Source organism: Lethenteron reissneri, chromosome 9 (assembly GCF_015708825.2).
Source record: "Lethenteron reissneri isolate LAM-NWPU_2019-01 chromosome 9, ASM1570882v1, whole genome shotgun sequence".
Lineage (NCBI taxonomy): Eukaryota > Metazoa > Chordata > Hyperoartia > Petromyzontiformes > Petromyzontidae > Lethenteron > Lethenteron reissneri.
Window position 1 is genome coordinate 11,665,486 of NC_083787.1, and position 286,571 is coordinate 11,952,056.

The 286,571-nt window shown below is 52.7% G+C and overlaps 9 protein-coding genes and 1 non-coding gene across 18 annotated transcripts in view; 6 read left to right on the forward strand and 4 right to left on the reverse strand.

The window, feature by feature from the left end:
• Window positions 1–18,891, reverse strand: part of LOC133340280 (carbonic anhydrase 7-like) — a 53,276-nt gene extending 34,385 nt beyond the window's left edge. The window contains exons 1-2 of the mRNA XM_061548380.1: window positions 17,853–18,891; window positions 2,595–2,798 (exon numbers count right to left, since the gene is read on the reverse strand). Of these exons, the coding sequence (XP_061404364.1) occupies window positions 2,595–2,798; window positions 17,853–17,880 (232 nt within the window). The 5' untranslated portion in view covers window positions 17,881–18,891. The remainder of the gene's footprint in view (window positions 1–2,594; window positions 2,799–17,852) is intronic.
• A 22,589-nt stretch (window positions 18,892–41,480) lies between these two features.
• Window positions 41,481–60,079, reverse strand: LOC133340266 (MTOR-associated protein MEAK7-like). Of its 2 annotated transcripts, none has more exons than XM_061548353.1 (10): window positions 59,827–60,079; window positions 58,672–58,856; window positions 56,924–57,023; window positions 56,226–56,368; window positions 52,218–52,362; window positions 49,488–49,965; window positions 48,863–48,978; window positions 46,103–46,221; window positions 45,245–45,430; window positions 41,481–44,554 (listed from the first exon to the last, which is right to left on the reverse strand). In XM_061548353.1, exons 2-10 carry the CDS (start codon window positions 58,852–58,854, stop codon window positions 44,438–44,440), a joined length of 1,587 nt encoding a protein of 528 aa, XP_061404337.1. In that variant the 5' UTR covers window positions 58,855–58,856; window positions 59,827–60,079; the 3' UTR covers window positions 41,481–44,437. The 2 variants fall into 2 exon arrangements, with proteins under 2 accessions (XP_061404337.1, XP_061404338.1); XM_061548354.1 differs by lacking the exon at window positions 59,827–60,079 and adding an exon at window positions 59,500–59,803.
• Window positions 60,080–65,623: 5,544 nt separating this feature from the next.
• On the reverse strand, window positions 65,624–79,111 carry LOC133340289 (transmembrane protein 170B-like). Its single transcript, XM_061548400.1, has 3 exons — window positions 78,703–79,111; window positions 75,715–75,885; window positions 65,624–70,430 (listed from the first exon to the last, which is right to left on the reverse strand). Exons 1-3 carry the CDS (start codon window positions 78,782–78,784, stop codon window positions 70,300–70,302), a joined length of 384 nt encoding a protein of 127 aa, XP_061404384.1. The 5' UTR covers window positions 78,785–79,111; the 3' UTR covers window positions 65,624–70,299.
• A 2,241-nt stretch (window positions 79,112–81,352) lies between these two features.
• On the forward strand, window positions 81,353–91,599 carry LOC133340277 (craniofacial development protein 1-like). Its single transcript, XM_061548375.1, has 7 exons — window positions 81,353–81,922; window positions 82,927–83,083; window positions 84,586–84,829; window positions 85,597–85,703; window positions 86,659–86,796; window positions 87,158–87,325; window positions 91,328–91,599. The coding sequence occupies exons 1-7, from the start codon at window positions 81,868–81,870 to the stop codon at window positions 91,416–91,418; spliced, it is 960 nt and encodes a 319-aa protein (XP_061404359.1). The 5' UTR covers window positions 81,353–81,867; the 3' UTR covers window positions 91,419–91,599.
• Window positions 91,600–101,685: 10,086 nt separating this feature from the next.
• Window positions 101,686–144,810, forward strand: BCAR1 (BCAR1 scaffold protein, Cas family member). The gene is made up of 7 exons (XM_061548292.1): window positions 101,686–101,992; window positions 125,392–126,183; window positions 133,764–133,967; window positions 135,116–135,289; window positions 135,635–136,858; window positions 138,128–138,202; window positions 140,003–144,810. The coding sequence occupies exons 1-7, from the start codon at window positions 101,981–101,983 to the stop codon at window positions 140,573–140,575; spliced, it is 3,054 nt and encodes a 1,017-aa protein (XP_061404276.1). The 5' UTR covers window positions 101,686–101,980; the 3' UTR covers window positions 140,576–144,810.
• Window positions 144,811–149,122: 4,312 nt separating this feature from the next.
• Window positions 149,123–158,851, forward strand: PDCD2L (programmed cell death 2 like). Its single transcript, XM_061548365.1, has 7 exons — window positions 149,123–149,623; window positions 152,886–153,052; window positions 153,719–153,791; window positions 154,701–155,164; window positions 156,171–156,305; window positions 157,146–157,300; window positions 158,318–158,851. Exons 1-7 carry the CDS (start codon window positions 149,516–149,518, stop codon window positions 158,452–158,454), a joined length of 1,239 nt encoding a protein of 412 aa, XP_061404349.1. The 5' UTR covers window positions 149,123–149,515; the 3' UTR covers window positions 158,455–158,851.
• On the forward strand, window positions 149,919–149,991 carry TRNAR-ACG (transfer RNA arginine (anticodon ACG)). Its single transcript has one exon. It is a non-coding gene; the product is annotated as a tRNA-Arg (tRNA).
• On the reverse strand, window positions 155,421–165,908 carry LOC133340287 (myosin-6-like). Of its 6 annotated transcripts, none has more exons than XR_009754861.1 (7): window positions 165,888–165,908; window positions 164,945–165,051; window positions 164,271–164,476; window positions 163,490–163,657; window positions 162,529–162,590; window positions 159,600–160,462; window positions 155,421–156,340 (listed from the first exon to the last, which is right to left on the reverse strand). XR_009754861.1 is itself a non-coding variant. In XM_061548398.1 (7 exons), the coding sequence occupies exons 3-6, from the start codon at window positions 164,314–164,316 to the stop codon at window positions 159,630–159,632; spliced, it is 312 nt and encodes a 103-aa protein (XP_061404382.1). In that variant the 5' UTR covers window positions 164,317–164,476; window positions 164,945–165,051; window positions 165,888–165,908; the 3' UTR covers window positions 155,421–156,340; window positions 159,600–159,629. The 6 variants fall into 6 exon arrangements, 4 of the variants coding, with proteins under 4 accessions (XP_061404382.1, XP_061404379.1, XP_061404381.1 ...); XM_061548398.1 differs by having other exon boundaries at window positions 159,600–159,665; XM_061548395.1 differs by lacking the exon at window positions 159,600–160,462.
• Window positions 165,909–169,697: 3,789 nt separating this feature from the next.
• SACM1L (SAC1 like phosphatidylinositide phosphatase) lies at window positions 169,698–229,608 on the forward strand. Its single transcript, XM_061548306.1, has 19 exons — window positions 169,698–169,853; window positions 172,952–173,049; window positions 174,350–174,424; window positions 177,002–177,129; window positions 177,645–177,794; window positions 178,160–178,253; window positions 179,815–179,916; window positions 181,194–181,279; window positions 182,441–182,527; window positions 183,648–183,716; window positions 187,040–187,119; window positions 189,018–189,116; window positions 203,601–203,739; window positions 205,362–205,431; window positions 211,380–211,452; window positions 213,381–213,474; window positions 214,774–214,869; window positions 221,183–221,240; window positions 227,296–229,608. Exons 1-19 carry the CDS (start codon window positions 169,828–169,830, stop codon window positions 227,430–227,432), a joined length of 1,761 nt encoding a protein of 586 aa, XP_061404290.1. The 5' UTR covers window positions 169,698–169,827; the 3' UTR covers window positions 227,433–229,608.
• A 32,763-nt stretch (window positions 229,609–262,371) lies between these two features.
• On the forward strand, window positions 262,372–281,002 carry SNRPD1 (small nuclear ribonucleoprotein D1 polypeptide). 3 transcript variants are annotated; one of them, XM_061548393.1, is made up of 4 exons: window positions 262,372–262,744; window positions 270,690–270,766; window positions 277,013–277,204; window positions 280,041–281,002. In XM_061548393.1, the coding sequence occupies exons 2-4, from the start codon at window positions 270,697–270,699 to the stop codon at window positions 280,118–280,120; spliced, it is 342 nt and encodes a 113-aa protein (XP_061404377.1). In that variant the 5' UTR covers window positions 262,372–262,744; window positions 270,690–270,696; the 3' UTR covers window positions 280,121–281,002. The 3 variants fall into 3 exon arrangements, with proteins under 3 accessions (XP_061404377.1, XP_061404375.1, XP_061404376.1); XM_061548391.1 differs by lacking the exon at window positions 262,372–262,744 and adding an exon at window positions 264,901–265,056; XM_061548392.1 differs by lacking the exon at window positions 262,372–262,744 and adding an exon at window positions 267,228–267,385.
• Window positions 281,003–286,571: the final 5,569 nt, after the last annotated feature.

The following is a 286,571-nucleotide window of genomic DNA, read 5'->3' on the forward strand; positions in this document are numbered from 1 at the left end:
ACCACTTAATTGGGCCATCATTTGTGGCCAGGTCGCTTCTGAAAAATCCGTTTATACCTCAGTGGGCTTTACCTGCTAAGATAAAAAAAACACTCGCTCAGTTGTATTTGTATATTTCAAGTTATTTGTTTACCTTTTCTATACTTTGCACTCCTATCGTGTTTTGTTTTGTTTGTTGAATCGTTCTGACCCCGTGCCCCTACTGGACATCTGTGAAAAAAAGAGCTTCATAGCTCATCGGATTCCTCCTCCCGCAGTATCAACCATTCTGAAAGACCCAAAGAATATTCTGATTCCGCGTCATGCGCCGCCAGTGGCCGCGACAGAGCGGAATAGACTCCTTCATCCACGGGGGAAGCGCCAATCCTCCCTCGTCTCTTTTTGTTTTTTCACCACCAATAATATTCCCCGAGATCCGACTTGGCCGAGAAGCGGGGGTTTGGGGTGGGGGGGAGTTGGCGTGGTCCTCCCGTCCCCTCCTCGGCTGCAGCGTCCCCGGGACACAGCGGCAACGCATCTCACTCGCCTGCGTCGCCCCCCTCCACGCTGCCCCCCGCCCCTCAAGTGCCCCCCCCCCCCTCGCCGCTCCCAACCAAGTGATGAATAAAAATCGACTCTCTTCGGCTCTGTAGCGGCCATGGAATGGTTATTTATTTATTCTGCCTGGAGAAATGCGATGGAAACTCTGTTAGTCTCTGCACAGCCCTCCAGTGGGGCCACGGGGGAGGGGAAGTCACAACAACAAACAAGCAAACAGACGACACGAACAACGCGGCAGGGATGCACAGACGTTGTCTGGGTGGACAAACGCCATGCGGCTACCCCCGTCCTCGCGATCTGTGCGAGACGCATTCAGCCGCTTCGACCCGCACCGACCGGCGTGGTGAAGTATGGTCAACAACAACAACAACAACAAATATCCATGAGCGGCTAAGGCGATTCTGGCTGCTGCGATGTGGCCAGGATCGATGCACTTTGGAGCGATAGATTTTGCGTTCGCGGTTGGAGTTTCTCCAGGAACGCGACGTGTCTTAGTAGACGTCGGTTAAGTGGAATCGTTGCGTGGCCCTGCCGTCGGAAATATCTGAACCACGGTGGATTTGCTCCGAGCCGGATGAGAGAGGTGAGAGAGAGATGAGAGAGATCGCATTTCACTTCCAACATCCGATGAGTTTACATTCCACGCCCTGCTCCGTGCTCTCCAGAGTTACTGACCATATTTGTTTTGTAAAAGCCAACACCACTAAGGACAAAGACCCCCCGTATAGCCTTAACAGACTGCTGTGGCAAGTCCTGTTGGCGAGTAGCATCTACGAAGGCCGCCATCGCACTTGAAGGGGTGGGTGGCCAGAAGCACGCCAGACCGTCTGTGTCTCCCCAGTGGCGATGTTCACACGTTGCACTAGGCACTCATTTTAAGGCTGAGTCGACCTAAGGGAGGCATAGGACCGGTTCAAATATTCGCCACTCAAATTGGCCGTGAGTGGGAATCGAACTCGCGACCACCATACCCCACCACACCCCACCACCACCACCCCACCACCACCACACCCCACCACCACCACCATACCACATCACCACACCCCACCACCACACCCCACCACCACCGCCACCACCACCCCCACCACCACACCACGCCACCACACCCCACCACCACCACCCCCAACCACCACACAAAGGCGGCCGGGCGTGGTGGCAACCACCCAGCCTCTCGCGTGCCGTGCAAGCCTTAATAGGTGCAAACCTTAATAGGTGCAAACCTTAATAGGGGGTAGGGGGGGTATTAATCTTTGTATGTCTGCATGTGTTTATGTGACAACCCCCCTCTTTGGGGATGATTTCCCGCTCGTGACGTCAATGTTCCCCAAGGGGTTCGTTAGCGACCTCGTGTGCCCCCTCCTGCACCTCCGTGGAGACCCCTGGTATCCCGCCCTGGGTCACCTTGATAGCTCCCCCTTCGCTAACCCCTTGGGGGCCGGGGGGGGGGGGGTGTCAGTTGGGGGCGTCTTTGCCGTAGGTCCCTGCATCACAGGTTGGTGCACAGTCGACAATTAAGGCATTAATTGGCCGTCGGTAATTAGGTCAGTAAAGTCATAGGAACGTGGAATTGCCGGCAGAGGTTCGGGAACCGCTCTTAAGCGACCGCTGCTGCTGAATATCGTGATGATCATCAGCTCCGACACTTCCGCTGATAACGACACTGCTGCCGATGACGACAGTGCCGCTGATAATGACACTGCTGCTGATAACGATAGTGCTTCTGTGTACGCTGCTGCTGCTGCCGCTGCTGCTGCCGCTGCTACGAAGCTTTCTTGTGACTCTGACGCTGCTGCTGATGACCACGCGTAATGCTACCACCGATACTGCCGCAGCAGTACAGCCACACCTCGTGACCCTTCTGCTGCTACTGCTGATGGTGATCACGCTGCTGATGATGACACTGCTGATAATGTTGATGCTGCTTATGATGATGAGACTGATGTTCATGATGACGATGATGACCGTGATGAGAGATGATGATGATGATGCTGATGATGATGCTGCTGTCGACGACGATGACGGTGATGAGACGGATGTTGCGGCTGCCACCGTACCGCAGGCGCCCTTGACGCTGGAGTCGTGGAAGGAGAGCATGAAGGAGGAGCCGGTGTTGGACAGCTGGCGGGACGCCCTCGAGTTGTAGCGCAGGCGCAGGGGGTCGACGGAGGGGTCGCGCTCCACCGAGTCCGGGTCGATGTCGATGGGCGACTGCCGGGGCCCCTTCGCCACGGGGTACTCGCGGGCCCAGCACGAGGGCCCTGGGGACAGCGCGGAGGGCCCAGGCAACGTGTGAGGCTCGCATGGTGCAACGTCAGGCACGGCAACACCCCCCCCCCCCTGGTGCAGGTCTCTCCCTTTAACGTCGTTCCGAAAAAACGTCGCCGCTTCGTGGTTGACACTGCCACGGGAATTGCGTCGTCGTCCCCCCCCCCCACGCTCTCGCGTCGCTCACGGCAATCGGCCGCACCTTTCTCGTCATCCGTCGCCTCTCGGCACTCGGCAGAGGTTGCAAACGGGTTTTGATTCCTTACCCGTACCCGTACCCAGCCGCATCAGGGTCGCAAACGGGTACCGGTACCCATACCCGGCCGGGTACGGGTAGCCGGGTATCGGGTAGGGTACGGGTATCGGCTACCCGGTTGCGACCTCTGGCACTTGTTCCCCCACCACCGCCCTACCCCGGACACGAAGCCCTTGGCGTGGCGTGTGAACTGAACTCTAGCCTGTCAAGGCGCGCCGAGCCGCTGTGTTGCTCTTCTGCAAACAAGCGGCCCGGCAACCACAAACGACGGCTCGACGAAGTGGGTTTATCTCGCGGAAACAGCAGCAGCGGCCATGCACCGTTACACGTGTGATGTCGATGGAAAGACTGGAGGATTCGGTGGAAAAATTCACGCGACCACGGGGAGAGAGAGAGAGAGAGACACCACGAACTCCAAATATACAGCAGGGGTCCGGATCGAACCCAAGGCCTCCTGCGTACTCTAGAGTACAATATATTGTTCATGTACAGTGTTTTGGTGATTCTATAGTGTACCGTGTCTTATTGTACCCTGTTTAATTAGTGTTCAAGCTTACTGCTGTACACGAGTGCTGAGTGCAGTGCTCTTAGTAAATTTAACGTAACGTTGCGGGTACGTCCAGGATGAAGATGCGCGCATTAACGCGGCGCGTCGCCGTTCAAGCTCCGCTGTCTCGGTTTTGCTGTCTCGGTTTTGCTGTCGCGGGGAGAAAACAAAACATCGCTTCGATTGACGTCGCTCCGATGTTCCTCGTCGCGCCTTTCCTTCAGGAACGCTATCCCCGACATAAACCGGGGGGGGGGGGGGGGTATTACCACATTACAATAAATATATTTCTTTATTTGTATATATAGACGGTTCTGTGTTTCTGTGTTTGGCGCAATTCATGCAAGTCGCGGATCGGGTCGCCGCTGCAGAATCTGTCGCGAGTGCAGAGCGTCGCACGGACGAGCGGGAAGACAGCCGGAAACACGCGCTAGCAGACGAATTGTCCGAGCTCTGCGGTCCTGTCACGGGAGTGTTTGGTCAGCTCCGTACATCGTCCCTTCCGTCCGGGTCCCTGCCGCAGCGGCGTCACGGTGCAGCGCGCCCTGCGATATCCTCGCAGAGGCAGAACGCGGCTTTTGGCTCGGCCATCGAACAAAAACGTCGGTCCTGCGGCCGTCTGGAACGCTCTTGCTTCCCTTCCCATATTAGGAAGCCACTGGAGCTGTGCACTTTTAAATCATCTGGATTTACAACTCATTTCTGCAGGGTCATCATGTGTCCTTACCCCCCCCCCCCCCGCAACTCCGATTAGCGCGGCTGGCTCCGTGTGGTACGAACCGAGTTCGACGTTCGTATACACTGGACTTGGAATCCAGAGGGCGCCCGTTCGAGTCTATCTCCCGGCGCGGCATTTTCTTGAATCCCCCCCCCCCCCCACTAACCCCGCCCCCCACGTCGCCTCCATCCACCCAGCAGCAGTACGGACGGGATCGCCACGGGTAGTCGATCGGCAGGTCGCAGCGTGGTGGGGGAAAACGTGGGCACTCCCGCCCGCTTCTAAGACGCCTGCCCAGCGTGGAAGAGTAGGCCAAGACACCCGAGATACCTTCTTATGAGCGTGGCAAACTGCCCTCACCAGCGCGGAGAGCGGCGACGTTAACTTTGGCGATAAATTATCATTTGACCGCAACCTGCCGGAAGGCCACGTGTTCTGCCCCGGGCAGCCCTCGTTCATGACCGCAGCGACAGCGGCGTGGATGAAGTCGTCAACGTGACGACACGTGCTCTCTCTCTCTCCCCCTAATCTGTGTGCGCTCTGCGTCTGTCAACTTGATCCGAGCGCAAACGCCCAACGGTGATGATTATACTAATAATAAACAACAACACGACACCGCACGGACAAACATCCCCGTGTAGTCTTAACAGACTGTTGGGGCAGGGGCGCACAGGCACAAAGCAAGCACGTGGCTATTTTAAGCCACTGTGTGGTTATTATCTATTTATCAAGATATACAAAAGGGAAATGTGTGAATGTGTGTCTGTTCGAAATGCTTAGCATACTTCCCGACACGCAACAAACTTGAAATTTGGCATGTGGGTAGCTTCCAGACTGGACACAATGCAGAACGTATATAAATAGACTTTTGTATCTTGGGGGAGGCGCAATAATGGATATATTTTTTGCACGGCAAGTGAGCGGTGACGTCAAATCTGTGATGTCACCCGCATGCGGCAGCGTCACGCAGTGTGCCTGCTAACGTCACGCATTCCCCCCCCACCCTCCGCGTAGGCCGTGTGTTAATCCAAGACGACAAGACCACAATTCAAGTGTCGGGCGAAGCCGGGTTGGCTAGTTTTAAGGGTAAAGATCCACCCTCCCCTGGCCCATAGCCTTAACAGATTTTTGTTTTCTGGGCAAAACGCCGTTAGCGAGCGCACACGAGAGATGCCGGCACGGCGCACGAGGGGGCTGGTGGCCAAACGATGTCTGCGACACCATCGCTGCCCCAGGTACGGTCCTCGTATTTGAGGCCGAGTCGACCCAGGGGGAGGCCCAGGGCCGGTTCAGATAAATCGTCGCTTGTTGTCGGTGGCTGTCAGCCCTGGGGGGGGGGGGGGGGGGGGGGGGTCGAACTCGGGTCGCCGGGGTCCGGAGCGCGGCGCTAACCGCTGCACCGCCGATGGAGCGTGCGGTTGGGATAAGATGCGGGTGCTCAACAGTCGGGCCACAACACACGAGCGTAATAACAACAACAACTCGTGGACGAGGTGGAGCGACCTCGCGCTGTGAGGGAAGAGACACAATTGCGAGTCCGTCGGTGGCTGTGAGGGTGTGATGTTTGAAGGAGGCGGTTGGGGGTGGGCAGGGTGGAGAGGCGAGATAGGAGCTGAATGGATGGATATTCATTTGCACATCACGGCCTCGTGTGAACGGGTGCTAGAAGTGTAACATTGCATCTTGCACACACACCCGCGCGCGCGACACACACACACACGTGACAGACACACACGCGTCTACCTGCACGACACACGTACACTGACGCACAGAATTGACACGCCAACAGATATATGCAAAGATCGCCCGTATAGCCTTTAACAGACTGGCGGGGCAAGTGCTGCTAGCGAGCACCTATGGAAACTGGCACGGTACACGAGGAGGTGGGGTGGCCAGCACCACTCTCGGCCGCCTTTGTCTCCCTCGTGTTGATATTTACGGAACGCGACAAGCACTCGTTTATCGTTGAGTCAACAACGGCGTTGGCTGCCCGGAGCTTCGCTCGTTGCTGGCGGACGACCGCCTCCGACTGCCCAGCAGCGTCCTTCACGAGCCTCCTCCACAGAGGCCCACGTTGACACCCATGGTGCCACTCAGCTCCACATTCTCCCGGACCGCATCAGCCCATCTCTTCTCTCGTCCGTGGCGTGTCAATTAAGCCTCGTCCATGTGACCAAACATGCCCAGCTACCGCATGCCCGGGCATGCGGTCGCTGGGTATATGGGGGGCGGCATGACCCAGCCACCGTATTTGCACCTGCCGGAGGAGCTCGCCGATGGAGCAGATTTCGCAAGGATCTGTGTGAGCTCACGCAAGGATCTGTGTGAGCTCACGCAACATCCAGTCCGGTTAAACCCAGGATGGATCGTAGGCAGGTCAGGCGGAACGTTTCAAGCCGGGCGTAGGGAGTTCCTGCAAAAGGGGGCCCACGTTTCGAAAAGACCCTGAGCGGCATTATCCTTCTGTATACAAAGATACATAACAGACTGTTGGGGCAATAGATGTTTGCGAGCACCTATTAGGGACGACACGACACGACACGCGAGGGATTGGTGGTGTGCCAGTACCGCACCAAGCCGCCTTTATCTCTCCAATGCTGGTGTTTACACACCGCATCAGGTGCCATTTTAAGGCTGAATCGACCTAGGGGAGGTCTAGGATCGATTCAGACATTCGTCACCGATGTATGACTGTGAGTGGCAATCGAACGCGGGTCGCTGGGTCGTGCAGTCTGCTAACCATTGCACCACCGCTCCTCACCACAAAGACAAAGATCCCCCGTGTAGCCTTAACAGACTGTTGGGGCAAGTGCTGTTAGCGAGTAGCACACCTATGAAGACCAGCACGTCACACGAGGCGGTGGGTGGCCAGAACCACGCCCGACCACCTTTGTCTCCCCAGTGGCGATGTTTACACACCGCACCAGGTACTCATTTGAGGCTGAGTCGACCTAGGGGAGGCCCATGACTCGGGTCGCCAGGTTCGTAGCGCAGCGTGCTAACTGCTACGCCACCACTCATACAGATACACACGCGCACTGCCAACACTTATATATATATAAAACATCTCACCAAGGATGTAAATGAATACGGTGTTAATTTGAGAGCGTAAAGCTGCATCGTGGGACACTGGCTCCGCTCACTGGGAGGCGCAGAGGTGTTCGTGTTGGCGCATGCATCGGTGCAATGGGTTCCACCTCCGGAGCTCTTCATCGAGACCCCAACGCAGCAGATTCAACGGACAAATATCTCAGAGCCCTGCCAATGCCACCGCTGGACTGAAGCCCCCCCCCCTCCCCTTGCTCCCCTGGCGCGGAGTGTGCGCGCGGGTCAAGGGGGGCTAGCCAGGAACTCTGGTCGCCGGGTTCGGGGGACCCGTTTGCGCTAACCACGGCGCCACCGATCAACCACCGTCATGTAGACATTTAAACTATCGCGTGGTGATGATGCTGCTGGCAGTGGTGCACCACCAACAACAGCAACAATCAACAACAACAACTCAACGCACTCGTCAGTCGCAGTGTGGCCTTAAAGGGGGAACAAATATATCATGGGCGACGTTTCGGGCAATGCCCCTTCGTCATCATCGAACGTGCAGGGTCATTATATTGGAAGGGTCATCATGTGCTTTGGAAAAGGGCCATTGCCCGAAACGTTTACATTTTTCTTTTGGGGTCATTTCGAAGTGATAATGTACGCGTGTTGAACTTCTTTCGCACCGTACGTAGCCTACCGTGCTAGTCGGATGTGCGGGGGAAGGACTACAAACTAACACACACTCATCAAGAAATTCGTTTTTCAATCTAGATGATGATTTATGAAAGTGCACAGCTCCTGCGGCTTCCTGACAACGGAAGGCAGAGGCGTTCCAGACGGCCGCGGAAGCGCATCTGAAAGCGCCGCGCGACGATGCGGTGGCCACCGTCTTTGTTCGACGGCCAGCAGCCAAAAAGCCGTCGCCGCTACTGTTGCTGCTGTTGCGAGGATGACGAGCAGAGATGGCGTGATTGTGGTTTATGCCCCTTGATGAGCTCAGCCAAGGTAGCAGCCATTGCGGTTTGCCTGGTGTGGCCGTTTGTGGCCCACGAAGTACACGATCCTCCCCGCCCTGGTTTGAGCCTCACAACTCTTCTGAGTCACTGTGGCGCTGCTGGGGGGGTGGAGGGGATGAGGAGGGGGGTCAGTGGCCTAGAGGGGTCAAGGTTGGGGCCGGGGGGCCGGGGGGGTGGTGCCCGCGTTGTTTGCCGGAACATCACGGACCCGGCAATGCCATGGCATCTAAATCAGGCGACCACAGATCAATCAATCGGCCCCTCTCGTTTGTCGAGGGTTTCTAATTGAAGATGAGATGGTGGGGGCCCCGCGGGGAGGGGGGGTGGAGGGGTGGGGCATGAAGACAAGTAGCTGTGGATCGTGGGAGGGGGGGGGAGTCTATGCCATGCAGCGAACGAGGGGGAAAGTCGGGGGGGTCCGAAACGAGATACATTCGGGGGGGGGGGGGGGGTACAGCACGTGACTTTCCTGCCTCACTGAGCAAATTTTGGGGGTGAAATTACGACAAAGACAAAGTGTTTCCCCATATAGCCTGCACAGACTGTCGGGGCAAGTGCTGTTAGCGAGCGAGCGCCTATGAAGGCCGGGGCTGTGGCACACGAGGGGGTGGTGGGTGGCCAGCACCACGCCCCCCCCTACCGCATTTGTCTCCCCGGTGGCGATGTTTACGCACCGCAACGGGTACTCATTTGAGGCTGAGTCGACCCTAAGGCAGGCCCAGGACCGGTGCAGATAATCGTCACTGGTGTTGACCGTGAGTGGGAGTGGAACTCGGGTCGCCAGCTTTGCAGCGTGACGCGCTCACCGCTCCACTACAGCTCCCCACCAGATTACCACCACAACCACCACCACAACCACCACCACCACCACCACAACCACCACAACCACCACCACAACCACCACCACCACAACCACCACCACCACCACAACCACCACAACAACCACCACCACCACAACCACCACAACAACCACCACCACCACCACCACCCACCCTCGAAGTTGCCACCGCTATGTTGAATCCTCAGAGTCGCGCATACCTGGATTTCACACACGCGTATCGATTACCGCGCGCCTCTTATTTTAGAAAACCACACCCACCCCTCCCCCCACCACCACCCCTCCCCCCAGCCCAACCTCTCCCCGCTAAAACATAAATAAATCTTCCCGATGTTCTCTGTGCGCCTCTGTGTTCTTGACTCCCCCTCCCTTCCAACCCCCCCTCCCCAGCTCCCGACTTCTCCGCTTCTTGTTCTTCTTGCCCCTCTCCCTCTGCTTCCCCACCCCCTCCGCCCGCCTCCCCGGAGGACTCCGCTCATGCCGAGAGCGATGGCGCGGGGCCGTCAATCACCGCGGGGCCGCCTCGCGGTGCGCGCGAAGCTCTGCGGGAGAGGCCCAAAAGGTGGCCGCCTCGTTCGCGTCGCCGCTCGGAGGTGGAGGAGGCTCAGCGCGGGGGGGGGGCTCAGCGGGGGGGGGGGGCTCAGCGGGGGGGGGCTCAGCGGGGGGGGGGCTCAGCGGGGGGGGGGGGCTCAGCGGGGGGGGGGGGGGCTCAGCGGGGGGGGGCTCAGCGGGGGGGGGGGGCTCAGCGGTGGAGCGAGTGCCTCGCAATCGGAAGGAGTTCAATTCCCACTGCTTGGGATGGAAGTTGACTCAGCCCCATCAACATCATCATTATCACCCCCTTCTTCCGCGGTCGATAGCACGAGAAGCTACTCCACTTTGCGGTCAATTTAACAGTCAGTGGTTGCGCAATGGAGTGACTCGGCCACGCCGTATGAATGTGGAATTGTCACCATGAGACCCAGGGCTGTCGGCACGAGATGAGCAGCCGGGCGTGGTGTTGGCCACCCACCCCCCTCGTGTGCCGTGCCGGCCTAACAGCACTTGGCCCTTCAGTCTGTTAAGGCTCTACGGGGGATATTTGTCTTTGTCTGTGTGTGTCTGGGGAGCGGTAGTGCGCTGCGCTACGAAACCCGGCGACCCGAGTTCGATTTCCGCTCACGGCTAACACCAGTGACGATTACCTCAACCGGTCCTGGGGCTCCGCTAGGTTGACTCAGCCTTAAACGCGTACTTGTCGCGGTGTATAAACGGCAGCGTTGGGGAGACAAAGGCGGCCGGGCGTGGTTCTGGCCACGCACCAAACTCGTGTGCCGTGCCGGACTTCATAGGCGCTCTGCCAACGGCACTTGCCCCAACAGTCTGTGGAAGGCTACGCTGGGGACCTTTGGCTTTGTCTCTCCGCCCTCCTGCCACGCTTCCCTTGCACTCCATGGAGCCCAAAGCCTTTGGCAGTAATTCTAGATTTGAAGCTTTCGTGACTGCAAGGATGCATATTCTTAGGTGTTTTCGGTAAAGTCACTTTACCAAAAACACCTAAGAATATGAAGCCTTTGGCAGTCTCGGCGCGTCGGCATGCGGCGTGATAGTGTGGGGAGTGTGGGGAGTATGGGGAGTATGGTGAGTGTGGGGAGTGTGGTGAGTGTGGTAAGTGTGGTGAGTGTGGTGAGTGTGGTGAGTGTGGGGAGTGTGAGGAGTGTGGGGAGTGTGGTGAGTGCGGGGAGTGCGGGGAGTGTGGTGAGTGTGGTGAGTGTGGGGAGTGTGGGGAGTGTGGTGAGTGTGGGGAGTGTGGGGAGTGTGGTGAGTGTGGTGAGTGTGGGGAGTGTGGTGAGTGTGGTGAGTGTGGGGAGTGTGGGGAGTGTGGGGAGTGTGGGGAGTGTGGTAAGTGTGGTGAGTGTGGGGAGTGTGGGGAGTGTGGGGAGTGTGGTGAGTGTGGTGAGTGTGGGGAGTGTGGTGAGTGTGGTGAGTGTGGGGAGTGTGGTGAGTGTGGTGAGTGTGGGGAGTGAGGTGAGTGTGGGGAGTGTGGGGAGTGTGGGAGTGTGGTGAGTGTGGTGAGTGTGGTGAGTGTGGTGAGTGTGGGGAGTGTGGGGAGTGTGGTGAGTGTGGGGAGTGTGGGGAGTGTGGGGAGTGTGGGGAGTGTGGTGAGTGTGGGGAGTGTGGGGAGTGTGGGGAGTGTGGTGAGTGTGGGGAGTGTGGTGAGTGTGGTGAGTGTGGTGAGTGTGGGGAGTGTGGGGAGTGTGGTGAGTGTGGGGAGTGTGGTGAGTGTGGGGAGTGTGGGGAGTGTGGGGAGTGTGGGGAGTGTGGGGAGTGTGAGGAGTGTGGGGAGTGTGGTGAGTGTGGTGAGTGTGGTGAGTGTGGGGAGTGTGGTGAGTGTGGTGAGTGTGGGGAGTGTGGGGAGTGTGGGGAGTGTGGGGAGTGTGGTGAGTGTGGTGAGTGTGGTGAGTGTGGTGAGTGTGGGGAGTGTGGTGAGTGTGGGGAGTGTGGTGAGTGTGGGGAGTGTGGTGAGTGTGGGGAGTGTGGGGAGTGTGGTGAGTGTGGTGAGTGTGAGGAGTGTGGGGAGTGTGGGGCGTGTGGTGAGTGTGAGGAGTGTGGTGAGTGTGGGGAGTGTGGTGAGTGTGGGGAGTGTGGGGAGTGTGGTGAGTGTGGTGAGTGTGAGGAGTGTGGGGAGTGTGGTGAGTGTGGGGAGTGTGGTGAGTGTGAGGAGTGTGGTGAGTGTGGGGAGTGTGGTGAGTGTGGGGAGTGTGGGGAGTGTGGTGAGTGTGGTGAGTGTGGTGAGTGTGAGGAGTGTGGGGAGTGTGGTGAGTGTGGGGAGTGTGGGGAGTGTGGTGAGTGTGGTGAGTGTGGTGAGTGTGGGGAGTGTGGTGAGTGTTGGGAGTGTGGTGAGTGTGGGGAGTGTGGTGAGTGTGGGGAGTGTGGGGAGTGTGGTGAGTGTTGTGAGTGTGAGGAGTGTGGGGAGTGTGGGGCGTGTGGTGAGTGTGGGGCGTGTGGTGAGTGTGAGGAGTGTGGTGAGTGTGGGGAGTGTGGTGAGTGTGGGGAGTGTGAGGAGTGTGGGGAGTGTGGGGCGTGTGGTGAGTGTGGGGAGTGTGGGGAGTGTGGGGAGTGTGGTGAGTGTGGTGAGTGTGGTGAGTGTGGGGAGTGTGGTGAGTGTTGGGAGTGTGGTGAGTGTGGGGAGTGTGGTGAGTGTGGGGAGTGTGGGGAGTGTGGTGAGTGTGATGAGTGTGGGGAGTGTGGTGAGTGTGGTGAGTGTGGGGAGTGTGAGGAGTGTGGGGAGTGTGGTGAGTGTGGTGAGTGTGAGGAGTGTGGTGAGTGTGGTGAGTGTGGTGAGTGTGGTGAGTGTGGTGAGTGTGGGGAGTGTGGGGAGTGTGGTGAGTGTTGGGAGTGTGGTGAGTGTGGTGAGTGTGGGGAGTGTGAGGAGTGTGGTGAGTGTGGTGAGTGTTGGGAGTGTGGTGAGTGTGGGGAGTGTGGTGAGTGTGGTGAGTGTGAGGAGTGTGGTGAGTGTGGTGAGTGTGGGGAGTGTGAGGAGTGTGGTGAGTGTTGGGAGTGTGGTGAGTGTGGTGAGTGTGGGGAGTGTGAGGAGTGTGGTGAGTGTGGTGAGTGTTGGGAGTGTGGTGAGTGTGGGGAGTGTGGTGAGTGTGGTGAGTGTGGTGAGTGTGGTGAGTGTTGGGAGTGTGGTGAGTGTGGGTAGTGTGGTGAGTGTGGTGAGTGTGAGGAGTGTGGTGAGTGTGGTGAGTGTGGGGAGTGTGGGGAGTGTGGTGAGTGTTGGGAGTGTGGTGAGTGTGGTGAGTGTGGTGAGTGTGGGGAGTGTGAGGAGTGTGGTGAGCGTGGTGAGTGTGGTGAGTGTGGGGAGTGTGGTGAGTGTGGGGAGTGTGGGGAGTGTGGTGAGTGTGGGGAGTGTGGGGAGTGTGGGGAGTGTGGTGAGTGTGGTGAGTGTGGGGAGTGTGGTGAGTGTGGGGAGTGTGGGGAGTGTGGGGAGTGTGGGGAGTGTGGGGAGTGTGGGGAGTGTGGGGAGTGTGAGGAGTGTGAGGAGTGTGGGGAGTGTGGGGAGTGTGGGGAGTGTGGTGAGTGTGGGGAGTGTGGTGAGTGTGGGGAGTGTGAGGAGTGTGAGGAGTGTTGGGAGTGTGGGGAGTGTGAGGAGTGTGGTGAGTGTGGGGAGTGTGGTGAGTGTGGTGAGTGTGGGGAGTGTGGGGAGTGTGGGGAGTGTGGGGAGTGTGAGGAGTGTGGTGAGTGTGGTGAGTGTCGGGAGTGTGGTGAGTGTGGGGAGTGTGGTGAGTGTGGGGAGTGTCGGGAGTGTGGGGAGTGTGGGGAGTGTGGTGAGTGTGGGGAGTGTAGGGAGTGTGGGGAGTGTGGTGAGTGTGGAGAGTGTGGTGAGTGTGGTGAGTGTGGTGAGTGTGAGGAGTGTGGGGAGTGTGGTGAGTGTGGGGAGTGTGAGGAGTGTGGGGAGTGTGGGGAGTGTGGGGAGTGTGGGGAGTGTGAGGAGTGTGGGGAGTGTGAGGAGTGTGGTGAGTGTGAGGAGTGTGGGGAGTGTGGTGAGTGTGGGAGTGTGAGGAGTGTGGGGAGTGTGGGGAGTGTGAGGAGTGTGGGGAGTGTGGGGAGTGTGAGGAGTGTGGGGAGTGTGAGGAGTGTAGGGAGTGTGAGGAGTGTGGGGAGTGTGGGGAGTGTGAGGAGTGTGAGGAGTGTGGTGAGTGTGAGGAGTGTGGGGAGTGTGGTGAGTGTGGGGAGTGTGAGGAGTGTGGTGAGTGTGGTGAGTGTGAGGAGTGTGGGGAGTGTGGTGAGTGTGAGGAGTGTGGGGAGTGTGGTGAGTGTGGCGAGTGTGGGGAGTGTGGGGAGTGTGGGGAGTGTGGTGAGTGTGGGGAGTGTGGGGAGTGTGGTGAGTGTGGTGAGTGTGGTGAGTGTGAGGAGTGTGGGGAGTGTGGTGAGTGTGGTGAGTGTGAGGAGTGTGGGGAGTGTGGGGAGTGTGAGGAGTGTGGGGAGTGTGGGGAGTGTGAGGAGTGTGGTGAGTGTGAGGAGTGTGGTGAGTGTGGGGAGTGTGGTGAGTGTGGTGAGTGTGAGGAGTGTGGGGAGTGTGGTGAGTGTGGGGAGTGTCGGGAGTGTGAGGAGTGTGGTGAGTGTGTGGAGTGTGGGGAGTGTGGGGAGTGTGGTGAGTGAGAGTGTGGGGAGTGTGGGGAGTGTGGTTAGTGTGGGGAGTGTGGTTAGTGTGGGGAGTGTGGTGAGTGTGGTGAGTGTGGTGAGTGTGGGGAGTGTGGTGAGTGTGGTGAGTGTGAGGAGTGTGAGGAGTGTGAGGAGTGTGGTGAGTGTGGTGAGTGTGAGGAGTGTGAGGAGTGTGGGGAGTGTGGGGAGTGTGAGGAGTGTGGGGAGTGTGGGGAGTGTGAGGAGTGTGGTGAGTGTGAGGAGTGTGGTGAGTGTGGGGAGTGTGGTGAGTGTGGTGAGTGTGAGGAGTGTGGGGAGTGTGGTGAGTGTGGGGAGTGTGGTGAGTGTGGTGAGTGTGAGGAGTGTGAGGAGTGTGAGGAGTGTGGGGAGTGTGGGGAGTGTGGGGAGTGTGAGGAGTGTGGGGAGTGTGTGGAGTGTGGGGAGTGTGGTGAGTGTGGTGAGTGAGAGTGTGGGGAGTGTGGGGAGTGTGGTTAGTGTGGGGAGTGTGGTGAGTGTGGGGAGTGTGGGGAGTGTGGTGAGTGAGGGGAGTGTGGGGAGTGTGGTTAGTGTGGGGAGTGTGGTGAGTGTGGGGAGTGTGAGGAGTGTGGTGAGTGTGGTGAGTGTGGTGAGTGTGGTGAGTGTGGGGAGTGTGGGGAGTGTGGTGAGTGAGGGGAGTGTGGTGAGTGTGGGGAGTGTGAGGAGTGTGGTGAGTGTGGGGAGTGTGGTGAGTGAGAGTGTGGGGAGTGTGGGGAGTGTGGTTAGTGTGGTGAGTGAGTGTGTGGTGAGTGTGGGGAGTGTGGTGAGTGTGGTGAGTGAGAGTGTGGGGAGTGTGGGGAGTGTGGTGAGTGAGAGTGTGGGGAGTGTGGTGAGTGAGAGTGTGGGGAGTGAGGGGAGTGAGGGGAGTGTGGTGAGTGTGGAGAGTGTGGTGAGTGTGGAGAGTGTGGTGAGTGTGGTGAGTGAGAGTGTGGGGAGTGAGGGGAGTGTTGTGAGTGAGAGTGTTGTGAGTGAGAGTGTTGTGAGTGAGAGTGTTGTGAGTGTGGTGAGTGAGAGTGTTGTGAGTGAGAGTGTTGTGAGTGAGAGTGTTGTGAGTGAGAGTGTTGTGAGTGTGGTGAGTGAGAGTGTGGGGAGTGAGAGTGTGGTGAGTGAGAGTGTGGGGAGTGAGAGTGTGGTGAGTGTGGTGAGTGAGAGTGTGGTGAGTGTGGTGAGTGAGTGATCGGGCGGTTCAGAGTCCAGAGGTTAAGCGCGCGTGAGTGTACAGTACTGAACACGATTCCACGTATCTGTGTGTGTCGTGTGTGCGTGTACAAATATGCGTGGTATGTGTGTGTGTCGGTAACGTTTGTCTGGGAAGACAAAGGCGGCCGGGCGTGGTCCTCGCGTTGCCGTGTCGGCCTTCATGGGCGCTCGGCTTTCCGGCACTTGCCCCCAGAAGTGGGGAGGGGGACGACGACGACTTTTGTTTCTTTGTTTGTGTTCACGCGCGCCCGGGTCAACACCAACCTCCCAAAGCACCACAGCGCCTTCCCACCCACCCCACACACATCCAGCCTCCACCCCCCTCCCGTGCGCTCCCAGCGAGGAGCCACACCGCGACTCGTGAGTCGTGGGGGGTGCGGGGGGTGCGGGGGGTGCGGGCAGCAGTCACGGGGGGCGGGAGTCGATGGAGGGAGTATTTTGTGCATTTGGCTTCAACACAGACGGGCAGATCTATTGCCCCCCGCGCTTAGCAAATACACAACCCCCGTGCAGCCTGCAACAGACTGTTGGGGCGAGCGCTCCGAGCGAGCGAGCAGCACCTATGAAGGCCGGCACGGCACGCATGGGGGTGGGTGGCCAGCACCACGCCCGACCGCCTTTGTCTCCCCAGTAGCTACTCATTTGAGGCCCAGGAACCGGTTCGGATAATCGTCACTTGGTGTTGGCCGTGAGCGGGAATCGAACTCGGGTTCGCCGGGTTCGTAGCGCAACGCTAACCGCTACACTACCGCTCCCCATCACACACATCAAGGCGTGACCACGGCGCTTGTGCCAGGCTAGGTGCACTTTGCGGTGACGTGAATTAAGGCTGGCTGGCTGGCAGGAGGGACAGACCCTGGTGCCATGGGTTAACTGACAGATGACTGGCAGATGCACCAACATACACACAGACATACATACATACGTGCATACACAGAGGTACAAAGACACAGAACCCCGTATAGCCTCAACAGACTTTTGGGCCAAGTGCTGTTAGCGAGCATCTATGAAGGTAGAGGAGGCGCACGTATGGGGGGGGGTGTTAACAGCACCACGACCGGCCGCCTTTGTCTCCCCATTGCTTATGCATATACACCGCACCAGGTACTCATTCAAGGCTGAGTCAACCTAGGGGAAGTGCAAGGACAGGATCCGATTTCACTCGTGGCTGGGAATCGAACTCGTGGGGCTGAGGGTGTGTCAACCACAAGGTCATCGCTGTACTCACACCCACATTGACACATTCTTTTTCACACGTAAAAAAACACAAAGATCCCCCGTATAGCCTGTAATAGACTGTTGGAGCAAGTGCTGTTACCGAGCACCTATGAAGGCCGGCACGGTACGCATGGGGAGGTGGGTGGCCACCCCACCCCCGTCCGCCTTTGTCTCCCCAGTGACGATGTTGTACACATTCGCACGTGCGCGCACACACACGCATCCGCACACATTCTTCTAGCACGTGCTTACACACGCGCACGTGGTGTGACCATCACCACCCCACCCCGGGGCGCCGGTGTCTCCCCAGTGACGATGTTTACTACACACCGCACCAGGTACTCAGTTGAGGCTGAGTCGACCTAGGGGAGACACGGAACCCGTTGTTTGGATGTTCGTCGCTGATGTTGGCCGTGAAACCGAACTCGGGTCATCGGATTTATGGCGTAGCGCGCTAACCACACAAAGACAGAGATCCCCCGTATAGCCTTAGTAGACATTTGGAGCAAGTGCTGTTGTTAGCGAATACCTATGAAGGCCGGCACGATACACGAGGGGTTGGGTGGCCAGCACCACGCCCGGCCGCTTTTGTCTCCCCAGTGGCGATGCTTACACAACGCACCGGGTACTCGTTTATGCACATAGAGTCTCACACGCACAGTCTCACACACAGTCTCATACACAGTCTCACACACATACAGAGTCTTATACACACACAGTCTCATACATACACAGTCTCACACACACAGTCTCACACACATACAGAGTCTTATACACACATACATACAGAGTCTCATACACACAGTCTCATACACATACAGAGTCTTATACACACAATCAGTCCCATACACACAAAGACAAAGACCCCCCGCATAGCCTTAACCGACTGTTGGGGCAAGTGCTGTTAGCGAGCACCTATTAAGGTACTCGCTCACACACACACACATACAGTCTCATACACACAGAGTCGCATATACACACACAGAGTCGCATACACACACAATTAGTCTCATACACACACATACAATCTTACACACACACAGAGTCTCACTCACCATTATCCTTTCCGTAACCCCAAGACATGCTCGCCAAGTCAGCCGGGCAGATGCAGCAGCGCTGGACTTCCTCCACGTGTACCGGCGAGCGCGTGTGTCACACACGTGCGCGAGAGTGCGTGTCTGTCTGTCAGTGTGTGTCTGTCTGTCAGTGTGTCTGTGAGTGTGTCTGAGTGTGTGTCTGTGATCGTCTGTCTATGAGTGTGTGTGAGTCTGAGTGTGTGCACTGCGTGTTCGCCAGCAACACTTGCCCTTCCGCCTCAACAGTCTGCTGAAGGCTACACGGATGTAAGCAGTCTATATCTTAGCTCACACCGCACGCACACGTGTACGTGACTGTCGTTTCCGTAACACTGGGAGGCAGAGAGGACAGAAGAGGTATTATGCGTGTAGTCTGTGCTGTGTGTCTGCTGTGTCTGTGTGTCTCTGGGTCTCGGTGTGTGTCTGTGTGTCTCTGTGTGTCTGTGTGTCTCTGGGTCTCGGTGTGTGTCTGCTGTGTGTCTCTGTGTGTCTCTGTGTGTCTGTGTGTCTCTGGGTCTCGGTGTGTGTCTGTGTGTGTCTCCGTGTGTCTGTGTGTCTCTGCTGTGTGTCTCTGTGTGTCTCTGTGTGTCTGTGTGTATCTCTGTGTGTCTCTGTGTCTGTGTCTTTGTGTGTGTCTTTGTGTGTGTCTCTGTGTGTGTCTCTGTGTATGTGTGTGTCTCTGTGTCTGTGTGTCTGTGTGTCTCTGTGTCTGTGTGTCTCTGGGTCTCGGTGTGTGTCTGCTGTGTGTCTCTGTGTGTCTCTGTGTGTCTCTGTGTCTGTGTGTCTCTGTGTCTGTGTGTCTCTGGGTCTCGGTGTGTGTCTGCTGTGTGTCTCTGTGTGTCTGTGTGTCTCTGTGTCTGTGTGTCTCTGTGTCTGCTGTGTGTCTGCTGTGTGTCTCTGTGTGTCTCTGTGTCTGTGTGTCTCTGTGTCTGCTATGTGTCTGCTGTGTGTGTCTGCTTGTGTGTCTGCTGTGATGGCACGCGCGCTCTCCCCGCTAGCGAGGACGATTTCCGCACAAGTGCCGACGCACGAGGCGGCGTGCCCGACGTAACAGAGCAGATACCCGGCCCCTCCCCTCATCCCTCCCCCTCGCCCTCCCCCATTGCCTCCCTCTCGCCCTCCCCCATTGCCTCCCCCTCGCCCTCCTCTCTTTCCTCCATCCCGCTCAGTCTCACGCATCACCTCCAGCCGTCACTCCCCGCCACCATCACCCCAACCCGCACCGCCTCCCTCCATCTCTGCCGAGCGTGCTCGTTTCCTTCACTCCCTCCTCCTTCTCTTCCTCCTCCTCATCTCCTCCCCCCTCTCCCCAGCCCCTCCCCCCTCTCTGCCGCATCCCTCGCGATTCCCCTCATTCCATTCCTCCTCCATCCGCGCTCTCCCTGCCCGCCGCCTCCGTTCCCCTTTCTCTCGCTGTTCATTCATTCCTCCACCCCTCCCCCTCTCTCACGGATCGCCGCGACACCCGAAGCACACCACGTGTGATGGTACACGCCCAGCCACAACACACCACGTGTGATGGTACACGCCTAGCCACAACACACCACGTGTGATGGTACACGCCCAGCCACAACACGTGTGATGGTACACCACAACACATTACACACGACAACACACGACACACCACAACTCACGACACATCACGTGTGTGTGTATGGAACAGCCCTGGGCGGTCCGAACCCAGCGCCCTCTGATCGCCCCCCCCCCCTGCCGAGGAGTGACTCGCGTGTCAGGAATGAGTTTTGTGGTCGCGACGATTCAGTGGCGACGACATCGCTCATCACGCCCAGGGTCCCGCTCCGGTGTTCGGGCAGACATCGTGAGCACCATCGCCATCAGCCCAGTCTCGCCGCTTGCACGCTCGGGAGGGAGAGTTGCATCACAACTCGCTCTGCGCAGGTCTGAGGGTGGTGGTGGTGGTGTAGGGGCTCTGGTGGTGGTGGTGTAGGGGCTCTAGTGGTGGTGGTGGTGTAGGGGCTCTGGTGTGGTGGTGGTGTAGGGGCTCTGGTGGTGGTGGTGGTGGTGTAGGGGCTCTGGTGTGGTGGTGGTGGTGTAGGGGCTCTGGTGTGGTGGTGGTGGTGTAGGGGCTCTGGTGGTGGTGGTGTAGGGGCTCTGGTGGTGGTGGCGGTGTAGGGGCTCTGGTGTGGTGGTGGTGTAGGGGCTCTGGTGGTGGTGGTGGTGTAGGGGCTCTGGTTGGTGGTGGTGGTGTAGGGGCTCTGGTGTGGTGGTGGTGGTGTAGGGGCTCTGGTGGTGGTGGTGTAGGGGCTCTGGTGTGGTGGTGGTGTAGGGGCTCTGGTGTGGTGGTGGTGGTGGTGTAGGGGCTCTGGTGTGGTGGTGGTGGTGTAGGGGCTCTGGTGGTGGTGGTGTAGGGGCTCTGGTGTGGTGGTGGGTAGGGGCTCTGGTGTGGTGGTGGTGTAGGGCTCTGGTGGTGGTGGTGTAGGGGCTCTGGTGTGGTGGTGGTGTAGGGGCTCTGGTGGTGGTGGTGTAGGGGCTCTGGTGTGGTGGTGGTGTAGGGGCTCTGGTGGTGGTGGTGTAGGGGCTCTGGTGTGGTGGTGGTGTAGGGGCTCTGGTGGTGGTGGTGGTGTGTAGGGGCTGTGGTGGTGGTGATGTGTAGGGGCTGTGGTGGTTGTGGTGGTGTGCAGGGGCTGTGGTGTGGGTGGTGGTGATGGTGTAGGGGCTGTGGTGGTTGTGGTGTGGGTGGTGGTAGTGTAGGGGCTCTGGTGGTGGTGTAGGGGCTCTGGTGTGGTGGTGGTAGTGGTGTGTAGGGGCTCTGGTGGTGGTGTAGGGGCTCTGGTGTGGTGGTGGTGGTGTGTAGGGGCTGTGGTGGTGTGTAGGGGCTGTGGTGGTGGTGTGTAGGGGCTGTGGTGTGGGTGGTGGTGGTGTGTAGGGGCTGTGGTGGTGGTGTGTAGGGGCTGTGGTGGTGGTGTGTAGGGGCTATAGTGTGGGTGGTGGTGGTGTGCAGGGGCTCCAGTATAAGATGTTACATTGGTGGGGGGGGGGGGGGCTATCTAATTCACCTTCCCCTCCCCCATCCCCCCCGCGCCCCTTTTCATAACCCCCTCCGCTGTGCCCGTGAGCCGTGCGCAGTTGCACCGCCTGCACACTCGATAAGCCACCCACTGCGCGCTTCCTCCGAGCCCCCCTCCCCTCCCCGCACCCCCACCACCTCCCCACCACCTCCCCACCGTCCCACGCAGGCAAGGGGCTGTCGCTCCGAGCGTTCAGCTGAGCTCCGCTTCTCTGTGGACTCCAAACAGCGTCCGTCTTTGTCTCTCTCGCTCTTTGTCTCCGCGTGTCTCATCTCTCTAACGACCCCCCCCCTCTCCATCACCACTCGCCACAGTCCACACTCTCATCTATCTCATCTTTCCTCCTCCATCATCGATTTCCCTCCCTCCCTCCGTTTCTCCTCTATTTGTCCTTCACTTTACATCTCTCTCTGCCGCCATCTCTCCCTCTCCGCAATCTCTCACTCTATCATTTTATCTCTCCCTCGTCTCTCTCTCTCTCCATCGCTCTCTCTCGCCCCTCTTTTTTTTCTTCTTTTTTCGTACGATCAGAGGAAACAAGAAGATGCTCGGTGTAGTCGGCACTTTGCTTCGTTCATCATTTCGTTTTTTTTTAGTTTTTTAATGTTTTGCTTTATGTGCCCCCCCCCCCCTTTTTAAATGAAATATTTCACGAAGATTTCACGCTCTGCTCTCCTCCTTCTTACCCCTTCTCTCTACCCCCTCTCTCTCTCTACCCCCCTCTCTCCCTACTCTATGTCTATGTTCCCCCTGTTTTCTATATAATTAGATTTTCTCCCAATCTCTCTCCTCTCGGCCCCCCTCTCTCTCCATCGCTCTCTCTCTCTCCTGCCCCCCTCTCTCTCCTGCCTCTCTCTCCTGCCTCTCTCTCTCCTGCCTCTCCCTCGCTTTACCCCCTGGCTCCAAAGCCTGACACGAGGCAAACACGCGACTTCCCCTGAATAGAAATAGCCGCATGAAAATAATAATGAAACGACAACACAACCCCGCATACACGGAGCTCACCTGCACACTGTTGGGGCCAAGTGCTGCCAGCGAGCATCCCGCGAAAGCCAACAGAGCAAGCGATGGGGTGATGTGGCGAGCATCACCCATTCCCCCAGCCGCCTTTGTCTTCCCAATGCTGATGTTTTGCGCACCGCGCCAAGTACTGTGTACTTGTTTGAGGCTGAGTCGACCTACAGGGAGGCCCAGGACCGGTTCAGATAATCGAGTCGCCGTGTTCGTAGTGCAGCGCTTTAACTAATACACACACGAACAACAAAGACAAAGATCCCCCGTGTAGCCTTAACAGACTGTAGGGGCAAGTGCTGTTAGCGAGCAGCACCTCTGAAGATCGGCACGGCACACGAGGCGGTGGGTGGCCAGCACCACGCATTTGTCTTCCCAGTGGCGATGTTTACACACCGCCACCAGGCTGAGTCGACCTAGGGGAGGTCACTGGCGTTGGGCCGTGAGCGGGAATCGAACTCGGGTCGCCGGGTTCATAGCGCAGCGCGCCAACAGCTCCACCCATGCACACAGACACACACGCCGCGTTTTAAAGTCTCATTTACATGCTCGGAATTACAAGTAGGACCCGTGGAACGGGAAACAAGCGCAACGCAGAGGCGTCGACACTGGAGGGAAGTGCATGGTGGTGTTCGGGAAGGGGGCCCATCCCGGAGAGGAGGGGGCGATGATTGCCCATGGTCTCAATCTATCAACTAAACTACTTTTAAGGCTCACAGAGTTATGCAACTCACTGCCAGAAGCGAACTCGGTTATCGCAAACGAGAGCGCAATGAAGCGGCTTGTCGCGTGTAAATGTCCAGCAGCCGGATTCTCTAAGCGCATGTTGATTATAAATGTGGAGGGAAAAACCGGAGGACCCGGAGAAAAATCCACGCGACCACGGGGAGAGAGAGAGAGACACCGCAAACTCCAAATATACAGCAGGCGTCAGGGTCGTGATCGAACCCACGACCTTTTGCATACCAAGCGAGGTTGTTAACATCTCCTAGCCACCGTGATGATGATGATGAGAGAGAGACATCCAAACTCCAAATATACGACAGGCGTCAGGGTAGGGATTGAACCCACGACCACTTACATACCAGGCGAGGTAGTTGACATCTCCGAGCCACCGTGATGATGATGAGAGAGAGACACGCAAACTACAAATATACAGCAGCAGGCGTCAGGGTAGGGATTGAATCCACGACCACCTGTATACTAGGCAAGGTAGTTAACATCTCCTAGCCACCGTGATGATGATGAGAGGGAGACACGCAAACTACAAATATACAGCAGCAGGCGTCAGGGTAGAGATTGAATCCACGACCTCCTGCATACCAGGCGAGGTAGTTAACATCTCCCAGCCACCGTGATGATGATGAGAGAGAGAGAGACACGCAAACTACAAATATACAGCAGCAGGCATCAGGGTAGGGATTGAACCCAGGACCTCTTGCATACCAGGCGAGGTAGTTAACATCTCCTAGCCACCGTGATGATAATGAGAGAGACACGCAAACTACAAATATACAGCAGCAGGCATCAGGGTAGGGATTGAACCCAAGACCTCTTGCATACCAGGCGAGGTAGTTAACATCTCCTAGCCACCGTGATGATGACCGAGTGGCAGCCAAATGAGAGAACGCGCGCCTGAGAGGGCACCCGCCGTGGAGATGGAGCGAGTAATGCAGCTCACACGCAGCAGCAACATGGAATTGTGAGATTGCAGGGCCGCGGGAGATCAGAATCAGAATCTTTACTCAGAATGGAGGAATCCGATGAGCTGTGAAGCTCTTTTTCACAAATGTCCAGAGATGGCTGCGATGTTGGGAAGGATTTCATCCAGCGGTGAATAGAACATCGCTGCTGCCGCTGCTGCTGATGATTACACATTGCAAATGTGTGACGGGTTTCGAAGAGCACCGTCACCACAGCCGGGACGCAAACCCCCGGGGACCTTTGCACATTCAGTGAATCCGCCTCGCGTCCTCTTCCCAGAACCCACAGCGCCCCCACGCGGCAAGAGGCCCCCCGACTCAAGCGCTGCCAGGGCTCCTGCACCTTTGCCTTTGGGGTCGTCCATAAATGACGTCACGCGATTTTGGACGATTTTTGACCCCCCCCCCTCGTCACACGGCGTCACAAAAAGTCAGACCCCTCTCAAATATGACGTCACAAAGCTCTGCCCCCCCCCCAAAATAAAACATTCTTCAAATCGCTTTAAACTATTGACATTGTCGTGCGTATATAATGTGGCGCTGCACTCTGATGTTGTAGGAGAAAATATTTATTAAAACGTCTATTTAATTAAGTAGAGAACGTGTTGTCTATGTTTATTTAAAGTTGCGCATTTTGATGTGACGTCACATTTCTCACCCCCCCCCCCCTCGTCACACATCGTCACAAATGTCTGACCCCCCCCCTCTAGGTGCGTGACGTCATTTATGGACGGCCCCTTTACGCTGAACATCTGCAGCCTGGGCTTCAACGTTAGCCCCTCTCTGAATGACGAACCCGACCACCCGAGTTCGATTCTACGCCACGGCGAACACGGGCGGGTTAACACGTGTGGGGCCGCGGTGGCGAGATGTTAACTACCTCGCCTGGTATGCGGGAAGTCGTGGTGGGTTCGATCCCGACCCTCAGGCCTGCTGTATATTTGGAGTTTGGGTGTCTGTCTATTTCTCTGTCCGTGGTCGCGTTGATTTTTCTCCGGGTGCTCCGGTTTTCCTCTCCACATTGAGAATAATTTCATTTATTTATTTCATTTTTTTGGTATAGCCCTGTGAGCGATTCGGCGCTTGAATCGGGGGGAATCAACGTGCGTTTCGAGCATTTCGCTGTTATAAATATCCACATGAGCCACTTCATTGGGCTATCATTCGTGATAGCCAGGTCGCTTCTGAAAAAAAGCTGTAGAGCTCCGTGTGGCTTTACCTGGTGAAATAGAATTCAAACAATTGTTTAGTTTTTAATCAAGTAATAACAGCAATTGGCCAATTCGCGATGACCAGCGCGGTGAGGTAGGGCGCTTGCTTGGAACTACACACAGAGACGGAAAGAGAAATGCACGGATCAGATTACCAATTTAAGAGTCACGGGGAAAAGTAAGCGGGGAGCTCGCTTGAGGACACGTGGCTGACAGGGACGACGTCCTGATCGTCGACACCGGGTGGACGGAACGCGCCCGGGTGTACGGCCACCACCGCCGCCGCAGGGATGAAGGAGAGAAGGGATCGGCTCGCGTGCAGGAGCGCGACGGATCGAGGAGGCGTCGCGGGAGCGTGAGAGGAGGCCTTCACGCAGCACGGCTGCTGCTGATGATGATGACGACACGCACTGACACGCGAATTGGATATAACGCGATGGATGTATTAGGGAACACTTTTTTTACAATATATATGCGAATTGGATAAAACGCGATTGAGTGTGAACAGAACTGCGCCGCGCGAGTAGCAATAAGCGGTGGTATGGCTGCCTCTGCGTAGCATCGCACAAGGCAGTGGGATGCTGCTGGATGCTTCAATGTGTTACCCACGCGCCTGAGGCTTTGTTCAGCCTGCGTGCGCATCTCGCGTATTAGCGCGGACTGTGCTTTGCCCCTACTTTATATATTGTTGATTATAACGAGATTCTTCCACAACTACCGCTTTGTAGGAGAACAATAGACTGTTTACACACAACGACCCCACATATTACAAATCAGAACATCATCGTCAGGGATTCATTTCAGCTCGGCGATTTGGACGATATTCATGCCCCCCCCCCTCACCCGGCACACCACATCCAGTACACATTCTCGCTCAGGCTACAGAACACGTGCCACCTACTGCAGTCAACCAGAGACCCAGAAAATATTCAGTGAGAAGTGAAACCCGCATCTACCAAACGTGAGTACAGCTGCCGTCCGCCACTAAGTACGCCACGGTGGTGAGATGTTGACTACCTCGCCTGGTATACAGGAGGTCGTGGGTTCAATCCCAACCCTGACGCCTGCTGTATATGTGGAGTTTGCATGTTCACTCTCTCTATGCGTTTCCACGTGATGAGCCGCTTTATTGGGCGATCATTTCTGAGCAGGTCGCTTCTGAGATATATCTACATAGCTCAGTGGGCCTTACCTGGTCTCATTATTTTTTTTGTAATTTTTTAGTTTAAATGGCGATGCCATCACCGCGGCGGTTGTGCCAGGCTCTGTGCTCTTTGAGGGCACGTGAAGTGTCGAAGGCTCGCTGGCAGGAGGCCACCGGATAGACCCAGGTGGGTCGACTGACTGAGATGACTGGCCGATGCACCACCTGTGCCCCCTACTGTGCCAACAAAGACAAAGACCCCACATTTAGCCTTAACAGACTGTAGGGGCAAGTGCTGTTAGCGAGCACCTATGAAGGCCGGAACGGTACACGAACGAGGGGGTGGGTGGCCAGCACCACGCCCGACCGCCTTTGTCTCCCCAGTGGCGATGTTTATACACCGCACCAGGTACTCATTTAAGGCTGAGTCGACCTAGGGGAGGCCCATGACCGGTTCAGATAATCGTCACTGGTGTTAGCCGTGAGCGGGAATCGAACCCGGGTCGCCAGGTTCATAGTGCAGCGCGTTAACCGCTACACTACCGCTCCCCATAACACACACAGACACACACAGAGTAACACACACACAGAGTGATACACACACACAGAGTGATACACACACAGAGTGACACACACACAGAGTGATACACACACAGAGTGACACACACACAGAGTGATACACACACAGAGTGACACACACACAGAGTGACACAAACACAGAGTGATACACACACAGAGTGACACACACACAGAGTGACACACACACAGAGTGATACACACACAGAGTGACACACACACAGAGTGATACACACACAGAGTGACACACACAGAGTGACACACACAGAGTGATACACACACAGAGTGATACACACACAGAGTGATACACACACACAGAGTGATACACACACAGAGTGATACACACACAGAGTTACACACACACAGAGTGACACACACACAGAGTTACACACACACAGAGTGACACACACACAGAGTGACACACACACAGAGTGACACACACACAGACATAAAACACACGATTGGGGTACTCAGCATCCAGCGGTAGGAATGACCCCTCCCCATCCCCATCCCCCTTCCCCCCCAATCACCCCCCCCCCCCGCGCTACCCATCCAAGCCGCTTGGCAAAATTCCCCCGTTCCGTTACCTCTGCCAAGAGGCGGGCGAGCACAACACAAATGAAACCAGGGCGAGTTACGCAACACGGGGTTGGTGTCGAGGCGTGTCACCACGTCCGCGCGTGCGCGCGTCTGAGTGTGTGGGGAGCGGTGGTGGGGCGGTTAGCGCCACGCTGCGCTACGAACCCGGCCACCCGAGTTCGATTCCCGCTCACGGTCAATACCCCGTTGACGATATTTCTGAACCGGTCTTGGGGTCTCCCCAAGGTCGACTCAGCCTCAAATGAGTACCCGGTGCGATGTGTAAACGTCGCCACTGGGGAGACAAAGGCGGCCGGGCGTGGTGTTGGGCCACCCACCCCCTCGTGTGCCGTTCCGGACTTCAAGGGTGCTCGCTAACACCACTTGCCCCTACAGTCTGTTAAGGCTACACGGGGGGTCTTTATCTTTGGTGCGCGTGCGCGCCGTGGCGTTCACGTAATAATGCAGTGGGGGGAGGGGGGGAGCGGTGGCGCAGCGGTCAGCGCAGTCACTGCGCTGCGATGTCCCAACCGGTCCCCGACCTTCCCCCCCCCTAGGTCGACTCGGCCTTTAAACGGTTGCGGAACCCTGGCGCGGCGTGCGGCGTGCAAACGTGGCCTCGACGGCGGTCGGGGCTGCTTCTGGGCAGACCAACAGCACTTGCCCCAACAGTTTGTGACAAGCTATACGGGGAATCTTTGTCTTTACGTCGCTAGCAGCAACTTACCCCAACAGGCCGACGTAATATTGGCATCATCGTCATCAGTAGCATCGGCAGCAGTCGCATCGTTATCGTCAGCTGGTCGTGGCAAGGTGTCATCATCGTCATTCGCAGCATCACAAGCGTCGTTATCACCACCGTCGTCATCATCATCAGCAGCACAGCCAATCTTCAGTCACCCCCACCATGACTACGACTGACTCTGCGTGCCATTACAGACGTGTGATCAACCGCATGAGAACGTCAACAACGGGCCGATGTTGTACCGCATCCCCTTTATAAATAGACAAACAAGCCACGTGAGTGCGGCCGCGGCAATGTAAACACAATCATAGACCACGTCGTAACCCCATAGAGACACACGGAGATGCATAGATACCCACTGAGATACGTGGAGACCCACAGAGATGCATAGATACCCATAAAGATGACCGATGGCAATCCCCGCCATTGGCCACCGAGTGACGGTGACTCCACCACGGCGCCCGTGCCAGGCCAGGTGCACTTTAAGGCCACGAAACGCGTCTAATGCCCTCTGGCAGGCAGGAGGTCACGTGACAGACCCTGCAGGTGCCATGGGTTGACTGACTGCGAGCTGTGTGACTGGCAGATCACACAGCATCAACCACATGGCTGTATACTTGTGCATCTGCCAGGCACACATCACACAGTTCATCGAGACCCACAGAAGCACAAAGAGATACATAGAGACTCATAGAGATGCATTAAATACAAGCCACTGTTCGACTGTGGCCATGCAAACCGAACTTTTGACCACGTGGATAAACTCCTGTAATCACGCGCTCCTTCAACGCCGCGAACTTCCTCTGCTGAAGCCCTCCCGTCGTGGCGAGCAGCAGACCTCGACATCGGCATTCAGCTCGTGAACAATAAACAACAACTGCAGTAACAACAACGACGACGAACACAGCTCGTGAAATAATTACGCAAGGGTAGAACAGAACGCGGATTTGCGTACGCATCCAAACGCGGTAAATTCGAACCGCCATCACCCGCTCAGCACACAAGAACCAACAACAAGAACAACAACAGACGTCATTCGCCGCTAATTGGCGGGGGACATCACCGCGGCGCTTGTGCCAGGCGAAGTGCACTCCGAGGCCACGTGAAGTGTCAGAGGGTCGCTGGCAGGAGGTCACACGACTACCATCACCACCATCATACCAACCATCACCACCATCATACTAACCATCACCACCACAATACTAACCATCACCACCATTACACTAACCATCACCACCATCATACTAACCATCACCACCATCATACTAACCATCACCACCATCATACTAACCATCACCACCACCACACTAACCATCACCACCATCATACTAACCATCACCACCATCATACTAACCATCACAACCACCATACTAACCATCACCACCATCACACTAACCATCACCACCACCATACTAACCATCACCACCATCATACTAACCATCACCACCATCACACTAACCATCACCACCACAATACTAACCATCACCACCACCATACTAACCATCACCACAATACTAACCATCACCACCATCATACTAACCATCACCACCACCATACTAACCATCACCACCATCATACTAACCATTACCACCACCATACTAACCATCACCACCATCATACTAACCATCACCACCATCATACTAACCATCACCACCACAATACTAACCATCACCACCACCATACTAACCATCACCACAATACTAACCATCACCACCATCATACTAACCATCACCACCATCATACTAACCATCACCACCACAATACGAACCATCACCACCATCATACTAACCATCACCACCATCACACTAACCATCACCACCACAATACGAACCATCACAACCATCATGCTAACCATCACCACCATCATACTAACCATCACCACCACCATACTAACCATCACCACCACAATACTAACCATCACCACCATCATACTAACCATCACCACCATCATACTAACCATCACCACCATCATACTAACCATCACCACCACCACACTAACCATCACCACCACAATACTAACCACCACCATCATGCTATCACCACCATCACACTAACCATCACCACCACCATACTAACCATCACCACCATCACACTAACCATCACCACCATCATACTAACCATCACCACCACCACACTAACCATCACCACCACAATACTAACCATCACCACCATCATGCTAACCATCACCACCATCACACTAACCATTACCACCACAATACGAACCATCACCACCATCATACTAGCCATCACCACCATCATACTAACCATCACCACCACCATACTAACCATCACCACCACAATACTAACCATCACCACCATCATACTAGCCATCACCACCATCATACTAACCATCACCACCATCATACTAACCATCACTACCACAATACTAACCACCACCATCATGCTAACTATCACCACCATCACACTAACCATCACCACCACCATACTAACCATCACCACCATCACACTAACCATCACCACCATCATACTAACCATCACCACCATCATACTAACCATCACCACCACCATACTAACCATCACCACCACCATACTAACCGTCACCACCATCATACTAACCATCACCACCGCCATACTAACCATCACCACCACCATACTAACCATCACCACCATCATACTAACCATCACCACCATCACACTAACCATTACCACCATCATACTAACCATCACCACCATCATACTAACCATCACCACCACCATACTAACCATCACCACCACCACACTAACCATCACCACCATCACACTAACCATCACCACCACCATACTAACCATCACCACCACCATACTAACCATCACCACCACCATACTAACCATCACCACCATCATACTAACCATCACCACCATCATACTAACCATCACCACCACCACACTAACCGTCACCACCATCATACTAACCATCACCACCATCATACTAACCATCACCACCACCACACTAACCATCACCACCATCATACTAACCATCACCACCACCACACTAACCATCACCACCACCACACTAACCATCACCACCATCATACTAACCATCACCACCACAATACTAACCATCACCACCACTACTACAACCACCTCCCAACCACCACCACCACCACCACCGCCGCTCAGCCGCAAGCACCAACCCCGTGCGTCTGTCCGCAGCAGCGGAACGCGCCGTGTCCCCCCGCCCCTCACTCATCTTTGTGACGTGTCGGACGCGGTGACCGCGTGCCGCACTCTCTTGAACGACGATCAATCATTGATGGTGATGAGAGCCCCCCCCACCACCTCAACCCACCACTCTCAACCCCCCCACCCTGCCTACCCACTTACCTCGATCACTTCTAGCCCCCAACCCATCCGCCCCCCTCAAACATAAACCGCACGACACTCACCACCGCAAACGTGAATCGACTCCCAATTATGCAGAGAGAGAGAGAAGCTGCCAGTGGTAGTGCGGGCTTCACCTACACGAGCCTCGCTTTCCTTCAGGGCGAACTTGAGCTCGGCCTGAGACCGCGATGGTGAAACCTACGCTCGCCTCGCGAGATTTCAGGGTTGACCTGGCGTAGGTTTTGCTAACACCGGCGTAGACGTGGGGTTGTATTCGCCACGTGAAGGGTTAACATGTGTTGTATTCGCCACGTGAAGGGTTAACATGTGTTGTAATCGCCACGTGTAGGGTTAACATGTGTTGTATTCGCCACGTGAAGGGTTAACATGTGTTGTATTTGCCACGTGTGTGGTTAACATGTGTTGTATTTGCCACGTGTAGGGTTAACATGTGTTGTAATCGCCACGTGTAGGGTTAACATGTGTTGTATTCGCCACGTGAAGGGTTAACATGTGTTGTATTTGCCACGTGTGGGGTTAACATGTGTTGTATTCGCCACGTGTGGGGTTAACATGTGTTGTAATCGCCACGTGTAGGGTTAACATGTGTTGTATTCGCCACGTGAAGGGTTAACATGTGTTGTATTCGCCACGTGTGGGGTTAACATGTGTTGTAATCGCCACGTGTAGGGTTAACATGTGTTGTATTCGCCACGTGAAGGGTTAACATGTGTTGTATTTGCCACGTGTGGGGTTAACATGTGTTGTATTCGCCACGTGTAGGGTTAACATGTGTTGTATTCGCCACGTGTAGGGTTAACATGTGTTGTATTCGCCACGTGTGGGGTTAACATGTGTTGTATTCGCCACGTGTAGGGTTAACATGTGTTGTAATCGCCACGTGTAGGGTTAACATGTGTTGTATTCGCCACGTGTGTGGTTAACATGTGTTGCATTTGCCACGTGTGGGGTTAACATGTGTTGTATTTGCCACGTGAAGGGTTAACATGTGTTGTATTCGCCACGTGTGGGGTTAACATGTGTTGTATTCGCCACGTGTGGGGTTAACATGTGTTGTATTCGCCACGTGTAGGGTTAACATGTGTTGTAATCGCCACGTGTAGGGTTAACATGTGTTGTATTCGCCACGTGAAGGGTTAACATGTGTTGTATTCGCCACGTGTAGGGTTAACATGTGTTGTATTCGCCACGTGTAGGGTTAACATGTGTTGTATTCGCCACGTGTGGGGTTAACATGTGTTGCATTTGCCACGTGTGGGGTTAACATGTGTTGTATTTGCCACGTGAAGGGTTAACATGTGTTGTATTCGCCACGTGTAGGGTTAACATGTGTTGTATTCGCCACGTGTAGGGTTAACATGTGTTGTATTCGCCACGTGTAGGGTTAACATGTGTTGTATTCGCCACGTGTGGGGTTAACATGTGTTGCATTTGCCACGTGTGGGGTTAACATGTGTTGTATTTGCCACGTGAAGGGTTAACATGTGTTGTATTCGCCACGTGTAGGGTTAACATGTGTTGTATTCGCCACGTGTAGGGTTAACATGTGCTGTATTCGCCACGTGTGTGGTTAACATGCGTTGTATTCGCCACGTGTAGGGTTAACATGCGTTGTATTCGCCACGTGTAGGGTTAACATGCGTTGTATTTGCCACGTGTGTGGTTAACATGTGTTGTATTTGCCACGTGTAGGGTTAACATGTGTTGTATTCGCCACGTGTGGGGTTAACATGTGTTGTATTCGCCACGTGTGGGGTTAACATGTGTTGTATTCGCCACGTGTAGGGTTAACATGTGTTGTATTCGCCATGTGTAGGGTTAACATGTGTTGTATTCGCCATGTGTAGGGTTAACATGTGTTGTATTCGCCACGTGTAGGGTTAACATGTGTTGTATTCGCCATGTGTAGGGTTAACATGTGTTGTATTCGCCACGTGTGGGGTTAACATGTGTTGTATTCGCCACGTGTGAGGTTAACATGTGTTGTATTCGCCATGTGTAGGGTTAACATGTGTTGTATTCGCCATGTGTAGGGTTAACATGTGTTGTATTCGCCACGTGTAGAGTTAACATGTGTTGTATTCGCCATGTGTAGGGTTGACATGTGTTGTATTCGCCACGTGTAGGGTTAACATGTGTTGTATTCGCCATGTGTAGGGTTAACATGTGTTGTATTCGCCAAGTGAAGGGTCAACATGTGTTGTATTCGCCATGTGAGGGGTTAACATGGGTTGTTTTTGCCACGTGTAGGGTTAACATGTGTTGTATTTGCCACGTGTAGGGTTAACATGTGTTGTATTTGCCACGTGTGGGGTTAACATGGGCTAACATGGCTTCTGGCTTGCTAGGTGTGTAGAGTTAACCGTAGCTCTATTCGCTCGGCTTAGGCGCAAACCTGCTTGAGAGATATCATCACCACGCTCATTTACGGATGACGAGACACGTGTTGTGGTGAAGTGTGTGTGGGGGGGGGGGCTCTTTGCTGAGATTGCGAGGATTAAGGAGAGAGGTTGGGGGGCTCTCGGCTCGGCTGGGTGGGGGGTTATCAGCTGCGTTGGGGACCAGAGTTTCGCTGAACGCTGGCTAAATCACAAATCTATTGCCTCGCGAGCATAACAAGTGGCGGGAGTTAAGGGATTAAGAGTCCCAGTGAGAATGCATTTTCACCGGATCACTGTGCGCGAGCACCGCGTACGCTGAACTTCCTTCGCACCGTACGTTGCCAACCGTGCTCATCGGAGGCTGTAGGACTACATCGTTGGCGGGGTCGCTAGTCAACTCACTTCAGCATCGCCACCACAACCACCATCATCATCATCATCCGCGGAAACAGCAGCACCATGATCGTCAGTTCCACGGGAACCGGCGAGACTCGCCCAGCCCCAGGTCGTGTTCACCCGATGCTGTGGGGAGGATGAGGAGGAGGAGGGAGCCTTCTCGAGCGCATCCACAAACATTTGGAACTCCACCAGACCCCGCCTGCCCGCCCGCCCGCCACGGGACGTTCTAAATCGCCCCGAAGTGTCGCTCGATTCCGCGGTCTGCGCGAGACGGCATCCGCGGCGACTTCCCTTCCCATCAGATACACACACACACAACGGAGAAATAATGAGGGCGAAAAACAACCCCCCCCCCCCCCCCCCCGTTTCTTTACTCATTATTTACCGGTGTTCGATTCACGCTGCGCGCAGTCGGTATCAGGCGCGAAGGTCGCCACGGATTTCTTTTTCCCATTTCTGTTTCTCTCAACCCCCCTCCCTACCCCCGTGCCGCCCACGTCCCGCTGTGATGTGCACTGATGCCTACTTTATTGAGGGCGATATTTGCACGTAAAATAAAGATTGATTAATGATTGATTGAGCAGCAGTGGCAGCAGTGGCAGCAGCAGCACCGTCACCACCATCTCCAACGTTGACGAGAGGTTAACGTCGCTATAACACACCGACTCCCAACCACGGCTAACATCAGTATTGCATAGCGCTAAGCACTACGCCACTGCTCCCCCATTTACTTGTACAAAAAAAAGAGACAAAGTTTCACCTGTAGCCTGAACAGAGTGTTGGGGCAAGTGCTGTTAGTGAGCATCTATGAAGGCCGGTGTTCCACACGAAGGGGTGGGTGGCCAGAACCATGCCCGGCCGTGACGATGATTTTACACACCGCACCAGGTAATACTTAATTTGAGGCGGAGTCGACCTAGGGGAGTCCCAGGACCGGTTCAGATAATCGTCACTGGTGTTGGTGGCCGTGAGTGTAAATCGAACTCGGGTCGCCGCGGTTCGTAGCGCGGCGTCGCGCTAACCGCTACACTACCGCTCCCCACTTATACACATTCATACATACACGCACGCACGTACGTGCTGTCACACAGTGGCGCGGTAACTTCATCATCAGCTCAGAGGGTGCGGCAATCGGCCACAGGTGTGGCCCCAACATTTGATTTGTGCTCGCACGGTCGCACCCAGAGGCTATTCGAGATACGCGCGGCTCATCTTTCCTGATCAAATCATCGTCGCGCTCACGGTCTCGAACATTTAGCGCTGTATGGGGCGTTCCGTCTTCCCAAAAATGTTGAAAATTTATCTCACGGTGGGTCTCAATGGGGGGTTCAACTCGTAGAGGCGGGGGTGGGCGGCCAGGCACCCCCTGCCCCTACGCTCGTTACGCGACTGGCTGTGCATATTCACAACATACCCACGTAGAGGATGAGTAGGCTGTTAGGGCAAGTGTTGTTAGCGAGCGCCTATTAAGGTCGATCCGGCACACGAGGGGGTGGTACGGTTAGAACAACGCCCAGCCGCCTTTGTCTCCCCGGTGGTGATGTTTACACACCGCACCAGGTACAGCAATAATTTAAGGCGAAGTCGACCTAGGGGAGGCCCAGATCCGGTTCAAAATTTGGTCACGAGCGAATGCCGAACTCGGGTCGCCGGGTCGTTGCGCAGTGCGCTAACCGCTCCGCTACCACTCCCCATACACACACAAAGACAAAGACCCCCCGTATAGCCTGAACAGACTGTTGGGGGGCAAGTGCTGTTAGCGAGCACCTATCCGACACGGCACACGAGGTGGTGGCAAGCACCACGCCCGACCGCCTTTCTCTCTCACTCACCGCAACCAAGGTACTCAATTCAGGCCGAGTAGACCCATACGTAGCAAAAAAGAGACACATTCACTCACACCTGTGGTTCTTAACCTGGGGTGCGGGATGCCCTTTCTGGGGGTGCGAGACGCGGCCAGATTTATTAAGGTAAATCATCGAAAACACAAATTAAGTATACAACTTACTCCGCTTAATGAAACCCTACGTTTGTGTTAACATTATACATGGTTTGTTTTCGTAACAATTGAGAACCAAAAGGGGTGCAAGGCTGTGGGAAAGGTTCAGAACCACAGATTCACACCTTCAACAGAGAAAAAAATCACAATCTCACACGCGCACAATGCGACTCCAATTGACGAGCATCATCATCGTCAGCAAGCGGCAGCGAGCGTGTCCTTTGATTCGCCGCGTGAGCTTCACTGATGTTTTCCCACGCCAACGCGCCAACGCGCCAACGAGTTTGATGTCATTTATTGAATCTGATCAAAGCGCCGAGATCTATGACATCGCAGCGGCGGACTCCCCCCCCCCCCCGGTGGCGATTTGATATCTGTCCCGGTCCTGGCCATATACCCCCCCCCCCCCACACCACCCCCACCAATACCGCCATTCACCACTAAGTGAAGTAACCACGGCGCCTGTGCCAGGCCAGGTGCACTTTGAGGCCACGTGGAGTGTCTCGCTGACAGGAGGTCTCGGGACAGACCCAGCAGGTGCCACGGGTTGGCTGACTGAGATGACTGGTAGAGAGGCACCTGCTGTACCCCCTACCGTGTGTTAACTTCACACCAAGATAAGCCCACCACCCCCTACCACCCCCACCACCCTCCTACCATGGTTCAAATCGCTTTAAACTATTTCCATTGTAGTGCGTATTTAATGTGGCATAAAAGTCTAATTAATTTATTTAAGAAAACATTTACGTAAAAGTGTATTTAATTAAGTAGAACGTGTTGTCTATATTAATTAAAGTTGCGCATTTTTATGTGACGTCACATTTCTCACCCCCCCCCCCCCACTCGTCACACATCGTCACAAATGTCTGACCCCCGCCCCCCTAGGTACGTGACGTCATTTATGGACGGTCCCCAGGTTGGCACTAACGTCGCCGTGTGGCCAAATAGCTCCACGTAGAAGGGGGCGATCCTATTACCGTAATTGGTGATCACGTGACATCACACGTTCCATTGTTCCCGGAAGGACCGCAATTATGGACGCTGTCTACGATTGATGTTGTACCCATCGCGTTAACGCAGCTGTCTCTCAACCCTTCCTTTTAATCCACATCCCTTTGCCAACCCCTTGCTGGATGGAATCCTGCCCCTACAAAGTGTCGGGGTCACGAGGGTCGTTCCATCAGACTTCACCGCGCAAAGGCCAATTGCCGAGAGGAGCGTAGAAGTACAGCACAATAAATATATTTGTTTTCCTGCACTGCCTTCTGCTACCAAACTACACCGTGACGCGTGTCGGTCACTCAAGTGCGGGTAAACCACTTTGGGGCCGTCCATAAATGACGTCACGCAACTTTCAATAAATATAGACAACACGTTCTACTTAATTAAATATAATTTGAAATAAATGTTTTCTCCTACAACATCAGAGTGCAGTCCCACATAAAATACGCACTACAATGACAATAGTTTAAAGCGATTTGAAGCATGTTTAATTTTTTTTTGAGGGGGGGGGGGGGGGCAGAGCTTTGTGACGTCATTTTTGAGGGGGGGGGGGGTCTGACTTTCTGTGACGTTGTGTGACGAAGGTGGGGGGGGAGGTAAAAAAAATCGTCCAAAATCGCGTGGTCATTTATGGACGGCCCTTTTGCAGACTCAATCAAACCTCTGCTGCTCAGCTTACTGAACGAGAGACCATTACGGGAAGAATAAGCTTAAAGATCGGGACGCGCTTGCAGAGGGAGCTGGTTTGATCTGATCACACCGCCCGCCTTGGCCTTCACGTCAACGCAACACACACACGAGCATCTTACAACAAACCCAGAACGCGGGGTGCTTGGTCGCCTACAAGACGCCCGGCTCCCACCAGCCGTGCCAACGATCAAGCGGCCAGGCGGCCTGCCGCTAATCCGCACGCGCGATTCGCGCGTTAGCAGCGGACCTCAGCCGCGAGCGGTCGCCAGACTCAGCTGCAAGCCACGTGGCAACTGCATCCGCTGCACACCGACTCGCCCCCCCCCCTCATCCCCCCCCCCCCAAACTATTGTTGAACATCCCCTCCTAACTAGTGCTGAACTTCTTTCGCACCGTACGTAGCCGGCCGCGCTAATCGGAGGTGCGGGGGCAAGGACAGCGAACTTCGAGCACAAAAAGCAGTTCTGAAGAATTGAGTTCGACATTTAAGATTGGTGGATCGGTGTGGTGCAGTGATTAGCGCAATGCGCTACAGAACCAGGCGAGTCGAGTTCGATTCCAGGCTACGGTCAACACATCAGTGGCGAGCGGTTATCAGAACCAACCCTGGGTCCAGCGCGTCACCAAACCGTACTGACCAGCGTGATGAAGTATGGTCAAACACCCCCCATGACGAGCCACACGGCAGAGAGAGGCATTTGATTGTTCATTCATGTGTCTCAAGGTTGTGTCACATCTGTCGCGGAGACGGCGTTTTAAAATCCTTTATATAAAGTTCACTTGCTTGCGCGCTTACGACCGTGCAAATCTTTCGGTCGTTTTTTAACCCACTTCCCGTGATCCAATCGAGCTGACATTTTGCGCATAGACTCGTTGTGCGTGACAATTTATTTTCGTGAAAATTTTCCAAAATTTTACACTTTTTAGGAAAAAATAAATTATATTTAATTACCAATTGCTTAATGGTGGCAGGCAATCATCTGATCCATAGGTGGCAGCCATCTCAAGCCAGAGGACGAGAGGACTCTAGCCGCCACGCATATAAAGGATGTATAGTGAAAAACTTAGTTTTTACGGGTTAATTTTTATTGATGAAACCCGACTCAAGAGCTCACTGGGTACTTCAAAATAAACAGAAACTGATCCAGCAGTGGACTGACATTGGTAGTGATGGCAGCTATACAGGTCCCATCGACAATACAAACTGTACCTTAGACAGATGACAGGAAAGACATTATATTATACTGGTAGGAACCACCTGGTTCCACCAGCCCACAGGGGATTATTGTGTCCGTCCGTCCGTCGTGCATCCAAAAATGGGAGGGGTGGGGCTGGGTGGAGAGGGGCTGGGTGTGGAGGGGCTGGGTGGGGAGGATGGGGGGTGGGAGAGGTGGGGCTGGGTGGGGAGGGGCTAGTCACCCCGTGGTGCCCTTATAAAACTCAACGTTTAACCTACTCACGCCAGCTTGTGCCCGCCCTCACAGTCGGGCATATTTACGGAATACACCACGCCGCCGTTGACCCTGGCCATTGACCGAGCAACCCAACGTTCCTACCAGCTCTCTCCGCAAGAATGTGTTATCATTGAATTCGCGGCAGATCCCTGAACCGAATGTGCCGGGCAGAGCTCACAAATCGCTCCATGGCCTGCTCTCAGCGCCTTTGTCATTCCGCTGCTGGACGAGAGACTCTATCCTCCCACACAGCGCGTGGGGTCATTGGGGTCATTTGACCCACAATTCAACCACGGTGGCCAAATGCGGGGGTTTGGTGAAGGCGGGGAGCAATCGACGCGGGAGCAAAGCACGGCGAGTCCTCGCTCAACGTGTGGCGGCGTTCACACCGCGACGCGTGTTCGCTGTGACGCCGTTCTTCCGTTTGGGAACACTTTTTGGGAACACTTTTGGGAACACTTTTTGCACAACGGGCGCTGTTTTTCTCACGCGGAACGCGCATCCCGTCATAGCGCAGAATGCGCACCCTGTTATAACGCGCCTGTTAGAACGCGGAACGCACACTGCTATAACGCGCACCCCATTATAGCGCTGAACGCGCCTGTTATAACGCGGAACGCACACTGCTATAACGCGGAATGCACACTGTTATAACGCGGTTCCTGAGCGCTCGACGACGAACTACTTTCTTGAGCTGTGCGGCCGAGCGGTACGATACAGTAAAGCGGAATGACACAGCAACGTGGCGGTGGGGTGCTCTCAGTTGCTCGTCCCGCCATCGCCCTGTTCGCGTGCGTAGTAGTGCATCGTATCTCGCCGAACTTGATCATTACTACATTGTTCATGGGGGAAAGCTTTTCTCTCGACGCGTTTTTCGTGAATGCATTTCCCGCGTCGGACTTGCTGGAAGAGCGCAATGGCTTTAGCTGCACTGCCCTCTGCTGACGAGATGAGCCGTAGCATCGCTTCCAGAGCGGGGTTTAAGCATCGCAGTTGACAACCAAAGCACCACCGTGCAAGGCTCAGCGTGGCGATTCAAGACCCCAGCGGCCGCCCTGGTTAATACTGCAAAGTGGATTAACCGTTTATACAACCAAACGACATCTGCAGACACTGTACGTGTGTATATGTAGCCAACCGTGCCAATCGGAGGTGCGGGGAACATTAAAGAATCCTAATACAGGTTTTTGTGGGTGAGATCGCGTAAATACATGTGTCGTTAAACCCGCCACCACCCGACACCGCCAATTAGTAAGGTTTGTCACGTAAACAGAACATTCCAATTCGTTACTTGTACAGCACACCGGTGTGTTGGAGAGCCAAGCTACAACATTTACAATCTGAGTACGACGTTTCGCCAGTAATTACCACCAGCTTCATCAGGCGACAGCCAGATTTGTGGAGAAGTCCTCGTTACATAAATGATTCCATTATCTCATTCGAAAGAGGAGGCCATTGTGTGCCGCGTGGCAACCCAAATTTCCGAAAATTTGAAAAATTACACCACAAACTACTTAACTTGGATCCCACACACACTCGCAGCAGCAGACATCGCCACCCTCCTGGCAGAATGCCCCGGGTCATCTCTTGCAAATGAGGTTCATCCTGGTCTCATGAGTTCGTGTCTGGTGAAACAAAATCAACACGACTAACAACAATACACTCTGCTTTACTTGCGATCCCCCGGTGAGACTGGGTGGATCCCGAGTGACCTGGTCACCGACACACGCACACTACAACCACCGCTGCTTGTGCAACACGCTCCTTCATTGCAATGCCGGGTCAAGGAATAATTTAAGGCTTCATGAATACAGCGCCACTTAGCCCCCACCCCCCCACCGATATATTTAACATCATTAGTAAATAATTATAAATCCGTTTATATACATGAGTTGGTTCATAATCACAAACTCTGCGTGCCGTGAACTTCAAGATCGAAATGGGGTGGACCAAATAGTGGGATTCAAGCAAAGTGCACAACCAACAGCTGGTTTAACATGTAGGAGGCTTTCGCGACCAATATCATCCATAAGAGGTTTTTTGAGTTAGATCGCGTAAACGTGTCGTTAAAACCCGCCACAGCCAACGAGTAAGGGTTGTCACATAAACAGAACGTGGCCAATTCGTCATTACTACAACACACCGGTGCGTTGGAGAGCCAAGCCACAACATTTACAATCTGAGTATGACGTTTCGTCAGTAATTACAACTAACTTCATCAGGCGACAGCCAGATTTGTGGAGAAGTCCACCTGTTTCGTTCCTGAAATAGAGGCGTAGATGTGGTGACCACGCTTCTGCGCTCTTGCACAATGATGGGGGAGGGGGATTACTGAGTCAACGTACATGATGCATGTGCATTATGCGAGCCCGTTGTACTTGTACATCCTGTCCATTGTGCGTATTAAAATAGCCGTACCAACGGTAATCCCAATTGAAGTATGGTGCCCTTCATAGGCATGCATTTAAACAATGTATTATTGAACAATTCGCATCCACGCAGCACTAGGGCGGTAGCTATCCGAACGGTTAAAATTATTTAAATTTCTTTCAATTTCGATAGATTCTCTAATTAGTCTTGGACAGTAGTAGCTAGTTTTGCACAGAACATCAACATTATCAAAATCAATTGAGTGTCCTTGTTGGCACGCGTGTTCTGCTACTGCTGACAGTTGTATTTGGGAGAAATTAATATTTACCTGATGTTCTTTCAGCCTCGCGCTGATCATTCGTCCTGTTTGCCCAACATAACATTTACCACACGTGCAGTTAATCCTGTACACACCTTCTATTGATAGCTTCGGTAATACATCTTTGTACCAGATATTAATTTCTGTATTTTATGTACCATGCCAAATCTGACTCGGATGTTTTGTTTTTCCAAACATCTGGCTAGTTTATCAGTTACTCCCGCAATGTACGGTATTTTGATCGTTTTAATTACTTGGGTAGTTTCAATGCTCGTGTTATTTGATTTGGTTTTGGCATTCAATGCCCTGTTGATTTGTGCATCATTGTAACCGTTCATTTGCAGCGCTTCTTGAACATGTTGAATTTCACTTCTCAGACTGTCACCATCTGACACTTTCTTAGCTCGATGAATGAGCGTCTTGATAAGAGCAGATTTCTGTGCGGGGTGATGGTGTGACTCTGCATTCAGATAGTATGCGTTTTCTTTCAGTAAACGCTGTGTTATTTTACCATTTCGACCCCGTCAGAGCAGAGAGGGATTAGCGAGCAGATAGGGATCACCGTTGGTAGGGCTATTTTAATACGCACAATGGACAGGATGTACGAGTACAAAGGGCTTGCATAATGCGCATGCATCATGTACGTTGACTCAGTAATCCCTTTCCCCACTTTGCACAAGAGTGCAGAAGCGTGGTCACCACATCTACGCCTCTATACAAGGAACGAAACAGGTGGACTTCTCCACAAATCTGGCTGTCGCCTGATGAAGCTGGTTGTAATTACTGGCGAAACGTCGTCCTCAGATTGTAAATGTTGTGGCTTGGCTCTCCATCACAACGGTGTGCTGTACTCGTGACGAATTGTCATGTTTTGTTTACGGACAACCATTACGAGTTGGCTGTGTCGGGTGGTGGCGGGTTTAACAACACATTTATATATTTAGGAGATCTATGAACAAACAACTGGTCAGCGAGCCCACCACCACCACCATGCTGCTTGGTTACTTTAACACACAGCTCATCAGCGAGTACATCACCACCACCACGCTGCCGGCTTCCTCTACACACTGCTCATCAGCCAGCCCAACACCACAACACAGCCCGGCTTCCACCTTCCTTAACACACACCTGATCATCCAGTCCACCACCACCACACTGCCCAGCTTCCACCTTCCTCAACACACACATGATCAGCCAGGCCACGACCACCACACTGCCCGACTTCCTCTACCCAGAGCTCATCAGCAAGCCCACGACCACCACACTGCCTGGCTTTCACCTTCCATTGAAACAATGGGCAGCGCTTAACCGGATCCGCACAAACCACGGCAGATGCAGACACCCAATGCACAAGTGGTGAATAAAAGAGTCTCTCTCTCTCTGTCTATTCCTGTGCACGGCTGTGGATACGGACACCAAACCATGGACCATGCAACTTCGCACTGCCCCAAATGTAAACTTGAAGGCTGTGGGTGGTGAGTGGGTGGTGGTGAGTGGGTGGTGAGTGGGTGGTGAGTGGGTGGTGATTGGGTGGTGATTGGGTGGTGGTGAGTGGGTGGTGATTGGGTAGTGGGTGGTGAGTGGGTGGTGAGTGGCTGGGTACGTGCATCTGAAAGTCACCAACTCTCAGACAAAGCAATTGAAAGGCTAAATCACTTAGAACCGAATCTCCGATAGTTGCTCTTCATTAGCCATACGAAAATGAAATAATCATCAAAAAAGTTAATGAGATAACGCGGTTGTTCGAAAGTTTCCCTATGATTTCTCTCAGCCCGGCATATTCACGGTGGCGAGATGTTAACTACCTCGCCTGGTATGCAGAAGGTCGTGGGTTCGATCCCGACCCTGACGCCTGTATATTTGGAGTTTGCATGTCTCTCTCGCCCCATGATTGCGTGGATTTTTATCCGGGTCCTCCGGTTTCCCCAATGCACAATTAGAATCAACATCACACGTTTAGAGTATTTGGCTGCTGCTATAAATGTCCACGTGACAAGCAGCCACTTCGTTGGACTATCATTTGTGGTGGCCAGGTCGCTGCTCGTCATGCGATGTTGTTCCTGTCCTGCTGGTCACACGGGGTTACACTCCGGGCTTAATCGGGAGCTGGGTCTGTCAGGGGTCCGTGACCCAGAAAACGATCTGCGCCGAGGCACACCGTGTCCAGTTTACTTCCCGCTACAGCTGCGGTTATCGGTCCACGTGCCTAAACCGGTCGACCAGCCACTCGAAAGAAACCAAAAAAAATGTTCAGTGAGAAATTAAGCCCCGTCGTGTGAGACTGCTGGTCAGGTGACATAAATTAACTTTTCCCCCCAATATGCACTTTCGTGTCATTTGGTGATGAATCCACTATGGATCTCTAGCACGGCTGCACATTACCCTACGTGTTAAAGTACGGCCCAGGGAAGTAGAAACTGCAGAGCTACCCACTTGAGATGGAAGCTGCTGGTCACATGGCCCATGCTACTCTGGTCGCGTGACTGTGCTGCTCCGATCACACGACTATTCTTCTTGGTCACATGACTGTTCTGCTCCAATCACACGACCCCCACTGCGCTGATCACGTGACCGCGCCGCCGGTCACGCGGTCGAGTTGCGGGGCGGTCAGGACTCGTCCGCCTTGGGCTCGCGGAGGCCGTCACTGTGCTTCACCTTGCCGGCCATCTCCAGCATGGCCTGCACCTCCGGGTCAGCGTCCAGCACGCTGCGGGCCTTGCCTCCCTGTGGGTGGCGCACGTGGCACTCCCGTCATCAGCAGCAGCAGCAGCAGCAACGGCAACGGCAGCAGTGGCAGTAGTCGCGTCATCAAAATAAACATTATGGTGATGATCATCATTATCAGCAGGAGCAAAATCATCATCATAGTCATCAGCAGGAGCGACAGTGTCATCAACTTTCAACAGCAGCAGCAACATCTGCAGCAGCATCACCACAATTAACCCTTTCCTGTTCTGGTGTCGTGTGAGTACATTATCAAAACGAAACCAGAAGAAAAACTGAAATAAAATAACTTTATCGCGACCGATCCTCCCACGGGGCCATGCGGGAGAGCGTGTGGCACAGTTTGGCACCAGCTACCGTAGAGTGCGGCGGTCGTGTTGCTACGGTTCTCTGCAGTGAGTACAATGTCTTTCAAAACAACGGCGCTATGGCTCTCTAAATAAAATTAACGCTGAGCCGCTTGGGCGTTCCGAGATTCAGAGGTGAACGGGACACCCTGCGATTTGTAGACGTCTCGGAATGGGAAAGGGTTAACATCAACGGGAGCAGTACCATCATCACCATCATCATCATCGCCACAAGCAGCAGGGGGCATTTAATATTCCCACAGATGGAACCTGAACAGCGACAGGGGAGGTCCTTGGGGTGTGGGGGTGTGGGGGTGGAGGGGTGGGGGGGTGGGGGACTCACGCTCCCTTGGGCGCGTTCGGGGGGAGCGCCGAGCCCCCACACCTCGACGGCTGAGAGCGAGAACTCCTCGCGGGCCGACAGCTGGGGGCTGCCGTAGGTGGTGCAGCGCGGCTTGGCGCGGCTGTGCCCACGTCCGTAGTCGCTGTCCAGCCACAGCCCAAAGTAGTCGTGCTGCCCGCCCATGCCCTACACAGACACAACATCATCAACATCAATAACGTCAACATCAACAACGACATCAACAGCATCAACATTAACAACATCAACATCAAAAACATCAACAATATCATCAACATCAATAACGTCAACATCAACAACATCAACAACGGTCCTAATTCTCCACTAAGCAACGGTGATGTTCACGGAGGCGACGGTGTCAGGCGAGGTTACTCAATTAGGATCACACATCTGTCCTTAAAGACCTTTTTACTTTCTTAATTAGTATATTACACTAAACATCTGTGAAAAAAGCTTTATATCTCATCGGATTCCTCCAGTATAAATAAATATTCTCATTCCGATTCGGATTTTTTTTTACCCATGCGAGTTTTTGTCGTAGCATCGACAGATTGTCGAGGAATCGGCGGCGGCCTGAGTTCAGCGTCGTTTCGATGGTGGGGAAAGGATGTGACCGGGACTGTCAGTAAAAACTCACTCATTGGCCGACAACACCTTCATATACAGAGGACCGCAGAGCTTGGGGGCGGGTGGAGGAATTTGGACACCGCTCCTCTCTCTCTCCCCTCTCTCTCTCTGAGAGCGTGAGCGAACGCTGCGCGGTGGCGGCACACTGAGAGGTGACGTCACTACGATTACCACTCAGGTTGCGCACGGGCGACGGGGCAGATGTGAACTCACGAGTCCATTGGGCATGGTCTGCTGGCCGTGGTTGAGGTACATGTAGTGGTCGTTGTAGCCCGTGCAGGAGTACACGCCGACGGACGGCCGCAGGCTGAACAGAAAGCAGTGGCTGCTTCCTGGGACAACGCAAACGGAGGACGGCGAATGAGGGGGTTGGCTGGGGATCGTGGCTCAGTGTCGCAAGACAAGCAAAAAAAAACGCCTGTCGCGGCGATTGTTGAGAGCTGGGTTAGTTCGCCATGCACGTTCGGCGAACGTTCTATCACTGCGGCTTGTCGTTATACGACCGTGGTCATCCAGAACGAACCGTGCAGCGTATAACGACCCAACAATGCCCGATCCATAAAATACGAAGGAGACATCGCAGCGGTACACTCCGCTGCTCCCGACGCGGTCATCTGCTGCCTTGACCACCTGAATGTGAAATTGAAGTTGTTGCGCTGCATCTACATCAGCCATATGAAAGAGAGTTGTATGTATGTATGTTCAATTTCTTTCGTACTGTATGGAGTCAACCGTGCTAACAGGAGGTGCGGTCGTCGGAGCAAAAGCTCTGACGACCTTCAATTTTAAAACGTTACTGATGCCGTCCGAATAAAGACGAATTATACGGTGCACCTTTGGATTTATACGGGGGGAGGGGAGGGGCGAACGCTGCGGCATAACCCAAGGGAGAGGAACCCATGTACAGGAGTCCCTCGGTCAACGTTTTTAATCCGTTCCATGAAAACTACTGCTCACCGAAATAACCGTTGATCGAATTCACTTGTACGTTGAAAGATAAGTAAAAATCACCGAGTCTGCAAGAGAGTTGTTTCCACTGCCAAAATAAAAAAAACGTAATAATGTAAACAAAGCCAGTCGAGGTCTAAAAGTTCATAAATGGGGGTCGCTGATTGGCTGAGGGCATGGCTCAGCCCCACTTACGAGCCCTCGCATTGGCCAAAATTGGCGCCCCGTGTGCATAACGTAAACGTAACGTAAATTAACATTTTTAAATCGGTCGAAACCATGGGGGGGTCCTATGAGGCGAAACGTTAACAGCAAAAACCGTTAACCGATGTCACTGTTAACCGAGTACTAGAGAACACACGTGGCCCAGAGACATCATGTTGACCGCTGAGAAGGGTGCGCTGAGGCAGGACACGTCGCAGCTAGAAGGGAGGACGTCCGGCGATCGAGGCCGGAGGAGGACGGAACGGCAGCGAAAGGAATCACGACCGCCGTTGAGACGGAGCGGTGAAATACGCTCGCGTGCGGAAGACGGACGGATCGGTTTGTATCGCAAAAACCACGAGAAACAGCGGACAGCCGGGGGGGGGGGCGGGGGGGGGGAAGCTTTAGTCCAGCAGAGTGGTGAAGTATGGCTAAACAACAAGGTCGACACAGCATGGGGAGGGAAACATGCCGTGTCGGCGGACTGACAAAGGGCTGTGTCACTGCCATTTAGATATCGGTATAAAAGCGTGTGGCCCAGTCAGGCTGGGGAAGAAACGACCTGGTGACTTGGTGCTGGCTTTGAAAAGCCTGCTTTGTTTACTTTTGTTTGCCTTTGTCTGGAGAGGAAGAAGGAATTTGGGTTCCGGGGAGTGTTGACTTCCAACACCAAGCCTAGACAATGCCCCATTGTGTGACAGGCAGCGCACGGCTGGAAGTGAAAACATATACAATTTACTGAGCTATTCGTGCCGATTAGCACGGTTGGCTATGTATGATGCGGAAGAAGTGCAAAATATATCCATACAATTGTTGGAAATATAAAAGAATAAACAAGACGCAGGAGTTGGGGGCGGTGATGCGATGGTTATCGCGGCGTGTTATAAATCTGCCGACCCGAGTTCAATTCCCGGTCACGGCTTGCATCAGAGGCCAAGTGACATCTGTACTGGTTCTGCTGGGTGCTCCCTTCACCATCCTCCACTGACCAGAGCGGTGACGCACGGCTGATAGTCTATTCACCATTTCCCATTCCGGCGACGAACGGAATCAGATGGGAAAAAAAAAAACTTTAGGTCGGAAGACATACCGAGGCTCCCACAAGGCCATGCGGGAGGGCGTGTGGCACAGTTTGGCGCCAGCTATCATAGAGTGTGGTTACAGTTGTCTGTGGCGAGTATAATGTCTTTAAAAACAGCGGAGCTATGCCTCTAAATAAAATTCCCGCAAACCGCTTGCATGTTCCGAGATTCATCGGTGAACGGGACAGGCACCCTGCAACTTGCAGACGTCATCTCGGAACGGGAAAGGGCAAAGAGTTTCCAGATTTCACCATTCAATCATTGCTGTCCTCACATAAACTCACCCAATTATTAAAATCGCTAAAGTTTAAGCATGAATGCAATTATACAAATAATTGCTTCAATTAAGTTTGTTTGTATGTTCATTTGTGGAATGCTCTGACGTTGATTGCCGGCCAAACCGCCATTGACAAAGTGCTTCTGACAAAGAGTTGTGAATGTAACGTCATTCATCATCCATCGGTCATTTTCCTGAAGTATTCCCAGTTCGGTTATCATTGGCTACTGATGTTAGCCAGTGGCCAGCAATCGAACTCGGGGGTCATCGAGTCAAACGCCGCAGCGCCGTAACCGCTGCGCTGCTACTCCACGACCAATGAACAATTAAAGCGACGTTGTAAACAAAAGTCATTAGCAGTATAAAACACGGCCTCCCCTGATTGTAAAATGAATGGGCCCATGACAGGGGGGGGGGGGGTGGAGGAACCGTAGCTGCTGATGACTGCGAGTGGAGACGAACCCTGGAACTGGGGCTTGACCTCCCAGCTGGCCGAGGCGAAGCCCCCGAAGAGATGACCGTCCACATCCTCCACGAGCAGCAGCGTTGGGCCCTGGCCTACGGCGAGGCCACACAGCCTACGCCACCGCATCATGCACGTGACACCACACCGTCATGCATCGCGACACGACGCCGTCACACAAAGGGCTCATTTCGGTTAAAAACCGATTTGACCTCCATGTCATTGTCTTCCATATCGATGTTTGTTTTACGTGGCACAGCATTGCGTTACACACCACAACCACCAAAGGCAAAGCTCCCCCGTGTTGCCTTAACAGATTGTTGGGGCAAGTGCTATTAGCGAGCACCTATGAAGGCCAGAACGACGCACGAGAGAGTGGGTGGCCAGCACCACGCATGCCTGGCCGCCTTTGTCTCCCCAGTGGAAATCTTTACACACCACACCAGGTACTCATTTGAGGCTGTGTCGAATTAGGCAAGGCTGAGGACTGATGCAGATAATCGTCATTGACATTGGCCGTAAGAAGGAATTGCACTCGGGGTCACCGGATTCATAGCCCTGTGCGCTGACCACTATACGACCGCTTCCCACCACCACCAGCACTACCGGCGCCACCATGCCTGCCTTGAAAAGCTCTCCCCCTGAAGGCGGCTGGAGAACAGCAGCCTCCAGCGGTCGCGCAGCTCGCCCGGCAGGTGGACGCCGAGATGGAGCATCGACGGCACATCCAGCAACAGCCGCGGGCCCCGGCCGCCACCACCGCCGCTGCCAACCCCCAGCTGGGACCAGGCGACGCCCTCGCACGCCGGCGGCACCAGGAGCGGTGGCAGTGCGCGGCACGGGTCCTCGTCGGGAGCGGGCGTCTCCGCGGAGGGCCCGGCGCCGCCGCCACTGCCGTCATCGTTGCTCGAGGGGGATGAGGAGGAGGATGGGGCTGGCTCAGTGGGGAGGAGGAGGAAGTTGTGACCGTGACCCAGGTCGAGGCGCAGGGAGGAGGTGACGAGGAGGGAGAGGAGCGCCGGGACGAGCGGCGTGCGGTGCAGCCAGCCTGACACGTCGTCGCGAGTCACCGCTCCGCTCGCTGTATCGGCCGTGGCGCCATCTGTATGCGGAAGCGGCGCCCAGCATCATCCCGTGAATGTAAAATATTTATTTTATGATTTTATATGGTGCGTCAGAACCAACAGAGGGCTTCAGAGTGCCATACAGAAGAAAATAAATTTGTAGTTCACATATTATTGCAAATAAGTAGGTTTGTAGTTTTTTTTAAATGCGAGAATCTTCAGCGATAAGGCGCAGTTCTTCATGCAGAACGTTCCAAATCTGAGGGCCAAGGGCTGAAAAAGGTTAAGCTCCGAAACGTTATTGCCGAAAGCGTGGTTGACAGAGGAGCATGGTGTGTAAGGTTTTAAAATATCCACACACTTATCGATTTGATTAATTGTCGTGATTCGGGGTATGATTCAAAGTGAGGATTGAGAAACAAAACACCTGAAGACGGCTGCACGCGTTGTAGCCGAAACGTCGTGAGAATTATTTTATTTTATTATGTTTTATTTTTATTATTTTATTACTTCCCTTCTACGTGACTTTACCGAAAGAACCAAGAAGAAAAAAACTATTCTTTCCATATGTATGTTTGATTAACTTATTTCGCACAGTACGTAGCCAACCGTGCTCATCGGAGGTGTGGGAGGACAAAACTAAACACAAAAAGATGTTTTGAAGAAATTAGTTTTCAAACTAGATTTAAAGGTGCATAGCTCCAATGGCTTCCTAATATCGGAAGGAAGCGTGTTCCAGACGGCCACAGAAGCGAATCTGAAAGAGCGCGATGCAGTGACTGTCTTTGTTTGGTGGCCAGCCAAAAGCTGCTGTGAGGATGACCAGAGTTTGTGTGATGCTTTATACTGCTAGAAATCTCCTGGTTACACCAGCCCACAGGAGATTATTGTGTCCGTCGTGCAGGGAGGGGCTGGGTGGGGAGGGAGGGGCTGGGTGGGGAGGGGAGAGTGGGGAGGGGGCTGGGTGGGGAGGGTGGGGCTGGGTGGGGAGGGTGGGGCTGGGTGGGGAGGAGAGGGTGGGGAGGGGCTGGGTGGGGAGGGTCGGGAGGGGTGGGGCTGGGTGGGGAGGGGCTGGTCACCCCGTGGTGCCCTTAGAAAACTCAACGTTTAACCTACTCGCGCCGGCTTGTGCCCGCCCTCACAGTCGGGCATATTTGCGGAATACACCACGCCGCCGTTGACCCTGGCCATTGACCGAGCAACCCAACGTTCCTACCAGCTCCCTCCGCAGGAATGTGTTGCTCCTTGATTAAATCAGCAAAGTATTGTGGTTCAGTTGTGGCAAGAACTTCGTGTGTAATAAGTGCGACCTTACAATGTAGTCGTTCGGCAACAGGAAGCCAATGCAGCTCAGCAAGCACTGGACAGACACGGTTGGATCTTGAAGTACACGTTACGACATGTGCCAAAGAATGTTGTACACGCTGCAGTTTGTTAATGTTTTTCCCAGACGTCCTGTAGAGTAGTGAGTTGCAATAATGGAGCCTTGTTGATACTATGTTACATGCCACCGTGTGGGCTGTCACAACTCAATAGTAGACTAATGTGTCGCAGAGCCCCCGATATGAAAATTGCTCGACCTGACGAAATTTTGCAGGCGGTGATCAAACGACATATGCTGGTCGAGTATGGTGCCGAGGCTCTTTATACGAGTAGAAAACTGAATACTGGAATCTGCGACCACCACACCTAATCCTCCTACATAGAGGGAATGTAACCGCTACATGCCCAAAAATAATGAGTTCAGGGTACACCGCATTATGGGAAAAACTAAAATCTATATTACCCTCTCACCACAGGCCATCTCTAGGTCCTCCGCTAACCTCCTACTTGAAGCTAAGCCCTCATTAATGATTCCTGAGACTTGGTAAGATTTTGCTGTACATATACACGCAGTCTGTTCTCCTGCAACACGGGTTTTCATGACATGAATTGGACGTAACGCGATGCGAATTAGATACAACGCGATTTAGTGAAGAGAACTACTTCGCACAAGGAGGAATAAGGGGTTGTACGGCTACCTCAGCATTGCACGACACAAGGTGGGATGCTGCTAGATGCTTCTAGATGCTATCCACACGCCTCAGTTTTTGTTCGGCCTGCATACGCATCTCACGTATTATCACGGACTGTTCTTTACCCCATATATTATTTATAGTGACGTGATTTTTTCATAACGCAGTGTTCTTCAGGAACGCAACTCCTGCGTTATAGGAGAATAGACTGATCGTAGAGCTCTCATTACTACAGGCAAATTGGGGCTGCCCCACGCCGAGAGCTGCCCTCTCACCGGACCGGCGAATCTCGGCGAGGAGGGCGGTCGCCACGAGGGCTGCCCCTTCCCGCGTGTCGGCCATCTTGTCCAGCCGCCATCCACGCAGGAGCTTGCCGTGGTGCAGCACCTGCACCGCCACCTCAAGCAGCTCCTGCACAAGCTGGACACAAGCGCACACAAGCATGGACACACACGCACACGCATGAACATGCGCACACATGCATATACAAAAAACAAAGATCCCCCATATAGCCTTTTATCAGACTATTGGGGCAAGTGCTATTAGCGTGCACCTATGAAGGAGGGCACGGCGCACGAAGCGGTGGGTGGCCAGCACCATGGCCGTCTTTCTCTCCCCAGTGATGTTTACACATTGCACCAGGTATTCATTTAAGGCTGAGTCCATCTAGTGGAGGCCTAGGACGAGTTAAAATATTTGTGACTGTTATTGGTCGTGAGTGGGGAACAAACTAGGGTTACCGGGTTTGTAGCATAGAACGCTATCTGCTACACTACTGCTCCCCCCAGGCTACACACACACACACGCACACGAGTGTACACGCCTTACATGCAGGGACGGTCACAATTGATGTGGCATGCTCACCACTCATTTATCTCTCGACGTGCCCTGTCAGGCGAGCCTGCGTTCGATACCGACTGCCCCGACTCAAGGGCAGCGCCCGCTATCGTTAACTTTGGCTTCAGTTCAGTAAAAACAGGTTTTACCATTTTCTGGCAATATTTAATTTGTATTTTATTTTTATTACCGATAGAACCAAGAATAAGTCTACATTATAGACTTGCAGTCCGCTCACTCAGTTTAATAACCATTGCTACAGTCTACATTATAGACTGCCAATACGCTCACCAAGCTTAAAAACCAGGCTACAGTCTACATTATAGACTGCCAGTACACTCACCGAGGTTAAGAACCAGGCTACAGTCTACATTATAGACTGCCAGTACGCTCACTCAGCTTAATAACCATTGCTACAGTCTACATTATAGACTGCCAATATGCTCACCAAGCTTAAAAAAGTCTACAGTCTACATTATAGACTGCCAGTACACTCACCGAGGTTAAGAACCAGGCTACAGTATACATTATAGACTGCCAGTATGCTCACTGAGGCCAAGAACCGGTTACAGTCTACATTATAGACTGCCAGTACGCTCACTGAGGAGGTTACAGTCTACATTATAGACTGCCAGTACGCTCACCGAGGTTAATAACCAGGCTACAGTCTACATTATAGACTGCCAGTACACTCACCCAGCTTAATAACCATTGCTACAGTCTTAATTATAGACTGCCAGTACGCTCACTCCGATTAAGAACCAGGCTACAGTCTACATGAGTTTTTTTACTCCCTTTATTTTTATTTTTCTATCTATTTGACTTTACCGAAAGAACTAAAGAATATAAATAAAACAGGTGTTAAGATGTACAAACACATCTTCTTATTGCTTCATAATTTTAACACTGGCAAAAAGGTCCCGGAGATGTAGCTGCTCAACCCGAGCTGTAAATGCTCTGACACTTGCATTGTCTTTGTGCTGTTCGCCTTTTGGCGTTCTCTGGTCTAGCACTGGTGAGACGAGGCCATAAAAAAGCTGTCTCTTGGGTAGGCCAATCAGTTGCAAAGACAATGCAGATATCATCAGAGCACGATTGTTTGCACGTTTTTCCACAAGTACCGTGTGTGGTTAATGCAGACTTGACGCCTTCCAAAATGTTTCTATTTGGTGTTTGAACATCTTAACACCTCCTGTTTTATTGGGTTAAAGCTTATTCTTATCGTTTCACACGGACATATACACTTCTGTGATTTCAGCTTTTAGCTAATTTTGGCAAACAGCTTTTGGAACTCATTTGATTATTTTATCTTTTCTTTCTTCATGTTTAGTTTTCACGAGTTAGCCAACCACACTTTGAGGTCCTTGATGAAAGGCGTGGTATAAATAGAGTCCTTGTTGCTGTTGTTATTATCTGGCGAGATCTAGCACATTGTCAGCGATATGATCAAAAGGCAAGGCTGGCCATTAGTCGCATTGAGATCGGATGCACGGACAGTTGTGAAACGCGTTTAAATCAGGCCACGAGAACACAAATGAGGTGTGAGTGAGCAGTCCATCTCTGCTTAAATCCCCACTCTCTATCTGCATCTAAATCACTGCATACTTAACATATTAATGGGAGGTCAAGTACACGTAAATGGAGATGCCCCCATTAACAAGGAATGGACGAAGAAGTGCTATTGCTTATGTCTGGAGGCGATTATCCCTGCAAACACAACATCAATTATCCTCCAAGGAAAGCCTCGCTGAGCCTTAACATTCCTCTTAAGGAGGGTTCTGCTTTGGGATGTTTGACCAATTCCGTTCATGAATTATTTAGCGTGTGGCAAGAGGAAACTGGAGAACCGGGAGGAAAATCTACCACAAGAATTGCTTTGATATAATATACGCAAAGACAATGCATATATTATATCAAAGCATGTTTGTTTGCATGTTTTACACAAGTACGTGTGGCTAATGCAGACTGTATGCCTCGCATAAGGTATCGATTTGGCGTTTGAACATCTTAACACTTCCTGTTTTATTGCCAGAAAGGGGAAACACATTCTTATTTTTCATCATTTTGGATACTGCCAAAAAGGAATCCCATAGTGGGTCGCAAGTCAAGCCGTGAACGAGCTATGGGAGGAAATATGGGTTGGATGATTAGTGACTAGTCCAGACGAATTCACTTTGATTACTGATGGCAAGTTGGCATCCACGCACGGGGCTGACTTTTACGTAGAATTGTGCAAAAAAAGTGAAGGTTCATTTCTGTTCAAACGACCGCGGAATGTTGGCTCCACCAGTGAGAAAGTGGTGGAAAGTCCACATTATCATGACAAGTGGCATTTTAATTCCCGTCATCTGAAATGTCTATTCAGGTGACGCCCAACTTACGACGGCTCGACTTGCATCCCCCCTGTTTTTACGACCTTTCTTATAGTAATTAAGACCCCAGAGTGACGACCAAAAACTCGTATCTACGACCGCCTAGCGACTGCTACCGACGCCGAGTCGATTGGCACTGTGCATGATATGCACAGACTCAGCGCCATCAGGCGACGAGTCTGCATGAGTTATGTGCACACTCGTTGCCAAGCGGCGCTGCTTTGCGCTTCAACCGTATGCGTATGTAGAGGCATCTCTTTCTTGACGCTCTTCACGTAAGTTTTATTAAAATTTTGAAGACATTTCGCCTTTCGCTACGTCTAAGAAGAGGAATTTCTATGCATGTACAGAAAGGTACTTGAGGATTTTCAAATGTAAGTGTTTGTTTTTACATAATAAATGTTTGTAAAAGTTATGTTAAGTTACGATACATGTTTGTTCGGGTTATTTTAATTTATTTTCGTGGTCAATTTTGGTATTTTTATGGTATGTAAGGGGTTTCCAGGAACGGAAGCCCAATGTATAACATTGAGCCCTATGGGAAATAAGGATTCGACTTACGACGCCTCGACTTGCGACCATCGTACAGGAACCAATTAGGTCGTTGGTGCGAGGGTTGCCTGTATGTAATTAATGATTCATCACCTCCAAAGCTATTATAATGTTTTTATTTAACAGATAAAGCCCATTAAACTATGTAGCTCTTTTTCAGAAGCGACTTGGCCACAAATGATAGCTGGACGAAGTGGCTTATCAAGTATGTGGACATTTATAGCAGCCAAATACTCTAAAACTTTCTACAACACTCCAAAAGTCTGCACAAATGCGTTAAAAAGCCCACTTGCTGTAATGCATTCCCCTGGCCACCTAAAAGCATCAAAGGGTTTAAGAGTTTCACAAATCCTGCTGGGTTCAATTATTTGTGGCTAGATCGCTTCTGAAAAAGAGCTATATAGCTTAGCGGGCCTTACCTGGTAAAATAAAAAAATAACTGTTGCCACCTTTGCGTTGGACCACAGGTGTGTGAGTGTGTGACGATGATGATGATAACGATGAGCAGTTGGCTGTCCTCACCTGGTGGACCTGCTGACTGGCGACGCCTCCGTTCCTCTCGCCCACCATCCAGCAGAGAGCAGCGGCCTGCTCCTCCGCTCCTCCCCGCAGCACAGATGCCACGAACCTCACGAACCGCTCCTGACACACGCACTCTGCTCCCGCTAAAACGCACACGCACACAAAGACCCCCTGTAAAGCCGTAGACTGTCAGCGGAAATGCTGTAAGCGAGCACCTATTAAGACCAGCATGGCAGACAAGGCTGTGAGGGTGGTGTACGTCTGCGCCATGCCTGTACCTGTGTCTCCCCAGCACTGATGTTTACACACCAAGCACTTTATTTAAGGCTGAGTAGACCCTCGGGGAAGCCCAGGACTGGTTCATGTATCACTTGCCACCGATAGTAGCCGTGGCTGGAAATAGTCACACACCTGTGCTCCTGCCCCGACTGGAGATTTGTGAAGAAGAGCTTTATAGCTCATCAGATTCCTCCAGTATAAATACATATTCTGATTCTGAACTCGGGATGCCGGATTCGTAGAGCAGTACAAGAACTGAATAGACCAGGATACAGTCTCATTCGCAAGAGCGACCTGGGAAAAAGACAATCCTGAGAAAAACACACAACAGGTGGAGGCAATCTCAGGCACTCGGGCGTGCCCACCTGTGTTGGGATGCGTGAGCAGGTGGAGAAGGAGCAGGAAGAGGAGGTGTTAACCTGCTGGGGCGGGTTTCTTCAGGGTGGGGTCGTACGCGTGGCTCATTCCCCGGAACAGGCTCAGCAGCAGCACCTCCGGCAGCGCGGGTTGCACGAATTGCTGTCACGGCCGGCACGTAAAACGTTAGGACACAAAAAAACACACGGCTATCATCATTTGCCGGGCAGTGGTGGGTCACGCCAGTAATCCAGCACTGTGAAGGTGAGGGTTGGTGGATCGCACAAATGTTGTCGACCTCCCTTCCCGTGGGTGTCGGTGAGGTGTCATACCCTGGCTCGCCAGAAGGCGGCAAAAATGTGGATTCCACCTGATCCATATGTATGGCATAGAGTAGTCTTCTAAACTGCAAGGCCCGCGGGCCACTGGCAGTCCCCGGTGGCCTTGAGTGCAGCCCGTAACAATACACAAATGTGAAAACACCCCATTGTGCTGTCAAACACAATGGTGTCAAATGTGTGGCGGCCCTCACTGATGATGTTTTATCGGCGAAAGTGGCCGACCTCTGAAAATTCGTGAATAACACTGGGCTAGATAGTTGCCCCCTTGCATGCGTCGGTTTTTTTTCCGGGTGCTCTGGGTTCCTTCAACATGTAAACACCCATGAATTGGCCAGTAACACCTTAATATATAGAGGAACGTAGAGCTTGGGCAATTGTTGGTACCGACTTAATGCGTGGCTGCCTTCCTGCGTGTTTGTGGTTTCTTGCGCCTCTGAGTTGTCCTCTCTCCTCGAGCGAATACTGTGAGACGCGTTGCAAGTTTAAATTATTATTCATTCTAGTACAGCTGTAATAAGTATTGTAACTGTATGCTTTAAAACAGTTGAGTATATTGCTCCTGATTGTACATGTAGAGCCTTGTCAGTCCACAGCAGGCCAAAACGTCTTCACAATGAGTGCATCGTGGTGGTTATTTTGTCCATACTTCACCACACGGGTCGGCGTGGGTGAGTGTGAGTGGGAACCATAGACGTGGCAGCATTTGTGGTACATTACAATGGATTTTACTGCACTGGCCTCTGCTGCTCATCACGTAGCCCTGCAGCCTATGTACGTGTGGAGCCAACCGTGTGCATCGGAGATTGCTCTGCATGGTCACCCATCCAAGCACTATCCAAGCTCAAGTCTGCGTAGCTTAAGTCATCTGACGACATCAGACTTCTGATCATGCAACAACAGCCTCCAATGAGCAGTCGCACCTCCGACTGGCACGGTTGGCTATGTCCGGTGCGAAAGAAGTTCAACATAATCCACATACAGCAGTCGCAGCCGCCGCTGGCTACCAAATTGACAGCATGCCTGGCTTGTGCCAGGCTAGGTGGACTTTGAGGCGATGATGTGAAGTGTCAGAGGCTCTCGGCTGGCAGGTGCCAACGGGACAGGCCCAGCAGGTGTTATGGCTCATCTCAGATGACTGGCAGATGCAGAAACTGTGCTCCCCATTGATGATGGAAATAATTTAGTTTGATTTGTATATTTTGAAGTGATGTTTACCTTTCCCATACTTTGCCTTACTATCGTGTTTTTGTATTGGTTGTTGTTGCAACGTTCTTACCAACAATCCCTACTGGACATCCGCGAGAAAGAGCTTTACAACTCATAGCATTCCTCCAGTATAAATATTCTCATTCTGATCCACACACACACACGCGCGCAGACAAACACAACGGGCCATCGTGACGCTCATGATGATGATGATCGTCATGAATAAGCCTGACGCTTGGACCCGCGGCGCAGAATTCTCTCACCCGTAGCGCTGCCACGCGGATTCCTTCGCCGGGTGGGGCCCCCTGTGGCTTGGCCGCCCCAGGTCCCCGCGTCGTGTGGGCGATCGAATCGTACCCGCGGCTCAGAGTCGCTCGCTCCTCGGGTCGGAAGCGGGCGAGCTGCCGCTGCAGAGCGGCACCGTCGCCTCCCATCGCGTTGCCCATTGCTGTGGGCGAGCAGGGGACGGGCATGGGAAGGGGAGAGGGGTCAGAGACCCGCGGTTAGCCGAGCGGGAAGATGCGCTTGGAGACTCGAGACTCGCGTGTGGACAGAGCTGCACCAACACTCTCTCTGCTCTGCCCCCACCCCAACTCCATCTCCACCGTCAATTGCCGATGATTTGGGGCAGTAACCCACGGTGGCCGATGTGCAGGCTACTGCCGCAATGCACTTGATGGAGGCTTTGACGAACGGGCATGGCCCTGGATTTAAAAAGCAATGCTGTGCCATCATGGGTCAAAGTCGCCGCCGCCGCCAAGGCAATCGGGCATTAGGCGGCGCTCACGTTCAGTTTAGCCAGAGTCCAGGGTGGAAATTCCACATTCCTATGACACGCAACAGACACTGGTGACTTCTTACAAAGCGGATTAGTATTTTATTGGCCACAGAGGCAACGGTGATTGGTGCTGTTCACGATGAGTCGAGCCTGGAACCAAGTTGGAACTTCCTCGTTTAAACTATAACGCCACCCAATAGATAAACAAGAAACTCACGTCCAATCCTGTCTAATACTTTAGAACTCCATAAACATAACAAAATAAAATTAGAAACAATTTGGACATCGTCAGCAAGACCCCCCCCCCCCTCACCGATTCAAATCCGGACGCGGCTGCGGGACTCGGTGCACCAAACCCGGCCGAATCGCTAGGAAAGAGGGAGGCACCGCGTAAGGCCTATAGCTACATGGGGGGCTCCCAGGGCCCCCCGCGACCCCCGCGACCCCGCGGCCCTCATTTGTCAAGGCCGGCCCGGGTCCTCCCTGCAGCGCTCGCGGCCAAGCTGGAGAGGCTGGGTGGTCGCCAGGGGATGTTGGGCGAACGAGGAGGAGGAAGACGGCCAAGGGAGCCGATAGGTCGCCGCGCGGTGTGTGAGTGTGGGGAGCGGTGGTGCAGCGGTTAGCGCGCTGCGATACGAACCTGGCCACCCGGGTTCGATTCCTGCTCACGGCCAACACCGGTGACGATTTTTCGGTCCAGGGCCCTCCCCTAGGTCGACTCAGCCTCAAATGAGTAGCCGGTGCGATGTGTAAACATCGGCACTAGGGAGACAAAGGCGGCCGGGCGTGGTTGTTGGGCCACCCACCCCCCTCGTGTGTGTCGTGCCGGCCTTTATAGGTGCTCGCTAACAGCACTTGCCCCTACCGTCTGTGAAGGCTACACGGGGGATCTTTGTCTTTGGGGTAAACACGGCGTGACGTCACCGCAGCGCGTCACGCCGTGGGATGGAGGGGGGGGCTCGGAGGAGATGGAACGGAGGTCGCGTTGGGCATGGGGGGTGGCAGTGCTTGGATTGTGGATTGTGACATGGGGGGGGGGCAGTGCTTGGATTGTGGATTGTGACATGGGGGGGGGGCAGTGCTTGGATTGTGGATTGTGACATGGGGGGGGGGGCTCCACAACTGTTGAAATTACCAAAAAATCTTAATAAGGGTCGGAGTTTTTTTTTTTGGGGGGGGGGGTTAGATCGCATAAATGTGTCGTCAAACAACCGCCACCCGACATCGGCAATTGGGTGTCAATTACATCCACAGCTGTCAACCCACGCAGGTTAACCCCGCAGTCTTGTACAGAGATATTGCGTTTACATGTCCCCCATACGCGTACAGACGTTTCAATACGGGCAAAAATGTCTTTGCCTATTTGTTTGTGTTTTTCTCCCTTGTGCTGGGACTTTTGCAGGATGAACGTTGAGATTTATAAGGACACGGGGTGACCAGTAAGATCTGTATTGGTCCGTAATAAGGTAGGGCACTGATAAGGGGTTGACAGCTATTACATTCGCTGGCTGTTTCAGCACTCCGGTGTGTTGCAGAGGTAAACCCACAGCATTTGCAATTCGAGTACGACGTTTCGCTCGTGATTACAACCAGCTTTATCAGGCGATTTGGCTGTGTCGGGTGGTGGCTTAACGACACATTTATATTTACACAATCTAACCCCCCAAAAAACTTTTATTCTGGATATCGATCGCAAAAGTATATTACGTGTTTAAGAAAAAATAACTACTGAAAAAAAATACTTGAAGCAGTTTGCCAACTTCCAGATAAAACTAAAAAAGTCCCAAGGCGTCGCGAGCTGGATATTCCAATGTCGACTACAATAAATATTTTAAAATACTTTTAAAAAACACGCTTTAAAGAAATGTACTGTCCGAGCTGCCCCTCCCCCTGCTCCCTTCCCCCATCGCCCCTCCCCTCCTTCCACATTTTCAGTTGAGCGTGGACAATTAGAGCCGTTAAAAAGATTGTTTAAAAATATATTTTTTAATTTTCAATGATAGAATATAGTATTGTCATCAGTATGACATAGTTATACGAAGTTTGCAGTCGATACATTAGGAATACAGTTGAAATTTAGTTACAGATTTTTGGATACGACAACACATACAGTAAGTTAAATAAAAGCGTGTAAAAAGTTTTAAAATATATGTTTTGAATTTGTTATGATAGAATATCGTGTTGTTATCAGTATGACATACCTATACGAAGTTTGCAGTCGATAGCACATTGGGAAGTGTGTAAAAATTTAGTTACAAAATTTCTTTTTTGAGGATACAACAGACGAAGTGAGTTAAATAAAAGCGTGTAATAATAGTAAAAAGAAAAGTCGCCAGAAAAGTGGACAGTATTCCGGAGAACGAATCCCAACAAGGTGCCTGGATGTTGCTGACTTGAAACAAGGAGTGGCTCTCAAGTGACACTCGCGATGCCATTGTGATGGTGGTCGTTGTGACCCACATGAGCAAGAGATGGTTGCGAGTTGGTGCTGTCATCAGAATGGAAGGTGCTGCTCAACCGGAGTTGGATATGATGCTCGTCAGGGGAAGGAATGTCTCATGTGTGTCGCAAGCCTGTAATCCAACACCCGAGGGCTGGTGGATCGGCAAAACATGTCGCGAAACTGCCTTCCCATGGGCGTCGAGGTTGTCATAACACCCTGGGCTCACCAGGAGATGGTGGCACAGCAACAAATGTGGACTGCGTCTGTTGGGTTTGTTCGGGCGAGGGCGGCGTTCTTCATTGCAAGGCCCGCGGGCCCCCAACAATACACAGCACGTGACAACACCCCCCGTCATCATCATCATCGTGCTGCTGTCAACCCCAATAATGGTTTCAAATGTGTGGCGGTCCTCACACATACTGATGATGTCTTATAGGCGAATGTGACACCCCCCCCCCCACGCACTGGGCTGCAGCGTCTCCACTCGCTCGCCGTGGATTTCCTCCGGGTGCTCCGATTTCCCTCCCGCATGTAAACACTCGTTAAACGACCGATGTACACATCTTAATATTTGTTGTGTTTAGTCTGTCCGTCCCCCACACCTCCGTTTGGCTATGTACGGTGCGAAAGAAGTTCAACACGCACATAAACGTACAATATATATAGAGAGGACGGCAGAGCTTGGAGGCCGTCCATAAATTACGTCACGCGAATTGACGATTTTTGACGCCCCCCCCCACCCCGTAGTCACACGGCGTCGCAAAAAGTCAGACCCCCCCTCAAATATGACGTCACAAAGCTCTGCCCCCCCCCCCCAAAAATAAAACATGCTTCAAATCGCTTTAAACTATTGTCATTGTAGTGCGTATTTAATGTGGCGCTGCACTCTGATGTAGGAGAAAATATTTATGAAAAAATCTATTTAATGAAGTAGAATGTGTTGTCTATATTTATTTAAATTTGCGCATTTTGATGTGACATCACATTTCTCACCCCCCCCCCCCTGATGTATTCATGATGTATTCATGATGTACTTGCAAAAAAATCCGCAGATTACCTGCTGGATCTCCTCTCTGTTTCAAAGAACAAATTTGACCTAAGGTCTACACTCATTTACCAGCTTCATATTCCCTATTGCCGTACATATACTGGAGGAAGGGCCTTTGCTATTGATGCTTCCAGGGTCTGGAATGCTGTTGCCAATAAATTGAAACTTAAGTCACTACCTATGAGATCTTCACTCAAAACTGCTCTAGAGGAGTTGTACACCCCTAGCTGCCAGTGCTATTCAGTGACCTAAAATAAAATGTTTCGCTCCGGATGATCACTGCAAAGTATGCCCTGTGTTTTGATTTAGTGTGCTGATCTTAAAGATGCATTGAAAAATTATAATACTCCGATTGATGCTCCTGCTGTTGTGGAGTGACTCATGCAGCCAGCTATGGCTGCAGGGTTTTGGTAGTACATGTTGTTTGTTATTTGTGAAAATTCCGTCACAGTTCCTATGATCACTGTTTCATTGCTTTCATGGCTTTATTTTGGTGATTTCGAAAAGTGTATTTGTTTAGCCATGTTTGTTTGTTGCAGTACAGAGTTAGACTGATGGCCTTAATCTAAGTTGTCTTGTGGTTGTTGTTGTTTGACTTGCACCCCACTGGGATTTTTGCACACAGCGTTGGTGTACGGTGTTTTTTCTGCAATATTTTGCTGTCTTTTCTTGGATTTTCTGTTTGCACTCAGTCACATTAGTCACTTTAAGATGTTTTTTTGTTCATGTTTTTGTTTTTTGTTTGTTGCGGTTGCACCCGATTCAAGAGCCGAATGGCTCACAGGGCTATACCTAATACATGAACTTGAACTTATTTATGGGCGGCCCCTTGGGCACTTCTTGGCATCGGCTCACCGCGTGGCTGACTTCCTGCTTGTTCTGGGTTCCTCGTTCCTCCCAGTCGCTCTCTCGTTACAAGTAGCGGGGATGATTATCATCATCATCATCATCATACGGCGCGTAAAGTGGGTCCGATTGTTTGCCTGCTCGCATTTTGACAGCACGGGGGGAGGGGAGCGCACGTGCTTGGCTGTCAGTCACAAGCTGCGGCCAGGGATGTCGGAGTTGCGTCTGCTTCGCTTCACGTAATACCGTCAAGAACCCAACCAATAATAGGTACTGCAGATTCTCAGATGGGCATGATCCATTGTAATGTATAGGACTACATTCTCCCCCCCCACCCCCCTTCTGGTCTTCGCGCCTGATAGGCTCAGTAATGACAACGCCTTTTCTCCTCGATTTAAGACCGGAACACTTCACAATTCTGGCCAATTGCCTGATGCAGCTGGTCGTGATCAACAGCGAAACGTCGTACTCGAATTGTAAATGTCGTGGGTTTACTCTCCAACGCAAAGGTGTGCTGAAGTTAGTAACCAATTGGCACGTTTTGTTTAAGTGACCTTACGAATTGAATTAACTGTGTCGGGTGGTGGCGGGTTTAACGACACATTAATATTTACGCGATGTAACCCAAAAACTGTATTCTGGTTTTGATATTTTTTTTGTTTATCTATATCTGAGTTCCGAGTCAACGTGACCCGCCACCTCCATCACCAGCACTGCGCCTTGCCCCCCAATCACGAGTCGTGGTGTTAATCCTGACATTTGGCGTCATCGCTCTCTCACTGTTGTCCACAATTGAAAACTGCTGAACTTGGCGACAAAACGGATAAGTTGACAGCAGCCTCATAACCACTCAGGAGCGTCCTTCACGAGCCTCCTCCGCAGAGGCCCGATCTTGGCATCGCTGGTACCGGTCATCAGCAAGTTCAATCAGCTCCACATCCTCCTGTACCACATCAGCCCGTCTCGTCTCCAGCTGGTGCCGCGCCCTTTCAACCCCCCTCTCTAAAATTGGCTTGAAACACTCGGCTAATGCAAACAAAACCCCGGTGTACGTCGGGGATGAGTTCCTGAAAGGTTGACGAATATCTAAGGCTTGCGTCAAAGCAGTGTCCAGGGTTAGATGGTGGAGGCGACGGATACCAGGAAGGACGTGCGATACTTTCGGCGACGTGTGAGGCTTGAGGCGACGCAAATGAGGTAGGCGTGGTAGTGATAAATCCACGACGTATTTTCAAAACAATGTGAAAGGAGGGGGGGGTTAACGCAAATCGGGGTATCACTGTACCATTTTCGGTTAACATGGCGATCATAATCGGTACGTTCTTTTTTTAAAACTAACTCAAGAGTCATAGGACGTGCAAAACTCATCATCGATATTCGATACCATAGGTTCCGGATTCTTTCTGGATCAGAAAGATCCCTGACATGACTCTTCAAGACAAACAAAACTTGCATCAGCCCTGTGACCGAGAAAGTGACTCACAGAAATAAAAAAAAACCCCGCTTCTCATACAGTAGCGATGTAGATGGTGAAACACACCTCTCGTCTGTGTATTAGTTTAAGATTGTTTTCTAGTCGATTGGCCCCAGGGTAATTGTGTTCCACTTCGCTACAGCCTGCACCCCACACACACAAGCACATTCCAGCGCCTGGCTTACCCACCCAGTGTGAAGGACATTTGCCAGTCACAGCCTGCCCAGTGAAGCTGCGACTTGCCATTTCATCACGAGCCATGGTCTAACCCAACGTTGGTTGAGTGACACCCCACGCCTTTTGGAGGATTGGGATTGTGTGGAGGGGGAGGGGTTAGGGCCAATTCAGATATCACTTGTCACTGACGTTGGCTGTGGCCAGGGTCTCGAGCTCAGGTTTCCAGAACTGAACCAGTGACCCAAGACAGAGTTAGCCTTTTGAGCCACACGGCCAGCTCATTGGTGGGTCAAAGATATGAGGCATCGCTTTCTAAACGGCGCAACCGTGGGCCAACTGCTGGCATGTCATTGGAAACGTTGGGCCAAAGTTGGCTCTCGACGTTCCACGCGTATTCCCCAAGACATACTGCAGAGTGGGAAATAACGACACGGTCCCTCGTGCGTGGCTCGTACACGTGTAACAGTGTATTATGTACATCCAGGGTCACAAATCCAACTCAGGCAGGCGAACACTGCGGGTTGTGTTTTTTTGCGTGCGAAAGTGGGCACCATGAACACATCACATTTAAAACCGGCATCCAACACAAACCCCCATTTGCGACGCTCGTACACACTGTAGAAACACAAACCCTTAAAAAAATAAAATATTTCGGAATAAATACAGTATGTACAAGAATAGTGTATAATAATAAGTATCCACCGTGTGTCTATGTACATATAAAACCAGTCGGGCCCCCGGGGGGTTCAGAAAACGCTTTATCCCGTCGATTGCTCCTGCGAAGGCCCAGCTATGTGGGTTACCAGCTTTGAAGAGGTGCTCGGGGTCCAGCTAGTGCGCGTGCGTACACGCACGTTGTTTGGCACGACACCACGACACCTCGCTCAAAGTGCTGGGAGCTTTAGTAGTTTCAGTTTCCCGAAACTTATGGCTACCCAGAGCAAAATGTTAGTATCAGAATTGAAGAAGCTCGTGGAGCGAAACGTCGGACATCGTCCCGAACAACAGGTGGCAGTACAACCCGAACACGCACCGCAGAGCTGTGCGCCACGACCTTGAACACCTACGCGACAAGTGTCTGCGTGACGTTTTTGGAAAAGGGACAGGGGGTGGGGTTGGATATCAGAGCAGATAATTGTTAAAAAACGACAATTTAACACGTCCAATGACCACGCATTGAAAGAAACAGTTGTAGATGCCATTATGGAGTAGAAATACTGGTGGGTGGGACACGTGTAGGATGGAGGAGGCCAGGTTGCTTAAGCAGTGGTTACCCAGAGTTCAGAGACGAAACGGGAACACTCAAAGCCAGATAGATGGTGCGACACTGCAAGAATGGTTCTTGGAGGACGCATGCCGACCTGACAACAGTGCACGGATCTAGCATAGAGAAGCAAGCCATGGCAACGGATGGTGGCGTTGACCTGTCATGATCTCAAACTTTATATTCTGACGAGCGGCGCATGAAACAATAATAAAATATATTCTTACTCGTGGGTTTTATTTACTTATTTATGCAGCAAACTCCCCGCCCGCTCGTGCACCACACCAGGCTTAAGAGACGGAAGCTAACAGCACTTGCCTTAACAATTGATGTAGGCTATGCGGAGGTCTTTGTAATTGTGTGTATAAACACACACACACTCATAGGAGGGGTAGTCAAAAAGTCCTACCTCTCACCACACATATCATATATTAAATTAAGTCACCAACATACCAATGATCGTATTCACCAAGTAGTACACATGGCCTTGGAAGTTAGCCTAACATCAGCATCTGTATAAACAATATTTATTACACTGTAGCATTAATAATTATGACCACACCCCATATACACACACACAATGACAAAGAACCCCCTTGTAGCCATACATATTAGTGTGGCAAGTGCTATTAGATAATATTTATTAAGGCCAGAATGACACCTAAAAGGAATGGCGTGTGGAACAGCACCACTCCTGGCCACCTTTGCCTCCTCAATGCTGTTGCCCACGGCACTGGGTACTCATTGAAGGTTGAGTCAATCTAGGGGTGGTCCAGGACCAGATCAGTCACCACTTGCTGGGAATGAAACTCAGGTCGCCAGGTTCATACAGAGACACACTCACACGTGCCCGTGGAACCCGAGAACGAGAACCCCCCCCCCCCCCCCGAGCTAAAATGCCACGGGACAACATTTGCCGCGCATATATGTCACACATACACACTTGCTATCCATCTCACAGTAAATTAACTCTCAAACAACATCTGCCAAAACATCCACACTCTCCCTTGGCAACCGCATCGGCCCTTACTATTTATGGCCTTAATTTTCCCTCCTCTTTTTTTTCCTTCCCTCCCTATTTCACGGTGTGACATTGCCATTTCAATAACCGCACGAGGGGATCCGATGCGGGCCCAGAGAACCGAGTTGAACCGAGACCAGGGCCGACGGACTGGTGGTTGCCAAGCACCGGGGGGAAGGGCGCAAGTTGGTGGCCCTGGTGGCGAGATGTTATCTGCCTCGCCTGGTATACAGGAGGTCGTGGGTTTGATCTCAACCCTAGCACCTGTATAATTAGAGTTCGCATGCTCTCCCCGTGGCCGCGTGGATTTTTCTCCGGGCACTCCGGTTTTCCCCTTCACATTTAGAATCAACTTGCGTTCAGAGTATTTGGCTGCGATCAACGTCCAAGCGATAAGCCACTTGGCTGAGCTATCATTTGTGATAGCCTTCTGAAAAAGAGCTATGTCGCTCAGTGGGCCTTGCCTGTTAAAATAAAAATAGTTTAGTTTTAGTCCGAGGTGACAAGAGGGGCGGAGGAGGGGGTCAGATGGCCAAGGGTCCGTGGCGATCGCAGAAATTTAAATACTGCTGTCATGACTCCACAACCTGGGTTGCGACGTTCACCAATTCTGCCCATTAGCACTTCCATTCAGTGACGACTGGAAATTGGTAAACACGGAATTCTGGGAGTGTTTGGATTGTCATTAAAATCTGGGAGGCGACCTTGGAATATTTTGAGGACAGCGCAAAAAAATGATTGCTGATGGGGCATGTATATTACGTAATATTTCATATACAAATTTGATTTGGTGAACTTACACAGCAGAAATGGCTCAACCCAACTCTAATTCACTCAGGGAGGTGCCAGGGCGGGGGGGGGGGGAACTCACTAAGCCAGAGCGACCCACAGTAATCGGAGGTTTCTACTGCTGCGAGAAGCCACCTTTGCATCTCGTGCTCACGAGACCCACCATTCTTGTCATGGGCTAGCGGCCGGCTGGTGAGCAGCGGCGACCGAAACCTTCTCATAGTGCGAAGGCGACGAGCGTCAATCGGCTGGGTCGGTGCTATATCGTACCGTGGGAAGGAATCGGCGTCCCGAGTGCCGCGCAGACACCTGTGGGAAGCGCTGGAAGGGTTGGTGGGGAAACCCAGCGCTCGCTCTACATCAGGGTTCTTCAACTGGTGGCCTCCACAGGCAGAGCCGGCCCAGCCACTAAGAGACCCTTGCAATTGCAAAGGGTCCCGTGGCCAGCAAAGGGCCCCCTAGAGTCACTGCTAGCTAGTGGGTGAAAAAAATCATACATCAAAGGGGCCTTCAACCAAATTTTGCTTAGGGCCCCCAAAGGTCTAGGGCCGGCTCTGTCCACAGGGCACAATGTGGCCAGGAAAAAGCTCTCAAGAGTGGCGCCAAGCTATGGCCAGCTGATTATCGAAACGAGAGGGAAATAAACAAGGCATGGAGCCAAGTTGTAGACGGCAGAGAGATGAGAGACCTGAAGATGAGAGGTAAACATTTCTGAGGTTAAAGTGAGATAAATAAGAGAAGAGACCTGGAGACAAGAAATACAGATTAGCGGTCGTACGTACAGACTTTAATGACGTCACACTGCCAAGTGTTATGACGTCACACTGACAAGTGTGACGCCATAACATTTATACAGTACTTGAGGTGTGACGGCACGGGGCACCCCATGACATGACAATGTTGTTATGCGGCCCGCTGGTAATGAAAGTTGAAGAACCCTGGTCCCCGAGGTACTGTGTAATTTATAAACGCTTGATAAACTCTGCGTGTGTCTCGCTGCGTCACTCCAAGGCACGTGGCGATTCACCTACCGAGCGATTCGATGAATTGTCATGTTTCAGGATTGCGATTGGATGCAATTCTTTTGGCCTCCGTTTTAACGTCTCGCCTCTATTGTTCCTAGCTCGTTCCGTTTGATTTGTACAGCTTTGTTCGCTCCGCTAGCCTCAAATGTTAATACGGGCACGTGATTTGCACGTAATATGCGCCAGGTTGTAAACTATGCTGTTTTACACGTATTGCTTTGCATGTATTCGCATCAGAATCGATCGTTTAATCGACGAATCGATGCAATATCACATGCCCGACGGTCTTTCTCCACTGTGGTCAAGGGCTCGCTGTGCAGGGTTTGCCGACCACAGGGGGAGACGTTACCGGAACACGATGCTGCACAACCAGGACATGAAGCTGCACACTCGGGCACCCACAAACACCGCATACAGTACCACGCCACTTACACGCACACTCACACACCCACGTGCACACGCGCGCACACAAATCATGCACACGGCACACATGCGCGAAATCTGCCGGCGTCACATCCACCGCTTGTGCACACGCGAGTGCACACACGCGTGTAACACTCGCGCGTACGCAAAACACACGAATCATGCACTCGCACACACCATGCACGTACGCGCTGGAAGGCCAGGCCAGTTGCATCACGAGACGGGCAAAACGTCGTTGGCAGCGCCTCCACGCGGTCGACGCCGTTCGCAATTGTTTCCATTTTTTAAACTGCAAAGCGCATCACCGCCAGGAATGACCCGCGGCGGTAATAAATCGCTTTCGCCAACATAACGGAGAGTTCGCAGCCCCTCGCAGACGGGCCTCAAATCCCAGCAGAGCGAACTTTGGCTTTCATCCGCGCCGTCTGGAACTCCGCTCCCAGCCAGCTCAATTCCACGTCGGCGGAACGAGCGCCAGCAAACGTGCGCACGCGGTGTCCGTCCGTCCGTCGGTTCATCCTGGCGTCGAACCGGCCGCTCCGCTGCTGCCTCCATCTCGGTCTGGCTCTAGGAGAACGACGTGGGAGGATCCTAGGCCGGCGATCAGAGGCTGGCGAGGAGGCGCGCGGCGGATATGATGACGGTGATGACCGTCTGCCCCGAGCCAAATACCAACGCCTCCAGCGGAAGCATCGTCTTGCCGGCGGCGCGGTAAACGCCGGCTACCGCGGCACCTGGCGGGGGGGGGGGGGCATGGGAGAGGGGGGGGGAAGGGGGGAAGGGGGGAAGGGCGGAGAGAACAGCGTTAGCAGGCGGCCGTGGGCCGATGCTTTGGAGGAAAAGGTTCGTATATCTTTTGGAAGATTTGTGAAACTCTTCCAACGGCCCTCAGCCATGAGCTCACAGTATGGGGTAAGTAGGTTCATGACCCCATCGGTGTGGACCTTCGAGGTCTAGCCTCGCGTAAGCAAGGTTTTCTCTGGATATTATAGTTTTCTCCCGCATGCAAAAAAACACCGTTCATAATTTTTTTTATAAGAATTGGACTCTCCTGGAAAAAAGTTTTGGTACTCAATGCGGCATTCCTGTAAAAAAAAAGCATTTCTAATGTCAGTGGGGAGCTGTAGCACAACGATTTGTGCTCTGAACTACAACTGTGGGAACCCGAGTTCGATTGCGAACCATGGCTCACATGAGTGTCGAGCGATATCTAAACCGGTCCTGGGTCCCCCCTCTCACTGACCGGCACTGGCCAGTGATGAAGTACACACTGTTCCCCTATAACGCCGCGTGATATCACAACGCGAATTGGATATAACACGATGAATGTATGAGGGAACGAATTGGATATAACGCGATTGAGTGTGAACAGAATTGCGCCGCGCGAGTAGCAATAAGCGGTGGTAGGGCTGCCTCTGCGTAGCATCGCACAAGGCAGTGGGATGCTGCTGGATGCTTCTAGACGCTACCCACGCGCCTGTGGCTTTGTTCAGCCTGCGTGCACATCTCCCGTGTAATCACGGGCTGTAGTTTGCCCCATATTATATGTTATTTATTATAACGTGCTTTTTCCATAATGCGGTGTTCTTCAGGAACGCAACTACCGCGTTATGCAATAAAAAAAAATTGTCTCTTGTTATTTTGGTTGCCGACCCCTGCCCACGACCAACAGGCCTCCATCCAGCAGTGGATTGACGAAGGGCTGTACGTACATTGCCAACATCAGTAAACGATAATAGAGAGCAGGCCAACACACATTTCATGCCACCAGCCAACCTTTAACCCCTGCTCTGCCTTGCCGACACACGTAGCACAGCGTCGTCGCACGCTGCCGCTCAACGCTCAATTGGTTAGCTCTTGGTGCGTCGCCAGCTCGTTGTTTCTCAGTTTTTACGATCTTTGGAAGTTGCACAAGTATTGTTGGGGTAAGCAGAGGTGGCAGATTAAAATTCAGACAGTGTCGTTCGTTGCCTCATCGGGCTCCGGATGACTTTGTCTGACCTTGCGCTCTCAACTTGGGTCCAAAGACATCCACAGTAAACGGATGCCTCAGACTCCCGCCATCGACACCGAGGCTGATCTAGAAACTTCCCAAGGGAGGTAATCCCGAAATGTTGCGCGTTTTTTAAATATGGCCCTTCACATTGATAACCCCCCCCCCCCCAACAACATATATTCTTCAGTCAACAGCAATAAAATACACATTTACATGCTCTCAAGAGGGAGGGTGATTACCCCCATCACATCTCCGCCTCCATCGCCTACCATCCCCCCCCCTCCCTTGGATTTACACTGTGCCGGCGGGCGACATGCTGGGCTCCATCCGGACCCTTAATTAAACTTTTAAAAAATATTTGGGGGGGGGAAGGTGGGGGTTGTAAATAATGAATTAACTTTAATTGGTTTCTCCAAAGCAGAATGAGTACCCAGATTGCACCTCGACTACTGTGATGAACAATTGCGCTGTGAAAGCCAAAACTGAAAGGAAAAAAACATTTTAATTGAAAGGGGGGAGGGGGGGCGTTTATATGGTTATCGGGTTCAGCAGCAGCAGGGCTGGTGCTCGTGCCTGGTTTATTAAATCGGTTAGGGGGTAAGGGTAGGGCAGGAACTACTTGCTGGTTGGTTAAGTGTCAGCTTGGCTAGGTGGTTGGCAGTTAGCGGCACGGAGGGCAAGTATTCGTGTCTGCCTGGAAAGAAGGTTAGGTGTAAGAGTAGAGCTACTATTAAGTGTCTGGTTGACTGGTTGTTTAGGTTGAGTATGAGCGATTCCATTGTCTCAGTGGTTAGTGTTTAAATTGGGCGGCCGTTCAATCGGCTGCCGTGTGCTCTACCCTCCCCCCTCCACACAAATCGTCTGCATCTCTCCTCCTGTGCAACGTACGTTGCGGCCTATCCAGTTTATGACGCTTCCCCATCTGGCCTTTACAACCCCCATTCACAGCAGCCGGTAATGGGTAAAAGTTGCTGCTGCAAGGCAGTGCAAAGTACAGAGCGTGTGGCGTGCTTGATGCATCTCGGTCGCGCAGATCACCGACTCGGCAATTCACGGGGCTCGTGTCGCCAAAACACCCTGGCACCTTGCCAGAGCCGGGAGCCGAGAGCAATTCGGCCTCAATCAGGGCGAGCCTCCCGGCGTCTCCCGCAGCTTAATAGCGGCGCAGCTCTCCCGTGCGCGTGTTCGTTTTTTTTATGTCCGCACGCGCCACCTCAGCACGATGTCTGACGTCTCGCTCTCGCGTGGTGGGAGCTGAAGAAACCGAAGCTCGATTCAGCTCAATTTCAGTTCCTCGAGGAAGCTGCTGCTGGCACGTGGAACTAAACGTCGGACGTCGTGCCGGTATGACTCGAAAAACGCATAGGAGAACGACATGGCGTGAACAATGCCTTCACATTGTGCATCATCGGCATCGTCGGCATCTGTAACGTTAAGTGTCATCAGCAGACACCGTCTTCTCCGTCACTCTGGTTGAAGCAAAATCTTTATTAATTTAATGAAAACTACAAACTAAACTATTTTTTTTATTTTACCAGGTAAGGCCTCACTGAGCTGTGTAGCTATTTTTCAGATGCGACCTGGCTATCACAAATGGCAGCTCAACGAAGTAGTAGTAGTGGCTTATCATGTGGAAGTTTATAGCAGCCATGTTGATTCTCAATGTGGAGGGGAAAAACCGGAAGACCCGCAGAAAAATCCACATAACCACATGGAGAACATGCAAACTCCAAATGTACAGGCGTCAGGCTCGGGGTGAAACCCGCGACCTCCTGTATACCAGGCGAGGTAGTTAACATCTCGGCCACCGCAGCAAAAAAACCACAAACAGCATGGGGAGGCGAAACGACTCAACGTAATCCACGATGAGCCCCACTCTGAAGTCCGGTCCTGCTTTTGAAATTCTGCCATCAAAATGAAAGCTGAGAATAACCAGTCATTAAATGAACACATTTATTTATAACCGTTGCACAGGCACCAAGAGATAAAATATCCCCAACAAAGGAGGCATCAATGGATCGTAACCAATTAGGCTTGTAGCCATTCGCCCCTCCAGTGATTCGACGGAGTGCCAAAATTTTAGATCACGATTGGATTCGAAAACCGGTTATTTGTGAACCTGTCTCATGTACATTTGTTTCCATCTATTTTGTCCAGTTTTGTTTACACCATTATCATGAATGTTACATTCGTATTATCACCCTCACACAGGCTTCACAAATAAAACATAACCTATCCTCGCAACATCTATGATCAGATGCTTGTATCATGAGTGTGAGAATAAAATTGTAATCGATAAATCGATGCGTCGTTACATGCCGAGCACAAGCACAAACAGCACCTAATGTCATGTCGGAGGCAATAGACAACACAACTGTTGGGTAATCATGACCGATTATGACAATGTGCTGCAGCAGCCACGCGATTGAAAACCTCCAGTTTACGTGTAAATGTAAATGAATGGTAAATGCAAAAAAAAATCCGGACTGTGGACTACATTTTGAAAGCATCGGCCATAAAATGTTGATATGACCTTTAAAGGTTGTTAAATTATAAAACGTTACAGCGATAAGGAAGGCGACATTTTTGTGGGCCGCATGATCAGACGAGATGGCTTGGAGACCAGTCTGCATTACCGGTGAGACTGAGCGGAAGAAAGATACCAAAGGTCAACGCGGGAGACGTGAATGTCTGGCCAAAATACAGTGGTGATTACAGCGAGTTAGTTTCAGTTAGTTTAACTGGGTGGGAACTCAAGAGACAAGGATGAGTGTTCCCGGGTCACCAAAATTGATGAAAGCAATAAAATAAAAAGTACAACAAAAAAGCAAATAGAAATCAGGGCAAAAACAATCACGCTTCAGAAGAAATTAAAAACAGTGCACAAACATAATCAATATTCAATAAAAAGCACATTTCCACGAAGAAAATTTGGCTTGGACATTTTTTTTAACAATGACTCATGCCAAAATTAGCGTGTTACGAGAAATACGGTAGGGAGGAGAGAGCGACACCATGGTACGGCCAGGGGACGACGCAACGGTGGACGAGGACCAACAACAATGAGCAGCCAGAGGCAGCCAGGAGCAGCTCGGCCAGCCAGGGGCACCCAGGGCAGCCGGGGGCATCCAGGGGCATCCAGGGGCATTGGTCTCAGGTCCCTCATGCAAATGAGACTCTCTTGGTCTCTTGAGTCCTCACACGGTTGAACAAAATAAACTCGAAACTTGGAACTATTTTATCCTTGTGTATGGCAATATGTACGGGAACTAAAGGCCTTTCCTCCGTTGAGGAGCACAGCCTACCGTGATTTACTGTACAGCCCATAGTTTGGGTGGCATGGCCACAATCGCAATACTGTGGCTTGTGTCTTCACTTTCCACCAACAACGGAGATGTGCGCATTGGCCAGTTGATGCACTCCTGTGGTTGATGGTTATACCAGTGTCTTTGAGGGATATCAAAGCCAGGAGTATGTGATGTGTGGGTCTCCAATGAGGTGTGGGTCTCCAATGAGGTGTTTATTACGGATGTCAAACTTGAACTTAAACTATTCCAATTATTTAAAAAAAACTCTTCTACCAGGTAAAGCCAACTGACCTATATAGCTCTTTTTCCCAGGTGACCAGGCCACAAATGATAGCTCAACGAAGTGGCTTATCACGTGGAAATGTATCACAACCAAATACTTTCAACACGTGTTTCTAAATGTGGAGAGAAAAACCCGAGAACCCAGGGAACAATTCACATGATCACGGGGAGAGAGAGAAAACACACAAACTCCAAATATACAGCAGGCGACAGAATCGGGATCCAACTCACGGCCTCCTGCATACCAAGCAATGCAGATAACATCTCACCACCTCAGGTGACCTAAGGCAGCACCAACAATTCCCAGAGACAACAGCCAAGGCAGCCGAGGCCCTTAGCAACAAATCATATGGGGCGAGCGCACGATTGGGGGGGGCTTGGGGGGGGGCTAGGGGGGGGGCTCGGTGGGAGGGGTCAAGGGGTCACACTCACTGGTAATGATGCCGCCGGTGATGGGAGCCAGCACGCCCATGACGGCGATGGCCACCGAGAAGAACCGTGCCTTGCGGTGGCGCCGCAGTGACACGAAGGCGAGGAGCGCCGTGGAACCGTGGACGAAGATGGAGGAGAAGAGTGCCCACAGGAAGACCCAGTACCACATCTCTGTGGGCAAGGGCGAGAGGGAGATGGTCACAGCAGGTGAGGTCAAGGAATGTATAAACCAGACAATTGCAATGTGGATTTGCACAGGGGTCTAAATGCGACCAAATCCCAAGATGCTGTACAGAAACCGTGAGCCTTAACACTCACAAAGCAACCCTGTGAATTGTATGAGTCTCTATGGGAGTCCAATGTGGAATCATACGTAGGATCTAAATACAACTGCAACTCCATACAAAGTACGAAAGCAGTGTTTACATTTATTTTATAGAGTAGCTATTTCGGCTTTGGAAGACGATTTGGGAAGACCTTATTCCATTTGATTGGTGATGTATGTATGCATGTTAAACTTCTGTCCCACCATATGTAGCCAATCGTGCTAATAGAAGGTGATGTTGATAAAGAGGCAGTAATAAGGGCCTACAGCTGATGATCTACGAGTCTCCATCTCTGTGGGAGTCTACTGGTCTCAGTTTGAGTCTATGGGTCTATTTGCAGTCTATGGGTCTCTCTGTGCGAGTCTATGGGTCTCTCTGTGCGAGTCTATGGGTCTATCTGTGCGAGTCTCTTGCTCTCTGTGTTAAGTCTATGGGTGTCTGTGTGAGTCTATGGAGCCTTGAGTATATGAGCCTATGTGTGAGTTTCTAGGTCACTGTGCAAGTCCCTGATCTCACAGAGTCTATACAATAAACGTGAATTTATATAGCAGCTAAAGGCGACTGCATCACAGGGCAAGGATATATATAGGAACACTGGGCATATGTAATTTAGAGCGAGACAGAGGTAATCAGTCATGGACAGAGGGGAAGAGGAAGGTCTTGACCCAGGGCTTAAATAAATAGAATCAGAATCTGTATTTATCCTTGAAAAAAAATCCGATGTCCAGTGAACATATATAAGCACAGATTTACGTAGATACCCGTAGACTTATAGAATGTTAAACTCTACTGTTCATGCGTATAGAGAGAAACAATGTGGATGTATGTCAGGTATAAATGCAACTGCAACTCAAGACCTGTGCTGATAAGATTAGTGGTAATATGAATTGTATAGAAAGAGGAAGTCAGTCACAGGTCTCTCTCTATGTGAGCCTGTGGGTCTGTGTGAGTCAACCGCCTTGCACACAACGACACATCACCCTAACGTTACACATACCAAGCACCACACTGGTACAACTCATGCCACTCCACATCTGACCCCTGCACACCAAACACCCGTGGCACAATATTCAGATGCCACACACACACACATACCCCAGTGAAGCCTTTAACAGACTGCATGGGGAAGTGCTGTAAGGGAGCACTTATGAAGGCCGGAATGGCACATGAGGGGGTGGGAGAGGCTAATACCACACACGGTCGCCTTTGTCTCCTCAGTACTGAGTCCACAAGGCTGAGTCCACCTAGGGGAGGCCGGTTTTTATACATCACTCGCCACTGATGTTAGCTGTCGTCACACCACCAGACAATCAAATTGACACATCATATATACAAGCCTGAACACCGTAGAGGCACTGTACAATGCACAGGTGCTACGCAAACACACACATCAAAAAATCCGATTAGCACGCTTGACTACGTGCGGTGCAAAAGAAGTTCAACATACTGTACATACACCGCTCCCCAATGGCACATCACACCTCCTACGCACATCACAACGGCATGGCACACCCACACACACCAGGCAGTATAGTTGTAGTATAGTCGTGGCACACACACACACCGCACATTATAATGAGCGTCCCACTGAAGATAACGCTTCAGTATTTTAGATAATTTGGCTGCTTTGAATGTCCACGTGATCAGTCACATTCAGACTCTGCCTTCTCGACAGACCTGTTCTCCACCCTGAAGACGGCTGCTTGCGTTGTGGCCGAAACGTCGTGAGAATTATTTTATTATGTTTTATTTTTATTATTTTCCTTCTACGTGACTTTACCGAAAGAACCAAGAAGACGAATCCCTGCAGTCACGAAAGCTGTGGCAGGTAGCTCGAGTAAAAAAAGCGAATAGCTCAGTGAGCTTTACCTGGTAAGATAAACTAAAATAGTTTAGTTTTATTTGCATATTTTTAAAGCGATTTGTTTACCTGTTCTATACTTTGCACTCCGATCGTATTTTTAAAAATGCTTGTTATCACGTTCTGACCCGCCCCTAATGGACATCTGTGGGAAAATTTTAACTTTACATCTCATCGTATTCCTGCAGTGTAAATAAATACTCGGATTGTGCGAATACACGGGACGGGCCTAACGAATCCACTTTCTGAATCTGCCAACTCCTGGCATCTCCGCACCAAGAAAACAAGCAGATCCTCACGCAATCCACCAACCCTCTGACCCACAGGCGCATGGACCCCAACCACGCCACCTCCGTGCCCCCCCCCCAATCAACCGGTGGACACAGTGACCCCCTTAACCTGACGTGAAGGCCATCAAGACACCTGGGTTTGACACTCAAGGTAGAAGGGGGGTCAAGGAAGTAGAGTTATGATCCCGCGAGTTAGTTTGGGCGGTCAGCCAAATCATGGAAGCCACCCAAAGCGCCCATTCAGCGTGGAGATGGAGCGATGGAATTGGCTCTAGCGCCAATTCGCATAGGAACCCCGCAGACTTCACACACGCGGCCAACAGACTTAGAACAGGGCCCCAATAGCCCTTCACATCGTGACGGTCACTGGGGGGGGGGGGGTAGAATTCATCCAGCAGTGGATTTGTCGCGCCCTACGATGCAGTTGATGATGATGATGGAGGAGGGGTTAGAAGGGGTAAGTAGTTGTACGAGGAGGGTGTGAGACAGCGTTTAGGGATCGAACCCATACCGGTGAAGGCGACGAGCGGATTGTGGGCGAGCAGAGACAGCACCTCCCGCACGCTCTCGGGAGACGAAGACGCTCCCCCCATGGCCGCGGCCACGCGGGGACCAGCGGGGACCAGCGGGTACCCGAAGGCCCGCGACCCCAGCAGCCCGCTCCCTCGCCCGGCCCCTGGCGCCAAGGGCCTCCGTCAGCCGGCCCTCGCTCTCATGCCGGGACCTCGGGCTCGCCTGCCCGTGCCGCCCCCGTCCGCGCCCGTCCAGTCACTCGTAATCCGCTCGCAAGCAGCAGCGGCGGAGGCAGCAGCAGTGGTGGGGGGGGGCAGCCCGTTCCGCCTCGATCACCTCCCGCCCCCCCAGTTGGCAATCCTCTCCTTGACTCGTTTCTGCCCGGTTCGGTCCCTGTGCAGGTGGCGCCGCCCTGGCAAAGAAGCTGCTGCCCCCCCCCCTCCCCAAGACGCCCCGCCCCCTCCCCGAGACGCCCCGCCCCCTCCCCGAGACGCCCCGCCCCCTCCCCGAGACGCCCCGCCCCCTCCCCGAGACGCCCCCTCCCCGAGACGCCCCGCCCCCACACCCCTCCCCCCGCCTCTCCTGGAGACGCCCCGCCCCCCCACCCCTCCCCACGCCCCTCCTGGAGACGCCCCGCCCCCCCACCCCTCCCCACGCCCCTCCTGGAGACGCCCCGCCCCTTACAGACGCTCCGCCCCCTCTCCCAGAGACGCCCCGCCCCCCCACCCTTCCCCCCGCCCCTCCTGTAGACGCCCCACCCCTTACAAACGCTCCGCCCCCTCTCCCAGAGACGCCCCGCCCCCACACCCCTCCCCACGCCCCTCCTGTAGACGCCCCGCCCCCACGCCCCTCCCGGAGACGCCCCGCCCCTTGCAGACGCCCCGCCCCCTCTCCCAGAGACGCCCCGCCCCCCTCTCAAACGCATCCTCCGTTCGCCACCAACACACTGTGTATATGTGGCCCTGTGTCCTTAAAAGGACATTGTTTTATAATATAAAAATATTTTAAAAATAGGCGACGTTTCGCACATTGACCCTTAGTGATAAGATATACATATACAGATGGAATTGATAAGCCTTGAAGGACTGCTTAACACGATGGGGCCTAATACGAATTGCAATTTTAAAAATAATTCCCGATTACAGTTCCACGCTTTCCAATCGGCATATTAATTACATAATCGTAGCTACTGAGTAACACATTGCCCCTTAAATAATCACTAAAAATTAACGACGATATAATACTTATTTACATTGAAAGTAAAATTATACTGTGAACAGTTTAACACGTAGGCTTTAGCGACCAATATCCATAATACAAACGTCGTGAGAATTGTATTTTATTATGTGAAATTTTTTATTATTTTATTATTTCCCTTCTACGTGACTTTTACCGAAAAAACCAAGAAGATGAATCCCTGCAGTCACGAAAGCTTTAAATCAAAACATAATAGAGGTGTTTGTGTTAGATCTCGTAAAAATTAATGTGTCATTAAACCCACCACCACCCGACACAGCCAATTAGCAGAGGTGTGGACTCGAGTCATGTGACTTGGACTCGAGTCAGACTCTAGTCATGAATTTGATGACTTCAGACTCGACTTGGACTTGCATAACAATGACTTTGTCCCACCTCTGAGGTGTGGACTCGAGTCATGTGACTTGGACTCGAGTCAGACTCGAGTCATGAATTTGATGACTTCAGACTCGACTTGGACTTGCATAACAATGACTTTGTCCCACCTCTGAGGTGTGGACTCGAGTCATGTGACTTGGACTCGAGTCAGACTCGAGTCATGAATTTGATGACTTCAGACTCGACTTGGACTTGCATAACAATGACTTTGTCCCACCTCTGCCAATTAGTAAGGTGTGTCTCGTTAACGTGGCAATTCGTTACTAGTACAACAACACCGGTGTGTTGGAGAGTAAAGCCACAACATTTGCAATTGTTTTGTTCACGTGACAAACATGCGTCGGGTGGTGGCGGATTTAACGACACGTTTATATTTTTCTGGTATAAATGGTATAAATGTCCACATGATAAACTCCTTTGTTGAGCTATCATTTATGGCCAGGTCGCTTTTGACCAATGGGTTAATGCTTCAGTGGGCTTTGCCTGGTAGGATGGAGATGGTTGAGTTGTATGAGTTTGGGTGATTTGTTTACTTTTCTACATCTGCAGAACTACATTCTACATCCGCAGAACGTGAAGAACCAGTTGCATCTACATCTGCAGAACACGAAGAACCAGTGGCATCTACATCTACAGGAGATTATACAACTTTTAAAGCCATTCCCCGTGCTTAGTGTATATGCCGTACACCATGTTTGGAATCGACAGGATTAAAGTTGGACTTGCGAAAATATCGACATACGAATAGACCTCTGGAACCTAACTCGTTCGTAAGTAGAGGAGTGCCTGTACACACCGATTCTGAACCCGCCCCCTTACATTAGGCCACGCCCCCCGCCTTCTAACTCCGCCCTCTTCTGGTTTAAGCCCCCACCCCGCGCGCACTCTACGCCAGCCAATCGCAATTCGCCTCGGCGCGGTTGACCAATCAGAGGCGTGCCCCTCGAGTTCGCGTGCCGTCTCCCCCCCCCCCCCGAATGTGCCGACAGTCGAGGCATTCGCGGCCAGCGGATTCGTAGAGGTTACTGCAGGACTTTGTCAAACTCTCACCAAGGTGTGAAAATAGTAATAAAAAATTGTAATCGTTGCAAACGAGTGGCAACCCCTGGCGCGAAACGACGTTGTACGAAACACGGCGAGGCAACGCGACCTGGTGTATTTATTTTATTCGTGTCACGCACGGATCTGTGTGTGTGCGAATGCGTTGGCAGGGGAAACGCGCGCCGCGTTCGCGTAAGGGCACAAGGCGGGGCCTAGCACGAGAGGCTTCGTCTAGACGCAAAGTGGCCGGGGAAAGCAACGCTGGAAAGGATAAACAATAGGGTTTAACAATAGGATTAAACAATAGGATACAACAGTAGGGTTCGACAATAGGAGCAGAGGTTGAGGCGCACCCACAGAGAGAGGGTGAGCTGAGGTCGACCCAGTAGCGACAGGAGGAGCAGCGATAACAGAACGCAAGAGGCGAAGGAGCAGCAGCAAGGAGGGGGAGAGAGGCAGAGGGAGCAGCAGCAGCAACGGCAAGAGAATGTCCGACTCGGAGGATCTGAGCTCGGAGAATGATTCTGACTACGTGCCCTCGGGTGAGACTCACACTGGTGGTGGTGGTGGGCTTGGTAGAGCTGTGTAGAGGGGTTTGGGGTAGCAATGGGTTATGGATATCAGCGGGGTAAGGCGATGTACAGGATGGTGGGGAGGTTGTGGGGGGTACAGGCTCGGGCTAGAGAAGGTCATGGTAATAGCTAGAAGGGATTACAATTGAATCTAACGGGAGTTCGAGTGAGCGGTGTGTGGATGTACATCGCGATCATCTATCTACAGAACGTGGCCTGCCAGATCTCGCATTTCAAGTCGAGATGATGTCTCAAACTTGCGTTTGTTCTGCAATCCACGGAATCCTCTCTGTTCGGCCTCGATGTGACCATGTAGAAGAACGCCGATTCCTGATCGCGATCATTGTACTGGAGAAAAACACATTTTTTTGAGCTTTTATATCAACAACATTGAAAAGAATCCGAAATTTCGCTGACGATAACACGCAGCGCCGACCTTATTTACATTCGCCCGGCACGGTCTCTTCCCCATGCTTGTCTGAGCGCGTTTCAGATGGCTGGCTTGTCAGTCGTATTCGTCAAAGATGTAATATGCGGAGTCGGGTAAAACGCGCTGATTGGACAGCTCCAACGAGCCACCTGGCGATGTTGCTTTTTCATCAAATGTAATGATGCAAAGGCACTTCAACCCGCTGCTCGCTGAATACGGTACACCATCAATAATTGTTGTAGATACGCACACTGTTGTGTTATCCGGTTTTTCCTTACCCAAATAATTTCCTTTTGATCAGCGAATGTGTTGCCGTATACGACTTGTTTCGCCATCCTAAGTTAAGTGAATGATAAAACATTAGTCCTGGTTTTAAGTGGGGTAAATACAATTAGTTTTCCATCCGGCGGAATTTCAAAAGGTTATCTCGTATAAGCTACACTTACTTGCACCGAGATATTTTGTAAATCCATTGTGCGTGGACTGTGCGTGTCGGTGGCTGATTGAGTCTCGCGTCCGTCACCAACTCGCTCTGTCGTCACAGCCGAGGAGTCGAGCGATGACGACGGGGATCAGGCCGGGCATGACGAGGTGGAGGAGGATGGAGACGACGAGGTGTCGGCGGCGGCGGCGATGAAGAAGAAGGCTCCGTCGTTGAAAAAGCGGCGGGCGGCATCCGCCAAGGGATTACTGGGAGCCAGGTACAGGGAGCTTCATTTCTCTCTGAATTACTTTTTTTAGCACTAGGTAAGGCGCTAAATGGGACCTTTTAAAGCCCTAAATGGGACTTTTGTTTGCCAGTATCAAAGTATGAAAACACAAGAATAGGTTTTACCCTTTCTGGCAATAAAACAGGCCTTAAGATGCCAAGGGGTAAAAGCTATCCTTATATTTTTTATATTTTGATACTGGCAAAAAAGGTCCCATTTTGTAGCTGCTCACCCCTAGCTATAAATGCTCTGATAGTGCATTGCCTTTGTGCTGTTCGCCTTTTGGCATTCTCTGATCTGACACTGGTGGTGAGACTAGGCCCTAAAGAAAGCTGTCTCTGGTGTAGGCCAATCAAGTTCCAAAAACAATGCAGATATTATCAGAGCATGTTTATTTGCATGTTTTGCCACAAGTACCGTGTGTGGTTAATGCAGACTTGATGCTTTGCAAAATGTATCTATTTGGCGTTTGAACAACTCAACCCCTGTTTTATTTCCAGAAAAGGTAAAACCTATTCTTATTTTCTCATACAGGTAAAGCCCTTCTTCATGAGTGACCTAGCTATCACAAATGATAGCTCAACGAAGTGGCTTATCTGGAATTTTAAACGCCTGATGTTAATTCTAAATGTGGAATGGAAAAACCGGAGGAAACGGAGAAAAATCCCCGAGACATGAAAACTCAAAATATACAGCAGGTGTCAGGCTCGGGATCGAACCCACAACCTCCTGTATACCAGGCGAGATAGTTAACATCTCGCCATCATGGCGCTCCAAATATATAGTCCGGGTCTCTAGTAGACTGGAGAAGGCACTTGGCCACCAGTCCCCACAGCCCAATGCGATGCCATTCCAGCTGATTTGGGTCTTTTTCTTCCACGCGTTTGTCCCACTCATGTGGGGTCCGCTGTCCTTACCAACCTCCTCCATGCTGCTTTGTCCTGCGCCATCTCTCTTTCCGTTCCTCGGGCCACCGTGTCCGATAGCACCACATCGCCTCACCTCTTCTTCTGCCTTCCACTTGCATGACTTGCACCTTCTGACCCACATCATTTTCCTGTTGTCTCTCCACTGATTTGGGTATTCACATTTATACTGCTGTGTGGACAAAGGCAGCAGGGGGCAACACAAATGTGATGCAAAGTAATGACCCGTTGAGGGCCTATTTAAACATCAAACATTAAAACACCATGACAGTGGTAAACAAACACAACTAAAATATAATTACGTTCATCATTAACACTGCCTTCTAATGAGTAATGTGCAATAGCCTACTGTTTCCGGTAGTGGCAGTCATAAGCTGTGCCCCTAGATTAATCCTTCATGTGTCCCCTTGGCTAGTCAACAGGGATCACCATGGTTACTTGCCAACTTCAAAGTCATGTGCACATAACTGCTCAAAGTAAAACTAAAGATACGTCACAGTTACATCGGGTGCCGCAGTGCAATTAACACGTTTGTGTACTTTTCGTTTTGCTAAACGATGTCACCAGGAAGAGAACACGAATTGGAGGCATCCGTCTGTCGGGGGATGAGGCTGAAGAGGAGTCTGGGGGTCAGGGGTCGCCTGGGCAGGAAGACGCAGAGGGCACCGCGGTCGCCACGGAGACACCGGCCGATTCCGGCAAATCTAAGAGCCGCGCCGACGACCTCTGGGCCAGTTTCCTTAGCGACGTGGGCCAGAAGCCAAAGGCCAAGGAGGGTGGCCAAGCGGAGGTCAACAAGACTGCCAGCCAAGTAAGGCTCACGTGTTCTCAACAGCTGAGATTTTCACAGAAAACACGATCATACTCTCAACTAAAACTATTAAAACAAAATTTGACCAGGTAAAGGCCTATTGAGCTATATAGCTCATTTTCAGAAGCGACATGGCCACAAATAGTAGCTCAACAAAGTGGCTTATCACGTGGACATTTATAGCAGCCCAATGCTCTTAAACGGCGTTGGGGTCAAACCAGCGACCTCCTGTATACCAGGCGTATAGTTAGCGTCTCGCCACTGTGGAGTGTGCAGGTCGTATGTGAAACTGCATAGATGCAATTTTATTCTTACTGTGGAGATTTTTCGTGGTTGCACTGTGTAGCTCTCAATTATGTGTTCTGGTTGTACCGCGTGTTATTTGACACGATGTCCGACGTTTCTCTGCACGTTCTGTGGAGAGCTCAATTCACCTGAAGAAGCATCCAGCACACGAAGCGAAACGTCAGACATCGTGCTAAACAACATTCAGTACAAACAGTAAAGACATCAGAACGATAAGCCCCGCGTTATGTCAACGGTTTGTGTTTTCACAGATAACATTTCATAGTCAATTTATAGATAAGATTTTAATGTGTTTATACGGTGCGCTGATGCAGTGCGGATCGTTCGTTAAGTGCAGAGAAGAGCAGTGGAGTGGCCGTGTCTCCATGCAGACACCACAACCTGGCACTGCGTGTTGGTTTTTGGTGTCGCGAGACGGGTTTAGCGATGTCTCCGGTTGTCCGCTCGTCGGCTGTCGGCAGAGCTCGACGGCGGTGAAGACGGAGCCGCGGAAGGAGACGGAGAGGCCCAGGGAAGGAGCCAAGGTCTCCATCACCAAGGTGTTTGACTTTGCAGGGGAGGAGGTCAGGTGGGTGGTCGTTGGTCTATTCCAATTGAAACTTCTTGTGTTAGAACGCAAACTGCGCTCAGAGTTAGGGTTGTTCATTTCTCGTTTTGCATTATTAAGCATTGCGTGCAACAATAACAGTAAAACCTTGGATTGCGAGCATAATTCGTTCTGGAAACGTGTTCGTAATCCAAAGCACTCGTATATCAAAGCGAATTTCCCCATAAGAAATAATGGAAACTCAGATGATTCGTTCCACAACCAAAAAATACTGTATTCACATAAAAATGATTCATACAAAATACCTTTTAATATTTTTATTATTTAAATTTAATATAAAGTAATGAAATGTATTAATTACATTTAATCGTGGCTGGTGTGAGGGAGACGAGAGAGGAGAGGAGGGTTATTGTGTAGGACGACTTTCACTTGCAGTACAGTTACTAAACAACAGTCACTACACTTGGACACAAAATAAAAAAATGCTTTACGCACACACGTGGTCACAACACTATCGTAAACAGTGTACGCTCGCACGGATGTTTGCTATACGAGTGAGGCACGCCGACTGAGACCGAGCATGGGAGACGATTACCCACAATCCCGCAGCGAGAGAGAGAGAGAACCATTGGCTCAGTTGAGATCACGTGACGCTCGGCAGACAAAGCATATACTGTACGTACTACAGTACTCGTATTGCAAGACCTCGCTCGTTTATCAAATTAATATTTATTTTAAAAATTTGCTCGTCTTCCAAAACACTCGCAGACCAAGTTACTCGCAATCCAAGATTTTACTGTAACTGTAAACGATCGATAATATTCGGTATCCGCACACACGCGTCGAAGAATTTGTCTCTCGCGTTTGCACACCGTGGCCACTTGATAGTGAACGTCTTGAGAGATTTAATCGGAGAGACGCGAAGCGTGGAAGAGTGTCTGCTGATGGACGATGGGGTGTCTGTGTGGTGGCGCAGAGTCACGAAGGAGGTGGATGCCGAGTCGAAGGAAGCACGCTCCTATCTCAAGTCTCTGGAGGCGGAAAAGGAGGAGGGGAAGGAGGATGAGAAGGGAGGTTCTGGGTCTGGCACCACCTCCACTGCTCCCTCACTTGCGTACGTGTGATCTCTAACCCCCTTAACCTCTGTATGTATATATGTATTTATGTTGAACTTCTTTCGCACAGTACGTAGCCAATCGTGCTAATCAGAGGTGCGGGGAAAAGACAAACCAAAGACAAAAAGCAATTCTGAAGAAATTAGTTTTCAGCTAGGTGATTTAAAAGTGCATAGCTCCAGTGGCTTCCTAATATCGGAGGGAAGAGCTTTTCAGACGGCCGCAGAAGCGCATCTGAAAGCGCGCGATGCTGGTGACCGTCTGCGAGTGGGCAAGTGGCTTCTTTTTGTTTTTTTACTAAACAATCTGAAAATAAAATCCCTGTGCTCCCCCCCTCCCCGGCTGTCCGCCGGTCCCCAGAGCGAAGCGGCCGGGCGGCGCGGCCGGCCTCAGCGCCGTGCTCGGCCAGATCGGCGGCAAGAAGACGAAGATGAGCACCCTGGAGAAGTCCAAGATGGACTGGGACCAGTTCAAGGAGGGGGAGGGCATCAGCGACGAGCTCGCCACACACAACCGCGGCAAGGCCGGGTGGGTGCTCGCAATCGCTTGAACCCCCAATACGAGCAACCGCAAAATAGCGCAAGACCGCAATCGCACGCAACCGCAATCGCACGCAACCGCAATCGCACGCAACCGCAACCACTCGCAACCCCAGCCACAGTACATGCAGCCGCAACCACACACAACCACGCCCATACATACGCAACTTACGTGCACCCCACGCACCTCCTCGCTCGCTGATCAGCTGTAGGATCCTCTTGCACGTTTAACGTGAAACGGCGTGAGAAGCCTTTGTTACTTGGTGAGGGCCGAATGGGATTTAAAAAAAAAGCCTTTTGGGATGGTTCATTTGGTGACACTGCGTCGGTGGTGGTTTGCATGAGCACCAACGGCGGCCCCGGGCAACGGCCGTTCAGCAAATCACGCACACGATGCTGCTCTGCCGAACTACCGTTGCCAAAAACGTCATGCAGTAACGCACGTGAGTACTCGCGCCTTAGCCTTATTCAATGGCGACGCGACAAACAACGAGGGCTCGCTGTCTTTAAACCATCGGCAATGCGGTGTTGCCAGGTCCAAACACATTCTCTCGAGTGTTTTCGATCGATAAGTGGCATTAGAACGCTTGCAGTTATTGAGGAATATAATTCGCAGGCTGTTAGGATGCCGTAAAGCGGTGTTCTTCGCTCATTTTCAGGGGGGGCGGGGGCGGCAGCGGCACTGGCACTTTTGTCGATAACACACCATCAGTGTGAGGGCTGCCACACATTTTGAAACGATTGTCGGGTTTGCCAGCATGATGGGGGTGTTTTCACATGAGTGGTATTGTCAGGGGCTGCACTAAAGGCCACCAGGAGGCTGCCAGTTGGCCCGTGGGGCCCTTGCAACGAAGAGCACTGCCGTGAAGCCTCACGTGGCTTGGGACCGTTGTGAAATGAAGTCGTGGGCCGTATCCTGCCCACGGGCCACAGGTTCCCTCTCCATGACCGAGAGACCACCCACATGCCTGCGTCGCCTGCCCACTCCACCTGACTCCTATGTATGGACGACACAGCATGCTTCACATACAGACTGCACACTCCACACAGAGATGGCGTGTATGCTGCCTATAAGTGGGGACTATATGCTTCAGCTACACCCATACCTACAGGCAACCTGCCTGCTTTACCCGCACGCTCCACAAGTACCTACGCATGGGTCACATACTGCACACACACACTGCACTCCACACGTACTTTACTTATTTATGTATGTCTAACGTCATTCTCACTGTATGTCGCTTACCGTGCTAATCGGAGATGCGAAACTTACACATGGGCTGCATGCTACAAGCACATACTCCACCAAACTACACTCCACACACACTGCACACACACTCCACACATACACACACTGCACACACCCCACAATTACACACCACACGTACACGCAATCCAACAGATGGCCTGCACAAGCCACATACCTGCTGACTCACCCAGTGTGCTACCACCTGCGAGTCAGTGAGCGAGTAAGCGCGGGAGTCTTTACACTGCCTCGCACATGCGGTGGAGCAGCACGCATACGCGGTCGCTGGGCAGGAGGCACTGGGGTGGGGGGGGGGGTAAATCCCCGTGGAACTCTCATTATTATTATCATTATAATTTTCAATCGACAAACATTTTTTTTTGCTGAGCAATTGCATTGGCTGGTGTGGTGCTAAACGAGCGGTGTGCGGTGTGGTTGGCGGGAGGAGGGGGGTTTGTTTTGGTGAGCGGGGAACGTGAACTCGAGACGCGCGACGAGGGAGAGTCGCGGAGAAAAAAAAAAGGAGAGAAGAAATACCTCTCCGATTAATCGCCCTTTGTTTGATAATCAGCTGAGCGGGAGCACGTGTGCTCATTAAGCCGTAGCGCGGGCCATAATTGCGAGAGTTCCCAGGCTTGCCCGCCTGGCTTGTGTGTGGGCAGCGCTGGCAAGCGGCTCGCGGTGCCGGAGCCAGGGGGGGCGGGGGGGACAAGTCTCGCGGACGCCCAGCTCATCGAAATCGGCACGGGGCTGCCCTTGGGGACAGGGAGTGCCCCCGTGCGTGTGTGGGTGCGTGCATGTGTGCATTTGTGTTGCTCTGGTGGCCGCACCCTGAGGTCGAGGAAGGGGAGTTGCGTAGTCGTGTCCACGGGTCAAGGCCCACTTTTTACCAAGTTTTTATATCATGGGACCTCCTTTGCCAGTACCAAAATATGAGAAGAGGTTTTCCCATTTTTTCTGGCAACAAAACAGTTGTTAAGATGTTAAAACGCCAAACTGAAACCTTTTACAAGGAATCATGTCTGCATTAACCACAATACTTGTGGTCAGAATGCAAACAAAAAACACACCGATAGTATATGCATTGTCTTTGAAACTGATTGGTCCACACCAGAGACAGCTTTATTTCGAGCCTAGTCTCAAACGGTGTTAGACCAGAGGACGCCTGTTCTCACAAGTTTTTATAACTCGCTAAAAACGCACAACGCTCATTCGGAGAGCACGACCAATGCGGACTTGGGAGCGGATGAGGTGGCTTGTGCGGGATAGCGGTGACGTGGGGAGGCTTTCATCCAGCAGTAGACAGATGATGGTCACGGCGATGACACGAGCTTGTTGTATTGAGTCAGCGGGTGCGACGTGCTGAATCTTTCACTTTTCCTGCCAAGGCAACTTCAGGTGCCCGGCCCCCGATATTTAGAACGGGGTTTTAAAGTTTTGTTTTCATTGTAACGTCAGCGGTCTCGCCAGGCACGTTTGGCGCTGCTGCTGTGGACGTGCACCATCTGGCCGACGCGTCCCGTGCGCTCGCACCGGCGGGGCGGCAGGGGAGGGGGGGGGAGGGACAGGGGGGCTGATCGTGAAACCGCTCCGTCGGATTCCGAACCTCTCGACAGAAACGCGCTCTTTGTGCTGAACGCGATAAAAACGCGCGGCCCGGCCTTGGCACGGCTGACGACGGTCGGCCGCCTTCAATTTCCCCCAAACGGATCCCAGCTGCTGTCGCGGCAGCAGCAGCAGCAGCAGCGTTGGACAGATTTTCACGGAAGCCTTTTTCGCTTTCGCCGAACGCCACCTCCACGTTGCGGCGGACGAAGATGAAACGTTTGGGGCTGAATTTAAACGGTGCGAGCAGCTGCCCACTTGCGTAGATTTTCGTGGTATTTAGCACGCGTTGATCGGCACAATGCCCGACTTCCCCCCCCCTCTTCTTCCCCACGTACTGGGAGCTTCTTCTGGGACTGAGTTCAGCTCTTGAAGAAGCTGAACATCCTCGTGGATTAGACCATCGGCACGTGCAAACGCTTGTCCTGGGTATGGCGTTACATTGTATCGGCCGGTGGCTGTAAAAAAATCCCCCAGGACGGAGTCCGGTGATGCGAGGTGAAGAGGTCCGGTGTGGCGATGGAGGGAGCTGAATCCAGGGAACCCCAACCCTCCCCACTTCCCCTCCCACGAGAAGAAGATGTGGAATCGGATGTAAATTGTGATGTTTCGCTGTGTTACTGGAAATCTGTGAAAAAATGGCATTATAGCTCATCAGATTCCTCCAGTGTAAATAAAGATTCTGATTTTTTATGTTAGAGAATGGCCCACAGAAGCGGATATCACAGAACCTCTTCCGAGATCCATTTAGGTGACACTAGGGGGCAGAACCCTCCCATTAACCCTTTTGTTGTATGTCAATCAAACCAAAATCTTGTTTTTTTTAAGTTCTCACAGCTGGAATTTTTCTTAAATTAAGCGACAAAACAAATTAAATGCTTTAAAAATGCTTTGTTTAATCAGTTATAGGTGACCAGGATGAAACCATAAACTCACGGACACTTGACGGCCCGCTTTTCTCACAGCAGGCCGAAATCCAGATTTGAACCCTGACCTTCGACAGTGCCGACTAGGCGCTCCGTCCCCCAATCCGCACCGTCGTCGTCCTCCTCTCCTGCGCTGCTGCCGTTGTAACCGAGACGGAACGTCCCCCCCCCCTGCCCCCCCCTCCACACCGTGTCTTCCCCCCCCCACGCGCAGGTACATCGAGCGTCAGGCTTTCTTGGACCGAGTTGACCACCGCACGTTCGAGATCGAGAAGAGCATCCGCCTGACCAAGAGCAAGCGGTAGCGGGCAGCCGCCTCCTGTCATCGGCGGCTCGGTGGGGCGGGGCAGCGGCACCGCCATCGCCGCCACCAACGCGGAGCCCTCGCTCGGACGCGCGGTGCCACGACGCAAGCCTGGAAACAGCTGCTGGACGCATTTAGAGGCTTGAGCGTGCGGGCCGCTGCGCCGCTGGTGGTGGTGGTGGTGGGGGGAGGGTGGGGGGGTTAAGATGGCAGCTTTTGTTTCAGGCCGTGCGCTCATTGCCGTAGCTTTACGCTGAGTGGGCCGTGACCCCCTGGGGTGTGTGGTGGGGGGGGAGGTGGGGTGGGGAACGTTGCAGGCCTCCAGCCAACGCCCACCCACCCGCTCAGCTCCCAGTGTTTGCAGTTTCGCCGGCAAGGATGTTCGCCCGTTTAAGTTCGGACATCTGCGTTCTTAATGTTGGGTTTCAGAAAGTAAAAAAATAAAAACCCCAGCGCAAGGGCGTTTTGAGTAAAGCGGTCCCGGCGTCGTGCAGCGGCCCCGCTATTTGGAAGCAGCAGCAGCAGCACCAGGCTGCGACAGCGGCGAGTAAACAGACGCACGACGCTCCTGCCGGACCCCCTTTAAAATCGCGGGAACGTGTTTGGTGTTTGGAGTAAATTGGCGCATTTTTCTGGTCACTGTTTACGCGACCGCGGCCTCCCTGGGGCTCCCCCCGCCACGGACGGCCACCGCTGCGCACGTTCGTCGCGACATTTTTCCGTAATTCTTTTAATCGCTCGTTTTGGACGAATGGAGAGCGGTGGCGGCGTTCGCCGTTTAACCGAGCGTGGGCCGCGGCGGAAACGATCGCCGACGCTGGCCCGGGGGGGGGGGAAGGTATGCCGCCCCCTGCCTGCCCCCCCTCCCCCCCGGGGTTAAAGGTCGCATCTCTGCGCTCTCGGAGGGCAGCTGTGGTGCTGCTGCATGGCGGGGGTGGTGGCACGCTGGGGCTGGCGTCTGGTTGTGCGTCGGCGGCCTGCCTACCACCTTCCCCCCTCGATGACAGAGCCTTGGAATTTTTTTTTACATTTTTCCAAAATTGTTGTCGTGCGCCAATCCCCCGGCGTTGAGCACGGGCGACCGAAAAACGCTGGGCCCACCGCGCTCGCTGTGAAGGCGCCCCAGCTGCTGCCGAGCGATGCCGGGGCGCTGTCGTCGTCCCGTCTCCCCGGCCCGGTGATGTCACCCCCCTCTCCCACTGACCCCATTACATCACCGTCTCTTACATCACCGCGGGGCCCCATCTGGCGCGCTATTTGTTTCATTGATTAGATTTTCATACAGCGAGGGCCCCCCCCCCACCCCTAATCCACCCGACACCCCCCCCCCCCCCAGGGATCTCCACTCCCACAGCGAGCGGCTGCGCTCGACGGGGATGGGGGTGGTGAGGGGGGGCGTCGTTCCATTGCGCGACATCTCCAACGGCAGTGGCGGCTTCGGGGGCGCGCTCGCGACCGTCCGTTTCAAGTTACTTAAATTTGTCAAATGGCGGGAGAGAGACGGCAGGAGCCGCTGTCATGGCGATCGCGAGATCATGTTCATACTGTGTTTGCGAATAAAGTAAAACATTTTATACAAATTCAAGTGAAACATTTCAGAACGTTTTAGAAACTTTCATCTACGGGGGCGTCGTGATCCAACACTGGCCGCCTGCGCCACCGCGGTCCCACGCATCTTCCCCCACTCCCACTCACCCCCCTCACACCAGCACCACTACCACCACTACCAGCCCGTGGGGTAGAGCTGGAGTTCTCCAGTAGCGATGGAAGAGGGTGAAGCGCCTTCTGTTCCAAGGGGAAGATGAGCAAGTGGTTCGTGGGTCAGCGTCCGGTTTTGCTGAACACCCCAGCAGTGGAGTCCCCGACTGAATTCAATAGGCATAGCACTGTGGTGTAACGTTTATCGCGCTGGAATTGCAGAGGTCAACAGTTCGATTCGACCTTCCGGCTCCGGCAGTTGAAACGGTGACGCGAGTTTTTATTAAAATCCCTTTGCTGCAGTTAAGTCAGTCGTCAAGATCTCTTGTGGTGGGGTAAAGTGTGGGTAGTCCTTCTTCCATGACGTCTTGGCCAAATCACCTGTTGGGAGGCGGGGCGTGAGCGAGCAATGCCAGGGCTGGACCATTTCACTCAAGCTTGGGGGGTATTTTGACTCGAGGTGGTTTATGCACCTGACCACACACGTGGCCGTATGCCTCGCTGTCTTCTTTCATAACGCCGAAGTGGAATGTTCCACTTGTGCTGCTATTACACCGATGAAGAAGTAACCCTGAATACCCAAAATCGTCAGATTCTGCAAGCTAAGCTGGCGTGTTGATCCTGGACACCGCTATGGATAAACGGGGTGTGATCGGGCTGCAAGCCTCTGCAGAGGACAGTGGAGCAGACGCGCGTCTGTGTGTCCCATCTCCACGAGCCTGCATTGACCCAGCGCAGTGAAGTATGGTCACATGACCAGGACGGCCCATGCTCGGCATGAGGAAGGCCTCGTCCAGCAGTAGATTGACCAAAGGGGCTGTCTCCGTTGTTTATAGAAATGCCAGGTAACAGGGAGAAAATCACGTGGGCCCCCAACTTTTTTTGACGACTCGGTGCATCCTCTCGTGTGAACGATAGCAAGTAATCTCGGTTATAGAGCGAGCTAGACATGTCTCTGTGAACTAGATGAGTTTAACCTGGCAGGCTCTCACTTGCTCTAAAATAAAGTATTTGTGTCTGAACAGGAGGTTGGTGGTGGTCTGGTTACGTTGTGTGCTTGGGATCCGGGAGATGTGGGACTTGGGGGTGGAAACGGGAGTTGGGAGATCAGGGACAGGAGCGGAGATGGGAGAAACGAGCAGATGGGGAAAAAGTTTCGCAGAAATGAGCCGTAGGAGAAGGCGGGAGATGGAAGGCAAGAGAGATGAGAAGCCGTTCTGCAGGAGATGTGATATGAGAGTAAACCCTTTGGTATGGGAGACGAGAGATGGGAGAGGACAATAGGTGGGCTAAAAGAGACGGGAGATGGGAGGCAGGAGAAGGCAAACGGGAGATGGGAGGCAAGAAATGGGATAGGAAGGATGGGAGACGGGTTGGAGAGACAGTGGAGGAGAGAGGCAGGGGACAGGTGAAAGACAACAGACGGGAGCTGGAGCGAAGAGAGAGAGAGAGAGGTGGGGGGGGGGTAGAGGTGGAGGTCGATGAGAAATGGAGGCAAAACGCAGAGTTCACCGTGAGCCGTGGTTCGGCTCTCGCGTTGTTCTCCGGCGCCTCTGCGTGCCGCGTTCGGGGCGCCGTGTAGCCTGGCGACACTGGATACGAGCCATGTGAATAGGGGGCAGATTCGGCTTAAGATGATTGGTGCTGCGAATCGGGGCAGGTTTAGTGCTTGGTTTCAGACCCTTAATAGGGTTAGCTCTCGAAGCTAAGGTTGGAGTGATCGCCACAGATTAAACCCATTCACCCCCATAACCTCTCGATCACGAAAAGCGCCCATATAAACCCTGAACCATCAACCCTAATCCCACCATTAGCGGAATCATCCCGTTCTGCCGGGCATTGTGTCCCAGGCGAGACGACGTCGATTGCAATGTTTCGCTCGCGACTCTCCGCTTCGGCGCGATGAAGTCATCTCGTTGTGCCCTGGCGTCGCGAGGGATGGCCACGGCGTGTGGGAGGCCTTCATCCAGCAGTAGATCGGCAATGGCTGATGGTGAAATGTAGAGAGGAACGGGCCTTGCAATTGCATTGCTCACGTGACTGCCGGTGCAAGTGACCTGCGCTAGAGGGAGCTCTGGAGAGCCCCTTGAGCACGCTTGGCCTCCTCTTCCACCTCTCTTGGAAGAGGTGGGAACACCCACACTTTACCCCACCACCCAAGCTGTCGATCCACTCTGGTGTACTCATGTATACGAACTAACTTTTTGAAATTTGATCAGGTAAAGGGCCCACTGATCTATGTAGCTCTCTTTTAGAAGCAACACAAATGACGGCTCAACGAGGTGGCTGATCGTGTAGAAAATAATAGCAGCGGCCAAATGTCCTAAACGCACGTTTCTAAATTGTGGAGGATAAAGCTCGAGGCCCCGGAGAAAAATCCACGCGACCACAGAGAGAGAGAGAGACACCGCCAAATATACAGCAGCAGGCGTCAGGGTCGGGATCGAACCCACTACCTCCTGCACACCAGGCGAGGTAGTTAACATCTCCCAGCCACCGTGATGATGAGAAAGAGAGACACCGCAAACTCCAAATATACAGCAGCAGGCGTCAGGGTCGGGATCGAACCCAGGGCCGAGGTGGACAGAGGGGGGCTGCGGGGGAGGGGAAGTGAAGTTCAGTCAATATTGCTCCTTCCTTGCAACAGCCGCACCCGGAGATCGAACCGACGAGCCTCTACCGTTGCAATCCGCGACTGACTTGGCAGGCAGCAAACGCTGACGACGACGACGATTCAAATGGCGCTGTCGCCTCTGCCGACGTCACACTGCTGCCGGAGGCTCCATCCAGCAGTGGATAGCGAATGGAGGGCGACGACCAGGCTCCTTCGGGCTCCCGGCCGCGACCCCGCTCGGCTGCCCGCAAGACGTTTGGAAATCTTAATTGGCTGCAGCAGGAAGCGCTGGTAGGAAAGGACCATTAGTGCTGTTTAGTGTTCTACTTGTAAAACAACCAGAGGGTTATGGTGGCGGGGGGGAAGGAGGGTGATGGGGGAGGGAGGCTTAAGGCAACTTGCCCGGGTGCGCTCGTCTGGTTGGGAATGGGGTCGAATGACGGGATTTCTGAATTCTGTCCGCACGGCCACTGCCGTTGTGGTCGTGACACCGGTGACTGCCCTAAACAATACGCAACACGCGCGTCTCGCCCGGTGCGACAGGGCGGACTGCTCCCCAGCTCGGCTATTGCCACCGGATGTCGTGCGATTTGCGCGTCGCCTCTTGGGGTTCTATTTTCGCCCAAACGCCGTGCGAAAGAAGAATGAGAAGACGGATGGAAATGCAATAAACCAAACTATAAAAAATATATATTTTACCAGGTAAGGCCCATTGAGATGTATAGCTTTTTTCTTAGAAGCGACCTGGCCACAAATGATGGCTCATCTATTGCAGCCAAATAGTCTAAACGCATGTTTTCTAAATGTGGAGGGAAAACCCGGAGCACCCCACGCGACCACGGACAGGGATACATGCAAACTCCACATATATACAAGAGGCGTCGAGGTCGAACCCACGACCTCCTGCATACCAGGCGATGTAGTTAACATCTCCGCCACCGCGGCATAATGCCCTTTAACCCAGGACAACCTCACCGGGTCTCGAGACTCTTTTCAAGAGGGCCCTGCTGCATTGGGATACTTGGCCCACGAATCCCATCAACACGTGGGAGTTTCTCCTCGCGTGGCAGGGGAAACCCGGAGGACGTGGAGACAATCCACGAGCGCCGCACAGATGTGTTCACGAAACCGCTCGCCGTCACCGCCACCTCGTGGCCACCTCGCACATCTCTGCGTGATCCTTCCGCAACCCCTTGCCCGCACAGAGCGCCTGGACCACCGCGCCCGGCTATTGTCACGTGCCCCCGTTTGGCAGCGATTGTTTCGCTCTGCTTCTCGTGAATAATGGATCACCTCTGTGCTCGCTAAGGTATCATCGTTTCCCCCCCCAGCCCCCCAGTGCAGCCACCACTCCTGCTTGCACCCCCCCCCCCCTCCTCCTCAAGGGTCCCGGCTCCAGACCAGAGTCATGAGGTCCCCTCTCTAGAGTCCCCCACTCGAGCCCGTCCCAAACCTGCCCCCCCACCCCCGCTCTCCCCTCCCCTCCCCTCCATCCCCTTCTCCTTCCCCACCCCACTCCCCCCTCCCCCCTCCCGGGTCACGGTCCGTGGTGTGGGGCTTAAGGAACCCGGGGAGCGGATTTCCTGCTGCTGTTGATGTTAATGCTGTTGATGCTGCTGCTGCTGTTCATTCGGCTGCTGCTGTTGATGCGGCTGCTGCTGTTGATGCTGTTGATTCTACTGCTGCTGTTGATGTTACTGTTGATTATACTGCTGCTGTTGATGCCGCTGTTGATTCTATCGCTATCGATTCTACTATTTCTGACAATAGTGCTGCTGCTGTTGTTCTTTGCTGCTGCTGTTGCCGGGCGTGTCTCTTTCAGTTGCTGCTGTTCCTGCTGTGCGTGATGCGGTCCATGCACGGCACTGGCACCGTCGTTGCCGCTGTCGATGCTTCGAACAGCCGTCGCTCTCCCCGTTACTGAATTGAACGTTTCGCGTTCACTGCCACGTGATGGACACCACTGCGGCGCGTGAGAAAGACGCAGTGAGGACACGGGACGAGTTGGAAGGACTTGACAGAAGTCGTGGCGATGATGACGATGATGCCCTCGACTTGCAACGCCGCCGCACGCCGCACGGCATTTCGCTCTCACGGGCGGAGAGCGACTCGGGGTCGCGGGGATGAACCACAGAGGAGCGGGAAGGAAGCAGCGGCAGCCAGGCAAAGAGGCCGCGGTCCTACCAACAGTTGCCCGAGGTCTGCTGTCCCTCTACGTGTTCAGATGTTTTCAGCCGATTGGTGAAGCTGGGCCGAATGAGTGACCCAAACGTAGAAGTCAGGTAAAGGTGGCACGTGGGAGAAGACGACCTGATGGTGATGATGATGATGGTAATAATGGTGATGATGATGATGGTCATGATGGTGATGATGGTGGTGATAACCGTACTTCCGTGCGAGGGGGGAACACTCTATCCCGTGCAGACGGAGCAGGTGAAGTCCACACTCGCTGTACCGCCTTCTCCTGGCGAGCCAGGGCGGGTGTTGGCCACCCACCCCCTCCTGTGCCGTTCCGTGCCGGCCCTATATACATATAGGGTGGCCGCCAAAAACACTTGCCCCAACAGTCTGTTAAAGGCTATGGGGGGGGGGGGGGGGCGGTGACCTTTGTGGTTTTTTTGGTGGATTCCCGAACCGTTGGGGAAACCGTCAACCCAAAACCGCCTCCTCAAAATTCCTCGACCGTGAATCACGCCCGGGACGAGAGCAGGTGACGCGGGGCGCCTTGGTGAGACCTCGCCCCGGTGACTCAGGTGGGGGGATCAGGCGGTGCTGACTGCGGTGGTGCAGAGCGCCGCTGTTGAACGTCCTTCGCGCACCGTCCGTAGCTCAGCCGTGCTGATCGGAGGTGCCGTGGAAAGAGTGATTAGTGCACTACTCTCTGTAGCCGATGACCTGAGTTCCATTCTGGGCCACGGTTAACATCTCAGTGGCAAAATGACAAGGAAGGGCTGGCACTCCCGACCTCGCCAACCCACATTGACCAGAGTGGTGAAGTATGGTCAAATAACCTCGGCGACCGACAACAACATGTACAAAGGACTGAACATTATTTCACCACGATCACAACAAACGTCACGGCTCTCTCTTTTGTCTTCCTTTCCTGAAGCTCGCACCCGGCACGCGGCGCGGAACGTCGGACATCGTGTGCGAACGGCACGTCGTGCAACCGGAGAAAGCGTGGGGCGAAGATGCGCCGGCAAAGCCAACGACGAGGTCGTCTTAGCAAAACAACAACAACAACGCGATCGTCTTAGCAAAACAACAACAATAATGACGAGGTCATGTTAGCAAAACAACAACAACGACGACAACAACAACGCGGTCGTGTTAGTAAAACAACAACAAGGACGAATTTGTAAATAACACCGTGTGTGTGGCCATAATGCAATTTTATAATAGGCGACGTTTCGGGCGATGGTCCTTATTCAGAGCACGTGAACAGAGCGGCCAGGAGAAAGGCAGAGTTGGATGGTGGTAAGAGTTGCAGACTGCCACTTGTTGACACCATTTGGGGTTCTGATGATAATAGCATTTTTCAATGTTTCCCGATGACAACACGGTCTTCCTTTAAACGGGCGTGTGAATATTTGCCCACAGTTCTACGAAGTGACGTGATGGTTGGTTGCTATCGAGCAACAACACCCGTTCATTGATCAAAAAGTAAAAATAGTCACCACCACCACCATCATTATCATCCTCCTCCTCATGTAGAAGACCAGGACACAATTCCATTGAGACACCCGTGACTCACGCCAATGAACGAGACGCGCCGAGTTGTTATTCCGCAGCAGCTCGTGGTGAGAAAGTGAGCAATCGTCTCTCTGGCGGATAAACACGATCTTCTCTTCAGATTGTGCAACAAAGACAAAGACAAAGATCCCCCGTATAGCCTGAACAGACTGTAGGGGCAAGTGCTGTTAGCGAGCACCTATGAAGGCCGGAACGGTACACGAGGGAGTGGGTGGCCAGCACCACGCCCGACCGCCTTTGTCTCCCTAGTGGCGATGTTTACACACCGCACCAGGTACTCATTTAAGGCTGAGTCGACCTAGGAGAGGCCCAGGACCGGTTCAGATAATCGTCACTGGTGTTAGCCGTGAGCGGGAATCGAACCCGGGTCGCCAGATTCATAGCGCAGCGCGCTAACCGCTACACCACCGCTCCCCACTATTGTGCAACACACACGGACGGACACACACACACACAGGCGCTCAAAAGTTGCACGAATACTCCACATTTCTTACTAATGAAGGGTATAGACTATACAAGTTCAGACTATATAATTAAAATTCCTGGCTGGTAAGCCAGCAAATAAATAAATAACGGCCGGAGTGAGTGAGTGAGTGTTGAGTGTGGGAGCCGGGTTATTTATAGACTGTCGGCTCTGCGCGTTCTCGACCGAATGGAATTCCTCCTCCCCGCTCCTCCTCCTCCTCCTCCCCGCTCCTCCCCCCTCACCCCCCTCCGCCCCCCTCCCCTCTTCACATTCCTTTGCCCCCAGCCGAGATTCCATCTCCCGTTCCCTTGTATGGAACGGTGGCGCCCACGTGCTCAGTCGCTCATTTGCATATGATTATCAATCATTAACCGGCGTGTGCGTTTGTGAAGTATGGTTAAATAACACCCACCCCCCGCCCCATGCGTGACCCCCACCCCCCCCCATCGTCCACGGTGTGGAGAGGCACTCATCCAGCAGTGGATTGATGTAAGGGTTGTCCATGTACGCGTTTTCATTATAACGCAGCGTAACGTATAAACGCGATATAATATATCATCATTGAGTTGCAGCCCTTTGTGTGTCAATCTACTTCTGGATGAAGTGTCGCCCTCCCTCCCACCCCTTCCCCCCTTCCCCCCTACCCACGCCATGTCGCTCATGTGGTTCGTTCGACCATACTTCACCACACTGGTTGGTGAAAAGGCGGTGGGCACCCAGGAGCGGTTCAAATACTCCTCGCCACTGTTGTTAGCCGTGGCCCCGAATCGAAGTCAGGTGGTAAATAGGTTTCGTGGCGCGGTGCGCTAACCACTGCATCACCGCTCCTCTCACAAGTGCAATCAGTACGCGTGGACGTAGCGTGTGCCATGTCCCTTCACTGCCGTCCCGTCGCTTGTGCGTGCCACGTGGTTGTGTTTGGTCCGTCTCGCATCCGTGCGTTCCATCAGCGGGCATCGCAATGCATCAGCATGGCATCGCAGCGTACAATCTGCACGTGAGCACGGCGCATGCGATGCTGGCACGTTCATCGACTTGCACCCCGACTGGCATCGGGGTGCATACTGACGCTTAACCACGCACCGGCGTCTTTATCTTGTAGCAATCTCCGCACATGAACATGTACAGTAGTCACATATATTAACATGTATTAACATATATTATCGGGCAGCCGTCGAATGGAATGCGCGCAGGAAGAGAGTGGCGATGACGGGGAGTGTGGGGGGGGTGAATGAAGGAGGAATGTGGGAGGAATGAATGATGGGATAATGAATGGGAGAGAGATAATTCATGAATGAAGATGGATGGAGGGATGGATGGTGGAGGGAGGGAGGGAATGAGTCAGGGATGGGGGGACGGTGAAGGGAAGAAGGTGGCTGGGATGAATGAGTGAGTGATTGACAATGGAGGAGTGACGGATGGATGGATAGAGCGAGTCAGAGATGGAGGGACTGTGAAGGGGTTTAGGAGGCAGGGAGGAATGAATGAATGAGTGAGTGATTGACAATGGAGGAGTGAAGGGACTGTGAGAGGGAGCGAGGGGTGGAGGGTGCTGGGGGTGTTGGGAGTTGTCCCCCAGTGCTGGGGGGGAGGGGCCGTGGGCCGTCTTCTCCCGACCGTGGGAGGCGGCGAATGAGGCGGGGGGAGAGTGGGGGAGGGAGAGGAAGGGAGGGAGAGTGGGCGGGTTCTCTGAGCTGGGTGTTGTCATCACTGCTCTCGGGAGGAGGAGGAGAGAGAGAGAACGAGAGAGAGAGAGCGACACGGGGAGAACGAGAGAACGAGACGCACGCACGCACGCACGGGGAGGAACTTGCCGGAGCGTCGCTGAGGATACCCGGGGTTTGGCCGCGACGATGGCGTCGTCCTACTAAGCTCGCCGAGAGAGAGAGAGAAGAAGAAGAGAGAGGGGAGGTTGCGGGTATCTCGGAGGGAGCGAGCGAGAGGCCCGAGGAGAGAGAGCGACATCAGCTGGGGAGGAGCCGCGCGGGTCCCGGGCTGCACGCCGGCAGCGCCCCGCGGAGACGCGGCCACCATGAAGCAAATGGTAACGCGACTCCTCCTCCTCCCGTGCCTCTCGCTCTCTCTCTGTCTCTCTCTCTGTATCTCTCTCCGTGTATGTCTCCCTCTCTCGCTTTGCCACACGTAAGCCATTCCCTCGCCCCTGTACTCTCCCCCTTAGCGCTCTCTCTCTCTCTTAACTAGTTTAACCCACTCGCTCTCTTCTCCGCACCCATCGCCTCCTCCTCCTCCTCTCTCGTCGTTCTTCTCTCGCCCCGCTCCTGCCGTCTCTACTCTCTCTCTCTCGACTCTCTCTCATCCGCCTTCCCCTCTCTCTCTCGCTCCCCGTGCGCTCTCCCCGTCTCCCCGCACGAGTCGAAGTCCCCGTGCTCGCTGGAGGGTCGAGGCGAGTTGAGAAGAACAACTTCGCAGAAGTTCTCCGGCCCGAGCCGCTGGCGTGTGACGTCACCAGCGACTTGTAAAGTCTTTATTACATTATGATTAAATCATGATGCACAACGAAGCTTCTAACACGGTGTTCTAGTTTTCAGAGGGGGTGAGTGGGGGGGTCTGCTTTCGCCGGTAAGACATCTACAGTTGTCAACCCATACGGGTTCACCCCGTATTCTTGTGCAGGGAAATTGCGTTTTCAGGTCCAGCCTGCGGACAGACGTTTCAACACGGGCACAACATTTGTGTTTGTCTATTTGTGTTTCTCCCTCGTGATGGGACTTTGTAGGATGAACGTTGAGATTTCTAAGGGGCACGGGTGACCAGTAAGGTCTGCATTGATCTGTAATAATAAGGTAGGGCACTGATAAGGAGTTGACAGGTATGAGACATCAACAGTGTGACGTGTGAGGGCCGCCACACGATTTGAAACCATTGTTGGCTTTGTGACGGCAGCATGATTTTGTGTTTTGTCGTCGTGGTGGTGGTCTTGGTGGTTCACCCATGTCAGGGGCCGCACTAAAGGCCACTATAGGGCCTGCCAGTGGCCCGCGGGCCTTGCAATGGGAAACAAAAACCTCCACTGCACATCGAGACTCTCTGGTCGTGTGTGAGCCACGAGATGACGATGAGAGCCGCCGCTGCTCGTCAGCCTGCGGCGGCTGTGTGGAGATGTCTCAGCGCGCACAACTTGCGGGCTGTGTTGGAGGTTACTTGACCATACCTCACCACGCTGGGTGGGGGGTCTGCGCTGTTTGGTGGAGCAGCCGGGCAGCATAGACGTCGCAGCGTACTACAGTACAACGGTGCATCTGCTGAGAACGTTGCCCAGCATGCCCAGTAAACGTGGAACGTTGGCCCGACGTTCACCCAACGTTGTCGTGTTTTTGTTTAATGGGCGCGCGCCTTCCAGTTTTGGTTGAAGCCAACGCTTGTTTTGGTTCAATGCCCAATCGATACTTGACATCTGCGTAGCTCGGCGAGGGCACGTTTCGAGACGCGATCCCATTCACAGTTCCTGACGAGGGCGATTCGGTGTCGCCAAGAGTTCGAGAAAACACGCGGCGCGGTTCACGTGCGCAACTCGCCACGCGACGCTGACGAGACTCACGAGAAATCGAAGCTGGTTCAGAGTGGGGGGTTCAATGTTTTGCTCTCTTAAACCGATTGCTGTTGGTCAACATGGTTCCGGACCTCAGCGCCGATGGGCGATGGACTAATGCACATGGGTCGCGTGTTGAACTTGTTTTGCACAGTACGTGGTCACCCGCGCTAAGCGGGGGTTGCGGGCGGAAGGACAACGAACTGCACACGAGAAGCAGGCGAACACGGTCACTTCGCTGTCCACGTGGAGAGACGAGCCCGTGCCGTTCAGACGAGAGGCGTCTTTAAACTATCTCGGATGTGCATCTCGACCACTCGAACGTGTGTTGTGGTGCCACGGTGGCGAGATGTTAACTGCCTCTCCTGGTGTACAGGAGGTCGTGGGTTCGATCCCGACCCTGACGCCTGCTGCTGTATATTTGGAGTTTGCACGGTCTCGTGGACTTTTCCAGGTCCTCCGGTTTCTCCATCCACATTCAGAATCGTCGTGCGTTGGGAGGATCTCGCTGCTCTAAACCTCCACGCGATGAGCCACTTTGCTGAGCTGTCATTTGTGATCGCCAGGTCGCTTCTGATAAAGAGCTGCAGAGCTCAGTAGTGGCCCTTACCTGGTAAAATAAACAAAATGGTTTAGTGTAATGATTTTAAATATAGTCCTTTAGCTTGGGTATACTTTGCCAGCCGATTAGGAACTTACGTGATCGAGATGGAAATTACTGTCGACATTTCTTCTTGATGTTCGGGTGCAATACAGTTCGTTCAGTACCGAGCGGCGTTGGACGCACTGAGACCAAGATACCTTTCCATCCACGCTGCGATGCTGGTGGTGGTGGTGATGCGTTCAGTGTTGTGCGCGTGTGTTGCGCCATTCTGTCAAACCATCGACTTGTGCCATTAATGAGTCACGGTTGTTATTTAAAATCCAATACCGTACTATTATTAACTTTCATTATTACACCACTTAGGTATTACTTCCAGGGAGGGGAGCGGTGGCGCAGCGGTTAGCGATCCGCACCGGTGCTCCGAAACCGGCGATCTGAGTTGTTTGATTTTCCGGCCACGGCTAACATCAGTGGCGAACGATATCTGAACTGCTCCCGAGTAACCTGTAGCCTCCCCCGCCTCTCGTTCACCAGCCGGCACTGACCGGCATGGTGAAGTATGTTCAAACAACTTTCATGACTGACGCAGCTTGGAGAGGCCTTTGTCCAGCAGTGGATTGACGAAGGGCTGCATTTTCGGTTTCATGGATTTGTCATCATCATCGGCAGTCGTGGTCAATCCAATTTTGGATGAAGACCTCCAGGCTGGTGCTTGGGTTTAAGAGTTGGGTTCCTCCTCCTTCCCACCTTGGTTTCCCGACCCCAGGCAGGGGTGAGTGAGGATTCGGGGTTAAGGTTGCAAACAGGGACCCCGCGGTGAGTAGCTCATGTTTCCCCAGACGGGAACTCGAAGAATGTTCACGCGAACGCCGAGAGAATGCTCACGCGAACCGGGAGAGGGTTCACGTGAACATGCACTGCCCTCTGTCAGACGACTGCTGGATAAGGCCCCCCCCTCCCCACACCGCGTGCACCGTGGAGGTTATTTTGACCATACTTCACCGCACGCCGCTCGTTTGCGGGTTGATGAAAGTGGGGAGCTTATAAATGCAGTGCAGCAGTGGAGTTTTGGTGCTCTGGCCCTCTGTAGGCCACCGTGTAGAAATCGCAGCAGCTGGCATCGCCCTGCTCAGCTTGGCGGTTGCCCATCCATGCGCTGTCAAAGGTCAACTCTGCTTAGCTTCCGAAGTTCCAGGGGTGGTTTTTCATGTATGTATGTATGTGTGTTGAACTTCTTTTATACCATACATAGCCAACCGTGCTAATCAGATGTGGGGAAGAACAAGGAACTAAACACAAAAAACAGTTCTAAAGAAATTACTTTTCAATCGAGATGATGATTTAAAAGTGCATAGCTCTTTGGCTTTTTAACATCGGAAGGAAGAGCGTTCCAGACGGCCACACAAGCGCGTCTGAATGCGGGCGATGCAGTGACCGTCCTTTGTTCGATGGCCAGCCAAAAGCCGTCACTGCGAAGATGACCGGACGTGAGTTTTTATGATCTTCATGAAGCTCAAAGCCATCTCAAAGTTCACCCACAATCTCCGGTGAGTCTTTGATTTGTACTGAAGAGCTCAAACACTGAACAACTTGGAAATAAGGTGGCATTTTGCAGAGGTGATATGACCACAGGGCTTGATCTCTCTTGGATCTGTGGCCGAGAAAAAATCCTTCTGGCATCCCACACACCACGCCCGGTATACCGATCAACTATGGGCTGTGGCTACTACTTAAGTCACGTGGCACCTACTCCAGTCCACCAGCGACCCGGAAAATATTAATTTGAGAAATTAAGATCTGGATGTAATTGGTCTGGAAAGCAGTGGCGAGAGAGGGAGAGAGATAGAAGAGAGAGTAAAAGCGGTTCGAGAGAGAAAGCAAGAGAGAGAAATGAGAAGACCAGGAGAGAGATAGCAGAGGTGGGACAGTGGAGAACGTGGAGTGACAGGTGGAAGAGGATGAATCGGGGAAAGACAGGACGAGGAGCATCAACCACCATCACGCGAACTCCGGTCATCCTCGCATCGTCTTTTGTCTGGGCCATCCAACAAAGGACGGTCACCACATCGCGCGCTTCCAGACGCGCTTCTGCGGCCGTCTGGAACGCCGCTCTTCCTTCCGATATTAGCAAGCCACTGGAGCTATGCACTTTAAAATCTAGCTTGAAACATGCATGTTTAGAACTGCTTTTTGTGTCCAGTTTGTTGTTGTCATTCCCCCGCACCTCCGATTAGCACGGCTGGCTACATTGCTGTACGAAACAAGCTCGACATCCACACGTACATCTACGAGAGGGAATAGATGTGAGAATAAGAGAGCAGCAAGGAGGAGAGAGGGAAGTGAGAGGCGGTGGCGGTTGAACGGTAAGCGAGGGAGGGAGACACGCACAGACACAGGCGCGAGAAAGCTAACCATCGCAAGTGATGTTTAAAAACTCCCCAGGCCACTTACGAGTTCTTAAGTCAGACAGCTATAATCACCGGAGCGCACCTCCCATGCCCTGGTGATGACTCACTCGCTCCCACCCGCCCACCCTTCCTGTTGCATTGCGCCCCGATGCATAATTACCACGGTCATTAAACGGTTAAAACGCTCGGCGAGGTTTGGGGGGGGGGGTGCTTTTTAATCGGTGGCGGAAATGACATTTAATCCGCCCGGCCGATGTGCCCTCCAGAAAACAAAATGTGCTCCCATCAGCGGATTGTTTAAACAACGGCGGCAGTGGCGGGCGTCGTCTGTCGATTGGTTCGGGCGATTAAACTAAGGTCCATCGATTCCACGGGGTCACATCGATTACACGGGGTCACATCGGTGGCGAGTGTTATCTGAACTGAACCCGTTGTGGGTATTGCCACCCCCCCCCCCCCTGCCGCCACCCGTCTTCACCAACTCGCACTGACCGGCGCGGTGAAGTATGGTCAAGCGACCCCCAGGACTCGCGCGCCCTGGGGATGCCTTCGTCCAGCAGTGGATTGAGAACAGACGAGGGAGCGTCGGCTGGGTGGTGGGGCCTGTCCCTGCGTGTGTGAAACAGAGCCGCCAGAGAATTATTACTAAAAACTAAGTCTTCTTGGTGCTTTCGGTAAAGTCACGTAGAATGGAAATAATAAATAATAAAAATCAAACAATAAAGTAATTGTGAGAATTATTTGATTGCTTTATTTTTATTATTTTATAATTGTGAGAATTATTTTATTGTTTTATTTTTATTATTTTATTATTTCCATTCTACGTGACTTTACCGAAAGAATCAAGAAGATGAATTCCTGCAGTCACGAAAGCTTTAAATCGAAAAATAAAAACAAAGTGTCAAAGTTTATCACAACACGAAGTGAACCACTTTCTACTTCACGATCAGAATCAGAATGTGTATTTATACCGGAGGAATCTGATGAGCTATGAAGCTCTTTTTCACAAAGATCCTGTAGGGGCGGATCAGAACGGTACAATAACAAACAATACAAACAGACGATAGGAGTGCAAAGCGTAGGATAATAAGTATAGCAAACTATACAGCCCCTCGTGTTCATCAACTGCGGTATGAATGCCCCTCTGTTCCGTATCATTCATGGATGGGTGCTTAACCATTGTTCATGAGACTGGTCAGTGTGCTTTGTGAAGTAGTGGGGAGGGAGGGGGGGTGTTGGCCGTGTCCAGGAATCAAACTCGGCTCGTCAGGTTCACAGCGGCGTGCGCTAACCACTGCCCTCTCCCCCCCATCCCCGCTCCCAATAAATAATAAATACAGTATTTCACAAATACTTTACAGGAATTCACTCAAGCTGGAACTATTCCACACTGCAGGAATTCACTCCCGCTGGCCAAACTGTAAGCGCGGGCGACAAGGCGCGTACCCACTGTTTGCCCCACCGCAGTGGTGCGCTGCCTGAAATCCGTAGGCGGAGAGCGATGGGGATGTGGTGCCCATTTAGCAGGGGGTGGGGGGGGGGGGCATAGCCCAGGGATGAGAACCCAAATGTCGTGGCGTAAAACTTCCCCAGTGGACATCCAAGAGGGCATTGCGACCAAGAGGCCCTTCTGCTGGGCAGCTGGGGAAGGGCACAGGTTTTGTTTGTCTAGCAGAGGGGCAGCAGTTTGTCCACCTGCCCCCCCCCCACTCCCATGCTGGCGACGTTCCTGGGGGTGGGGGGGGGGGGTGTCGGGATAGCTGGTGGTTGACGTGGTATTAGGGGTCAAGGTTCGCGAGCGGAAGCCAGAGGTGCAGCGAGTCGGGATGGTTGGTGGCTGACGTAGTATTGGGGGGGGGGGGGGGGGTCAGGGTTCACGATTGGAACCCAGAGGCGAGACGCTTTGCTTTTTTTGTTGTTGAAGCTGCTGTCGCCGCAGTGAGAAATGCCACTGCTGGGAATTAAACAACAAATGTTTGGCAATGGGTAAAGCACCATTTGGTTTCAAATAGTTCTGTGGTGGCCAATCGCAAGCTCCCAACTATGACCCGAGCCCGAACCCGGTCTCTGCACGGCACATGACCCCTGTCCTCTACGTGGGGATGGCGCGGCCATCAACACAAATTGTGATTGGTGGCAGCGGAGGGTTTCCGAAGCGTCACTCATGAAACGACGACGCAAACCGATGGGCGAACAGAAAAGCGACGAGGAGGCCCTGGCAGAGCAGTTGGAGAGGTGCATTTAAAGGTCGGGCTAAGGGGTGAGTGCGAGGGCCAGTGCTAGCGACTGGTCAGTTGGTGGGTTGGTTGGGGCTGTCATCGGGGATCGGACTCCGTGGCTGGCTTGGGAGCGCGAGGGTGAAGGGTAGGGCTCGTACGAGCGGCTGGTAGGCTCGTTAGTTGGGGTCAAGGGGAAGGGATAACAGAAGTACAGTACGTGGTACACAATACGTGGTACGCAATACGTGGTACGCAGTACGTGGTACGCAATACGTGGTACACAATACGTGGTACGCAGTACGTGGTACGCAATACGTGGTACACAACACGTGGTACACAACACGTGGTACACAGTACGTGGTACACAGCACGTGGTACACAATACGTGGTACACAATACGTGGTACACAGCACGTGGTACACAATACGTGGTACACAATACGTGGTACACAATACGTGGTACACAACACGTGGTACACAACACGTGGTACACAATACGTGGTACACAGCACGTGGTACACAGCACGTGGTACACAATACGTGGTACACAGCACGTGGTACACAGCACGTGGTACACAATACGTGGTACACAATACGTGGTACACAGCACGTGGTACACAACACGTGGTACACAGTACGTGGTACACAACACGTGGTACACAGCACGTGGTACACAATACGTGGTACACAGCACGTGGTACACAATACGTGGTACACAGCACGTGGTACACAGCACGTGGTACACAATACGTGGTACACAATACGTGGTACACAGCACGTGGTACACAACACGTGGTACACAGTACGTGGTACACAACACGTGGTACACAGCACGTGGTACACAATACGTGGTACACAGTACGTGGTACACAGCACGTGGTACACAATACGTGGTACACAATACGTGGTACACAGCACGTGGTACACAGCACGTGGTACACAATACGTGGTACACAGCACGTGGTACACAGCACGTGGTACACAATACGTGGTGCACAGTACGTGGTACACAGCACGTGGTACACAGCACGTGGTACACAGTACGTGGTACACAATACGTGGTACACAGTACGTGGTACACAGCACGTGGTACACAGCACGTGGTACACAATACGTGGTACACAGTACGTGGTACACAGCACGTGGTACACAGCACGTGGTACACAATACGTGGTACACAGCACGTGGTACACAATACGTGGTACACAGCACGTGGTACACAATACGTGGTACACAGCACGTGGTACACAGCACGTGGTACACAATACGTGGTACACAGTACGTGGTACACAGCACGTGGTACACAATACGTGGTGCACAGTACGTGGTACACAGCACGTGGTACACAGCACGTGGTACACAGCACGTGGTACACAATACGTGGTACACAATACGTGGTACACAGTACGTGGTACACAATACGTGGTACACAGTACGTGGTACACAATACGTGGTACACAATACGTGGTACACAGTACGTGATACACAGTACGTGGTACACAGTACGTGGTACACAATACGTGGTACACAGTACGTGGTACACAGTACGTGATACACAGTACGTGATACACAATACGTGATACACAATACGTGATACGCAGTACGTGGTACGCAGTACGTGGTACACAATACGTGGTACACAGTACGTGATACACAGTACGTGGTGCACAGTACGCGGTGCACAGTACGCGGTACACAGTACGCGGTGCACAGTACGCGGTACACAGTACGCGGTGCACAGTACGCGGTGCACAGTACGTGGTGCACAGTACGTGGTGCACAATACGTGGTACACAATACGTGGTACACAATACGTGGTACACAATACGTGGTACACAATACGTGGTTGGCTAGCTGGTTGGAGTTGGCGCTACGACTCCCGGCAACGCTTGCGGCTGCTTGGTTAACTGGCGAGGGTCGGGCTCGGTGTTGCTATTGGCGGCAAGTTGGTGGTGGTGCGGGTCAAGCGAGAGGGGACCGTTGTAGTGTCTGCTGGGCGAGGTGGTTTGGGTTGAGGGGGGGGGGTATGGCTCATGTTTGCTCGCCCAGTGTGTTCCGCCCCCCCCCCCCAAAACTATTTCCCCCCCGCCCCCCACCAGCGCCCCTCCCCTATTGAAACTTGTGACCTTTTCGAGTTTTTTGTCCGCTTGTCATGTTTGGCATTCGGGCGCGCTCGCCCACCGTCGGGATCATTCTGTGCCTGCATTGACCGCAGGGAGGGGTCATTCATGACGACATCTCCCCACCGCACACCACTCCGCCCGCCCCCGCCCGTGTAGCCCCATCGCCTGGGGTATTCGGGGACACAGACCCCAGTTGGGGGACTTTTAGGACCCTGAGCCACGACCGCCCCCCCCCCCCCCCCCACTAACAACCCACACGTAACCGGAGGAACGTAGACCGTCCGTCACGGCCGGTCCATCACTGCGTGCGACCGCATTGTGATGTAAAATAGTGGAGTGGTGGGGGGGGGCCCTCCTGTTGGACTTTAACGACGCGGAAGCACGTGGGGATAAATAAATAATGAATTCCTCTGTGGCGGATGTGACCCCCCCACCTCACTGTAGTCCCCCCCCCCCCCCCCGCGTTGAGGAAGCGGCGTGGAACCCCCGCGATGCGTGAAGCGTTCGGCGTCGCCAAACGACTCGGCGAGTTTAAGGGGTGCGGCGGTGAGATGTTAACTACCTCGCCTGGGATGCAGGAGGTCGTGGGTTCGATCTCTACCCTTGACGCCTGCTGTATATTTGGAGTTTGCGTGTCTCTCTCTGATCATCATTACGGTGGCGAAATGTTAACTTCCTCGCCTGGTATGCAGGAGTTCGTGGGTTCGATCTCAACCCTGACGCCTGCTGCTGTATATTTGGAGTTTGCCTGTTCTCTCTCCCCGCGGTCGCGTGGATTGTCCTCCAGTTTTTCCCCTCCACATTTAGAATCAACGTCACGCGTTTAGAGTATTTGGCTGCTATAAATGTCCACGTGATAATCTACTTAGTTGAGCTATCATCAGTGGGCCAGGTCGAGCCACATAGCTCAGTGCACCCGTTACCTGGTAAAATAAAATGAAAATAGTTTCAGTAAAAGATGCAACGGTGACGCGCTGCTTCGTCGATTCAACTCAATCAGGTTCTCAATGTCCCCGTCGTGGAAACTTCATCCTCGTAACATTACAACGCTTCGCCCTAACCCTCGCCACCCTCACCACACTCGCCACCCTCGCCGCCCTCTCCACCCTTGCCATCCTCACCGCACTCGCCACTCTGGCTACACTCGCCACCCTCGCCACTCCCGCTTTTTGTTCAATTTTCAGTTCGGTAAGTACGCGCGTTGAATTTCTTTCGCACCATACGTTGCCGATCGCGCTAATCGGAGGTGCGGGGGAGGGGGGAGGACAACGAACTAAACACAAAAAGCCGTTCTAAAGAAATGAGGTTTCAATCTAGATGATGATTTAAAAGTGCACAGTGGCTTCCTAGCATCTGAAGGGAGAGCGTTCCAGACGGCCGCAGAAGCGCGTCTGAAAGCGCGGGCTGCGGCGACCGCCTTTGTTCGACAGCTGAGCCAAACGCCGCTGCTGCTACTGTGAGGATGACCGACCACCGTTCACGTGTTTGATGGTTTTTGCTCCGCCAGACACACACAGCGGTTGGCTGGGGGGGGGGGTCATCGGTTTGTAAGGAGTTGGAGAGAGGGGAGGTTGGTGGTTCGTCGGGGGCTGGGGGCTGATGGAAGCCCTCTGCCGTGCCGGCAGCGTCCCCAGGGACCGACTTAAGAGAATCTCTTTTCCCCGTGTCTCGCCAGTGGGACACTTCCTGTCTCTGCACAGCTCGACGCCCTCCACCCCCCATCCCTGCCGAGCGCTTCCCTCTGTCCCAGATGCCCCCCCCCTACCCCCCACCAGCCAGTGTGGCCTGTACGCCGTCTCCGATGAAACGAGTGCATGCATGCCCCCCCCCCTTCTGCCTCCACTTCTATGGTAGCCCCCCCCCCATTAACTCCCCTCCCTACCCCCCCACCGAAGTCATCTGTGTCGCTTAGTCTGGTTGTTATCGGTGTCGGTATAGATTACTGTGGAGCTGTGATGCTATGCCTCTGTGAATTCATCTCTCCGTGTGTCCTGTGTCCCTCTGTGTCTCCACGTCTCCAGCACTCTCTCTGGGGATGTATCTCACCGTGGCATTGTATTTCTCCGTGACTTTGTCTCTCGCCGCACATCAAGTGTCTCTTTCCCGGCCTCTCCGTGGCTTTCTGTCTCTTGCCATGCCACGGTGGTGAGATATTAACTGTGTCGCCTGGTATGCAGGAGGTCGTGGGTCCGATCCCGACCCTGATGACGATGCCTGTGTATTTGGAGTTTGCGTGTCTCTCTCCCCGTGGTCGTGTGGATTTTTCTCCGGTCTTTCACTCCACGTTTAGACGTATCAACAAGCGTTTAGAGTATTTGGCTGCTATGAATGTCCACGTGATAAGCCACTACCACTTGGTTGAGCAAACGTTCGTGGCCAGATCGCTTCTGAAAACGAGCTACCATTGCATCAGTGGGCCCTCACCCGCTAACAAAAAAAACGGTGAAATCCTTTAACCTCCGCGACTGTCTGCGTGTTCTCGCTGCTTTTCACTCCACGTCCGCGTCTCATGCCCCGACTCCCCCGTTTCAGCGACTCTATCGTTCTCCGCGTTGTCGCCGTGTCTCTGTCTTCAGGGGGCCCAAGCCAACGAGAATCCCTCCTCCACTGCCTCTCCCACCCGGACCGCCACCACCCACCCCCCGCCACCACCTCCTTGCACAAGGCCCCACTTAGTGTAGAGATGTCACTGCCCTTGCTGCCCCCCCCCCCCCACCCCTGCATGGAGGAACTGCTTTTAACTGTGCCTCATGAGGCGCACGGTGGGGTGTGCGTGGGGTGTGAAGGCCCCCCTCCCACACTCCCTGGCTGGACAACAGGGGAAGGCTGTTGTGAACAAGAGAGCCACTTGTGAGGAACGTTCGTGGATCTGCAGCCGGGTCAGCCAATTTGGGGGGGGCGGTGGGGGTGTGCGGGAGAGGCACCAGGATTGTAATCTGTGCAATCCTAGGGAGATGACAGAAGAGATAAAGAGAAAGCAATAAAATGTGTACTGTACAGTAGTCGGATAACAGAAATTTAGACGGGGGGGGGATTGTACTAATAATAAGAGATGTGGTGAAATGCAGAAAAGATGTGAGATGAGAGAGAATTTAATTAAAGTTCTTGAAAAGATAGGGACTGAAGGAACGAGAAAGAGATTGGTGGCAGAAAGATGTGGCCACGACTTGAGCAGATTGACGAAATGTGCGGTGCACACCTACGGGGAAATATCTGCCCATGGATCGTGATGATGATGAAGTTCTTGCTTTGCGATGAGGATTTGAACGTGAGCTGATGTTTGATGCACTTGGGGGGGGGCGAGAGGTGGCACACGCTTTCTCTTGGTTTGTTTCCTCTGCCCCCAGCGCCACGCCACTCTGGGTGCAGTGGAGAACTTTGTTGCAAAACTCGGGAGTCTGGAAGGAAACTCTGTTGGAAGCGCCCTAACTAAGTTGTCGTGACGTTCGATCAAGCGTGGGCCCCAGCGGAGACGCGTCAAGCCCAACCTCTGGTTAATAAACGGCGTTTTCACGTTCCCGCACGTAAAAAAAATACTCCGTTGCGATCTTACCGAATGTTGCGCAACATCCTGGTGTTAAACACAGTTATACAGCCTCGCCGCTGCGTCCGTTTGGCGACACGTTTGTGTATTATTGATCCATTAAAATCAATTGATCCATTAAAAAACTGCCCCTTCCCCCCCCAGTACAGTACAGACTTAGGAAGGTCTGAGGGCCTCACGTCCTGCCCTCCCTGCTTGCCTGGATGGCCGTGACCCAAAGGGGGGTCACCAAAAACCCGGCAGGAATCTAGGCGAGGGCGGTGAACGACCCACAACAAAAAGAGTTTCGTTTAATTGTGTAAAAAAAATGGGAAATAATACAATGGGAGCAAAGCTATGAATGTGCCTAATCGATCTTCATAATGCCAGCGGAACCATTTGAATTCATAACGCTTCAATGCAATCGCATCTCAAGATTACAAAACAAATGGGATGAGATGTTGATCAAGTTTCCTTGTTAATCGTGCATGCATTCCTAATCAAGGTTGTTGGGTTCGATCGCGTCAGAATACGTGTGTCCGTAACCCCCCACCACGTGTCTAACCTTACTGGGTGTGTTAGGCGGTGAAGGGTTACGACACATACGTGATATAACCCCCCCAAAAAACCTTTATTATTAATAATATCGGTCACGAAAGCCGACGTGTTAAGGGGCCGTCCATAAATGACGTCACGCACCTGGGGGGGGGGGGGAGTCAGACATTTGTGACGATGTGTGACGAGGGGGGGGGGGGGGTGAGAAATGTGACGTCACATAAAATGCGCAACTTTAAATAAATATAGAATTGTTATAACAACACTAATTGTTATAGCAACACTCCTACAACATCAGAGTGCAGCGCCACATTAAATACGCACTGCAATGAAATAGTTTAAAGAGATTTGAAGCATGTTGAATTTTTTTTGAGGGGGGGCAGAGCTTTGTGACGTCATATTTGAGGGGGGGTCTGACTTTTTGTGAAGCCGTGTGACGAGGGGGGGGGGGGTCAAAAATCGTCCAAAATCGCGTGACGTCATTTATGGACGGCCCCTACCCCATATGCATGTTGAACTTCTTTGGCACCGTACGTAGCCAACCGTGCTAATCGGACATTCCACGGTGTCTTAATTCGTCTTGTTGCCCTAGCAACCAGGTCACCCGGATCAAGAAAACGACAGTAAACTCCAAGCTGTTGCATGGCGAAAGAACGTTGTTGCTCCAGTAGTTACAAACCGCACACAACTTGTAACCTCGGTCTGTGCGGTGTTGCCAGCCCGTGACAAAAACGGGGCAACGCACAAGAAGCCATTGTTGGGCACCGTAGGAGCAGCCTCTCTCTACATTATTGATCCGTCCGCATGCCCCAGCGGTAGCGGCGTCCGCCCAATGGTTGCAGAGGATCGCGGTTCGAATCCAGCGGTAGCCCTGATTATTACTGTGGGTGTGATTATACGGTAATAGTGCTTGGGGGGCCGCGGGATGTTAACTCCCTCGCCTGGTCCACAGGACGTCCTGGTTTCAATCCCGACCCTGACGATGCCTGTAGATTTGGAGTTTGCGTGTGTCTCTCCCCGTGGTAGTGTCGATTTTTTTCTCCGGGTCCTCCGGTTTTTCCCGTCTACATTTAGAGTGAACATCACGCGTTTAGTGTATTTGGCTGCCATTCATTTAAATGTGACGATAAGCCACTTCGTTGAGCTATCTTTTATAATAGCCAAGCCGCTTTGATAAAGCTACATGGCTCAGTTGGCTATGTCATCTGCTTCACTCTCATTGGGCGGTTCAAGATGCCCGTGACGACATTCGTAAGAGTAGGCCCGTCGAGTGCTGGTGTCAGGGTAACAAAGATAGAAAATTACTCGGTTTGCCAACATTCGTTAATTACTCAATTTGGTTTCGATTTAAAGCTTTCGTGACTGCAGGGATTCATCTTCTTGGTTCTTTCGGTAAAGTCACGTAGAATGGAAATAATAAAATAATAAAATAAAACATAATAAAATAATTCTCACGACGTTTCGGCCACAACGCAAGCAGCCGTCCTCAGGTGAAGACCAGGTCTGTCGGGGAGACAGCATCTGAATTTGGGTTTAAACACGGAGCGGCAATCATCGTCCCTACGGCTGATGGACTCTTGTCCCCCAGGCGACGCTTGCAAACTAATTTGTTCAACTAAACTATTTTAGTATTTTGCCAGGTAAGGCCCACTGAGCTCTATCACAGCTCTCATTCAGAAGCGACCTGGACGTCACCGATGATAGCTCAACGAAGTGGGGCTCTTCGTCATCGCGTGGAAATGTTATAGCGGCCACATCCTCAAATGAGACTACGTCCTGCTCTCTTTGAGTTCTCACCGGGGTTCAACAAAATATACCTGAAACTTGCATTTGAAACTACACGATTCACGTTTTGTATCTCATTTGGGGAAAATAAAAAAAAAAGTTGGCTAAAATAATCACCACTAAAACTTTCCCAGATAATTTTCGAACACCGCTTTTTATCTGTTAGCTTTGTTTCGTTAGACCGAGTGCTTTGAAAGTGGTTTTAAAGTAACATTACATTTTAAGTGTTCAGGTTTTAGTTAATAATGCATACCTGATCACGTAATGCCCACTTATGGCCCATAAGTGATCAGGCTAATGCTGAAATGTACTTCCCTGAAGATACATTTTTTACTCCTCGTCAGAAAACGGTTTAGTCTAAGTGATTCCCCGCACGACTGAGTGCTCATCTCGCTACAGCCCTGAGCCAGTTTGGGGGGAAATTCCACATTCCTATCGGCGAGGACGAGTCCGTCCATTGGAATCACTGCTGTTGACCCCCCCCCCCCCCGCACCAATGGTGCTCGCTGCGTCTGTCTATGATGGAGGGCAAATTACTCGCAAGCCATAAACCTTTATCTGGAGCGCTGCGGCCGGCCATAAGCAACATTATCACAGGAAGGTTGCAGCATTACCCTCGACTTAAGAGACCGAACTTGAGCGGAAGTTATAAAATGTATAGAAACCTCACTCACAGGATGATGCTGGTGTAATGGTGTCAGCACCCTGGAGTTACACTCCGGAGGTCGCTGCTTCGATCTTCCGGCGTGGCAGTTCAAACAATGGACACGTTTCCAAAAATCACCGACCCCCTTTTCTCACCCGACCTGGCCTCTTTTTTTTTTTCTGCCCACCCAGCAGTTAGCACGCCGCGGTGGGGCGAGGCATGGGTGCGCCTACCTTTTCTGACACGTCTGGCCAGCATGGAAGAGAAGGCCACAAGCCTCCCCGTCGACCAGGGGGGGTTGACAAAACAAACCTACGGCTCCGGAGACGCGTGCGTGCGTGCGGCGGTGGCAGTGGCGGCTCTATTTATGGAGCTCCTTCGTGACGTTACTCACCGAGGACCCGCCACCGTCTCGTGTTCACGTGCGTTGCGCGGCTTCTTGAAGTATTGAGTCCCTTTTACCGAATCCGCAAAAAAATTGCTCCTCGTGTTATTCTGGTTGGCCGACCCCTGCTCTGGACTCGAGCGAGGCAGCTCTAGAACCCCCCTCGCGAGCGAGCGATTGCAGGGGGGGGGGGGCCCGCTCCGTTATCCCCACAGGAGGCCACCACCGACTCCTAATTCCAGTCGGCCACTCGGCCGGTGCGTGCGTTGACGCTGCTCGCCCAGCTGCCGGTGAAAGTTCGACGCGGTGTTCATCAGACCCCGCGTGAACCAGCGGACCCACCGCGACTGCCCAAAGCTCAAGAAAATAAACTCCGCTTGATGCGAGCGCCGCTGTCGAACGTCAAACTGTGGGGAGCAGGGGGGGCAATTGATGATGATGGGAGATGGAGCGTGGGAGAGGAGGGGTGGAAGGGGACCTGGTGATGAGTTTCCCCCTCTGTCTTTTAAAACTCAAGAGTGTGACCCCCTACCCCCTCTCCCCTCTACCCGGTGTTTTACAGCTACTGCGGGCACCACGCTATTCCCCGAACATATTATTTTCCACGATTCCAGCCGCACGTCCATCCGCCCCATCCTTCCCCGAAGGCCCCTCTCTGCGGCAGCAGAAGCAGCAGCAGCAGCAGCAAAAAAAATGGAATTCAGATATAAAATGTGGCAGAGCTATTGTACAGCAAAGATAAAGATCTACCGTATAGCTCCAATAGACTGCAGGGGCAAGTGCTGTTAGCAAGTGCTATGCGTGTGTACACACAGCACACACAACCTTATGGCACGCGCTGGCAGTGATGTACACAGAGACATAGCGACACACAAAGATACCCCGGATAGCCTTAACAGACTGTTGGCGCAAGTTCTGTTTGCGAGGACCTATGAAGGCCGGAACGGCACACAAGGGAGTGAGTGGCCAGCACCACGCCCGGCTGCCTTTGTCTCCCTAGTTTGTATACATCGCACTAGGTACTCAGTTGAGGCTGAGTCGACCTAGGGCAGGCCCAGTACAGGTTCAGATAATCGTCGCTGGTTTTGGCCATGAACGGGAATCGAACTCGGGTCGCCCGGTTTGTGTCCGTGCACTGCGCTTATCGGTCCCCACAAGTGACGTGCACACGGACATACAGACACAAATGCACACCGACACGCATGTAGAGACACGTTTACACGGACGCGCAGTACGCAAACAACATATCACCCGGGCAGCCTACAGACTGCAGAGGCAAATGTCATTCGCGAGCACATCCGCCCACCGCACTGGAGAGGGGCCAGTGTGTCAGAAACGCATTCCCGGCCGCCTTTGTCTTCCCAGTGCTGACATGTACACATCGCTCGAGGTATATTTTCTTAAGACGGTAGTCGACCGAGGGAAGCGCCAGACTCGTTTCAGATAGCCACGTCCCACTGATGGCATATTTGGATAGGAATAAGAGTATGTGTGTGCGTAATGGTATGTGTCTGTGTGTCGGCGTTTTGCGCGCGCGTACACACACACACCATTATTCCCCGGTGGGGGCTGGCTTTGGCTGTAAGCCGAGATGCGGGTGTCGGGTTGAACCACAGCGTCTTATCTGGGATGGCCGGCTCCTGCGTTACTGCCCTTTGATATCGCGGGGCAGGCGGACGTCCTTCCAGCTGGTAGGCAAGCCACCTCCCTGTTCCCCCTGTGAACTCCCTGGGCATCCGTCACCACCCCTGCTCCTTATTCACCCCCCCTGCGTCTCTCTCTGCCTGCTGTTGTGTTCTCTCTGCCTGCTGTTGTTCTCAAACCCAGGAAGCCTGTTAACTGTTCCGAGAACAAGAATCGGAATAGGTGAAGAAGCCTTTGCCGTTGCAGCCGCTGACGTTTTGGAACAAGTCTCGTTTCCTCCCTTGACATCGTTAATCATCCTTCAAAAAAAATGTCCAGAAGCAGAAGATCCATGCCGGTCATAGCCACGTTTGAGAATGTGATTTGTAACTTTGATCCTGACCTGCGTATCGATTGTTCAATTTTATTGAGGGTGCTGCTGTGTGTTGTCTTGGTGTTGTTGTTGTTTTATTGTTTTTGTTGTTGTTTTTATTGTTTTTCTGCCTTCTCCGAGCTTGCATTGAGTTTTGAAAAATCGGCAGGAATCGATGTATTCATGCAATTTCAACTTCTATACTTTATTTTGTATTTATTTTTAATGACCCGCTTACCTTTCCTACACTTTTCACTCCTATCGTTTGTGTTGTTTGTTGTTGTAACTCTCTGACCCGCCGCCTACTGGGCGTCTGTGAAAAAGAGCTTTAGAGCTCATCGGATTTCTCCAGGATAAATAAAGACTCTTGCTGCTTGTGTGGTTAATTTCTCATCACTGCTCCTCGAATGCCGCCGCTCTTAGAGGCTCCTCCCTGCTCTCTGCCCTTTCCCTGTTTGCCGCTCGCTGCTTTCTCTTGCTCCCGGTGTTCTTCCCCTGCTCCTCACCGCTTCTCGCTGCGTCCATCGAGCTTCTCTCCCTACGCCTCCGCGCTCCTGTCGGCACATCCCTGCTCCTCCCCGCACCGCTCCCTGAGCACCAAGTGCTGCTCCCTTGCTACCTTAGTCTCCCGGCTGTTCCTCCACGTGTTCTGCGTTTCGTCGCTCGTATTGCGCCTCCACGCCTCTGCCCGCGACCAACCTGCTGCTCGCTCACTCCACGCTTCTCACTGCATCTCCGTGGTCCTCCCCGCACTCCCTGGTCCATCCCTGGCCCATCCCTGGCTTCTTATCCCGGCTCCTCCTGATGCTCGCATTGCCACCGAGGATCCTCTGTTCTCATCTACACCACGCAGCCCACCTGTTTCCCGTTGCTCGCTCTGCTCTGGCTACCAATCCTCCTCTGGCTTAGCGATCCTTACCCCTGCCTGCTCCTTCCCAACCATGACTCCCCTCCTCCCCCCACTGCCTGCTGTAATCTAGGTTTGATTCCTGGCACGGGTGCGATGGGGGTTAAACCGGCAGCAGCAGTATCAGTTGACGATCGTAATCGCCACAGCCGCCACCACCACCACCACGCGGCTCCGCTCCCCCTCCCTGTGCAGAATGGACTTCAAGTCAACAACCCCCGGCCTTCCCAGCAACATCAGGGGGGACAATCTTGTCGTGCGCAAAGCAAGATTTGTTATCGTTTCAGTATTTTTATGATTTTGTTTTTTCCATTTGCAGAGGCAAAAATATATATATTTTGATTGGAGGTTGGGTGGGGTGTGTGTAGGCGGTTTGGGCTCTCGCTCTGCGTTCTCCCTAACCTTCATCCCTATTCCATCCATGTGTGTGCGTATGTGTGTGTGTCTTTGTGATAGTGGGGGACCAGCGCTACGAACCCGGCGACTCGAGTTCGATTCCCGCTCACGGTCAACACCAGTAACGATAATCTAAATCGGCCCTGCTCCTCCCCTAGGTCGACTCGGCCTCGAATGAACAGCTGGTGCCATGTGTAAAACGTCGCCATTAGGGGGAAAAATGCGGCCGGGCGTGGTGCTGACCCACACGCCATCCTCCTCGTGCGCCGTGCCGGCCTTCGTAGTTTCTCGATAACAGCACTTGCCCCCACCAGAATGTGTCGGCTATGCGTGGAGGTGGAGCATCTTTGTCTTTGTCTGGTTGTGACCTGTGGACATCGCAAACAAATGCCACGATCTGTGGTGGGGGGGGTGGTGTTGTGGGTGGGGTGTGAATCTCCGAAGCAGGAGGGAGAAAGCATCTAAAGTTCTTCGACTGCGTGCCACATTCCAGTGGGCACCGTGGGCTGCAGCAGTACGGCTCAGACTCGGAGAGGCCTTTGCCTTGCTCGGTAACTGTGACGCCACCAAGCTCGACACGGAGCATCGTGGGCGACTGGCACAACGCCAGTGCGAGAGATTATGGTGGAGCTCACATATGCCGCGCGCGTGTGTGCATGTCTGCGTGCGTGTGTCATCACAATCTATTTCGACCGCGTAGTTCGTGAAGCGTTTAATAGCTGTACTGGAGGAATTTCCATCTGGTACAGATACAATGGGAGGCTGATCGATGCCCGCGTGCGGTTAAGGGATGGCTCCCTATTGCTCAACCACGTTATGTATGCCGATGATCTGGTAATTGCTGCTCACTCAGGGGGAGTTGGAGGTGCTGCTGCTGAACCTGGAGCTTGCCACTAAGAGGTGGGGACTTATCATCAGTCCCACCAAAAATAAGCACCTGCCTGGGTATTTTGTACCATCCGACACTCCACGCCTACAACTCCCAATTGGCAATAGGGCAGTTGTCGAGAGAGTGGAGAGTTTCCCATACCTGGGCAGTGTGCTCATGACTGGCTCTGGTTTTACACCAGAGGTCTCACTCCGAATCAGTCGAGCGGCATAATCTTTTCATCGGTTGCATAATGCTTTGTGGAAGCTACCTGGTCTGTCGTTCTGCACTAAGCTTCAGGTCTTCTCGACCACAGTCATTCCCTCCCTTATCTATGCTTGTGAAACGTGGACCCCCCTAATGGAACATCTTCGCCGGTTAGAAACATTCAGGCTGGCCTGCCTATGATCCATCATGGGTTTAACCAGGCTGGATTGTGTGAGGAGCTCACATATCCTTGAAAGATCTGAACAAAGTCCCATCGTTGAGCTCCTACGCCAGGCAAGATTGCGTTGGCTGGGTCATGTAGCCCGCATGCCTAAACAGCTTTTGTTCGTCGGGATCGAGGGGGCTAAACGGGCGTGGCACGGGCGAGAGAAGAGATGGAGTGATGTGGTACAGGAGGACGTGGAGCTGAGTGGACTTGCCGATGACTGGTACCAGTGGTGTCAAGATCGGCCTCAGTGGAGGAGGTTCGTGAAGGACGCTACTGGGCAGTTGGAGGCAGTCGCCCTCCAGCAACAACGGAGGGTGGAGGAGCGACGCTCACAACAACGAGCGGAGTGCGGGGTAGTTAAAGCACAGCAAGTTGGCACAGTAGGGGGCACAGGTGGTGCATCAGCCAGTCATCTCAGTCGTCTCAGTCAGTCGACCCGTGGCACCTGGGTTTGCCCCATGACCACCTGCCAGCGGGCGTTCGACACTTCACGTGGCCTCAACGTGCACACAGCCTGGCACAAGCGTCGTGGTGACGTCACCACCACTTAGTGGCGAATGGCGGTTGTTGTTGTCATCACAATCGGCGACGTCACGACGAGTCGCCACCTGTGACCGGGTACCAATAATATTGCCATCGTCACGAGACACGGTCTATCACTGGCCCGAGACAAATATCACTGCCATCACCATCGTCAAGAGGTGTGCTCTATCCTCTGCTGGATGGAAGACCCACCCCTGCCCAAGTGCCGATCTCATTGCTCCAATCTCCACGGGGGCCAGACTCGGGTGGTGTGCGTTCTCTCCTTTGGCTGCCATTCCAGCACCAGTCTCACATACAGCCATTGGCCCTTCCAGCCACGATGTACCCTACCCACGATGTACCCCGGCCATGATGGACCCTGCCCCACGTGTCGTGACGGGTACTGGAAGATCCGACTCTGTCCGTCCGGTGCTCGCTGAGCTGCATTGGATTCCGGTTGGCTGAAAATACATTTTAAGGTCTCGCTCATTACACACCAAGTGCTCGGCGACAAATGAACCACGACACCTCGCTGATCTCGTCAAGGAGCATAAACCATCATCACGCAAACTCCGATCGTCCTCGCAGGGCCTTTTGGCTGGCCATTGAACAAAGACGATCACCGCATCGCACGCTCTCAGATGCCCTTTCTTCGGCCGTCTGGAAGGCTCTTCCTTCCAATATTAGGAAGCCACTGGGATCTATTCACTTTTAAATCATGGAGATTGAAAATCTATTTCTTCGGAACTGCTTTTTGTGTGTTGGTCTGTTGCCCTTCCCCCGCACCTCCGACGAGCACAGATGGCTCCGCACGGCGCGAAAGAAGCTCAACGTACATATGTACTTACAGACTTAGATACGATGTGTTTGTTACTCCCCTCAACCCCGACATAAGCACAGACATTGGACTTAATCTGGAGGAACGCGACGAGCCGTGAGCGTGAGGCTCTCCTTCACCAGGTGTCCAGCCCCCCGGCTGGAATGTGTGGAGGTGGCCATTGTACGTCATGGACCACGCTTGACACTTTCGCCTCTCTAAACCAGCTCAAGCCTCCCGTGAATCACGTGACTTCTGTGTAGCCCCTCCCACTTTAACCCCGCCCCCCACACTTTAACCCCCCCTCCCCCGCCGTCGTCGCTGCCCGCTGTGAGAACAGACGCCGAGCAGCTGACTGCCTTTTCTCTGCTCCCTTTCTCTAAAATGTTAACTCCGTCACCTGGTGCACAGGAGGTCGTGAGTTCGATCTCGACCCTGACGCCTGCTGCTGTGTATTTGGAGTTTGCGTGTCTCTCTCCCTGTGGTCGTGTGGATTTTCTCCGCGTCCTCCGGTTTTCCCCGCCACACTTATAATCGACGTCACGTGTTTAAAGTATTTGGCTGCTGTGTCCACGTGATAAGCCACTACGTCGAGCTATCGTTTGTGGCCAGGTCGCTTCTGAAGATGAGCTACATTGCTCAGTGGACCTGACCTGGTCAAATAAAACGAAGAGTTTATTGTAGTTATCCTTTATCTTTTCCCCATTTGTTGTGTCCTTGCCGCGACTGCCCTCCCCGTTGTGTCAATGTGAAATCGGAAACAAGTAACGATTAACTGTTGACGGAGAGAAGACGCAAAACAATTTCCCTCCCCTCCGAGATGTTGATCTGGCTGGAACCAAATAACTCAAACCCTGTACAGTTACGTCTCGTGGGGGGGGGGGGGACACCGCTATCCAGACGAACCGGTCCCAGGTGTCGGCAGGTGGCTTTCACGGAGCTCACCTGGGGGGGAGGTGGGGGGTGGTGGAGACGTCTGAGCCAATCCAGCCTGCAGGTTAAACCCAAGATGGATTGTCGGCAGGACAGCTTGAATGTTTCCGACCGGTGCAGATGTTCCATTAGGATTGGAGGGGGGGGGGCACGTTTCACAAGCATAGAGAAGGGGGGAGGGCATGACTGTGGCATCCAACACACATTTATTTTCACTTGTATATCCGTCTGTGTAGGGTTGTTTTGCTCTTAGTTTACTAAGGGGTTTTTACTGGGATTGTGTTACTTGCTTGCACACAAAAATCCCCCGTAATAGCCTTAACAAACTGTTGGGACAAGTGTTATTCGTGAATAGCGCGTATGAAGGCCGGCACAGCAAACGAGGGGATGTGTGGCCAGCACCATGCCCAACTGACCGTCTTTGTCTCCCGAGTGACGATGTTTGCGCATCGCACACCGGTTACGCAATTGAGGCCGAGTCGACCCAGTGGAGGCCCAAGGACCGGTTCATATACTCGTCACTGGTGTTGGCCGTGAGCGGGAATCATTAACCGCTACACCACCGCCCCCCACCAACACACTCACAACAACAAGTGGCATTCTTCACGGCGCTTGTGCCAGGCTATGTGCACACACACACCCACATACACAAACCACTCGCTGGCACCGGGGAAGCCTTACAGATTTACCCAGAATAGGTTTCCCATTGCGGTGACCCCTAACCGTGACCTCTTCACCCCCCCCCCCCGCCCGCCCCCCCTCTCTCGGCAGAACGTTCTCGCCAAGGCCCTCTACGACAATGTGGCCGAGTCTCCGGACGAGCTGGCCTTCCGCAAGGGCGACATCGTCACGGTGCTGGAGCAGAACGCCGGCGGCCTGCAGGGCTGGTGGCTCTGTTCGCTGCACGGGCGCCAGGGCGTCGCTCCGGGCAACCGCCTGCGCCTGCTCGTCGGCTGCTACGAGGGAGGTGGCACGGGAGGAGCCGGCGGCGGCACCGCCGCCGCCCGGCAGACGTGCGCCACCAACGCCGGCGCGGAAAGGGGCGGCTTCCGCTCGCAACCGCAGGAGGACATCTACCGGGTGCCACCGTCGCCGGGCTCGGCGCAAGGTCTCTACCGAGTGCCGCCCTCCCAGGGCGTGTACGACGTGCCGCCGGCGGCGCCCGGTGCCGGCGGCGGCCAGGCCCCCTACCGGGTGCCGCCCTCCCTCGCCGAGTCCCGCGACGACGTCTACCAGGTGCCGCCTTCCTCCTCCGCGGCGGCGGCGGCGGGGGGCGACGGGCCCCACGACGCCGGCCAGGACGTGTACCAGGTGCCGCCGTCGCTGGCGGCCCAGGACGTGTACCAGGTCCCGCCGTCGCTGGAGGCCCCCCGCGGGGCCCAGACTGTGGGGGGCGCGGGTCAGAGGGGGGGGCCCCAGGCCCGGCTGAGCCCCACGCGGAGGGGGGGCGGCGGGGGGGCCACGGACGGGGTCGCCCCGCCGACGCCGGACAGGAATCCCAGCGGCGGTGGAAGTGGCGGCGGCAGCGTTGGGCAAGACTCGTGCCGGGTCCACGCCGGGGAGGTGAGTGGTGATGGGGGAACTCTGCGTGCGTGCGTGCGTGGGGAGCGGTGGTGGAGCGGTTTGTGCGCTGCGCTACGTACCCGGTGGCCCGGGTTCGATGCCCGCTCACGGTTCAACACCGCTGTTGGTTATCTGAACCGGTGCTGAGCCTACCCTGTAGGCCGACTCGGCCTCAAGCAGCAGGGTGGCGACGACTTCCGGAGTTGAGCAGCACGGGGTGTGAAGGAGGAGGAGCAGGAGGAGCAGGGTGAAGAGTAGTTCCAGGTTGTAACGGAGCGGGGTGCGGAGGAGGTGCAGCGCTCTGTGCTTCTCCAGGGTCGCACGGCGAGATGAAGAGAGGTGAGGGACGAGGGGGGCGGGGCAACAGACGGGAAGGGTGAGAGAGAGAGATATCCATTGTGTGATGGTCGAAACCAATATTTTTTATTATCATCGTAGGATTTGAGCCAAATTCGAACCAAACGTAACTCGCTGCGCTTTTGACGCGGCCGTTGGGTCGCCGGGCCGGTCCCATCGGCGCACTCCGCCTGGAGAAGCCGACGGATCAGATCACCAGTTTGGGAGCAGTGAAACCCAGGACCTTGCGCATGGCGCTGGATCAATGCTCTGACCCCCCTGCAGGCATCGATGGCGACGCCCAGGGATCGATGCGCTCGTCGCTTGCCCGCGGAATCGACGGATTGGCGACGCATCCTTGACCCCCCCCCCCCCCCACTGGTTACCAGACAGGGTGATCCCCCCACCCACGCCAACCCCCCCCCCCATACCCCCCGCCCCCCTCTGTGTCGTAATGTTTTATTGTCTTTGTTGTAACTGCCAGAGGGATCTCATTACTCAATGGAAACATTTAGCAACGTTGTGAAAAAAATGCACTTGGCAATTATTTTATTCTTAATATTGTCGGGGATGGAAATGATTCCATTGTTATCGCATTGTTGTTGCAATCGGTAATGTCAACAGCAGCTTTGTTAATAACAGACTGGATTCTTGCCACGGGAATGTGGAATTTCCGCCGCTGGCGCTGAGATGAGCTCACCGCATTGCTTATTTGGAGCAGGCTCACATTTAGATGTTGGCAGCTATTTAAAAACCGTAACTTGCAGTGCGCTGAAGCATTCACGGTGCCAAGCGAATCAGTGCTTCGAGCGTTCGAGTCGACGAGGATTGAATACACCGAGCAATCGATAGGCCCCACTTTGTGTGTACATGCGGCTGTTTGAGTGCAACCAAGTTGCACGGCACGGTGTGGTTTATCAACCCCACGCACCGCTCGCAAGCAGCACCGCAGGGACTCGGGGTGGGGGGCAGGTGGGGAGGTCGGGGGGAGAAAAAAGCTTTAGCCCCCCACTAAACATCACTCCGGGCAGGGGATGGAGGGGGGGTGCGGGATGGAGGGGGGGGGGTGCCCACGTCGCCTTCTGCCTGTGGGGGGGGGGGGGGGGGGGCTCCAGGAACCTCCAGGAACCTCCAGGAACCAGCCAGACTGTGCTGCCGGCCTGTGAACAGTTTAATTTGGTAAAATTACGATCTCGTAAAATTCTCTCGAAGCACAAGGGGGGGGTGGGGGGGAGCTTCCACACTGAGGGGACGGCTGCAGCGTAAACAGAGGGGAGAGAGGTAACAAACACCACCGAGTGTGCGGCCCGGCCCCGTGCCACTGTTATGACAGCCGGGGTCAAAATAAGAGCTGCGACTTTTGTTTTTGTAGAAAGTTTTGGGCGGGTGGGGGGGGGGGGGGTCGGTAGCGTCGATGTAGAGGAGGGAGGGGGGGGGGCAGTGGTTGTGGGATGGAGTCTGGGGAGGCGGCTGGTGGTGATGACGGGTGCATTGTGGGTTGTCTCGCACAATCTACTGCTGGATGGGATGCCTCTCCACGCGTCTCGGTCTTGGGTTTGTTGCAGTATAGACGTGGGAGGATAGACGGGACGATCGGCTGTCGAATTGCCTTCTGCTGCCCACCATGCAGCCCTGCCGTCTGTAGCCTCGAGCACCTGGGTATGCATAGCGATCGCCCATCCCATACGTGACCCAGGCTTGGCACCTGCCGAGCTTGTGAGATGTGGTGAGATCAGGCGCGTGTCTCGGTGATTTGTTGTCATGCTAGCTATTTATTATGTTAGCAGGGTAAGGCTCACTGAGCTCTGTAGCTCTTTTTCAGAAGCCACCTGGCCACAAATTATAGCCCAACGAGAAGTGGCTTATCACGTGGAAATGTATATCAGCCAAATACTCTCAACGTGTGATGTTGATTCTAAATGTGGAGGGAAAAACCGGAGGACCCGGAGAAAATTCCACACGACCACGGGGAGAGAGAGAGAGCGTGAACATGTAAATGCCGAATATATACAAGTGTCAGGGTCGGAATTGAACCCACGACCTCCTGCATACCAGGCGAGGTAGCTAACATCTCGACATCGTGGGTGGTGATAAAGGTGACCTCTCCTTTGCCCAAGAAGCCTCACCGAGTCTCAAGACAGTAACCCACGAGTGTGCTGCTGCCACCTTGCTTGGAGCAGCGTGGCGGTCTCGCTTGCAAGCGGACACCGGAGAGACAAGCCGCTAAAAACACAAAGACAAAGATCCCCCCCCCCCCCCCCACGAAGCTTTTCACAGACTCTTGGGGCAAGTGCGCAACGTTGGTGGATTTCCCGGGACGGTGCCTTGTAGGCGGATGGATTACCCTGCAGATTGAAGTTGCTGGGTCTCTTCGTTCGTGGTGCGGCCCCAAAATAACAGCGGCGCAGGTCCCTTTGTGTTCGCGCGCGGGGCTCTGAGTGGTTCTGTCTACGAGGATCCAGGCCGATGGCTGGTGGTAATTATGGTCCCGTCTTCCGTAAAACATTGCCTCGACGTTTGGACGGATCAACGTTGAGGCCCAACGTCGATCCACCGTTGCCACGTGTTTGGAACCGTTCGGCCGACGTTGCCTCGACGTTGCCTCGACGTTGCCTCGACGTTGCCTCGACGTTGCCTCGACGTTGCCTCGACGTTGCCTCGACGTTGCCTCGACGTTGCCTCGACGTTGCCTCGACGTTGGCCCGACGGTTCCCACCACGTGCCGACGTTGGATCGACGTTTCGAAATGGCCGGACAGTAAACCGTGGCCTCAACGCTGGCCCACTGTGGCGCGCTCTGCCGGGTGACGTAATCGTTCACTTGCCCCCTTTATTGATCCGTGGTAACTTTAGAAAGCATCGCAGTTCTAAGGGGGGGGGGGGGGGGGGGGGGCTGTGTTCCATCCTTGTCTTATCTCCAGCCGCCCATCCTCGAGCACACATCCACACAGAGGCACTGAAGTCACTGGGGGCCTCCTGGGAGCCAACACAGCAGCGGCTTGAACCGGGGGGGGGGGGGGGGGGGGGGGCGGTACGTGGAGTGATTTATGAAACCGTGAAATTACATCATACTGGGGTGAGTCATTGGGTGAATAATCACGTACGTGGATCTGTCCGTATAAAATAACCGCGATGAGATTTAAATCCACGTGGTAACCGAGAACGATTTGAACGACCTTCATAAACTCGCTGACCGTCAACAATGTTGGCGGTTTCCAAGAGTAAGCAGCGAGCGCGAACAAATCGCGAGACGCGAGCAGAGCGTCGCGTGATTTTTTATTTCAGAGTCGCTCGCAGTCACCTCGCATGGCACAAGGATTACCTTACAAAATGGACGATTGATTAAAACATTGTTGTCCATTATCTGTACATTTATTTCTCAGGGGTCAGGCAAGGGATGGGGGAGTGTGCTCGGTGCTGAAACACAATTCAACAACGTGGGGGGGGGGGGGGGTACACACAAACACTAGCCAAGACGAGGTTGAGAACCAGCGGCTTCATGAATCCAACTCGAGGCCTCCGCGAGGCCTCCTCCTTCGCTCCCCACTTGCTCCACCCAAACAGCGAGACGGAAACTCGAAGAGATCCTCACCTCCCCCCCCCCCCCCCCCCAAAACGGAACGACGGTGACGCAACCGGAGGAGTCTCGCGAATTCGGTGGTGAACATTTTAATTGGGGAATTAGCCCCCCCCCACCACAACCACCAACCCCCCCCTCCCTCCCTCCCACCCACTACCACCACCAACCCAGCTCACCAAAAACAACTACCCAGCCACACGGAGCCCCCCACCCCACCCACCAAGCCACTAACCCACCCACCCCACCTCACCTACCCCTAACACCCACCCACCCCACCCACCCCCACCCCACCCACCCACCCACCACCCCACCCACCCCACCCACCCCACCCACCACCCCACCCACCCCCCACCCCACCCACCACCCCACCCACCCCACCCACCCACCCACCCACCAAGCCCCGTCGGTCCCCTCCTCTGAGTCTGGAAATGGAACCCCGAACGCTGCAGCTGAAGCCAAATTGGCAGAGGCCGTTACATTCCAGCCTCGGCTGCATCACCGGGGGAAGGTGAGTGATGAGGTAAATCCGCCAGAATGTGCGCGTGTGTGGCGCGTCTTTGCGTGTATATATATATGTGTGTATGTGTGTTTATATATTTTGGTTATGTGGGGGGGTGTGGGGGGAGCGGTGGTGTAGTGGTTAGCTGCGCTGCGCTACGAGCCCGGCGACCCGAGTTCTATTCCCGCTCACGGCCGACACCAGTGATGATTATCTGAGCCGGTCCTGGGCCTCCCCTAGGTTGACTCAGCCTCAAGTTGCACCTGGCGAGACGTGTAAACACATCAGGCGCGGTGCTGCTGGTCACCCACCCCCTCGTGTGCGGTGGCAGCCTTCATAGGTGCTACTCGCTAACGGCGCTTGCCCCAAAAGTCTCAAGGCAACACAGGGGGGGATCTTTGTTTTGTGTGCGTGAGATTGCACGCGTGTGTGTGTGAGATTGCACGCGTGCGTGTGTGAGATTGCACGCGTGCGTGTGTATCATGGCGCGTGTGTACGTCGGACGTCCTTAGCACCGTACACAGCCAACCGCACACAAAGCGGAGGTGCGGAATGTGCGCCTTTATCTTGTGTGTGGAGGTGAGAGTGTGTTTGAAGCAGTGTGTTGACGTATCCGCGTGCGTTTTTCTTCGTGGCTTTATGTGCATCTGTGTGTGTGTGTCTGCATGTGAAGGTGGGCGCGCGTGTGTGCACATGCGCGTGTACGTACTGTTGAAATCGTGTGGGGAGTGGTGACCATACTTCACCACTCTGGTCAGTGTGGGTTGGTGAGGTCGGCAGTGCCAGCGCTTGGCTGTCATGTTGCCACTGTGACGTTAACCGTGGACCGGTTAACATCTCAGAGTGTAGTGCTCTAATCACTACGCCACCGAAAATAAGCGCGTGTGTGTGTGTGCGTTTATGAGTGGTAGTGTAGCGGTTAGCGCGATACGTTATGAACCCGGCGACCCGCGTTCGATTCCTGCTTACGGCCAACACCGTTCAGAATTATCTGAACCGGTCCTGGGCCTCCCCTAGGTCGACTCAGCCTCAAATGAGTACCTGGTGCGATGTGTAAACATCGCCACTGGGGAGACAAAGGCGGTCGGGCGTGGTGCTGGCCATCCACCCACTTGTGTGCCGTGCCGGCCTTCATAGGTGCTCGCTAACAGCACTTGTCCCAACAGTGTTAAGGCTATATGGGGGAATCTTTATCTTTGTTTTTGTTGGCATAGTAGGGGGCACAGCTGGTGCATCAGCCAGTCATCTCAGCCAGTCGACCCATGGCACTTGCAGGGTCTGTCCCATGACCTCCTCCTGTCAGCGAGCCTTTGACACTTTGACATGACGTCACCGTCACTTCGTGGCGAATTCCGGGTGTTGGTATTGGTGTGTATCTGTGAGAGTGTGTGTCGTGTATCTGTGAGTGTGTGTCGTGTATCTGTGAGTGCACTTTCACGGCCTCATGCTGCAGCCGTTCACGTGATCCCTTCCACGGCGAACATCAATGGCGAGTGATGGCTCATCGGATTCCTCCGGTATGAATCAATATTCTGATCTGAGCATCTGAGCTCACTCTGGGCGTCGCCTCGGTCCACTCGGCCTTCACATCCGTTCCTCGCTCACAGCACTTTCCCCAATGGCCTGGGCGGCTATACTGGGAGGGGGTGGATCTTTATCTTTGTAGTACGCTGCTGCTGGTTGCTGCTCTCCAACGTTCGTCGCTCGAGGCCGCGCGAGTCCGGGCACGGCGCGGGGAAGCGGGGAAGACTGGTTCTGTCACCCCCCCTCTCTCGCTGTCGCTCTCCCCACCACTCCCGGTCTCTCTACCACCCCTCCATCCCTGCCCCCCCCCTTCATCCCTGCCTCTCTCCCCCCTCCCTCCCCCCCGTCTCTCCCCCTCCTCTCCCGCCTCTCCCCCCCTGTCCCCGTCTCTCATGGGGAATGTGGAACAAAGACAAAGATCCCCTTTGTAGCCTTCACAGACTGTTTGGGCAAGTGCTGTTAGCGAGCACCTATGAAGGCCGGCACGGCACACGAGGGGGTGGGTGGCCAACGCCACGCCCGGCCACCTTTGTCTCTCCAGTGACGATGTTTACACACCGCACCGGGTACTGATTTGAGGCGGAGTCGACCTAGGGGAGGCCCAGGAGCGGTTCAGATAATCGTCACCGCTGTTGACTGTGCGGGAATCGAACGAGGAGAGATACAAACACACGAAGTGGGGTGGGTGGGGGGTGGGACGTGGGCTCACTCCTCAGCTGTGCTCCCTACTCTGCCAACAGTACACTCCCAACGCATAACACAGAAACACTTCCGTGATTCCATGCGCTACGAGGAAGGGCCATTGCCCGAAACGTTGTCCATCACGTGTGCGGTGTTGTTTGACGAATGTGTTGAGTCGTGCGACGCGGGAGAACCGCTGCGACTGCAGCAGCGTCACCACGTAATCAAATAATGTACCACCCCACTAATCCGAATACTGGAACTCCCCCCTCCCTCCATAACCTCTCCCTAAAACTTACGCTGCAGAAAATGGGGACCCCCACCTGTGTGTACGGGGATAGTGTTTCCCCCTCGCACGCGTGGTGCGTTTTCTCCGGGTGCTCCGGTTTCCTCCCACTTGTGTATCAACGCACATTAATTGGCCGAAGACTTCTTCATATGTAGTGGACCGCAGAGCTTGGGCAATAGCCAGAGCCGGCTCCTCGCCGACGTGTGGCCGCTGCTGCTGCCGCCGCTGCCGCTGCTGCCTTCCCGCTCGTCTGTGGTTCATCCTCCTCCTTGTGCCTCTGGCTTGTCCCCCTCTCTCTCTCTGTCTCTGGAGTCATCCCCTCTTTACAAGAGCGATGAGCGGGTACCGTGCATCGGTGGCGACGCAGCGTTACGAGTTGACGTGATGATTATTATTGTTGTTGTTCGGGTCGTCCCACGTGTTCTTCCCCATGATGTCTGTCCGTCGTTTCGCCCCGCGCGCTGAAGAAGTTCCAGCGCCAGGCTCCCCGGCGTGCGGAGCGAAACGTCGGACACCGTGCCGCACGAGCCAAAGACAGAGCGCCGTACGGCAGCGCCGCCACGGTATCGGGGGGCGGTACCACCGCTTGCAGTGATCTCATCGTCCCCCTCTCCCTCCCTGTGACCCCTCCTCCCCCTCCGCCCATTACCCCCCCCCCCATCCCCCAATCAGGCATCTCCTCGCGTGTCCTCTGACGATGTCTACGACGTGCCCCCCTCACTGGGGTGCGCCACCCCCCCACGGCCCAACACCCGGACGGGCCAGGCCCCCCTGCACCACCACCTCCTCCACCACTACAGCAACCACAACCAGCAGCAGCAGCAGCACGGCCTTCATCTACTGGCATCAGGGGCCGGCGGGGAACAGGAACTTCAGGTGAGGGGGGGGGGGAACACAGGGTGCCCAAGCCCGCCAACAGTGTGTGTGTGCGTGTGTGTGTGCGTGTTAATGTATGTGTGTGCGTGCGTGTGCACGTGTGCGTGTGTGTGTGTGCGCATGTGTGTGTGCGCTCGTATGTGTGTGTGCGTGCGTGTGCATGCGTGTGCGATAGTGTAGCGGTTAGCGCGCTGAGCTATGAATCTGGCATCCCGAGTTCGATTTCCGTTCACGGCCAACACCAGTGACGATTATCTGAACCGGTCCTGGGCCTCCCCTAGGTCGACTCAGCCTCAAATGAGTACCTGGTGCAATGTGTAAACATTGCTGGCCACCCACCCCCTCGTGTGCCAAAGTGCCGACCTTCATTGGCACTACTTGGTAACAGCACTTGTCCCAACAGCCTGTTAAGGATAAACGGGGGATCTTTGTCTGTGTGGACGTTGTGTCTAAACGTGCCCGGCCCTCGCACCGCTACCACCGTGACTCCTCAAGGATCGTCGCTCCCGGTGACACCACAAGAGCACTTAATTACGAACGCTTTCCAACCGAGGTCGAGCGCGTGAGTGCACGAGCTCTCGCGAAGACGATCCGATGTAAATTACAATTTTTAGTTGTGATGCTATACCAGGGGGATTTGCGGTAAAAAAAAAATTGCCGGTAAAAGGATCAGCGGTTGTCGGCCGCCTGTAACATCAGCTGACACTTGCATGGTGACGCCGGCGCCGCACGACGGGCGCCTCCCGTGGTGAACGGCGTCATGGCATCTGCACCGTCCACCGCGGGCCAAGCAGGCGGCCTCGCGCGGCTGCCATTTCGATTGACGCGCGCGCCGGGCCGCTGGTAATTTTTTTTCCATAACTGCGAACCCTCTAAAAACGACGATGAGCGGAGCGAACGCTCTTCGCCGTTTAGGCCCCGGCCACCGCCGTTAAACACCCACGGACGATCGCGCGCGCCAGTGGTGGGGGGGGGGGGGGCGGGGCGGTTGTCCTTCCTCGGCGCTAACGGAGCTTCAGAAAAACCCTGGCGTCCCACGACCTCGGTGGAGACGGGAGGCGGGACGCGTAGCTACAGCTACAAGGTGAGAGCCGCCGCGCCTGAAGGCCCTCCTCCTCTGACCGCGCCTGCCTGCCCCTCGGGCCCAGGTGTACGACGTGCTGCCCGCGAGTGGGAGGGGGGGCGGCTGTGGCGGCGGCCAGGACGTGTACGACACGCCGGCGTCGCTGGGCCGCATGGTGCCCCCCGTGCCCTCCGTGGCTCAGCAGCACCAGCAGCAGCAGCATCATCATCAGCAGCAGCAGCAGCATCATCATCATCAGGTGACGTCTTGCGTGATCACGCACAGCATGGGCACACAGTGTCGTGAAATCAGTGGCGTGCGGTGAAAGCGTCGATTTGTCTTCAATGATGCCGTAACCTCCAAGGACACGCGGCCAAGGCTTCGCGTCTCATCTCAGTGTCCTCCGGTTTTCCCCCCTACATTCAGAATCAATATTGGTTGGCTTCTATAAATTTCCACACGATAAGCCGCTTCGTTGAGCTATCATTTGTGGCCAGGTCGCTTCTGAATAAAGAGCTACATAGCTCGGTGGGCCTTACCTGGTCAAATAAAAATAGTGTTAGTTAAATTTTTTGTTTAATCTTCCCGCCTCGCCCTGTCTCAGATGGAGACGATGGCCTCCGTGGATGAGACCTACGATGTCCCTCCGGCCTTCGGGGGCCGCAGCGTGCAGCAGGCGACCTCCGGTGCCGACGGACAGCGTCAGGCAGCAGCATCCAACGGCTACCCGCGCCAGCAGCAGCAGCAGCAGCTGCGGCATCAGCCGACGAGGAACGGCAACCACGCTCACGCCGCCGAGTCGCGGCGCTCCTCGGACGACGAGGTGTACGACGTCCCGGCGCTCGCCAGGGGCGCGCGGGGCGAGACCCCGGCGCCCGAGAGGCCGCCGGGGCCCGTCTTCCCCTACGCGGGCACCAGCGCCGCGCCGCCCCCCCCCGGCCAGGAGATATACGACATCCCGCCGGGCCTGCAGGCGCCCAGGTCCGAGCCGCGCGAAGCGCCGGCCGTGGCGGCGCCGGCGGCGGCGGACGACGCCGAAGAAGACGTCTACGACTGCCCCAAGCCCGCGGTGCCGGCGTCGGCCGGTTCCGCCCGTGCGGGGAGCTCGGAGCCGCCGGTCCCGCACGGCGGGAGGGCCGCCGCGCCGGACTCGCGGGCGGCGGAGGCCTCGGCGGAGGGCCCGTTGGCCTCATCGGCCTCGCCGGCCTCGCAGGACATTTACGACGTCCCCAGGGAGGTGTACGCCTCCGTGCGCAAGGCGAGGTCGGAGGCGGCGTCGTCGCGGGACTGCGAGTACGACGTCCCTCCGGCGGCCTCGCGCGACGCCGCTTGCGCTGAGCCGCGGTCGATGGCGCCGGGAGTCGGGCACCAGGTGGCCGCCGCCGTCGAGGCGAGCGTCGGGCGGGGCGGCGGCACGTCCTCCTCCTCTGCGTGCGTCGACGGCGCGTCGACGGCGAGAGCCTCCAAAGACGTCGCGTCGCCGCATTCCGGCTCCCGGCAGCAGCAGCAGCAGCGAGCGGCACCCGTGGCGTACGTCGGGGGCGCGCACGGATCGTCAAACGGGCCAGCGGGCCCGCAGCGCGGGGGCCCCGTGCCGCTCGGGAACGGCCTCTCCCACGGCGGCGTCGTCGGCCACAACGGGGTCGGCTACGGCGACGGCGGACCCAGGAGGTTGCCGGCGGGCGGCGCGGACCGGCCGGGGGGCATCCAGGCGCGGCCGCTGCCGTCGCCGCCACCTTTCCCCGCCGTGTCGTGCGGCGACGGGGACGACTCGGCGGACGGGTCGTGTGACCCCGGCTCGGACGAGTACGACTACGTCCACCTGCAGGTGAACGCCGTGGGCTCGCGGTGTCCCATGGGTGAATTATTATTAGGGGCGCCACGGTAGCGAGATGTTAACTTTTTCGCCTGGAGTTTGCGTGTTTCTCTCCCCGTGGTCACGTGTATTTTTCTCCGGGTCCTCTACTTTTTTTCTCCACGTTAAAAAACATGTTTTGAGGATATTTGGTTGCGATAAAGTTCCACGTGATAAGCCCCTTCGTTAAGCCATCATTTGTGGCCAGGTCTCATCTAATAAAAGAGCTATATAACTCAGTGGGCCTTACCTGGTAAAATAAAAAATAGTTTAGCTTCATTTATTCGGGCTGGGGAGTATAACCGCGCTTGCCAATTTTTTTTTTATTCCGAAGTGATTTCTGGGCCAGATCGCAAACTGAAACGTGCGTCTTACACCCCTCTCCACCCGACACGGCCGATTAATCAAATGTGTGAACGCATTTCCCCTCTGAAGCAGCCGGCCGTTAGCAACCAACATCAGTTGCCATGCATAGTGAACGTGTCCATCAGACCTGGGTGGCGTGCTTCCCACGCGTAATATGTATTTATGGGAGCGCCGATTCTATTGTCGACAGATCCGCACTCGCTGGTCAGGCCAATTGGTGCCGACGTGGCCGCCAGCGTAAACTCAAACGGGCGTTTGAACAACAAAAGAAGTTTACAATTCCCATTTCCAATGCGTTTCTTGCATCGCGGTGGAGAATAACTGGCACATAAACAAATACACACACACACTGCGTATGCAGTGCACAGGTATCCCTTATACGAGCGGGAGGCAACCTTAAAACAAAAAAACATTGCGTAAATCGAGAAGAAATTTCCCACGAGTTTAATCCAAAAAAAATGCGAGGTGCGTTTCGGTCCACGTCTTTTAAAAACAACGGCGCTACGCCTCCTCTACATGAAATGAACGCTGAGCCACTTGCGTGCTCCTGAGGTTCGGAGGTGAACAGGGGACAGCCAGACCCCGCAACGTGCAGACATCCCGGAACGGGAAAGGGTTAACGAGCGTTTGCACGCGTGAGAGGAGACCTGGAGAAAACCCACACATGCCAGGGGGGTCAACACTCATACAGATGGAACCGGTGGGAGTCCGCATTGACCTTCTGGCGAGCCAGGATACGGCACCCCCACCTCGACGTTCAACGGGAGGGAAGTTTGACAAACGTTGCGTGTAGTGATCCACCTACCCTCGCGTCATTGCCTGTGCCACCATTGCCCCCCTCCCACCCCTCGCCACCTCTCCTTCCTCCTCATCCAGGCAAAGGATGACCCAGAGCCGGAGAAAACGAGCAACGGGATGGGACCGATTAAAGATCAGATCGAGTTGATTCAGGTGAGCGCTCGCCGCTCGTTTGACGCGTGCGGCAGGTCGCGTGGCTTAATAGAGGGGGGCGGTAGTGTGGCGGGGAGCATGCCGAACTACGAACCCGATGACCCGAGTTCGAATCCCGCCCACGGCCGGTAACGCCGGCGAATATTTGAACCGGTCCTGAGTCCTCCCCTAGGTCGACTCGGCCTTAATTGGGAACCTTACGCGGTGCGTGAAACAACGGCTCTGGGGAGACAAAGGCGGCCGGGCTTGGTGCTGGTCGCCCGCCACCCCTCGTGGCCTTACGGGGGCGCGCTGCTCGCTATCGGAACTTGTCTTTGTAAAATTCCATTGGGTCGCCCGAATTCGGGTCACGCACGAATTGGGGCGATCTTTGACGTCTTTAAAAACGATGACCCCCCCACCCACCCACCCACCCACCCCGCTGTTGGTTTGAGTGCGACGCTTCTAACCACCATTTCCCCTATTCCGTTCCCCGCCCCCCACCGTGCTTATCTCTCGGCATGCAACAATCCACCACTGCCCCTCCTGAATGAACCTATAAATAGTCGTGGAACCGGTGGTGTAGCGTGACTTTGATTAAAGTTGGGGGCAGCGGGGGACGACACCGTCACTGTTGTAAACCAATCTGAAACGAATGTTAAACGCCAAACGAAATGAGTAAAGGTGCGACCTTGCATCTGTCGACTCTTCTAACACGTGTGTAATTATTGCATCGACATTGTTTAATGTCCCTTAAGGATTTAGAATGGGGTGGGGGGGCGTGGCGGAGGGTGAGTTGACGGGTTGAGCCGTATGAATGAATGGGCAGCTTACGGGCGACCTGTGCACAGTGCGTTGTTGATGATTTATTTTTTCATCATCGGCTCGGTTCATGACGGAAGTGCGTGAGCGGCGTCCGGGCCACCCCACCGCTCCTATCTGATTACAGTTACATTGCTGCTGTCGTTGTCGGTATTGTTCCGCTCACACGAAGGGGTTTCGCAGCCGACATGATTCCGAATCGATATTTTGGGGTTCGGGGCTTCCGTACACCACGTGGCCAAATGTTGTGGACTCTCCGGCACGCTGGATTTTTACTCTGACTTTGGGCATGAAAACCTTGATCAGAAGAGGTAATGATGACCAGCGCGTCGTTAAACGCGCGTGTACCACGTGACAATTTTGTTGGGCTGCGTCTAACTATTTTTATTTTACCAGGTAAGGTCGACTGAGCTATCGAGACGTGACCTGGCTATTGCTATCGAGAGCCCAACGAATTGGCTTATCATGTGGAAATTTATAGCAGCCAGATACTCTTAATGCATGTTTCTAAATGTGGAGAGAAAAACCGGAAGACCCGGAGAAAAAATCCACGTGACCATGGGGAGAACACGCAAATTCCAAATATACAGGCGTCCGAGTCGGGATCGAATCCACAACCGCTTGTTGTATACCAGGCGGGGCAGTTAACTCTTTAGAGTGCGGTCGGGTCGCTACAGTTGTCTGCGGTGAGTACAATAACTTTAAAAACAACGGCGCTATGCCTCTCTAAATAAAATGTATGCTAACTGTTTGTGCGTTCCGAGATTAAGTGGTGAACGGGACACCCACCCTGCAGACGTCTTGTAACGGGAAAGGGTTAACATTTCGTCGGGTAGGTTCAGGGGAGGGCGGCGGTGGGGAGGGGGTCTTTGAGCACTTATTTGGCCAGACCCAAAAATCGAGTAACAATCAAAATATGATTACGATCACGCTGCTGTTGTTGTTGTTGTTGCCGCTGCCTCTGACCGGCCGTCCCACGCGCTCCCACCCCCCGTGCAGGTGTACCGCTTCGAGGGCGGCCCGACCCAGCCGGCCGCGGGCTGCGCCGGGCCCCTGGAGGCCCTGTGCCGCCTGCCGCTGTGCGCCCACGACCGCCAGCTGCTGCGCTTCTACGCCGAGCAGGGCGAGGCCCCGCTGCGGGCCCTGCGCTCGGCCGCCGAGTCCTTCGCCTCCCGGCTACGCGGCGGCGGCGGCGACGACGACCCGGCGGACGGGCCCGAGCCCGGGGCGCTGACGCCGCGGCAGCTGCTCGCCCACGGCCGCGCCGTCGTCCTCGGAGGCCACCGGCTGGCCTTCCTGGCCGACGCGCTGGCGCGCGGCGCCCTTTCCGCCGAGCTCCGCGCTGCCACGGCGGCCCTGGCCGAGGCCGTGAGCGAGCGGCTTCGCGCCGTCGCAGCCTCCAGCAAGGCGGCCGCCCTGCGCTACCCGACGGCGGCGGGGGCCGGCGCGTGGGCGCTGCGGCGCGAGACGGAGGCCCGCGTGGGCGAGCTGCTGCAGCAGGCGCACGGCTTCCACGAGCTGCTCACGCGCCTCGCCGGCATGGCCACCGCCAGCGGACACTCGGGCCCCTAGGGCCGAGCGGAGGCCTCCGAGGCGACCCCCGCTTGCGTCGTAGAGACCCGGGGCGGGCCTACGCGAGGGGAGGGGAGGGTTGGTGGGGGAGGGGCCCGGGGTGGCGTCTGGCACCGTGGACACCGGGGGCACGTGGGCCAGCGTGGTGACCACTGGCGGCCCTGCTCCTGCAGAGGAAGCTGGCGTGAAACGGGGCGTCAGGAAGAGGGGAGGCCCGAGGGTGCCGTTGGCACAACGCTCGTGTGTGCAGTGGCCTGGCGTGGTCACAGCCCCAATGGGTGATTGCCTCACTCACCCCGAGTACAATGTTCTCACTGTGTAGTTTCCTGGCAGCATTCACTGATAACCACTGGCGCGCCAACTTCTGTTTGATAAAAACATTGTTTTTTATAAATTTCCCCAAAATATGGATTAATACCATCTGCTGCTCCCCCTGCCGATTGGGTGACTGGGGATGGCGACTTCCGATCGACCGATTGACGCGCTCTTCCACAAAACCCCATGCCTCGGTCATGCACAGGCCGCGTACTACTTGCTCTCGGTCAAGGCCCTGCCAACGACGATTGGCCTCAAAATTCCTGCGCGCCCGCTGTGACCTCGGTTCTTACGGTTCCACATGAACCGAGCGAAGCTCGCGATCCGGTCGCGTTTTTATGCGGGAGCGGCCGCGGACACGTGACACCTCTCCATTGCCTCCCTTGTCGATTTAAAAACAACAGCAGTCCCTTGGCATCAGGGAAGACTCCACATCCCCCTTCTCGGCGATGTCCCGGGAGAACCACTTTTGTCACTCGAGGCCATGGTTTTTGGCTCACGATTTGTACGACCCGCGTGTCCGTCTGTCCGTCCGTCCATCTTGTCTGTCTTCTTTGTATTGTTTGTTGTGGATCGTACCATCCCTCGCTACTTAGGCGAAGGATGGTTCCGCGAAGCCCCAACGGAGAGTCCCATGCTCGGCATGCAGGCCTCATCGCGGCCCTTGGCGCGAGTTGATGCCAAGCGACCGCTGGTTGGGCGGGTGGAGGCAGCGATTCGTGCGGAGCGTCGGGGGGGGGGGGGGAATGGGGGGGCCGGTGTCGCCTGTGAAGGGGGCTGACGTTCGTCCTTCGCGACGGCGGCTGTCGCGAGCGCGAGGCGCGGTGGACGAGGACCTTCTCCGTCGTCAGCGTCGCGACTGACATTTACACTCCGCGCGTCTCTCACCATCACCCCCCCTCCCCTCACGTCGCCACCGCTCCCACGCCCTGCTCTCCCCTCTCCCTTTCCGGAGTTTTTTTTTGTCTGTAAAGTGGCTTTGGCCGCAGCGACGGACGCAGGAGGATGCGATTGTGGGGGGTTGGGGGGAGGGGTTTCGTGTTCCACGAACGATGTCCGTGCAAAGGGGGGGTTGGTGGTGGCCCACCGGCGAAAATGTCCCTGGGTGACTTCCCCTCCTCTGCCTAAAGCCCGAAACCTTCGACCCCCCCCCCCCCCCCCACGTGGGGTAGCGGTTGCACGTGGGTCGGGAAGGTGGGTTGGGTGCGGGGGGTGGGGATGGCATCCGGATGTCGCGGGCGTGCGCCATACTTCACCTTTATCTGTCATCGCGCACGGGAGAGATAACGTTGCGTCGCCGCCACCACGCCGAGGGACCGGCGGGGTATCGCCGCGCCCGGGAAGGCGGCTTCTCAGGGTGACCCTCCGCGCGCTCCCCCCATGCCCCCTGCTGCTGCTGCTGCTGCGAGCGCCTCGTTGGCTCTGCCACGCGGCGCTTCCCCTTGCCGCCGCGCCACCTCCGCCCCGGGGATGGGTGGGGGGGTCGAGAGTCCGTCGACTTTTTCTTTCAATCACTCGTCGACCACGACGAGGGGCTCCGACGCCGGGCCGCCTCGCGTCGTTGGCTGTCGTCGTGGTTTGAGAGCGGAAGGACACGCGAGAGAATAGCGGGATGGGGTGGGGGGTGGTGGGGGTGTTCCCCTAACAGCGGTTGAATCCTCATCCCCCCCCCCCGATGATTAACGACGTGGGAAGTGGCTGAGCTCGATCCGCTGCTGGTTGAAGGCTCCTTCTCTCCCCCCCACCAGAAGGCCGTCGCCATTTCTCTCACGGCCCCCGCCAAGCACCAACCTCCGGGCGTTGAGAGCCGTTCAGGGCCCCGCTCATTGACGGTGACGAACCGATGCCTCCACGTGGTGGCTCGACACACGGCGGCAATGCGAACTTGCCAACAACTGAAGAAGTGAATGAAAATGTAAGCGATGGTTGGGGGGGGGGTGCAGTGGGTGTGCGTGGTGAATGGCGAAGGTGGCGGTAGGGTTGGCTAGCTGGTTGTGGTTAGGTGTCGGGTTTAGCACACGGTTGTCTCGTGTGCTACCAGTGCCTGGTTGGCGAGTTTATTCGGGTCACTGCTGAATGGTAGCGCTCGTGTCTGGACGACTGCAGCATGCGGTCCCGTTTCAAATGTTGGCTGCTTTTAGGTTCCCCGCGTTGACCATGCGCTGTGTGGCCCCGGCCCGCGTGTGCTGGCCCAGGGGCCTTTGGGCAGCTTGGAGAGGGGTGCTTGGGCGAGGTGGGTTGGTAGGGGTGGTGTGGGGGTCAGGGTCCCACGTGGCTGGGGTCATCCCGACCTCGTCCTGCTCCTCCCCCGCTCGCCCCATCTCTCGGAATTGTCAGCAGCGTTTCCCTGGCGGTGCGGGGACTGCGAGCGCCGCCCTCTGGGTTTTTTTTTTGTGTTAAGCCTCACGATGATATTCACGTTGCCAAATGAACAATTTTAAGATTTTTTGAATTCTAAGATGTAAGAATGCCCCAATAACGCGTTTAATTTGTCTCCGTTCTGCCGAAATCCAGGCTCCAAGACCCACCCCCCCCCCAACTTCACGGTTCGGGTGTCAGATTTGTACTGATCGTCAAGTCGGCGGCGTGAAACTGTTAAGGGCTTCGTTTGTGCAACAATGTTGGTGATCGCTAAACCCCTTGGGGTCACGAGGCCTGACCTGGGATGAGAAAGGGGCCCAGCTTTTAACATCGGTGTGTTTGTCAGGGAACGAGGTGGGAAGGATGGAGTCGGAATGTCACGCGCTGAGGACCCCGAGGGTCCATCGATCTTGAGTGAGGGTGATGAGGTGATCCTTGTGAGGGGGTGGATTCCAAATAATGAACTCGTACGGACCACTTGAGGCGCGGTGCAAGCGGCCGCGCGCGGCGAGCTCAGGGATGTGGGAGCGCACCTCCTGCGCCGGTTAAAGCCCATTTGACAGTTGCAGGGAGCGTGAGTGTGTGTGTGCACACGAGTGTGTGTGTGTGCACACGAGTGTGTGTGTGCACACGAGTGTGTGTGTGTGCTTGTGGGGAGCGGTGGTGCAGCGGTTAGCACCCTGCGCTACGAACCCGGCAACCCGAGTTCGATTCCCACTCGCGGCCAACACCATCAGTGACGGTTATCTGAAACCGGTCCTGTGCCTCACCTAGGTCGACTCGGCCTCAATTGAGTACCTGGTGCGGTGCGTAAACATCGCCACTGGGGAGACAGAGACGGCCCGGCGTGGTGCTGGCCACCCACCACCTCGCGTGCCGTGCCGGCCTTCATAGGTGCTCGCTAACAGCACTTCCCCCAGCAGCAGTGTTAAGGCTATACGGGGGATCTTTGTCTGCGTTTGGATTTTACTTCTGGCAGTCTAAGGTGGAAGTGGGCGTTATTTGATCAAAATCGATACTGCTGCTGCTGTCGTTCTTGCAGCCGCAGTATCTTGTGGTGGCTGCTCTTTGATGTGTTTTTTTGGGGGGAGGGAGGGGCGTGGGGGGGCGGGTCGTATCCGCGCGTCGTTGGGGTGCGACGTCCGACGTTTCGCGCCACGTGCTGGGAGAGGTTGTGTTTCGTACTCGTGAGAGTTCGTGGAGACTTGCCACGTGGCGCCCGGGCCTCTTCAGTTTGCGTTGTGTGTGTGAGAGAGAGAGAAGGATGAGAGGTCCTGTACATACAGGTATAATTATGTCCATTATTCCACGAGATAAAACATTAATCGGGTGGAGAGGGGTATCTGCACCGCACCCCCTCTACTGCTAAATCACGCATTGCTATTTAGCGGTGGATCACGTGGCCTTGAATTAAAGTCGCTTTTGTAAACACTTCAGCCATGACCTTTGTACAATGGAGTTTTCATATGAAACGATACAAATAAGTAGACCTTTTTAAACAAATACAGAAAATGTTACTAACTGGAAATGTGTTCTAATAAAGTTGTATGTTGACTCGTCCTCTGCGTTGTGCTGCCGATTTAATACGGGACGGAGAATGGCAAATCGCACCTGGATAAACCACTCCCCAGGCTTCAGTGCATTAATTTCCCATAGACCCAGAGGCAGAAATTGACACCACTGCAAAGGTAGCCAAATTAATGCCTCTTTAATGTAACACGTGTCGGGGCTTTCGCGACCCATATGATGATTCCTAATTTATTTTTGGGTCGATCCCGTAAGTCAAATTCTGGCAAGTGCTGATGATGTTGGTTGTAGCTGCCAGGGAAACGTCCGTGCGCCCCTATTTGTGAAATCAACTAAAACTGCCAAACGATTTTTATTTTACCAGGTAAGGTCCATTGAGCTATGTAGATCTTTTTCAGAAGCGACCTGGCCACAAATGATAGCTCAACGAAGTGGATTATCACGTGGAAACAAAAGCAGCCAAATACTCCATAAGCATATTGATTATACATGTGGAGGGAAAAGTCACACGACCACGGGGAGAGAGACACGCAAACTCCAAATATACAGCAAGAGTCATGGTCTGGATCGAACCCACGACCTGTATACCGGACGAGGTAGTTAACATCTCACCACCGTGACGCCCACGGTGGTGTGTGGTTCACTCTCCAGGTGGTGCTGTTGTAGCAGCAATGCGTTGGCACGTTTATTCACGCGACGTCATTCATTGGCTGTGTCGGGTGGGGGAGGGTATACGACACATTTTACTTTCGCGTTCTGACCCAAAATCAATTGCGGATCATGAGCCTTCCATTTACCCAGGAAGGCCTCCCTCAGTCTCAAGACTCAATTTCAGGAGCATCCCGCCACATGAGGAAGTTTTGCTAGTTCCATGTAATGAGCGTTTGGCTTCGTGTGGCAATTCCACATTTCCATGGCGGGGTATAAACTTGATAAAGTGCAGAATATGCTGTGCAGGATAAACCAACTACTACAGAATCATTGGGCTATTTTTGGCCGTCACATCCCACCCCCGAAATACGAATGACGTAATTAATATTTAACCAAGTGACGGGCACATATGGTTACAATGTTGACAATTTCTTGCAGATGAGATCTGAGAGCAAAGCTCGTTGGTCATCGATGTGGAGTGGCTGGGAAGTTTATTTAAAGTCTTACACGTTTTTAAACTCGGACGCGAGCTATATTTAAAACTCGCCCATGCTCGGTCGCCGACAAACCGGGCGCTCTGCTGCAGCCGGGAAGGCGGGCAATGTGCGAGGAACTGGGTCACAACAAACGCGGCTTAAAACATCACGCAAACTACGGTCATCCTCGCAGAAGCAGTGCTTTTGGCTGGCCATCGAACAAAGACGGTCGATGTATTTCCGCGCTTTCGGATGCGCTTTTGTGGCCGTCTGGATTCTGGAACACTCTTCCCTCTGAGATATTAGGAAGCCACTGGAGCTATGCACTTTAAAATCTAGATTGAAAACGTATTTCTTTAGAATTGCTCTGTGTTTAGTTTGTTGCCCTTACCCTGCGCCTCCAAATAGCACGGTTGGCTACGTACGGTGCGAAAGAAGTCCAGCATACACACGTGGCACAGGATTCTCATGGTGTTGTTTTTGTTGTTTGCCTGTTTTAAATAACTCGCTCTGCCCTCACTACTGCAGTGGTCCAGCAGTTGCTTCCAATGGTCCAGGTCTTATGTAAGGGTCAGCTCCGGAAGTTGTGTCTCGACACGCAGCCTTTGAGGAAGGAAACTATTATCCAAGATAAGTATTTAATTTATTATAAGGCCTGCTCTTGCCGCTGCACAAATGTAGACTCACTCTCGCCTGCGTGACAATTCGATGTTTCTGTGCCTCATTTGCTTGGATTTCCCGAACGTTTTTCAGAGTAGGGTCTCTCTGATTTGATCCCACTCGAGCTGTCTATCACTCACATCCACTCGCCTCCAGTCCAAAGTTGGCAAGTGGCACTGCCTTTAAAAACACGAGGCCAACTCCATGTCCGGAGGAAGGGGCGGGGTCTAGAGAGGGAGGGGCGTGGTCTAGAGAGGGAGGGGCGGGGTCTAGAGAGGGAGGGGCGGGGTCTAGAGAGGGAGGGGCGGGGTCTAGAGAGGAAGGGGCGGGGTCTAGAGAGGAAGGGGCGGGGTCTAGAGGGAGGGCGGGGTCTAGAGAGGGAGGGGCGGGGTCTAGAGAGGGAGGGGCGGGGTCTAGAGAGGGAGGGGCGGGGTCTAGAGAGGGAGGGGCGGGGTCTAGAGAGGGAGGGGCGGGGTCTAGAGAGGGAGGGGCGGGGTCTAGAGAGGGAGGGGCGGGGTCTAGAGAGGGAGGGGCGGGGTCTAGAGAGGGAGGGCGGGGTCTAGAGAGGGAGGGCGGGGTCTAGAGAGGGAGGGGCGGGGTCTAGAGAGGGAGGGGCGGGGTCTAGAGAGGAAGTACAGATAAAGAGACCTCGAATTAAAACGAGATAAAAAAAAACTCACAAACCGGCAACTCTCAAAAATGTATTCTGCCGATGAGGACACAGGCCAATAGTTCAACTATAATCAACCAAGAGAGACACAAGCGTGAGATGGAGAGGCCAGGGTAGGAAAAGGGAACCCATGTGTAGTGATGTAAATGGATCACTACGGTGCGTAGCGCTGAGTGCAGGAAACGAGAAAATTTGGGGGCAGAGGTGAGCACACCGTGCAGTACCACAGTGGGTCACTAGGGGCGTGGTACCGGGTGCTCGCAGAAAGAGGCAAAGGAGCACTACCGACAGAATAGTGAATACTGTAGCAGCAACTCCGAAAGCGCAGCGAGTAATTGCCGCATAATTGGTCACGAGGGGACGTGGTGAGGGCTGCTGGCGGAGGGGGGATGTGAGGACGAGTCACCCGGCTCCGGGTGATGGGCCGGGGTGGGGGGTAGGGGGAACAGGTGACCGAGGGGACACGGAGAGTCCCTGAGCGGGGCGTGGTTAAGGTCGGAGCCGGGCAGGAAGCATGTGAGAGGTTGTCGGGAACCTTCGGGAACGTTCCAGAAGGGGGGCGTGGCCGAGGGTGGAGCCAGGTCGCGCCGAGAGGGATAAAAGGGGAGCCCCGATCGCATATCGGGGCTGTCCGTGGGTGAAGCGGAACCGAGGTGCTACGGCTATGTCTCCGACATCGTGGCTGCTCTGACCCGATTGTAGTTATCCCGTATAGGAAAGAGATCGGTGTATTATAGTCCCGTGGGTAACAAGATTGAGGGACAGGCGTACTAGTCCCGTGTGTAACAGTGTCGTGTAAAGTGTAGAATAAACGTTGTTGCCTCCTAATAGTGTCTCTGAAATGATTCGCTGCACATGTAGTCCTGGTCTCTGGCCAAACTTGAGCAATGAGTGTCATCGTCGATGCATACCTCATCGGCTCTCAACCCACAACAGCATCAAGTTGTCAATATCAATACAATTACAACCAGGCATGAGAGGAGCCGTGAGATGAGGGGTCATGGGTGGAAGTTGGCGACCTACGTTGGTTTCCTGATCTCCTGACCAAATGTGCACCCCAGCTTGCAATGGTACCTCGCTAGGCCTACTTGGGAACCACCATCAATGGTACCTCGCTAGGCCTACTTGGGAACCACCATCAATGCGAGCACATCAAGACCGTGGAGCGTGGAATGGGCGTGAGGCACAAGGGGCCGAGGAGGGATCCCGTAGGCAGTCCTCCCCGTCATAACCTCGGTGTCCACCCCTACTCATGACTCGACCAGGACACATCACAGTCGCCACCACCACCAAGAGCCACCGTGGCGAGATGTTCACTACCTCGCCTGGTATACAAGAGTTTGTTGACGTTCGATCCAGACCCTGACGCCTGTATATTTGGAGTGTCTCCCTGTAGTCGTGTGAAGTTTTCTCCACATTTAGAATCAAGGTCAGGCGTTTCGAGTATTTGGCTGCTTTAAATGTTCACACCATGATGGTAAGCCACTTCGTTGAGCTGCCGTTTGTGGCCAGGCCGCTTCTGAAAAAGAGCTACACAGCTCAGTGGGCCTTACCTGGTCAAATAAAACGTCAATGAAATAAAACAATAGGGAACACACATTTGTTTTTTTTAAGATTCCTGCTAGCATGACCTGTACGGTGCCAATGAAGTCCAACGTACGTGCGTACATGACCATCTCAATCGCTGATGAGGTCCTCAATAGTACGCAAATTGAAGTCGGCTTTCGTCAACTCCACACAGGCAGGCGTGAGCCATCTGTGAAACTACCGGACACGTGTGTGTGCGTGTGTGGCGGGTGTGAAGAGCTTTATAGGTCATCGGATTTCTCCAGCAGAATAAATATTCTGATGCCCACGAGGGCCGACACGGGGGGGCAGGTGGAGAGGCGAGGCCGAGACACGTGGCCGGGAAGCGAGGGAGGGGTGGTGCTGGTGGTGGTACACCCCCTGGTGTGAAGAGCTTCATAGCTCATCGGATTTCTCGAGTATAATAAATATCCCGATGCCCACGTGAGCCGGCACGTTGACAGCTCGCGGGCGAGACGGTGGCCCCTGGAGGCGAGGCGAGGCCGAGACACGTGGCCGGGAAGCGAGGGGGCTCGTGCTGCTGCTGCTGGTGGTGGTGGGCCCCGTGATCTCGACTCAACCTCGGCAGGCCTTGCTGAGGAACGTCGTCGTCGTCGTGAGAGACGACTTAGAAACCAAGGCGTGAGAGAGAGAGAGAGGCAACTCCGTAATCAGAGGGGGGCCCTTGGGCCTCCTCCTGCCCCCCCAACTCACATGGCCGCTCGCCCAGGCGAGGCCCCCGTTCTGCTCGGGCTCCTGGACGGGCCCGTGCCGCCTCGCTCGGCCACCTCGTGGAGCTGCAACAAGATCGGCGGCGAGCCGGTGAGGGAGAGTTTGTAATCGTCGTGTTTGTGAATGTTTAATTTAATGTCTGCGTGGGGTTATTTCGCGAGTAGAGGCGACGGGGAGTGAGAGACAGGAGGCAGGGGGAGGGTCTGGTCTAGGCCGAGAGGCTGCCGCGTTACCACGGGGAACGCGCGCGTCGTGCGAGTTTAGTTAAATTGTTCGTTGTCAAATGAACACTTCGAATATGATCGATTGTAAGATGTTATTTTGTGGACGCGGTGACTTGGCGCGAGAGTTAAGTTGGCCTCTGAGTGACGTGGCATGCGGCTCGGGGCCAGTGGCGCAATGGATAACGCGTCTGACTACGGATCAGAAGATTGTCGGTTCGACTCCTGCCTGGCTCGGTATTATTTTTACATGTTTTTTTTGTGTTAAAAAAAATTAAGAAATCTTAAAGGCATCGTCGTTATTAACATTTATTACATCACAGTACGACGGCGTCACGTGAAACTGAGCCCGGCGATATATTCTGTTACCGTTTGCATGAAGTTTCAAGTTTGGTTCACGATGCGTCGAGTCGCACACGCGGCAACCCGCAGCGCCCCCTGCTGCCTCGGGGCTCGAATTGCAAGGAACGGAGGCGCCTGAGAAGTTGATGATTTAAACACATTCCTGCAGAGGGCGCTGGTAGGAACGTTGGGTTGCTCGGTCAACGGCCTGCAGGGTCAACGGCGGCGTGGTGTATTCCGCAAATATGCCCGACTGTGAGGGCGGGCACAAGCCGGCGTGAGTAGGTTAAACGTTGAGTTTTATAAGGGCACCACGGGGTGACCAGCCCCTCCCCACCCAGCCCCACCCCTCCCCACCCAGCCCCACCCCTCCCATCCCTCCCACCCCCCACCCCGCCCACCGCCCACCCAGCCCCACCTTCCCCACCCAGCCCCACCCTCCCCACCCAGCCCCTCCCCATCCTCCCCTCCCCACCCAGCCCACCCTCCCCTCCCCACACACCCAGCCCCTCCCTCCCCACCAAGCCCCTCCCTGCACGACGGACGGACACAATAATCCCCTGTGGGCTGGTGGAACCAGTGGGTTCCTACCAGTAAAACCGTAATTTTGGTGTTGCTGCTGCTGCTGCTTCGTTGGCAGTGATGCACAAACACCACCACCACCAATAACAACAACACAAAGCAACACGTTGGTCAATAAAACTTCTCATTTCGTACGGCAGCTGATGTGGATGCAGAGCAACAACTTACAATTCCACATTCACGTGGTCGAGCCGGCAGGGCACCGCGTCAGGAGCCAAGCGGAGTAGTGAGTGCATCATCATCATCGTCGTCGTCGCTGTGATGTCTCCTTCTTTGTATTTGTGGATCGGGGCATTGCGTTGTTACGCGTTGTGCTTCGGACTCCTGTTCTGGACGACCACAGCCGCACTACTATACCACTGCAGAGTGTTTAATGTCCCATTTGTGCATCACGGTTTCCGCGTCTGCTGCCACGATTTGTGCGGATGCGATTGAGGGTGGACCGTGAGCTTCGTGGAAGATCGAATAATACGCTTTGGCGACGTTTCAGACAATGGCCCTTCGCAGCACATCTATACGCCAATACATTCGTTTATAAGTGATGCATATTGTACTTATTAGGCCAAACGTGTCGGCCTTTCCGACTAATATTGCGATGCATAATTTATTTTTGAGTCGGTTCGCACAAGTAAAATATCTGTAGTCCACCCTCTTCCACGTAAGCATGTACGGTACACATTAACATTTCTAACATAATGTTTTTGGTTAGATCGCGTCAATATGAATGTGTCGTTAATCCCGCCACCACCCAGGGCAACCAATTAGTAAGGTTTGTCACCAAAGCAAAACGTGACAATTAGTTACTAGTTCAGCACACTGGTGCGTTGGAGAGTAAACCCACTGCGAAATTTACAATTCGAGTACGACGTTTCACCAGTAATTACAACCAGCATCATCAGGCGACAACCAGATTCGTGGAGAAATCCTCCTCCTGTTAAGTAGAGGAGATAAACGTGATGTTGTCACTTGTGGGCCAATCAGGTGCCAGAGGGGGGTTAATGCGTGAATATAAATTACAATGGATACCCATTACAGGTTGGGTTATTCATAGGGTAATCAACATACATTACGCATGCACATTATGCATGTACATCCTGCCGTTTTTAGGTACAAGAAATCGCAATACCTTGGTCACGAAAGCCTACGTGTTAAACTTATATAATCCAACATAATCTTTGATCATTTATGTGACTACATTAACCTCTCGGTATAATTTCCTACCACGTGCTCCTTACATGTCGGCGCACATTTGTGACGTCACACCACTTTACATAAGAATCAGAATATATGTTTATACTGGAGGAATCCGATGAGCTACAAAGCTCTTTTTCACAGATGTCCCAGTCGGGGCACGGGCTAAGAACGTTACAACAACACAACAAAGACACGATACGATTGCAAGGTACAGAAAACAAATCACCCAAAAACCCGATGATGCTGATTGCAACTACCAACGAAACGTCTGTAACCAATTGTCAATTAATGGGCTGTGCCAGGTGAAGGAGGGTGTACAACACGCATTTTACTCGCGCGACGTGACCCAAAATAATAAATTATGACTCCATTTACAGGCTCTTTCTCCATAGACTGCTGGTTGAAGGCCTCTCCACTCCTCGCCTGTCGAAGGGGTTGTCTGCCCATACGGAGGAGGAGCGACGCTAACAACAACGAGCAGAGCGCCGGGTGGCTAAAACAAAACAAAATTAGTTTTCAATCTAGATTTAAAAGTGCAAAGCTCCATTGGCTTTTCGAATATCGAAAGGAAGAGTGTTCCAGACGGCCGCAGAAGTGCATCTGACAGCGAGCGATGCAGTTATTTATTTAGCGAATGCTTTTACACGTGACGTGGAGTGCTGGTCCCACAGCCCTGGAGCCTAAGGCCTGGGTGGGAAGTGTAATTATAGTCACGTGTTGGCCGGGATTGTGACGATTCCGCCAGCTCGCTGCAGCTTTGGTTTCCCCAGACATGGCCGACACGGCCGGGTACTTGTGTGATGCAGTGACCGTCTTTGTTCAGTGGTTAGCCAAAAGCCGCTGCGAGGATGACCGGAGTTCGCATGATGGTTTATGCTCCTTGACTAGACCCGCAAGGTATTGATTGTGGTTCATTTGTGGCAAGCACTTTGTGTATAATCAGTGCGACCTTATAAAAGAGTTCGACCTTATATATAATTCCGGACCCCTCGCCTCGGTTGCGCGCTCTGCAGGACAGCGTGCCCGGCGTGCCACTGGCGGGACGCACGGCGTGCGGGGCATGCGGCTCCGCACAGACCCTGGTGGCGCAGCTGTACTGCCCGCTGGAGGGCTCGCCGTACCACCGCGCCCTGCACCTCCTCGCGTGCCCACGCGCCACGTGCTCCACGTCCGCTCGAGGGTGAGGCTGCCCGCTGCTCAGCTCCCGCGTCAGTTGCGCGGACCCGAAGGTGCCCGGCAGCCTGTCTTGCACTATGACTCCCCACCAACGACGAGAATGTGGATTTAGTTTGTGATGTCGGAACAAATGATTAGGTGATGCTGTTGCGTTAGCAGTGGTGCACGAGCGCAAATAACACATTTGTCAGTAGCACCACGGTGCTGCGCTGGAGAGATGTTAACTCCCATCGCCTGGTATGCAGGAGGTCATGGGTTCGATCCCGACCTTGACGCCTGCTGTATATTTGGAGTTTGCATATACTCCGTTGTGGTGCTGTGGATTTTTATCTGGGTCCTCCGTTTTCTTCCTTAACATTTAGAATTGGCATGCGTTTCGAGTGTTTGGCCGCTATAAATTTCCACGCGATAAGCCGTTTCATTGAGCTATAATTTGTGACCATGTTGCTTCTGAAAAATAGCTATGTATCTCAGTGGGCCTTACCTCGTAAAATAAAAATTGATTATAGTTTTAGTAGCCTGAAAAGGCATACAATATATAACAGGTGATGTTTGGGACAATGGTCCTTCACCATGCAGGGTGTTCCGTGTAGAAGGGCCATCGCCCCATGTAAGGCTACAAGGGGATTCTTTGTGTCTTTGTGTGTCTGTGTCTCTGTTCTGTTTGCAGCTGGCGAGCGTTACGTTCTCAGTACTTGGAGCCTGCGCGCGCGGTGCCTGCCCCTGCGCCCACACCCCCGCAGGTGAGACGCGCGTGGTCAACTCATCTCATTTGTTACGTTCCTGAGGTAGCTGGCCGTGATGAACTCATTTCATGTCGACGGGTCGCTTTCCTGCAACTTTACCGCACTCGGCGCTGCTAACCCCCTCCGCCTTTCAGGCCACGATATTGTCACGTCAGAATCGTAAAGACTCTGTGAGTCCCAGGCAATAACGTTGAACTCAGAATCCCAAAGGGGGTTTAGCGTGGCTGTGTGAGTTTCCAGAAATCAAAGTGAACCATAAGAATCTTCAATGTATCTTTAACATTCTGTTCGTCTGACGCTCCTTGCTTATTGCCTGACTGCTGATGAGGCAGTGTGTGCCAAAACCAGTCCAGAGTTTGCTTGTCTTGAAACGCTACTGAAATTGTGCACTCCCAGAAGGCTGTGCGGCTGGTGTGTGGTGTAGGAAATACTTACTATTTTTACATGGAAAGACGTGCATACGAATGAGACGTTGCCTATTTATGTTTTTTATTAATTTTCTTGACAATGACGCTGATGAATATTTTGAGTTGTGCATTATTGCGACATTTGGCTTGCGTTTATATGTTGTATATATGTGCAGTGGCTGCTCATGTCTACATCCTCGTGTATGTGTTGGTGGCGCAGTGGTTAGTGTACTATGCTGCGAGTATATCCAGCTGAGTTTGATTCCCAACCTCGGATAACACCAATGGCGAGTAATATCTGAACTGGTCCTGGTCCCACCCCTCGCCTCCCCCCCACCCCGACCCACACTGAACAACCGTGTTGAAGCATGGTCAAGCATCCTCTATGATCTGACGCGGTGTGTGGAGGCGGTCACCCAGCGGCGGATCGCGAAAGCGGGCTACATTGCGCCACGCACGCGTACACCGTCTAAGCATCGCACGCACAACCATTCCACAGGTGGAGCCTCTGATGTCCACCAAGGACTGGTGCGATGGGGCAGACGACTGGGGTGATGACGTTGATGGGGACGCAGGGGACGCGCCCGCGCCACCCGCCCCTCTGCCGGACTCCACGGCCCGCGTTCCCCAGCTCCCCCACCCGTTGCCGTCACCGAACCCCGCCATGGAGCTGTGCTCCGGTATGGACGGGCTGTCGCTGGGCGGTGGGCGCGCAATGGCGGCGGCGGCAGCGGTGGCGGCATCGGCGGCAATGCCAAGACCGCAGGAAAGCGGCGACCCAGCTCCTCGGCTGCTGGCGTACTTCCTGAACGCGGTGAGCGAGGAGGACTGCGCGGAGGAGGAGGGGGAGGGGGGGGAGGAGGCCGAGCTCACGCAGCACGCTCGCGCGCTGCTCTCCGAGTACCAGCGCCGGGAGGGCAGCGCCGATGGGCTGGTGGCGGCGCAGCAGCGGCCGTGGCAAGGGTGAGTGGATCTCCGAAGCGTCATTGGGTGTGACATGCCGGTGACTGGTTCACGGCGGTGAGAGAGCGGTTGGTGTCCATCCGTCCCGGTGATTACCGCGTCGATTTCCGAAGCCAGGAAGCACTTGTTGACGCTCACGCGGCGAGTGTGAATGAGTGTTTTGCGACGTTGCAGACGATTGTCGGTGCTGAGGCTGCGGACAGTGGTGGTAATACACATCCGGAGGCCTGTGTTCTACTGCTGGCCGTGTGCGCTAGGCCTCGTAACGATTCGCTCCGCTCGCAATTCAATGAATTGTCTCACGATTCGAAGTCGTGATTCAGATCAACAATCAATTCCATACTTCAGAATCTTTATTTCGACTGGAGGAATCTGATGAGCTATGAAGCAATTTTTCACAGATGTCCTTTATGGTCGGATCACGAAGTTACAACAGAAATCAGAAAGTTGCATTGTGGCGATTGTAGCGCATCTTAAGTGCATGCAGATATCCCTGGAATATTTGTTACATACCACATTTAGGAATTAAAACAATAATCGACTCTCACATGCGTGATTGGAATATAAACGCAATATGCGCACCACACACAAAGATAAATATGCCCCCAGCCCCACCCCCCCCCCCCCCGTGTGGCCTAGTGAGCACCACATGCACACAGACAAAGATCCCCCATGTAGCCTTAACAGACTATTGGGGTAATTGCTGTTAGCGAGCACCAATGAAGTGAGTGGCCAGCACCACGCCCAGCCGCCTTTGTCTCCCCAGTAGCGATGTTCACACATCGCACCAGGTACTCATTTGAGGCTGAGTCGACCTCGGGGAGGCCCAGAATCTATTCAGAAAATCGTCACCGGTGTTGTTCGTGAGCGAGGAATCGAACTCGGGTCGCCGGGTTTCGTAGCGCAAGCGCGCTTACCGCTAAACCGCTGCTCCCCCCGCGGATACGCACACGGAGACACGCGTCGTTTTGACCTCACCACGGAAAAAAAATCACCTCTCGCCCAGCAGTGACAGCGGTGGCGGCAGCGGCGGGGTTGGTGGAGCGCGGGAGGAGTACGAGCCGGCGTGCGCACGCCACGGCGACCGCCTCTTCCTCAAATTCATGAAGCGGACGGCACGGTGCCCTCGCCAGGTGCTGAGGTGAGCGGCCGCCACGGTGATGGGGCGAGGGGGGGCTGGTGGGAAGGCGGGGGGTGGAGGGGGGGGCAGCCGCAAGACCACATGTCACCAGGAACAATTCTAAATAACGTTGCGTTGTTGTTGCTTCGAACCGAATCATCCGGAATGCGTTCAATTTTGCCGGCGGTCTCGAGAGCAAAGCACGTCCGATTTAGCACGGGTGGCTACGTACGGTTCAAAAGTAGTTCAACATCCAAACATCGACTCATACAAAAACCCATAGACTCACACGGAGACCTGTAGAATCATACAGAGACCCATGGACTCACACATAGACCCATAGACTCACACCGAGACCAATAGACTCAAATAGATATCCATAGACTCGCACAGAGACCCATAGACTCACACAGAGACCCATGGACTCACACATAGACCCATAGACTCACACAGAGACCAATAGACTCACATAGAGTTCCATAGACTTGCACAGAGACCCATAGACTCACACAGAGACCCATTGACTCGCACAGAGACCCATAGACTCGCACAGAGACCCATAGACTCATCACACTTAGACAATAGTTAGTTGTCCATCCCCCGCACCTCCGATTAGCACGGTTGATTACGTACGGTTCAAAAGAAGTTCAGCATACACACATGCAGGGGGTGAGCCCGGTTTGTTCTTGGGTGGGATACTGCCTGGGAGTAGCAGGGGTTCTAGTCTTGGGGCTGCGCGGTGGCAAGCAGCTGGCAGCGTGGGTTTATGCGAGCGAGCGAGTCGTGCGAGTCGAGCGAGTCACGTTTGTCGTCCTCTGCCGCCCGCCCCTACCCACCACTCCCCACCCCCGACGTGCGCAGGTATTCGTGGGGGGGAGAGCCCCTGTACGTGAGCGCCCCCGACCCCCACCTGACCGCGCCCCCAACGCCGTGCCCGCTCTGCGGTGCCCCCCGCGTCTTCGAGATGCAGCTGATGCCCGCGCTCGTGTGGCAGCTCAGGGGGGCCGAGGGGACAGGTGAGGGTGGTGGGGGGGGCGGCCTGTGTGGACACAATGATATTTATCATGGCTGGGAATGGAACCCGGGTCGTCATCGGGTCTGTAGAGCAGTGCACGAATCACTCTCTCCATGTTCACATCTCTCGGCAGCCATTCCCTACCTCCTACGTCCATTGTAACCGTGCTGCCCCGATAATTACATCCGTCACTTGTGGTCTCTGCATTGGGATTTTTATTTCTGATTTCTGTCTCATTTGTGTTCAGTCCGCTTATTTCCATTGCTCTCTGACATACTTGTGATCAACAAGAACCGCCTTTTGCTGCTAAGTGGCGGTGACGTGACCATGTGGCTTGTGCCAGGCTATGTGCACTTTGAGGCCGCGTTGACAGGTCATAGGACAGACCCAGGTGTCATGGGTTGACTGGCAGATGCACCACCAGCTCACCACTGTCCTAACTTACGTTTTTTCTGTCTGGCGCTCCGCTCGTTGTTGTGAGCGTTGCTCCTCCACCCTCTGTTGCTGGAGGGCGACTGCCTGTAACTGCCCAGGAGCGTCCTTCACGAGCCTCCTCCACAGAGGCCGGTCTTGACACCGCTGGTACTGGCCATCGGCATGTCCACTCACCTCTAGCCCTTGTCGTGCCTGTTTAGCCCCTTCTATCTGGCCAAACAGAAGCTGCTTGGGCATGCGGTGGCTGGGCAAGTGCTGTTAGCGAGCACTTATGAATGCCAGCACGGCACACGAGGTGGGTGGCCAGCACCATGTCCGGCCGCCTTTCTCTGCCTAGTGACCATGTTTACACACACCACACCAGGTACTCATTTGAGGCTTAGTCGACCTAGAAGAGGCCAAGAACCGATACAGATAATCGTAATTTGGTCTTGGCCGTGACCAGGAACCGAACCCGTGTCGCCGGGTTCGTAGCGCAGAGCGCTAACCGCTCCACCACCGCTCCGCACACCGAGACACGCACACGCACGCACACACACCGGTGCTAAAGCTCAACTCCCACTCCCCCTGCGTTGCCTAGCAGACTCCGTCCCGGAGTTTGGCTCCGTCCTCGTCTTCACGTGCGCACGCAGCTGCTGGGCCGAGGCCGCTGGGGGGGGCATCCCCTGTGAGGAGGAGGTGCGGTATCAGCCGGACCCGGACCAAGGCCTCTTTCAGTGACACCACCACGGCTGCCGGGGACACGACGAGAGCAACGTCGGGGCAACGACGTTGCCAGCAACAACCACGATTGCCACGAGCAACATTGGAAACGTAGTCGTCGCTGCGTTGCCTCCACCACCACCACCACGACTGCTGTGAGCCACTGTGTAAGCTTTCGTCGTCAGCCTTGCCCCGGGACCAGCGTGGTGAAGCGTCGTCAATCCCCACAACCCCCGCGGTGTGGACAGGTCTGCATCCAGCAGTGGACTGACGAAGGGTCGTCGCTGCGACATGGTGCGGCGGTGGCCTCGCGTGACGGGGCTCTGCGTTACGACGAGCCGCGATTGGTCTGTGGAGCACATGGCCTCGGGCAGTCACGTGACCCCGACTCTTCTAAATAAAACATTTAACTCATTCATGTTGTCTGAGTCGAACTTTGTCCTCCGCTAGCTTTGTTAACCCGAACAAATGTTCGTTTGCCTGGTGGGGTACAGATTATCACCAACTCTGTTGGGCTTTGCTCATCGTCATCGTCATCATCACCATCAGGCTTGTTCTACCCACTGCTGGATGAATGCCTCCGCACTCCCTAACCATCCCCCGATGCCATGGTCCATCTCGCTCCCTCCGCGTGAGCTGATCCTTCGCTCCATCTCCGTGGTGGCGGTCGTGCCTGTCCAACCTCCCTGCTATGCTGCGGGCACGTTCCCCACACCCGTCGCTAGCCTAAAATGTTGTTACCTTATAAGGCCCACTGAGCGACCTGGCCATAAATGATTTCTCAACGAAGTAGCTGATGTGGAAATGTATAGCAGCCAAATACTCTAAACGCATGTTTCTAAATGTGAAGGGAAGAACCGGAGGACTGGGGGAAAAAAATCCATGCGACCACGAGGAGAGAGACATGCAAACTCCAAATATTCAGACGTCGGGATCGGGATTGAACCAACGACCTCCTGTGTCCTGCCCATGGCGTGTGCTGCCTACACCCCGCGTCCCTACCCTAGACGGTCAGAGTGAAATGGGTCAATGTGAACCTGGACGTGAAGGAAAATATGAACGCTGAACTGCGTGAATGTGGTGTGAAAAAAAACTGCAGCAGCAGATGGAGCGTGGGCCAAGTGGTGTGTTTCCGCATTCTTGAATCTCGTGCAAAGTCTCACAAATCGCAGTCGGGGTGGTGCGTGCGTCCATCACGGCTCGTCCTCCCTCATTCCCTCATCTCCCTTCTGCTGGAGGACACGGGGCAAGAAACATCATCGGCAGTGGCAGCGGTATTGTAATCGTTCACAACAGCAGTGTCAACATCGGTAGCAACAGCGCCTTTATCATCAGCAGCAATGACAGCATCGATATTCGTAGCAGAAACTACTGCTGGCAGCAGCAGCAGCGACTGAATTAACATCGTGAGCATTAACAGCATAATTGTCAGCAGCAACAGCGGCGTGAGGATCAACACTATGTTACAAACGGCCAGGGGATTAAACCAGCGGCGGAGTGGTTTGGAGTGATGGAGGCAGCGAGGAGAAGGACTTGTGGAGAAGCCGGCGAGCCGCACTGTGGCCTCGAGAGGAGGAAGACCAGAATGGAGGATGTGAAGCATGGGGGAGGAGCTGGGGGAAGCGAGGGGTAGAGAGCGGGAATGGAATCGCAGGAGAGAAGCTTCCATGTGGCAGAGGAGGTTGAGAGGAGCTGGATAAGCGCGTGTGGGACTGAGAGGAGGAGGAGTATGTATGGATGTTGAACTTTCGCACCGTACGTAGCCAACCGTGCTGATCAGAGGTGCGGCGGAAAGACAACAAACGAGACACAAAACGCCGTTTTCAAGAAATTATTTTCAAAGGAGGGAGAGTGGGTGAGCCGAGAAGCAGCTGTATGTACGCTGGACTTTTTTTCACACCGTACGTAGCCAACCGTGCGGGCAGGAGAGCAGAAACAACTGGGATGGACTGCGGCGGGAGGAGCTGACGAGGAGTGGTGGAGATGCCGCAGGGGAGCGAGGCCGCTTGCCGTTCACCTGCTTCTCCTGCCCAGGTGAGATGGGTGAGTATTCTTAGGTTTTTTCGGTAAAGTCACGTAGGTAAAAAAATAAAATTAATTACAATTAATAAAAGTCAAAAGTATTTTATTTTACTTTAATTTCATTTTATTTTACTTTTATTAATTTCAATTAATTTTAATTTTTTACCTACGTGACTTTACCGAAAAAACCTAAGAGTATGAATCCTTGCAGTCACGAAAGCTTCAAATCTAGAATTAAGAGATGGGTGAGGTTGGTGAGCCGGGTGTGATTGGTGAGCCAGCTGTGATTGGTGATTGGTGAGCCGGGTTTGTTTGGTGATTGGTGAGCCAGCTATGATTGGTGATTGGTGAGCCGGGTTTGTTTGGTGATTGGTGAGTCAGGTGTGTGATTGCTGATTGGTGAGCCGGGTGTGACTGGTGATTGGTGAGCCAGGTGTGTGACTGGTGATTGGTGAGCCAGGTGTGTGATTGGTGATTGGTGAGCCGGGTGTGACTGGTGATTGGTGAGCCAGGTGTATGATTGGTGGCCTAGGCGAGAATGAGGAACGGGCCCTGTGACCCCGTGGCCACGTGGCCCCACAGGTGGCGCGCGTTGCGTGACGGACGGACCGACTACTTGCTCGTCTTATCTTCCTGAGTGCGAGACATAAAACGAGCGAGGAGCACGTCCGTCCGCCACCTGGAACCCGCCCCCCAATCCTCTCGTCCCCCCCCCCTCCACCAACCCCCCCCCCCCCGCATCAGGCCACCTCAGTCTCTCAAGGAAGACCTCTCCAGCTCGCATTGCGCGGTGTTTGGCCGGCAGGTGGCGTGAGACGTGCGGTGCTGAGGGCTCGTGGGGGAGAGATCGAGGGCGGTTTGGAGGAGGGAGGGAGGGAAATGTCGAATATTTCGAGGTTGTTTTGTGTAACCGGGTGGGAACGCAAGAATGCAGGTGTGTTCTCAGCCCGGGGTGACGCGGAGCCCCTGGGGGTACGAGAGGCGATGGATGAATGTGTGAAATTTGATCGTACCTGAGAGTCATTGGCGAATAATCGCGTGTGAATCTACCAAATATAAAATAATAACTACGATAACATTTACATCCACGTGGTAACTTAGGACGATTTGAACGATCTTCATAAAGTCACTGACCGTCAACAATGTTGGCGGTTTCCAAGAGTAAGCAGCGAGCACAGTTACTTAGCTAGTTAGGGATTACCTCGTCAAATGAACAATTGGTTAAAATATTGTTAATCATTATCCGTACATTGACATTTCTCAGAAACATGTTTGGGTCAGGCGAGGTGTGAAACAAAACTCAACAAGGTGGTGGGGGAGGGGGGTACACACATAGCAGGCAAGACAATGTTGAGAACCACACTGCACGAGAGAACCAGAATGGGTCTCGTTTGCAAGAGTGACTCTGGGCCGTGATTTTTCCACTAGGGGGCAATGATTCCTGCTCCTGCTGCTGCTGCTCTGTCTGATCCCCCAATCCAGTCACTTGTTGGGCTGTCATTTTGGAATGTTGACGGCGGCGCACAGTGGCCCCCTCTTCGCGAACAACGTGCAGTGGATCGTACGGCGCGTGTTGGGGCCGTGTCACCGTCCAATAAATGTCGGTGTACACTTCACTTGGCCTCACGGTGCACATAGCCTGGCACAAGCGTTGTAGTAACGTCACCGCCACTGAGTGGCGAATGGTGGTTGTTGATGTACAAGTACCTGTGATGGTGTACGCTAATTAGGGTGCCGTGGTGACGAGATGTTAACTTCCTCACCTGGTATACAGGAGGTCGTGGGTTCGATCCCGGCCCTGACGCCTGCTGCTGTATATTTGGAGTTTGCGGTGTCTCTTTCTCTCTCCTCGTGGTCACGTGGATTTTTCTCCGGGTCCTCCAGTTTTCCCCTCCACATTTAGAAACGTGCGTTTAGAGTATTTGGCTGCTATACATTTCTACGTGATAAGCCACTTCGTTGAGTTGTCATTTGTGGACAGGTCGCTTCCAAAAAAGAGCTACATAGCTCAGGGTGCCTTATCTGGTAAAATAAAAAAACTAGTTTAGTTTTTAGTTTACGTTTACGTACCTGGTACGTGTCATGCACGATGAGCTGACTTTGGCACGAACCCTGCGACCCGAGTTCCATTCCTGCTCATGGCAAATGAGAGGAAAGGAGCACAGGGGGTCAGGAGAGATGAGAGGGAGGGGGAAGAGGCTGCACGGAGGAGCAGCGTCTGTTCTCACAGTGGGTGGGGAGAGGGGAGGGCTTCAGAGTGGGAGTGACCACGTAGAAGTCACGTGGTTTACGGGAGATTTGTACACGTGTGTGTGTGTGTGTTCACGTACGTGGGGAGCGGTCGTGTAGCGGTTAGCGCGCGATGCGACAAACCCGGCGACACGAGTTCGATTCCCACTCACGGCTAACACCAGTGACGATTATCTGAACCGGTCCTGGGCCTCCCCTATGTCGACTCAGCCTCAAATGAGTACCTGGTGCGGTGTGTGCAAAACATCGCCACTGGGGAGACAAAGGCGGCCGGGCGTGTTGTTGGCCACCCACCCCCTCATGTGCCGTTCCAACCTTCATAGGTGATTTCAATGGTGTGGAATTGATACAGACGATGATGATTGCAGTATGATGATGATTGTAGGAGTATGATGATGATTGTAGTAGCAGTAGTATGATGATGAAGCTGACGATTACAATGGGTGGAAACAATGTTGGCAATTGCGTTGGTAATGCACACGACGATGATGGCGACAGCCGTGTTGATGGTCTTACTGCTGCTGGTGCTAGTGGCAGTGGTGGTGATAGGGATGTCCATGGTGATGGTGATGGACGGTAGAGGTGATGGTGGTGGTGCACGTGTTGCTCTTGATTATGAAGATGATGGTGGAGGTGATGGTGATGATCGACGTGATGGTGGTGGTGTTAGTGGTGATGTTGATGGACGGTAGAGGCGATGCTGGTGGTGGTGCACGTGTTGCTCTTGATTATGAAGATGATGGTGATGGTGGAGGTGATGGTCGTGGTGATGTTGACAGACCTGCAGGCCACGATGCCCTCCGTAGATCATCGACGACGGAGGATCGCTCTTTGAGGTTGACTAGCACGGGCGACTCATTGAGGGAGATCAGCATGGCCGTGACCCCGATCTTGTCGAAGTTGGGCGGGTTCATCTGGTTGACCTCCGAGTTCTTCACCACTGCCACCACTGTCGACAGGACAGAGGAGGATAGCAACCAATGCTCCCTCACTCGCTCGCTCGCACAAAGACAAAGGTCCCCCTTATATCCATGACATTGTTGGGGCAAGTGCCGTTAGCGAGCACCTATGAAGGTCAGAACGGTGCACGAGTTGGTGGGGTGGCCAACACCACGCTCGGCCGCCTTTGTCTCCCCAATGCCGATGTTTACACGCCACAAAAGGTACTCAATTAGGACTAAGTCGAGTTAAAACTGAGCCAACCCAAGTGGTGGATCTCGGGTCGCCGGGTTCGTGGTGTATTTCGTCTATGAGACAGGGTCAGATGTGTCACTTGTCGGTACCACCTGAGGTGGCATCCCGTTAGCGGTTCCAGCTTTAGAATGTGGCCAATAATAGTGAATTGTGTAGTAATCGCGTGAAGTGAGTGGTGTCATCATTGACCCAATAAATGCACGAATACGACGAACGTTTTGCTGCACTGGGTGGCGCCTATTTCGTTTATTCAGTCAGGGAGAGTCACGTGGAGCCACTGAGACCCAGAGTGGAACCACGTGGAGCTGGGTGGAACAAAATCAACCGCACCGTACCCTGGTCATCAATGCTCGGTCTCCCATCCTGACCTTTCCGCCCTCGCTTCTCTGGACGACGCGCCTGGACGAACTCCATCTTCTCGTGGAATACAAAGGACCACGCGCTGCAAGCAGCAGGGGCGAGCCCGCTCCTCCAGCCGCTCCTCCTCCGTCTTGTGCAACTAGATGGGCCGCCCCACCAAACTCGCTCTCCATGTTTGCCATTCCTGGGGGGCACACGGGAAGGGCAGGGGCACCTGGGGGAGCACAGGGGGGGGGGGGGCTGAGGGTGCGACGATCCCAAGAACGACCGCGTGTATAAGTGCAGAGCGGTGGCACAATGGTTAGCGCACTGCTCTGTGAAACTGACGACCCGAGTTCGATTTCTTCTCATGACCAACATCAATGACGATTATCTGAACCGGTCCTGGGCCTCTCCTAGGTCGACTCAGCCTCAAATGAGTACCTGGTGCGGTGTGTAAATATTGGCACTGGTGCTGACCACCCACCCCCTTGTGTGCCGTACGGGTCTTCATAGGTGCTGCTCGCTCTAACATCACTTGCCCCAACAGTCTATTAAATCGATACGGGGGATCATTGTATGGAAAATCTGAACTCGTCCTGTGCCTCCTCGAGATGTACCACCAAGCACGCGGTTGTTATGAAACAATTCCTGGTTTTCCAGTTGAGTTGCAATGACAAATCGATGCGTGAAGGTTGCTTACTGTGCCGGTTTTCGCTGCTGTGCTGTTGTGCCGCGTGTTGTTCAGCACCCATGTACGACGTTTTAGCTCCACGTGCTGGGAGCGTCTTTCAGGAACCGAAAGCGTACCTGAAGAATATCGTGAAAGTGATTCCAGCAATGTGGAGCGAAACGTCGGACATCATGCTGAACAACCCAAAAAAACATTGCAAACACACACTGTCTCTGTACCTCGAGAATTAATTACGATAAATAACCCCACTTTATACGAATATAAAAAGTATATAAAAAATCTGTGCTCGTCCACTTTGTTCCAAACTAATTTTTGCTTATAAATTGTAAAAACAAATTCTATATACTGGTGATTATTTGTCCTGGTATTTAGTAAATGCCAAGGTAAAGAGGTCATCACGGCCAATGTCATAGACTCCACTACACTTCGCTGTTGTTACAAAAGTCCACACCCGACCTACACAAATCTTAAAGTCTCACCGTCATCATCATCATTATTCAATTCTGGCTTCAGCAATGTTCGTTGTGACACAGTTGGCACGTCCATCAGTGGACCACTATTGCAGTCTCACCGCCACCTCCACCACCACGTGGCTTTCAGATATTCACATTGCTCGGCGATCTCCGTAAGGCCAAATACCACGCCCCTGAATGGGCAACATTTATCGTACGAAGAAAACAAATCATGAAAAAAAAGTATCCTTCCGATCGATTTTTGTTTCTCTCTCCAAACTCCTTTAACTCAAACAAACAACACTTATTCAACCACCACAAACCAATTGTTAACCCAGTCGACTCGTGCCCTCGCACGTACACACGCGTGGACGACGCGTGCCACTCGCGCGCTCATCACCCGGGGTCGCCGCTGCTGCGACTGAGATCTCGGGGCTCGCCCAAGACCACGGGGCAGACCCCCTCGACCCAGGCGACCCCCCCTCAAGGAGCCCTCTTACCGGCGCTGGTCGTGGTTCAGAGTTGGCCACGGGCCTGGCACCGCGTGCGCCTTTATATCCACTTTCACTGGGAGGGAGGTCGGGCACGGACAGCGGTGGTGATAGGGAGCTGGGGGGGGGGGGCGACGAGGTGTGTTGGGCAGGGGGAGGGGGAACACGAGAGCCCCCCTTGCAAAAGGGGCCCGCACAGTCATTTTGGTGGCAGTGTGACCTCGCCTTTTAGGGGCACGAGGGGGCCCCGTATAGAAATTCCTGTTCCGCTACCCCCCACCCCGCCACCCCAATTCATCCCCTCCCATCCCCACACCTCCCCAGGCCCGCTGATTGTATCACCCTCAGGGGGTGGAGGGCGATGGGGATAGGCACGTGGCGAGGGAAGCGAGCGGGGTTACCGCGCGGAACAGCGAGCGCGACCGAGGGGTTTGTGAGCTCCCCTCTCGCTGAGCAATGGCTCTGGGAGAAGCCACTGGCGCCCTTGCCTGCGCGCTGTAGTCGCTGCTAGCGGGGGTCATGGGTTCCACCACGATGGGCCATCGACTAACCGGGGATCATCGACTAGGAGGGGTGGGCTCCGGGTGGAGGACATTTGTAGCCGAGATTACGCGGCAGGGCAGTGCAGAAACAAATAAATGTTGTACCGTACTTCGATGTCTACACCTATGCGTCCCCCGCCTTCAACGCTCATCAACAGCGCAATGAAAGTATTCGAGTACATGAGTCGGCTGGTCAGGGTTTAGCAAGGGCATAGCGCCACCACCACCACCACTTTTCACCCAGTCAACTTGAGAGCACAGACATGCATTTACTTATGTATCTATCACTCATGACCGGCACGGTGTGTGCGGGAGGGGAGGCCCTCATCCAGCAGTGGAATGGCAAAGAGGGTTGTTGTACAGTTCATGTCCGCAAGAATCGATGTATTTGAATGAATAGACCAGTCGCTACAGAATTAACTCTGGATAGTGCTGGGATGGGCGACCTCCATACGTAAAACAGAGGCTGCGGGGCTATGTTGTAGGCAGCAGAGGGCAGTGCAGCTACAATCTATTGTTGTACTGTACTGCTACGCTCCCCTGTCCATGCCTCCCCACCTTAATCAATGTGAAACTGATTGACCTGCGTGCTGAAAGTGTTGTCAAACTTCCCGCATGACCGGCACGGCGTGGACACGATGACTGCACCCAGCGGCAAGGTTTGCAAAGAGCTGTGGATTCCAGAGCCTTCTGGAACGTGGAGCCCACGTGCCCGCGCGTTATTGGGTACATTGAGAACATTAGATCCGTGCTTGCGAAATCATCCAATCCTGCCTTTTAACGTTTACGTCCCTTCAATTAAATAGATGCTTTACGCAAAAGCACATCTGCATATATTCTTTGGGTCTTTCGGTAAAGCCACGTCGATAGGTTCAAAGAAAATAACAAAAAATAACTGACAAATATTTTTTTGTTATTTTTTGTAATTAACAAAAACAATTGTAAATAACAAAAAACTAGTTTTTTTGTTATTTATTGTAATTTTCTTTGAACCTATCTACGTGACTTCACCGAAAGACCCAAAGAATATGAATTCCTGCAGGCACGAAAGCTTTATGTCAAGATTTTACATCAACATATCTACATCAGCTAAAGCCTCCCGTAAACCACGTGACCTCTGTGTGGCCACGCCCACTCTGAATCCCCCTCCCCGCCGCCCAGTGCGAGAACAGACGCCGCTCCTCCGTGCCGCTCACTTCTGGTCACTCCTTCCTCTCCTCTTGTATGTATGTGTGTTAAACTTCTTTCGCGCCGTACGTAGCCAACTGTGCTCGTCGGAGGTGCTGGGGAAGGACAACAAACGAAACACGAAAATCAGTTATAAAGAAATTCGTTTTCAAAACCAGATAACCGCGTGAGGAGCAGCGGAGTGTATCGCTGTGACGTCTCCTTCGTATAAAACTAATTTCTCATCACCACGAGCACCACCCTCTCATCCCCGACATGTCGGCCCGGTCATTCGGTTTGCATGCCTCTCTCCCCGTGGTTGCGTGGATATGTGTCTGGGTTATCAGCTGGTTTCCCTCCACATTTATAATCAACACGCGTTTAGAGAATGTGGCTGCTTTAAATTGCCACACGATCAGCCACTTCGTCGCTGATAAAAAAAACGAGCTATATAGCTCAGTGGGCCTTACCTGGTAAAATAAAAATCTATTTTTTTACTCTACTTCCCTACCCGTGGTGTACCACCGGAACAAATTTGTATACAGTTTTGTTTCACTTTATTTCATTATGCGGAAGCCTCTGGGTCCGTGCTTGGTGGATGTTTAATTGTATTGGGCTTTGGTAAAATCCTATAATCCGCGAGGTGATGAACGATTCTACCCTTCTTACCCGCGGGGTAATTATTTGCAGGTAACCCCACGAATAATAGGACCAATTTCCCCCCTAACTCCGCTTATCCGCGAGAACATCGCGAGTATCAGGAAGCCGATTCGCTGCGCAATAGGAGTCGAGGGTAATAGGGCGGCGGATTAGAGGAGTTAATGTGTGTATATTATTGAAATACTCTATCACAACCGTTAGGGGAATGTTATTTGCAGCGTGGATCGTTGCATCACGGGACCGTGAGGAATCGTGAAGGCGTGGGGAGGCCTTCATCCAGCAGTGGACAGATCATGTCTGGTGATTTTTTTGTCTATGAAAATATTTCACCTGGCTAATCGATCTCTCGATATGGGAATACCTCATTGCAGAGTGCGGTCCAGGGCGTAGATTGACGCACATACACAGCACAACGCGATCAATTTGCAGCACGTTCGGAATGCGGCTGCTCGGGTGTTAACCAGAACGCCTTCTTCACATCATGTTACACCCGTTCTGGCCTCCCTGCACTGACTTCCAGTCTCACATAGAATACTGTTTCAAATCCTATTGTTAACTTAAAAAGCAGTGAACCATCCTGCCCCAGCCTACATCATTGACATTGCTGCACCCCCATATGTCCCATCAAGGTCCTTAAGATCTGGGGATGCTGATCTTCTCTCTATTCCCAGGTCAACGTTTCGGTCTATGGGTGACCCGAGATTTTCCCCGTGTAGCCCCCAGGCTATGGAACGCTCTTCCACGTGACATAAGCGATCTCAGATCTCTGTGGATATTTTTAAATGTGCCTTTAAACCTATTTATACGTTTCCGCTTATTAAACTTTTAGTTAATGTCGTAAATGATTCCTAAAATGTATTTATAGTATTGTGTTTATGCTGAGTGTCTGCTGCTGCTGTGTCCTGTACAGCGCTTTGAGATCCTTGATGAAACGCGCGATATAAATGTAATGCATAATTATTAATAATCACCACAGATACGAACATTTAAAATCTAGACCTGATTTTAGTTTTGTCAAACACAGTTGTGCATGATGATGATTTGATTTTATGTGCCATGAGAGGTGATGGGGAGGGCAGGGGTCAACGTTGGCGCATGGACCAACGTTGCTCCAACGGTTCCAACGTTGGCTCAACGTGGACCCAACGTTGGGCCAACGGTTCCATCGCAGGCACAACGTTGACCAACATTGGCCAACGGTTTCAACGTAGCCCCAACGTTGGGTCAACGTTGGCCCAACGGTTCCATCGCAGCCCCAACGTTGGGGTTCCAACGTAGTCCGAACGTTGGGTCAACGTTGAACCAACGTTTCCATCGCAGCCCAAACGTTGGCCCAACGTTGGCCCGACGTGTCGCTGGCTATGCGGAAGAGGAGCGCTCGCGCGCGCCCCACCCACCCCTCCCGAGAAGTCGCTTCAACAAACGCCCCCGAGGCTCGCCCGTCGTTGATTGGTCGAGCCTCGACACCGACGCCTCCCACTCCCCCACACACCCAATCTCGACGGCGCGCGCACGAAGCCCGGAGGGCGAATTCCAAATGCGACTCCGTGCGCGCGAGCCGGGAAGGTGACGCTACAGCTATGGCCGCCTACCAGTCCCTCAAGCTGTGAGTTGCCGGGTCTCTCTCTCTCCCCTCTCGCCCTCGTTTCTCACTCCAAGTTGAGCCGCGGGTTTAAACCCGTCGAGGTTGCGCGGAATTTGACCCTGCCTCCCTCTGTGGCGCTGACATTTGATGGGTTGTTTTTGTTTTTTAACGGCAACACCCACAGTCGAGAACACCCCCGGTTTCGCCTGCCGATGTTGCCGGCTTCGACGCGCGCTGACGCGGCCGGGCCGCTAGGCAAGACCGGAGGCTCGGCCGTGCGGCCTTGTGCCGCTGCTAATAATGATGCCGATGCGGGTGTTAAACAGCTAATCCGCATTCCCCCTTTGTCTCTAAGTTATCCCCCTTTGTATTTGAATGTCATGCCCTTCGCATTGTCGATTCGTATTTAAGTGTTATTGTACCCTTGCAAGTTGCGTGATAACGTTTGCAATTAGAATATCCAGGTGCCAATGTTGAGTAATTGGGTTGTACGTGCACAGCACGTCATGTCAAGGCGCTGCCGATGACGGCCTACACCCCACCCCCTTCCAACGCCTTGCGGGCCGTGAGGGATATTTAACCATACTTCACCACGTTGGTCATTGCGGATCGGTGAATGGGGCGGGTAGGCACAGGACAGGTGCTGAGGCGTTGCTCGCCACTGATGTTAGCCGTGCCTGGGACGCGTTCTCACAGCCCGCTGTCAGTCCGTCTGCAGCGTGAAGGGCTCTCCACCCTGTGTGTTTGTGGGGGGGGGGGGGTCATGTCTACTACTAAATGTTGGTGCAGACATCGGTGCAGAACGGCAATGGAGTTCGCTGCACTGCCCTCTGCTGCACGCGGCGGCGATGGCGCCTGTGTTGATGCTTGGTGGTCAAGTCGCCTGCTCTAGACAGGCTCAAGATTCATATTCTTAGGTTTTTTCGGTAAAGTCACGTAGGCAAAAAAATTAAAATTAATAAAAGTAAAATAAAATAAAAATAAAAATCACGACGTTTCGGATGCAACACAAGCTTCCGTCTTCAGGTGGAACCGTCACAGCACGATAGCTGTATCAAGTAAAGGCTCAAGTTCTGCTTCGCTCCCGGTATCTGACGAGATCCGGGCGCGTTCTGCGTGGTTTGGTTTATCCCCTCGTGTCACGAGTGCTGATATTTATTTTTAAATGTAATCCGCTTAATGCCTGTGCGCCACGCTGGCGAGATGTTAAATATCTCGCCTGGTGTATAGGTGGTCGTGGGTTACATCCCGACCCTGACGCCTGCTGCTGTATATTTGGAGTTTGCGTGTTCTCTCTCTCCCCGTGGTCGCGTGGATTTTTCTCCACGTCTTCTGGTTTTTCCTCCCACACTTAAAATCAACATGCGTGTAGAGCATTCGACTGCAATATTTTTCCACCGGATAAGCCACTAAGTTGAGCTGTCATTTGTGACCAGGTCGCTTCTGAAAAAGAGTTACATATATCGGTGGGCCTTACCTGGTAAAATCAAAATAGTAGTAATGGTGCTTGACTGCTATTACCTCGTATCTCCAGGTACTACGGCTTTATCCAACATGCGCATTGTCATGGGTTTTAATGTGAGAGCCCCTAAAATAAGGGCCGTAAGAGTCGGTGATGCTTACGTGGATTAACGACACTGTTATTAATTTGGCTGGGGGCTCGTGTCGGGTTTTAAATCTTGGGCAAGAGACGGTGGCTGTCAGTGTGCGAGACGAAGGGATGCCACTCGCAGAGATGGAGCGTTTCTGTCTTCTGTAAGAGCTTGCGTCCGTCCCCTTGTCACGATGTAAAAGCCTGACCGATAGCCCCACCCCTCTCCGTTCATTCGGCTCTACAGCAACGTGTTATTTGGCCTTGATTTGTTGAACGTCTACCTGTCTCGTCCTCCATATAAGTTTATGGGCCATTACCTGAGATGGCAGCCGGTGTTATATCATGGGACCTTTTTTTTCCCAGTATCAGAGTATGAATATTTTCGAATAGGTTTTACCTTTTCTGGCATGTTTGCTCCAAGTACGTGTGGTTAATGGAGACTTGATTATTTGGAAAAGGTCCCTATTAGGTGTTTCAACATCTTAACACCTTTTTATTGCCAGAAAGGCTAAAATATATTCTTATTTTTCATATCAGCCTACGTTGTCAAATAGTTTTATTTTACCCGCCATATGGATGTGGAATTTCCACCACTGGCTCGGAGCTGTAAGCAGGAGATGAGCACTGCCTCAATGCTCCTTTGAGCAGGGAATCACGTGGACTTTTAACAAGGCCGTGCCATCGACATATGGGGCGAGTTATCGATGTATGCATGTGCACAACTGCTCGTTCACTCATTTAATTTGTTTGTTTACGGTTAAGTGTGGACAATGTGGCCAGCCCAAGCCTCAGGCGATAACTCTTTCACCGAATGATGACAAAGCTTGCTCGCAACTCTTGTGTTTAGCTTAACATAAGCACTCGCGCACACAAACACCCCTTGGAATGCCACGTAGATTTACATAACACGTTGCCCTTAGTCCACAGTGTTTGTTCCTGGAGCCTTGCTGGGTAAGGAAGGTAAACTTCCTGTCTGCTGCAACTGAAGGATGTTCTGAGTTTAAGGTTATGGTTGTAGCAATGGGCTGGACTGACATAAAAAACCCAATCCAGCCATTGAGCTCTTGCCACACAAAGGTGACTAGGCAAGCCAACCTCAGCATAATTTGTTCACAGCAGAGATGGGGAATATTTTTGTAACCGAGGACCAAATAGGACATTCATGTGCCTTTGGTTGGGCTGCACATTGACACACAACTCATTAACAGCTGTCACTCCGAGAGAGACCCTTGCAGTAACACAAGTGACTGAGCAGGCCATTTTAAAGTGCTAGGCCTCATGTGTCCACGGGTCGTATGAAATGAAGCCGTGGGTTGTATTCGGCCTGCGTGTGGTAGGTTCTCCCATCCTGGTTTAGAGCGTCGGGGTGTAGCTTGCGAACTCATTCTCACCTCTCACTACCACCAGTCTTCACGGTCGTGAATGTCACAAACACACACTAACGAAGGAGTCGTCTTTCTGCTGTTCACCCGACACTCGAACGAGCTCGCTCTTCTGACCCCGGTCTCTCTCCTCCCTTGTGCAGCCACACGACTCCGGACAAGTTCTACGTGGAGGCGTGCGACGAAGGCAGTCATGATGTGCTCGCCATCGACAGGGTGTCCACAGATATCAGTCTCACGGGTGCGTGCAACGTCTCAACTCCTGTTTGGCTTTCTACGTGTTTGTTGAACCTTTTTTGCACCCTACATAGCCAATCGTGCTAATCGGAGGTGAGGGGGAAGGACAACAAACTCAACACAAAAATCAGTTAGAAATAAATTAGGTTAAATCTAGGTTTAAAAGTGTATAGCTCCCTTGGCTTCTTATTATCAGAAGGAAGAGTGTTCCAGAAGGCCGCAGAAGTGCATCTGAAAGTGCGTGATGAGGTGACGATTTTTGTTCAATGGCTAGCCAAAAACCGCCGCTGCTAGGGTGACCGGAGTTCACGTGATGGTTTATGCTCCTTGAGATTAGCGAGGTGATTGTGGTTAATTTGTGGCAAGCACTTTGTGGTCAATGGGGGAGGGGGCAAGCGAGGATTTTTTGTTTTGTCATGCATTGTGTCGGTACACTGTACAGAGGATGTACACGTGCGACTCATTCACTGCGTGTGACGACAGTGTGAGGGTCTTGTGTGGCCTTCGGTCAGCTGTGTTCTATTGGCCGCATTGCCCTTGCAGTCAAGGGATTCGCTGTGGTCTAAACGTCAGTTCCAAAATAGTTACGATGTAATGATTAACTCACCACCCAACTCCACACCTGCTTTTCAGTATATATTTTTTGTTATACTCCATCGCTTTAAACAGCAATATTTCTTGAAGAATGCCAATTGCTCAAAATGTAAATCGTCCAAAGACATTCTAAAATGTAAGCCGTTAACTTTAACTAGCCTTGTATTTCATTCCATACATTTTCTGAATCGGCACATTTATACCAACACAGTATAATAATTGTTTACATTATTTTAGGTGATTTCATGGCCTTTTAGAAATGTATCCTTATGGCAGTACCCTGGGGTATCAAGTAATATAAAATGGCCGAGGCAATTAAATATTTTTTCCAGAGGTGTATTTAACTCTGCGACTGGGCTACCAATCAATCCTAAATCAGTGCTACTCCGCGATGTGGAAACGCAGCGAGGACGATTGCGCTGAATCCTTGAACGCTCGTATGCACCATAGTGCATGGTGTACAGCTCGTCGAGATGAGTCGATTGCCGCATTACCGACCATCAAGAGACTAAAAATTACTGTATCACGGACATTATGCGAGAGCCGGGGTGCTATGGTACCTCGGGGTACCGCCATAAGGTTCAATTGTGTTTTTTTACGTGTGTTATTTCGACCCACTCTGTATGTTTGGAAATGTCTTTGCTGATTTGCCATGTATTTTACTTACTCCTTCATCGTTTGCAACTCTTCCTTCCCTTTTCCCATCGCAGTTCAGAAAGACATTCCTCCGTCGGCGCTCACGCAGCACATATGCTGCATCGTCGGGACCATTCGCCTCGTGGCAGGTGAAGGGAGTCCCTTCCCTCGCCCCGAACGCTTCCACGGTGGCGAGATGTTAACTACCTCGCTTGATATACAGGAGGCCTTGGGTTCAATCCCGACCCTGTTGTTTGTATATTTGGAGTTTGCGTGTCTCTCTCCCCATAGTCGCATGGTTATTTCTCCGCGTCCTCCGGTTTTTCCCTCCACGTTTAGAAACAAGCGCTTAGAGAGTATTTGGCTGCAATAAATTTCCACATGATAAGCCACTTTGTTGAGTTATCATTTGTGATAGATCACTTCTGAAAAAGAGATATAGCTCAGTGGGCCTTGGCTGGTAAAAAAATAACTTGGTAATACAATTGTTCCCTTGAGAAGAGGCAAAACTCTTTTTTACACAGTTTTATTTAACTTGCTCTGTCTGTTGTTGTTGTCGTATCCTCAAATCTCGTAACTCAATTTTAACCCACTTCCCAATGTGGTATCGACTGCAAATTTCGTATAGTTACGTCTTACTGATGACAATACTATATTCTATCATTAAAAATAAAAAATAAAATTTTAAACCATCTTTTTTATATGTTATGTTTCGGCTTGGGTCTAATTGTCCACGCTCAACTGACGTTGGCTGTAAATCACCACGGTCCCTTACGTTATCGCAAGCCTCGGGGCCACTTCCTGGAGTCGTGAAGTTCTGCCATTACCAGTACGGTACATTTCATAAAAGCATGTTTTTAAAAAAAATTTCACTATAAATCCTTTATATGCGTGGCATCGGGGCGCCTAGAGTCCTCTCGTCCTCTGGCTTGAGATGGCTGCCACCTATGGGTCAGATGATTGTGTGCCAGCATTAACCAATTGGTAAATAAATATTTAAAAAAATTTCCCTAAACAGTGTAAAATTTTGGAAAAAAATTTTCACGAAAATTCATTGTCACGCTCAACGAGTCTGTGTGCAATATGTCAGCTCGATTGGATCACGGGAAGTGGGTTAAAAAAACGACCGAAAGATTTGCATGGTCCTAAGCAAGCAAGCAAGCGAACTTAATATAAAGGATTTAAAAAGTACTTTTAAATATGACTTATTTGGCAAACAATGCCAGAATATATCTGCGGGACCTTTTTTCGGGTATCAAAACGATGAAAAGATAAGAATAGGCTTTACCCTTTCTATCGAGCTATCATTTGTGGCCAGGTCGTTTTTGAAAAAAACAGCGAATAACTCAGTGGGCTTTTCCTGGTAAGACGATTTTTAAAATTTTATTTGTATATTTTTAAAAGTTATTTGTTTGTCTTTCCTAAACTTTGCCCTCTGACGGTGTTTTTGTATTGTTGTTGTAACATTCTGACACACCGCTAATGGACATCTGTGAAAGAGAGATTTATAGCTCTTTGGATTCCTCCAGTAAAATAAAGATTGTGATTCAATTTAAACAGCTGTTAAGATGTTCAAACACCAAATAGATATGATGCCATAATGTTATTGGAAGATCGTGGTCGAAGTACATGTCCCGATTTCCCGACTTGGCCACTCTTAATTGCGACAACGTGATGACGTCCGCCTCGCCAACAATGGGGCGATTCTCCAAAGGCGTTTTGGCCACTTCACCAAAGTGTGAATCTGGCCCAATGTGGCTGGGTGGCTCAGAGCTCAAAGCACTGAGATGGTACTGCTGAGATCCTGGGTTTGAATCTAGGTTTCAGTCGTCAATGATTAAACCAGGTTCTCAAGTGCAGTGAGTTAATGGTTTTAGCCTGGTTGCTAATGACTGCGCAAAAAAGCCTATTACGTTTGCTTAATATTGAACAAAGTACAACTCTGTCATGAGACAAATATTATTCTCATTGGCAGAGCTGCTATGGAATTGCTGCCCCTCCTTTTGCATGGACCAGAGATCACTTTATGAATGGATCTCACAGCTAGCTCTGTGATATTCGCTTTAGTGGGCCGATCTCGAATGTGAAGGATCATGCCTGTCTGCGAGAGATCCGAATGGACACAATGTCTCAAGACAAGACACCGTTGGCAAAATGGGGATATATCTGGAATGTGAATTTGGCACCATATCGCTTCTCACATAGTACCACCAGCATGGTGGCAGAGTGACGCAGTGGTAACACTTGTGCCTCGCAGAAACCCAGCTCCAAGAAGTTCCTGGGTTTGATTCCAGAATCAGTCACCTTTCTGTGTGGAGTCTCTAAGTTCTCCCCTGGTACTGCGTGGTTTTCTTCAGAGTTCTACAGTTTCCTGCCTTAGCTAAACGTGAACGTACAATGTAACTAGTATTGTCCAAACATCCCAATACTGTAAAATTACCTGTATGTCACTCAATTGAGATTAAACGAAAAAAATCGCCCCCCCACTGCAAAAACTTGGCAGTACACTCCTGAAAAAGAGCCTTGACACTCGGTGAGGATTTCCTTTGTAAATAAGCATCATAGCGCTATAAACCCGAGCAGCACCACCACCTTAATACTACGTATTGGTCGGTCTGCATATTTGGGCGCATATCAATACTGAGAATGCACAGAAAAGGATCAGTGGCACTTCAGCCGTTTTATTATTTGGAATGAAAGACCGGCCCTTCTCCCCCCACCGACAGGCATGTACTTGATTGTGGTGACCAAGAAGGAGAAGCAGGGCGAGATCTCGGGCCAGGCCATATGGAAGGCCGTGGAGTTTGACATCCTCTCCTACCAGAAGACCATCCTGCACCTGACGGATCTGCAGGTGTGGCCTTGCAAAACACTCCAGCTTTACCTTGTTTAAAGGGCGGCATGCAACAACTTAGGTGTGGGCATGACACCATCACTGTTAAGCAAACTTTAAATTCATGCTGACCGCTCACTAGAATGTGTAAAGGGCACACGAAATCTTTGCTAATGCAAAACATTTCAGCATTTCCTGAAGAAGTGTATTGTGGTTCTCTTGTCTTTTTGAGCAAATGTTACCAATTGGCAGGTGCAGTTGGTTACATTTACTCAAATTTATGTCAATTGTCACCCTCTTCCTGTTGCAGCAAACCGCCACTGGTGTTAAATATTGCCGCCAACATTTTTGCCTTGACCATGAGAATTTCGTTTGGAGACTTGAGCCTTCAGGCCTCCTCTGTCCCTCTCCAACGTTATGGGCTGAGGGTCAGAACTCCTCCAATCCATGATGAGTAGGGATCCGATCTGCGTGGCCACCCTCCTGCTTTGCGCCCTCTGCTCACCTCCCCTCTGGCGCTCCCTCTGCGTCTCCAGGCTCAGGATAACAAGACGCTGCTGATGATGCTGCGCGGCGTCCTGCACACGGAGAGCTTCTTCTTCTCCTGCACATTCGACCTGACGCACAGCCTGCAGCGCCTGGCCAACACCAGCCCCGACTTCCACGAGATGTCCCTCTGCGAGCGGGTGCCCCACCGCATGTCATCCCCGCACACACAACCTCGCCTCAACCTCACCACAACCTCACCACCGCCGCACCACAATCTGCACAAAATTGCACCACGTACCACGCACACAACTTCACCGCAAACCACACCGCGAACCACACCGCAAACTGCCCCTTTAAGCTGGTAGACTGCTATCACGACCATCCTGGATCATTCTCAGTTTTGATGCGTCCCGGCTGACAACTGACTTTAAATCGGGTGCCTAGTTTATTATGCCCACTACATGTGCGTGTCCTGGATGCGAGTATTGTTTTTTGTTAAGCATCCTTTTTAAGTCGCCCCTTGCCGTGCCCGTCATCCCCGTTGACCCCGTGTGCACGCCAGGCCGACCAGCGGTTCGTGTGGAATGGTCACCTGCTGCGGGAGTTGCTCACCGTCCCGGAGCTGCACCGCTTTGCCGTGCCGCTCATTCACGGCTGTATCCTTTCTGTTTGCCACATGGCAGCGCCACGTTGGCCACGAGTTCCGGCCGTGGGAGCATCATACCACAGTTAAACTCTCGCCTACTGCACGCACGAGCAGTTGGGCGGGCACATTAGCCAGCGCCGGGCAACCATGCGGTGGCCAAAGTCGTGTGCTTCTGGTAAAATCTCATCAACCACTGGATTAAAGGTGAATCAAGTGAACATAAAACGAACTATAAACTTTAATATTTGTTACCAGGTAAGGCCCACTGAGCTATTTCACTCTTCTTCAGAAGCGACCTGACCACAAATGGTAGTTCAATGAAGTCGCATATTGCATGGAAATTTATAGCATCGAAATCAAGTGGCACCCAACATTTAACATGATGTTTTATGCCACCTCTGGTGACCAACTTAAAACCATCAGCTCGCTGAACATGAGAACTCCGTTTAATCATGGCCATCTATTAGTGAGTCAGTGGGTCTCTGTGGTCTGTATGTTTGCGCCCCACCAGCATTCTATTATGTCGGTAATCAAATATTTTTTTGTAGCCTAATTTAAATAAGTTTAGCATGACCTGTCCTTTTGGTTTTTATCTGCGATATTCATCACCACCTGCCTCCCATCCCCAATCACCATGGATAATAGCGAGTTGACTAATTTATCCATTTTAAAATGGGAAATTTAAATGTTTTCACGTGCGGTCAGGCACGTGGGGCTCGTGCGCAAATTAACAATTAACTGAAGAGTCGGCACTTGACACCAGGTAGCTCCAACTTTAGTCTGCCGAGCGCGTGTTGGATGTGACCCTCGCTGTAACGAGCGCGTGTTGACCGTGACCTTGGTCTGCAGGAACGGCTGTACTCTTTTAAGTAGCTTGTTGGAGACTTTTTGTCATATAGTATGCGCACGTAACAGCCACAACAATGCAAATTAAATACTCTTCATTTAACCCAATAGATAAAACCCAGAGCCTGCATAAGAATTTCGACGGCGCTCATGCTTGCTTGGGTTTTAATTGGCCAGCCGTGCCGGTAATTGGATGCGTTTCTTAAATGTGAATTAATCTTCTGACGGGTTATGCCCGGATGCCCACCGTTGTGTATTGTTCCTACGCTGGACTTGCAATCCAGAGGTCGCTGTTCTCTATCTCCCGACTAGGCAGCTGAAGCGATGGGCAACATTCTTAAATCCTTCCGCCTCTGCTCAAACCAGCAGTGTAAATCGGTATTATGCGGTTGACTGGCAGGTTATGTGTAAGGGGGAGTAAAGATTGGATGCTCCCAGCTCTTCCAAGATGTCTAGCCGAGCGTGCAAGAGTAGGCCAAACAGAGCTGCTCGACGGGCTCTCCAGAGCTCCCTGTCGTGAAGGCTTTTCTGCTGGGGGTGGCGTGAAAGGAGTAATTTCAGGGCAGCATCTGTACCTGAAAACAGGGTTTGTTTAACAGCGAGGAAGTGCTTGGACGCGGTGGTGGCGACGGGAGGGCGGTGGTCAGAGGGCGGGGGATATGGCTGGGCCAGTCTCGTTGGCGACGTGGCACGGAGAGTGGTCTCCTTGACGGCGCCGCCCCCAGTCCTGTCCGTCAAGGCGTGCGTCGTCAACGGGAAGGTGTTCGACTGGATCCTCATCTCGCGCCGCAGCTGCTACCGCGCCGGCGTTCGCTACTACCTGAGAGGCGAGGCGCGGTTGTTGTCCTTTGGGGAAAGTCGTGCCGCAAGAAACGTTTCTATTGGATTGCGTGCGAGTGCGCGAGTGGGCTAGCGCATTAGTCAGCGCCGGGCGACCGTGTGTGTGATGGTGTTACCGGCAGCCAGGGTCGCGTGCTTCAGATCAAATCTCATCAATAACCGGATTGAATGGGAATCAAGTGAACATAAAACTAAACTAGTAAAATTTTTTTTATTTTACCAGGTAAGGCCCACTGAGCTATAAAGCTCCTTTTCAGAAGAGACCTGTCCACAAATTATAGCCCAATGAAGTGGCTTTATGTGTGGAAATGTATAGCAGCCAAATACTCTAAACGGATGTTGATTCTCAATGTGGAGGTAAAAACCGGAGGACCTGGAAGAAAAATCCACGCGACCATAGGGAGACCATCAAAACTCCAAATATACAGGCGTCAGGGTTGGGATCGAACCCACGACCTCCTGCATACTTGGCGAGGGAGTTAACATCTCGCCACCACGACACATTTTCCATGTGCATAGAATGGTCATGTAGAACGTCGGTGTGGTGTCGTGGGTTGTGTCGACAACGAACGACCAATCCGCGATGCCCACCGGTGCCTTTGCCTGGGCCGGGGGACAGTGGAGCCGGTAGGCAAACCTGGTGAGGCACAGGCCTCGCCTCCCATCAACACCTCCGTTTTTGAATTCAAGCGACTTATTCGAGGTGTCTGTGACACTCAACGGGGATTAAAAGCAAATAGAAGTACCCCTAACCCACTCAATATATGTGAACAAATTAGTTGGTGATACGGTGCTATCAGTGGTGCATGAGCACAAATAACAACTCGACACGTCCACCAATAACACTGGCCTGACGAGGAAAATTAATAGGCGGCGTTTTTGGGCGATGGGATATTTCATAGGACATCATTTAAAGACGCTACATTACCCTGAAATTACACCGATTATATACGTAGGCAACGTTATTGGTTTTTACTTTCAGTATATATATAAAATGTGCTTGTTGTGGGGCATTGAAGCTGCTCAGCTGATCGGTGAGATTAAGACGCCGACAACCCGAGTTGATGCCGACCGCTCCGCTGTGACAATGAAGAGCGGTGCTGGTTTGTTCCGAGCGGGCGGAATTAGCCTGGCTCGTGGTGGCGTCGAGGTGCGTCGAGGCGACGGCGATGCCGGCGTCATTGGGGTCGACCTTGGGCCCAGAGTCGTCCGGCTCTCAGCGTTTATGATCGTCTCGTCCCCCCCCCCCTCCCCCGCTTGGCAGGCATCGACCAAGAGGGGCACGCGGCAAACTTTGTGGAGACGGAGCAGATTGTGTTCTACGGCGGCAACAAGGCTTCCTTTGTGCAGGTTGGGGTTGAATTCCCACTTCCCAGCCAACCCCCATGATCACGCACACACAGTGTTCATGCAACACGCACCAGACACAAACACGCACACTCGCTCACACATTCCACGCATCTGGCACACACCAGTTGCACTCACACACGCACAGTGCTCATACAACATGCACGCCAGATACCAATACCCGCCATTTGCCACCAAGTGACGGTGACATCACCACGGCGCATGGGCCAGGCAAAGTTCACTTTGAGGCCACTTGAAGTGTCGAAGGCTCGCTCACACTCACACATACCATACACCCGGCACATGCCAGTTTCACACAAACACTGTTCATACAACACACACACTCGGTCACACATACCACACATCTGGCACACACCAGTCTCACACTCGCCCAGATAGAATCCTCCACACTCCAAACTTCACCACAGACTTCCCGCTCTATCTCAGCATCCCGAGGGTTCCGCAGATTGCATTCCACAACCCTCCCCTTCCCCCCCCATCTTGTTGAACTTGCAACAGATTTAGTGGGGGGGCGGGGAGCGGGCAGGGGGGTGTCAGATGGCCACGCTCGTTTGTGATGTCACGTTAGTAGTTCCCCAGGTGTTACATTCTGTCTGCACGACTCATCCGTTGCTGCCATGCGAGCCTATCCCCCGCTCCCAGGTTTACTATTATTTGTCCCCCCCCCTCTGTAAATTAAGTTTAATTAAACACAATTAGGCTCGTTAGCTTCTGGTGCGGAAAAAATTCAGACAAAATTTAAGCAATTTGTAACCATTAGAGACGATGTAATTGTGATGCGAATTGTGGTTTTGGTGGCTTCTGTTGCTGATGGGGCTGCATATTTGTGGCTTGAATGCCACTGTTGATGGCAGCACTGATATTGTTGCTGTGGTTGTTGCTCGCAATGCAGCGCTCGCTTAGTGATGGTGATGTTGACACGGGTGATTGTCAATGTTGCTCGTCACTCCTGCTGTTGACATGGCGACGTTGATGGGGGATGATGTTGGCGATGGTTGCGTGTGTGTACTTGTGTACGTGTGGTGCTGGCCACCAACCCCCTTTGTGTGCCGTTCCGGCCTTCATAGGTGATGCTTGCTAACACCACTTGCCACAAAAGTCCGTTAAGGCTGTACGGGGGATTTTTGTTTTTGTACAATGCAGACGCGCGGATCTATGCCTTTCTACTGGTCTCAGCGCCCAGATCTCAAGTACAAACCTCGACCCCAGATCAGCACCTCCCTCAACCACGTGAGTCACCCCCTTCCATTCAGGGTCGTTCGCGTGCTAGATTTGCTTACGCCAGTATTCTTCACTGCAAGGCCCGCGGGTCACTAGCGGCCCCTGGTGCCCTTTAGTGCGGCCCCCCAACAATATACACAAATGTTAAAACACGCCCCAATCATCGTGCTGTCACAAACCCCAACAATGGTTTAAAATGTGTGGCGGCCCTCACACGCTGATGATGTTTTACCGGCAAAAGTGCCCCCCCCACCAAAAAAAACGAGTGAAGGACACCGGTTTTCGTGCACCGAAGCAGGTGCTCGATTCAGACTTGAGCTGACCCTGGTGTGATGCCAGGTGAGTCGAGGTCAGAACACTGAGCTGGCAAAGCTGAGATCCTGGGTGGGTTCAAGTCCACGCACCTCCCTCTGATTCAACCGGATTCTCGAGTGCAGCGAGTCGATCGTCAATGACCGCACAAAAACTAAATGCGATCCAGTTACATTAAACACGTTGGCTCGGATTTCGCGATCATCACATTCACCAATAACCGTGCTGTCTGAAAAGCGGGGAAATAAACTATCAAATTGGTTACATTTTGAGCATTGGGCTTTTCTTTCATAGCACGTGTTGTTGATGATTGCGTTGAGTTTTTGTTATTTGAGGCACCACTCCCAATGTGGTATAACCAAATAATTTGTTTATAAATAAATATAATTTATATAGCTTACCAACGAATTATAAAATAGCCGGCCGGGAGGTGGGGGTGGGGGGGTTGGGTGGGTGAGGGGGGTCAGGGTTGTGTGGGTGGGGGGGGTTGGATGGGTGGGGTTGGGTGGGTGGGGTTGGGTGGGTGGGGTGTTGGGGGGGTCAGGGGGGTGTTGGGGTGGTGGCCATCTGTGATGATCATATGATTTGCTTACTCGGCTGCCCATGATATGAAAAATTGCATTTTTCAGAAGGTGCCGATCGGTAATGTATCGAGTGAGAGTGTGGCAGGGCAGGTCATAGGGCAGAAAATCTATGTAAAAATAATAATAATATATCCAAGGTGATTTATATTTCAAATCTATGTTTAATACGAAAAAGGTTAAAATGTCACTTGCTCAAGGGGTTGGCGTCCTCCGTGTGCTTTTGTCTCCCACAGCTGGATGGGTTCCAGAGGCACTTTGACAGCCAGATGGTGAGCTACGGCAAACAGATCGTGGTTAACCTGGTAAGACTGCTGGGTTGGTTCACTCACCAACCCGCTCACTCACCCATCCGCTCGTCCACACTCACCCACCCGCTCACCTACTCGCTCACCTACTCGCTCACCCACCTGCTCAACCACCCGCTCCACCACCCGCGCACCCACCTGCACATCTGGCCTCCTACTCTAGTACATGCTTGCTTGTTCCCGCAAACCCATCCAACCAATTCCACCCACCAGAACCAATCCACCCACCCACCCACGCACGCACCCAACCACGCACGCACCCACCCATGCACACGCTCACCCAATTACCCAGTTGCCCGCCCACCCTTCTGTTCGCCCGCCTGCTCGCTAGTTCTCGTGCAACTCGCTCCACGTTCGCTTGCTCGCCCACGCGGTCGCCCCGCTCGCCCAATCACCCTGCCGCGGGGGGCGGAATCTCCACTTCACGTGCGATTACGAAGGCACTTTCATCGTGGCTGATGTGTGGCATGTGCACTCGATAATAAATGCAAGGAAAAAAAAGAGCGATGTTCTTTTTGTACTGATGCTCAGGTCAATTCAGGTCAGTTCAAGTTAATGAGAGAGCCCGTTCAGGTATGAGCTCAGTTTTGCTTGGAGACCTTGAGTAGTCATTGTCATCATCTTAATCAGCATCAATCATTGTCTCCCCACTGCTGGATGAAGGCCTCCACAAGTTGGCTCCATCTGTCACGGTCCTTCGATGCCACAATCCCATCTCACTCCTGCACATGGGTTACATTTCATCGCTCTGTCTCTTCAGTGGGTGTCATCTCGGTTCCATTCCCTCCTTTACCTACTGCTTCATTGCCAGTCCTCATGTTGGTAACCATCACCCCATCCAGCCGTGTTGTCCTGTCCCAGCCCGCTGGATGATTTTCTCTCTCTGTTTTTAATTCGTTGAAAATGTGCTCTCTTTCCCGTGTTTTCATACAATATTAAAGCAACCATTATTGCAAACATATACTTTTGCGAGTTAGTGTTACCCGGCTCGGCAATACGTTACGTGTTATTAGCCTTGATTCATCTTCATGTAATTTAGTATTGCATTACTCCAGCAGGCGTTTTTATGATTTAGCATTTGTCTTGCGGGAGTTGGATATTAACTTTTGTTGATTTAACATCAGCCTGGTAAGCTAAGGAGGTAGGGGGAGGTGTGGAGGTGGTGGGGAGTGGAAGGGTGGGGGCATGGGGGAGGGGCGCACGTAGGGAGTGTGTGTGCGGTGTACGGGCGTAGCGCATTATTTGCAATCCAAAGGTCGCCCACTGGTTCGATTCCATCTCTCAACCGCCTCTGTCCACCTAGCAGTACAAGTAGGTTTGTCGATCGGCGGGTTGTATGTGGTGGGAGAAAATGTGGATACTCTCACCTCTTCCAAGACGTCAGACCAGTATGAAAGAGTAGGCCAAATACCCTTCCAGAGGGGGGCTCTCTAGAGCGCCCGCTGTTAGCGGAAGCCCTTCCGACAGCGGTGGTGTGAGCAAGCAATTGCAGGGCTCCGCCTTTACCTCCTGTGACCCCCGTTGTCAAGAATCTCATGAGTCGGTGGAAAATGCCCAAGGCTCGGAGAACCAAACGACTTCACGGTGAGGTCCAGAAGGATTTATGACTCAATAAAAGATTGAGTTTCAATAGAGAGAGGGAAGATATTAAAAATAGTTTTACTTTTTCCAGGAAGAACCTTCCTGAGTGCCAATAGGCACTCATTCAGGAGGATCCTGCTACCTTGGGGTGTTTGGCCAATTCCTATTTAAGGATATTTTTTTTTGCAAGTGGAAGAATGGCAGAATAACCGGAGAAAATTGAAACGTACAGGGGGGATAACACTCTGAGGTCTAGTACACATGTTCACGAACCCGCTCGCTGTACATGTGGGAGTTTCACACGCCTACACGATCTACCAACCTCACCGAGGGTCAATTATAATTCCAATCAGAGCGGCATTATTATCTGTGAGGACAGATGAAATTACACCGTGATTGCAATTCATTACAAATGACACGATCATATCCTTTTTTTTTACAAAGCTGTAATAGATAAGAGGGTAATACTTTATATATTTTTTTATAATTGAACAAAGTTGTTAGAAGAGCTTGGAAAAGAGATGATGATGATTGGGATGGAATTCCAAAGTGGAGTAGCGCGAGGGAAGAAGCAGAAATAGAATTGAGGTGACCTGCCGTGTGGTGAGTGGGCGAGTCGTTGGGGGAGTGAGTGCTTGATTAGGTGAGTGCACGAGTGAGTTAACGAGTGGATATGTGGGTGGGTGAGTGAGTGGGTGAGCGAGCGAGTGTGTTGTTGTGGTGCTGGCCTGGGCCTCACCTAGGTCGACTCGGCCTCAAATGAGTACCTGGTGCGGTGTGTAAAAATCATCACCACTGGGGAGACAAAGGCGGTCGGGCGTGTACCGTGCCAGCCTTCATAGGTGTTCACTAAAAGCACTTGCCCCAAAAGTCTGTTAAGTCTATGAGGGGGACCTTTGTATTTGTCTTTGTTGTGACCTACAGTGTGGTGGTTGATCGCAGTATGGATGAGACGATCCCACACTGCCTCCTGCACCTCCGATTCGCACACCGTGCATCAGCTGACCCTACGCTGCTCCCTGCACCGCTGATTCACAGAGCATGGATCAGCTGATCCCACACTGCTCCCTGCACCGCTGATTCACAGAACATGGATCAGCTTATCCCAAGCTGCCTCCCGCACCTCCGATTCACAGAGCATGGGTCAGCGGGCAATGTCACCGAGTTCAACCCAGCCTCCACGGAGGCCACTGAGTGGCTTCATAACCTCGACATACAAAGCAGAAGAGCATGACAAACGCTTTTAAGTAAAACAAGTTTTGAAAATATTGCATAGGCAAGGATTATGCAACGCTTTCCACCCTGGTTTTCATCTGTGCACGTGTTTAACGAGCAGTATGAAAGCTGACGGGTATCTGGCAGGAAAGAAAATACTCCTTTGCATATATCCGACAAGTAGTCTACATGGGAAAACTTCATTCATAATTTATGCTAACACTCAAATTTTTTTGCTGTGATTCTTTGATCAACGTGGCCGGATTTTAATTGGACGATATCCCTAATGGGGCTGCAGCTCTACACAACAGCTTTGTCCCACCCCTCCCCTTCGTCACAGATGGACGGGCCGACAGACAGACGGAGCTAATGAGCCAATGGCCAAAGGCTTTCATCCTTCGTTCGGAAGCGTAAAAAATCTGCCATCCGACTCATCGCCCCGGCTACTTGGCTGCATGTCCTGGCTCTGGTGAATAACCATGGCTCCTGGGTATGCGGTTTCCCCCCACCCCTCACCCTCCAAGGTGGACCACAAGGGCTCGGAGAAGAGGCTGGAGGAGGCATTTGCGGCGCTGACCAAGCGTCTGGGCAGCGATTGGATCCAGTGAGCGAACCGCCCTTCCTGCTACCCTTAGGCTATCTCGTTCTCTCCCCCATTCTCTCTTTCTCCCTCGACCTTCTCTTTCCCTCATGTGCTCTCCGTATCGCCGTGTCTCCCCCCCCGTACCCCCTCTCTCTCGGTTTCCTTCTCTCTCCTCCCCCATCTCTGTTTCATCTTTACTTTTTCTTTCATTTTCTCTCTGCCTCTTGCCCAACCCTCTCTCTCCCCCACCATTTCTCTCCCCCTTGGTGCCTTCTCTTTGCTCTCTCTGTCTCACTCTGTCCGTATCCCTCTCTCGTGTTCTCTCTGTTGCTCTCTCTCCCTTTCTCCCTATTGTCCTCACTTTTTTTACTTTTCTTTCTCTGCCTTTGCTCTCTCTGGTACCGTCTTCCCAACTTTCTCTCTCTGTTCACTTTCCCTTGTTCTACGTTCTTCTCTCCTTAAACAATTCCCAGACGTGAAAATCAAATCGGTTTCATAGGATCTCGGACTGCACAAACTAATGTGTTGGTGTATTTGGAACAGCGTGTGTTCTTGGTGGGAGCACAATGGTTAGCGCACTGCATTGTCTAACTCAGTGGTTCTTAACCTTTCCGTCAGCCCTTCGGTTCTCAATCATTAAAACATTTATAATGTTAATAAGTAGATAGCGTTTGATGAAACAAATTAGTTTAATTTGGGTTTTGATGATTTACCTTCTAAAGAAATCTGGCCATGTCTTGGCACCTCCAAAAAGGGCATCTCGCACTCCCAGGGGGTGCGTGCACCCCAGGTAAAGAACTCGACTGGTCTAATCGAATAAAATTATTTACTTTCGGCATCGATTCATGGCCGCATCCAACATCGGCGATGAATATCCGAACCGGTCCTGGGCCTCCCCCTAGGTCAACTCTTCCTAAAATGAGTACCTGGTGCGGCGGTGTGTAACCATGGATACTGGCATCAGGCAGCATGCGTGGCGCCGGCCACACACCCACTCGCCTTACCGCGTCAGACTTCGTAGGTTAGCTACGCGGGTGGCATGTAACCCAGTGTACTGTGGAGGCGAGGGTCGGTGGATCGCCGCACAAATGTTGTGAAACTCCCTTCCCGTGGCCGTTGAGGAGGTGCCATACACCTGGCTGGTTCGGACAATGCGCTCCAACAAGTGGACTTATCGCCATCTGTTTTCATCTATACGACGATAGGGCGTTGCCCCATAGCACGCGTGGGTTTTTTTTCTGGGTGCTCCGGCTTCCTTCCGCTTCCTTCCGCTTGTTTAAACACAGCTCATCATTAATTGTCTGAAAACATCTTAAAATAAAACCCCAATGTAGCAGCAGCAGAACTCTACTGAAGAAGAGTCTGACAACTTGGCATGGCTTGCCTGGATAAATAAATAAATGATTATTTTTACAACTTATCATGGACACCTCTGGCTCGAACAGTCCCTTTGGCTAAAGTAAAGGATGCTCTTTGTGTGTATATATGTTGAACTTATTTTGCACTGTATGTAGCCAACCGTGATAATCGGAGGTGTTTGCACGCATGTGTATGTGTACGTGTGTACGTATGTTTGCGCATGTGTGCATGCGTGTGTTGTAGGGGCAAGTGCTGTTAGCGAGCACCTATGCAGGCTGGAATGGTACTCGAGGGGGTGGGTGGCCAACACCACGCCCAGCCGCCTTTGTCTCCCTAGTGACGATGTTTACACCCCACACTCGGTACTCTCATTTGAGGCCGAGTCACCCTAGAGGAGGCCCAGGACCGGTTCAGATAATTGTCACTGGTGTCGACCGTGAGCGGGAATCGAACCTGGGTCACCGGGTTTCTAGCGCAGCGCGGTAACCGCTACGCCACCGTTCCCCGCACAGGCTATACAAGGGGGTCTTTGTGTGTGTGTGCGCGTGCGCGCCGTGCAGGTATGAGGCGTTTGACTTCCACAAGGAGTGCAGCCGCATGCGCTGGGAGCGCCTCCACATCCTCATCGACCGCTTGGCGGAGAGACAGGACCACTTGGGGTGAGTGTTTCACACGCACTGCTCGCGCTCACACTTGCACTCTCCTTACACCCGCTTACACTCTCACACGAGGCGCATTCTCACAACGCAAGGGCTGTTCGCTTTTCCGGTTCACGCTTTCCTTTTTTAAGTTGGTGCCAGGTACCGCTTCATTGTCGGCAGTTACGATCGTTTTTTACCGCAAAGCTATGCGCCCCCCCCCCCCTCGCGAGGATCGGCACTTCGCGTGCCATTCGATGGGACGGCTGGTTGATGAGAGTGCAAAGGTCTTTTCGGGTGCGAGCCCGAATTGACAGAGCAAGATGGCAAAATAAGGGCCAAAGGAGACGAAGCTGGGAAATGAAATTGCGAAAAGGGCTTAGAGAGTAATCCGCGAAGGCTTCCGTCGCGTCGCGTGGGACGGCCGGCCGCTGCCAAAAGGGGTTAAGGGAGGACAGCTCCCACGGTCTGGGGCGAGGAAGCTGCCCCCCGCCCCTTCACCCCCCTTCCCCCCTTGCGCCGTCGCGGAAGTGAAGACGGAGATTGATAGAGTCGTGGTCTGGATTGCCTGGCAGCTCCCCTGACGCCACGCGGAGATCCCAGCCCGACTGGAAGCATGTAAACGTGACCCCGCTACCCCTCCATCGCGTGCAGAAAAAAAAAATCCAGTCCCAAGGGACGGTCCGGCAGACCAGGCCCTCGACCAGCGGCTGGGGTGAGTGGGATTTCATAAATCCGAGCGGTGAAGGATGAGATTCAGACCGTCTTAACTAAAAGGTGTGGGTTTACACGATAAGGCGCGGTTAGTTTTTTTAAACAGGCGAATTCTTGGGCTGTGCGGATGAATCTGTTGGGCAACTGGGCCTGTGGAGTGGGATGAAGGCAAGGAAAGGTGGCGGTGGATGACGAGGTGCGATGGTGCTCGTTCGCAGTTTGTGGGTGCGCGTGTTGCGCTGTTTCTGCCGGCATGTCCGGCAAGCCATTTCTTGAGAACTGCTTTTTGTGTTTAGTTTGTTGTCCTTCCGCCCCGCACCTCCGATTAGCGCGCTGTTGGTTACGTACAGTGCGAGGACTCCACAGTGGCGAGATGTTAACTCCCTCGCCTGGTACACATGAGGTGTTAGGTTCAATCCCGACCCTGACGCCTGCTGTATATTTGGAGTACGCATGTCTATCTCCCCGTGGCCGCGTGGATTTTTCTCCGGGCCCTACAGTTTTTTTCTCCATATTTACAAACGTATTTGGCTGCTGCAAATTTCTGCACGATGAGCCACTTGGTTGAGTTATCATTTGTGATGACCAGGTGACTTACAAAAAAAAGAGCTATATAGCTCAGTGGGCCTTACCTGGTAAAATAAAAAAAATTGTATATAGTTTTAGATAAAGAAGTTCAACACATACAAGCAGCTTCGCGAGCACTATGGTGTCTCGGGAGATGCTGGGGTCGGGAGGGATGTAAAATTGGAAATGGAGACAGAAGGCAGAGGGCATGCAGTGATGGATCAGGCACGTGGGGGCAGGCGGCGGTTAGGCGGGACGTGGCTATGCAGATAACAGCTCCGTGGCGGAGATGGTAGTGGTGGTGGCACGCTCGTTCCGATTTTGACTTTGTTTTTTAATGATGCAACGGGAAGGCGGTGAGCCATTGGGGAGAGCCCAGACCTGTTCATTAAAACCCTCCTCCTTTGAGGCAGCAGCAGAAAAAGTGAGCGCGGTTCATCGTGTTTTGTGCCCGCGGGTTGAACTGGGACAGGTCTCTTCGGTTTTATTGCTTGAAAAGACTTCACATGGAGAAAGTGCTGATAGTCTGGTTCCTGTCATGGAACAAAGGGGAATAGCTGCAGTCCTTTCACAGGAATGGGAAGCGAGCACAACAACTTACCGGCCGATCAATTATTCACGCACCGGCAGTGAGATGCAGCTGTCGGCAGAGGTAATAAGTTGGCCCGGGTGGGCCTTTAGATGTGGGAGGAGGAAGATGAGGGAAGGGCGCACGTCGGGGCTTAGCTCGCCGCTGCCCCCCACTTCAGCGCAGACGTGTCAGGTGATCACGGCTAGAGGAACAAATGGCGGCACCCGAGATGATACCGTTCATTAACGAGGATTTGCACGACGGCTCCGAGAAACGTAAACCTTTGGCGGACGGTTCTCGACTTTACAACAGCTGCGGCTTCTAGCAGAAGGGAGGAAGCGGTGGCGTGGCATGGGTAGCAGTGGCGGCATAGTCCCGTCGTAACCCGTCTGACCTCGCCCTTGACTTTGTTCAAGAAAGCACGTTGTCTTTAGCATCGGGACAGACCGCTGTAGAGGCGCAATGCAGATCCCTCCGGCACTGTGACGGATAATGCCGCTGGCAGGGCGTAACGTGGCACACGCGCCTCCAGGGCCAGGCGTAAACAAGAATACGATCCACCTGACGTGTCGCGATGGCTTCGGGGAGCCATCCTTCCCGCCGCGAGCGGTGGCCGCGTGTTCCGGCCGGATTCGTCCGGCGGTGGCCTTTTGGTAACGCACGGCGCCCTTGGCGATGAGTATGAAGAGCTCAGACCAGGTTTTCTGGAGATAGATAAGACCCCGGGGAGATGGGACATTGACCAGAGGTTATAACTCAACCGTGTCATTCGTCGGAGAAGCAACCTCATGAGATACGCTTCCCCTTATGTAAGCGAGACCTTGGTAACCACGGTGACTTTGGTCGATGTCACACATATTTCGAATTTTGTCACTTTAACTCACGGGAGCCCTCTCTTGCGAAGGACCGGGGTGCCGCCTCTGTCGTCCGTTTGTACTGCCGCAGACGAATCGTCGCGCCGATCCTCCGCAGAGGTGGCCTGCAGGCTTGGTGCACGTCCTCGCGGGTCAGTTTGTGCACTGACCGGCGAGGATGCCTGGCCGCCCGAACACTCGCCGATCTCACGCGGATGTGGCAGAGGCCGGAGCGAGTGTCACGGCGGGGGGGGGGGGGGGGGGGGGGGCGAGGTGAGGCACTAGTAGTGGGGAGCGGTGGGGTAGCGGCTGGCACACTCGAGATCGATTCCCACTCATGGCCAATACTGGTGGAGATTATCTGAACTGGTCCTGGTACTCCCCTAGGTCGACTCAGTCTCAAATGAGTACCTAGTGCGATGTGTAAACATCGCTACTGGAGAGACAAAGGCGGTTGGGCGTGGTGCTGGCCACCCACCCCCTTGTATGCCGTACCGGCCTTTGGAGGTGCTCGCTAACAGCACTTGACCCAACAGACTGTTGAAGGCTATACGGGGGATCATTGTCCTTGTCTTGATGCACCAGCAGTGTACCGCTCATTGCCTTCGAGCGCCGGCAGGTTACTGTGCAGCATTATGGGTAAAAGCAAGTATCAGGAGAACTCCGTTTTGTAACTCCACATACAAATAGGTATTAGTCTGTCAGGCGATTATTGCCATTCCAAAGCAATATTTTCGAGTGGCATTTATTGAAGTAAGCAACTCTTGACCTAGTTTCGATCTTCAGGGTCTGATCAAGAAAGTCAGGTTTGTCAAATAAATTCTGACTGCTGATAAAGACCTGGGAAGGTCTGCCTTTCCTCTGGCTGATGCAGATGCAGACCAACAACTACAATTTCACATTCTGGTTGCTTGCTTAAACAAATGCTCCAAATGAATAACATTAGTCTGGAAAGCCGACAGGCTTTGGTGACGGATCAACACACGTTGCACGTACGTGTGGACACACAGACCGGACTTTGTGGGCGCGTGTATTTTTGTACCCCGTGGCTTACGAGCACGAGAATGCGGGGCATCTCCCTCCCCTCTACGCTGTGCCCCCCACCTCGCCCCCCCGCCACCCAGCCACCCACCACCCCAACCCCCAGCATCTCTCTGTCTTCACCCTGGAGTCATTAGAGATTGAAAATTCATTTCTTTGAAACCGCTTTTTTGTGTTTAGTTTGTCGTCCTCCCCCGCACCTTCGATTAGCACAGTTGGCTACGTACGGTGCGAAAGAAGTTCAACAAACATACAAACGGCACGCAATTCAGCCGGCTCCAGTGGGGAGGGTGGGGGGGTGGCTGGCCGCTAATGCCCACTTAATGTCCACATTCCGCGGGATTAAAGCGCACGTGCTGGAGCGAGCGAGCCGGGGGCAGCGGGTGAGCGTGTCGGGGACGGTAAGTGACACTCCCCCTGGGCGCGTGCGCGCAGGGACCGCCCCCCGGGGGTCTGCACAGCTGAGCAAGCTCCTGGCTTCATCGCACGCAAAATAGCCGCTCGCTAGGCCGCGAACAAGATCGCCGAGTTATTTATTTAATGTGTGGGGGGGTTTGTTTTTTTACACAACGGCTGTTATTATGAATGTTTGTGCAGTGATAGCCGTGCCGCTACGGCTGTCCCGAGCGTATTTATTTGGTATGGTGAAATGATACCGTGTAGGTGTTTGCAGCTGTGCCGTAAAGCTCTCCGATGTTGCTTTCGGGGTTGTTCCGCTATGTAACAACAACAACCGCACGTGGTGCATCCCGGACGTGCACCGTGGTGACATTTGTTGTCAATTTATTTTTTAAGCTGAACCGCAAAGGCTGCTTTATCGCTCTAACCTGGCAAACGTCACATGAGGGGTCCGTGTGTCTTGTCAGTCTGAGGGCACTTCTCAAAACAAACCAAACTCCAAAACCAATTGCTGCACAACTCGCCACACAGCTTACCGGTAGCAATGCCCAAATCTGTTTGAAAATGATCACTCCCCCTCGCCCAAGATGGGCAATATAATACTCTTTTACAATGTGTGTGTTGAGTTGAAAAGTATTATGATGTTCCGGACGCCAAGCGTATTTTATCAGCACTAGAATAGTTTCGCAAGAAGTAGGTTTAATAAAAAAAAATATGTCGATATGCAGCTTTGTGTACAAGTATGTGCAGCTCGTGCGAGTGTGTTTTGCATGTTGCCGCGCGCACGTTCCTTTGTGCTGTCAAATCGCGTTAAAGACGTTGGCTCCCTTAACGGTCCAGTGTGCCCGCCTGTTACGTTTCCTACTGTCCATTAGCAGCTCAGCAGCAGGCGAGAGTCCTTGGAGATTTGATTTCTCCTTAAAGGGGAGGGACCTTCATCCGTGTTGTGAGAGTTTTCTGTCGTACGATTTGATTGGTCGAGTGAAAGTGCTGCCCTGTATAAAAGGCGCGGCATGGTGATTTGATTGGCTGTTTGAAAGCGCTGCCCTGCATAAGAGGGGCAGCTGGGTGATTTGATTGGCCATGTGAAAGCGCTGCGCCCTGTATAAGATGATTTGAATGGCCGAGTGAAAGTGCTGCCCTGTATAAGAGGGGCAGCTGGATGATTTGATTGCACCTGTGAACGGGCTTCCCATTGAGGGGGGCAGGCAGCCGTGTGGCGCCGGAGTTGTGCATGCCGCTCTGGGGTAACGGTGCTTCACTGTCGCTTGCTGCTCCGAGAGCCGCAGGCGTGCGCCACACAGCTGGCGTTTTTGTTTTTAATCAAAATCATTAATAATTGTTGCCGAATGTGCGCGAGTTGACGTGACCACGGCGCTTTCACCTGTTTTAGCAGATCCACCGCCGAAGCCACACGCTCGCGTTCAATCCTGCAGTTTCCGCTCGCCCGTTTTCACATTATTAGTTTTTGTGCGTATTATTTATCCCAATTAAACACAGATTACACTCAGCGGGGTAGGCGGACATGCACACAGGACTTAATCTTTTTTTACGGATCTGTCTCGGACCGCATAACGGCGGGGATGAGTGATGGTTCGCGCTTGATTTGGTTTAGATTCGCAATGAGTTTGTAATGCAATGAACTTCCTTCGCATTTTTTGACGAGCGGCGACCGTGCTCGCCGCGCACGCAGCGAAATCGCACGGCGCGCACGCGGATAACGCAATTAGCACGTTCAGCACAGGGAGCACAAAATAAATGGGGCTGCGTAATCGCTTCCGTTTGCAAAACGATTTTTTAGTTTTTTCTACTTTCCCCGCCTTGACATTGATTTCGAAGGGGATTTTATTTTTCGCTCGGCGGGGGGGGGGGGGGGCGTTCACCAAAGCCTCCTATTTCTGCACCGGCTGCGAACGTTATAACGAGCAGCTGATGATGACCCCAGCGAGCGCACCCCTCCTCCTGTCCTAATCGTAGCCGTCTCTGCTCGCTTGCCCCCTACCCTGACCTCCAGGCTTTTCTTTTTAAACAACAGCATTGTTTCCATCGTCTCCAAACATAGCCTCACGTTGCGTAACGGCGCGCGAGCTAAAAAGGCGAGCGAGGGCACAGCGAGCGCCCGCTGAATGCGCCGTTGCTCTCTGGGGCCGTCGCGCGGACGCGGACGTGGACGCGCATTCTGATGCGGTGCTGACAGCTGTTACCCATTTGGAAGTCTCTCCTGGCAACTTTTTGTAATTTTATTTATTCTTCTCTCTCCCATGGCCGTTCCCCCCCCCCCCCCCCCACCCCCGTGTGGTTTCCTACTCGCGTTGGAGAGACGTTAACTACCTCGATCCCGACCCTGATGCCTGCTGTATATTTGGAGTTTAACGCGTAGGCTTTCGCGACCAATATCATCCATAATAGAGGTTTTTTGGGTTACATCGCGTAGAGTTACGCGTGGTCGCGTGGATTTTTCTCCGGGTTCTCCGGTTTTTCCCTTCACATTTAGAGTCAACATCACGCATTTAGAGTATTTGGCTGCTATAAATTTCCACATGATAAGCCACTTCTTCTAGATTTGAAGCTTTCGTGACTGCAAGGATTCATATTCTTAGGTTTTTTCGGTAAAGTCACGTAGGTAAAACATTAAAATCAATAAAAGTAAAATAAAAAAATAAAAAAATCACGACGTTTCAGAGGCAACACAAGCTTCCGTCTTCAGCTGGAACCGTCACAGCCACGACAGCTGTATCAAGTAAATGAGAAATTGCAGGAGCTACCACTCCGTTTATATAATGGTTGGAGAGGGGGGGGGGGAAGCGGCAAGTACAGCACACTTTTTATTCATATGGTAAGGTGAGGCTTAAGAGGGTGAGCCTTTGTTATGGAGAGGTACGGTTTGTGACTCAACCTGTGACAAGGAGAAAACAACTGAACATGGTAAACCTGTAATAGTTGTCAAATAAGATTAGCCAAATAAGTGTAGTTAAATCTTTTTTGCATGGTTAATCACATCTTTCCAATGATTACTCAGTTTGTAACCATCATCACGGTTGAAATTATGTCTCTGTTTGTATATTTGTATGGCTTCGTGTACAAACCTTTGAATGTAGCCAGGAGGTTTGCAGAGAACCTTGGTCTCGGAAAAGACAATTTCATGAGAGCCCACCGAGTTGTAGCAATGATTGGCAACGGCCGAAGAATCAGTTCTGCCGTGTTTCAGATCTGACTTGTGCTCGCGGACACGATCAAATTGAGTTGCATTTGTGGTGATTGCTACATTGGAGAAACGAAACGTCATGTTTCCGATTGCGAGCTGCTTGCTCACTTTCTCTTCTTTTGAGAGGTGGTTCATTATTTTTTATCCGTGGCCGATGGTGACGATGGTGATGACGGTGACGACGGTGACGACGGTGACGATGGTGACCCGGTGACGATGGTGACGATGGTGACGATGGTGACGATGGTGACGACGGTGACGACGGTGCCGACGGTGACGACGGTGACGACGGTGACGACGGTGACGACGGTGCCGACGGTGACGATGGTGACGATGGTGCCGATGGTGACGACGGTGACGACGGTGCCGACGGTGACGACGGTGACGACGGTGACGACGGTGCCGACGGTGCCGACGGTGACGACGGTGACGACGGTGACGACGGTGCCGACGGTGACGATGGTGACGACGGTGCCGACGGTGACGACGGTGACGACGGTGACGACGGTGACGACGGTGCCGATGGTGACGATGGTGACGACGACGGTGCCGATGGTGACGATGGTGACGATGGAGACGATGACAGGGCGACCTTACTTTTTTTTCCCTTTCCTCTCCAAATAAATATTTTCCAGGAAGCGGTGAGATAGGAGGACACGAAGGAGCCACACGTGATGAATTTCGTCCAATCGGAGACGGCTCGCATCCAAACCGCACACGACTGTGGACACAGTCAGTGCGTGGTTCTGTTACAGAGAAACTATTCCACTTTGAAAAATGGGCGAGGAAATTTTGATTTGATCACACACGATGCCTCCTATTCATCACTGGAAACCCAGTGTCTGTTCTTCTCAGCCAGTAGCCTCAATGCCGAGTTGTTCAATATTTAACAACCGTCTTGCCTAATAGCCAGCGGCCTCATTCTCGTTGTGACAACTTGTGTCCGTGTCACCATCTTTGTGCAAACTATGTAGTAATCTCTGCGAATCTGCTTGCACACACGCGTGTGTGTGTGTGTATCCACACACATACACACACACACACACACGTATATGTATGTACGTGTGTGTGTGTAGATACACACACACATATATGTGTTTGAGTGTGTATACACTCGAGTAAGTAGGTAGGTTGTGTGTCATGGGGTAAAATGTGGATACTTCCACCTCTTCTAAGACATCTGGCTAGCTTGGAAGAGTAGGCCCAGCACCCTCTGGAGGCCCTCTCAAGAGTTCCTCGCGGGAGCGGAGGCCCCCTTCTGGCAGCGATGGCCATGAGGGAGCAGCTGCAGGGCTGCACCTTTACCTCGACGTGTTTTTGTATGAGCCGTGTTTTGTTTGCTCGTCCGTTGAGGGAATGTATTCCCCAGGCAATCCGTTCTCATTTACGTTTAAGATTTTCATATTTCATATCCACGGCCGTTTGCATGAAGCACGGCAAGCGAACATTAACCTGTCTCCCTCCGCCCAGTCCGCTGCACTGATCTAAATTGATCGACGGATCTGTTAAGCCTCTGTCATTCACATCCGTTGTGTTGCAGCAGCGCTGTATAAATGCACACTGCAGGGTGCGCGAAACATTAGCACTACCTCTCCCTGTGCATCACCAACCGCCCCCTTCCCTCCACTCGCCCCCTCACTGCCCCCCCCTCCCCGCCGCAACCCCCCAACCCTCCGGCCCCCTCGTCTCTTTGATGCTTAATCTGCGCATCTTTCACTCTCCCTCCCTCCCCCCGCCACCACCTTCACGCCACTTTCCTCCGGAGCAGCACTTTGCTTCACGCGCCGGTACTCCACGGTAGTTGGTGAACCCGCTGCAGTGACGCTCCGGTCTAGCATGCTCGGAGCTGCGCTAGACCTGGGGGGGGGGAGGGGGGGGGCTATGTTTCCTAGCACCGGCGGGCTCAGACGAGCACTGACGTGGGGAGAATGACCCCCTCTGTTCGTGAAACGGTGACCCCATTTGTCAGTCCATTTATGCATCGTACGTTTCACCGCATTGTACTGAGTGTGTGTGCCTCTCAGTGGGGAGCGGAAGCGTCGCGGTTAGCGCGCTCCGCTACGGACCCAGCGACCCGAGTTCGATTCCCGCTCATGGCTAGCATCAGTGACGATTATCTGAACCGGTCCTGAGCCTCCCCAAAGGTTGACTCGGCCTCAAATGAGTACCTGGTGCGGTGGTTAAACATCGCCACTCAGTAGACATAGGCGGCCGGGCGTGGTGCTCGCCACCCATCCTCTCGTGTGCCGTGCCGGCCTTCATAGGTGCTCACAAACAGCACTTGCCCATTCAGTCTGTTAAGGCTATACGGGGGATGTTTGTCTTTGTTTGCCTGTCAGTAACTTTTGCCGGATCACCTTTCGTATAGTTGTGATGTTTTGTCATTTTCTTTTAATGCCATATGAAAGAAGGAAATACTGCATGTGCGTGACATCGCATCGACTCGTCAATTGAAGTCTTACCTTCATGATACAAGCGTGTCGAATCGTGCATTTCATCCGTAACTTTTAAGATTTAAAATTGAAAACGAATTTCTTTAGAGATGATTTTTGTGTTGAGTTTGTTGTCCTTCCCCCCCACACCTGCGATTATTACGGTTGGCTATGTACAGGGTGAAAGAAGTTCAACATACGTACATACGGTGGCTACAATTTGTAAAAACGACGGGCGTACAATATGCATATGTCATAAATGGAACGCCTTGAATGTTGCAAATGAAGGGGATGGTGAGCACCAGGACTTGTTCAGACCTCACTCGTCGCTGATATTAGCCGTCACCGGGAAGCGATCTTGGGTAGTCAGGTTCATTGTGTATTGTGTTAACCACTGCATCACCGTTCCTCCCTCCCCTCACCCTGAGCCAAAAGCACATAAATTAACAGGTGCAACTGTTTATGAAACTCATGTGGGTGTAGTTATTTTTCTAATCTCAAATTTAGACCCTAACACAGCGCACGAGTAGACTAATGATTGTCATTGGGTCGTTACGACAAGCTGAGCAACTTAATTAACGCTTGCCAAGATTTTCGGGCAGCTGCTGGGAAATCAACCCATTGACGCTGTTTGTAAGCTCCTCCAGGCAGCCTAGCCGTCCACACTGCACATACTATTTATATATATACTATCTCTCTGTACGCGTGTACAAGTGTACTGGCCGCCTGTTTTATCTTTGGCAATGCCTCTGGGTGCACGGGAGTGCGCTCCCGCGCCACACGTGTGATGTGAGGGACCGCGTGCTTTCTAGTGACACGTGACACGTGCCGCTCACTGTCACCCCCCCCACCTCTTCGCTCCCTCCCTCCTCCCGTGCTGTGATCCCCGGGTAACGGTGCTACTTATTGGCTCTGACAGCTGATGGAGGCGGCAGCATGTGTCTCAGCAAGGTCACCTCTCCCTCCATCCCACCACTCGCTGCTAAAGCCGCCTCCACCCCCCCCCCCCCCCCGTTTCTCTTCGACTCTCACCCCCCTCTCACCCCGCCCACCCCCCCATCCTCTATCCGCTGGCTGCCACCGCCGTGTCCTTCTGTCGATGTACGTTTAAGCTCGGTCCCCTTTATCCGGCGTTCTTCCAATATTACCGCCGCTTCCACGAAAGCGGATTTACGGGGGGGGGGGGGGAGATCCTATTTCAAAAGCATCCCGTTGCTCCTTTCCCCCTTCACCCTTCCCAAAAGTCACGCCGTTATAAAACGAAGCGCTCGGAGCAAGGCAAGGGGATTTTCCTTTTGTGCCATCGTTGCTCTCGCTGCGCCGTTCCGTTGCGATCGTTCGGCACGGTCCCCGCCACGCAGCGGGGGTCGCCTGGCGCTCCCCGCATCACGCCGTCTCGTGCTGTGTGAAAGTAAAATTTCCGCAGATTTAAACAAAAAAAAACTCTAAAAAAAGATATTCTTTTCATTTTATTACCAGGTAAGTCCCACTGAGCTATGTAACTCTTTTTCAGAAGTGACCTGGCCACAAATAATTGCTCAAAAAGTGTCAGATCATGTGGAAATTTATTCCAACCAAATACTATAAACGCGTGATGTTGATTCTAAATGTTTAGGGGAAAAACCAGAGGACCTGGAGAAAAATCCAAGCGTTCGGGTCGCGATTGACCTCCCTCATACTAGGTCGGGGAAGTTAACATCTCGCCACTGTGTTTTGTGGGCGAGATCACGCGCCAACCTGTCACCCGCAAACACCTCACTCGAGGCGGCTCGCCACCAAAGCCACCGCCGCCGGGCCATTGCCCCCGCGGTGGCTGTGCCGTCCGCAAGGAACGAGATGAAATGAAATGCCGCGGCCGTTGCCGTTATCGCCGACAAGGCATCGGGCTGTCGTCGCCATGGTTGCCGAGGATCGCTCGCAGCACTAATAAATATAGCGGTGAAGCGCGGAGTCAGCCTCGTGCAGGGGGCTCCCACGTGTGAAATGAGGGCTCAATCGAGTTTTTCGAGCTGAGCCGTCCGATTATTTAAGTAATCGTTGACTCTACCGATTATGCGATGGATTACCTGGCTCGTTGGGAGAGCGCGGAAACCGTTCGGGGGGAAAACATCTCGCCGCTTGGCACGAGAGCCACTGAACGGGAGGTGTTGGCCGGAGTTCAGTGGCGCCAACCGCGTCACGCCGGGGGGGGGGTGTGGCTTGTCGGGGATGTTTCCTGCCTTTGGGGAGGCCATATACTCGACCGCAAAGAGTAGTCGATGAAAATGTTTACGCGATCTAAATCGACCGGAACGTCTTCCACTCGGGACTCGTTTATCCACTCTGTGTATCGTTGCTTCGACGGTTCTGTTTGCCGAGCCGCTACATCCGTTGAGAAGAAAAGAAGTGTATGGACCGGGGGCCGGCGAGCACCTTCAGGGGCCACCGCCGGAGTCGTCTGCGTGCGAAATGCCCTCCCTGTGCGTAAAAACCAAAAAAGTTTCAACTCCCCCCCCCCCCTTAGGGCACCCGCGGGCTGGGAATATAAATCAATGCTGGGTCTCCCTCAGCTTGCCTTGCCCCACCAAATATCGGCGTGGCGAAAGCGGGAAAGCGGCACGAGCTGCTGCTAAGACGAAGCTTTTTTATCGGTGCAGTGGCAGGAGCGTTAAACTGTGACGCGTTATCGGCTGCGGCTGAAAGAATCCAGATAAAATGTGGAAGGAGCGCCGCGGTGCGTTCGACGTGCCCGCGAGTGACACCTGGGCTTGATTCCCGCTCGTGCAGAGCTAGGAGTGGTGGTTATTCTGCCCGATCGAAGCTTTGCCGCAGTAGCTAAAAATAAAAAATAACAACCCTAGCCCTTCTCGAAGATAAATTATTTGGCGACTCTGCTGGTGTTGCTACTGCTGCGTTGGCAGTGGTGCACAAGCAACAAACAAAAAAGCGGTCAAAGAGCATTCGTCAATAATAACACTGTGTATGTGTTTGGCGTTAAAATAAAAACTTATACAGAGATGGGAACGCTTTGGACAATGGCCCGTTTTCATACGGATGTAAAAATGTTCACGGTGTTATTGATGAACGTATTATTATTCTTGGTTCTTTCGGTAAAGTCACGTAGAAGGGAAAAACTATAAAATAATACAAGTAAAACAATACCATTCTCACGACGTTATTATTTGTATTATTTTATTGTTTTTCCCTTCTACGTGACTTTACCGAAACAACCAAGAATATGAATCTCTGCAGTCCCGAAAGCTTTAAATCGAAATTGAACGTATTATTCTTGCAGCCGCTCACAGAACTGTATGTTCAGCCTGAGTTAACGTTATGATCGGGAGCTCCATTGCAGCTCCCTGCTGGCGTCACTGCAATGTCGTTTCCACTATGTATGTGCATGTTGTATGTATGTTGAACGTCTTCTGCACCGTACGTAGCCAACCGTGCTAATCGGAGGTGCGGGGGAAGGACAACAAGTCAAACACAAAAAGCAGCACCAAAGCAATGACTTTTCAAGCTATGTTATTTAAAAGTGCATGGCTCTTGTGGCTTCCTAATATCGGAAGGAAGAGTGTTCCAGAGTGCCGCAGAAGCGCATCTGAAAGCGCGCGATGCATTGACTGTCTTTGTTCGATGGTGAGCCAAAATCCACTATAATACAACAGCACAATGCATTGACATCACTCAAGTGCTCTGGTGGTGCTGTCAATCAACTTTAAATGTATTTCTTCTCACTTAACGTAGCTTGACATTAATATCGGGCAGCCCGGGACGCACAGCGTAGGTATCTTATCTGCAAGATAAAATCCAGGCTGCATTTCAAAAAGCTCGCATCTTTTATTCAACTTAAAATAGCTCCCCGGAGTGCTTGTGTAGAACCGTCATCGCTGTAGAACGTCAGCGCTGAGCAGGGAAGAGCTTCCACACGCGCCTGGCGCCCCTCGTTTTGCCGCGCCGGCCACAATAGAAGCTCGCCAACAACCACGGGGCACTCGCGGGTGGGCGGCGGTGGTGGTGGCTACGCTGCACGTGGCTGCCTGTAACCCAGCACTGCTGTGGACGCAGCAGCGAGGGGTGGTGGATCGCAGCACAAATGTTGTTGTGAAACTTGGTGGGCATCGAGGAGCTGCCGCCATCCCCTGGCTCGCCAGGACAATGCACTACAGCGAAAATGTGGACTCCACCTGCTCCGTGTGTTTGGGATAGAGCGTTCCCCCTTCGCACATGTGGGGTTTCTCCCGGTGCTCCGGTTTCCTTCCATGTGTAAACACTCATTGATTGGTCGATAACACCTCAATATATAGAGGACCGCAGAGCTTGGAAATTTTTTGTGGATTTCCAGCTCACCGCGTGGCCGCTGCTGCTGCCTTCCCGCTCGTCTTTGGTTCCTCCTTCTGGTGCCTCTGAGTCAGAGGTCGCAAACGGGTTTTGATTCCTTACCCGTACCCGTACCCGGCCGCACCAGGGTCGCAAACGGGTACCCGTACCCGTACCCGGCCGGGTACGGGTTGCCGGGTATCGGGTAGGGTACAGGTATCGGGTACCCGATTGCGACCTCTGCTCTGAGTCGTCTTCTTTTTCTCTCTGTGTCTCTCTGTCTCTATTTGAGAGTGAGCGATGACTGTGTGGTGGCATGGCGTTACAAGTTGACATTATTATTTCTATCATTTCTCTAACACGCCGCTGAGCAGGCTTAATGGTGGCGTTTGTGTTTTTGTCCGTGTCCCGTCGGTGGCGCAGGTACTTCCTGGTGGACAACGAGGGCAAGGTGGCGCAGCAGCAGGAGGGAGTGTTCCGCACCAACTGCATCGACTGCCTTGACCGCACGAACGTGGTGCAGAGCATGCTGGCACGGCGCTCGCTCCAGTCGCAGCTGCAGGTGCCACCCACCACCCAACCCACCCCCTCACCCCCCTCGTGCCCCCCCACACCCCCAGTACTGCTTCTCCCGGCACGATACAAACACCAAACACCGTGTGGAATGAGTTTCTGATTTTAAACGGTTTGGATTTGAGATTTTTTTTAAAGATAATTCTGTTTTTTTCGGATCTGTTCATTTTTAACGTGCTGTCTCGTGGACGCCGCCACTGAAATCCCAAGAACTCCGCTTGCCCGTGTTTATTTTGTCCCGGCGGCATGGCTAATTTGAAGCGCTGACTCCGACCAGACTGGGCGGGGGGGGGGAGGCGAGCGGTGGGGCGGTGGGGGGAGGGAGGTACCGGGCAGGAGTGTGGCGGGGATTAGCGCGGCGCGTGCGTGAGCCACGCGATGGGACAGCAGCTGCCGGCGTCACCGGATCCCGCTGCGGGGGTGGCTCCCCTTCCCACTCTGGGTCTCGCGTCGTCTCGGCTGCCTCCTCTTCTGGCCCCCTCGCTACCGATGATTTTTTTCGTTAAGACCTCCCAAGTGCTCGCGAACAAAAAGACAAAGGTCTCCCGAATAGCCTTAACAGACTGTTGGGGCCAGTGCTGTTAGCGAGCACCTATGAAGGCCGGCATGGTGCATGAGGGGGTTGGTGGCCAACATCACCCCCGGCCACCTTTGTCTCCCCAGCGGCGATGTTTACACACGGAACCAGGTACTCATTTGGAGCTCAGTGGACCTAGCGGATGCCCAGGACCGGTTCAAGTAATCGTCACTGGTGTTGGCCGTGAGCGGGAATCGAACTCGGGTTGCCGAATTCGTGGCACAGCGGGCTAACCACTACACAATTTCCCCCGACACACACACACACACCTCCACACACGTACTTGATGTTTAGTTGGTTTGCTTTGTATGTGTGTTCACACGCCAGCATCTGTTCATACCGGCCTTCATAGGTGCTCGCTTACAGCACTTGCCCCAACAGTTTTTTAAGGTTATATGGATAATCTTTGTCTCTTTATATATATTGTATGTGTTTGTATATATGTGTGTGTGTTTATGTTTGCATCTGTATGTTTCTTTCATCTGCCAGTCATCTCAGTTAACCCATATCATCTGGGTCTGTCGCATGACCTCTTTCCAGCGAGCCTTCAACACTTTGACGATGTCTCAAAGCGCACTTAGTGGCGAATTATGGCTGTTGTTTTTGTGTGTATTTGTGCTCATGGTGTAAAACAAGTGTGGACTCCCAACTGTTATCATCCACTCTACCTCTGCCTGGCCTCTCTATGTGCCACGAAGAAGGTTTATACACACACATGGTCTTGTTATTGACATGGAATGTACAGGGAGTTTTTTTGTTTGGTAAAAGCATAAATATGGTCCCTGTGTTGTCTCCCCGTGTGTACGCATATCCGTGTGTCTGCGCGCATCTCCGTGTGTGCGTCTCCTTATCCGCATCTCCGCGTGTGTGTGTATGCGCATCTCCGCGTGTGTGTTCCGTGCATCTGTGTATGTCTGTGTGCGCGCGTCCCCGTGTGTGTGTGTGTGTGTACGTCTTCGTGTGTGTGTGTGCGCGTGTCTCCGCGTGTGTGTACGTCTCCGTGTGTGTGTGCTCATTTCTGTATGTCTGCGCAGCGCGTGGGGATCCTGCACGCCGGCCAGAGGGTGGAGGAGCATGCCGAGTTTGAGAAGATTTACAGAAACGGTCGGTGCCCGCGTTTTATTTATTTCCCCACGGACCGCAGTTCGCTCTGCGAGCTCTTACTCGGTTTAATTGGCGACGTTTGTAATGCGCCAACCCGCGGAACCGTTCCCGCCGAGGCTTCGCACCGCAAACCCACGGGCGCGTTTCTTCGCTCGTTAATTCCTCGATTAATGCGGGCGGCTTCTCTCACCGCGGACAATCTTGCTTCTGGGCGCAGCCCCGCGTGACAAGACATGCGGTTGAACTTTGACCCTCGCGAGACAGGTACGGCATGTGCGGTGCAGCGGCACGCTGGATATTAATATTCGCTGATATTAATATTCGCTGATGTTAATATTCGCACGCCCGCATCGTCGCTCGGCGGATAAGAAGGACGTGCGGACAAACGCTTCTTTATCGCTACTCCCACCGTTTTTGTTCCCGTGAACGTCACTCGTTGATTCCCTCACCCATGCTAGAGACATTCGGTCTACGAGGCTGACTTTTGTCTGATCCACACTGTTTAACCGCCACCGCACTGCAGGTAACAACAACACGCTCGCCCACCCCCTTCACACATTCGCTCATCCACCCACTCATTTTCTAACTCACTAACACACCTGCCACGCTGCAGGTCGCAACAACACATTCGCTCACTCACCCGCCTGCTTACTTACTCACTCGGTCACCAGCTCACTCATCCACCCACTCACGCATTCGCCCACCTACTGAAGCGCTCACCTACCCACTCGCTCATCAACTCACCCACTCGCCCACTCTCACCACACTGCCAGGTCACCCCATGTCTCTTTTACCAAGCTGCCCCTTTGTCGCATTGGGCCTTTGGGTCTGTGCTTAGCAATTTTGCGGTGGGCACGCGTGCCCCGCGCGCCTCGGTGTGACGTGCGCGTGGGCGCAGGTCTGTGATCGCCGTGTTCCCCGGTGGCATGGCAACGGTGCGCTGTCATGCGTGCGTGTGTGCGTCAGAAAGAGCGATGCTGTGCGTTTTTTTTGTTTACTTAGTCATCCCAGCAACCTGGGTTTGATTCATCGATACAGTGAACGTCAGCGGAGAGTGGTATCTATATTTATTGTGGGCCTCCCCTAGGTCGACTCGACCTTAAATGACGACCTGGTTCTGTGTGTGAAATATCAATGCCGGGGAGATGAAGCCGGCCGGCCATGATGCTGCTGCCCACAACATCCCCTTTCTTCGTGCCTTCATAGTTGCTCGTTAACGCCACTTGCCCCAACAGTCTGTATGGCTGCACAGGGATCTTGGTGTTGTTAGTCTTTGTGGGTGTGGGAACAGAGTGGTATCGTATTGGCTTCTCACCGGTCAGCCCCGATCGCTTGCGTGTGATCCCTGGCTACGGACAAGTGGTACCCGTACTTGCGCTGGGTCACCCCTAGGTCAACTCAGCCTTGAATGATTTCCTGGTGCTGTGTGTGAACATCAGCAATGGGATGATACCAAAGTGGTCAGATGCGATCCCAGCCTGGCCCACCCCAGTGTGCTTGCCACACTGTGGTGTAGTTGAAGGCGCATTAATAAAAAACTCTCCAGTAGTGTGCAACTGCGGTAATCCGGAACAGATCATACAACATATAACGACGCAGTGCCCGGTTCACAAATACGAAGAAGAAAAGGAGGCGCTTGTTTAATCCGGTAGGCGTGCCCTTTTGTGGTACGATGCAGGCTGTCCGACATGGAGCCCTAAGCTTCGTTAATGAGACAAGCGGGCGTTTAGAATCATGCTTGGGGTGCCCTCGCAATGTCACTCCTGCATCACCCCCCCCCCCCCCCCCCGAGACATTTAATCCATTACAACATTGTTGTAACTCTTGCGTGTCTGATTTTTTAAATGCTTCCCTCTTCAGATTCCTATTGGACAGCTGTAAACACACATCCTATCTTGTGATTATTATAAACTCTCCAGTAATGTGCGACTGCGGTCATCCAGAACAGGCCGTACACCATCTCACGATCCAATGCCCGATCCGCAAATACGAAGGAGACATCGCAGCGATAAAATCCGCTGCTCCCTGATGCGGTTCTCTGGATTGACCACCTCAATATGAGTCTCAAAACACTCGGGAGGGTCCTGCCAAGTTTTTCGCAGTCGGGGATGATGTTGCCACTGCTGGGTATATGTATCTATGTACATTGAACTTTTTTTTCACCGTACGTAGCCAACCGTGCGAATCGGGATGTGATCCCAGTTGAGTAATTTGCGGTGTAATCTTTCTGCATTGGGATGTTTGGCAAATGCAAATTTTTTGTTTACTGTGGGAGGAAACCACAGAACCCCGGGGACAACCGAAGTAGAACAGAGGAAGAGATATTGTAGAGATATTGTAGAGATATTGTAGAGATATTGTACAAACTCCACGTAGGAAATCGAACCCCAGGGCCCTTGTTGCTACTGCTGTGAGGCGCGAGCGCCACTGCTGCGGCCACCACTCCTTGCGGCCACCACGACGGGAGTCACAGCTCAAGATGGGAGTTGTGAATTTATGTGGTCGCCTATTTCCACAGCAGTGAACTTGGTAAATGCCATTCGTTCCTGCAGCCTGCAACACGGCGACATGGCCAATCTTTGTTCTTCGTGCCAGAGCTCGCGCGTGCGCATGCACGTGCATCCGAGTACCTGGCATGGTTTCACGCGCAACCTGTGTAGCCTGCACGTTGAGCATAATTGGCGGGCCTGTGTCTAACCTGCCGCAAATGAGCACCTGCGCATCTCTACCGGCGAGCGCCAGCTTCTGCTGCCGCTCCTGCTGCTGGCGCAGGTGCGCTCATCCTCTTAGCCTGCAACCCGCCGTGCCTTTGCCAGCCGGGCAGCAGGGTGGTTGGTGGTGGCGGCGGCGCAGTGATTACAACGCTCGCACTATCACAGCGAGAAGTGCCGAGGATTTGATTCCCAACTCGGGCGACCCTTTCTGCGTGTAGTTTGTGTGTCAACAAGGACAGAGCCGGCCCAGCCACTAAGCGACCCTTGCAATTGCAAAGGGCCCCGTGGCCAGCAGAGGGCCCCCTAGAGTCACTGCTAGCTAGCGGGTGAAAAAAATAATACATCAAAGGGGCCTCCAACCAAATTTTGCTTAGGGCCCCCAAAGGTCTAGGGCCGGTTCTGAACAAGGACAATAGTCAAATAGATGCTCGCTAACCCAACCAGCTCCCGCAGCCTCGGCTGTGTTTGTGCGTGCATCTGCTGTGTTGTGTGTGTGTGTGTTTGCTCGTGTGTGTGTGTATATGCGTAATTGCTCGTGCGCGTGTGTTTGTTCGTGTGTGTGTGTACGTAATTGCTGTGTGTACTTGTTTGCTCGTGTGTGCGTGTGTTTGCTCTTGTGTGTGCGTGTTTGCTGCTGTGTAGGTTTGTGTTTGGTCGTGTGTATCTCGTGTGCTTGCGTGTCTTTGGTTGTGTGTGCGTGTTTGCTCGTGTGTGCGCATGTTTTCTTCCGTGTACGTGTGTTTGGTCTTGTGTGCGTGCGTGTGTTTCGTCTTGTGTGTGTTTGCTCGTGTGTGTGTGCACGTGTTTTCCTCTCTGTGCGTGCGTTTGGTCGTGTGTGCGTTCGCGAGTTTGCTCGTGTCTGTGTGCGTGTGCGTATTTGGTTGTGTGTGTGCATATTATCTCGTGTGTACATGCGCGTTTGATTGCTCGTGCGCGCGCACGCTCTCTCGTGTAAGCCCCGTCCACCTCGTTGGGTAGCGCTTGGACCGTGAGCCACCCATGCTTGGGCCTGGCTCCGCCGGTGTCTCATCCATCAAGGCTTTATCCCTGCCTGGCAGCTCGCCAACTTTCTCGCAATCAGTTCAACCGTAAATGTAACCGGATGTCTGACAGCCTCCTGATTCAAAGCTGTGCACACGCACGCGCGTGCGCACACCCCGTCTTCTCCGCAGTAGCCACCGCCACAGACCTCCCGACACTTACCGTGCCGTGCCAAACACCGTCCCAGGGATTTGTTGAAGAAGAAAACATTCCCAGCCGCACGTGCAGACGTTCAATTTAATGGGGCCCAGATTAATGACGCCAACACCAACGAGGCGCTCGTAACGAACAATAATGATCACATTCGCCGTAATGCAAACGGGAATGTTGCGTTTGCCGCAAAATGTTTTTGTTGTTGTGGCAGAGGAGGATGAGCCTGCCTTTGCAAGCTTGAGGTGGCGGTTGTTGGGCACTCGAAGTCGCTGGATTGGAGAGGGGGGGGGTTTGTATTTGCGGTGAAGATGGGTCCAGGAGCTGCTTAAAGTGCTGATCATAAGCAGGGCCCTGGGGGGGGGGGTGGGGGAGGATGAGGGGGATGGGGGGGGCATCGCGATCCTTGCTCGTGAGTAGCTGCATTAGTTATCCAGTGGTGAAATGAAATGTATTGTAAATACTGCGTCGATATGAGTGCAGAACAGGGGACCGGTTTTGACCCAAAAACTCTCCTAATGAATGCTACTGAAATGCTGCAAGTCCACATTGCGTAACCAGTCCCGTGGTGAGGGTCGGAACGTTCCAGAACATGCTTCGGCAACGAAAATAACAAGCAGCAGCCATTTTTTTCGAATTCGGTACAACACTCAATATCTCAAGAGGCGCAACGCATGTGAATGCTTACGTACACACACACACACACGTTACATCACGAAGCTGTCGTTAAAGAGAAGCATGTGGCTCCGGAGCCGCAGGTAGCCTACACCTGCTCGAGAAGATGGCAACCATGTGGAGGAGATACACGAGGACCTGAGGAAGAATCATTTTGAATGTTTGCGCCTAAGGACAGGCCCGCACTGTGTGGAGCAGAAGCTGCCACGGTGGCGAGATGGTAACTACCTCGCCTGGTATGCAGGAGTTCGTGGGTTCGATCCCGACCCTGACGCCTGCTCTATATTTGGCATTTGCATGTTCTCTCCGTGGTCACGTGGATTCTTCTCTGGGTCCTCTGGTTTTTCCCTCCACATTTAGAAACATGCATTTAGAGTATTTGGCTGCTAGAAATTTCCACATGATGATTAACCACTTTGCTGAGCTATCATTTGTAGCCAGATCGCTTCTGAAAAGAGAGCTGTATAAATCAGTGGGCCTTTAACTGGTTAAATAACCATTTATTTAGTTTAATTGAAATGTTTAAGAGGAGGTGGATGAGATTGTGACAGCTTAGATCATCATCATGGGCCGTCGGACTCTGCGAGAGGGTCTCAAAAGGGCTTCCCCGATTGACAGGGAGAGAGCCTTCGGACTTCCTGCTCGTCTTCGGGACGTCCAGAGACTCATTCCATCCCTGCTAAATGCGGCTGTCATAGCAGCTACGTCACCGTTACAGAGACAGCTCTCGAGGAATTGCAGCTCCAAGCGAAGTTGTGTCACTGCCCCTTCTGTGTGAACTGTAGCAGAGCAGCGGAGTGTGATGTGCCGTCTCGCATCGAAAGGTTTTGTGTTCAAATTGCTGTCTCGCCATGCTCTTGATTGCTCTTATTTTCTTAACGATACCATATATAGTTAAGGGCGCCACGGTGGGGAGAGGGCTCCACTGTGGCGAGATGTTAACTACCTACCCTGGTATATCGGAAGTCGTGAGTTCGATTCTAACCCTGACGCCTGTAGAGTTGGAGTTTTATATGTTCTCCCCGTGGTTGTGTGGATTTTTCTCAAGGTCCTCCGGTTTTTTCCTCCACATTTAAAAATGTGCATTAGAGTATTTTGCCACTCTCCATTTACACATGATGAGCCACTTCATTGAGTTATCAGTAGTGGCCAGGTCGCTTCTGAAAAAAGAGCTACATAGCTTAGTGGGCCTTTACCTGGTTAAATAACAAATAGTTGAGTCTAGTTTGAGACGAAAGACTTTTGGTCTTGTGTCCACTCGTCACCCGTCAGACCCTCACACACCTGAACTAAAGTATCGGCCGTTCTCTGCACCTCCCTACCCCCACCCCCCCTCCCCACCGAAACCCCCACACTGCCCCCCCACAGTCTGGGCCGACAATGCGGATGCTTGCGCCAAGCAGTACGCTGGAACGGGCGCGCTCAAGACCGACTTTACGCGGTGAGCGACACACGCCACCACCACAGCCGCACGAACCACGACCACCATAACCACATCCCATTGACCGTATCATCATCGCCATCACAACCGCATGAACCATCACCACCGCAATCACATCCCATTCACCACATCATCATCACCACCAAAACAGCAACCGCGTGATCACAACCGCACGACCACCGCCATCGCTTCACAGCAACCGCATAATTGCCACCATCACGGCAACCCCACGATCGCTACCACATCGTAGCAACCACATTATCACCACCGCAACCGCATGATCACAACTGCACGCCCTCCACCACAACCACATCGCGTACAGCACATGACCACTGCCACAACCTCATGGCAACTACCACAACTGCAAAGACCACCAGCGCAACCACGTCCACTGCATCTAGCAGTCTACGTGAAACACCGCGTGCCCTGTTGTATATACATATGTATGTTGAACTTTCGCACCATACGTAGCCAACCACGCTAATCAGAGGTGCAGGAGAAGGACAACAAAACTAAACACAAAAAGCAGTTCTTCAGAAATTAGGTTTCAACTTCGATTTACAAGTTCATAGCTCCAGTGGCTTCCTAATATCAGAAGGAAGAGCCTTCCAGACGGCCGCAGAAGTGCATCTGAAAGTACACGATGCAGTGACCATATTTGTTTGATTGGCGAGCCAAAAGCCGCGGCTGCGAGGCCGACCTGAGTTCACGAGATGGTTTATGCTCCTTGGCGCGATAACGCTCCGTTGTGCGCGCGCACGATGAACTAAACGCGCACGTTAGCGACTGGGCGACAGCCCCGCGACGTGGTGTCACATTTTTCTGTCACAAGGGAGACACGGGATAGCTTGCTACTTTGCAAAGCTCGACGCCGCCTGAAGAAACTCCACTCGCACTCCTGGTCCACTCGTGCACCAACGAGATCGCTCTGAGCTCTTCGGATTGCCGTCTTCTCAGTACTCCGAGGTCAAGGCTCGTTTCCTGTAGGGGTGATCGAGCTTTTGCCAGTGCAGCTCACAAGCTCTAGAATGCTTTGTCTTTGATGATAAGACAATCAGAGCCCCCCTTGAAAACTCACCTCTTTAAATTGGCCTTCACCCCCTAGATCTCGGCCAGTGTTTTTCACTAATTTTCAGAGGAGGGGGGCCCGCTTTCGCTGATAAGACATCATCAGAGGGCTGCCACGCATTTGAAACCATTGTTTCACTCCTATAACTACCTGTACGGTCACTTAGGTTTAACTTCTCCCCCTCGTATCTACTTTACACCTCACTTATCCTGCGCTCGGCAGCTCTGCTCTCAGCGACTCCGCACACAGCATAGTCGCACACAGCGTCTCCGCACACAGCAGCTCTACAACTCCACCGCTGCCCGCACCGATGCTCCCTCAGACCCGCTCACCCGCCTGACCCGGGCGGGGGGATTAGCCAACACCCGCCCGGCGACGCGTGAGGTTTGACAGCTCGAGCGACAGCGGCGAGATGTCTTCATTCGTGTCCCCAGCAACAACTCCCCGCTCCGCTCATGCACATGCCCTTATATCCCCCTGCCAATTACCCGAGACCTCTCGTGTGTCTCTTTAAGCTCAGCCGGGCTGGCGCCTGTTTGCCCATCAATCAACCCTCTCCCGTCTCCATGGCAACACCTCCGGTTTTGAGGTGCACTACCGGTCGACCCCGTTTGCACCTGCTCTGCTCTGCTCTGCCCCTTAACAACTGGCAGTTTGCCCGTGCAAACCTCACGTGCGCACCCGTTTGCCCTCAGTTGCCCTCGGCTAATTGTGCGCACCGCGTATTTCACTCCTCTACACATACATGGCCATTGGGATCTACGGATGAAATGCGCCTTGCATATGTAAATTATTATGAATCACCCCCCCCCCCACTCTCTCACCCACCTCCTCCCCCCACCTGCCCCTCGCCCGACAGCACGGGCAAGCGCACCAAGCGCGGTCTGCTCATGGACGGTTGGAACTCCATGATCCGCTACTACAAGAACAACTTCTCCGACGGGTTCCGGCAGGTGAGCTTGCCGCAGGCTGGTGAGGGACGCAGGTTCACAGCCTACCGGGGGGATGCCACCGTTTGGGCTGCGGTGTTCCCAGAGGCCCGGTGTACGCCGTAACGTTGCGAGCACGCGAAGCCGTGGGTGGAGCGGCGGTTAACACTCTGTGAGACGATAAACTTTTTTATTTTACCAGGTAAGGCCCATTGAGCTACGTAGCTCTTTTTCAGAAGCGACCTGGCCACAAATGATAGCTCAACGAAAGTGGCTTATCACGTGAAAATGTATCGTCAGCCAAATGCTCTAAAAGCACATTGATTATAAACGTGGAGGGAAATCTGGAGGACCCGGAGAAAAATCCATGCGACCACGGCATGGAATAGAAGTTCATGGAGAAAAGGAAACCCGAGTGGCTGACCCCCGATGTGATAATGGGACTTCTGGCTTCGAAGACGTGAGGTCGCCAATTAGGCCTCTCCTCATGTACTATTGTAAAAAATATATAAACTATTTTTGATTTTGCCACCGAAGGCCCACTGAGCTATGTAGCTCTTTTTCAGAAGCAGCCTGGCCACAAATGATAGCCCAACGTGTAGTGGCTTATCATCTGGAAATTGAGGCCACTATTCAGACTATGCTAGCAGAGGCCATCGTGGTTCAGGACCAGTCCCACCAATAGTGTAGTTCACTATTCAGGTCCCTGCAGGTGGTACCACTGTGCTGGCCACTACAGGCCGGGTCACTATGAATATGCTCACATGCCACTGTGTAGGCTCCAACAGTTGGGGTGCCACGGTGGCAAGATGTTAACTACCTCGCTCGATATGCAGGAGGTCGTGGGTTTGATCCCGACTCTGATACCTTTGTATTTGGAGTTTTCACATCTCTCTCTCCCTTTGGCCGTTTGGATTTTTCTTGTGGTCCTCCAGTTTTTACCCTCCACATTTAGAAATATGCGATAAGAGTATTTGGCTGTGATGAATTTCCACACGATAAGTCATGTCATTGAGCTATCATCTGTGGCCAGGTCGCTTCTGAATAAGAGCTAAATAGCTCAGTGGGCATTACGTGGTAAAAATGAAAAATAGTTAAGGTTTTAGTTTTAGTTGGAGCTTGGAAGGTCGCCAATTCTGTGATTGCACGGTATTGACACTCTGTCCACACCGTCGGCATCCGGACGCCGCTGTGACTGCAGGACTGTTGAGTAATGGGAAGCGCAAACAGTTTGCGTGATCCCTGCCCTCTCACCCCGGGGTGACCTCTCCTTGCCCTCCTTCTCTCCCTGCTGAATATGACGACCGCAAACCGCCGGTTCAGGATTCCATTGACCTCTTCCTGGGCAACTACGTGGTGGAGGAGGCAGAGAGGGCCACGCCGCTGCTGCACGAACACAAGGACTGGAAGTTCATGGCCGTGAGTGTCGTCTCGCATTCCACGCCCGCACGGGTCCGCACCAACACGCGCGCATGTGCTGCCTGCCCCCCCCCCCTCGTGCGCCGTGCCCTCCATCGACTGGACATCGGTGAAAAAGAGCTCAATAGCTTTCATTCAGTATGAATAGAGATTCTGATTCGTAAGTGCTACTTGTGAACGGCACTTGCCTCAATAGTCACTCTAAGGCTACACGGGGGGGGGGGGTGCATTGTTGTCTTGTACATGATTGTCATATTTTTTTAGCTTGTAATTTTTCTTGAAAGTTCACAATGAAAAGTTTTTTTTAATTGGTATTACCCATGATTGTAGAATGCTTTCACGAGTAAATGACAGCATGTCAAACACAAGACGTCATTGTCCTGTGACAGCATGGGCGTTATCAGCGTCATAGATTGTAAGGGTGCAATGATTAGAAGACTCATGGCGGGCCGTGTTAAGTGAACTGCAGTTGAATAATTTATAAAGCAATCTTTCTTGATTCCCTTTTAAAGTACATCAAAGCAGAGAAAACAAGGCGATAAAAATGTGAAATGCTCGTATTTAGTTTTTTATCGCGGCATCATTGCCGTTCATACAAATTGCTTCTCCCGATCGCCAAGGATCCACAGACAAGTGGGAAACCAGCAAGCAGGCGGCGAGGAGCTGGCGATAACAACAGTTGTCCACACTTAATGAGTTTTTAAACATGTGGGAGGAAACGGGAGCACGCGGAAAAAATCAACGCATACGAGGAGAAAACACTCTATCCTGTACAGTATAGAGTGTTGTGTCTGCACTTAGCTGTGTACCGTCTTCTCCCGGCAAGCCAGGGCATCTCCTCGATGCCCATCGAGCGAATACAATTATTAGTTAAAGTTAACTGATTTTGCGATAATTGTCACGTTAAAACTTATATTGCTGACGCCCTAATTGTTATTATCCAACTTGTCAGCATGGGTTATTTCGGCTCTTCCCAATTTCCTCATTCATTGGCATTGGTCAACTATCCTAATGCAGATCACTAGCAAAAATCATCATTATCAGCCATGATCAATCCACCCCCCAACAATCCTGCGAAGCAACGATCCACCAATCTCCAGCGCACGTGCCGACTTTCATTGCTCCATCAGACGCACTGTTGTGAGCGTTCGTTCCCGGCGTGCTGCTGCTGAGTGAATAATTAAACGAAAGTAGAAGAAGAAGTTATTGCCTTGAAATAAGACGCTCCCAATCCCTCCGCGTGCTACGGGTCGTCACGGCAGTGGCACACCATGACAGCCCGCGGTAATTTGGTTGCCGCGAGAAGGAAATGCAGACGAGCTCAGCCCCGGGGCCCCTCGGTGTCACACAATCAAGCGGCTCAAATGAGCCCTGCCGCTCCTCACCCAATTTGTGAGCGACTGGAGAAGATTGGCCGCCAAAGGCGAGAGATGGATTGAGTCCAGACTCCGTTGCGCTTTTGGAGGTGTCGCTCTCAGATATGGAGCCTCGCATTAAAGCTGCTCCTGCTGCTGCTGGCGTGTGCACTTTGCGAGCTCTGACACGGGGGTGCACGCGTGGGCACAGCGTCCCTGGAAGATGAAATTCAGCGATTAAACGCCAACTGTCACGCTTCAAATGACTCGGGTTACATTTGCATAAATAGATACCTACGCATGAACATAAAACAACAGCAGCCGCCATTCGCCACGAAGTGGCGGTGTTGACGTCACCACAGTGGTTGTGCCAGCCTGAGATGCGTTTCGGAGGAGCGACGCTCGCAATAACGAGCGGAGCGCCGGGGAGGATAAAACGCAGCGAGGTGGCACAGTGAGGAGCACAGCTGGTGGCAGTCATCTCATGAGTCGGTCAACCCAGAGCACCTGGGTCTGTCCCGTGATCTCCTGCCAGCATTAAGCCTTAAGACACCCAGCCTGCCATATACATACACACAAATGCACACACACTGAGATGATTCAAAACGTACCTACGCTCAACAACAACCGCCATTCGCCACTAAGTAGCGGTGACGACACCACGGCGCTTGTGCCTGGCTATGTGCACGTTGAGGCCACGTGAAGTGTCAAACGCCCGCTGGCAGGAGGTCACGGGGCAGACCCAGGTGCCACGGGTCGACTGACTGAGATGACTGGCTGATGCACCACCTGTGCCCCCTACTGTGCCGTTGTTGTGAGCGTCGCTCCTCCGCCCTCCGTTGTTGTTGGAGGGCGACTGCCTCCAACTGCCCAGTAGCGAGCCTCCTCCACAGAGGCCGATCCTGACACCGCTGGTACCAGTCATCAGCAAGTCCACTCAGCTCCACGTCCTCCTGTACCACATCACTCCATCTCTTCTCTAGACTGTGCCGCGCCCGTTTAGCCCCCACTATCCGGCCGAACAAAAGCTGTTTAGGCATGTGGGCTACGTGACTCAGCCAACGCAGCCTTGCCTGCCAGAGAAGCTCACCGATGGGACTTTGTCCAGATCTTTCAAGGATTTGTGAGCTCCTCACACAATCCAGCCTGGTTAAACCCAGGATGGATCGTAGGCAGGCCAGTCTAACTGTTTCTAACCGTCGAAGATGTTCCGTTAGGGGGGTCCACGTTTTGCAAGCATAGAGAAGTGAGGTAATAACCGTGGCCGAGAAGACCTGAAGCTTCGTGCAGAGCGACAGATCAGGTAGCTTCCACACAGCGTTTCGCAACCGATGAAAAGATAATGTTACTCGACTGATTCGGAGTGAGACCTCTGCTGTCAAACTGGAGCCGATCATGAGCACACTGCCCAGGTATGGGAAACGCTCCACTCTCTCCACAACTGCCCCATCACTAATTGGGAGTTGTGGGGGTGGAGTGTCCAATGGTACAAAATACCCAGGCAGGTGCTTAATTTTGGTGGGGCTGATGGTAAGGCCCTACCTCTTGGTGGCACGCTCAAGGTTCAGCAGCAGCGCCTCCAGCTCCTCTGAGTGAGCGGCAATTACCAGATCATCGGCATACATAACGTGGTTGACCAATAGGGAGCCATCCCTTGACCGCACCCGGGCATCAATCATCCTCCCATTGTATCTGTACCAGATGGAAATTTCTCCGGTACAGCCATAGAAGGCTTCACGAACTACATGGTCGAAAAGATCTTAAATAATGTGGGAGCCAGAGGACATCTCTGTCGCCACCGCAAGGTGAACAGGGAATGGTTCTGACTCCCGGCCACGTAGTTTTACTCGGGCCCGCTCACCATCATGAAGGTCCATAATGATCGTGCGCAGCGGGTCAGTGACTCCGAAAGCACGAAGATAAACCCAGAGCCCAGGCCTACTGATGGTATCATAGGCCTTGACCAGGTCAATAAAGCAGAGATGTAGGTTTTGTTGGAATTCCCTACACCTCTGCTGTAGCAGATAGACAGAAAATATCGCATCTGTGCAGGACCGCCCTTTCCTGAAACCGCATTGGGGCTCCGCAAGCCTCTCCTCAGCGTGCTTGGCAAGTCGATGTTGAATAATCCTTGCCAGGACCTTTCCCGGCACACTGAGGAGTGAGATGCCCCTGTAGTTGTTAGTCTGTGCGGTCCCCCTTGTTAAAGAGGGGGACCACCAGGGCATTCTTCCAATCCTGCAGAAACCGTCCAGTGGTCCAGACTGTTGTTATGATGTCATGTCGGGCAGTCTGTGCACAAACGCCACTCTCCCTCAGGATTTCGCTTGGGAGATCATCTCTGCCCGGTGCCTTTCCTGGTCTCAGACTCTGGATCGCCTTCAGTACTTCCTCAACAGATGGCACCTCAGCCAGCTGCTCTCAGGGGGTGACTTCTTCCAATATTTGAGACACCGTAGCCTCAGCAGGGTCATCCCCACTTTGTCCCACGATGTTTTCTATGCCGAGGGATCCCCGTTTTTTCTCCTAATGATGGTAATAGGTTTGGCGCTGCAGGTTACTTTTTTGATGGGGTTAAATAGAGATTTGTGATCGCGGGCCATTGAGGCAGACTCCATCTCCTCAGCAACCCGCAACCACCACCCATCCTTGCAGAGCCTCATGGCTCTCCGAACCTCCGAGCGAAGGCTGCGGTAAGCCTCCTCATTCTCTGACGTTGGATGCTGTAGACGATGAGAGTGGGCCTGTCGCTTTTTCTCAGTCAGCTTGAACACCTCTGTCAGCCAGGGTCTCTGGGGAGGTCTGGACCGTGTACCCAAAGCAGCTATTGCAGCTGCATGAGCCACAGTCCTAAACCTCGCCCATTTCCCCTCGACATCAGGAGGAGTGGGGGACGATGCCAACCCCAGCCGCAAGCGATGATGAAATTCTCGCTTGCAACTTTCATCAGCTAGCTGAGACCAGGCCACCTTGGATTTGAATGGGGTCCTGGGTGTACACCCACCACCGGAGTGGAAGAATGGCAGGCACATCTTACAGATGACAAGTCGATGGTCAGTGGGCAGATTAGCTCCACGGTAGGTCCTGGTGTCAAGGACATGGGCCCGCATCCGCTGTTCCGTGACTACGTAGTTCAGTAGATGTTCTTGCTTGGACCCGGCATGCATCCATGATGTTGTGTGGATGCACCGATGCCAGAACAGTGTGTTGGTAATTACAAGCCCATGGGCTGCACAAAAATCTAGCAGCCTCCTACCGTTGTTATTGAGCTGATCTGGCCAATGCCTTACAATCACTCCAGACCAGGTGCCAGCATCATGACCAACTCGGGCATTGAAGTCGCCCAACAGGATGACTCTATCCCGAGGGGCCACTTGAGTTAGCACCTGTGACAGGAGGTCATAGAAGCCATCTGACTCATCGGCCTTGCCTGCATCCCTCCACGGATGTTCGTCTTCGGTGGGGGCATAAGTAACCACGACCACCACTCCTCGCCTCCGGTTGATGGGAAGGCGAGCCCAAAGTAGTCTGGGGCTTACAGCTTCCCACACCTCACCGCCACCCTCCCACGCCCCCTTCATTCTTTTGTCCAGAAGATGATCCACTCCCTGCTGTTTGGTGGTCTCCTGGCCCGAGTAGAGGACTGTCCACCCCTCATGGTGGCAGGGGCCAGAGCCGGTCCACCGGACCTCCTGAATACCACAGAGATCCAGGCGGTACCGGTCCAGCTTCCGACAGAGGAGTGGCAGCCTCTCCTCCGCAGTGAGCGTTCGAACATTCCATGTGACCACCCTCAGTGGTTTTCTGTTGTTTCTGGAGGAGCCCCGAGGGTAAAGATTCAATCTCCTGGCTCCACCAAATGGGGCCAGGAGACGTTATAGACGCCTGTCCCCCCGAGGCCTCCGGCACAAGCTTATTAATATATATTATAGACGTGGTTTTGTGGTAATTAATTGAAGGTGCAAGGGTTACCAGCCCCTCGCACCCGTCCAGAGCCCCCATTGGGCCACTGTGGTTGTTACAAACGCTATGAGGGGAATGGCCCTCCCCCCACGGCACGGCCCACCATAGCGTTGCCCTCCGGCACCACGAGGAGGTAGGGGGTTGTTTTTGCACACACACACACGCCGTACATAGACACATGCACACCATACACACACACACCCTGCTAGGTGACTCTTACCAATGAGACTCCTATCCTTGTCTCTCGAGTTCTCACCTCGTTAAACAAACAGTACACTTTACTGACAGGCCTTCATCCAGCAGTGGAATGACAAGGGTTAGAAGGGGCGGTAAGTGCCGCTGCAGATGCACGCCTCTCGAGTTTGTGGTCGCACAATCGTATTTTATCATGAAATGAGTGAGCGGGACAAATGTTTATTACTATTATGGCATGTGCGCATTGCGGAGTATTTAAATAATGTATGACCACCACTTTTAATGGTTTACAACTCGGTTTGAAAGCCCTTAATCCATGAGCTCCATCCATCCATCTGTACCGTTCCGGGGGGGCGGGTGGTAGGCACTGCAGCTCTCGTAAAGATGCTCTAGTGTGCACGGTGAAGTCGTGTTGCCTTGGGAAACTTCATCATCGATTGGACCGCCGGCCTCAGCGATCAAAGGGTTCGTGCTCAACACTTGGAGACATAATCCACAGCGAACAAAAATGGGCTGTTTGCAAATACGCCAATGCATTTGCCCCCCCCCCCCCCCTTTTAACCTGACAGTTGCCCTGTCAGATGTTTGTTACCGATCACGTGCGCATGGTAAAAACATATATATACGTGGATTCCGCAACGGTATTGCAACGTGCGTGAGAAAATGAACGCACGTTGCACGTTGGTGCAGGATCCGCGGTGTGCGGGGACGATTTTTTTTTCTGCTCGTCGTGTTTACGCGCGTGAATGACTCTCCTCCTCCTCTCTGTCCCCATCTCCGCCCTCCCTGTGCCCTCACAGCTGCCCATTGTCATGGTGGTCGCCTTCTCCATGTGCATCATCTGCCTGCTGACCACCGGTGAGCAAAGCGTGCGGGAGGAATGGGACCCTGGAGGGAGGGGGGGTTGGGGGGTGGTGCGGTGTTTGTGTGTGAAACGTAGGGGGGAGCGGTGGTGTCACGGTGAGCGTTACTCGATCGACCCGAGTTCGATTCCCACTTACTGTTGCCACTACTGACGATTATTTGAAATGGGCCTGGGTCTCCCTCGGTCGAATCAGCCTCAAATGAGTACCTGGTGCGGTGTGTAGAAATCATCGCCACTAGAGAGACAAAGGTGGCCGGGCGTGGTGTCTGTCACCCACCTCCTCATGTATCGTGCCGGTCTTCATAGGTGTTCGCTAACAGCACTTGCTCCAACAATCTGTCAAGGCTATCTTGAGGATCTTTGTGTGTAAAAAGTAGTGGAGGCTGGTAGTGTAGCGTTTAGCGCTACACGATCCACACGAGTTCGATTCTCACTAACGGCCAACACTACTGACGGTTATTTGAAATGGGGCCTGGGCCTTCCTTAGGTCGTCTCTGCCGCAAATGAGTTTCTTGTGCGGTGTGTAAACATCGGCACTCGAGAGACAAAGGCGGCCGGGCGTGGTTTTGGCCACATCACCCCCTCGTGTGCCTTGGTGGACTTCATAGGTGCTCGCTAACAGTACTTGCCCCAAAAATCCATTCAGGCTATATGGTGGGTTGGGGGGGGAGGACTTTATGTTTGTGTATGTGAATTGTAGGGAGCGGTAGTGGAGTGGTTCACGCACTGCGCGATGAGACTTGTCCTGGTCTGGTGAAGTTGAACTTGAAAGTCACACAAACACACCCATGCTGCAATAACATTACAACCACCGTTCACAAAGTGGCGGTGATGTCTGGCCTTCATAGATGTTCGCTACAAAGTACACACACACACGCAACAAATATATAAAGATCCCCCGTATTGCCTTAACAGACTTTTGAAGCAAGTGCAGTTAGTGACCAGCACCACGCCTGGCCGCCTTTGTCTCCTTAATGCTGATGTTTACACAGCACACCAGGTACTCATTTGAGGCTGAGTCGACCTAGGGGAGGCCCAGGAACGGTGCAAATTATCGCCACTGGTGTTAGTCGCAAGCAGGAATCAAACTCGGATCCCTGGGTTTGTAGTGTAGCGCGCTAACCGCTACACCACGCACGTGTGCGCATACAAACACACGGGACGAACGCGCGCACACAAGACGAACACACGCACACACACACAGGGGCCGAACACACACACAAACACGAGACGCACGCACACACACAAGACAACACGCACACACAAGACAACACACACAAGACAACACACACACACAAGACGAACACACGCACGCACACACACACACAAGACGAACACACGCACACACACACGAGACGGACACGCCGATAATTGTCACTGGTGTTGGCCGTGACCGGGAATCAAACTCGAATCCCCGGGTCCATAGGGCAGCGCGCTAACCACTGTGCCACCAGTCCTCACACACACACACGTACACACACTTCCCCTATTACCCCCCCAAGGTGTGCCTGCTCACGCAGCGTTCCAATATCAGCACAGACGGGACACGGGTGGACGGGCTTTGTTGCTGACCCCTCTACCCCCTCCTGTGCCATGCCAGCTTTAATAGGCGTTCGCAAGCAGCACTTGCCACAACAATCTCCCAGATTCAACAAGGGGGATCTTTGTTTTTGTTTTATCCGTTGTGTGTGAGTGGTGAGCGGTAGTGTGGTGGTTATCGCACTGCGCTACAAAGCCGGAGACTCGAGTTCTATTCCCACTCACCCCGACCAATAACGCTGGTCCTACGCCTCCCCTAGGTCGACTCAGCCTTAAATGAGTACCTGGAGAGGGGTTTAAACGTCATCAGCACTGGGGATACAAATGCGGCCGGACGTGGTTTTGGCCACACCACCCCCTCGTGTGCTGTGCCGCCCTTCAAAAGGTGCTCACTAACAGCACTTGCCCCAACAGTCTGTTAGAGACTATACGGGTGATCTTTGTCTTTGTACTTCACCCGGTTGCCTGCCGTTCCTCAGCCAGACACCGATCTTATCAAGGCATTGCAGAGGGCTCTGGATCGGCTAAAAATACAAAGTCAGAGCCACAGCGTCTGCTTGGCAGCCCCGGGTGCCAAACGCATTAGAGCAGCAGTTGAGGTGTTTATCAAAAAAAAATGAACCAGAACAAGAGAAACTGTCGCCCCCTCCTTGGCAGTAGAATGCGTAGTCCAGGTCGGCGATTAAAGGGCATGGAAAATGTGGAGCGACCAGGTGGCCTGGCTCGGCTAATCGTGGCCTCCGTTGTGTGTGGGCAGCCACTGGTGACCAAACTGGGTTGCCAAGTGGAGCGGAGCTGATTGGTTTGGCCCGGTGGTCACCGATGACTGCACAAAACCACCCCCTCCACTTCCCCCCCCCCCTTCCCCACTTTCAATTTAATTTGGTTTAATCCGTTATTGGGGTTTAATCCAGCTGTGAAAATGTAAAACGCCAGTGTGATTGTGCACGTACATATACGGCAGCGTCCTCTTGGCTATCCGCTGCTGGATGAAGCCATCCGCAAGCCGTGCTGATTGTGGGGGTGCGGCGGAGGGGGGGGTTGTTTGGCCGCACTTCACCGTGCCGGTCAGTGTGGGACTGGTGAAGGCAGGAGTGGTGGCGCAGCGGTCAAGCGCGGCTGTGGTACGAATCCAGCCGACCCGAGTTTGATTCGGGCTCATGATAAATAACATTGGTGAATGTGTGAACCGGACCTCAGCCTCCCAGTATCTGGTGCTGTGTGTGTACAACAGCATTGAGGAGACAAAGGCGGCCGGGCGTGGTGTTGACCACCTACCCCTTCAAAGGTTCTTGTGAACAGCACTTGCCCCAACAGTCTGTCCAGGCTATATATGCGGGGTCTTTGTGAAGGCGCAGGGAGGGTTGATGCGGATGCTGAGACGTTGAGAACGATGGATTTTACTGCTGCGCCGCCCTCCGCCTCAAGGGAATAAATCGGTGCCCAACCTCCAGAGGTCACAGAGAGGTCTTCAAAAGTAGTTCTGTAACAACGTCGGTGGCTTTGGCGCTCCTACGCAGAGCGGTGCACTGCTATCCGCGAGCGTTCCAGATGCCAAATCTATTCTTTCCGCATCACCGAGCGGCAGTGCCGCGGGTGTAGTACGCTTGGCCAAACAAAAGCAAAGCGCAAACCTCGTATAACAACAACTGGGAGGTTGACTCCGCAGTGGTTGTCCTATGGATGGACTCGCCCGTGCCATAGGAATGTGGACTTTCCACCACTGGCTCGGTTTTTGAGCTCTTTTTTTTTTTTTACACGTAACACACGCTCCCACCGAGCTGCAGGCTTACGTGCCGAGCCGTTGAGCCGGTGCGGCTCGACGTTCCATCACAGCCGGCAAAGCCACGGGCCCAGCGAGCCCCCTCCCACCACACGCCCGCCACGCCGTTCGCTCCCTCGCCGAAAAATCACGCTTCATCGGACCGAAGCGTAAAAAAAAGAAATACACAAAGCGGCCGTCGCCGGAGGTCAGCAGATGTTGAAGAATGGCGAGCGTGCGGCGGAGGGACATACATGAAGCGGCGAGGTTTTAAACTATTGACGCGTGTGGTTTTGTTATTTTCGGTAAGTGGGGGGGGGGAGCACAGGCGATGGAAGTAGCGTGGCGGGCGAGCGAGCGAGATGCTCGTCGAAGCGACAGGAAGCGCTAAGAAGCCTCGTGGGCGGTCGCTTTATGGCACCGCGAGAGTTCGTGGACCCCTGCCGGGGTTCTCTTCGCCTGCTCCCTGCGCGGCTCCCCCGCCCTCGCCCCCCCCCCCCGTCTCTCCCCCTATGCGGATGGAAATAGCCGGGATAAGTGGTACTGGGAGGGCGACCAAGCCCCGTGACAAGGGGCAGGGCACAGCGCCACCCAGCAGGGCTGTGCTTTAAAGCGAGTGATTCCTCATTAGCTGGCTCCGGTCCTCTCTGCGTGAGTGCCATGTGCGCGGTTTGTGGGACAGGTGAAGGCACCTAGAGGAAACGCGATGCTCGTTCCAAAAGCAAAGCCGACCTGTTGTGGTGGCTGAGTGCAACCCTGGCTGTGCTGACAGTGGCATCGCCACCGCCATTCGAGCGCTAGAGGTGTACTTAACGTTGGAGGAAAAGGAGGAGGAGGAGGGGGGATGGTGGTGATGATGATGGTCCTCGGGTGTGAGAAGCTTGGACAGCAGTGTTATGTTGTTTGCCCTTGTGTTTGTGCGCATGTGCGCGTGTCTGTGTGTGCACGCGCACGTGTGTGTGGGGTGTGAATGTGGAAGGTTGTGTGTGTGGAGCGGTGGCAGAGTGGTGTTAGCATGTTGCAAACCCGGTGAGTTCAGGTCCTGGCCTCGGCTAATATCCGTGGCGAATGGTGATCTGAGCCAGTCCCTGGCCCCCCTTTTACCAGCCTGCACGATGGGATGGGTCAGGAAACCCATATAAAAGTGGATTGACATAGGTCTGTGTGAATCACAACAGCACTTTGCCAAACAGTCTCCTTTTATATAATGATGCCTGCCAACGTCTGCGCGACCGAATGTGTGAATGCACAAGTAGTGGCAGGGCGCGCGTGCCCTTCCAGACACGCGGGTGGCGTACGTGCACACGGGTATCGTCAACAGTCGCCCCGTGACAACCGGCCAGAGATTAACTCTCCGGTCCACTGTGGCCTGAGCGATGATGACGATGTTGCCTGGCGCAAGTGCATGTGATGTGCGCATACGTGTGTGTGTTTGTCTCGTGTGTGTGCATGTGCGTCTCGTGTGCGTGCATGTGCATGGTGTAGCGGTTAGCGCGCTTCGCTACGAAACGTGTGACCTGAGTTCGATTCCAGCTTGCGGCTAACACCAGTGGCAATTATCTGTACCGGTCGTAGGCCTTCCCTAGGTCGACTCAGTCTGAAATGCGTACCTGGTGCAGTGTGTAGTAAACATCGCCACTAGGGAGACAAAGGCGGCCGGGCGTGGTGTTGGCCATCCCACCCCCTCGTGTGCCGTAGCTTCATAAGTGCTACTCACTAACAGCACTTGCCCCAACAGTATGTTAAGGCTATACGGGCATCTTTGTCTTTGTGGGCAACGTTGGTGCAACGGTGAACACACTGCTCCGAGTGCAGCAAGCTGGCATTGATTGCCGAGCCATGTGGCAAGTGGTCTGTTTGTATCTGTCCTGCGCAGACCGTGGTTCAATTATAATGACAATTACAGGAGCATTGTGGGCTGAAATTTGTGAGTGCAGTGACATAATTACAACTGTAATTGACACCAGGTCTGGTTCTTCGGTGGCGAGATGTTAACTACCTCGCCTGGCATACAGGAGGTCGTGGATTAGATCCCGACCCAAACGCCTGTGTATTTGGATTTTGCGTGTCTCTCTCCTCGTGGTCGCGTGTTTTTTTTTATCCGGGTCCTCCAGTTTTTCCCTCCACATTTAGAATCAACATGTGTTTGTAGAATGTTTGGCTGCCATAAATTTCCACACTATAAGCTACTTCGTTGAGCTATCATTTGTGGCCAGTGGGCCTTAACTGGTAAAATAAAAAATAGTTTAACACGTAGGCTTGGCTCTCCAACACATCGGTGTGCTGTACTAGTGACGAATTGGCATGTTCTGTTTACGTGACAACCCTTACTAGTTGGCTGTGTCGGGTGGTGGCGGGTTTTAACGACACGATCTAACCCAAAAAACCTCTAATAAAAATTAAAAATGTTTCTTTTTTAGTTGTCACTGAGTACCCTGTGTAGTGTGTAAACATCACAACACTGTCTCCCCAGTTTTTCATTGCCTCTGTTCCATTCTCTGCTCCCCATATTCCAGTCCATGTCCTGCCCTGCGTTGTGGTTCCCATAGGATGAAGATACCCTAAAAAAATGTGTCTTTAAAAACGAAATGCCATTTTTTTCTTGTTGCTTTTTTTAACTTTTATTGAAACAACCCCGAAACAGCGCGGACGTGCGGCTTGCGTCCACGCTGTACTTTTAACCTTGTCCCTGTCGTGCGATTGCGCGTGCGCGTGCGTGTGCGTGCTTCCCTGTCGTGCTTCCCCAGGCGACACGTTCACGGAGACGCTGGCCTACCTGGCGTTCTGGGCGAGCGCCGGTGCCGTCACGGGTGCCGTCATCCTCTACAACGGGCGCGAGTTTGTCGACGCGCCGCACCTGGCGCACAAGGAGAAGACGGACTGAACGTGCGCGTGCGGGAAGGGGCTCACGGCCGGGCCCGCGCCTCCCGAGCACTCGCCACCTCCCTTCTGGAAGCTCTACTGATCCAATTGGGGTGGGGGGGGGGGTAATCGCCCACCGCCATCCGCAATGGGGACCGCCCGCCCGCCCGCCAGCCCGCTCGTTCCGCTCGTGAGAAGCTGGGTTCGTTCCCCCTTCTCGACCGATCTTCGGCCATTCCGTGACCGATGTGGGACCGTTTCGGGACCGTTCCGGGATCCATTCTTTGATCATTCCGGGACCGTTCTGTGACCGTTCCGGAATCGTTCCGTGATAGTTTTGTGACCATTCCGGGCCGTTCTGGAATCGTTCCGTGACCATTCTGGGACCGTTCCCGCGATCATTCCTGAACTGTTTCCGCGATCATTCCTGAACTGTTCCCGAACCGTTCCGTGACCATTCCGGGGCCGTTCCGCGACTGTTCCGTGACCGACCTGGAACTGGCGCGCCGTGAGGGGGGGGTGGGCGGCGGGAAGACAGGTGGCGCTATTTCCCACACGCAGCGACGGGGATGCCGGGCGGCCCGGCCTTTGATCGGGGAGCGAGAGGGCGGCACCGTTCCCGTGTACCCGCCGTCAAAATTACTCCGCGGGCCGGTTTCTAGAAGTGGTCACGGGCTTTGCCGTGCAGCGGCGAGCTCAGCGGCTTGCTTGACGGAGCGAGGTTGTGGTGGTTGTGGTTGATCTCGGTGCCAGCGACTATTCGACTCTTGTTTTGCGACCCCACCCCCTCCGCGGAGTAATTTGGAACGCGGCGTAACATGGCCCTTGTGCTTCTGGAAATATTTGGTTAATTCGTTCGGTTGAACGTCGGCCGGTGCCGGCACTTTGCCACGGTGCCAGCGCCGACGTCAACGCGGGTGGTGGTGGTGGTGGTGGTGGTGGGTGAGGGTGCATGCTGGCGGGTGCTGGGTGAGGAGGCGGACGAGGCATTTTGGAGCAAGACCTTGGGGCTGCTTGATTTTTTTTCTTTCACTTATTTTCCCCTTTTATCTCTTGGAGGTGTCGGCTGTCGGGAGAGACCCCCGCGCCCATCGGCGGAGGAACTCCGCGACACCTGCGGCCTCTTGACCGGGAGAGAAACGCCGCTCGCAATCCCCCCGGGGGGGGGGTGGGGAGGTCGTGGTACCGATTCCACCGCGGGGGGTTTGCGAGCGTGGCAGGGGATCGAGGGAGCCCGGGGGTGTGCGCCTTCCCGCACGGAGCCTACGCGTCGACTCGTCGCGTCGTGTCGCGTCCGTGTTTGTTCTTCGCAGTGTTCGCTCGGTGTTCGTTTCGCGTGAGAAAATATTGGTCCAAATCGCACGCGTATCGCGTGTGTGTGCGTGTGCGTGCGCGGCTGATTGTGGCGTGTTGCGTGGGGATCGGTGGCGCAGCAGTTAGCGCCGCTGCGCTACGGACCCGACGGCCCGAGTTCGATTCCCGCCCACGGCCAACAGCGGTGACGAAAATCGGATCCAGTTCCTGGGTCTTCCCTCGTTCGACTCGGCTGTCAATGGGTCCCTGGTGCGATGTGCAAACATCGCCGCTCTCAGGAGACAAAATCTGCCGGGCCTGGTGCTGGCCACCCACCCCATCGTGTGCCGTGGCCGGCCTTCAGAGATGCTCGTTAACAGCACTTGCTCAAACGGTCTGCTAAGGCTATACGGGGGGGGGGGGGGGGGAAGGGGATCTTTGTCTTTGTGTGCTGTAATTGGGAGGCGAAAGGTGCCGTGTCACAGACTGGGCCGCTGGGGTCCGGGAATTTGGCCGGCAAGCCGGAACCCGGAGCTTGAGATCTTCACCTCCTGCGCAAAAGCAAAAAAAACTCTTTAAATCTGAATGTCACTCATCGCGCTGCTGCTGCTGCCGCTGTTGCTGCTGCCGCTGCTGCTCTTCGCCGCCGCGGCACCCTGCTGTCCATTTTAAGTTGTGCCCCGAGAACGACGTGGCTCAATGCCAGAGGCGGCTTGCCGGGCCAACACGGCCGCCAGCGCTGAGCCCGGTGCAAAGCGTGGGCTGCCAGTTTCGCCGGGCGCCGAGGAGCGTCGTTGCGCACGCGACCCCGGCGAATGGCGTCGCCTGTGTTCCGCCGGCGGTGGTGTTGTTGTTTCTTTTTTAAAGGAAGACGGCGTCAAAATAAAAGTGCAACTCGAGCACCACTCGTTGCAGCCGTCCGTCGCCGGAGGTGGCTCGGAACGGAGCGTGAAAACGTCGCTTTCTTGGCATGAGAAACTACCACACCACACACCTCCACTACCCCCTCCACGCCACCACCCCCCCCCCCCCCCCAACACCTTCCTCCCGCTCCTCGCAAACCCTCACGGGAGGTGCAGGAAAAGTGCCGCCGCGCAACTTCATCCGTTATCTTTCTCTTCAGCAGTGTCGCACTTGGTCGACCGTGACTGGAAATCAAAACTCGCTCTCATCGCCAACGATGGCTGGCTTAGTGACACTCGGGTGACCCTTGGAGTTTTATTTTTATTATTTTGTGACTGGTGGTTTTCAAACTGCTCTGGCCTCCGCCTCGATGCTGCCACCCATAGTTCCCGACCCAGCGCCACCATGCCCCGTGCCACCGTCATGCGCCACCGTGTGCCCCCACACCGTCGCAGCATGCGCCACTGTGGTAGGCACGCTCCTCCCATCGCCCACGCTCGTGAAAGGCAGTCGCGCAGGATTCACTTTGGATTGACGCATCGAGAAACTGACTCAGGTGGTTTGTTCCAACACCGCCCTCTTATACCGCTGCACTACCATACCCTCCACTATCATACCCTGCGCCGCCGTACCCTGCGCCGCCGCGCCTCCAGACCTCCTCCCTGCCCCTGGCGACAGACTCCAGCTATTCCTGGAGAATTCCCAGGCGTTCCCAGGCAAGCGGAGCGGCTTAGTCCCAGCAGCGGGTCCTGGGCCGGCCCCGGGGTCTTCGCCCAGTGGGACGTTGCTGCTGCTGCTGCTGTTGCCCGGTAGGGCTCCAGGGGGAGTCTACCGGGGGGCATCCTTACCAGGTGCCCGAACCACCCCAACTGGCTCCTCTCGATCCGGAGAAGCAGCGGCTCGACTCCGAGGCTCTCCCGGGTTACCGAGCTCCTTACCCGATCACGGAGAGTGGTGAGCGCGGCAACCCTGCGGAGAAACCTCATCTCGGCCCCTTGTACCCGCGATCTCATCCTTTCGGTCATTACCCGTAGGTCATTACCCATAGGTGATGGTGGGCATCTAGTTCGACCTGTAAACCGAGAGCTTTGTCCGACAACTCAGCTCCCGCTTCACTCGTCTAAGACCGATCATCTAAATCGGCATGAATGTTGGTTCACTGCACCTCAAAGACTCCGTACACTACAAGGCGTGTGACGAAGTTACGAGATGTCCCGTGTGTGTGCTCGGCATTTGAAGGCCTCGAAGGCCAGAATCGGTGATTTCGCCCACAATGTTCATCAGGGAGGCAGTTCCGCATCTGGACAGCAGAGTGACAGGGAGCTTCTGTGTCTGCAACGTGGAGTGTATAGAGTGCGTGTGAGACGTGGTGTGTACAGCGTGGTGTGTCTAACACTGCGTGTGAGACGTTTGGGGAGCGGTGGTGTAGCGGTTAGCGCGCTGCGCTACAAACCTGGCGACCCGGGTTCGATTCCCGCTCACGGCCAACATCAGTGACGATTATCTGAACCGGCCCTGGGCCTTCACTAGGTCAACTCAGCCTCAAAGGAGTACCTGGTGCGATGTGTAAACATCGCCACTAGAGAGACAAAGGCGGCCGGGCGTGGTGTTGGCCACCCACCCCCTCGTGTACTGTGCCGGCCTTTAATAGGTGCTCGCTAACAGCACTTGCCTTTACAGTCTGTTAAGGCTTTACGGGGGATTTTTGTGTACAACGTGGTGTGTCTAACACTGCGTGTGAGGCGTGTGGCCTGTGAATCGGGAGTCAGTGAGGCGTGGGGAGCCTTGGGGGAGGGGGGCGGCTGCCCTGTGTTGCCCCCCCCCCACGCGCAGCGATTTAGAAGTTCATTAACGCCCTTAATTAAAGATCGCGCAAATGCGTGACAGCGACTTTAATGATCGCCTCATTACGCCTGTCAAGAGCCTCTGATAAATCTGCCAGCCACTGCACACATTGTGTACACACACACACATAGTGTCGTAGCACGGGCGTGTCCCCCAAGAGGGGCCTCTCATACCGATGGGGATGGCTGGGAGCGGGGTCCGGGGAGCGGGGTCACCATGGGGTCACCATGGCCGTGTCGGAGGCGAGGCGCTGAGCCGGCACCGTTGAGGAGCATGGGTTCGTTCCATGCGGCCACGGGGAGATACACGCAAACTTCAAATATACAGCAGGGTCATGAACGAACCCACGACCTCCTGTGCACCAGGCGAGGTAGTTAACATCTCCTAGCCACCGTGATGATGATGAGAGAGAAACACGCAAACTCCACATATACAGCAGCAGGCGTCAGGGTCGGGATCGAACCCATGACCTCCTGTATACCAGGCGAGGTAGTTAACGTCTCCGAGCCACCGCCGCTCCGTGATGAAGCCTGGGAGCTGGAGTGGAGCGAGTTGACGAGGCTTTGCACACAAGTCACCAAGGACCACACGAGGACATAATTGCGTTTTGAGCGTCTTGTCCCTCTCTGAGGAATAAACAAAACACGGGCTTACTGTGCTATGCTGATGATACCACCGTGTCATCGTTCTAAAGTGGCTTTTTTTTCCATCGCTGTGCGCCGCTCTCCTCTGCCCCGGTCATTAATCGTGAGAGAGACCGAGTGAGAGAGGAAAAGTGTTTTACTTGTTCAAGGGGATTACGTCACCGTCCGTTTAAGTTCGCCGAATTGTCGCGTCCAGTTCGTTGTGTTTTGGCCGCGTCAAGGAAGCTGTTGCAGGTGGTAAAACATTAAAAGTGTTGTCGCTTCACGTGCCCCCCACCCGCCCCCCATCTCACCCCACTGGGGGTGATGCCACCTCCCAGTGGGCATTCTCTGACACACGGTGGTCCACTGCTCTCTGCCAGGGTCCCTCACCCACCCATTGGAATTTCTTCTGCGCATCGTTTGCTGCCCCCCCCCCCCGCGGCACCTCCGATCAGCACGGTTGGCTGCGTACGGTGCGATAGAAGTTCAACGCGCATCGTATCGCCCAACGCCGCCGCGTGTCGCCCAACGCCGCCGTGTGTCGCTCGCTTGCAGTCACTGGAAGAACGCGAACAGACGATTCGAGAATCACGTGACGGCGGCCGAGTTGAGGCCACCACGTGGCTCGTCTCGGGGTCTACCCCCTCGGGGGGGGGCACAAAAGAAGACGCCAACAAAACGCGACGTCTCTCGTTTGCCATCGCCCATGAATCATGCCACCCGCGTTGCACTGCACCGTCCCCCGACCTGGTGACACCGTGTGCCCCAGACCTCCCCCGGGTCGAATCTCTTGAAGGGGCGGTCGTGGTGGGGGGGGGGGGCAGAGACGGATCGGCAAGAAGTGGGGGGTTGCCCCCCCCCCCATCTCTACTTCTTTCCTCTCCGTCTGTGTCCCGGGGGCGGGGGGCGCTGTCGGCTCCCTCCCTGGCAAGGGAGACATCAGTCACAACGCGCGCTCTGAGCGGGGGGGGGGCGAGTGGCGCTTGCCGACTCGCCCGTAGCGACATGCTCCGCAGAGGACGCAAGTTGAACTTCTTTCGCACCGTGCGTAGCCAGCCCGTGCTAATTGGAGGTAAGTAAAGTACAACGTCATCATGATAATTATTATTGTTCGCACCGCTTATGAAGCGCGTTTCACCCAGAGGTCGCAAGGCACTGCACAGAGCTAACAGCAAGTTTAATAACTCACGTGATTCTGTAAGCAGGCGGGTTCGTGCGTTTACCACGGACACAACGACCCCCCTCGGCACACTCCCAACACAGAACGGAATTCACCCGAGGCCTCACAGCGGGTTATAGCAGCATCCCAGTAAAACAAAAAACTTAACATTCAAACTGAGAGGAAAACCACCCCTTACGGCTTCCACAGACGGATCCGCAAGAGAAACTAAACGTGGTTTCAGACGAGCGGATGATGATGAAGAGGATGATGAAGAGGATGAGGATGATGATGAGCATGATGAGCATGAGGATGATTGATGAGGAGGATGATGATGAGCAGGATTAGAATGATGATGAGAAAGGTGAGGAGGAGGATGATGATGAGGATTGATGATAATGAGGAGGAGGGAGGCCCCTCTCCCACATGACGCGTTGGGGGCACGGTCGCCGAGAGCCTGCGGCGTGCGAGGGAGCTCCAGGTGGAGGGGGCCGGGCAGAACGGCAGCGCCAGACGCGGGGGTTGCGGTTCGGGGCATGGGGCATGGGGGGTGGGTCGTGCTTGGGACTGGACGGCCCCTTCGTGTGATGGGGTTAGCGGGAAAGGCTGCGTCTCGTCGGCCCGTGGATTGCGAGTTCGAGGGGTGGCTGTTGGTTGCGTTGTTGGCTGGTGAGGTGGTCGAGGTGGAAGCCGGCGAGTGAGTTTGGGGTCATGGGTGGGGCTCGTGACTGGTTGGTTAATTTTGGGTCGGAGTGCAGCGAGTGTTGGGTCGGTCATAGTTTGGTGAGGATTATGACCATCGGGTCCAGTTGCCTCGTTTAGTCGGGGCTATGGTTGGGCCACTTGGCCTGTTCAATGCTAGAGACTCGATTGGACTACTGTGGTTAGCCACATTGAATATTTGTAAAATTGGTGTTACAGGCAAGGGTCGGAATTGGGGTCAGGGGTAGGACTGGTTGGCTTGTTCGCTCCGGCTTCCAGCATTCCAGGTTGTTCGAGCTGCTCACCTCTGGTTCGCTGTTCAGCCGTGATTTAATCCCACCTGTAAAGGATGCGATTCGTGCCATGCAGTACCCTGGTGTCTACAAACTGAGCTGTGGTTGCGGCAGCAGCAGTTACATTGGGGAAACGAAACGACGTATCTCGGACCGCGTCCGTGAACACAAGGCGGAGCTGAAACACGGTAGGACCAATACCTCAGCCGTTGCTGATCATTCTTTTAACGCTGTGGGCTCACGCGAAATACATTTTCCCAAGACGGAGGTACTCTGCAAACCTACCGGCTCCCTTCAGAGATTTGTTCATGAAGCCATCCAGATATATAAACACAGACACAACTTCAACCGAGAGGATGGGTACAATCTGAGCAATCATTGGAATGACGCTATGAACCAGGTAAAGTCTTAACTGACTGTGATGTTTCCATCCTACCTGCCTGTGTCAGCTGTTATTTCGACTCTCTGTGTGTCTCTCTCCATGCCTCTCTCTCTATGCCTCTCTCATACTCACAGGCCCTTTGGATTGCACTCGTTGGGTTGCACTCCCTCGTCGAGGAGGCCGCTATCCATCTTTTCTACAGTTGCAAGCTAATTTCTCACATTAACATCATGCTAATCTCTCACATGAACATAGCCACTTCCGTGCCCTCTAATTTATCATATTACATCATGCTAATCTCTCACATTAACATCATGCTAATTTCTCACAATAACATCACTAGCCCCGGCCACTTCTTTATGACCCTTTGGCTACACCCATTTCAAACCTTTTAAAACAGTCTGCCTCAGCAGCAGACCACGCTTTCCCACTTGATGACGGACGCTTGTGTTGCGCCCGAAACGTCATTTATTTCATTTTATACCATCGTGACTTTACCGAAAGAACCAAAGAGTATCAATGCTGATTGGCTGCAGCATTGATTTTCGCAGCAGTGGAAATTCCCCGCTGTGGACGAGTTTGACGCCGCGGTGGGAGCCCCGCCGCCCCCACCTCGCACCCCTTCCACGGTCTCACCGCGACGCGGGGGGCTGCCCTGCTCGAAGCGTCGATTCGAGAGGGGTTGGGGGGGGTCGATCCTCGTTCGGTGAAGGAGCGTTGCGCCAAATGCCGCGTGGTCTCCTTGCTGCAGCAGCGCGCTGGCACGAACTGCCGTTGGCTGCCATACCCCGGCGTCTCGAGCGATTTGTTTGATCCACGCATCACGGCGGGGGTGGGAGGGGCACTTATTTGAGGGTCGTCGCAGTCCACGCTTCGAACGCTGACCGCCAATCGAAGTGAGCGCAACTTGCCGCTGTAGTTTGCGCACCAAGAAGGGGCGACGTGTCCACAAAGTGACGCCACAGCCGTCTCCTCCCTCGAACTCAGCTCTCTGTGTCTCCCTCTCGCCATCGCTCGGAGACCGGTCGCAGATGCCACGAAGTCGAACCATCGGATGCGAGGAAGTCGCCTTCGGCATCGCAATTTGGAAGGACCGCGGCCGATCCAGATCGGCTGGAAGCGGTGTCCAGCGCTCCGCACAATAAGAACAATAACAACATTGACAAAACACAGCACTGGTAAGCGTTTCAATGTGATGCCCTGACTTAAACGTTTCTGGGACCAAATGCGGTTCAGACCGTTCACGATTCCTGAGGCCAGGGCGATCTGGCGCTTGCCATGAGGGTCTACATCGTGCATCTGTGGTCTGTATGGATCCCAGGAAGATACATTCACTCCGCTGCTTCGACAGCGTTTGCTGTCTTTAATGATGCAATTAAAGGCGCAACCGCAAACGTGCAGTCGATGTTTGCTGCGCTTCATTTGTTTTTTTAGACAGGCTCATGGCCATGCTTCAGGTTGAAGCATGCCCACAACGTGATGAATCGGAATTTAATATATATGTATAAAGCGTGGCCCATAAGTCTGGAATCATAGGGGGGGGGGGAAACGAATTCATGTATTTTGTTTGTTTCTGCAGGCCCAAGATGTCTCTGAGTAAGAAGGAAGAGCGAGTCCAGACAATTCTACCGGAGTCAGAGGGAGGTCGCTGTTCAATGTAACAGACTCATCCAGACCGCGAGCCAACAACACAGAGCTGGGTTTTCCCGATAATTCCAGACTCATGGGGAACCCTGTATACACACACACAACAAAAAGGTGTGAAAGTTGCATTCACGTTCGCTGCGACAGCTCTCCAGTGATGCCACTACATCGCTATTTGCAACGACAATCGCAGCAATGACGCCCCCTATCATCCAGAGCCGAACCCCGGGGGGCACGGTGTGAGATGTCATACTTCCCCGTGGGGTTTACCCCGCGCCCCCAGCCCACTGTGCACGGCCCTGGCTGCAGCATCGCACGTGGCGCAGTCGATGTGAGTCTCACTTCTCAGCCAGTGACCTCCACGTGAGCTCCACACTCGCGCGCGCGGGGCGACAACAAACCCGCGACACGCGGCTGAGGTGTGCGGCTATAAGATAAGAAGAGCAACTTTGTGTTTTGGGATGCATCCTCGCGTAATGAGCCATTGTAGGTGACACAGAGCGGGGGGGGGGGGGGGTGCAGGCACGCGCGCGCGCGCGCGATCCGCGGCGGCCCCCTGCTGGGCAGTGGACGCGTCCGTTCGAGGGGTGCAGGGAAGGGACGCGGCTTCTCGTCGAAACACCTTCACTCATTACACTCGTGGGCGTCAGGATTGTGTCCACATAACTCACTCTCTCTCTCTCCCATCACTCTACCCAAACTCTCTCTCCTATCACTATACCCAAACGCAATCTCTCTCCCATAAATCTACCCAGACTCTCTCTCTCCCATCACTCTACCCGGACTCTCTCTCCCAACACTCATAGGGTGAATGCGATGTCCACATTTATCTCCAGTGCTCGGGTCAGGGTTCATGTTGGGATCAAGGTCAACGTCACTGGCCAGGGGAAATGTTCGAGCGCGGCGTAACGTGGAGGTGAGTGCTCGTGTGAGGAGGGTTAGTGTCAGGGCTAACGTTAGATTGACAGGCGATGTCTGGGTTGGTGTAACCGAGTCAATGTGAGACACGTTGCTCCATCTAAGGGTGGGCACACGGGTACGAGTGGATGTCTGGGTTGGGGTTACAATGAGGTTTAAAGTTGGGGTCGAGGTTAATTTTCGGGTTGGTGTTCGGGTCACGTTTATTGCCCAGGTCCTGTTCAATGTCCCTAAGGTCAGGGTTAATGTGGCATCGTTTGCGCTCAAGATGTCGTTCGGGTCAGGGTTAATGTGGCATCGTTTGTGCTCAAGATGTCGTTCGGGTCAGGTTCAATGTGGCATCGTTTGCGCTCAAGATGTCGTTCGGGTCAGGTTCAATGTGGCATTGTTTGTGCTCAAGATGTCGTTCGGGTCAGGGTTAATGTGAGCTCCAGTTCTTGTGAGAAGTGAAGTCACCAGGCCCTGAGATCGATCCTCAAATCCCTGACGAATTCCCTCCCTCCCTGCTCCCTCCCTCCTCCGCGCTGTCATCTGTGAAGGCCCGCGACTCTCCCAGAGAATCTCCATGCCCGTCACCTCGTGACGCATCCAGTCCGCTCGCTCCCAGGGGGACAGCGAGGGCCGCTGATGCCCCCCCCCCCCCCCAAGAGAAACTTGTCCTCCCAGGCCTGCCGATACCATCATCTCGTCATCGATCAATTCTCCCGTCGCGTATTTTCCAAAGTTTGTATAACCTTGCCAAATTGAAGGCGCGTATTCACGCGTGAAAAATAAGAAGTGTTTTTTTTCCCTTTCTGGCAATAAAACAGGATGTGTTGAAATGTTCAAACACCAAATATACACCTTTTGCAAGGAATCGAGTCTGCATTAACCACACACCACACTTGTAGTGAACATGCAAACAAACATGCACTAATAATTATATTTGTGAAGTACCGGTGAGGACGCTTGACGCCGAGGTTGAGGCACACGTATGTTTATTCACAATATGACAGTGGGCATATACACACTCGAGGGGGTATCGGCCCCCTCACCCGTATAACTCGGGATACACCCCTAGCTAACTCTGTCCTAGCCCCGAATCCTCCACTAATGGGCTAGGGGAGGCTAACTGGCCCGACACTGGTAAGTCGGGCCCGGTACCCGGAGTTTCAGACCAGCTCTTACAAGAGCACCGGCTCTGGCTTTCGGGACCACGCCGCTGGCTCAATCCTGTCCGGCCCTGAAAAGGACATCGAACCAGGGGAGTCCAGGGCTCTATCTAAGACGTCTTCAATCTTCTTCCCTTAGCTTAAACATAACTGCCGAGCCCTTTGAAACATCCCCTTTTATACCCAACCCCTCCCTGAGGGGTGGGGCCCCGGGGGATCATAACGTTCGAACCAGCCCCCCCCAGGGTGTCTGGCTCGGACGTCGTAGAGGGCACTTGCTCGTGTACTTACGTAGCCCCGCCCACTGTGTTTGTTTTCCATAGGCTGCCATGCATAACGGGCCCTCTCTTTAACACCCCTACATCCCCCCCCCCCCCCCCCGCATAGCTTGCAGCCGTCCCGGCTGCCAACATACAAAAATGACAATAAAAGTGCATTTACACCTTGACCGCGCGTGTGCCTCACTATTTTTCAACAATAACAAGAACAGCAACAAGAACACAACAAAATGCAACAGCAAGAAGAGAAAACAACCCGACGCACCCCCCCTTGAATAAATACGAATTCCGTAAAAAAAACAACCTATATACAATTTGCAGGGAACCCACCATACACACAACACCAGGTGAACCCAACGTATGTACATTTCAATGGGCAGGGAACACACCACCCACACAACACACAATGAACACAACGTATGTACATTTCAATGGGCAGGGAACACACCACCCACACAACACACGATGAACACAACCTATGTACACATCTTCCGGCCTCATAACAGTCTGCGCATTTTTGCGCGCGTCCTTGCAGCGGGCCCCTCACACGGGGTAACCCCGGGTGGCGGACCGTCAGGTGGCAATTGTCCGTCCCGGAGTGAGACCTCATCCGATGCCGCGCGACCGTCGGTATCCCCAGGAGGGGTGGTCGGGCGTGAGCCCGTCAGTCCTGATGCACCTGGAGGTGGCATGGCCGGCAAGGCATTAGGTGAGAACGACGGAGACGGACCCAGTGAGTCGGTCGACCCCCCACACGTTTGGCCACGCATGTGTGAAGTGGGTTTGTGTACCGCAACGAAGGGTTTTAACCTAGAGGGGTGCACGAACCATCGCCGCTTCCCCCATTTAATGCGCACGCACTGTGGTCGCAAAACTTCGACCACCTCCACAGGGCCCCGCCACGGCCGCGCCAGCTTAGGGGAGGTAGCCAGGGGCACTTGGGGACAGTGCAACCATGCCTTGTCCCCCGGCTTCCACTGTATTACGTGCGCCCGACCCAGCCTGAGGCGCTCATTCGCCTTTTGACGGAGGTCCGAGTTTAGCATAGCAGCATCCCGCGCCTCTGTTAATTTGGCCAGATTAAATTTGACGTGGTCAGCCAATTTAGTTTTCCCTTGCGGGTCGGGGATCTGCAGCTGGGCGCGAACAGGCGGGTCGGGTTCGCGACCGTACATGAGGTAAAAGGGGGAAAATCCCGTAGCTGCATGGGGTGCCATCCGGTATGCCGCCAAGACCCCTTGAATATGCAGGTCCCAGTCAGTCTGCGAGTCCGAGACCTGCTGCGACATCATTGACGTAATGGTGCGATGCAGGCGCTCGACCATTCCGTCAGTTTGCGGGTGATACGGGGAGGTACGAATTTTCTTCGTGCCTAAGAGGTCACAGACTTGTTTGAGTAATTTACCGGAAAAATTTCTGCCCTGGTCAGTCAGCAGCCGCTCCGGAGCACCTTTGTCCAGGACGTATCCCTGAACAAAGGCCTCCACGATGGCTGCTGCCGACTGGTTGGCAAGGGGCCAGGCCATAGGCCAGCGCGTAAAATACTCGACACCTGTCAACAAATACCTATTGCCCCTGGGGGTGGCGGGAAATGGGCCCAAAATGTCCAGCGCGACAAGCTCATTTATTCTAGATACTTTGATCGATTGCAAGGGCGGGTTAGACTCCCGCGCCGGCGGTTTCCGTTGCGCACACCGAGGGCATGATCCCAATAGATCCCCAACATCCCTCGTCATACCAGGCCAAAAAAAATCAAGTTGTAGCAGTGCAAGAGTCTTTTGGGTCCCCAGGTGTAATAGGCGCTCATGCGCGGCCCACACCACCTTGCCTCGCAACTCAGAAGGGACCACCAGCCGATGTCGCTGGGATTTGCCGTCCCAATGCATCAGCAGACCTTGCACCATTTCCCATGCATCCGAATCCCCCTTCACCCGCCCATAAGCCTGGAATCATAGGGGGGGGGGGACGAATTTATGTATGTTGTTTGTTTCTGCAGGCCCAATATGTCTCTGAGTAAGAAGGAAGAGCGAGTCCAGACAATTCTACCGGAGTCAGAGGGAGGTCGCTGTTCAATGTAACAGACTCATCCAGACCGCGAGCCAACAACACAGAGCTGGGTTTTCCCGATAATTCCAGACTCATGGGGAACCCTGTACACACACACACACAACAAAAAGGTGTGAAAGTTGCATTCACGTTCGCTGCGACAGCTCTCCAGTGATGCCACTACATCGCTATTTGCAACGACAATCGCAGCAATGACGCCCCCTATCATCCCGAGCCGAACCCCGGGGGGCACGGTGTGAGATGTCATACTTCCCTGGCTGCAGCATCGCACGTGGCGCAGTCGATGTGAGTCTCACTTCTCAGCCAGTGACCTCCACGTGAGCTCCACACTCGCGCGCGCGGGGCGACAACAAACCCGCGACACGCGGCTGAGGTGTGCGGCTATAAGATAAGAAGAGCAACTTTGTGTTTTGGGATGCATCCTCGCGTAATGAGCCATTGTAGGTGACACAGAGCGGGGGGGGGGGGGGGGGTGCAGGCACGCGCGCGCGCGATCCGCGGCGGCCCCCTGCTGGGCAGTGGACGCGTCCGTTCGAGGGGTGCAGGGAAGGGACGCGGCTTCTCGTCGAAACACCTTCACTCATTACACTCGTGGGCGTCAGGATTGTGTCCACATAACTCACTCTCTCTCTCTCCCATCACTCTACCCAAACTCTCTCTCCTATCACTATACCCAAACGCAATCTCTCTCCCATAAATCTACCCAGACTCTCTCTCTCCCATCACTCTACCCGGACTCTCTCTCCCACCACTCATAGGGTGAATGCGATGTCCACATTTATCTCCAGTGCTCGGGTCAGGGTTTATGTTGGGATCAAGGTCAACGTCACTGGCCAGGGGAAATGTTCGAGCGCGGCGTAACGTGGAGGTGAGTGCTCGTGTGAGGAGGGTTAGTGTCAGGGCTAACGTTAGATTGAGAGGCGATGTCTGGGTTGGTGTAACCGAGTCAATGTGAGACACGTTGCTCCATCTAAGGGTGGGCACACGGGTACGAGTGGATGTCTGGGTTGGGGTTACAATGAGGTTTAAAGTTGGGGTCGAGGTTAATTTTCGGGTTGGTGTTCGGGTCACGTTTATTGCCCAGGTCCTGTTCAATGTCCCTAAGGTCAGGGTTAATGTGGCATCGTTTGCGCTCAAGATGTCGTTCGGGTCAGGGTTAATGTGGCATCGTTTGTGCTCAAGATGTCGTTCGGGTCAGGTTCAATGTGGCATCGTTTGCGCTCAAGATGTCGTTCGGGTCAGGTTCAATTTGGCATTGTTTGTGCTCAAGATGTCGTTCGGGTCAGGGTTAATGTGAGCTCCAGTTCTTGTGAGAAGTGAAGTCACCGGGCCCTGAGATCGATCCTCAAATCCCTGACGAATTCCCTCCCTCCCTCCCTGCTCCCTCCCTCCTCCGCGCTGTCATCTGTGAAGGCCCGCGACTCTCCCAGAGAATCTCCATGCCCGTCACCTCGTGACGCATCCAGTCCGCTCGCTCCCAGGGGGACAGCGAGGGCCGCTGATGCCCCCCCCCCCCCCAAGAGAAACTTGTCCTCCCAGGCCTGCCGATACCATCATCTCGTCATCGATCAATTCTCCCGTCGCGTATTTTCCAAAGTTTGTATAACCTTGCCAAATTGAAGGCGCGTATTCACGCGTGAAAAATAAGAATAGTGTTTTTTTTTCCCTTTCTGGCAATAAAACAGGATGTGTTGAAATGTTCAAACACCAAATATACACCTTTTGCAAGGAATCGAGTCTGCATTAACCACACACCACACTTGTAGTGAACATGCAAACAAACATGCTCTAATAATTATATTTGCATTGTTCTAGAAACTGATTGGCCTACACTAGAAACAGCCTTCTCTATGACCTAGTCTCACCAGTGTCAGATCAGAAAACGCCAAAAGGCGAACAGTCCAAAGGCAATGCACGTGTCAGAGCATTTACATCTCGAGTTGAGCAGCCACATCATGGGATAACCTTTTTTTGCCAGTATCAAAACTCACTATTCACGCGCATCTACCAGGCGTTCCATGGTGATGTTTGTCACTGGCCGCCTGGCGTGTAGCGATCTTGCGGCCTGTGGCTCAGCGACCATCGCTCGACAAAACTACAATCCACTGCTGGATGAAGGCGTCCCCGCGTCGTGGCCTGTGGATGCAAGAATTCCGTTGCGTCTCGTCCCAGCCTGCCACCTGGCCCAGCCGCAGCGCGGAGCGGATTGAGCGTTGGCAGAGTCTACGGGTTTTGTGGTCTCCACCGATGACTGAGAGTAGTTGGTTTGCTATAAGTGTCCACGTGACGAAGCACAACGTCGAGCTATCATTTGTGATGGGTCAGTGGCTTCTGAAAAAAAACAGCTGCATAGCTCAATAAAATAAAAATATGAATAAAAAATAAGAATAGTCCCGCCGTTGCCTGGAATCGAACCACTACCCACAGCTCCAGCCCCAATTGAATAGAGATCCAGGAAGGTGACCCCTCATTCACCCGTGAATGCTCTGCACATATTAAAAAAATCGACCTCCATTCACTGGCATAGAGTTACGTAACTTGAATGTACCTCCGTTGCCTCTCTTAGAGCTCAGTGTCGTCACAGCGACTTCCACATTGAACACGTGACGGCTTTCGCGGCCAAACGTAACGATTAGCTATTTTTTGATTGTTGGGTCAGATCGCGCGAGTAAAAAATGTATACGCGTGTGGTGTCGTGCACCCTCCTCCACCCGACACAGCCAATGAACGCAGTTGGCACCCACGTGGGCGCCCTGTGTGTGTGGATTGCTGCGGTAATGCAACGGCACGTTCGTTCATCACGTGACAACCTCATTGAGTTGGCTGTGTCGGGTGGCGGAGGGTGTCACGGCGCGCGAGCTGACCCCACACGTCAATGAAGACCTCCCGTGTGATTATCCCCCTTTTCCACGTGTTTGTGTGCCAGGTCAGACCCCACTGAGCTCACGCAGCTCCTTCTCAGGAGCCACGTGGCCATCGCAGGCGATCGCTCAACGAAGTGGCGGCTTCTCGTCGTCGCGTGCGGATGCATCGCAGCAGCCGAATGCCCGAGACGCGTGACGCCGATTCTAAACGTGGAGTGCGGGAAACCCGGAGGACCCAGGGGAAATTCCACGCGACCAGGGAGGGGGCGGAGAGAGAGAGAACACACGAACTGCAAATATTCAGCAGCATGCGTCAATAACCCTGACACCGACTACAACTGTGGCGCTGATTTTCACGCAGCTCCGGTGAGCGATCGCCGAGGTGGGTCGGTCGGGGTGAGGCGGTGGCGACGCTCACCCACCACGAGAAGGAGCGGGTGAGCACGCGGAAACACGGGGGCCCCGAGATCAAGGGGATGGTGATTATGATTGGCTGCTGTTGTTTATTTGTTTTCCAATTCTCCAAACGTGTCCATCGTCGTCATTAATTCGTATCAAAAACAACAACAACAATACCACGATTAATAATGATACGGACGACAACACCAACAACAGCAACAAGGATCATACTGTGGCCTATACAGCGGCCTTCTGGGGTCTGCACTTAACCGGAGGAGGAGGAGGAGCGACGCGAACTCTCTCCCTCTCTCTCTGCTGAAGCCCTCTGGGCGTGCAGGCAGGCAGACCTCGACATTTGCATTTAGCTGCTGGACACATTGACATGTGTAAGAAGAAGAAGACAGGGAGACCCGGAGATCCATAGACCCACAGACTCGATACGAAAGACCAATAGAGATGCATAGGGACACGTAGTGATACGCAGAGACCCAGAGAAGCACTTAGAAATGCAGTCTGTGCTGCTAAAACGCCGCGTGTTTTTCAAACGCGAATTGGACATGACGCGATTGAGTGTGAACAGAAGTCTGTCGCGCGAGTAGCAATATGCGGTGGTAGGGCTGTCTCTGCGTAGCATCGCACAAGGCAGTGGGATGCTGCTAGATGCTTCTAGACGCTACCCACGCGCCTGAGGCTTTGTTCAGCCTGCGTGCGCATCTCGCGTGTTAGCGCGGACTGTGCTTTGCCCCTACTTTATATATTGTTGATTTTAACGAGATTTTTTCCTAAACGCGGTCTTCAGGAACGCAGCCACCACCGCGTTCTAGGAGAACAACAGACTGGTACGCAGAGACCCATAGAAACACGTGGCAATACGTATTAATACATTAAAGACACAAGCCACAGTCGTGAATTGTGGCCATGCAGCCTCGACTATGGACCACGGAGTAGACCCACAGAGGCACACCGAGATACACAGCCTCATACAGATACGTAGAGATACACGGAGACCCATAGAGATACGTAAAGAGATGTAATTAAAGACGCGAGTGATTGTGGCAACTATGGACCGTACAGTAAACCCGCTGTGGTCTGAGCTCCTTCAACGCAGCAGGATGAGCAGCGACACGACACGAACTCGCTCGCTCGCTGCTGCTGCAGCCCTCTCGGCGTGGCGAGCAGCAGCAGCAACAACAGCAGCAGCATTAGCGGAAGCATCAGCAGCAGCGGCAGCATTAGCAGCAGCAGCAACAACAACAGCAGCAGCATTAGCGGAAGCATCAGCAGCAGCATCAGCAGCAGCGGCAGCATCAGCAGCAGCATCAGCAGCAGCGGAAGCATCAGCAGCAGCATCAACAGCAGCGGCAGCATCAGCATCAGCCGCAGCAGCAGCATCAGCAGCAGCATCAACAGCGGCATCAACAGCGGCATCAGCAGCAACATTAGCAGCAGCAGCATTAGCAGCAGCAGCAGCGGCAGCAGCAGCATTAGCAGCAGCATCAGCAGCAGCATTAGCAGCAGCAGCAGCATCAGCAGCGGCAGCAGCAGCATTAGCAGCAGCATCAGCAGCAGCGGCAGCAGCAGCATCAGCAGCAGCATTAGCAGCAGCATCAGCAGCAGCGGCAGCAGCAGCATTAGCAGCAGCATCAGCAGCAGCGGTAGCAGCAGCATCAGCAGCAGCATTAGCAGCAGCATCAGCAGCAGCACATTAGCAGCAGCATCAGCAGCAGCATTAGCAGCAGCATCAGCAGCAGCATTAGCAGCAGCATCAGCAGCAGCATCAGCAGCAGCAGCAGACCTCATCATTGGGGATTTCAGTTTCTGAGGAGCGCAGTGCTGCAATGCGCAAGAACAGAATCTCGCAAGTGGGATATTTCGCTCGCGCCGACGCATGCGAACTTTTGCATGTTTAACTTGCTCGGATATCGATCGAGCCGGAGCAGTGCTTGAACAACTTGCGCTGCCGTCTGTCTCGCTGTGTCACGGAGCGTGGCCCCTCGTTTATCAGCAACAATCGGGGAGGGGAGTCGGGGCATGGAGAGGGGGGTCAATACCGGGGTTTGGATTCTAAATGTATGGGGGAGATTTAGGTTGTGTGTTTGGTGGTGGTGGTTGGTGGTGGGGGTGTGGATTCATCGTCGCTCAAGAGCTGACGGAAGAGATAGATTTACTATGGGACACCCATAAACTTAGATTGGACGCCAGACACTTAAATAGAGGCCAATAGACTCACGTCATCATCATCGTCGTCATCGCGATCCACGGGCAGGTAGCCCGGACGTGTTCACTGCGCATGTCGTCATTTGTTGTTTCCACTCCCCTCTCTGTCTCGTGCCAGTCTGCTCAAGTGGTGGCCACGTCTCTCTGGCACCACTCCCTGATCGTGTCGAGACTTTCTCCGTGAGGTCTTCCACTCTTACCGGTTCCTTCCGCAGACGCACATCGAGACCCACCACACCACTCACACAGCCAGGCACGGATTCACGTGCAGAGCCAAGCGCTCGCGTGGAGACCCAGTGACTCGCACAGACTCAGAGGCCCAATAACGTAAGAGACAGATGATGCTGATGCTGATGGTGGGGATGTTAATCCACTGCCAGACCGTTTATTTCCGACGTCATTCGCCACTGATGTTAGCCGTGAATGGGACTCGAACTTCAGTTTGCGTGCTTCACAGCACAGGGGTCAAACTTTCACGGTCGCTTCTTCCTGCTCCGACCCCTCGTGCTCGTAAATAACTCGTTCCTCAACAACACCGCGTGTGGCCTTAAAGCGACAATGTATGAAATAGGCGACGTTTCGGGCAATGGCCCTTTCTCACAGCACATAAGAGAGACAGCGGCCGGAGAGGTGGAGTCATTCGAATGCATCTCTACATCATCCTCGTTAGCATCATCAGCCAAGATCTATCCACTGCCGGACCAAGGCCTCCACCAAGTCGTCTCGTCTCTCACTGACTCGCAATGCAACCATCCACACGTGAGCACGTTCCACCGCTCCCTCTTGCTCTGTGCCATTAATGCATTCATTGAACTTCCATTCGCCTCGTTACATCACCAGGGTCTCTGCGCTCGCAGTTAATTAATTATTAAGCTCGCGGAAGTTATTAATTATAAAGCTCGCCAATTACCGGGGGGTAAGGCTCGGCCGCCGCTCACGTGACCGCCTTTCACTTTGAACTCTTTAATTGCTCGAGAGGGTGGCGGGGGGGGGGGCTCCCCTTCCCACCTTCCCCCGAACTTCAAAGTCAAACCCAACGAAGTGTGGGAGGGGAGGGAGACTTGGGGGAGGGGGACTGTCCTCCCCACCCTCCCCACCCTCCCTCATCCCCTTCCGCATGGCTACAAAGACAAAGGTCCCCCCCCCCGTATAGCCTTAACAGACTGTTGGGGCAAGTGCTATGAAGGCCGAAACGGCGCACGAAGGGGGGTGGTGTGGCCAGCACCTACGCACGGCCGCCTTCATCTCCCCAGTGGCGATGTTCACACATCGCACCAGGGACTCATTTGAGGGGCTGAGTCGACCTCGGGGGAGACCCAGGACCGCTTCAGATAATCTCCACCGGTGTTGGCCCATGAGCGGGAATCGAACTCGCTTCGCCGGGTTCGTAGCGCAGTGCGCTTACTGTTGCACAACCGCTCCCTACAAGGGCTGTACTTACCGATGCATCGATTAGTCGACGGTCTTCTTCTTCTTCCACGCGTTTGTCCCACTCACGTGGGGGTGTCAGCTGCCCTTGCCAACCTTCTCCACGCTGCCACGTCCTGCGCCATCTCTCTTTCCGCTCCTCGGGCCACCGTGTTCGATCGCACCGCATCGCCCCCCTCCACCTCTTCTTCTGCCTTCCTCTTCATCACTTTCCACTTGCGTCACTTGCACCTTCTGACCCACGTGATTGTCCTGTTGTCTCTCCACGTGACCGAACGACACCAGCCTTTTCTCGCTCATTTTCTCCGTGAATTTTACCACCTTGAGCCTTCCTGTCACGTCTTCATTTCTCACCCTGTCCTTCCTTGTTAAACCCAACATCCTCATCTCTGTGACTGACGTAGCTTGGCCCTCCCTCTTTCTTGTACCCCATCACTCGGCCCCAATACACCAGCACCGGCCTCACCACCATTTTGTACAATACACTATACACTTCACGATACACTACATTATACACTACACTATACACTACACTATACACTACACTATACACTACACAGTACACTACACTATACACTATACACTACACGATACACTACGTTATACACTACACTATACACTACACTATATACACTACACAGTACACTACACTATACACTACACTATACACTACACAGTACACTACACTATACACTACACTATACACTACACTATACTATACACTACATTATACACTACACTATACACTACACTATACACTACACTATACACTGCACTATACACTACACTACACACTACACTATACACTACTACACTATACACTACACTAATACACTATACACTACTACACTATACACTACTACACTATACACTACACTATACTGTATACACTACACACTTTTCCCTTCAACCAAACTGGGACCCTCTTATCGCACACCACACCAGTCATCTCTCGCCATTTCAGCCATCCAGCCCTTGTTATAGTTCTCATCCATCATAGTGATCCAACAGCAACACGTTGTGGCACCCCGGTAAACTTAAACTCGTTTGTCTTCATGAACTGGTCAATTCCAATTAGCAATCTCCTGCATTATTTCCACTGAAACTTGCCACCGTGTACTCCGTCTTCGCTCGACTGCTCCTCAACCCATTCCCTTCAATCTTTTGCACCCAGATCTTCAAATCCTCTTCCACTACCCCTCTGCTTCCACCGCATCGCCACAATGTCGTCTGCAAACAGCATCCACCAGGGGGGCTCCCTCTGCGTGTCTCTGGTGAGTGTGCCCAGCACCAGGATGAACAGGAAGGGGCTCAGGACGGAACCTCGCTCCGACTTTCACTTGAAAGCCCCCGACACCCCACAGCCGCTTCGCACGTGCACTCTCCCTCTTCACGCTGATCCTGGATCAGCCGGATGTACACCTCAGGGATTCCTATTCTTCTCATGCACCACCAGGTGAGCTCGCGAGGCACCCCGTGGTTAGGGGCCGTCCATAAATGACGTCACGCAATTAGGGGGGGGGGGGTGTCAGACATTTGTGACGATGTGTGACGAAGGGGGAGGGGTTGAGAAATGTGACGTCACATCAAAATACGCAACTTTATAGACACGTTCTACTTAATCCAATATAATTTTTTTGGGGGGGGGCGTGGGGGGCAGAGCTCTATGACGTAATATTTGAGGGGGGGGGTCTGACTTTTGTGACGCCGTGTGACTGGGGGGGGGGGGGGGGTCAAAAATCGTCCAAAATTGCGTGACGTCATTTATGGACGGCCCCTTACGCTTTCTCGAGATCAATAAACACCACACGCAGGCCCCGTTTCTTCTCTCTGCACTTCTCCATCAATGCTCTCGGTGCAAAGAGTTCACCCATTAGTCGACGATAACATCGATTATTAATCGTCGCCGCTTGCCGACACGCGCGTTCTCACGTCACGCGCGCGCGCATGGATCGATTCGCCACTGTTGTAAACAAAACAACAATCGATTCGTTAATCGATTTGCCGCCCTTAATTGAATCGCCGTTGGTAGGTTGATAAAGTTCAATCAGCCAATAATTTGCGATGATCGCCCTAATTAATAGACTCTAAGTATGAATTAACGCACATCCCAAGAATGCAATGTGCCAGCCACATGGCAACATTTTACTCGAAATATAAATTAGTTAATTTCGTAGTAAATACTGCGTGATTATTGAAGGATTTGTATTCCGTTACTCAACAACTGCTGTTATTGTAACCTCATATTGCAGTAAATAAACAACCTATAATCTGAAAACTGTATTTAAAATGTCATCTTCATTAATCTCGAACTCTTTCTCGCTTCTGGCCTCTCTGTGCACTTGCCATGAAGAAGGAACGTTTCCCGAAACGCCGGCCATCACCCCTTTCAAGGCGACGCCCAGTGGCGTCAGTGACGGGCGCGTTGAGTTATCCGCGAGATGTCGAGCTCCCGCTCCCCGGGGGGAAATCACCGCGCGCTCCATAATCACGGCGGCGAAGTGCGTTCGGGGTAGTAGGGGTAGTAGGGGTGGGCAAATCTCCGTCAAAAAATGACGATTCCCCCGGCTCGCCCTTAAAACGTTCCTATCGGGATAGACAGGAATACCACCCAACCGCCGTAATTGTAACTGCCGAGACGTGTTTCATCGTTGCAAAATTTGGCGATGAATGTTGAGAGGATTTGGTTGTTTTTTTGCTTTGCAAATAAGAGGGGGTTCTGGTGCCAGGTCACGGGCCCCCACCCCGCTCGGCACGGTCCACGGTGCCGATCTCACGCAGAGACTCCCCGGGTGGACGAATGGCTCCCATTACGTTCCACCACGCGGCGTTTTTGTATTGTTGCCAGCTAAGAGCCCATCAGGGCCCCGAGTTGTACTTCGCAAGAGGCGCTCGCCGGGGCCCATGGGTTCCGCTCGAACATTCGTGGCCCCAAATGGGGCAACGTAGACTCGTGCGGCCGGTACAATTTGGTATTCGAATGCGATCACGCCGTGTTCCCAGTTGTGCGTTTGTTTATATTTGCGTGTCGTTGTGTGTCTGTGAGTAGAGGCGGGGAGCCGTATAGTGCAACGGTCAGCGCGCACCCCTAGTTCGATTCCCGCTCACGGCCAACACCGGAGACGATTATGTGAAGCGGTCCTGTGCCTCCGCTAAGTCGACTCAGCCACAAATGAGTATCTGGTACGATGTGTAAACATCGTCGCTGGGGAGACAAAGGCGGCCGGGCGTGGTGCTGGCCACCCAACCCCTCGTGTGCCGTCCCGGCCTTCATAGGTGCTCGCTAACAGCACTTGCCCTAAGAGTATTTTGTATAAGTTCGATTCGCACTCAGTGGCAAGCATCTGTGACAAATATCTGAACCAGTCTGGGGCCTCCCCTAGGTTGACTCAGCCTTAGATTAGTACCTGGTGCCGTGTGTAAACATCGTCGCTGGCAAGACAAAGGCGTCCGTGCGTGGTGCTGGCCGGCCATAATAGGTGCTTGCTAACAGCACTTGCTCCAACAGCCCAATACGACAAATACGGGAGACATTTGTCATTATATTGGTGTGTCTTTGTGTCTGTGTTTGGGTTGTGTGTATGTCAGTGGACGACGCGCTGCGCTACGAACCCGGCCACCTAGGTTCGATTCCGGGCCATGGAATGTATACAAACTTTGGACCTGACCTAGGTCGACTCAACCATAAATTAAGCACCCTGGTGCGATGTCTAAACCTTCCCGACTGTGGAAACAAAGACGATCGCGACGTAGTGCTGGCCACGTTTTTCGCCTTAATAGGTGCTCGCTAACAGCCCTCGCCTCTGCTATCTATAAGGCTGAACAACAAGTTAGTTTCTATTTGCGTGTGGTCTTTGTTCACTCGTATGGGAACGAATGAATGAATGAATGGATGAAGAGATGAGAATAAGTTGGGGATGAGTTGGGGATGAGTGTTTGACCCACGCTGCGCATTTGGGTCAAAGCAATCGCAAAAGTTTCATCTCATTTATCTTCTGCCCCTCTTGCTCCTTCCGCAAGGGTCGGTACTTGTGCAGTTGCTTCCCGAGACTTGCAGACAATTTATGATATAAATACAAAGGTGGGAGGTGGGAGAGGGGGGCTGGGGGGGGGGGGGTGCCAACCCCAGAGAGAGGATTTGTTGCGCTGAGATTAATCTGACAGAGGAGGGGTGGAAAGACGGAGGCTCGGAACATCGCCGCGTCTTCGGAGACTCGATGTGCCTTAATTTGTACAGATCGTCTCATTAATTGAATAGAATGCTGTATGTGTACAGGGTGGCCCAGAAATCAGGACACATTTATTTTAACATCGGCATTAATCAATTTTAATTGTTTATTCTTTAAGTTAATATGTTATCCGTGATCATATAATATATTTATCTTATTGCCTTTCAGATGATATTAAATATAATTAATGTATACGAAACATAAGTGATGACTTGTTAAATATTACACTTGTCATCTTTAAAAAAAATCGTCCTAAATTCATTTCAAAACAGAATTCATGCATGCATTAATGTTAACGGAGTGTCACTTTGAACATTTGTTAAAATAAATCCAATAAACCCGTGTGATTTGTTCAAATGAACATAATAGCCAGATGTCCCATGACTTTTGGACAACCCTGTCTGCAAGCATATGCATATATCGTACAATCCTAAGTCTGGGGTGTGCAGGTCTTTATCACTGACCTGTTGTATGAAGGCCTCTCCACGCCTGGGGGATGTTTGACCATACTTCACCACGATGACAGTGCGGGTTGGGGACGGTGTGTGGGGAAGGAGGCTCGTGAAGGACGCTGATGGGCAGTTGGGGTCAGTCGCCCTCCAGCAACAACGGCGAGTTGGCACAGTGAGGAGCACGCAGGTGGTGCATCTGCCAGTCATCTCATGCAGTCAACCCATGGCACCTGGGTCTCTCCCGTGACCTCCTGCCAGAAGGGAGCCTTCCACACTTCACGTGGCCTCAAAACGCACCTAGCCTGGCACAAGCGCCGTGGTGACATTACCGACACTTAGTGGCATGCGCGGTTGTTGTTGTTGGGAATTGGCGGGGGAGTGGGGGGAGGGGATATCATCACTCGCCACTAAACTAGCGAACTGTTTTTACCAGATAAGTCCCACTGAGCAATGTAGTTGCTTCTCAGAAAAAACCTGGCCACGAAGTGGGATTATCATCGTGTGGACAATTATAGCAGCCAAATACTCTAAACGCATGGTGATATTGAGTCCAAATATGGAGAGGAATACCGGAGGACCCGGAGAAAAATCAACGCGACCACGTGGAGAGAGAGAGAGACATGCGAACTCCAAATATACAGCAGCAGGCGTCAGGGTCGGGATTGAACCCACGACCTCCTGTATACCAGGCGAGGGAGTTAACATCTCGCCACCGTGGCGCCACTGATGTGAGCCGTGACCAGAAATGGAACTCAACTGGGCGGGTTCTTAGCGCAGTGCGCTCTTCGCTGGGCCTTCACCTCACTGGACGTATGGAGGCACTGGAAATGACTGCAGTCGGTACTGTTTATGTGTGTGTATGTGTGTGTGTATATGTGTATGTGTGTATATATGTGTGTGTGATCATTCAGGTTGTGAGCGGTGCTGCAGCGGTTAGCGAGCTGCACTACAAACCCGGCCACACCAGTTCGATTCCCGCTCACGGTCAGCACCGGTGACGATTATCGGAACTGGTCCTGTGCCTCCCCTAGGTTCACTTGGCCATAAATGAGTACCAGGTGCGGCGTGCAAACGTCGCCACTGGTGTTGGCCACCCACGCGCTCGCGTGCCTTTCTGGCCCTTCATCGATGCTGGCGAACAGCACTTGCCCAGACAAGTCTCTGAAGGCTTCACGGGGGATCTTTGTCTTTGAGCATTCGGGTGCCACTCAAAATTCAGGTGCGTTTGATTATCCACGTCACGCTTCCTAGCTCTCGTCATTTGCCGGTGAGACTGAAGCCACTGTGCGAGTTTAATGAGAATCCCTCGATGTTTAACCGGTCGCTCGACTGAGTTGAGACAATGCGTTAGAGCCACGGTGCAGAGGCAGAGACGCGCGTATCAGCAGCGGAGGGGGACATGGACCCGTAGCAATCTGCACGTAAAATATGAGAAGTCAAACTATTTTTTGTTTGTTATTTTACCAGGTAAGGCCCCACTGAGCTACGCAGCTCCTTCTCAGAAGCGACCTGGCTATCACCTAAATCAGGGATCGGCAACCTACGGCTCCGGAGCCGCATGCGGCTCTTGAAATACTGAATTTTGTACCGAATTGGAAAGAAATGGCTCTTCTTGTTATTTTGGTTGCCGACCCCTGACCTAAATGATCGCTCAACTGCGTGACGTGGCGTGTGGAAATGTACAGCGACCACTTTACACGAATGTTCGAGAGGAGCGAGTGATCCCAGATGACTGAGGCTTCACTTTCCCGAACGGTCACGACACGTGCGTGCGCGCCCGGTAAGTCGGTCTGTCGTGGGAGGGTGTGGGGGAGGCGGGGGGTGGTGGTCTATTAAAGGGGGAGGGGTGGGGGGGCTACTTTAACTGTGACCTTTGGTTCTTTCGGTAAAGTCACGTAGGTGAAAAATATTAAATAACAATAAAAAATTGAAATACATTTTTATTTGTATTTATTATTTTTCACCTACGTGACTTTACCGAAAGAACCAAAGAGTATGGATCCTTGCAGTCACGAAAACTGTGAAACGTCACGGTTAAATCTAGAATTTAACCGTGACGTTTCACGGTGAGCATTACACCAGCGGCTCCCAACACGTGGACCGCGTCAATAAGAAGAGAAATAATAACATCACTCACCAAGGAAAGTTACGTTTCAAATAACTACCATTAGCGCGTGGTGGTCCACGAAATGTTTGGAGGTTGAAAATGGGTTCGCCATACTGGGTTAAGACAACAGTAATATTTTATTTTACCAGATAAGGCCCACTCAGCTAGGTAGCTCTTTTTCATAAGCGACTTGGCCACAAATGATAGCTCAACGAAGTGGCTTATCCACGTGGAAAGTTACAGCAGCCAAATACTCTAAATGATGTCGATTCTAAATGCGAATGGAAAAACCGGAGGACCCGGAGAAAAATCCACGCGACCACGGGAAGAGAGAGAGACACGCAAACTCCAAATATATAGCAGCAGGCGTCAGGGTCAGGATCGAACCCAAGACCTCCTGTATATCAGGCGAGGGAGATAACATCTCGCCACCGTGGCGCCCCTAATAACAACAACAGTTGACGAGCACTTGAAGCGTGGGCCACGCAAGAGGCGCTCCCCGCTGTAATTATAGCGCAGTCCGACGCGGCGAGGCGCGTGTGGGCGAGGGGGGACGGCGCCCCCCTCCCCCACTTGGCCTCGCGTGACCCGGGCCGCTCCTCGTCCCTGTTGTTGTTGTGGTTGTTGTTGTTGTGGTTGTTGTTGTTGTGGTTGTTGTTGTTGTGGTTGTTGTTGTTGTGGTTGTTGTTGTGGTGGTTGTGGTTCCGGGGCTCACTCGCACTGCGCTACGAGCCCGACGACGATCGGAGTCGCGATTCTGACCCACCACCGCCGCGCTCACGAACCACACACCAGTGGCGAATATTTGAACCGGTCCTGGGCCTCTCCCTAAGTCGACTCGGCCTCAAACGAGCACATCACCTGGTGCGATGTGTCAGACGTCAGCGCTGGGGGAGAGCGAGGCGGCCCGGCGCGGTGCTGGCCGCAGTCCCATCGGTGCGCCGTAGGGCGGCCTTCATCGGTGTTCTCTGACTGCACTTGCCCCAAAGGTTTGCTCGAGCCTATACGGGGGATCTTTGTCTATCTCACGAGGATTGCAGGGGTGGTGTCCATGAGGCTTTTGTTATTGGGGCGATGCGCGGGGCCCGACACATCGCGACGCGCGCGTCCGCACAGCCGTCAACACAAGCCGCACCGGTTATGAAATGCAGGGGGGATATAAATATGGGGGACGGGGGCTCGCTGCCCCAAAGCATACGGGGGGGGGGGTCCTACCGAAGGGGAAAAGGGCAACTTGCTTTAAAGTAAGGGGGGGAGAGAGAGGGATACAACCGAAACACAGCTGAGAGAAAAAAACCACAAGAGGCGGCCTAAACGAGCATTATTTTATTTCCATCCCTCCGGATTCGGCTTCCGTCTCCATGGTGTAGTGGTTTATTCCATGTGTTGTTGTTGTTGTTGTGTGGACTCCAATCCACCGCGCCGGCTCCAGGGTTCGCCTCTCCCCGTGTTTTCCAAACCTCCGTGGTCCGCGCGAGCGATGATTCGTGCACAGGCCACGTGCGCCTGTGACCGCGTGCAGGGGGTCAAATGAGCCTCTGCTACGAGCCAATGAAACGCGCCCATCGAGTTTACCTTCTGATTGTAGAATTTGGAGTTTGCGTCTTTCTCTCTCCCCGTGGTGAGATGTTAACTCCCTCGCCTGGTATGTAGGAGGTTGTGGGTTCAGTCCCGACCCTGACGCCTGCTGCTGTATATTTGGAGTTTGCGTGTCTCTCTCTCTCCCCGGCGTCGCCTGGATTTTTCGCCGGGTCGTCCGTTTTTTCCCTTTAACATTTACAATGAGCATCACGCGTTTAGATTATTTGGCTGCAGCTATGAATTTCCCACGCAAAGCCACTTCGTTGAGGTATCATCTGTGATGGGCCAAGTCGCTTCTGAAAAAAAGCTAGATAGCTCAGTGGGGCCTTACCTGGTTAGAAAATAACTATTGGTTATAGTTTATCTAAATTTTCACATAATTTGCGGTTTTTCAGGGCTTCACACAGAGCCAATCCAGAGGGGAGTGCAAGTGTAACTCTGATCCTCTACGTACAACGGGAGTATCTGTGGTTCAAACTCACCCCCCTCCCTCCCATCATCTCTGATGTTCAGCATCATTTTAACAACTATCTGAAGTTGAATGGCAGCGCTTTCTTCACGTGGCGGATGAGAGTGAACTACTTGATGACCAAACCACTCCATTGAAGTGGTTTTCAGTTTCATGTATTGGGTATAGCCCTGTGAGCCATGTGGCTCTTGACTCAGGTGCAACCGCAACAAACAAATATCAACAAAGAACATGGTAAAGTGACGACGCGCAACAGAAACATCCAGGAAAAAACAGCAAAAATCTTCCTGAAAAAACCCCACCCGAATATCAAGGCTGTGTGCAAAAATCCCGGTGGTCAAACAAAATAACAACCATGAGACGATTTAGATGAAAGAAAGCAACAGAGCGCGCGGACCGCCTGTCAATCCGCATTAGCCTGGCCACGGATGTGCTTATTTATAATGTTTCTCAAATGCGTTCCGTAATTATTTCTTTATTTTTAAAATCTCGCGCGAGGAGTCTCTTAAGCCGGCAGGGATCATAATCCACCTAATGGGGTCCCCAGAGACGAGCCCGCTCGGTTCGAATTGATCCCACGCCGTTCGCCTCCCGTATCGGAGCTTCCCGGCATCAAAGGAACCCCCCCCCGCCCGTTCCCACTCCCCCCACAATAATCACGGCCCCTTGCGGGGTAACCCCCCCGCCGCCCCCAGGCCCCCCTACCTCGCCCCTCTATCCGCCATCCCATAAAGCTCCCCCACCCACCCACACAACCAATCATTCACTCACCCCCCGCGACGTGAAATCCTTCCGGCGCCAGCGGAACCCCCCCCGCGCCCGCGCCAAAGTGGGAGGCGTGCTTAATATTTTAGGGGGTTCCGTTAGGGTGGTGGAGGTGGGGGAGGAGGCGTGTAAAGATCTGTATGTGTGTGTGTAGGGATGTGTGTGTAGGGATGTGTGTCTGTGTGTGGGGAGGTGTGTGTGTGTGGTGAGGTGTGTGTAGGGATGTGTGTGTGTGTGTGTGGTGAGGTGTGTGTAGGGATGTGTGTGTGTGTGTGGGGAGGTGTGTGTGTGTAGGGATGTGTGTGTGTGTAGGGATGTGTGTGTGTGTAGAGAAGCGGTGGTGTAGCGGTTATCATGCTGCGCTATGAACCTGGCGATCCGGGTTCGATTCCCGCTCACGGCCAACACCAGTGACGATTATCTGAACTGGTCCTGGGCCTCCCCTAGGTCGACTCAGCCTCAAATGAGTACCTGGTGCGATGTGTAAACACCGTCATTAGGGAGACAAAGTCGGCCGGGCGTGGTGTTGGCCACTCACCCCCTCGTGTGCCGTGCTGGCCTTCATTTGTGCTCGCTAACAGCACTTGCCCTACAGTCTTTTAGGGCTATACGGGGGATCTTTGTCTTTTGTGTGTGGTAGTGTAGTAGTTAGCGCGCTGCGCTACGAACCCAGTGACCCGAGGTCGAATTCTGCTCACGGCCACTACCAGTGACGAATATCTGAACCGGTCCTGGGCCTCCCCTAGGTCGACTCAGCCTTAAATGAGTACCTGGTGCGGTGTGTAAAAACATCGCCACTGGGAAATACAAAGGCGGTCGAGCGTGGTGCTGGCCACCCACCCCATCGTGTGCCGTGCCAGCCTTTTATAGGCGCTACTCGCGAGCATCACCTGACCCAACAGTTTGTTACTGGCTTCACGGGGGATTCGTCTTTGGAGGAGAGATAGATGTTTGTGTATGTGAAGCGAGGTGCCTGTATATTGTGGAGCGTTTAATTGGCGGCAGCATCTCTCATTTGCATGTGCCATGGGGGAGATTGCTCGGGATGATTCGCTGAGTTTGGGTGGGGGGGGGGTATTTAAATCTAAACTCGTAAACATTTTTATTTTATTTTACCAGGTAAGGCCCACTGAGCTAAATAGCTCTTTTATCGGAAGCGACTTGGCCACAAATGATAGCTCAACGAAGTCGTGGCTTATCATCGTGCGGTAATGTAATGCAGCCAAATACTCTAAACGCGTGATGTTGATTCTTAATGTGGAGGGAAACACCGGAGGACCCCGGGAGAAATACACGCGACCACGGGGATAGAGAGAGACACGCAAACTCCAAATATACAGCAGGCGTCAGGGTCGCGATCGAACTTTCGACCTCCTGCGTTCCAGGAGAGGGAGGTAACACATTCCTGCGGAGGGAGCTGGTAGGAACGTTTGGTTGCTCGGTCAATGGCCAGGGTCAACGGCGGCGTGGTGTATTCCGCAAATATGCCCGATTGTGAGGGCGTGCACAAGCCGGCGTGAGTAGGTTAAACGTTGAGTTTTATAAGGGCACCACGGGGTGACCAGCCCCTTCCCAGCCAGCCCCACCCCTCAAACCCCCCACCCAGCCCCACCCTCCCCACCCAGCCCCTCCCCACCCTCCCCACCCAACCCCTCCCCACCCTCCCCACCCAGCCCCTCCCCACCCTCCCCTCTCCACCCAGCCCCACCCCTCCCATATTTGGATGCACAACGGACGGACGGACACATTAATCCCCTGTGGACTGGTGGAACCAGGAGGTTCCTACCAGTAACATCTCCTAGCCACCGTGGCGCCCTATACAGTATATTGGCCGCACCATCGTCTTAGTGCAGGAACGCCCGCGCTCTGGAAGAATAGGGGTTCGCAAACTCCAATCAGCGTGCGCTTGCGTTTTGACCAATCCTCACCCTCCTCCTCCTCCACACAGCGTGTGTGTGATTAAAGGCTCGATTTGAATTGCAGTGGAGAAGATTGTCAAGAGACGGGAGGTAACGACCGTGGTCTGTGATGTGAAATTTTCAAATGGGGGAGGGAGGGGGGGGGAGTTCCACCTCGAGTTTGTTCACGAGATGAAAAGCGTTTACTGCTTTTCTGCGCTCCGACTACAAGCCGGAATTGTTGTCCTCTTGTCTTTTAAAGCAACCGGCCTTATAAATCGGTGTGTGGGTGAGAGAGAGGGAGATCACGTTTTGTAGAACCCTATTGGCACCTTACACATACACACTTGTTTTGAGTGCGTCGTATTTTTCAGAGCGTCTCATAATCTGGAGAAATGCGGTATTTTAATATCAGGGTCTCTGTTGTTGTGAAATAAATACGCGTGGGCTCAATGGGGCGAATCATCGTGATCAATCATCACCAGCCAGGTGATCGATCCAGAAGTCCACTGCTGGATGGAGGCCTGGCCAAATGTTCACAGTCTCTCGCAATCCTTCCGATGTAAATCGACGATCCGCATACCCGTCCAATTGTCTGCGCGCTACAAATTGTTTCGATTGGAATCTTGTTTTTGTTTGTGAGCCGTTGTCTCGGCAAGGAAGGGGTTAACGTTTTCACATCAAGGACGAGGAGAGAGAGAGCAAGAGAGAGAGAGAGAGCAAGGGCTGCCTTGGTCTTTTCTTGGACCCAAAACAACAACAGCAACCACCACCCCATGCTGCCTCCAATCACATTGGCTGCTGCATCTGCTGTGGGAATTATCTGTGCATGACGAGGGGGGGGGGGGGAGACTCTGTAATTCCTGAACACCGCCGTGCCCCTGTGCCTCTAGGTGCATGACCGCTGAACAGCGGGTACACTGTTACACGACTATTTATATATTGTACTAGCTCTACTACCCGGCTTCGCCCGACACTTGGATTCTGGTCTTGGATTAACACACGGCCTACGCGGAGGGTGGGGGGTGCGTGACGTCAGCAGGCACACTGCGTGACGCGGCCGCATGCGGGTGACATCACAGATGTGACGTCACCATCACAGATGTTACGTCACCGCTCACTTGCCGTGCAAAATATATGTATTATTGTGCCCCCCACCCCCCAAAATACAAAGGTCTATTTTTATACTTTTTGCATTGTGTACAGTCTGCAAGCTACCCACATGCCAATTTTCAAGTTTGTTGCATCTTGGGAAGTATGCTAAACATTTCGAACAAAAACACATATTCACAAATGTCCCTTTTATATATATTTAGATAAATAAATATAAAAATCTATGTTATTATAATTGCTCTTTTGAAGTCGCATCGTCACAATGTCGGCGAGCTGCCGATCTTACAGGCAAGGTGCCTCTCTCGTCACGCTGTGGAGGTCCCATTTGGATGCAACGTTCTCGAGAAGTGTTCTTCACTAATTTTCAGAGGGGGGAGGGGGCACTTTGGCCGATAAGACATAATGAGTGTGTAAGGGCCGCCACACATTTGAAACCAAACCCCAACGGGTTGGACAGCAGCAGACCATGCTTTCCCACCTGATGACGGACGCTTGTGTTGCGCACGAAACGTCGTGATTTATTTTATTTTCTACCTACGTGACTTTACCGAAAGAACTAAAGAGTATGGATTCCTGCAGTCACGAAAGCTTCAAATCAAGATTGATGATGATGTTTTCACGATTTGTGTTTTGTCGGGGGCCGCACTGAAGCCCACCAGAGGCCATCAGTTGCCCGCGGGCCTTGCAATGAAGGACGCTGGTTTAGAGCGACCCCCAAATCAGCGTCGTCACTGGCGGCATTGTGGAGACACTCACTGTGTGATACATTGAATGTTGAAACCGGTCCAGAGTTTTGCTTGTCTTGAATCTATGCTGCTGAAGTTACGCGCTCCCAGAAGGCCCTGCGCGCGCGTGTGTGTGGTTGGTGGGTTTTGTGTAAGAAATACGTTAAATTATTTGATGTGGAGAGACGGATTATATGTGCAGAAGGAGACTGTCGCCTGCATATTTAATCTTGCTATATAGATACGCTCGCCACATTTGCGTTGACACGAAATTTAGCTTAATCATCGCAGCTGGTAGCTCTCCAAATAAAAAAGAACAGAGAAACAAATTTACGTGATGAGTTTTTTCCCTCCTCCTCCTGTGGGCAGTCGTTGTCGATTAAGGCGGAGAACCATCAGCTCGCTGCACTGTGATGATCATTAATCACAGACGGCGAGAGCCTGGGGTCGATGCCAATGCTCTCAGATGGCTCCAGTTTGTTCGACACGTGATGAGTTCTCCTGAGCCACCTGGCTGGCACATCTCGAAATGTTGTTGTTGTTGTGTTTCGGTGGGCATGGCTCGTACATTTGGCAGGTGTTCGCGTTGTGCATTATAGCTAAGGGTCTTATACACAGCACCGCAAGTACCCACGGTTATACGACCCATATGGCAATCTCAAATCCCCTTCTGAATGACAGTGAAACTGAAAGACAGGAAGGGTCATGCCGTGGCAATGGTGATGATGTTGATGATAATAATTCAGCTTCTGCAAGCTGATGATGATTATGTTGTTATGATTTTGGTGATTACACTATTGATGAGGATTAAGCTTTGGTGATTATAATGACCATTAGGCAAGCTTTGCGATGATGATGATGATTCTGCTGAAACTGATGATACTTATTATTCGACTGCTGATGATAATAATGATGGTGATCCAGCTGTTCCTTCTGCCGATAATTCAGCTGCTGCTTCTGTTGCTGATGATGACTATGATCATCATTTAGCTGCTGCGACCACTTCTGCTGCTGCTGATGGGTATCAGCTACAGCTGCTGATTGATCATCGTCATTTATCTGCTCATATTGCTTGATGCTAATTATTATTATTAATCGGCATCTTCATCAGCAGCCGCTGCTCATGATGATGATGACGATGACGACGGTTTTTCATCTGTTTTGAAATACGTTCTTGGGGGTGGGTGGGGGAGGGGGTTGATCGTCATAGGAGAAGGGCCGCTAGGATTCGGGGATTCGCTGGAGAGGTTTCCTGCCCCTCGCCGCTGTCCATGGTGGGGAGTGTGGCCGCTCCCGCAGAAGAGCGCGCGCCCCCTGATTAAAGCCGTGAATCAAGCGCGGACTTCACCCTCCCTTCCCTCCTCTCCCTTGCGTCTATTAACGAGGCCGCGACTGACGAAACGCAATAAAAACACCAACATCACCCGCCCGCCCGCCTGGCCTCAATTGGACGCGTGTTTTATACTCGCGACAAGGGCGAGCAGCCAGGCCAGCCGCCACTGTTTTAATCCCACCAAACAATACATTAATAAATTACAACGATATAAAAAAATGTCGTTACCAGGTAAGGCCCCACTGAGCTATGTAGCTCTTTTTCGGAAGCGACTTGGCCACAAATGATAGCTCAACGAAGTGGTTTATCATCATCATCATCACGTGGACATTGATAGCAGTCGTATACTCTGAACGCGTGATGTTGATTCTAAATGTGGAGGGGAAAACCAGAGGACCCGGAGAAAAATCCACGCGACCACGGGGAGAGACACACGCAAACTCCAAATATACAGCAGGAGTCGGAGTCGAACGCACGACCTCCTGCATACCAGGTGAGGTAGTTAACATCTCGCCACCGTGGCGCCCAATAATGACACACACGCTGGCTTGCGCAGAGACAACACAAAACGACCATGACGGTGCTACAGTTGTTGTGCGGGTGTCAAAGTCCCCCGGATCCTATCGCTTCCATTATCCGGAGCTTCATGACTATGGGTCCCATCCTGCAAGAGTCGTCAGAGATTTAAGAAATAAATACAATGTCGTTTAACTAAATGGGCGAATCACTAATAAGTAGATTTATTTGGTGGAGTCTTCCGGTGGCCATAGATAAATGGGTCGACAACCAAAAAAAACGATGAGATCATTTTTGTTTGCGAATTCTGTAACAAAACCCAAAAACCCCCATCAATATTTTAAGAGCCGCAATGCGATGCGAATAACGACACCACGAAGCAGCAGTCCTTGGAGAGCCGCACGCGGCTTCGGAGCCGCAGGTTGCCGAGCCCTGCCCCTACATGACGAAGGGGGCTGGACAGTCAGGGCGTGCAACAGTGAAAAAATTATGATTTAAATTCATAAAACGCCCTTAAGCAATCGTTTTCAGGGCGCTATGCACGGAAAGACGGAGATTAGTTAACAACAATCAAGTAGAGAAGAAGTGAGAAAGACGGTTGAAAATAAGTAAAGAGAGGAAGCCATTTTAAACAGACACGTTTTTAGTGTTAATTATATGGTGAGACATCAGTAAGCATGCCAACGGTTGGACCAAGGTTGGCACGTGGTTGGGTCAACGTTGGACCAACGTTGATTCAACGTGGTTGAACCAACATTGGCACGTGGTTGGTTGAACGCTGGCACGTGGTTGAACCAACATTGGCACGTGGTTGGACCAACGTTGGACGAACGTTGGATCAACTATAGACCAACGTTGGACGAACGTTGGATCAACTATAGACCAACGTTGGACCAACGTTGATCAAAGTTGGCACGTGGTTGGACCAACTTTGGTCCAACAACATTCTAAATTGACTGGGATTGCGTTGGCAGTTGGTGCACAAACACACATAATAGCAAAACACATCAACACATGTTTTGTAAATAACACCGTGGCCTTAAAGGGGGGAAATGTATATATATATATACGGAGTGCTTCAAAAAAATGTTAATACTTCTGAGAATTTGCAACAATTCCACAAGAAATGTGCCTCCAGGTTCTGGAGACCACCTGGCATGTGTTGACAATGATGGTGAACAAGTGGAGACTCTGACTTTTTGAAGTTATTAACATATATTTGTGATCATGTTACGGTGTATTATACGTTATTTCCCCTTTAAAACGATAGCTCCATGTAAGTGTTCATTTTTTTGAAGCACCCTGCATATGAGGCTACATCGATGTGCTCTGAAGAAGGGCCATTGCCCGGAACGTCACCTCCCAGTAAACATGTCAGCATTGAGCCAACGTTGGCATATGGTTGGAAACCGTTGGATCAACGTTGGTTCAACGTCCCTTTGATTAATTATCATTATTGGACCATTCTTTTTTTAAGGCAGTGTTAGTGACGATTGCGTTGAGTATTTGCTCCACGTACACTCATGACTGGCCTCCCATTTCCCGTCCTCAAGTCCCACTGGTTGTTAATTTGACATCCATTGGCACTAAACTTTACACACAACAACAACAAAAAAATCGACGTTTACCGCTGCGTGGCGGTGACGTCACCGCATTGCTTGTGCCAGGCTAGGTGCACCCTGAGGCTACCGTGAAGTGTGGAAGGATCGTCGGCAAGTTTTCAGAGGACAGACCCAGGTGCCATGGGTTGGCAGATGCACCAGCTGTGCTCCACACTGTGGCAACTTGCTGCGTTTTAGCCGCCCAGCAACTCCACTCGTTGTTGTGAGCGTAGTTCCTCTTCCCTCCGAAGTTGTTGGAGGGCGACTGATTCCAACTGCCCAGCAGCAGCGTCCTTCACGAGCCTCCTGCGCAGAGGCCCATCTTGACACCGCTGGTACCGGCCACTCAGCACAATCAGCCGCCCAATCAACCCATTTAGCCCATTTAGCCCCCCTCTATCTGGCCAAACAGAAGCTGCTTGGGCATGCAGTGACTTGGCATATAAACCCACACAACAACAAGACGGAGGATCCCCTGTGTGGCCTTAACAAACCGTAGGGGGCAATTGCTGTTTGCGAGCACCTATGAAGTCTGGAACGCTACACGAGGGGGTCGTGGGTGGCCAGCACCACGTCCGACCGCTTGTGTCTCTCTAGTGGCGATGTTTCCACACTACACCGGGTACTCATTTGAGGCTGAGTCGACTCTGGTGTTGGCCGTGAGCGGGAATCGAACTCGGTTCGCCAGGTTCGTAGCGCAGCGCGCTAACCGCTGCACCACCGCTCCCCATGAACCGACACAGCATCACGGAGAATACTTGTTGATGGCTCGTGTTGGCACATCAGGTGTTCTAGACAGAGGCATGCAGCGTGAAATGATTACCTGGGTAATGGAGCGTTAAGAATTATCTCGATGTTTGTTTGTTTTAGAGGTGAATCTTCTCAGCAGAGGGATTTTCTCTCACGTTTTTTGCACTCAGCTTGAAGTTAATGTTGCAAAACTACGTTGATCGCTGGGTCTGGCTGATTGAAGTTATCATCGCTTGCCTGTTTTAGTGTGTTAGAAGTAAAAACTAATTTCAGGTTATTCATTTTAGCTTAGTATGCAGTCCGTGTACTTTTAACATTCACTTCTCAGATGTATCTTCCTGGAACTGTGATTTGGGCCCAGGGATGCATTGGTAAGTGGCTCGTGCCTTGCTCTCATTAGAACAAATCTTCCCACAAGGCAATGTGTCAGAAACATTTGAAGATTTCACATCTAATATACATTTGTTTATTTATGAGTAAATACTTTGTGATCATTGAAAGATTTGTCTGTCAGTCAATATCTGATAATGATGTAAATTCACATGTCAATATTTTTTTTTTAATTAAATTTTCATCAAGGCTTTTGGTGTAAACATGGGCAGTCTCCAACTCCTAATATCCACTCTGTCTCTCTGACCTCTATAATTACGGGCCATTGCCCGAAACGTCGTCTATTATATATATTTTTATTATATTAAGGCCACAGTATTATTGATGAATGTGTTGAGTTCATTTTTTTTTAAATAGCAATGGTTTTCACAAAATTCCGAATTTTGTTTTACGATGGAGAAGTTTTATTCATATTATTACATTTGTTTTGTCAACATAAAGAAATGTATTTTGTGAGAACGTGGATAATTTTTTTGCTGAGGGTTTTCCCCCTCAAAGTTTGAAAGTTTTCCGATAAATCTGTATATACTGTATTTTCACGAAATTTAGATTTCGCTAAATATTAATATTGATATTCTCACAAAATCCAAATTTCACTCTTGTGGATTACATTTTTTTACTTCATTCAATCTTCATTCATTGATTCACAGTGACCCACAGACTCACACAGTGACCCAGACTCACACATAGAACAATAGACTCACACAGAGACTACAAATTGATCCATTAGCTGACAAAAAAAACCCCATATAGGCTTCCATTGAGGTGGTGATTGTAGGTATTGTATATTTTATATACGAAATGTGGATATATTTTTGCTAAACATGTTTACATTGCAGGAAGTGTTAAATGGGCACGTTATTTCATAAAACGTGGATATTGTTTTACACTAAATCTTGAATTTAGACCCGAGTTAACGTTTACATAACTTCTTACTGAAACTTAAAAAAATGTATTTAATCGATCAACTGCTTCTTCACAAATGTTTACAACTTCCACACCATTACGTTCCGATTTCAATACAGTAAGTAACTACATAATACAGGTTATTTTTCTGGTTAGATCGCGTAAATATAAATGTGGTTAAACCCGCCACCACCCGACACAGCCAATTCGTGAGCTGCGTCACGTAAAGATTCAGAACTCTGGCTGCCGCCTGATGATGCCGGTTGTAATTACTGGCGAAACGTCGTTCTCAGATTGTTAATGTTGTTGATTTGCTCTCCGACACACCGGTGTGCTGTACAAGTGACGAATTGGCCACGTTCTGTTTACGTGACAACCCTCACTAGTTGGCTGTGTCGGGTGGTGGCGGGTTTAACGACACATTCATATATTTACGAGATCTAACCCAAAAAAACCTGTACTATGGATGGTATTGGTTGCGAAAGCCTAGTACCGTGTTAAACAGGAACTGCAAAAACCTATCCAGTTTTATGACAAAATTATAAGTTTGACCCTTTTTGGCAATAAAACAAATAGATGTTCAAACACCAAATATTGAATGTTTGAACATCTTAATGTCTGTTATTTTTTTCTAATAAATGTTCAAACGTCAACTATTTGGCGTTTGAACATCTTAACACCTGTTTTATTACCAAGAAATGGTAAAACCATTTTTTGTCATACTTTGACACTGGCATTAAAAAGGTCCCATTTGTTGTTTTTTATATTTTTTATTGCCACTAAAAATCTCCATGGCAACCATCCTGTCCCGGAAGTACAAATCCGCCATCACCGACCCCCTTGACGTCACATCCGCCACTCCCTCCACCCACCCCGGCCCTTCCCGCCAGGGCCCCGCTCTATCCTAGCGCCAAGCTCCAGCCACCTCGGGCCCCGCTGCCACCATCCGTCGGCATCATGAAGCTCGCGAGGTTCGAATCGTCTTCGCGATGGCCCAGCAAACTCGCGTGGCCCATCTCGTCCCTTCGCCTCCTTCCATTCGGAGTTGAAAGTGGACCTCGCGGGGTTTTTGCTTGTTTTTGTTCGAAGGCGCCACGGCCCCGCGCTTTTGTTTCCCCGGTGTTTGGAGTCGCCAAAACGAGCGGGATTCTACGCTGAGGGGGGGTTCAATTGTTAATTACCCAGCGTCGCTCATGTCGCTGCTGCTAGTGGTAACTAAGTCGCTAATTAGTGTTGTGCTTAGCAGGTTAATTGGCAGTGGATGCTGGTTTAGTGACGGTCTTGGAGATCGATACCGGGGGAGGATTCCATTCATTCGCGCGGCGGTTTGATTTTGACTATCAACCGCGCGTTGACGAGCGAACAGTGACGTCTCGTCAATTAGCAGCAGGTTGTGCTTTTTTATTATAAAATCCGTGCATATAACGGGTGCTCGACGTCAATTTATCAGGCAGTCGTCTGTCGCGTTGCGCCGTCGCTGGAAGACTTAGGCCCTGGATTTGACTATTTTACGAGCGCTGTGTTTAACTCGAGTCTGGGGTTGCGTTTAACTTCCTCGGGAGGTTTGCTGCTTCACTTTGTCCAATTTTATATCTGAGCTAAGAGTCCACGAGCCATCGGTGGAGAGGCTCGTTAGTTCGAGCTGTGGTGTAGCTACGTGTGCGATTAGCGAACTTTGCCAGCGTGATGTCAACTTAACTCTGCTAAGAGCCACGAGTTAACTCTTTGGGTGCACGAGAGTTGAAATATCAATGAGAGTTTAAAAAAACAAGTCACGTATAGCCCTTGATCAGTCCACTGGTGATTGAAGGCCTCACCACGCGTCTATTTGTAATTGCAGGCGGGACATAGGTCAGTGTCATCGATGCATTGTAATAAGACCTGGTATATAGTTGACTCCTGGCTGTAAGTTAACTAATGTACGGGCCTTTCATCATTAATCCACTTCTGGATGAGCGCCTCCAAACGTGTGCGTTGATGATCGTATCTGGGCTAGAACTAAGGGCCGCTCGTTGTAAGTGAACTGAATGTGGGCCACTGTTACTAGAAGCCACGTGCGTTCGCTGTGCTTGTAATTAGATATGGGGGTCAGTGCCGAGGCCTGACGCACTCGCTCGATGTTGTGAATGTTTGTTTATGTTCAGGGCCGGCAAATAGCCGTGCGCACCCACCTGTCTGAATGCCTCAAAAGTTCATGGACGTTGGTCGATACAATTGCAAATTAACTTTCACGTGCACAATTGTAAAAGCTGCGCACTCGGCGGTTAACGTTAGTTGTTGTTGACGGGTGATCCGATTGCGATGCGAAAAAAACCCGAGGTGGTATTCCTTCTCACTGATTTGTAGGCAGAACGAGTGAAATCGTGACGAGCCGTGCGTTACCTACCCCCGATTCCACCTTAACTGCATGTGTTGCTGTGACACTTTGGTATATGGTGTATTGGTGCGGTGTTACATGTCGTTGTGGTTATGTTGGCATGATATTGTGTGCGAATGTGATGTGCTGTAGCGTTGTGTGGCATACTGATGTGTGTGCTAGATTGTTGGTGATATGTGACATTTTACTGGTGGCTGTTCGGATATTGTTATGTGCTCATCATAGATGCTGGCGTGTTGTGGAATACTGATCTGGTATATTGCTCATGCACGCTATATGGGGCCATCCATTTAGTACGTACGCAAGGGTTCACACTCATACAGCCACTTCGCGCGCCGATCACTTTGTTACGGCTCTGCGATCACCCATTAACATGCTAATCTCTCATAAACATGCTTCTGTTCACCTGGCAGCCCTTTGATTGGTGGAAAACCAACCACCGTCGGGTTGGCTGCCCACCACTTACATTGTCATTGGCTGCTGACATTTGGGCTACACCCATTTCAAACCCTTATAAACAATTTGCCTTGGAAGCTAACCCCCCTTTTCCTGAAGACGACCGCTTGTGTTGCGATAGAAACGTCGTAGTTTTTTTATTTGTTGTTATTTTCATTAAACCTTTCTACGTGACTTTACCGAAAGACTCAAGAATACGTACGCAAAAATCTGTCAACTTGACCCCTCCCCCCCTCCCTGTACGCACGTGTACTTTTTACACCCCCCCCCACCTGCGTACGTACGCCTGACACCCCCCCCCCACATCCTATAGAACGGCCGATAATTCACGCAGAAACGATCAAGGGTGCATAATATTAACTTGTTTAAGCAAACATTGCCCACCGCCGGCTGCATTAAAAATTAAGTTGCGTAAGTTTTAAAAGTTTCCTAGTGTCCGCAAGGTTCCAAACGTCGACTGAATCCAGTCGAACAGTTAGGTGATGTCAGGCTGAATCACAGCAGCGTTAGCTGCAGTCTGCTGGGCCGCCGTCTTGTCTGACAGCTGAAGAAACTGAACTGTGGCTCATTTGAAGGCCAATGTAGGTAAATTATTATCGAGGCTTCACACCCCCCCTCGTTTCCTATGCGTACCTACATTGTCAGTAGACCCCCCATACGCAAGCGTATGCATTTGGGTTAACCCCCCCTCCATACGTACGTACTAATTGGATGGCCTCTATTGTGCTGGTTTGGTGATATATATAACCGCTATTTATTTTATTTTACTCGGCAAAGCCCACTGAGCTTATTAGCTGTTTTTCAGTAGGGACCTAGCCACAAAGGATAGCTTGATGAAGTGGCTTGTGGAAATGAATAGCAGCCAAATATTTAAATCGTATATCATATTGGGTTTTTGGGTTAAATCGCGTAACTACCGCCACAGCCAATTAGTAAGGTTTGTCACGTAAACAAAAAGTGCCAATTCGTTACTCGTACAGCACACCGGTGTGTTGGAGAGCAAATCCACGCCATTTACAATCTGAGTACGACATTTCGACAGTAATTAGAACTAGCTTCATCAGGCGAAAGCCAGATTTGTGGAGAAATCCTCCGGTTTAACGACACATTTATAGTTACACCATCTAACCCAAAAAAAACTATTATGGATGATATTGGTCGCAAGCCTCCATGTTATGAAATTGTATGGTTCTAAATGTGGAGGAAAAAAACCTGTGGACGTGGAGAAAGATCCACGCAACCACGAGGAGGCAGAGAGAGAACATGCAAACTCCAAATATACAAGCGTCAGGGTCGAGATGGAACCCACGACTTGTATATCCAGGCGAGGGGGATAACATCTCGCCACGTGTTGGGAAGGGCTGGTAGTGGTAAGATCTGTCGGCGTGATGTGATGTGCCGCTGTGGTGTGGGTCTGACGAGGTTTGCAATGTCACCCGCAGGTTCCTCATGAAGCTGAGCCACGAGACGGTGACCATTGAGCTGAAGAACGGTACCCAGGTGCATGGCACGGTCACAGGCGAGTAATAATAATGCTTTATAAAACCACAAAGTAGTGAAACGAGAGTTGTTAAATTTCGATTTAAAGCTTTCGTGACTGCAGGGATTCATATTCTTGGTTCTTTCGGTAAAGTCACGTAGAAGGGAAATAATAAAAATAAAACAATAAAATTCTCACGACGTTTCGATTGCAACACAAGCAATCATCATCAGGTGTGAAAACCACAGCAAGAAAATGTTCTTGCTGTATTTACTTTATTATTTCCCTTCTACGTGACTTTACCGAAAGAACCAAGAATATGAGAGTTGTTTATTTTGGTATTTTAGTGTTATTGATAATCACATGCAAAAAAATCTATTATCAGGTTAACCAACTAGCATGGTGAAATATTGTCAAATAAGCCCCATGACCAATAACAGCGTGGTAAAGCCTTCATCCAGCAATGGATTGACAAAGGAACTGTACATTTTTTAAACATACATCTTATATATAATGGGTTGTCACGTGACTAAATGGCATTCAAACGCACCATGTATTCACACAGCCCTGACAGAAACGCTGAGCATATTTATATTATAAGAGAGAGGCTGTTGGATAGAGGAAACCGGTGAATGTCAATTAATGAAAACCAGTTGTGGATTTACTCTTCAACACAACAGTGTGATGTCCATGTAACGAATTGGCATGTTCTGTTAACTTTACAATCCTTACTAATTGGCGGGTTTAACAACACATTTATATTTACGCGATCCAACCCAAAAAAACTTCTTATGGATGATATTGGTCGCAAAAGCCTACTACATGATAAACTGAATGCCTGCACTTGGTTATTCTCCCGCTCAGCCACTCGGTGCACAAAGCGGTTGTTACGAACGCTAAATATTTAATACGATATAAAAAATTAGACCCTTTATGCCAAAAGTGTTGGCTAGGGCATTTAAATTCACTAAGATTCTTATCACGATGCATCCACTGTGTGTATGTGTAAGAATTAATAATTTTCCATGAATGCAGTTTATGTATTCAATTGTTTTCCTTGGACTAGCCAAACAAGACAATACAAACTGGAGAAAAAAAACTGGATTTATTTTGTTTTAATAAATCATGATGCATCCTGAAGAAATGTGGACAATTTACATTAACAGTTGGAGGTAGATGAGTGACTTGGGAAAGGGCATGTTTAATATCATGAAAAAACGGAGATATGTTTGCTTGAAAAAAGTTGGGTGAGAAAGTAGGAGGAAGAAAGGGGAAGAATGGCTTAGACCACAGCGCAGCTGTGTTGGACGTGGAGTGATAATTCGTTGTGCAGAAGTGAAAGGTTGTGTGATATGGGGAATGCAGTGATGGCAGAAAGTGAGAGGCCATGGGGGTGCATTTGAGCGATGCCACAGACTGTTGGATAAGATAGAGACACAATGTTGTTGAGAAACAGGTGACGGACGATTCTGCAGAATAGTATTGGCATCGGTGCGACATTGCTTCTGTGAATGTTGAGTCAGGAACCCTGGACATTTGGCGATCAGGAGCACACCCACCCTGCTACGCTTATATTTTTCACAAAAAAAGTGATGCATCTTGATGTAGTCCACTAGTCATTTCCAAGGTCAGCCACACTTTAGTCACGGTTATAAAGGATCTCAATATTGCTTCAGAATTTTGCACTTTTATGAAAGTGGCAGCCAGTTTTGACATTTACTGTCCATATCCGACTGCGGGAAAGTCCTCTTGTAAACTTTGGGATTTACACACGGGCAAGTTTTCTTACCTCTGCACTGTTTATCGTCATGGAGGCTCGTGATATTAACTGCTGTGCGTAAACAAAATATGTGGCCGGTGTACGGTCTAACATACAGCCATTTGCGATTGCGTGACTGGAATATAAAAACACAGTGAGTGCAACATTCTTTGGATGGTGCTAATATTTAATATCATCTGAAGTGGTGCTTTCGGGTAGTTGAGTGCTCCGCGTATTAAGACGTCGATACTTTTTTTATTTGAACCTCTGACATTTTATTTACGTAATTGGATTCCGTGCACGTGTAAATGAAAGAGTGAATTTGCGTGTTTTATTCGCTGCTTTTATGAAATTTGGCACTTGAAAATAAGTTATTTTGAATCATTTATTGTCCGCTGCCTTCGCTTGTAAATTTTCATTTCTACATTTTTAAAGTTGCGGTGCTCGTGTAATTATTAATAGGGCATCGTGAGACGAGACGAACCAAAGTACTCTCCCGGCGACCTTGCAAAAAAGTAAAGACGTGCACGGTTTCTAAATAACAATATACTTTCTCTGGCCCCGTGTGCCCATACTGTGTGCCATTACACATGACCCCCAGGAAAGCCTGCTCCCTTGAGGCGGCTGAGGGCTATAATGGCCAGACAGGCAACCTGAGTCAAACACTACTCGTGTTCTGGGTTCGAATCCAGTTTTCAACTGCCGATGATGATATGCAGGGACAGATATGTGAAATGAGGAGGTCTCTAATATCTGCTTAATTATTTTGTTTCTTACATTCTCCACGGCAGTGTTAATGATTATTTTACGTTGTGTGATTAAACCAACTTCTCACTTGAGACAAGCCCGGTAACCAATGACTATCATTTATTTGTTATTTCTTTTGACCTTATTCTGGATCTACACAAGATCTGAGGACCAACCATTTGGGGTTGGTCCTCGGATAAAACATGCACCACCTTGTACGGATAAGAAACCTACAGGATAAGAGACCGATTGAAGGGATTTCAGAAGTAGGTCACCCTTCGTTGATGCTACACTGCAGTCGGCGAGTGTTCCAAATGGAAATTTCTTAGACTAATGACCTGACAATGGTGGCACAATTGAAATATAATTGGGGCAAAGAAGACGAAATGAAATATTAAACGCGCTGAACCGAGAACGTGCTGCAGGGAGATGGTAAAAAAGAAGCAAGCACCAGTTATTTTGTAAATCTGCGCATTAATTCCTTTCCCCGCCATGCACACCACCGTAAGCTAACGTCCGCGCGACATTTGCTACGCCCGCGCGCCGTGACGCACGCCCACCCCCACCTCCCTGCGCAAGCAGCGACAGGCAAGGGGCCCTGCAGTCGGCGCCTCGCGATAACAGGCGAGCGCCATCGGCCGCAGGCTTAGCCCTGCACCGGCTGTGAAATAACAACCTTGGCCGTGACACCTGGCGGATTAAGTTGGCCTTTTGTTTTCACACAGCCGTGTCTGGAAAGAGGTTTTCAATACCGCTTGCTTCTTTGAAGCGGCGGAACCACATTAATCATCAGTCGGCACGTCTGTTGTAATGTGGGACATCTCTCCGCCCTCTCGCGTGAAAGGCCACGGCGAATTCCTGTCCTTTTCCGTCGTCGCCGCTGCCACTGCGCTTGCCACGTCCTCCTTTGTGGGCGGGGGGGGGGGAGATTTGCGAGAATTTTCCTCGCGTCTTCAGAAAAAATTCAATCAAGGATTTTCAGCCGGTTTCTATCTGTGGTGCGAATGAGGCTGTTTCGTGTGTGATCAGCTGTTTTCTGCTGATGGGCCTTGAAGCTGTCTTTTGGACCCGCTGTGCATCTTTCGCCGGCTTTTATGAGCCGCGTCTGGGAATTGCTGTTCATCAGATTCTTTGGATTCAGCAGAAATGCCAAACGCTCGAGAGCCCAACAAAGGCGTCCCCAACCAGGCAAAATGGAACTCACGACACAGCACAGTTTTTTTTAAGCATCTCCCCCATTTATTCCCCCCCCCCCCCCCCCCTGCGCCCCCCCGCCCCCACTCACACTTGCCGCCCGCCTGCGTACACGGCACTCGCTGCGAATGGGAATGTGACTCGTTAATTGCCGAGTAAAAGTGACGGAGAGGCTTAAATGTGCATTAATTACGTGCGAGCGTTCATAAACGCCCCGCAATGATTGAAATCTTTTACGGCCCCCGCGCCCCCTGAAAAAAAATCGCAATTGCGCAATGAGGCGGCGGATAAGTGACACGCTCCTTATTTTAATTGCCTCCTGGCTCTGCAGAGCTTGTCGCACCGTGCGGAGGCCACGTGGCCAGCAGCCATGTGTTCTTACAGGCTTTTTAACTCTGAGCTATTGAACCGTAGAGAAAAGATGTCGCTCTCCCCGGGCAACTCCATAAACAATGAACTGAGAGAGGCGTGCGTGCGCACACGTGGCTGGCGGTGAAGCAGCGTTAACCTTTTGCGAGAGCGGCGTTGGCACACGGAAATATTCGACGCACCACCCCTCCAGTTCCCCCCCTCCCAATTACGAACAGGCGCACGTTTTGAATGGAGCGGTGGCGCGGTACCTCGCGCACTGCGCTATGAGCCAGGCAGCTTGGGTTCGTTTCACAGTCATGCCTAACGTCATTGGCGAATGATATCTGAACTTTTTCCTGGGCCCCAACCGCTTGAGAAAGGGCTGTGGGAATAGTTTGCATGTTTTGACCGTCTCGCAGTGGCATATGACCACTTAGCTAAACGCGAGTGTTCACAGTTAATCATACACGACATTCAGGATTTGTGAAGCATCGCTAAACAAACTATACTACCAGATAAGGCCCACTAAGCTTTATAGCTCTTTCAGGGGTGACCTGGCCACAAATGACGGCTCAACAAAGTGGCTTATGTGGAAATTTATAGCAGGAAAATACTCTCAACGCAAGTTTCTCAATTTGGAGGGGAAAAACTGGAGGACCGGGGGAAAAATCCACCGATCACAGGGAGGACATGCAAACTCCGATTATACCACGCGTCCTGTTTGGGATCGAACCCAAGACCTGCATACCAGGCGAGGTAGTTAACATCTCACCACTGCAGCATCCCAGAATATGACCGCATCTCAAAATGTTGTACACTAAGGAGGACGCATAATGAGGTCGTGGGGAAGAGGCGGCTTTTAACATTATTTTATTTCGAAGGCGGAGAATCTAAGAGATTGGGGAGGTAACAGGGATTGGCATACTTCATCGTGACTGGGAAGGTTGGGATGCCACGGGTGTTTGTGAATTGCTGTAAGAGTGACAGTATCCTGTCTCATGTTCGTTGGCTACATTGTGAGAATTGCAAGATGTGCAAGATGGGCTGCATTGCAGTTAAGTAGCATTGATTTTCACGCCTGTCTGTAGCCGGAGCATGGACTACAGATTTAGGGGTGGAGCGACGCATGGATTTTTTTTATTTGTCTCCTTAAGCTCGCAGTTTTACACGCATCGCACAACAATCGACTGCTGCACACGCCCGATGTTTGCTAAACGTGTGGCATGTACGTACACCTGTACAGAGCGCAAATTGAATTGAAACATTCGGTAATACCGTTGTATTGGCAGTATTGCAACAAGCACAGGTATAAAACAAAAACTCGAGCACATTTGTTGATAACACTTTGTGGCCTTAAAATAATAAGAGGTGATATTTTGGGCAATGACCCTTTTTCACAATTCAAATTAAGATTGCTCTTGCAGTGCATGGGACGCGTACGTTTACACACACACGGCATCTTAATTTTGATCGGTCCTGTGAGATGTTGAGCAATCATCGAGCGCGTGCAGTGGCATAACTTCATTTGTGTTTGTACGACAAAATGAACAAAGATGGAAAATCATGCCGTGCTGTGTCACGCACGGTCAGGCGTTAATTCCTCGCCGATTGCTGTCCCAGTAACCCATAGACTGGGGTAGACGGGTCATTATTAGCCTCGGCTATAGCGAGAGGAGGTTAATACTGGCCCTGGTGTGCCAGGTGCGGGAAAAAAATGTTTGGGTCGCTGATGGACTGGAGTAGGTGGCACGCAACTAGTAGTCAAAGCCACAGCGAGAGAAGATGTACTGGATGCCGTATACCGGGTGCGAAAATATGGTCTGCATCGCCGACCCAGACAGATCTGGCTGAAATTAAGCCACGTTTCATGAGGACTTGCCGTTTGAGAAACACAGCCTCAACTCCGTCCCCGTGTGCACGTGTGTACGTGTGTGTGCATGCGCCCGTGGGGAGCAGTAGTGTAGCAGTCGTGTTGGGGCTTGCGTGCTGCGCTACAAACCTGGGGACCCGAGCTCAATACCCGCTGACGGACAGCATCTGAACCGGTCCTGGGCCTCCCCTAGGTCGACTCGGTCTCAAGTGCCCAGTGCCGTGTGTAAATATTGCAACTGGGAGACGAAGGCGGCCGGGGGTGGTGCTGACCACCTACCCCCTCGTGTGCCATGCCGGCCTTCATAGTTGCATTTTGTTAAGGCTACATGGGGGAATCTTTGTCTTTGTGCGTGCGGTTGCAGGCGTGGACATCAGCATGAACACGCACCTGAAGGCCGTCAAGCTGACGGTGAAGAACCGCGAGCCGGTGACCCTGGACTCGCTGAGCATCCGCGGCAACAACATCCGCTACTACATCTTGCCCGACAGCCTGCCGCTCGACACGCTGCTCGTCGACGACGGCCCCAAGGCGAAGGCGCGCAAGAGGGAAGCTGGTACGACTTGCACGGCGACTTGCCTCGCGGTTAGCACGGTTGGCGGCTACGTATGGCGCCAAAGAAGTTCACTGTACACACGTACATCATAGACTCGCACAGAGACCCATGGACTCGCACTGAGACCCATGGACTCACACAGAGATCCATAAACTCTAGCAGAGACCCATAGTTTGTTGTCCTTCCCCTGCACTTCTGATTAGCATGGTTGGTGGCTACGTACAGTGCGAAAGAAGTTCTACATACATATGTACATACCTACTCGAAAGGCATATTGCTTCCAAATGTGGAGGGAAAAACCGGAGGTACCCGGAAAAAAAATCCACGCAACCACAGGGAGCACATGCACATACAACAGGTGTCAGGGTTGGGATCGAACCCATGATCTCCCGTATACCAGGCGAGGTAGTTAACATCTTGCCTCGAAGCAACCATGGCTCACGACGCGGTGCGGAAACGGCGGGACGGGACGTGTTTACGTCTCTCCCTCTCCGCGTGATCGCGTGGATTTATGTCCGAGTCTTCCCGTTTTTCCCTCCACATTTATAATCAACATGCGTTTAGAGAGTTTATGCTGCTATAAAGTTCCACGTAAAAATAATTGCTATTTAGCTCGGTGGGCCTTACCTGGTAAAATGAAAATACAGTATTTTCCCGTTATTCGCGAGGGTCACGTTCCGGAGAATATCATATTTCACGGCTAATGATATGGGCCTACGAATAGCTCTTAAATACATGTAAATTAACTCCTCTTTATCTCATCACTTTATCTCATCACTTTCACGTAACACTTTCATGCATCACTTTCACGCATCACTTTCTCTTGATGCAGTAGTCGTGGTATAGAGTTACAGATGCGATTCGCGGATAGCCAACATCACGGATGGCAAGTCCCCGCGATTGACGACGAGGGAATACGGTGCTTCAGTCTCTTTATGTTTTTTGAAAACGGTTAAAAAGCACGGGCCCAAAAAACCTTAAGCTGTCAGCAAAAAACGGCGTTACCATTGACGTTGCAATCGACAGAGGATTGTAACGTGTTCCTTGCATTGAACGAGGTTGTTATCAGAGCTTTGGGGGGGGGGATATGAGAGGAGGGAATTCCAGATTGGTGCAGTGTGAGAGGGAAGGAGCAGAAAGAAAGTGACTCTGGTGAGGGTATTGTTGTCATCTGCAGTCTTGAGAGCGGTAGATCCCGAGTCTTCACCATGGGTGGAGAGGAATCGATGACTACAGTTGATGGGAATGGTAAACACGGCGGTAGTGAGAGGAGTGGACCACAGCAGTGGGGTGGTGGTGGGGGTGGGAGGACAACAAGGGCAGGTATATACCAAAAATATGTTTGATTTAATTAACAGTATGTAGTGTATCCGTACTGTGTAGGTTTTTTTTTATTGAATAGCAGAGACAGTCGTAGAGACAGACAGTATGAGAGGAGGGTCTTGAGCCTCGGTTTGCAGCAAGGGCAGTCGGTGAGCAGTCCGCAGGGTCAGAGGGATGGAGGGAGGCATCGTGGACTGCTGCCAGCGGACAGGAAGCCGCATACGGGCACTCGTATACTGCCTCTCACCAAGGTCGTGAACAGGAGGTATTGATGTATGGGTACTAGCATTGGGCGTTAACGTGCGGGCACCAGTGCACGGACACATGCCCACTGGCACGATCTCGGAGGCTCTCCTACTCATCGGTACCAACTCATGGCCTCCGGCGGATGCCATCTCTCGCGATCCTGCGACGCAACGACTTCCACCCGGCCCCTGGCGCACTCACTTGCCGATTCTACTGCTCCCGTCTGCAGATTACCGCAATGTAAATGACCGCTTGCCACTTCAGACCACGCAGCTTGTGCAGGGCTGGCGCGTTTCGGTGGGGGGGTGGGGGGCTTGGGCACAAACTAGAGAGCATCCCCCACTGGGAACTCTTAAAGATGACCTTAAAGACTCGGCAGGCGAGAATTTAGCGGTGAAGCCTAGGGAATAGCAGGGCTTGGCAAACGTGGCACGTGCGCTTCAATCAATGGGCAGACCTGGCGCTCTCTTGCCCTTCCTGCCTGTGCACGTCTTGCTGCCCTGCCTCCTTTAACCGCTGCGTGTTGTCGTGTGGGTGTGTATCATGTGTCATGCGGTTGTCTGTGTGTGTGTGCTTGCCGGTGATTTTTGTCTTTGTTGCGCGCACCCTCGCGCCCGTATGTTGGTTTGGGTTCCGCGTGCACGCGGCTATTTTAATCTGCTGTTTATTTCGTGTCTTTGTGGTTGTATCTATTTGCACACACGTTTGTGTGTCCCTATTTGTGTATGTGTGCCATATGTTTGCTTATCTCTACGGTTGTGTGTACATGTGTCCTTGTTTATGCGTGTGTGTGTGTGTATGCGTGTGTGTGTGTGTATGTAGGGAGTGGGAGTGTAGTGGTTGGCGCGCTGCGCTACGAACCCGGTAACCCGGGTTCGATTCGCGCTCACGGCCAACATGAGTAACGATTATCTGAACTTGTCCTGGGCCTCCCCTAGGTCGACTCGGCCTCAAATTAGTACCTAGTGCGACGTGTAAAAACATCGCCACTAGGGAGACAAAGGCAGCCAGGTGTGGTGCTGGCCACCCACCCCCTCGTGTGCCATGTCGGCCTTCATAGGTGCGAGCTAACAGCATTTGCCCCAACAGTCTGTTACAGGCTATATAGAGGATATTTGTCTTTGTGTATGTGTGCACATGTGCGGCCATGCATTTGCTCTAATGTGTCCTTGTGTGCACAAGTTTGCGTGCGCCTCTCAACCTGTTTCTAACCAATTTCGTTTGCCGATCTGCCTGCCTGCGCGTGCGTGTGTTTTCGCGTGTGCAGCCGTCGGCCGCGGCCGGGGTCGGGGTCGAGGCCGAGGTCGGGGCGGCAGGGGAAGGGGCCGCGGGGGGCCGCGCCGGTGAGCTCACCGCGACCGCCTGCGCCAGTGAGCTCACCGCGACGGCCTGCGTCGTTCCCCACCGCCGGATGATCCTCGCCGAACTCCGCCGGTCCGCGAGCCCACGCTCCGGACTGCGACCGCCCGCACCGGCGTGCGCTCAACGATACCCAGCGGCATCGGTGGTGGGAATTACGCAAGGGCTTCGGTGTGGGATTTGGCCGGCGTGTGTAAACGTGTGCGCGCGAGTCGAAACGGTGTTTTTCCTGGGGGGGGGGGGGGGGGTTGCAGCTCGGCTGAACAATGATGACGAGCCGTATAATGTTTTTCTTTATTAGCGTTGACGAAAACGGACAGGTCTTCTCCCCAAAGTGAATCTTTTCTTTCTTAATCTCGTGTTACTTGAAAGGATGGGGAGGGGGGCGGGGGGACGGAGTTGAAGCCTCGCTTGTTTAAGGCGCTGATAACGTTTCACGAATCAATCGGTCCGTTGCGCTTGTGAATATTAGCTGGCAAATGTATTGCTCCCATCTGATAGAGTTACTGCTCTGAAGGAGCCTCTGTGCGAGTGTCTTGCTGGACCTTCGCCTTTGGAATTTTAATGGTGAATTGCAAGAGAGAGAAATAATCAACCGTTGGCTTGGTGTGGGTTTTTTTGTCAGTGGCTTTTTCGGAGTGTACCGGATAAGATTCCAGCAATGTTTTTTCACCTTCACTGTTTTGAAAAAGGAACTTGAAATAGCTCCAGAGGTTTTTTTTAACAAATACCGTTACGTGGGTTGAAAAGTGAAATAAGTTTTGTTTCTTGTTTGAAAATGCTACTTAGTAAAATGTTGAAATTGTGACACTTCTCCATTGAAATGCCAGTAGTGGTTAAAAATTCTAAATAAATCTCATTTTCTCACAACCCCATGCTGCCGAGCGTAGTGAAATCGCGTCGTCGGGCAAATTACATCGGGTGGGCATAAATGCAGAGTTGCATTTTGCTTTTATTCTTTTCACCCCTCGTTTCAAGGTCATCCCCGCCAACTCACCTGACGCACTGCGCCCTGTCGTTGCGAAGAAGATTGTGGCCTTTTCTCCTAATTGTCTGCAAACCCTCCAAAAAAAGCCAACTTAACACTCGTCTTGCGACTAGTGCACGTTTTTTTGCGTGGATTGTGCCACGCCGCATGTTGTTCGGCACGGTTGTCCGACGTTTCGCCCCCCCCCCCCCCAACCCGCTGGGAGGGGGAAGTCTGTACATGCGAGAAATTGCGCTGCTCAATTCAGTTTCTGAAGAACACTTCCGTGTTGGCCAGTCCAGCAACACGGGTACATCACAGCAGTGACATTCACAATTGTGTAGTAACACTGGCCCCTAAAGTATTTTCCTCATTAATTTACCACAAACTCTTGCGAACGCCCAGGAAACAGCCCAAGTAGAGGTATTCAAGATAAGCTGGTTTGTTTGCATCTTTAATCTTTTTCTTTTCCGATGATGTACACTTGTACATACATGTACATACTTGTATTTCATCAAAAGGAATCTGGAATAAAATATAAAATAACTGTTGGTATCGAGACTCCCACAAGGCCATGCGGGAGGGCGTGTGGCACAGTTTGGCGCCAGCTATCAAAGTGTGGTCGTGTCGCTACAGTTTTCTGCGGTGAGTACAATGTTTTTAAAAACAACGGTGCTACTCTGACTCTAGGATTTTTATCGCCGAGGCGCTCGCACGCTCCGACATTCCCAGGTGAGCGGGACCTCCACACCCTGCAATTTGCAGGTGTCTCGGAACGAGAAAGGGTTAACGGTTGCAAGTGAACATCTATCACGCCTGGACAACCAACCATCGTCAAACTAGCACCAGTCGCATCAACACTAGTCTAAATCGAAAACTCATTTCTTTAGAACTGATTTTTGTGTGTAGTTGCCCCCCCCCCCTCCACGCACCTCCCGATTTGCACGTCGCGAAAGAAGTTCTATATACATAAATACAATCGTAGTCACGTTCGCACCAATCAGCAGAACCGCCCAATCAGTCGCACCAGCAACGATCAGCGGTGGCCACCCACGCCTGGAAATCCAGCACTGGAGGCGAGGGTTGATGGATTGCACAAAATGTGAAATCCCCGTGGGCATCGAGATTCCCATACGCTGGCTTGACGGAAGACCCCGGGTACAGCAGTGTGTGTGTGTGTGGACTCGCCTGCCCCTTTTTGCGTGGGATAGTATGTTCCCTTGCACTTGTGAGTTTTTTTCCGGGTGCTCCGGTTTCTTGCCAGACGTACAAACATTCATTGGCTGAAAACATCGCGAATACATGAAGGACTGCAGATCTTTGTTGGCGCCTACTTTGTCTGCTGGCTGCTGCTTTCCGACTCGTTGCCTCGTCGACCGTGAGAGGCAATTTGCTTGAACGACGGTGCCATAAAAAGTGAAAGCATAAATCGCACCATCTGCCATCGCCGCACACGAGCAAATATAATCACGGCTGCATCAACAACACGAGCACCAAGTCACACCGGAACCAACCAAACACCAGTCCGGCCAGGATCTATCTGTGGATCCGACTCCCATCGAGGCATCTTCGCTCATGCGGGGAGGTGTACGCAGTTCCGACACGTCTATCAAAGCGGTTTCTCCGATATCCCCATCTGTGTGGACATCCCAATTATCATGGGCACGTTCACTTAAAAAAAAGATCAATAATGTATCCGGTTAAGAGGTGCCTCATCGTGTATGGGGGGGGGGACCTAGGAGTGTGCTGTGTGTGTGTCGAGCCCCGCGGTCAGCGAGCGGCCGGGCACGAGTCCAATGTTGTGACGCCTTCTCTGATCCAGCTCTATACTTGGCCTCCGAGGTGGCGGTAACAGCGAGAGATTTGTGAATTTTTCCGTGCCAACCTTTGATGGCTCCTCGTGGTTTCCTGGGTCATCTCCAAGCAACTTAATATTTCACCTCGCACGGCGCACACGTTACATTATAAAATAAAAATGTGCCTAATACCCTGAAAACTTGAGTTTTGGGAGTCATGCATTCCTTAGTAATTAAAGGGCATTGTGTTTTTTGCGAAAATGTGCCCCCTTCCGCACGTGGCCTTTCTCTGGGTGCTCTCGGTTCCTTTTTACGTGGTATAAACAACTCGTTCATTGGCTGAGAACATCTTCAAATCAAACAGCCAATTCTGTCTGGACCCTCCTGATAAAAAGAGTCCCAACTTCAGCGTGGTTCTCTGGATAAATAGGCAGCTATAAATGTCCACGTGATAAGCCACTTTGTTGAGCTGTGGTTTGTGGCCATGCCGCTCGTCTAAACGAGATCAAGAGTGCAGTGGGGGCCTTACCTGGTAAAATAAAAATTATCTTGATTTGAAGCTTTCGTGACTGCAGGAATCCATACTCTGGTTCTTGCGGTTGAGTCACGGTTGGTTCAGCAGTTCCACCGCTGGATGATTTTTTTCTGCCTGAGGACGACCGCTTGTGATGCGATCGAAACGTCGTGATATGTTATTTTTTGTTTTATATAATTTTTCTACCTCCGTGACTTTACCGAAAGAACCAAAGAGTATCAAATAAAAATAGTTTATCCTTAAGTTAGCACGTAAGTCAGTAGATGTGGAACTTCTGGCATAATTACTGTATAACAACATTTTTTTTGTTCTGGGTAGTAAGTGTTATTTCCTAATTGCTTATGCCTCAAAAGTACAGAAAATGGCTATTATTCCCCACAAACTTTGCTTTTGTGACTAGAACAGTGATATTTTTAAATGTACCTATTTTCAATGAGAAAACGCGGTGTACATTTGTGTCATTCTTTCACATAAAGTCCTGGTCACAAAAGCAAAGTTTGCCAGCAATAATAGCCATTTTCTGTACTTTTGAGGCATAAGCAATTATAAAATAACACTTACTACCCAGGAACAAAAATCGTGTTACATAGTGAATATAATTCAACGATATAAAGAGAATATGCAGAGAGAGAGAAAGAGATTATGGAGCTGCATGAGTTTAAATAAAGGAACTCGAGATGGGGAAGAGAAGTTGGGGATTATAATTTTGGACCTAGCATGCTCGAGTGAGGTGGTAAGAGAAATCGGAAGATTAAGAAAACGACTGTTTTATTTTAGCAGGTAATGCCCACTGAGCTCTCGCTCTTTTTTCAGAAGCGACCTGGCCACAAATGACAGCTCAACGAAGCGGCTTGTCACGTGAACATTTATCGCAGCCAAATACTCTGAAACGCACGTTTCTAAATGTGGCGGGGGGGGGGGGGGTAACTGGAGGACGTGGAGAAAAATCCACGCGACCACGGGGGGAGAGAGAGAGAGACACACGACGACTCAATAAAATATACAGCAGGCGTCAGGGTCGGCAACGATGCCACGAACTCCTGTATACCAGGCGAGGCAGTTAACATCTTGCCACCGAGATGGTAGAGACGGTGTGGATGGAATGCCAGCAAGAGAGGATCGACGGCTGTTTGAAGGGGGAAGAAGTGATTCGCCCAATGCTAGAATGTGTACACAAAGGGAGGGATGCACTGGAGGTTGACAGAAAGTAATTCATGATAACCGCGTAACAGGTGATTGCGAGGGCTCTGCAAAGAACCGTCAGCCCGATACCGCTCGCGAAAGTACTCGTGCCGAGCGTTTTGACTGAAAGAACCGAGGTTGTTTTTTTATTGTTAGCGAATGGGCACATTAGGGGGAGATGGATCGGTATTGCGGGAGCGGATGCGGGAACGAAAAGGGGGGAAGATTGAGAATGATGAGAGCGACGAGCGGAATGAAGTGCGGCGCACGGCCCCGTGGTCGTGGATTGGGGAAAAAGAAAAGCGTTTTAATTTCGTTTGAATTGGGCGCACGAACAAAAAAAACCAACACCAAATTGTTCCCCGAGGAACGTCGCGGCAATTTATTTGTTGCTCATGATAGAGGTTGTTTTGGGTTATGATCGCGTAAACATATAAATGTGTCGTTAAAACCCTCCACCACCCGACACAGCCAACTAGTAAGGGTTGTCACGTAAACAGAACGTGGCCAATTCGTCATTAGTACAGCACCACGGGTGTGTTGGAGAGCCAAGCCACAGCATTTACAATCTGAGTACGACGTTTCGCCAGTAATTACAACCAGCTTCATCAGGGTGGTGGCGGGTTTTAACGACACATTTATATATTCACAGCGATCTAACCCAAAAAAACGTGTGTTATGGATGATATTGGTCGCGAAAGCCCTACCACGTGTTGTTTGTTGTTATTGTTTGTTGTTGTTGTTGGCGAGACGGAGACTTATCGAGCCGCTGCGCATCGGGGCCGACGGCTGCAGCCGGTGGCGGATGGGAGTCCCCGATGCGGCAGTCGTCGGGGGATTGAGCGTCTTGGCATTTGATTCGCAACCCCGCTGCATTTTCACGATACAAGGGTTTTTGGTTGGATCGCGTAAGTATAAATGTGTCGTGACCCTCCACCACCCGACACAGCCAGTAAGGTTTGTCACGTGAACAACGCGCCGATTAGTTAAGACTACAGCCCACCGGTGTGTTGGAGAGTAAATCCACAACGTTTACAATTTGGTAATTACATCCAGCATCATCGGGCGATTTGCCAGAATAGTGAAGCAATTCACTGATTTGGTTTTACATTTTTATATATTAATGAAAAAACTGCAAAAGTTAAGTTTGGCAAGCCAGTAGTTGGCGGTGTTCTGGGGATGGCAATTTGGATTCCATACGCACCTCCTGCAGAAGCGCGCGTTGTAATTCGCGAGTGGAAACTCTCCCCACAGACTTACACAGAACCTCGCCGACTCCTCCGTAGGCCCCTGAGGCTCACACGGAGGACATACTCACTGCTCCCACACATCCGACTTGCGCGGTTGCCTACGTGACGGTGCCAAAGGAGACCTGCGCACATACACGCTCGCGATGGATTGTGGTCGAGCACACCCACAATTGGACACGTGCACGGAGACCCCTCTGACCCCCTACACTTGGAAGGAGACCCCCGTAGGCTTTTGACTAACATCGACACCCGCCGACCTTGCCCGCGGTTCTGTACCACACAATGCGATGCGACCTACACGGCAGTGACTATTTAGGCGACTTCTGCGCCACGGGGTTTTCTCATAAAGCCACCTTTTGTGCCATTCGGAGAGAAAATATGGGGGGGGGGGAGGCTGGGGGCGACAGTAATCCGGTTGGTTTTGAAGGTTTCAATATGCCGGGGAGAAAAGTTTGATATGAAAATGAAACAAAACATTAAATTACATCAATCGCGATGAAAATATCGGGGGGAGGGGGGGGGGAGGGACGAGTCGCAGCAATTCGAACGTCGCCCTTTGAAAGAACTGAAGCGGCACGGGATCAACCGGTTTAACGTTTCTCAGAAGCGTCATTATAGAAGACGACAACGACCGGGCGCGGTTGGCATGCGCGCTGTCCCTCCAGCACCAAGCGAGCGCGAAGACGCCGGGTCACAACGCGCCCGTCAC

Excerpts from the sequence above, each read along its gene's own strand:
- PDCD2L (XM_061548365.1), top strand. The coding sequence starts at position 149,516 with ATGGCCGCTCGCCCAGGCGAGGCCCCCGTTCTGCTCGGGCTCCTGGAC. Across the intron at positions 149,624-152,885 it reads ACAAGATCGGCGGCGAGCCG|GACAGCGTGCCCGGCGTGCC; the intron begins GTGAGGGAGAGT and ends CGCGCTCTGCAG. Across the intron at positions 153,792-154,700 it reads CTGCGCCCACACCCCCGCAG|GTGGAGCCTCTGATGTCCAC; the intron begins GTGAGACGCGCG and ends ACCATTCCACAG.
- SNRPD1 (XM_061548391.1), top strand. The coding sequence starts at position 264,971 with ATGTTTCCACACTACACCGGGTACTCATTTGAGGCTGAGTCGACTCTG. Across the intron at positions 265,057-270,689 it reads AATCGAACTCGGTTCGCCAG|GTTCCTCATGAAGCTGAGCC; the intron begins GTTCGTAGCGCA and ends TGTCACCCGCAG. Across the intron at positions 277,205-280,040 it reads GGCGCGCAAGAGGGAAGCTG|CCGTCGGCCGCGGCCGGGGT; the intron begins GTACGACTTGCA and ends TCGCGTGTGCAG.
- LOC133340287 (XM_061548394.1), bottom strand. The coding sequence starts at position 164,316 with ATGGAGTTCGTCCAGGCGCGTCGTCCAGAGAAGCGAGGGCGGAAAG. Across the intron at positions 163,658-164,270 it reads AGAGAAGCGAGGGCGGAAAG|TGGTGGCAGTGGTGAAGAAC; the intron begins GTCAGGATGGGA and ends TCCTGTCGACAG. Across the intron at positions 162,591-163,489 it reads GAGGGCATCGTGGCCTGCAG|GAATGGAACTCGGGTCGCAG; the intron begins GTCTGTCAACAT and ends TGCCATGAGCAG.
- LOC133340266 (XM_061548353.1), bottom strand. The coding sequence starts at position 58,854 with ATGGGCAACGCGATGGGAGGCGACGGTGCCGCTCTGCAGCGGCAGCTC. Across the intron at positions 48,979-49,487 it reads CAGGGGGAGAGCTTTTCAAG|GCTGTGTGGCCTCGCCGTAG; the intron begins GCAGGCATGGTG and ends GCGGTGGCGTAG. Across the intron at positions 44,555-45,244 it reads CCGAACGCGCCCAAGGGAGC|GGAGGCAAGGCCCGCAGCGT; the intron begins GTGAGTCCCCCA and ends CGCCACCCACAG.
- LOC133340289 (XM_061548400.1), bottom strand. The coding sequence starts at position 78,784 with ATGGGGGGAGCGTCTTCGTCTCCCGAGAGCGTGCGGGAGGTGCTGTCT. Across the intron at positions 75,886-78,702 it reads TCCGCTCGTCGCCTTCACCG|AGATGTGGTACTGGGTCTTC; the intron begins GTATGGGTTCGA and ends CCTTGCCCACAG. Across the intron at positions 70,431-75,714 it reads CACCGGCGGCATCATTACCA|GTGCCGCGGTAGCCGGCGTT; the intron begins GTGAGTGTGACC and ends CCCCCCCGCCAG.
- LOC133340277 (XM_061548375.1), top strand. The coding sequence starts at position 81,868 with ATGTCCGACTCGGAGGATCTGAGCTCGGAGAATGATTCTGACTACGTG. Across the intron at positions 81,923-82,926 it reads TTCTGACTACGTGCCCTCGG|CCGAGGAGTCGAGCGATGAC; the intron begins GTGAGACTCACA and ends CTGTCGTCACAG. Across the intron at positions 84,830-85,596 it reads TCAACAAGACTGCCAGCCAA|AGCTCGACGGCGGTGAAGAC; the intron begins GTAAGGCTCACG and ends GGCTGTCGGCAG.
- BCAR1 (XM_061548292.1), top strand. Across the intron at positions 126,184-133,763 it reads GCCGGGTCCACGCCGGGGAG|GCATCTCCTCGCGTGTCCTC; the intron begins GTGAGTGGTGAT and ends TCCCCCAATCAG. Across the intron at positions 138,203-140,002 it reads ATCAGATCGAGTTGATTCAG|GTGTACCGCTTCGAGGGCGG; the intron begins GTGAGCGCTCGC and ends CCCCCCGTGCAG.
- SACM1L (XM_061548306.1), top strand. The coding sequence starts at position 169,828 with ATGGCCGCCTACCAGTCCCTCAAGCT. Across the intron at positions 177,130-177,644 it reads TGCACCTGACGGATCTGCAG|GCTCAGGATAACAAGACGCT; the intron begins GTGTGGCCTTGC and ends CTGCGTCTCCAG. Across the intron at positions 211,453-213,380 it reads CTCAAGACCGACTTTACGCG|CACGGGCAAGCGCACCAAGC; the intron begins GTGAGCGACACA and ends CTCGCCCGACAG.